Raw genomic sequence first — 250251 nt, forward strand, 5'->3', positions numbered from 1 at the left:
TATACATGAATGAGCAATGAACATTTATATTTATCTCCTCATTAAAAAACAATACTTACTTTGATAATGTGGTTGATTATGTATAATGAATGTGACTGATTGCAAACAGTGAAACACGCCAATGATTTGATTACACAGCTGAAGTTCGAATGCAAGAGATGAGAAATGATGGATATGTCAAACAAAAGGAGGTTTGGTTTTCCAAAGTTAAACGTGTTGAGTTTGTGGCTTGCCATAATTATATGTCTAATTTTCTCACCAAAATGTATTTTTTGGACTAAAGCTAAATAGATCTTATCGGCGCAGGCAAAGAAATAAACTTCAAGGACTTTGAATAATCAAGAACGATTTGTCCGTTTTAGTGTAGAGTGTGCTGTTAAAGTTGTTGATCCTGTGATAAAATCGATTGCTTGCTATGGGTAGGAAATGCGGGAATATGAATAAAGTAGATATATTAAAATTATCAATAGATCTTTTGCAAACAGTATATAGGTTGTCCTAAAACTACAAATAACGCGATTATGTTAGGATAGTGTGGAAGATACCAATTTTATTCTCGTATTGTTTAAGATGTATTAAATAGTGGCTAAAGGTTGTGTGGATGCATTCAACTCACTACCCTCAAATGCTACGTAATGTTGAAAAGATTAGATGAATCATATCATGCCACCTGTGCTACCAAAGTTACAATCTGATTAAAATCAGATCTCCACTGTCCTGGATGGATGCCCGACAGCGACTGGTTAATGCCATGTTCTGGTTAAATTTGAATTAGCCAATGGAAGTGCAACTTTTAAAAAGCTCACAGTGAATCCAATTATTCGGCACTCATTGATGCTTTTAATGCACACTGCTCAGTCTCCAAGACACGGAAGATACAGGACATCATCGGACTGAATCATACAATTAGCGATTATGGGCATAATATAGGTCACTAGAAGATGACCCATCATGTGAATAATCAGAACCTTTTAGGAAGTTACTTACTAAATATAGGTGCTCAGCGCATATGCCGAAGTTAGAAGCGGCTAGGCATAGTATAATTAAAAACAATAATATGTTTTGTCATTTATGCCGGAGAAATAATATTTCTTTTTTAGAGGATAAATTCCATTTTGTTTTTGTGTTTGTCCAGCTTAAGAAATACTTTAATGAAAATTGTTACCTCTGTCCTTCTGTAGAAAAATGTGATTCACTCACGAGTCAAAGTAATATATTAATTATAAGAAATCTTTCTTACTGTATCAATTCGGCTTTTCGGCTTAGACCTCAAACGAATGATGAAGGATATACTAAGGAATATTATCTCCTTTATAATAGTATGCACTAATTATTCTTAGGAAATTATGTGTGTTTAATCATGTTGAACACCACATGGCGTACTATATATTTACTTTTTTGTAATATGGGCCGGTAGTTTATATTAATGCATACATTATTATTGTTGTTATTATTATTATTATTATTACAACCAGCGAAACATGTAAGTGAGATAATTAAGGAACATTCACACACAATATTGTTATAACACCAAACAGGAACTAATAAGCATGTACAGCAAATCCGCATTACTGCATACTTGCAAAATAACAAATGTGTGGAGGAACGTTGTGTAAAAGATTTATAACTTTTGCTCTGACGGTACTTATCTAGTGTTTCGACTCTAGGGTCTTAAATTATGTAAATGAAAGAAGCGATGCCAGCAAGATTAGTAAAATGCAAGATACTATTTTTTTTACCTACAATTGAAAGTGCAAATTCAAAGCACACTTACAGAATTATGAACTAATCCCAAATAATCCTAAATGTTCAATCACAAATCCAAATGTATATAATGTCCCGAATGAATTAGAATAATTTTGAATGTGCTGATGTACCAATATTCTTTAATGTGCTGATGGGTCATCATTCTTGAGTGTTTATTAATGTACCAATAGTTTTGATGTATCACAATGATATCGTCCGTTATGACTTCGAATGAATTCACAATACTCCCGAAGTAGTGGCGTAGTCCAAAAAGTCAATGTGCGCTTTGTAGTTAAAATGATTCGTTTATATAAACCGATTAATCTCAAATTATATCTGAACACAGCCGTAAATGGTTCCTGACAAGCACACTAAAATTAGTAAACTGAATGTTAATGTTTACTTTGAGAATCATTGTATCTGGCTTGATTTAAAAGAAAACACAAAACCCGATTGCATGGTATTTGTTATAATGTTGTTAACGTCAAAGGTGTCCACCTGCACAATGAAATGAAAAGAAAATGTTTTTGTCAAAATAATGTATATTTATTTTGTTTCTCTTGCTGAGGTAAACAGTTCAAATAATCAGCTAGAATCAGTTAGGTTGAATGTGCAGAGAGAGTGCCTAAATCAGATTCATATTATGATCGAGTCTCAGGATCTGTCCACAGCTGTTGTATATCATACTCCACTGTACAATCTGCTATCTATTTTTTTTCTTTATAATGACTTATTTCGTCACTTGTTCATTTTTGTGACTTTACCAATGTATGTATGGCATTATGGTGATCCAAATCTTCAAGTATATGGCTTTACTCGAATATACTGATTAATGCATTTACTGTGTCAGTTAAGGGGATAGTATTACTTTACAGGCATTATTGTTCACACTCATAATCTATAGAGTGTTCTCAACACAATACAGCATGTTATGTCCTTGTCTGAGTAAGAAGGCAACCATCAGCTGTCTGGATTAAATTGGAGAGCTACAGATTGGTAGTATTTCCATTTCAAGCCAAAGGAGTTTGCTTAACAGCACGTTTGCACCAGGCACAAGATGTTTTAATTTACCGTCTGATAACGCTGTTTTCAACTAAGGGGATTGCTTTTCCTACTCAGGTCTCCAGGTTCTGCCGTCAATTTCTTGCATCTTAGTATACTTTTTTCAACTCTGAGTCATCATTAGGTATACATTCCGAGTTCAATTTCCCGTTGTTGCCTTCACCTGCGCGCGCACTTTCTCCAGTATTACTGATTGTGTTAACATTAGCGTCATTATCCGTTTCCAAAAATGATTCACTGCTCATTAATCGTATTGACTGTCTAACCCTGCGCAGATTTGCCTTATCTGACTAGAAGATAAAAAGAGATGGGATTGGGGAGGAGCGCGCCAAAGGTACTTATTCAAAGTGTTTCAGGATGCGCCCCGTAATACTGGAGGTTTGTGAGTTTCAACACAGACTGTATGCACGAGTACAAGAAGAATTATAGAAATCGGCGGCAAAAAAGGCAATAATAAAGAAATCGTGGTGGTTTTAGCGTCCGAGTTTATTATGCAAATAAGCTATGAATCTCCTACCTACAATATCATATTTATTACAAGAGAAATTAGTCTAACTCGTTTCTCCGCCTGTCACACTTTTTTTCTTGTTACTCCTCTTGCATCTTCTTTTTTCTTACAAATAATTTTTTGGACTACATTTTGTGTTCCATCTTTCAGACGTTCGGAATTAAGAAACTACGTTCTTGCTCGGTGAATATATGCTCCAAAGCCAGCGCCAATAAGGTAAAACTACTTTTATATGTAAAGCTTAAACAATCGATTGTGACTCTACCTGAAAAATGGTCAAATTGGGCTTTGATTGTTACAACGGGTTAAGTGTTTCAGAATGTCCACGCGTAATGGTAGGATTTTGTTTGTTGGAGTTATTCGTGACAAGGTTTATTTATTCTCTGTTCTACGATTTTGGTTCAGTCTGAATGATCTTATGCCATTTAAAGTCTTCAAATAAAAACAAATAATCAACTTTTTTTTAAAAAAGTATGTTAGTGTTTTTCCTATCACGTTTATTCCTTTTGTCTTGTAGCCGCCAAAGAGAGCAGCACTCAATTACACGATCCGCCCAGCAAAAATGACGCCAATATTCCACTTGACAACGCTCACCTGTGGAATACAAGTTACTTGTGGAGGTTTAAACAACCCGATACTGTCAGGTACGTAGTACATATAAAACATCTATTACCAATACGAGCAGAATATAACAGAAAAAACTCTTATTTTAAAAGTAAATCTAAGGCCAAATAGGGCAGAGTTAACTAGAACAATTAAAGCTTAACTTACCCGTCAATACTATCACGCTTGTAAATATATTTTCAAGTTATTATCTCTCTGGTCCTGTTCGTCTTTCTGTGTATCCATTTCTCGCTGCATGGTGCTCAGCTCTTGTTCCATGCTCTTCCATCTTCCTTTTCTCTCTCAAGTCACTTGAGAGAACTTCTTCCACCTCCTCTCTCTCGCTCTCTCTCTCGTCATTTAAGAGAACTTGTTCCCATCTCCCCTCTCTCTCCCTCTCTGTCTGTCTGTCTGTCTCTCTCTCTCTCGTCATTCGAGAGAACTTCTTCAACCTCCTCCCTCTCGCTCTCCCACGTCATTTAAGAGAACTTTTTCATCTTCTCTCTCTCTCTCTCTCTCTCTCTCTCTCTCTCTCTCTCTCGTCATTTGAGAGAACTTTCATAATTTGTTTCCTTTTTGGCAGGACAATGGAATTGGAAAGCTGTTACAAGAACGCATTCAGCAGTAAAAGCCTCTCCACTGCTATCTTAATCCTGATCTGCATAACCGTCGTCCAATTTACCATGGTAATACGGCCGTCAGCAAACGTTGATCACAGCGTATATATTGACGGAAACTTGTTCCGTTTGCTACACAAGTGGGAGAGAAAAGTTCTCCAATATCTCCCAGGCCATGTCTCTCGTGAATTCAAGCAAGGACGACCTAGCCGATTTAGTCGCTTGAGGGAAGGTACATCGAAACAGAAACAGTCTTAAGCCTTTCCCGGAAACTCATTCTTTCCTCAGTAAGTTCATCTTCACTCAGTTCTTTAGGTTTTCCCTAAAATGCCTAGATAACCATAAATATCTTTATTAACATTCAATGGAAGACACAAAAAACTTTAAGATAAACAAAATTTTGATGAACGATATTGAGTTATGCCAATTGTGTACGTGGTTCGCATAAACCGATTATCCTCATTCGTGCATGTATATACTCCATATTTATCTAGTGGCTAGAATCACCAAAACATACCGATCGATTGTTAATCACCACAAGGGACTATGAATATGTTCAAGACGTTTGTACTGAATATATGTTATGAGTCCTATGATTATAGGACCAATTAGTAAATAGTGTGAAGTCAGTAATTAAATACGGTTAACACATCATTTTGTATCGATCTAAAGATATTCTGGATGACAAATAATGAGTTAATTCTCTAAAGAAATTAAAACAATTATATGAGATTTTACCCCGAGTTTAATTCCCTATAAATACTTAGATCTATGGTAGTGCAGTCTCACACAAAAAACCCAAAATAAACAAATATTGGGTACACAGACCTTTTTCATTTTATAATTCTGTCCACCCGTACGAACGACTGCCCAGTTTAGTACTTCATAGCAAGAGATGTATTCCTTATCCAATTCTGTTTTTAAGTTCAGTAAGATATCTCATATACACTATTATTGTTATTATTATTATTGTTATTATTGTTATTATTATTATTATTATTATTGTTATTATTATTATTATTGTTGTTATTATTATTATTATTATTATTATTGTTATTATTATTATTATTATTATTATTGTTATTATTATTATTATTATTATTATTATTGTTATTATTATTATTATTATTATTATTAACACACTGCTTCTTTATGAAATATGGCGCCAGTTTGAGGACGATACTCATGTTCAGTGTTCATAACCCATTTTATTTTAAACATAAGTGTGAAAGATAGAAACTTGTTGATGAAATAAATCGTATGTTTATACCTATATTTTCATATGGGAATACATCAGATTTCTCATCTTGCCATATGATGCTTAATTGCCTGCAAACGTCATAACTCCAGCAACAAAAACGAGAACTTTGTTAGAAACAAATGAATAGCATCTGTTTTACATTCACAACATGGAAGCTAACTTTTGCTGAAATTAACCCTTAATCCCTTGACAACAGTGACATGCCCTCTGTGTTGCATTGCCGAATCGTAGTTACTTTGTGGTCATATAAAATCAAGTAGTGTACTATATGACAAAAATGTAATGTACTGCGACATATTAATTCATCTCAAACATGGCGACGCTCTCATAAGTCGCTAAAATTTATATAATCAGCCTATGAAATTGAAGGAGGGTATTGTATATAAAGTTCAATCATCTTAGCTTCGATTCTGTTTTACAAATATGGACATCAGCAGTTTTCTATTTAAGATTGTGCCAGGACACTGGCCTCAAAACATTAAATTGTTAGTTCCTAATATAGTTGCAGTATACCTTGCTGCTTCGTATCGCGGTTTGTTCAGAAATATTACGGTACCACGGTGCAAAACTTTAAGTCTATGCATGTACATGTAGCTTAATTTTACATATGCATTGTCAATTATTATAAGAATTATATGCTCAAAATTATATCCTGTATCACACTGTCTGAATTGCAGAATTGTTCTGTGATGCATATTCTCATTTGTAATATTATATATTGCGTTTTCGTTGTGTGCATATGCACATTCTAGGTTTTATCTTTTCAGCTGCCTATATGAACAGAAAGTTGTGTCTTCCGAATGAGAATATATGCAGTTTCAACAATACGAGTGTTGACATTCTGATGTGTGTCATTACAACTCAAAATAGTTTCTTTGCAAATGAAATATTTCATTTTATAACTCTGTTCAATATTATTCAGTTAAAACATTCACGTACTGAAAGTTACCATGTGCACATGGAGTTTGAAGATATAAATTATCAGTATTCTAATATCAAATATATCATATTTAGAAACAATATTTGGCAGATGTAAATATGCAATGTTGACTGTACATCTAACACGCAAACAAATATTACAGAATATAATCTAGAGCATTTACCAACATAAAGTGCATGCATAGAATAATGTAGACATTACCCATCCACAGTGGTTTGGGCGCAAATGTATTCACCCTTACGATAATATAAAATTGATCAATTATAAAAACGTCAATTCGTGATTACCAAAAGGCTTGGTGTCTTGTAAGAACTGTCTACAAAAGAACATAATGAAAATAAGCGACACCAACAGACTCGGTGTAAGTGCAAACATAATACCACAGGGTCCATCATATTTTATCAGTGTGTGTGTGTGTCTTTGATTTTGATTTCTAACGTAGCTTTAACAATTTTCCAGTCATATCGCTACGATGTATCTAGTGTGGCAGTTTATAGCCTTGATGAAGCACTGGGACATGATGCCGCAGAAATGTATCATCATGTCCCACCCTTCACATTATCCTGATACCAGGCCGACCAGTCCTAACGCTAACCTCTTAATGATAAGCGCCTAGCGAGGCAGCTGCTAGCACCATTATTTAATTCTTTGGTGTGACTTGGCCGGGGTTCGAAACTGCGACCTCCCGCATCCCAGTCAGACGCTTTAAGCACTTGGGTCACCTTAGCGGTATATTATTCTATTAGAGGTAGATATTCAGCTTTAAAAGCTCTTGAGAAAACTTTTGACACGTATCCCGATACTTGCCGATGAAGAATATATAATATCTTTTTCGTGTAAACGATGCAAGGGAAATCTATTTCATCTTGTATCCAAGTTGCCTAATGACGCTAAAAATTATATCAAACATATTTGAAATGGCCGAAGGATACTCAAAGGAAAAAGAGTCAGTCGATTTGATTAGAAGAAGTTGCTTCATAAACTCATAGACTTGCAGAGCGATTAAAAGAAAATAAGTAGGTACTGCAGTGAATTCGGTTGGATGTAGTTATTACAGAAGGTATCTGTCTAATCGATGTTAATCAAAATAAAAAAAAATAAAAAAGAGCGTCGCGGTACTATTTTTTTCCAGACTTAAGTAACGAAAGAAAAAGTTGGCGTAATAGACTGTTTGTTCGTACATTAAAACCTTTAATTAATAGTATATTCCAAACACACCTTATGTTGACAGTTTATGCGAGCGGAACCAGCGTACAATATTACACGAAGATTAAGTTTGATCACATAAAAGGTAAAGCTCTGCTCTTCAAACAAGACGACCACTTGAACCAACATAAAACTAGTAATGCCCTGATAAATTAACAGTATATCACTATTGAGAGAAATCTTCAATCGCTTCGATTCAGCCGTGACCTCGTTTGTCACTGTTAACTGCTCCATCGGGAGCCCCGACAGGGAGGTGGTGGTGGTGTTGGGGGCGAAATGTCTAAAGCGCTAGACTTTACCAATGCCATCTCACTTCTGTCCGCTTGGCTTTGAATTTGGTGCTCAGCCAATGCGGACATGTGAGTTTTCTCGGGTTCTTTCTCCACCACTTATACAGGCCGCAATGCATAGCATATCGTGTGCTAGACTTTAAGCCCATAAAGAAACGACATCAATAATTGTTTTTTATAATAGATGAACGGCACATTCAAAATTGAAATACTAGGCAACATTCCTGCCGATTTTTCACGTACTAGAAACAACACAACCATAATTGTTAGGTCAAGAAATCTCTACAGCTATAAGGAAAATTAAGGTATATATGATTCCCGATAAGATCACTAGCAGACACTATTTTGCCCATTTTACCTGGACGATGGGCAATGCGGCAGTTTTTCTATATGTGACCTGCAACGTTGACCATTTTGAACAAGGCACACTGAATCAAAATAAACTTATGAATTGCAACTGTAGGTACTAACAGAACACCTGATTTGAGTTTTGTTTGTGTATGTATGTTTGTAACAGTGTCTTGAGATTCAATGAATTTATTTAAACTTCCAAAAACTCAACAATTAATCTGCCAGCATGTCACTAATATGGCTGATGTTGACGTCATTCGAGATCTATGTATTGTATTTCAATAGCATTTGTCCTAACCCTGTTTACAGTATAATATGCTCTGTGACTTGTTTCAAGTCGCGATATTCTAACAAAGATAACAACCGATTCTTCGAATGATAATTATGCGATTGCACTGGATAATATTTATCGTTCCTAAAATAACTGTTCACTTGTCAGAACGAAAATAAACACAATGACAAATATAAAACGTAAGCAATGTCTGAGTTGTCAGAGTTTAATTTAAACAAGGTAATCAAGCACAATGTAAGCAGTAAGACTGATATCTGGCGAACATGTATTCGGCACTGATTAAATAACACACACTTAAAGCTATAAATTCGTATATAATAATATATCAGGATAACACAATTAGAATACAAATAAGAACAGAACATGTGTTATCTAGCAGTCTAAATCTAGTGTTAACGCATTCTTTCCATGCTAACAATTATACTCGGTTGATTCTTCATCTCCGCTAAAAGGACTTTTGCCCCGCTAGTTAATGGTGCTTTGTCCAGGCACGTACATATAACTATTGCATCATTTTGGTACTTAATTTATATAATTTTAATACTATATATTGATATTCCATTCACCAGGGTGGTGTACAATTCAAACGCATATGTTGTGTAAAATCACCTTTTCTTTGAAGGATGGCTTTTACGCGTCGGTTTGAATAATTAAGATTCTATTTTTCTATAATCTATAGGATATATTTGTCAGGTGCTTGAACACTTTGTCACATGACCCAATAAGAAATTTAATAAGCTCTTTTGAATGGTACGGTACCGCTGATTTGAAATTAAAAAAGAATCGTTGCAAACCTGATTAGAGGTACGCAGAATGTACAATGAGGTACAAGTGAGAGACTGAGTGTTGGATTTTGTGCGCCTAATTGTGCTCCTCCACGTCCTAGATTGGATCCTTACTGAGTATAACAGTAAACGTAGCGTTAAAGTGAGAACCATTTTAGTCGGCAAAATATTATCATGCTTATGCAAAAACTTCAAACAAGTATTATTGTGGTAGTTGCAACAAATTAGGTCAATTCCATGAAAAATTAAGAACTTCCGAGAAAATATATAAAACGAAAATTGGCATGCGAATTAGAAACATTGGGGTTTCTTAAAAATATTGCTTCGCACAACTTTGCGGATTCCAGCGAATCCCAGTGACTCACCTAAATCGGTCTTGTCAGTGTAACTATAGTTTGTGACTTTCAAAACAAACTATATTGCAAAGGCCTAAAGTATAGTTTCTGACGCAGTGTTAGTTCTATTCCACCATGATTATGAAATGAGACAATCAAAGGTTTTGGAATAATTTCTTTCTGTGATATATATGTGAGTGAGTTCGACCTGCATGTTTTGTGTGTCTGTTCGACCTGCTTCTCGATCCCGACACTTCAATACTCAAATAGCTACAATCCTTGAGCTTTGACAGAAAGGGTCATTAAATACCCTCTTCGCTGTCTAGATTCTGTCTATACGAGAATGCCTAATTAACTGTAAACGGAGCTATTTTCCACCGTATTGCGAGGTCAGTTTGCAATGAATCTTTATCTACAGTCGGCCAACGGACTTTGTACTATTTTGCATGTGTAATTAGTATGTACTCAATTAGATGACATTATATTCTCGAGTAGCTTAGATTGAATAACAATCATTCCAAAGAAATAGATGCATTTAAAGTAAAGGTAATCCTGTATGCGTGGGATGATGGAAGAGATATGCATCAAAGTAAACAAAATTTATGAACTGTCTTCATCATGTCACATTTTGTTCACATCCGTTTATATTTATGTTTAACAAAACGCCCACATGCGGATTTCAACATAAACACAAAAGTTGTCCAAGGGGAAATGTAACTTATATTCACGTTATTTTGTGTTTCATTATACAAATATTCCTAGAACTGCATAGACGTTGTAAAGATACGACTATATTTTCTACAAGCTATGATCTTTTCTCAACTTTGCATTCGTCATTCTTTAGGATCGCAGTATCTTAAAATATGTATTGGAAACCGGTGAATATTTTTAAACTGCTGCAACTGCAAGGAGGTACGATATTTCGTAACATCAAAACTGAACATTTTTGCGATGGTCGTTTAAAACAGATGAACTATTGGACACTCACTCATGCTGATATTTCAGAATGTATGAGATGAAAGACTGGCTTGGTTATATTAGCTGGTTTCCGTTTTACATGATCAAAATTCCCCTGGTCATCAAGTAGAATCAACGTAGTGTTTCGTTAATAAATTTGTCGTACAGATCTAACATAATTGCCTTGTGATCTTTCGGCAACCACTTTCCATTACAAGTATTTAATACAGAACAGAAAGGTTTCAAAGATAATAACGATGTGATATATTAAGGTCCTTTGGTATTTAGTCACTCTTAGATTTTGGAGAACATAGTCTTTCTAAATTAGTCACTTTACAAATTGTTATATCCAGGGGTTCATTTACATACATTTGTCCAGGCATAAACCATAAGTGAATTATGCTGATACTATCGAAAGATTATCTTATTATAAGGCTCACAAAAATATATATTTTGTTGGAGTCTATGTTTATTTTCCAGGTGATTCGCAGGTGGATATATTATTGAATATTAGACAAGGTTTGTCTTCTAATCTGATATCGTGTCTGCTACCAACTCAAGACAGATGCTATGATTATTAATGGAAATAACACTTTCATTATTTTTAAGTGAAAATGTCAAAAGTATTTACAGTATTCCTAATCAAAGCTCAAAATAGTAAATACTGTTCTAGGAATAAAGTTCTAATTAAATTCCAGTGGTGGTTGAAATAAGGTCAAGCACTTAAATTGTTAATATCCCTATAGTGGCGTGTGACGCGGTGATGTGACAGCAGTATTTTGGTGAATCACAGTAACATAATCTAAGGTGTCCTTATTTAAATTCACTATCATCACAAGTTAATGTCTCTGTCCAATAATATTATTATGATCACTTTGTACTTCAAGTGAAAAGTTAATGTGAATACAGTTTTCAAACCAAATCAAGGTAAAAACAATACAATACAAATGATTCTACTTCAGGATTTTAAAGCTCGAATGATTAATTTCTAGATAACAAGATTATACAGTCCTCTACTTGACATAGGTCGCATTTTAGCATTTTCTAAAACTGATATGACATTGTAAGTTTTCCATTCTGGAATATTCAAATTTCTCAACAAGAGAAAATCTTTTACCAAACATTTACTAAAGAACATGGTAAACATAATGTCCTTGGCCGAGACCAAGAGGATTATTCTGATATTTAAACCACACTCTTATGGAAATATTAACTATGCATTATTTGCGTAAATAATTAAAACAACACCTGTGTCTCTAGTAACGAGCGCAGTGCATAATACAATTAAAAATAACAAAAAGTGGTGGCAAACAGCTAACAGACGATACAAATTAAATATGCATATCAAATAATATATTGCATGTAAGAAAAGTCTATACAAAGTCAATGAACACTACTTATGAGAGAGAGATGTATGTGTCATTGTGTGTAACATGTTATATTCATTTACAATGTACACATTTGATTAAATGGAAGCTAGGAATTCATTTTCTGGTTATTTTGGTTTTATTAATGGATAATAACTGGAAATTCATCACTGACTAGAAGAGTAGAGAAGCAATATTCTATTCTTGAAACCTTTCGTATACATATTCATACAGTATGCGAATCACAATACGATATGCCAACAGCAATGTAGTATCTAATTGCTAATATCATCGATTGCAAAATCGCCGTACGTGTGTGCTATTATATAATGTGCACACAAAAAGGAATTGTGATTTAATGTTGAGGCGAAATCAGCTATATCAGACAAGATAAGAATTCAGACTTCTGTGAAGAAATTCTAATTTTATCATGCCACATTTGCTTCTGAATCATGCATTCAAACTGCCAATCACCATTAATTACTAATTAGCTAATAGCTGAAATAATAATCGTAATTCTATAGTTTTTAAGGAGCCTGATACAGTTTATTATTGAGTTTAGGAAGTCACTTTATAAAAAACAAAAACACAGGTCATCGAATCTGAACGTGGTTGTTTGAGATTTTCATGTGGAAGGTTAACATAGAATTAAAACATGGTGGTTTGATTTGTCAAGTTGAAGGTTACAGTACCCTATGCAGGGCGTGAAAGTAAGATCGTTATATAACATGTGAATTTCTTCTTCGTAATTTTTAAAAAGGTGCAAACGTTTTTCATATTTCTCTTTTGTGCAAAGATACTCAAGCTTTGCTTAAAAATAAATTCTTTCACAACTTGTATATTTCGGAAGAGCAGAAATTAAGCAACAACCCTCGATATATGGTTCTTCATGTTTATCTAAATCAGCAATTGTACGCAATAAAATTTCAGATCTGTAATGTATAATTGGGCAAATATATATATATATATATATATATATATATATATATATAAGGCAATTATTTTCGACCATGGTATCTCTATATAATGTATAATTAAACTTCTTCATATGTTCAATAGGTTTAGATAAAAAATGATCTACATAATCGATATCATCAGCCGAAGAACCATTTGATACAAAGGTATTACTTGCAGAGATGTAAGGAATGTAATTTGTTTTACATGAATATTGAAAATCCGGTAAATATTCAATTACTAATCAAAACCTCAACAATATAGACCGTACTTACTGGCTTATAACTGGAATCTGCAATATTTACAAATCCATATCTGCCGTCCCATAATACGCCGGTATATCAGGGATTTTGTTGTTTGCAGTTGGAATTATCTTAAAAGCCAGAATATACGTTAGTTATGGAGGGACTGAAATGCTCGCTATAATTTGGTACTGCAGGAAGATGTCTAAAGGTTGTCACTGAATACGCCGTGGGCCGATAATGGGTTGCAAATATACCTTATATTAGGGAAGGACTCATACATAACAGGGCTTAAGGTGATCGAACTCTATGCTCTCAGCTATGTCTTCAGTATAAACAATAATACAAAGAATCCAAGACTGATCCAAGGGGCTCAACTGCATTTGGTTGTCATAATTTTTAATTCCATTGTCGATGATAATTCTTTGAATACTGATTGTGATGTAATCCTCGAAACATTATAATTAATTAACAACAATCGCATCCATTCTTTATTTCAGTAGTAATCGCTTATGTGTAACTCAATGAAACGCATTAGTGATATCACAGAAAATGACGAACGAGATTTCGTTTCTATTTCTATTTTTCATTGAAATGTTATGGAAGATACTGATAAGTTGAAAAGTGATTCACAGACCATGTGACAAACCAGGTAGAAATGGGTACGAAAATGATTTTCGTGAAAATAAATATACAGGTGTTTGAACACTGTTATATTTAATCTCTTACTGGCATTGATAGGAAATCATTCATAATGATTTCAAAGGGTTAATGATTTAATATTTAATACTGAACTTATGAAAGGCGTTGAATACTTTCCAGCCTTTATGAGCTTCGATGAGCAAATATTGAATATTTTCAACGATTTTGTAGAACTGCTTCGGGAATATTAGCTTTTATCACGAGTTTCAAAATTATGGGTTAGCTAGATGAGGCCCAAATAGCAACCACTTGTTGTACGAACGTTATCCCAAGGCGTGGTTGCTCGTGGTATAATGCAAATATTTTCTAGTCTTGTATGTGACTTAACAGGAGATTTATATATTAGCAATAAAGTAGCATTTTATTAAGAAACGTTTAGTTTAGGATTTTTGTTTGGACACAGGTAGGATCACTTCTGAAGCTGTTTATTGCTTTTTAATGTTGTGCCGATTATGTAATTTGTATAGCTTACCGTATATAACGTCATTCCGTGTTATCGGTTATGCCCGTGTCATTCTTAGTACACGGTGTTAGATTTATTTTCAGGAGATCATTTTTGACCTTGATGATCAGAGCTGATCATTGCAGCTGTGGAGCTGACCACGGTGGTCAGCGTTGACGGGGTACCAGCTGTAGAGCTGGCCATAGTTGACTTTGATGGTTGTGGTGCAGTCCATAGCAGCTGTGGAGCTGACGATGGAGCTGGCGATGCAGCTGGCGATGGAGCTGGTTGAACAGTTGCTGTTGCTTTTTGAGTAACATATGATCGGGGGCTGCTAAGCGATTGATGGGAGTTGATTGCTTGATTGACGAAAGAACTTTATGGTGGTCGGTAACGACTTGTACTGCTGACTCCTTGATTGACCAGTGTGACTGGTAGAAACGTATTCTAGTGACCGAGTGTTCTGTGTAACTCCATACATGTATCCTTTCAGCCGTGGTCTATTTTAGGGGTTTGTTATACGCGGTGTTTTGGGACTGTAAAGATATTGCGTGTGATATCTGTCCGATTGTTTCATTTTAATAATTGAGCAATGTACCGCATTGATCACTATTTGTGTGAATATATTTTACTATATGAGTAAAGAACATCCTTTTTAGTATTTGAGTAAAATACAGCGTTCATTTTGTCGCGCGAAATTACTGTGAATCATTATCCCTTGTCCTAGTACTGTGTAAGGTCATTTACTTGTATTCACATTTATGTTACATTATTAGATTCGTGCGGATTGTATTAATATCTTCCACCTGAGTCATTCATCAGCAAACATTGTATTTGTGTCACCATCAAAAGTGTTCTGTTATAAATCCAAAATCCACCCCGGTTATCTTGTTACAATACTATAGAGATTGATGTTTCAGATTATATGAGTTCATTTGTCAGACTATAGAGATTGATTTGTCATATTATAAGGATTGATTAGTTATATGATAGAGATTGATTCGTTAGATTATAGGGATTCATTTGTCCCTTTATAGAGATTGATTTGCCATATTACAGTGATTGATTGGTTATATTATAAGGATTGATTTGTCACATGATAGAGATTGATTTATCAGATTATACTGATTCATCTATCTTATGGGGATTGATTTATCACATTATAGAGAATGTTTTGTCATTCTAAAATATTGTTTCTGCGTTAGCTAGCTTACAATCTTTGGAAGGTATTGCCTATTAAAAAAGCAGCTAAAAGTCTGCAAATTGCAAATGTTGCATTTTGAAGTATGAGACCACTAATTTTGTCTACATCAGATGCATTTGTATTTTATGATGTCAAAATTAAATCTACAGTTTTACTCTTACTTGCCTAAATATGACTTAGTTTAAACGCAGTTATCTTTTCCAGAACGAGTACTTTATCTATACCAGTCATCAATGGAAGAAACTAAGCAAAATATCCATTCAGTAAATTTCCTTTCTCAAAGTTAGAATATAAACGTTTTCTTTTCTAACAAGTTTATAAACTAACGCCTTAGTTTTCGAACAGATTTATTTTCTTTATCTTTATCAAAGATTTTCTGTTTAATTGCATTTTATACCGATTTGTCTGGTGAGAATTGCTGGACGTGAATACACCTTTCTTGTTATCTTTGTTTATACATTCGTGTCTTAGATCCGCATTAAACCAGACGTTATCTCTGGGTCTGCGTGTGCCAGTTTCAGATTAAACTATCGTAGAGAAAAATCTACTGAATACATGTATGGTCATCGATCAGTATTGCACTAAATTTAACAGTATCGGAGTCTGCCCAAACTATAAATGGGTCAAAAAGAGTTGCGCATGTTCTCTGATAAAGTGTGTCTGTTCGTCGCCTACGCTAGCTGTATTTTCTACCACACGATTCTTTTGTTTATTGTCCAGTGTCGAGGTAGGTAGTTTTAAGATCAAGCATTGTATGTACGAATTAATGTTGCCTTTATCGTTGCTAGAACTTATTCCCAAAAACAACAACTAAACTATAGATGGAATCTAAATGAAGCAGAATAATATTGTTTTGCTTACAAGAACTAGTTCTAACTAAAACATCTAGCAGTCTATATACCTCACTTCAAGTCCTGGCATGTTATATGATTTAATTTGTTGGCCTATGGTACAGAGTTATAAGGGTTGATTTCGCTGAAGCGGAAAACATTGGATTATGTGTCGTTTTGCACTTCTGACGTTGAGATAAAATATAAAATGTTTGTTTGTTACTACATTTGGATTATAGTTCTGAGCATTATTCGACCCACTATATAAATTCATGGAGTGATGGGAGAATAACAGTACTTATTTGACCCCTAGGAACATGACTATTGTGCATGTTTGTCATTATCCTACATATAAAGCTTGGACTAGCGAGAGACTTTACACATGGAATTTGAAGTAGACAACTTCATGGTAGAAAAGGTACGTCATGGATATATAATAAAGTCGAAAATATATAAACATACTAACTAGTTTTAAAAATCTTATGTTTGCCTATATGTGTGTGTGTGTGTGTGTGTGTGTGTGTGTGTTGTACGTTTACATCTGGCTTTTCGTGGGAGACATTTAAAACATAAGCAATATTAATAAAGCAATAATTCACAAATGGATAATAATAAATATAAAAAACAATTACAGTTATACACCAACCATCATTAATGCTAATATATCAAACACGCATGCAAGTTTATTAGATTTACTTACAAAAAAAGCAATTTTCATTATCGAATATTATAGCAAAATTTTGGAAAGAGCTACTGTCATAATTCTCTGTGCAATTGAAGACGGCACGAAGGGGACTTAGTAACATCACAAGACCAGAATCAATTCTCTGCCATTCAATTGCAAGAAAAATCCTGCATACCTTACCATTTTATGACAGTGCTGTTTCCATTCAGTCACAATACTAACATTTAGGTTTGTTTTATTAATATCTTATGAAGTTCACTATATTGTCCTCCTCTTTCTCACGCACCCTCCTTTTTGTTTACATTACTTTCATTATAACTTATAAATTATATTAAAACTGATAATAAAAGTAAGGTAAACAGAGAGGAGAGCTTGAACATCTGTAAGGTCAGCATTTTATTCTGTTGAAATTTCCATCGTTGTTATATCTGTTTCTAAGGAATTCAAAATTCATGGCTGTGGATTCGATCGAATCGCAAATGTAGTTCACAGTTCTAAATACTCATCCTCTATATAATCTTGATTTGAACAGCATTTATTTGCAGAGGTCGCCATGGAAATTAAATAAACTCGAAAAAAGTATAATAGATTGAGTCACCAAGAAAGGTTAATAAAATTGAATGATGTGTATGCAACTGCTTTGACTCACCATGGGAAGTACATAAAATCTAACAATAATACTTGTGTGAGTCACATGGAAAATACATTGTCACAAAATAAATGAAATTGAAAAATGTACACTAAATTGAGCCATCATTGAATGTACATACTATTGAATAATATATGCAGGATTGAGCAATGGGCATTTCTATTTATCACCTCATTAAAAAGTATTTACTTTTGTAATATGGTTGATAGGAGTAATGCATGCGTCGGACTGAAAACAGTGAAACATGCTAATAATTTAATTACACATCTGAAGCGCGAATGGAACAGATGTGTGTATTCGTCTCAGAAGATATTGCTGATGAATTTTTCAATACTTTACGACGATGATGTTGCTAACTACCATGATACAGTAAAGCTCATTCAGATCCAAATAAATGTTATTGAACGTTTCTGTGATAAAACAGGAACGATCGTCATTTTTAATAAAACTAAAATCATTGTTTTCAGAAATGATGGATATCTCAAGCACATGGAGATTTTGTTTTTCAAAGAAATACCTATTGATTGTCTGTTTTATAACAATTATACGAGTTGTTGTGTATATTTGATTTTATTATATCTGATTTAATATATATTTATTTCAATTTAATTGTTGGTCAGTTTTAAATTTTTGATATTGTAATGTAAATTTATTCACTAGAGATGATACTTTTGCAGAAAACAGTTTGACATTAACTGTTGGTTAATGAACACCAGGTGTTGATCTAAGTCCTGATTTTGTTTCAAAATTTGTGGCAATCACGTAAACAAGTTTTATTTTTATTTTAAAATGATCAGTTGTTGTCGAGGTCACGATTAGACTTCGTGTCTAAGATGTAAACAAATTGTTTGATTTTTTATTTCTTACAGTAAACTGTTTGGTTTTCGTCATGTTCACACTGGGTGTACGTGACCTTTAGCAGATACATGAATTCTATAAACTTCGAGAAGATGATCACTTGACCCGTTTTCTACGTTTAGAAGACGCTATAACCTATGTTTAGAGAATCCTCAGTACAAGCTTGGCTGTTAAACTGGAAGTTGTATGTTGTGCTGTTTTGAGCAATTTCAAACTTTTGTTGTCCTGTTTGGAGGTATTTCAAATTACATGGATTCAAAAGGATTATTTCTTATCTTTTCTGGAAAATACATGTGCTCATGTCAGATTCTTAATCAAAGATAGTTCTTATAAGACATTTATTTTGATTTCCGAAATCGGAGGGATAATTCTTGTTTCTACAAGGGACTGTCGAATTCAACACTACAGTTTGCATCATACGTTGTCGTCTTCCATCGTGGATTCTTCGTCGGGATTCGAACTTGAAATCAGTAGAATATTTTGTGATTAGGACTTCAAACATTTTATTCGTGGATTATTCTTGAATTATTTTTGGATTTGTTTCTATAAAACCGTAAGTTCATATTTTTTCATTTTTACAGAATTTTTCCAGGGAAATAGATTATTGTATTTTTTTCAAATCTTCTTGTTTTCACTCTTTCTTGTGTTACTGTTTATTCGAGCCTAAACAAGTAACATAAGTGAGTCTATTTTTCACCCCAAAGTTGTTCTGGACAAAAGCTAAGTAGACGTTAGCGGAGCATGCAACGAAACAAACTTCAAGGATTTTGAGTTATCAAGTTCGATTTGTCTGTTTTAGTGTAGATCATGCTTTTAAAAACCCTGATTATGTGAATAAATTAATTGCTTGCTGCGGGTAAGAAATGTGGGAATATGAATTAAGAAATATTGAAATTATGCAACAGAACTTTTGTAAACAGTATTTAGTTGTTCCTAAAACTACATATAATAATGCGATTGTGCTAGGGGAGCGTGGAAGCTACCGTCTTGATATTTATATTGTTTAAGATGTATTAAATAGTGGCTGTAGCTTATAAGGATGCGTTGAACTCGCTACCGTTTAATTCTATTTAATGTTTAAAAGATTAGATGAAACCTACCGTACTACCTTGGCTACCAAAGATACTATATGATTAAGATTAGATATCCAATGTCCTATGTGAAGACTCCAAAGCGACCGATTAGGGGTCATGTTCTGCGGACCCTTGAATTAGCCTATGGAAACGCTACTTTCGAAAATCTCACAGTGAACCAAATCGTTCGGTAAACATTGATGCTTTTCATGCAAACAGCTCAGTCTCCAAAACGCGAAGATATTGGACTTCATCTGATTGAACGATAAAATTAGCAATTATGGTAATATCAAATGTCCGCAAAACATGACCCCTAATCTTTCACTGTTAGATCTTCACGTAAGACGTGAAGATCTGATTTTAATCAGTTTGACAAAAGCTGAAGACGTCCTACTTCACTTCGGTTTTGGGGATGTCTGGCTAAATCAATCGTTGAAACGAAACGCAATTTTTCTCAACCAATTTACAAAAGGATGAAGTATTCTACATTTCAAAACTGGCAAAGTGATTTTAACAATTCACATAAATGTGTGTATTATTGAATGTATAACACTGAATTAGAACCGGAAAAGCCCAATCATCTGGCTTCTCATAATTTGAGGAAGTTAGCTGCTAAATCTTGGTGTTCAGCCCATATGCTGAAAACAGAAACAGGTAGGCATAGTAGGACTGATCTAAGTAACAGGTTCAGTGAGTTATGACTAGAAAATGGTGTTTTTTAGTAGAAAATAAATCATATTAATTATAAATATATATATATAAAAAACTACCTCTCAGTTTCTAACCTACCATTTATATCAATAATCTTAGAAAAGGTTGTTCTATCCCAACTTGTATCTCATCTGAATTCAAACAGTATTTTTAGCAATGTACAATCTGCATATCGCCCTTCCCACATTACTGAAACTACTCTTCTAAAAGTAGTTAATGACATTCTCTCTGCTTTGGATAGCGGAAAGATTACAGTCCTCACCCTCCTTGATTTGTCTGCAGCATTGACACAATAGACCATGATATATTACTTCACCGTCTACAGCATGTGTTTGTCATTCACGATACAGCCTTAATGTGGTTCAAGTCCTACTTGGTCAACAGGACACAAATTGTGTCTGCAAATGGAATACACTCCAGTCCAGTTAATCTATGTTCTGGTGTTCCACAGGGGTCTGTTATTGGACCTGTTCTCTTCATTCTATACACTCAGCCACTCTCAAGTGTCATAGATCATCATCCAGTGTCTCACCAATTGTACGCTGACGACACCCAAATATACAAATCTAGCCACCCAACTGAAGTTGATGCTACCATCCAATGTGTAGAGAGGTGCATTTCTGATGTGAAATCATGGATGACATGTAACAAGCCACATATGAATGATGACAAAACTGAGACCATTCTGATCACAACGCAATGACTTTCTCAGTCACATCCTTTATCTCAAACAATAAATATCAGTAACACCAACAATAAATTCACACAGTCGGAAAGAAACCTAGGTGTCACTCTGGACAGTACTCTCACGTTGCACCAACATGTCATGAACAGATGCAAGGCTGCATATCTTGAGCTGAGATGCATCAGCTCCATTCGCAAATATCATTCAATTGATGCCACTAAAACACTTGTATGTTCATTTGTACTTTCAAGACTGGTCTATTGTAACTCAATTATGTCTGGTTCATCTCAATATCTACTTCAGAAACTTCAAAAAGTTCAAAACACAACTGCTCTGATCATACAAAGAGTACTACGATCAGAGCACACCAACCCACTGCTCTGTAACCTACACTGGCTATCCATTCAATCCAAAATCAAACATAAAATTTGTTCTCTGTGCTACGATTCACTCCAATCCAACATACATATCCGACCTAACCAATGTGTACACACCAGCAAGATACATGTGCTCCTCTTCTGCCAATGGTATACTCATTATTCCCACTACGAAAACGAAGTCTTATGGGAAATGTTTTTCATTTGCATACCAGGGTCCATCAACGTGGAATGACTTGCCCACTGAACTTAGACACAGAGACACAGTGATCTAATTCAAGAGGGCTCTTAAAACTCACTTATTTCGACTGCAAGAACAAACGTAAAGACCTAATCATGTTCCCTACCTTAACTATTTACAGCTTGTTTTTGTTTTCTAATTTCTTGGTGTTTTTTTTTTCTATAATAATATAATTATATCTGTTTTTTATGTTATAGGTGTTGTCTAATGTTGTAAAGCGCTTAGAGCTTCTAAAGATTAGGCGCTATACAAATTCCTCATTATTATTATTATTATTATTATTATTATTATTATCTCTGTTCAGCTTATGGCCTTTTAAGAAAGAACTACTTTGATGAAGTTTAATTTCCGTCTGTAGAAATTGTTTATATCCTTCATGAGTCACAGCAATATATGAATTAGAAGAAATATGTGTTACTATATTAATTCGGCTTTTCGTCTTAGACAATCTTTGATAACTTTAATGAATGGTGAATGATTTCCTCATTGGTAGTATCTTATAAGCATGTATAGCAAAACCGTGCTAATGCATACTTGCAAAACAATACATGAAGAAAAAACAAATGAGGAAACAAATATGAATCGATTGACATTGATGGGGGGAGGAGTGTTAGGTAAATAATTCGGACCTTGACTCAGATCGTAGGTATCTGTTATTTCGACTCCATGGTCTTAACTTATGTAAAAGAAAAACGCGATTCCAATAAGATTAGTGCAATTCAAGAAACAAATTATTTAACTACAATTCAAAAAGTGAACATTCAAAACACACACACAGAATTGCAAATTAAATCCCAAATAATCCTAAATCATAAGTAAAAAAAAACCCCAGAATTTTGCGAATGAATTAAAATAATGTTGAATGTGGTGATGCACCAAAATTCCTGAATCTACTGGTGTATCAACAGTCTTGAATGTGTTGATTTACCAACACTCTTGATGTATCATCAATAATGCCTTTGAATGAATTGACAATACTCCCAAAGTAGTGTTGTGGTCCATAAGGTCAATATAAGCTTTGTAATTCAAATGATTAATTTAAATAAATGATTCTTCTCAAACTACAACACTGTTGCCTTCACCTGAGCCCGCACTTTCGTCAGCATAACATATTTGTTAATATAGGCATCATTATCCGTTTCCAAAACTGATTCACAACTCATTAATCGTACTGGCTGTGTATGTTTAATTGCCTTATCTGACCAGAATATATAAATAGATGGGGTGGGTGGGTGGGTGGAGCGTGCCCAGGGAACTCATTCAAAGTGTTCCAGGATGCGCCTCTGAATATTGCAGATATGTGGATCTCAACACAGACGATATGCGCTAGTACTAGAAATATTATAGAATGAGGCAGCAAAAAGCCTATTGATAAATAAATCAAGGTAGCCTTGCCGCCCGCGTTTATTACGCCGATACGCTATGAATCGCATACCCACAGTGTCACAGGTATCACAAGAGAAAATAGTCTCACCCGTTTCTCCACTTGTCACACATATTTCTTTGTCAAGCCTCTTGTATCCTTTTTATTTCGGCAGGAAACTGTTGCATCATCTAAATAATTACATGAAAGCGTCCAATCAATTTAAATTATTAATGTGATTGTAATCGTTGTGCGCGGAACACATCAACGTTTTTGTCCGTGTAAAATGACCAGCGCAGATAGTTTCTCAGAAGAAGACTTCATTTTGTCTCAGATATCTATACCTTTCCCAAAGGAAAGACCGAGAATGGCGACGGCATATAGTTATCTGAAGTTATGGATTTTGTTCATGCGAATGATTTAAACATTTCATTCTATTAAAGATACTTTGAGGAAAACAATGTGTGTTCCCGCTTACGGATGGTGGGAATTATGATACTACCTTCTTGCTCTGTGAATATATGCTCCAAATGTGTGCCACTAAGGTAGCTCTGCTTTAAAATGTGAAACTTGAACACTCCATTATGAATATATTTGTCAAATGGACAAATTTAAATGTTAAAACGGGCCGAGTGTTTTAGAATGTCAGTGCTTAATGGTATCCTTTTGCTTGTTGGAGTTACTCAGAACAAGGTTTATTTATGCTCTGTTATATCATTTTGATTCAGTCTGAGTGAGCTCATGCGATGTATAGTCTTGAATTAAAAACAAATAATCAGTTTGTGTTTTTACAAATTAGTGGCTTATATTTATGCGCTCTCTCCGTCACACACACACACACACATACATGCACACACACATACACACATATTAATGCCTTAATTTTTGTGTTTAATCCATCGCGTTCATTCCTTTCGTCTTGTAGTCGGCAGAATAGAGCAGATCAGAACAAAAATTTATTAATAAAGGAAACGAAACGCCACCTATTTAAAAACGCATCTGCTATTTGCTGAAGTTTACCAGAACAATTGCAGCTTAACTTACCCGTCAACACTACCATGCTTTTAAATATATCTTCAAGTTATTATCTCTCTGGCCCTTTTCATCTTTCTGTATGTCAACCTCTACTGCATGGTGATCCGCTCTTGCTCCATTATCTTCCATCTCATCTCTCTCTCTCTATCTCTCTCTTCATTTGAGATAACTTCATAATTTGTTTCTTTTTCGGCAGGACAATGGAATTAGTAAGCTGTTACAAGAACGTATTCAGCAGTAAAAGCCTATTCACTGCTTTCTTAATCCTGATCTGCACAACCGTCGTCCTAATTTCCATGGTAATATGGCCATCGGCAAACGTTGGTCATAGCGTAAATATTAGCGGAAACTTGTCTCGGTTGCTGAAAAATAGGAGAAACAAGGTCTACAATATCTCCAATGCCATTTCTTTCGTGAATTCAAGCAATGATGACCTAGCCGATTTAGTCGCAGGACGAAAGACAAATCGAAACAGACCCAGTCTAAAGCCTTGCCCTGAAACTCCACCTGGCCTCGGTAAGTTTATCCTCACTCAAGTCTTTAAGTTTTTCCCAAAAATGCTTAGGTAATCATATACAGTAGAATATCGTTATCCAAATTCACTGAAAGACACGGTCAACTTTAAGATAAACAAAGTTCAGATGAACGATATTGAGTTACGCCAATTGTGCACGTGGTTCGCATACACCGATTATCCTTATACATGTATGTTCTCTGTATAATCCAGTAGATAGGATCACCAAAGCATACCGATTCAGAGTTAATCACCACGGGGGACTCTGAATATGTTCAAGACGTTTGTACTAAATATATTTTTATATGACTGTATGATTATATAACGAATTGTAAACAACCTAAAGTCAATTAAAAAAACAACATTAAATGCGGTTAACACGTCGTTTTGTAGTGATTTAAAGATACTCCAAATGATAAATAATGAGTTCATTCTCTGAAGAAATAACAAATTGTATGCGATATTACCCTGAGTTTATTCCCTTTAAATATTTAGATCTATGTTAGTGCAATCTGAGGCAAAAAATAAACACAAATTGGGTACAAACACCTTGCTCATTTGATAATTCTATCGAATCCGTACAACCACTGCCCAATCTGGAAATTCAGACCAAGGTATACTGTGCGGCTGCGTATCGTGGTATGATCAGAAAATAGTATGGGTACCACGGTGCAAAATTTTACTTCCATGCATGTTCTTGTATTTTTTAATATATAATTGAATTTTTAATTATTATACGTTTTATATGCTGATAATTATATCCAGTATCATTATGTTTGCATTGCGATGCATATTCTCATTTGTTGTATTATATTTTGTGTTTTCGTTGTGTGCAGATGAGCATTCTAGGTTGTATCTTTGCGGCTGCCTTTATTTAATGCTGAGTTTGTTAGATAGGATGTTACAATGCTGCAATTCCCTGTTTTCTTTCCATTTGAATGAGTAAATGTGCAGTTATAATACAACTAACGTTAACTTTCTTAAGTGTGACATTGCAACTCAAAATCTTCTCGTTGCAAACGAAATATTTCATTTTAAAACATTCTTCAGTATTACGTAAGTAATACGTTCGAGTAATGAAAGTTAAAAAATAGCGCAACGAAGCACAACAAACGTTTGAAGTCGGCTGTTAACATGTCGAAATATGCAATCAATTAATGTATAATTTGGACAACGAAGAACGTTCCGATAATCGAATAAGAACTGTTGGCATATTTAAACATGGAATATTGAGTGTACATCGTACACACAAAGACAATTCAAACTCGAATATTGCAGAATATAATATACAGCATTAACCAACAAAAAAGACATGTATATAATAATGTAGGTAATACCCCTCCACAGCGGCGTGGGCGCAGATGTATTGACGCTCACAATAATATAAAATTAAAAGAATACAAAAAAGCCTTGCGATACCGGGTTTTCCTTAAGACTTAACAATAGAAAAACCTGCCATATGATGTTTGTTTATTTATTGACGCAACATTAATTGACAGTATAGTCATTACACACCTTTAGTTGACAGTATGGTCACGACACACCTTTAACTGACAGTATAGTCATGACACACCTTTAGTTCACAATATAGTCATGACGCATTTTTAGTTGACAGTATATTCATGACGCATCCTTAGTGGACAGTACATGCATGACATACATTAAGTTGACAGTGTATTCATGACACTTTTAATTGACAGTATATTCATGACACACCTTTAATTAACAGTATATTCTTGACATACCTTTAGTAGACAGTATAGTCACGACACACGTTTAATTTTCGGTATATCAATGACACACTTTTAATTGACAGTATAGTTATGACAAACCTTTTGTGACAGTGTATTCAACATGTACCATATTACAGGAAGATTAAGTTCCATCAAATATCAGGTAAAACTGCAAACAAGACGACAACTTCTGCTATTATAGACTTATAATGCCCTGGTAAATTAACGGTATGTAACTATAGAAAGAGCAGTCAATAACTTCGATCAGCCGTGACCTCCTGTGTCACTGTTAACTGTTCCATTGGGTGCACCAACAGGGAGATGGGGGCTAGTGGGGGCAAATGGTTTATAGCGCTCGACTTTACCACTGCCATCTCACTTTCTGTCCGCGTGGCTTCAAGTCTCGGGCTCGGCCTATGAGGGTATGTGAGAATGCATACCAGTTGATTCCCGCATTTGAAGAGATTTCTTTCGATTTTCCCGGATTCTTTTTCAACCATTTTTACAGGCCACCATGTATAGCATATCGTGTGCTAAAGATGACGTGAAGCCCCCAAAGAAACAACAGTAAAACCCGTTCTTGTCATAGATGAACGGCTCATTCAAAACAGAAATACTAGGCAGCGTTCTTGCCGCTCAAAGAACAACACAACCATAATTGTCTGGTTCAGAAACTTTACAGCTGTAAGGAAAATTAAAGTATAGTTACTTCCCGATAAGATCGCTTGTAGACGACATTGTGCCAATGTTGCCTAGACGATGGGCAACGAGGCAGTTTCTCCTATATGCGACGAGCAAAGTTGACCATTTTTAACGATGAAGACTGAAGCAAATTAACTTATAAATTACAAAAATAGATACTAGCGGAAAACCTGATGTTGTTTATGTCTGTCTTTTCTGTAACAGTATCGCGAGATTCAATGAATTTATTTCAACTTCCGAACACCATATAAACGCGATGGTGAATCTGCCAGCATGCCATAAATATGGCTGTTGATGACGTCATTCGGGAACTAAATATTGTATTTTAATGCATATGTGCTAAACTTGTTGATAATCTGTTCTGCAACTGGCTTCAAGTCTCGGTTATCTAACAAGGAAAGCAACCGATTCTTCCTTAACCTTTGAATATAGATTATGCAAATTCAAGGGATAATATTTATCGTTCTTAAAATATTTCTTCACTTGTCATATAGTAAATAACCACTATGGCAAATATAAGACATAAGCAAAGTCCGAGTTGTCAGAGTTTAATTTATGGTAGGTAATCAAGCACCTTGTAAGCATTACTCTTGATAGGTGGCAAAACTTAATTTGGTGCTGATTTAGTAAGGTAAACTAAAAGTTATAAATTCGTGTATAACAATATATCAGGATGATATATCAGGATAACATAATTCTAGCAGTCTGAATCTAGTGTTAACGCATTCTGTTAACGATTATTCTCGGTTAATTCTCCATCTCCGCTAAATGGACTCTTGCCTTGTCAGTTAATGGTGTTTTGTTCGGTCACGTAGGTATATATCATTTAAGTACTTGGTTTATATAATGTTTACTTGATTTATATAATTTTTTACTCGACGTTGAGACATCATTCACTAGGGTGGTAAACAATTCTAATTTATATGTTGTATAAAATGACCTTATTTTATGTTTGAAGGATCGATTATTTTTGCGAGGATATGAGTCATGAAAAATTTATTTTTCTATAAAATATATTTGCCAGGTGGATGAATACTTTTCACATGACATAATCAGGTATTGAATAATCGTAATGTGCCGCTGATGTGAAATAAAAGAAGAATCGTTGAAAAATCAATCATTGGTATGCATAATGTACAACGGAGTAGAAACGAGAGGTTATGTGCTGAATGCTGGATGTTAACATGTTAAAATATGCAATAAATTAATGTCTGATTTGGATAACAGAGAACGGTGCGATAACCGAATAAAAATAGTTATGCAAATCTGAACGGTGTACACTCTAACCATGGTTGACAAGACTACAAATCCGACCTGTCGTGTCTCGACAGGAACGAAGTATTTGTAACATGGTAAGACGATTTAAATGCTTCCATGTTTCAGGGCATTTTGTCTTTTCGGAAAAAAATATCTCTTTGAAAGGTGAACAATTGGAAAAACAACAAAGATCACCATCTACTTGAGCAGCAGGGGGGGCGAATCGGACATTTTGTCCAATCGTTATTTTGCTTAATTATTACTTTCTGCAACTCAACGATCTAGTGTCGTCAGCGCCTGGTAAAAAAAAAACGACGACGACGCTGGGGGATCGTCCAATGGTCATTTGGTTTAATTAACACCTTCTGCGCGTCGATCCCCAGCGTCGTCAGCGTCCGGTAAGCACATCGACGACCGCGTCGATGTCATCGCCCCCCCCTGCTGCTAAGTGGCTATTTACAATGAAAATTATTTACAACTAACCGAATATTTGGTCAAGTCCAATACGATATCGTGTCCGAGGATCATGTAAATTTATCGTTACGAATCCATGTGGGGTCGACTGAGCATGACTAAAAAAGTTTCGAAAAACATTAAAGTCCATGTCACCGCCGCACCATGTCTGCCAAATATTTCGTAGCGTGTGTGTATCAACGCCGTTGAACACAGCAAGAATATTACAGTTGTCTCTAATTACTTTTGGAATCTGAGTGTATCGTTGAGTGACATATATCACGTCAGTGTTTTTATGCCTGCCTCTGGAAAATATCCTAGCTGGGTTTTTTTGATTGTCTAACATAACATCATCGTACACGACTAGATTGTTAACGTCGCCATCAATATCATCAATACCCGGTGCATCATTGATATCCGTAATAAACTCAATAACATTTTTTTTAGCGATCGCTGATGCATTCTCGTTGAAATCTTTCAACACCTCGTAGCATCGTTGATCATCTACGCTAGGAGCAACCAAATACAACTTATCCCACTTCATCCATCTCATTATTAAATTGAGTAACAATTGCGTCTTGCCGGATCCAGATGGTCCGATGATAATCATCCGGATCGAGTTTGGTAACGCTGCAACATGCTTAACTGGTTCTCTTGTTTTAGTCGCCGAAAAATCAATTATATTCATATCTCTATACATAAATTATGGATCTATATTGTGTGAAGTGTAGAGTACGTACTGGCACAAATGATATGACAACCGCTACAACAAGAAATAACAGATCGGCGCTTACTGGCAAGTGTGTACAATGCGGTACAAAGAAATTTAGATTTATTTCTATTAGACCCGGAGATGTTTTAAAAAAAAGCGAGGAGGTGACATCGCAGCCAAATTGGCAAAACTCCCCGGAACACCGTGGGCAAAGTATCCAGGAGAAAAACACCTCCCAGGATATAACTACTGTGGCCCCGGAACACGATTAGATATTAGACTCGATGATCAAAATCAGCCCAAACCCGGTGAGTATCCAATAAACGCTATCGATAAGGCGTGTCATGCTCATGATGTTGCTTACAAAAGTAGCGATCTGCAACAGCGTCATATCGCGGATGTAAAATTAATTCACGCATTAAATGCTATTCCTGATAAATCCGTCAAAGAAAAATTGGCCTCATGGTTGGTAAAATCGGCTATGAAAGGTAAATTAATGATTGGAAGCGGAGCTTCTCGCGCTGGTAATTGAAAACGATAGCGTTTATAATAACAACATGGAATCCATCTATTATTCTCCGAGAGGATACTGGAAGGGGAAGGCCGCAATTGGTAAGCTTGCAAGCGCTGCAAAGGTAACAAAGACCACTGCGGCTAATTGGTTATCCAAACAGGCTATATGGCAAATCTATCTACCACCGCCTAAACAAATCAACTTCTCGCGCTTTGATGTCAGCGTACCTAATGAAGTTCATCAGGCTGATATACTATTTTTGCCGCATGACAACGGTTACAAATACGCGCTAACCGTAGTTGATGTTGCGAGTCGATACAAACAAGCGGAGCCGTTAAAAACAAAGTCGGCAACTGAAGTAGCCGCTGCGTTTGAAAGAATTTATCGAAGAGGCCCTCTGCGCTGGCCAAATCTATTACAAGTTGATCCCGGTAGTGAATTTCGCGGCGCTGTTTTATCAACGCTGAAACATCATAGCGTCGCGATACGACGAGGTCATACTGCGCTACATCGTGATCAGGCAATTGTTGAACGATTCAATCGGACTCTCGCTGAACGGTTATTTGGATATCAATACGCGAAGGAATTCATCCAAGAAAAACGATCTCGTGAATGGGTCAAAAGGTTGCCAGGCGTAATTGCAGCGTTAAATAACGAGATTACCCGAGCAATCAACATGAAGCCCAGCGACGCGATTAAATACGAGTATATACCCGGAAAATCAAAAATAAATAGCGTTTCCAAGCCGATTCTTGGCGATGTCACTGTTAGATATCTATATGAACCAGGAGAGCTTGAAGGCGGTAAAAAAAGAGCTACTGATCCTATTTGGAGTGTTACCACACATAACATATCAACGATAACACGATCAACTGGTAGACCACCAATCTATAGACTGGATTCAACTGCTCCTCAGCGCGGATTTACACGCGAGCAACTACAAGTGATACCTAACGATACTCAATTGCCCCCACGTGGTCTTAACTAGCGCCGTTGCGTCTATTGCACTCAAGACAGGTCAACCTCACATTGTTTTTGACATGACCGAGACTGTTATCGATCCTATCCACGGTAAATTGGCGAGTGTCTTTATCCGAATAACGCCAACTCATTATACAATTGCAACTCGCGCAGTGATTATTCTGTTGTTGTCGTAGCGAGATTATTAATTCGGCATCAATATCAAAACGCCGCTGTTTTTTTTTATCCTGTTGGCGGTAACCCGAGAGTTTTCTATCAATGACGCTTGCATCGATGGTGACTTTGTCGCCGGCTTCGTCGGTGGCTTCGTCAATAACAATTCTTCGAAGCTGATTTATCCTTCGTACTCTGGACACTGCAAGATAGACTAGATTCGACCATTCGATGCGATTATCAACTATCCAAACAATTGTGTCCGTGATGGTTAGTCCCTGCGAGGAATGTATTGTTGTTGCGTATCCTAGCGTCCACGGGGATTTATCAGCACCTAGCGCGTCCTCGACGACACCGATATCAACGAGCACGATATCATTCAGCACGAGAATTTGTTTTTCTGTCCGGCCTGGAATTTCAACTTCAATGTTCTGCCGCCGTGTGTCAGCGGGTCTATAACACAACGGCACTGGACGCGTTGGAAACTTTTCCTTATGCAACGCAAACAACTTCCGCTGAAGTGTGTCTCTGACTATCTTTCTACTCGCTACAATCAAATCGTTTGGTCTCCATGTTTCCCAGAATTCATTTAACGGCGTTTCCGGAATCACCTCGCGAATTATTTCACATTGAATTTTATCCGGCTGTAATCTGATTAGTTTTTTAACCTCACGCAGTTGTTCATCAAGTGCTCGATAATCAGTATCGGTTTCTTCATAATAGTCTACGAACCCGCTCAACCAATCATGTGGACCCTCGCCGACAAATGGTGGTGGTTGGCCATGGTCCCCACACATGATCACCGCTGTATTCGCGCGCAGCAACCACTCAAGAAACATTTGTAAAGTATCTAACGAAACAGTACATATCTCATCCCAGATGATAATGTCGGGAATAAATTTTTCACCCATTCGATCAGGAGTCCACTCACCGCCGCTGTATCGAAAAAAGCTGTGATAAGTAATGGCGTCAACATTTCGTTGTTTTATCTCTCGCGCTAGTCTATGGGTCGGTGTAAGCACGATTATACTTGCCCGCGTTCGAAATAATTCAATTGCCCGAGTCGTCTTTCCTGACCCGCCACAGCCGCTTAAATAAACTGTTTTGTGTCTACAAATTGGATCAGAACACGGTGGTGCATTAGACCATTCTGACAATTTATCACCGCGTAAGTAGTTGTTCTCAACGGTGACATCTGCTGACGGGAAATAATCGCGTCGTATTTCATTTTTAATTCTCCATGTACCCCAACTCTCGTCCGGACTAGTAAACTCGGCTACGTTTTCCTTATACGCTACGTCAACATAAAACGAATCAACGGCTACTCTAACCGCGGTATCGGGAAATCTATTTATCATCGAGAATAAATTGATAGCGGCATAACCCAGCATAGACGCCCTCAAATGCGGATACGCGGGGCTGTCTCCATCAAAGTAGGTAACAACTGTACCCAACCTCGTTCCATTGGACAAGAAAGCTGTTTTGCAGTTCACGTATCTATTTTTTGCCACTGCGTCCTTGATTACGAAATCATATTCTGCGTCATCTATAATCAGCCGTGAGCAATATCGTTTGTAGTCGCAGTTTTTTCCACCTTGTGTGAACTTACCAATTATTCTTCTACCGAGATCTTTTGCCTCGCGGTTTCGTTGGTTAAATATCCTCCTGGACCATTCGATGATATATTCCTCGTCGGCATCAATGTTTTTTCTGGACTCGTCAATTATGCTATCTAGATGCTCCGGTTCTGGTAACCAGACTTCAGTCTGCGCCCGGTATGATATAATCGCGTCACTGACAATCAACGAAACTAGCATGCTACAATCAATCATATACCGTAGCAGCGCTATTGGCAGCCACTTCTTTTCATTCATGTGTCTACCGATCCAAATATAGCAACAGCGATGGAGTCCTGCCGCGAATTCAAATGATACTATGCGAGCGAATCCGGTTAAATCAAAATCAGGCAGTGGTCCATTAATAGCAACACGAGTCATTTCATGACTGGGGTGTCCAAATCGTCTAAAGTACTCGGCGGCGGATCCATACCCGAGAAAACTCGCTGGATAACAGGCAACCATATCAACCGAGATCATAGCGTCGCGGTTGTATTCAGTGTTCCATAGTCCACCGTGATAGTATTCCAAACAACTGGATTGTACATCCGGTAGAAATTCCCTGCGCGTTGGTCTCCACGCATTTTTCCTTGCTGCAACATGAGCCGCAACCGATGGAATCGTAAAACAATTTGTTAGCAGTTGTTCATCATGCTCTTCAAATTCTATGGCGGTTTTTTTCATCTTGTTGTGAAACGCTTCAGTGCGATATAATTCACCGTTTGGTCTTACAAACTGATCAAAGGTATCAGTGCTGCGAAGTAACCACACTGATACAGGGTCGTTTTTACACAAATAAGCAATAGCATCAAATAGTTTCCTCTCCGCGAGAAAACCATCCCGGGAGAATTCTTCTCCTAAAAATTCTTCGGGTATATACTTTACTGTTCTATCCCGTGGAAACACTGTGATCGCGGGCGTCCACGCGTGTTCGTTATGATCAATAATTTTGATTGGGGCTCCCTTCGATTTATACTTCGATTCGTATAATACTTCACCGGTTATCGTTGTAACGGTTATTGGAAATCTCAGCGATGTTTCTAATCTCGCTATGTCGCTGATGGTCGCTCCACGCTCTTTTACGGTTAGTTCCCACTGGTTGATTTTGCTACGTCGTAAATCAGTCAATTTGTTTCCTCGACATGCATTTGTAAAATGCTCTATTATTCGTTCTGCTACACAATTTATCCCAGTTGACTGTTTCATCGGTTTCAGTTTTCCGATATCAGGTTTCTTATTTAACGGGTATATTCCATAAACAACTGCTGTTTCAGGATACGCTCGTTCATAGTATGGTCTGTCAATTCCGGTTAACAACCCCGGCTTGGAGTCGCGGCTGACAGTGACTGTTTTCTTGTCGCTGAGAACTGGTTCAAATTTATCACGCATGATCCAATCGCCTGATTCCACCCGGACAATGAATTTTACTCTGAAGAAATACCTTTTACCGTCAAGTTGTGATATTATCGTTGCTGCGCGGTTGTCGTTCATGGTAGCATCAACAACACCATCAATTCGAAATGTTGACCAACTATGAGATGCACCATCACGCTTGAATTCATTGATACAATCGCGTATTTTACTCAACAGGGTTCTATCGTTTATTAACGCTTTTGGTGTGTCCTTGAGGACTCTATCGAGATTGAATTTAATATTTTTCCAGGGCTTAATTACTGCTAATCTCTCAAACTCATCCATATAATTAAAACAAGTATTTAAATAAAAGAATATAGTATAATGAATAAATGCAAATGGTTGATGATTGGGTCGACAACCCCGTGCAATAAATCATGCAGAGGTGAATTCTGCGGGTATCATTTACAAAGCGTTCGTAATGGTTCTCTTGGCCCTCTCCCGTGCTTGGTTTGCCACGTTGGTGTAAGAGGAAAATCGCAGTTGTGTATTAATTGTGGCGGAAAGCGATACAGAGAGTTAAAGCGTTATTACGATAAACGAATAAAAAACGCCGTCATCGACCCCACCGCCGACTCCGTCCTTGACTTAGTCAAGGACAAAATCATCAAAACTCCTCAAGACTACATTGAAAGGTTTATAATTAAACCAAATAATGAATTAGACAAGTAGTATTATTATACAAATGGACCAAGAGTTCAGACCTCACCCTGTGTTTGTTAATTACGAGACATCTCGCGACGGCATTGTTAGAAACCGCAGACTGAAGAAGCCGGTTGGATGGAAAAATAATCAGGGATATTTGATGTTTGGTGCCGGAAAAAAGAAGTATTTTGTTCATAGGGCGGTATTTGAAGCATTTAACGGATTAATCGAGAATGGGCTTGTTATTGATCATATTAATAATAATAAGACTGATAATTCTCTTACAAACTTGCAAGCTATCTCGCAAAGTCAAAATACCAAAAAAGGGGAAACTGGTAAATACTCAAAGAAAGCAAAACCCGTAAAGTCATTTGATACAACAACTCACGAGGAAAAAATATTTCAGTCGATGAATGAGGCAGGAAAATATTTTGACATTTGTATTGCCTCAATACGAAGAGTAGCAGAACGAGTATATCAAACAGCGATCTCAAAAAAGACGGGTCACAGAATTCGATTTTCATATATAACATCAAAGGGAGATAACTCGTTTTGTGATAGCGTCTCATGACAAGAGTTATGTCCCTTGAAGTCCAATTAATGTTGCGATTAATTAATCATTTTACGATGAAAACTAATGAAATACACGCTGTTATCTAACAGCTGTATTCTTTTTTTTAATGTTTTATTTGAGTATTTGGTTTCATTTAAATGCCGTGAAACACCATTAATAAGTATTTAAGGATTCAACGATTCAAGGGAATTCAAATTAACACACACCTTGTGACTGACGCCGCTGTATTAGTCACTTTATATATAAGATGACTCGTTATAAGCCTGGGGCTTTCGAAAGCCAATTCAACTAATCAAAACTAACCCACGCTCTTGACCCGGGCGTGTGGTTGTCTTTTGTTCACAATCATGCAACCGGGTTAATTTAATTGGGTTGCTTTTGATTGGTTGAATTGGCCGTAGAGTTCCGCCCCGCCGTTTTTTATGTTTGTGCTGTCTTGTGCCGTCCCCATCATCCATCAATCATTTCATTGTAAATATATTCATCCTTAATTAAGTACATGTAGTGATGTCCCCAAGCATATCTTCTGGGCGGTCTACGATGACGTTTGTCACCCTAGGCCTCCCTCCCGGAGATGTATGTTTGGGGTTCCAAGATGTGAATGTCCTTAATTAAGTATATATGTATGCCTGTAATCTGCCACAACACTCGAGTGGAGATTTACGGCATTGTACTGTCCATGTATGCCTGTAATCTGCCACAACACTCGAGTGGAGATTTACGGCATTGTACTGTCCATACAAAAAACGGGATCAAAAATAACCCCAATAATTTTATTAAATTTTAACTTAAATTTTATTAAAATTTTTGATATTAGAAATAAGATGTTTATAAGAATATGGATTCCCAAGACATCAATAATATATTAACTGAGATTTCAAAATTAAAAAATCAAGGAATTGAATTATCTGATGGTCTCGACAGTGAAAAAATATTATCCGATTATGAGATTATTAACGAACAGTCGAAACGGGGGCGTTTTACCCTGGCCCGCGAGTATTTTTTTATAAAACGATTACAACATACGATTAATGAGAACCTGTACCACAATGACGCAAATGCATTCATTGGACTATTCACTGCCGTTGAAATAATACGAAAAAAACTCGGACGTGTTTATGAACGACGCCGGGAGATTTCTAGCAAGATCAAAAATATTAGAAGGATTATAGACGGAGCCTCCGGCGGGGAATTAGAAATTGCGGAGCAATTGCAATAATGGTAGGCGAATCACTTACTACTCGGCTAGCCAGAGAGCGGCTAGCGGCGCTTAAAAAGTTTATACCGTTACGAGACAGGGTCCGAGAACAACTTCAAACGCGGCAGCAACTACAAACCGATTTTGCTGTTGGAAGCGAACAACTCTTTGCCCCGGTAACTAAAGCGACCAAAGATGTTACAGCGGCAACAGAACGGGCAATATATGGGGATATTCCTAAGGAGGGCGAACGGAAAGAGGCGCCTCTTCTTCCTGTACTTGAAAAGATAGCAGCAGAGACAGAACAAACACAGCAACGGATAAAACAACTTTCCAGTGATATAAAAACCCAACGAGAGTATGAACGATTAGCTGATATTGATGATTCTGAACAGGGTGATGTTGGTGAACTTCAAAAAATTTCCACTCAAAAAGGGGTTTCCTTTATGGATAAACTCACTGAAAAGGCTATAGCACAAATAAAACGACCTCAATTACTGAAATCCGACGAGTATAGGGTTTTTGGTAATTTTGCCGCTCAAAGCTATCATTCAAGAAAAAAATTTTTAAAAGACGAGTATAAAAACAGTAATATAAAACGAGATGACTGGGTTAATTGGTTGTATAAAACGAATAAAGAGATTGATCGCTTGGATACAAAAGAATTGGGATATAAAGAATTTAAAAAAGGAATTGATGATTATGATATACAACAACAACAAGAAATACTACAACAACAAGAAAAACGTCAAAAAAAAGCTGATTCTAAAAAAACAAGCGGAGAGGGGTATCCAAGTGGTAGTGGTCTAGTTGAAAACGCTAGTGTTACCTGTCCTGGTAGTTTTCTCAGTGATATATCACGGCTAGAGGTACTAATTGGAGGAAAACGAGCCGGAAATAACTCTCCGGAAATAATCAATGAGGCCGCTGATATTTGCAAGCGGTTATTTGCAGGCGGTATCATGGACATTAATGCATATCGAACGCTCATAGACGAACTCGTGGATGATTAAAAAAATTATAAAATTATAAAATTATAAAATTATGGTTTTTGTTAATTTTTGACTGTTTTTGGCCATTTTTTGACTGTTTTTGGCCATTTTTTGACTGTTTTTGGCCATTTTTTGAGGGCAAAAACCCAAGGAAATCATTTAGAGAAAATCGATGTTTTTCTGAAAAATCGAGAAAAAAACGACTATAGGCAACAAAAAACGACCAAAAATGACTAAAAATCAAGAAAAAACCAGAACAAAACCGGATTTTTATCGAGGGCAAAAACCCAAGGAAATTTTGATAAAATTTATTCCGGTTTTCCACACGGCGGTGGGAAGGGGGTCAATCACTGGTGATCACAATCACTAATTGGAAAACTGGTGTTTCTAATAAGGATGATCATACACTACAACCATGATAAACCAGTACTCGTCTACGTGGTAAACTCGCGATTGCCTGTTTACCGCGCGTACTATGGAGACGGTCTTGGTAGCACCATTGCGGGGTTATTTACAAGAATGGCTCCAAAAGTAGCGCCGTTAGCCAAACAATTAGGAATGAAGGCTATTGATGTTATTCGTGATAAGGGAATTAGTACTATTGGAGATGTTGCCGGAAGGGCGTTTTCAGCCTAGCGGGACAAACTAATGTCGTTGGTGAAATCCAGGAGAAAAAAACAGAAACCACCGGTAATGCCATCAACGACAGTGATGCCTGCAAATGTCAGTAAAGTAATAAATAACGCCGTGGAAGAAAAATTAGAGTCGTTGGCGACTTCGCCATCCGCCGATGCGGCAACCAACGCGCTCATGAACGCGATAGCGGGGAGTGGTTTAAATTCAAAAAATTTACGACGAAAAAATCGCAATTGAAAACATCAACATGATAAATAATAGAATGTTTGCGCGTACCGCTGATCCCGCGTTTGATATGGATGCCCCAGTGCGCAGGGATGATTCTGTCCGTGATTATCAATATTATTCTTATTATGCAGCGCAACCCGACCTACGATCGCGAATTGAACTTCAAGTCCAAGATACCAGTAAATATTTTTTGCCGTGTGAAGCGTTTATCGAAATCGAGGGAGAACTCGTGACAAATGCCGCCGATAATGCACCATACGCAGATGACCATCGTGTTCGAGTTGGCTTTGTCAACAACGGTATCATGGCGTTATTTGAGAGCGCCAGATATCTTATTGACGGGCGAGAAATTGAATCAATAGAACGCGAGGTTGATGTTGCAACGACGATAATTGGGTTAGCGAGATACTCGGATGATTATACAAGATCGGCGGGCCCATCTATGATGTTTGCGAAGGACACCACCAATAACGCTGACCATATTCAGTACATCAACGTGCTGGCGGAAAGAGATACCGCAACTGACCCACAGGCTGAAGCAGCCAATCCAGACCGCAGAGCAAGACCAGGCGCTAATTTCAATATTATAAAAAGCACCAACAATGATTACAATCTAGGATTCGCAGCACGAGTAGGAATGTTGCAAGGACCACGCCGACAGTTTTCATGCGCGATTCCACTCCATCACATATTTGGATTCTGCAGAAATGTCAGAAAAGTTGTCTATGGGGCTAAGCATACAATCGCGCTGACGCGAAGGGGCGATGATAACAATGCAATATGGCATGCTGCTGGAGTCGCTGCCGGTAAAGTCATTTTAACTAAAATGGCATTGTGGATGCCGGTGCTGACTCCATCAGTTACCACGGAAGCACGATTGTTAGCATTTATGGAACAGGGAGGGAAATCGCTGTTGAGTTGGCTAGCGGTAACAACTGATGCTAAAGAGGATAACGTCGCCGATACGTTTACATGGCACCTAGCATCAAAACAGGGTGTTTCAGCCCCGCGTCATATATTCATAGCTCTGCAGAATAGGGAACGATTGGGCAGTCAAGAACGCAGCCATATGATATTTGATCAATTAGGAGTCAGGGATGTTTCGCTGAGAATAAACGGACAACAGGAACCATCCGAGGATATACAACTTAATTACGGCGACAACCATATCGCACGTGTGTACCATCGATTGCTGTCGTATATGGGTCGTGATCAAAACGTCGACACTGGTTTGCAAATATCACAACTTGATTTTAAAAACCTGTATCCGATTTATTATTTTTCGCTGGAACATCTTGATTTAACGAGACAATCCGTCGTTGATATACACTTCCGAGCTCGTATAGCCCCGGGTGGTGCCAATTATAGAGCGGTTGCTGTCATTCTCAGCGATAAATCAATGCTGCTAGAAGGTGTTGGTGGACGAATGAGAATCGTTGATGCGCCAGTGGAAAACATGTAATTGAAAACACAAACGCGTTTACAATAAAATGTCGTATAGTGTCGTCAGTGTAGAGTTGACTGATGGTCAAGTCAAGAAATTACGATCAAAGTCGGCTAAACAATGCGGGACCACAATAACGCTGAAGCCGTCGCAGATGGCGGGTGGTAATCATAAGATATCGTTGACGGCGCGTCAAATAAAACATTTCAATGATGCGATGAAGAATAAAAAGGGTGTTCAAATAGATTTTTCCGCCGCAGCAATTAAAAACATGGAAAAGACCGGTGGGATATTTCCGCTGTTAGCTGCGATTCCAGCGTTGATTGCCGCGGCCGCACCAGCAGTGGCTAAGGCGGCGGCGTTAGGAGCCGTTGGTACCGCGGCGGGAATGGCATTAAAGAAGGCAACCGGGAAAGGCTACAAAAAAAAACGACCCGTGGCCGGAAAGGGTCTAAGACTACCGGGAACCCCGTATTCATGGTATTCGGGAAAGGGTCTAAGACTACCGGGAACCGTTTATTGACTCGGGAGTTAATGACTCCTGAGTCTATGACTCCAATGTCTAATTTTGATTTAATAGACGCCGCAAACGCGTTAGCGATGAAAAACTTGAGAGGTGTTTTTATGAGGGATCAATTACCGGCGGCCCCAAGGAATACTGAAACAGGCATAATTAACCTCGATGGGTCCTCCGGAGCGGGGACTCATTGGGTTGCGTACGCGATTGATCCGCGTGCGATCGTCTATTTTGATTCATACGGGTTAGCCCCGCCGAAAGAGTTCATGCGGTATATCCGGGCGTGTTCAACCCGGGCGTGTTCAGCCCGGGTTTTTTATTCCACGCTACCAACACAGCAATTAAGTGACCCACCGATATGTGGCCGTGAGGTATTGAACGTACTCGCGGCGATTTCATCATCGAGGAAACCACCTCATGTGGTTGTAAACGAATACACTAGTGGGGTCGTAGAAGCTCAACGGATTTTAGAGAATAACATTTACAATAATAATGATTGATATCTGGGGACGACCGGTTTCGGCGCTGAAAGAATCCACGGAAACGGCCGCCGCCGACATAAAAAAACTAATTGAGGATGAAATCGCTGATATGTTGAATTTAACAAGTGTTGACCCGGGCGAAATAGTTGTATTTCAAGACCGCCAGGGTAAATTGAAATCCAGTAATGTGTCGCTGGATGACGTTTTAATACGACAGCGTGATGCCGCCGAGGACACTATCGCGTTGTATACCGGCGACGGACGACTTAAATCAGGTGAATCCATCTTGACGATAAATGGAAAAATAAGTACACTTGGCAACAATTATATATCCGTGTCGGATTCGTTAAAAAATACTATTTCGGAGTTTACAACGCTGTCGGGTCAATTTCACACGTTGCGAAAAAATTTTAACAGGGCTGATAACGCCATTAATAAATTCTTTGGTAAAAAAAATACCAAACCGGAAGAAATTACAATAACTATAAATGATATCACTGCGTATGGACAGGAAATAGTAACGCTCAAAACCGAGGTTGAAGCGAACAAAAAAAGTATGACCGAGAATACACGGGAAATAGGAACAATCAAAACTAATGTTGTAACGATCATAAATAATGTAGACGCGCATGGACAGAGAATAGAAACAATTAACACTAATGCTATAGCGAGCAAAAAAAGTATAGACGTGCATGAAGGGGAAATAGAAGTACTTAAAATTAATGTTATAGCGAACAAAAAAAGTATAGACACGCATATACAGGAAATAAATACACTCATTACTAGGGTTGCAGCGAACAAAAAAGATGTGGACACGCATATACAGGAAATAGGAACGATTAAAACTGATGTTGAAGCGATTAAAGACGGACTACCGAGAGTAGCAGAGCAATTCGAAAAAATAAAAATCCCTCATGAGAACATCATCAACACAGTATACACAATTCGGCATGGTTCATTCGATTGGACTCCTACACAGAATACAGTAAATATTACCGCAACTGTTAAGGGCATTTATCGATTGACACTGGTTTCAATGATGCAGTTTAATATATTATCGTCGAGTTCATCCGGGTTTAACAATACAATATCAACAATTATAGACAGGAACGCAACTGAACAGTTTACAATTTATGCCGTTGATAGAAATCTAACCCGGGCAAACATTACATGGTATGTGGAATTTGCAGCGAATTTAAGTAATTAAAAACACTAGCTCTTTTAAAATAAAAATGACCACCAAGGAAGTTGAATCAGAGGTATCACCGACGTCACATCAATATCGATTCGATACCGCAAAAGAATTCTCCGCAAACTTGAAAACGCTTTCCGAACAATACCGTGCAAAAATAAAAAAATACCGCCGAAAAATAACCGCCATCGACGCGGTCGTGTACTCGGTGTCGGGCATAGTAGCTGGCGCCGGTGTTATTTTATCCACGGTGACCACGATAGCCCCGATCGCTGTTCCAATCGCCGTCTCCGCAATGACAACAGTTGCTGGAGTCGCCAACGCAATCACTAGGAAGATATCATCGTGTTTTCAGAAAAAACTCAACGAGTATACAGTAAAACATCAAATAGTATCCGACGCGTACTCGAAATTATCCGGGTTAATCTCGTTATCGATTGATAATTTGTTCGTATCCGATGTTGAATTCTCCACGATGGTCCAGTTGTATAGCTCCGCGATGTCAAAAATCGAGGATTTTCAACTGGAAGCCGGAACCACCTGGTTGTTGAAATTAGACACTAAAGACAACAAATAATAATAATGTCGCTGAACCCCGAAGGGTTTCAATTACTTCAGCGGATCGCGGATAACACCACTCCGGTACAAACAAATATGATATCAATAACGTCAACGAAACCCGAATTCAGTGTGAACTTCCCATCGCCGGTTCCAGTGAAGGAAATAACGCTGGCAAAATTGCGAGTATATCACAGTTGGCCTAATATCCGAGCGGACGCATTTAACGGACAACAACCTAATAACTCGCTGGTTTTTGCATGGACAAATAAACCCGATGGGACCCCAGACTGGAAGGAGGTTACAATACCAACTGGGTCATACCAAATAGAACAAATCAATAAAGAATTTCAACGCAGGATAAAATCGATCACAGGAAAAGAATCAAAAATAGCTATTACAGTTCATGAACCGACGTTATCGTCGACGATTGAAATAAGCACACCGGGGTATATGGTTGATATTTATAACAGTTCAATAAGAACCATACTAGGATGGCCTAAGAATCCACCTAATGAAATCCCCGCGTATTTGCACACAAATGTGCAATCGTATCATGAGATTAATCCCAGTTATCAAGATGAATTGTCTATTATAAGAAACACGTTATTACCCAGCGAGTTTATATTTCAAGACAGGAATACCATGCAATGGTTTTTTCCGTATAAGCAAACTCCTGAATCATCCGCCGTGGTCACAGTTAGTTTAAATGATATTAATAGGTATTTTGCCGAGATTAATCATAATTACCAATTGCAACTAGAACAGCTACGGAAAACAAAAACACGAAAACACGCTGAGGTGTTAAATCAACTTATATCAGACATGGAATATATCAATGAACGAATCGTTAAGACAACATCTGCTAACAACGATGATAATAAACAAAAATTCCTAACCGAGTATAATATCACAGAAGCCGATTTACCCGATTTCAAGTTTCCAGGATACAACGCGCCAGAACTAAGAAAGTCTCTTAATGATTTTCTCGGTCCATTAATTATCCTCAAACACGATAACGGAGATGGTGGTAGGCATATTGCTCCATACAACGTAAATATCGCATCGGTGATAGCAATCAATCTAGTGTGTGATGTTATCGAAGGGAGTTACCAGGTAGATACCAAGCAATCAAATCAAGCTCAACAGGGGTATATCCTTTATTCATTTTCACCAACAGCCCCTCCCGGATTCTTAATCGTTGAGAGCCCGATTAATCCGGTCTATATGCCATGCCATAATCGGTTTTTAACGAGAATTAATTTCAGACTTACTGATCAGTCAAATAACCTAATTGATCTACAAGAGGAGGAGTTAGTGGTTACTCTATTTGTGAGATCATTGTAAATAACCACTTAGCAGCAGGGGGGGCGATGACATCGACGCGGTCGTCGATGTGCTTACCGGACGCTGACGACGCTGGGGATCGACGCGCAGAAGGTGTTAATTAAACCAAATGACGATTGGACGATCCCCCAGCGTCGTCGTCGTTTTTTTTTTACCAGGCGCTGACGACACTAGATCGTTGAGTTGCAGAAAGTAATAATTAAGCAAAATAACGATTGGACAAAATGTCCGATTCGCGCCCCCTGCTGCTACTTGCATCAGTAGGATATCTTAATGTCCGGTTTATAAATGCGCAACGCTCTCGCCAATCTTATTATTTTTGGAAGGATCGATTAATTTTGCGAGGGTTTGAGTCATGAACACTACATTTTTCTATAGGATATATTTGTCAGGTGCATGAATACTTTTCACATGGCATAATAGGGAATTGAATAAGCTCTTTTTTGAATCCTACCTTGCCGCTGATGTGAAATAAAAGAAGAATTGTTGAAAAATTAATCAGTGGTACGCATAATGTACAACGGAGTAGAAAAGAGAGACTAAGTGCTGGATGGTGAGTGCCTAATTTTTATCCTCCACGTCCTAGGTTGAATCCTTACCGAGTAAAACAGTAAACTTAACTTTAAAGAGAGAACTATTTTATTCGCCATCATCCTATTTTGCGTATGAAAAATCTTCAAATAAGAGTTTTTATGGTGGTTGCAACAAATCAGGTCAATTCCATGCAAATGTTTTTAGGAACTTCAGGGAAATATTCAAAACAAAAATTGACATGGCCAATGACAACCTTGAGAATGGTTTAAAAATATCTTCCAAAAGCTTTGCGGATTCTAATGAAATTCGCCTCAGTCCGTCTTGTCAGTATAAATATAGTTTGTCACTGTGAACACAATCGATATTGCAAGGTCTAGTTTCTGATGCATCGGCCGTTATATTCCAGCATGATCATGCAGGTAAGACAATCGAAGTCTTTTGATTTTGCTTTTGTGTCATATATGTGGGTTAGTTCGACTTGCTGCACGATCCCAACAGTTCAATTCTTTAACAATTAAGAAAAATGAAATAATCTTTGAGCTTTGATATAAAGGGTCATAAAATGGGCTCTTCGCTGTTGATTCTGTTTCTGTTTAAACTGCACTACTTGCCACCGTGTTGCGAGGTCATGTGTGTATCATTTTACAAGGCATCTTTATCTGCAGTCGGCTGACGGACTTTGTACAACACGAGATATGGTTCCACTTGTCCTTTATATACTTGACATCCTAGCGACCGTAATGGATATGCACATATTGACAGAGTCACGTTCTCTAGCGTGTACTCAAGACACAATTTCCACATGTCTTTCTTGGGTTTGGGTTTGGAGGGCAAGACTTTGATTAACTTGTAGTTTCACAGTGACCGTCATACAACGGCAAACACGACTGGCATGAAGTAATTACGACCGACGTCCCCTATACATGTTATGTTATAAATTATATAATAAAACAGCGTGTCCATTATTCAGTACAGTTTACATTTGGATGCTAAGATATAGTCGTTAGAAAAGAAGAAAACAAGCTTTAAATAAAACGCAACAATTAAAATAAAGCAAGTCAGAATTTACACGGAAATTGGAATATATCGAATTGGCTTGTAAAACGATACTGTTTTCATGTCTGAAGAGTTTGCTAGGCAGGTAAGATAAATTGCCAAATTTAAAGCAATACAGCACTATAACAAAAACGAATAACAAATGTCTATATCGGGAGGCGGCCATATTCACCTTTCGACTACGTAAGCAACTAAGAATACATTCGAATTACATGATTATAATGGATTCAGTGCAGCGATAGGTCTATTTACAGGTACTGTATATTGTCTTCTACTTTTGCTTATTACATTATGGGTATGGCATTTACGACGTCGAATGAATTGTATTAACATTATTTGGAGAAAATAAATGTAATAATCAACATTTAACTGCCAGATAAAAAATTTCTAATCATCCATTTCTGACAATTTAATATGCCCGAAACAGTTCTTACAGAAACGAATCTTAGTAAACTCTGCTAAAGCAAAATGAAAATGTGTTTGATTTCCTATACTTTTTGAGATGCAAACGTATCCAAAACCTTATATGTACCTGTCCAACGCCGTTTCTGTATAACATACCTTTAACTTCTGAAACCCATTTAACTCTTAGAGATTCAACATGTTGCATCAGCATTTTGTAACATTTGTGCAGGAAATCAATCACTGTTGATTCTGATCGGATGTATGCTGTGCTTGAATAATGTGATGATTTGGACGACATTCACATTTATAAAATAATTTTAAAATAACTCTGGCAAAATATGCTCTTTTAGATTTTCATTCATGTGTCGATGTTTATATCCCATAATTCTGCGACACTGCATACAATTACATAGATCATGGTACAGAATAATTTCAGTGATTCAAAAGCTGACTGAGGTACAAACGATCCATTCAGATAAATTGTAATTATTGCTTGTCTTGTTTGTGATGTCATTTTTCCCATCATAGCCATTAATAATCATAATTAAACAATATTAAGTTTGTATTAATATTATTGTAATAATAATAATAATAATAATAATAATAATAATAATTATTATTATTATTATTATTATTATTATTATTATTATTATTTTTATTACTATTATTATTATTATTATTATTAATGTTGTTATTATCGATTTATGAAGATTAATATTCATCCCTGTTCCATCACTTAATTTCTCACCAAACATTCCTTGGAGATGAAGCTGTATTACTCTATCTGAACCTATTGCAAACGTTATCATCTTATACAATGTGTAAAAATAGTATCGATACCTCGAGAGACAACCTGTCATGGCTTCTATATTACAAGACAAAAAGTTGCACACTGCCTGTCGGCTAAGGCAGATGCACTAAAGCAGTTATTATACATTCACGTTATGACAGGTGAATGAGATCTCTTGAATTCATTCACTTTGAATACAATGAATAAAAAGTAAACCAACTTTGAAATCGGATCTTTTAAAATATTTGTGCACCAGAGTTTTGACGAATAATTATTATTCACGGGATGAGTACCAAAATTGAAACATCTGATCGACTTTCATAGATTATTCGCCTTTAATTTAATCAAGATGCCGGTGAATAGTGTTGTTTTTTACCACACACAAAGCACAAATGCCAGATACTATTGGGAAAAATGGAGGTTCCTAGCTGTGTATTGGACAAATCAAAAGATTAATACAGAGATTTGTTTCCTGATGGGGGTGGGGAAGGCGTTGGTGGGTATGGAGACAACTTAATTTTAAGTTTAATCTTATATTGCTACCCTTCATTACACACAGGTGTATAATGTACGCTTCAAAACAAGATGAAGAATTCGAATTTTCTTTTGAGCTATGTGTTTCGAATTTAAAAAGTGCATGCAACGAAGCACGTATCGGTTCCCTAAATCGATCATCAGTTGTATCGCATAGTTTGACTCAAACTGGGCTAAGTCGAAAGACGTGTGTACAATGCCCGATGTGTCCTTTTTATATGAGCTGTTAAGTGTTATATATTTACAGTGTTGTCAGTAACGTAAAACTCCGATAGAGTTCAAAACATCCATTTTTTAATTCATGAAATGCGTTGTCGAAAGTATAAATGAATTTATCCGTTATACTGTCAACCAATCTAACTTTTGCTAAACGTTGACAATCGTCATCACTTACCATTATTAATAAAACATCGATTGCGATGACCAAGGGGTCAGTTCCCAAATCAGTGCAACTTGTACATATTCATATCTATGTCCAAATCCATTTTTATGGAAGGAAATAACACACTGAATACTATGAAATAATCTCTAACTGTCGCATATTCATCTGTACAATCTACACTTTATCCTGACGAAAATTGTAAATTACATAGGCTCCTCATAATTATGTCAGTAATCTTCGAAACTATTTACCTATTTTCTAATAGGTTATAGTGCACGGTGTCATCACAATCCACCCCACCCCCTGGAAACGAAAACAATAAAGAAACAAATCTATATTGCCTGTAGGAATTACGTCTTTTATGTCACTTCAACCACAACTAACGGCTCATGTAAATAATAAGTATGAATCGAGATTAGCAATATAAGTCTGCATTTAGATTTCAATATAATTTTCATTCTAATCATAAATACGTATATATCTGGATAGTCGTAAAGGAAACGAAAAATTATATCATTTTCAAAATCATAATTTTACCAACTAATCGTTCAATTCCTTAATACTCTGTTTAATATGTATTGTGTTTTGCTTAAGTAGATGGATAAAGACTTACATCTGCTGAGTAACGACATATTCTATACGGCCTTCCTATTATAGAACGAAAACGTTCAAAAATCGTTATAAATTCATGAAATTCAGACTTGGCTCCAAGAACCAAACTAGTCCCAAATGTTATACTGCTTAGAAGGTTCTGCATATGAATGTCGAATCTGCAATGACCATAATCCGATAGCCTGAAGCCTAGGGCCCCTGTAATTTCAGATCGGGACCATCTTGTATCCTAAAAGATTTGACCGTCGGGCTTGCAAAAATAAAATCATCAAATTTGTCAGAGAAAACGTTGATCGAGCTGATGAAATGCAGAAATCCATTTTCGGAATGGTGAGATACTTACTATAACACGGGATAGTCTACTTTAAATCCGACAGCCATTGTCTTACGAGAAGTAGAAACCTATTTTGAATCAAATTGTTACAAGACATATCATACTAGAAATACGATTTAGTACTAAATACAAACACAATTTTTGGTAATATTCAAAAAAAGAAGAATAAAACAAAACACTTTCAGTATATACCTGCTACGTGAAGCATATATAAACGGAAAACAGTCATGACTGGAGCTGATGTTAGTCTCTCCTTTGAGCAGTTTAAATAGCGGTAATTAAAAAGCGAAGAGGTCAGACATAAACCATTTCACATATTACTTAACTGGATGACAATATCTAGAGAGATGAGTGTAAAGACTGCAATGGGTGATCCCAATGTGCTAATTTGCACAGGTATAATCAGGACCTGGAACAACCCAACATAGGTAAATTAAAAAGATGCTAGATGCGTATAAGAGAATAAACGTTATCACGTATCATTGCTTTGAATGAAAATTTTTAAGCCATATGTAGTGTTGGTCTTTGACAAGTTTGTGAACAGAGGCAACGTTTCTTTGAAGTCTGATTTTACTGTATATATAAAATGCAAATCATCATCATTTCAGTTGCCAGAATAGTTGTTCAAGTGCGATTCGTTTTTTAAGAAGATTTATTAAGCAATTAGCTGTCAATAGTATCAACAAATCCCAACCAAAACAAATATCAGACCTGGTCGACGGAGTTTTTGTTCGCAAACTATCGAGAAACAATTCATTTTTTTGCACAAACTGCAAATAGCAAGATGATATAAGTCAACTTGATTCTGACCAAGACTCGCTCAGAGAACACCAGGACCATCCAATCTGAAGTGAGTATAGCGATGAACCCTAAAACAAACTTGAATTACCTTAAAACCCGGATTAAAATTACATCTGAATTGAAGTCACCAACCCGATGCCTGTGTCTAACAAAAATTATTAGAGCAACAACTTGTATTTCATTAATTTTTCGATATTCAAAACATTAAGGAAAACATATTTTACTGGGTGTTGATAGTTGGTGATTGATACGTGGATAGTAAATAACTATTTGTACATAGTAAATAACATGTTGACGGATAGCATGTAACCAAAATATGGGTAATCGATAACTAGCTGTTGGATAATAGATAACTGTATAATGCTGATAGTCAATGACTGGTGCATGGTATAGACGTATATATCTGGGTATTGATATAAAAATATAGCGATGGTAGTTTTGTTACTTTTTAAAAAGGAGGGTAAGATAGCGTTAAGCTATTATAGAGTTGCAGAATTATTTTAACTTAATAAGATGGACCATTGAATGGTAAGGGAAGGTAAAGAAGTTGGTTGTGTTATCAAGTAAAATAAAATACGGATTCGCTTTTTTTCTTGGTGTGCAAACGAACGCCCAATTTCAAACCTCGAACCATTTACATATCCCTCCAAAATGAAACCAACATTTTGCAAAAACAGAATGACACCTCATGTAAAACATATATTAACAAGTAGATCTTCCTTTTGTATCTGAGGCACTATCTTATCGTGGATCTTTCAGATGAACCAGTGTCGGAATACCGGAAAATAAATATTAAGATCTTCTTGTTGCAGACTATGGTTTAAACACTCGGCGGTTACAAGGAAGGGATATACTTACCTTTAATTCCTGGATTATGTTTCAGCCACCACAGCGTCACTTCCTTCGAGGGGCTGTTGTTTACGTTTCGTTCCTAAAATCAACACATTTTTTGTAACCCGCTATACCAATTCAATGCCCTGACGTAGGAATGTATACTCTTTGATGCAATATTGTGAACGACCTCCGGTTTTATCGGCTTTTTTCCATATAACTGTCTTCCGTACATTGACGCTAGTACTGATGAGGACAAAATCTGTTACAATAGGATAAAAATTCTTGTACTTGCAAACAAAACACATTCTTGTTCTTATAAATTCTCATTTGTACAAACAAGCAAGAAGGAAGAACAAATTATTTATATAATACGATTAATATTCCGTTTACACCAAAATCATCACTCCACAATCACAGCCTCGGTGAGACTGATGATCATCCAAGTGTAAAAGATGCTATGTAATACCCAATGATTATTTATATAATGAACATGTAAGCGAGATGATTTACCAAAGGGTATGCTTGTCCTGTCAGATATATCATTATTATGTCTTAACTTACAGCGGAAAAAGCGGCCAAATGTATTATTTGCTTGTCTGATTTTATGTAAAACAAGTTTAAGCGACTCTGTCTGGGTTAAGATCAAGATCAATTGAGAATTTGGTACGTTCTGCTCCACGTGTAAGGTTGAAATCTTCTTTATGGATTGAATTTAGCAGACTGGCTTAAAGAACAGCTTCCGAAATCATCAACAAAATTCAATACGGACCAAATACGGAAAAAGGGTATATCATCAGGTCTACGTCGCAAAGTATTATCCGTGTAAAACCACACAACGAGCAAAAGAAGTATAAATCATAAGCAATAACGAGAAAGACAATAACGATTTAGCAAGTGCCATTAAGGTAGCTAGAAAGCAAGCACAGAAAACCGGAATTAAAGCGATTATGGATGGCAGAACATTAAACAATCACAATACCCCCAAAAGAGACAAATAGGTAAGACACTCTTTTGAATGAAGCTGCTATTTCTAAAGAGGCTGTTTGTAGACCTGTTAATTCAATTCAAAGTATAACAACGAGTAATACTTCAAAGACTCAATGTTCGTGACGGAAGATACATCCACGTGTATCATTGCTATAATTATTTTGACCCTAGTAAAATTCTTCAAACGATTCGTTTAATAATGATACCAAGAATGTGACACAGGATTCTTAACTCGAGATGAATATTAACATTATGGAGACATATGCTGTGACTGCTTGCGTTCGTGTTCTTGTGCTCATAAGCTAAAGGAATAATTTCAAACTTACGCATGGCCCATCGAGTTAGCAGTGAATTTATCCAAGAACCTCGATTATGTTGCTGTCTAAACGGCAGCACGCTTTCGGACGTGCAAGAAACTCTATTTTTTAGACCCAGAACTCGCTCACTGGGTCGTAGACCCCACCGACCACTAGACAAAAAAGGTTCAGGTCGTTTCTGTAGCTAAGAAATACGCCACAGTGAGAGTTATATATATGGATGAGTACAACGATGTTTCCATTATGTTGGACGTGTATTGAAACTGCGACCGCTCCGGTGGCCTAGTGGTTAAAACGTCCGCCTCGGATGCGGGAGGTCGTGGGTTCGATCCCCGACTGAATCATACCAAAAACTTACAAAAATGGTACTAACAGCTGCCTCGCTTGGCGCTCAGCATTAAGAGGTTAGGACTGGTCGGCCTGATGTCAGGATAATGTGACTGGGTGAGACTTTATGTTACATGTCTGTGGCATGATGCCCCAGTTCTAGACATCACTATAAACTGCCACACTGCAGACGTCGTACCGATATGATTGACAAACTGTTAATGCTGTGTTAAAATTCCAAATCACACACACACACACACACACACTGAAACTGCAATCCACAATGCAACATCATGCTTTGAACGTACGTGAATGTATTCGTTTCATACTATTAATTGCTAATACCAGTTAAACGCAACGTGTGATTTAAGAAATCTAAACAAGCAACAAAAAACGACCCAAAAGCAATGTAAAATAACAACAACCCACAAAACAGATAGACCACCACCACTAACAACAAAATAAACTAGATTTATTGCATTATATATGTGTTATCGTCTTCAGAAACATCATCAAAAGGCTGCTAATATTGCGGAAAGATGAAAGAATGCATCATAATTTAAAAATGGAATTGACCATGAATCATGAAAGTTTTAATGTAACTGACATGCATAATTATCAGTTACCGGTGCTATTGGAAGCAACCTTTGATGACCGGTTCTGTATTATCGAAATCTTTTAGGTACGGATCTCAAGAAAAATCCCACAAGTCAGACAGATAATTCCACATAACATCTTCCATTCTGAAATGTAGTATGTTATCGAGTATATAAAGGTGAGACTATTCTGGGTAACTTTGGTAATTAACATGACAAGATATACAAATAGTCAAATTACGTGAGTATTAAGGGCGATTTAGCCCAAACAGTGAGGAATAAAAATAATAAATTTACTTGTGTTTTGAGGGAGATTTTGCACATACAGACAGGTAAATAAAGAAGCGCATAAGAGATCCTTTACCATGTCCTTGATCAACATGTAGTTAAATTACCAGACGTTTTTGGCAACCAGAGGTCATCTATCTTCAGTGGGTATTCGTTGGTTGGAGAAATAAGGGAGAGAGATTTTCTGAGTGAATTATCATTGTGCAAGGGCGACTAAAATGGATATTATTTCTGAACTTGTTTTTAGTTTCATTTATATATGTTAAAGTCGAGAACAATGTGTCTATATGTGTGATTATGCATTTTTAACGTAGCTTGAACACTATTTAAGTCATATCGCTACGATATCTGCATTGTGGCAGTGCGTAGTGATATTTAATAATGGATCATTATGCCGTAGACATATGGCGTTATGTCACTCATTCACATTATCCTGACAACAGGTCAACACATCTTAACTCTTAACCTCTAAAAACAGAGCGCCTAGCGAGATGGCTGCCAGTACCAATTTTATATAATGTTTGGAATGACTTGCCTGGGGTTCGAACCCACGGCCTCCCGCATTCGAGACAGACTCTGAAACCGCTTAGGCCACCCGAACGCAAAACAATGACTTCTTTCTTTGTTTTTCTGCATCCCAAGCGTCATCACAGACTATTAAGTACGTGATATGTACGCAAATTGTACCCTATTCACTACATTAATTGTGCCTAATCAGATACATGAATTGTACCTTACCTGATATATTAATTGTATCTTATCTGATACACCATTTGGGTCTTATCTGATATATTAATTGTGAAATACTTGTGTTTTATCTGATGTATTAAGTATGCCCTATCAGATATATTAATTCTACCTTTTCTGGCACATCAATTGTGCCTTATCTGATAAATTAATTGTGGATTATCTGAAACCTTAATTGGACCATGTCTGGTGCATGTATTGTGCCTTATCTGATAAATTAAATTCTGGATATTAGAATACATTAATTGTAGATTATGTGATACATTGATTGTACCTGTTTTGACACGTTAATTGTTCCTTATCTCATGAAATTAATTTCAATCAATTTTGTTTGCTATGCTACTGAATGACATTGCCAACGTGTAATCCACCATCAACATTTGCACGCCTGTTGGAACAATGGTTTGTACAATTATGTTGATATCATCCATCCGAATCAGTGGTTCAAAATGAATTTAAAAGCCAAACGTTCTATCTGTGTTAGGTCTGAAACTTTTTAGGGCTATCTATTACCGTTTCCACTTTGTAGAAAGATTTAGACAATCTCAAGTCGGAAGCATACGCCATTAGTGCAGAGAAAAATACCCCACAATATATGATTAATTTTGTCTTAATGCATCAGCATGCCAGGACAGCAGAATAATCCAAAGTGCCTTGCACCATGGGCGCGTGCTTCACCGCTAAACGCGAATTCCAGGTCAGACTTTACACTCCTAGCAGAGTTAGCGAGGGAGAGTTATTTTTCGATTGAAATTTCATTCTGCGTGCGATTGTTCAAACCATAGTTTTCACTAAAGATTTCCAAATTCCATCTTAAATCCATATTTTATATTATCATGTTTATGATATTTAAGACAGTTCCAATCATTGTGTCATAGAGGTAAAGATAGAAGAAACGATGCAAAACGGTGTCTTAGTTTTAAGAAAGAAATAACACGTGGAAACATCTTCCGTACCTGAGTTTAAAATTCCTTACATTTAAGCATCTCCTTAGCGTTTCATTAGATATAAGGTAATTCACGATTTGATGAGTGCATATTAATATTTTTATGGCACCTAAGAATTCTGTGAAAAACATAATTCTTAAAAACCAGGTAATAAGAAAGATGATCGAAATTTTCAATGTGACGAAATAACTTTGAAATGGTAAGTAAAAATGGGGCTAAAAACTTCGATGTCAACATGTGTTTCATAACGAGCACCTGCTTATGTCATGACGATCAATTGTTTATATAAACTTTTGCGCTGTATTTAATACCGCCTCGGCTCAAAACAGTTGAACATCTGATATGACGTGATCTGCAAAACTAGGTGGAACTGTTTCAAACTTGTGGTTTCGTGTTTTCGTGCATAGACATCAAACTGGGGAACCATTGACCGAAAACTTAATTGATTTCCTGCTAAGAGAGATATTGGAATGATAACGAATTATGCTCGGAAGAGGCTCAGAGAGAGAGAGAGAGAGACAGAGACAGAGAGACAGAGAGAGACAGACAGACAGACAGAGACAGATACAGAGATACAGAGAGAATGTATTGAATGACAGTTTGAATTTTTGATTTTATTTGTTTCTGATTCATTTCAGTCGGAAAAATAAAAATAAATGAACAGAACATCATAGAAAGTGTTACCAATGACAACAGCCTTAGACGTGTTGAGTATGGGGGAAGGTACATTCCTGATGATTGTGTAGCACGTCAGAGAACTGCGATTATCATACCGTACAGGGACCGAGAGGAGCATCTGGATATTTTGACAAGACACCTACACAATATTCTTCAACGACAGCAGCTAGAGTATCGAATATTCGTTATAGAAATGGTAAACACACGAAATAAGGGATGTAACAAATTTTAGTATTTCCTTGCTATGATGCCATCGATATTGAATTAAAACTATATTGTTTTGTGCCAATTCATAAACATAACCTGACAATGACATGAATGACTCACTAAAACTACATGCAATAGTTTGTGTCTCTCTCTGTCTCTCTCCTTCTATCTCTGTCCCCCTCTGTCTCTGTGTAGTACGTGATGTTTGCACTATATTAATAGCGGTAACCATGTTTGAATATATGCAAAAATGAATGTAGAAACGTTTATGGCAAATCCATGTCCAAAATGTCTTCTAATTCTTGTACACTCAGAGTCGCATATGTTTTATTCTAATTGTATTACCCTACATTAGTAATGTTTTCAGACAGATTAATGCACTTAATTTTAAATGATCAAATCTTCTCAGTGTTTTGTCCGTTTTTTAAGGCACTTCCAACGCAGTTTAATAGGGGTCTACTGGCAAACATAGGAGTCTTATTTGCGAAGGAAACTGGTGATTTTTCATGCTTCATAATTCATGACGTTGATGCGTTAATGATGAACGACAAAAATCTCTACAGATGTGGAAGCCAACCGAGACATCTTGTGACAGGCAGCACAAAGTTTCGCACATGGAACAATGAATATGGGTAGCTCTTGTTATTATTTTGCATATTTTTTTAAGTGTAAGGTATATTGTGATAACATCTGTGTTTGTGTCCTCCCATTACGTACCATAATTGTAAGGCGCTACAACTAAAATTATTGATTTGATACTGTGTTTATCTGCATGGTGTCCATAATCCATATATAATATTTTTTAAATTAGCCCCTGTGTATCGTTATGGTGTTGTTAGGGGGCTAGGTAGTGTAAAAGGCTAAAATATACGAATGTTACAATATTTGATATAGCATGGAGGTGGACAATTACGATTCCATCATCTAGCTAAAATACTATACGATAATATCCATAAACCACTATATTTCTCAATCGCAAGCACGACACTCACTCGAGTCCTTGTCATAAATCGCTTTTGGTTCAATGTATAGCTCGAAAACAAATTGTTTAATACCACAATTAATAGCCAATCGAGGTACATCTTAGTGAGACTGTGTTCTTTATAATATTACAACCATAGGTCCCTTGGTAGCAGTAGTATGTATTTGACAGTCTTGGATCCTTGATGAATTTGAACATTTTATGGTCAGAAATGTAAAAGGAACAAATTTTGTTAAATGATTAAAATAAAGTTTGTAATTATATATTCTGGTTCCAATGAATGCTTTGAAAGATATTTGACAACAAATGAAGTATTAGAAGGAACTAGATAAATGTGAAAATTTTAAAAGGACAGTTCATAAGTAAATTAGCATACATTATGTGCGTCCACTAGTGCTCTTAGGTCAATTCACAGACAATTGGAATGAACAGAAGATTTGGTAGTCTAGTATGAAATCGGCGAAAAGGGTATGAGTTGGCATTAATTTAAGATAACTGAGCACGTGAAACTGTGTTGCACCTAAAATATTATACTACATTGTACATACAGTGTTATTGAAGTGATTCGGCCAAAATATTTCACGTTAAAATTCGATGCAACAACATTAGCAGTTTGCTGTAGGAATGGTATTGAAATCTGTCAGAGAGACTGTAAGGTGCATCTCACATCCAAACATGCTGCTTACAACCACTGTTATCCAAGATTATGCAGAAGTGCGTCTACCGCATTATCTCACAATGCTGAAAGGTTAAAGATAGCCACTTGATATTGTTAAACGTTAGTAGCTTCATGCATTTTGAAATTTTCTAACTTAAATATATGTTTAGATTTTTAAATATGCAATGAAATGTTCTGACAGTAGTTGAATACAATATCAAGAGAGAGAGAGAGAGAGAGAGAGAGAGAGAGAGAACAATTAGGAACTGATGAGTTTACTCAGGGTGTACAAAAATGATTTTGTATTACATCAAATAAACAAAGCAGCACAGAATTATTATGGTAATGAATAACGTTATCTACTGGATAACGCATACACGTTTTCTTACGATAGCATCCATACATTTTTAGAAAGGCAACTCCTCTCATTAAAGTTTATTTTGTTATGTTGCTAAGTACCTTCAATGGTTCCTTTTATGTTGCTCGAAAATATATGATTCCCTTCAAAAGCTGTTTTCATTCCTTACCCTCACTTTATAGAAGACATCCAAACCTAAACGCAGAAAGAAATGAAAAACAGAAAAATAATGTGTACTTTTCTAAAATCATTGATAACAAGATTGTACTTTATGTTCTTTGACAATATTACTATCTCAAAATGACTAATTCTACTAAAATGTAGGCTTGTTAGTTTGATTGTTTGATCAACTAATCCCTTACTAATCACGGTCTATCGTTAATCGTATTGCAATAAACTATGGACAGATGATCGCGATAATTCAAACATTATCTCCATTCTGTCTCTGTCTGATTGATTGCATTGTCGTTTTAAAATTAGTCACTCGAGATGATCATGCTTTGAGGGTTTTTTTTACATTCGTTTATCCGTAATAAATCGTCATGCTTTATACATGTAATTAAACCAGTAGCAAACTTAAAGAAGTTAATTGTTTGAATATTTCCCTGATCGTCATAAACGACAGATGCAATCGTTAAATAAAGCAATGTCCAGTCTTAAAGTCATCATTAACCTATTACACAATGGATAGGGAGAAATCGTAGCGTGCTGGAAGCAGATATTTTCTTTATCATAGTTTTGATTGATTACTTCATTTATTGCCATTTTAATTGCCTCATCGTCTTGTTGGATTTAAATATTCACACCTCAATAAATTTGTTCTATCTTCGATCCGAAAATAAATTTTTTAGAAGTTGATATTTCGTATGACAATGTCACGTCACTCTCCGGAATCTGGCCCCGTGATTATTGTCTGCTCAATTAGTGGTTTATATTTTCATATATTAGGTATGCTATCTACTCTTTCTATTAGGCTTTAATAGCAAAATGTACAGTAATTAAATTCTTTCTGAACAATTCCAGTATACCTAAACTCTTCTATGTCTACTTTCCCGAATCTTTTTATTTAATTATGTGCCGTTAATAGTTCTTTTATTTACAAATATATGAAGTTTATTAGATGCATATTTGGCTGCCAGTTATTGAATTGGAGTTTGTAACGTAAAATTTGAAGTTGTTTGTATAAATGTTATGGAAATTATGCCCACTGAAAAACATTATAACCTTTTAAAGCTACTCCCTTTTAGACATGTTCATGTACATTTCAAAATTTTAAAAACATTTCATGCTTTTAAATAGTTTTTGTTTCATTTTTGTCACTATGTAATAAAATATGTCAATTTTATTGTTCAACTTGCTGATAACAGTAGTTTCTATTATGAAAACCCTTTTATCACCATCTTATCTTTCATTCAACGCTGCAGAAATATCTCCAATCACTGATACAATGAATCTTTGTTTAATTTCTGAAGTGTTAGTTTTCTTTCTCCATACATGCCTTTAAGTTCCGTGTTTCGTCGTATAGAGATCTTCACAGTAATGTATTTTCCGTAAGGAAATTGAAAATAATCCCATTCTTATAATTTTTAGATGCTGCTTGATATTGTTGTTGTAAACACACCTTTCTGACCTATATATCTCTTTTAAGACTCTGACCATTTCTCCAAAATCATCGTCCTTGTCATCACCGATTTCGCCTTGTTGCAGCTCCGAAGTACATTAAAAATACATCTATAACTCTTAAGATGTTTTGTATCCACTCTTGTTCTTTTCTTATTATTACACATCAAAAAGTCGGCCTAAATTACAGCATGTGACTAACATAGACATTACTGCAGGGAATTTAATTTCTAGATCGTTTGTCTAATATGTAGACACAGTCCTCAGTTAATCATAATTTCCCTTCAGGACATTTGTACTGTTTAATGTGTCACCATAATTGATTGAAATCTATATAAGCAGTTGTACTTTCATATTTAATTATTACGGTAAATATATGATAAATACAGATATTTGTCAACAATTAAGAACAGTATAAATGATAAATATATTAAAAGAGTAATACAAATACTCAGAAAATATGGTGCTCTCCCAAAATTGTTATTAAGCATTACCAACAGGCGAACAGGACTTCTGTCGATATCGGAACATTTTCTCCAGGAGACTGATACGTTTCTTAAATCTCTTCAAATATATAGAAGTTTTCAGAATGTCTCAAATTTTGCCAATCTTTTCGTTCAGTCATATACATCTAGGTTGGAACATCATCACTTACCACCCCAGTCGAATGCCACATTTTCTAATTCATATTCTGTAAATGCTACGTTATGAAACATTGTGCTGTGTTTTTCGTGCACACCAAATATTTTAACACTCTTCATGCTTTAAAGTCAAACGCTGCGTTTTGTTTTGTTGTCTGCATAAACAAATTTAAAGTACTTTCTGTCAAATGATTGTAATAAAACAGCCTTACAATTATTCTTACAAACGATATATTCTTTGTGAGGTTTCTAATAGGTAAACAGTGTTGTTCCGAATATCGGTTATAATCGATCATCATTTGGTAGAGCGAACCGATAAGATAATTGACTGTGAACAACCATACTCGAGTGTGTGTAAAGGGAGACTACTTCTTTTTAGTGGCATGCACAACACAAAGGTTAGTCGAATTCAGTGTAAATGGTAATATCAATGAGACTTCCAATCCACTATATTTGATCTGAATTATGTATTCCCTTCACCACTTAACAAATATAAACCCGTACCATATTCACTGGGTGCTAACATTCATAATTAGAAACATATAGTCATGATTGAGCTGTTAAATTGAGTTAATAAATTTAAACAAATTCTGATGATTTGCTCCAATTTAATGTAAAATTCTTTGTAGTATTTGTAAATGATGACAAACAAGAAAACCATGTCCTGCTATACTTTAAATTACAGTCACATCACATATGAATGAAAGGATTTTATGGGATTGTAACAGTATTAACAGTATTTCAATCACATAAGACTGATCAGCCATTAAAAGTTGGTTTGATTCAAACAAAGTTGCAAAATAAAAAACACAACACAATTTTAAACAAATGTGATATTTTTAACATGTAAAAATATACATGTCATCAAAAGAGATTACTCCTGTACATTTATTCATATTTGGAACTCTTGAGCAAAGACATAACTGTATAACAAACAAAAATTAAAAATTGTTTTTATTAACCTACTATAATCGATTATCAGTTGTTAAGTAAAACTGATTATCGATTACGAAATTCTGATCAATTCCCATCACTACTGTTAATATTAATTCATGTCCGAGGAGCCATTTTCCGACCAAGAATTGTACATTTTCACCATCAGCTTTAGTGACCAACTTTAGATGTTTCGGTTCCTCTTAGTTAAAAGCATTGTAAAATTTTCATTCTGTTCTGGTCAACAGCAAAAGTATGAAATGTATGTGGTTGACTTGAGTAGATAGCATTTGTTAAATACCTTGCAAGACATCAAGGGTTTCATCATACTCCTATAAATACAAATGTTTAGTGTTTTTCCTTTTAAATTTTGTCATCAGATTTTCTTGGGGGGATCGACGGGTCCCAAAACTATCACATGCATACTACATGTACTTCTAAAACGAAAACTTATAAAATCACAACCAATCATACTTTTTATCTCCCTTTAACAATATGTATGTTCTAAAAAGTATTGAGTTTATCTTTACGTGTACTCAGTGCACAATCAAGAGGCTAGAATGTGATCCAGTGGTCATTCGTATTTTGCAGTATTAAAATAATGAGTATTTTAATGACTTGAAGGTGTTATTAAAGTGAATAAGCAGTTTTGGTATTTTAAACTTTTTTGCCATATTAATTTTAATTTTAACTTTACAAATGTTCTTCAGATGTTCTTGAACGAGGGTGTTTCATCCAGATTTAACCAAATGAGTTTTGCAGAGATTTAACACTAATTTCAATATTTTCTCATTGAGGTGTACCAACGTGACTTAATCATTTTTAATTGTCTTATTTCTTTTATTGGGACATGAGCTATTTCGTTCTTATCCTGATATGTTTAGATCAATTTCCCTATAAATATCATTACGGGTAATAGTTGCACTTGAGGGAATATGACCTATGAACTACAGCCTGGTACTAAATATAATCCGCATGATTTTATTTTAGAGTTTTTCGTGAAACAAAGGATCTTGATCACAAGCTTTTTTAAATGAAACTAATTATTTTTCCAATAAGCCTTCGCTAAATTAGATGACAAATCACTTATGACTTTATATGGAACACACTAAACTATCTCATCCTCGTTGATGTGGACACCGAGACAATTTATCGCCCAGGTCTGGGTTAGTAGAACGCCCGATGTCCGTTGCTCCTTGGAGGTAAATATTTCGGTATGTTTATTACACGGCCATAGAATGACTGGATATTTTTTACACACGTTTCACCGTCGGGGATATTATGTTAGTTTCCGTCTGTCCGTTAGCGCGTTTCCTCCTAAATCACTGCGTGTAAACTTGCTTAAATTTGATAGTTATCTTGGCAATATGCCCAAGAAGTATTTCATTTTTGGGTCCCTCTCCAAGGATCCCATAATAGGGGTCAGTAGTCGAAATTCCCTCAAATTTTAGAAACATCTATTGGTATATAGAGAAATGTTTGCAAAATCGATCAATGAAATTCATAATTTAGTTCTTTTTTATACATTCTGGTAAGGACGCTAGAGCGAAATATGGGTAATGACAATTTCTACCTTGTCATTTCAACAGAAAGCATACAGAACCCCTCTCTCCATCCCACTACCATCCATTCCGTTGTGACCTACATCCATGGAGTTCACAATGGTTGTATTCCGAATTGTTAATGGGGATCTTTGAGAAAGTTATACCTCTTTATTCTAGAAGAAATGCAATTATATTTTGAAACCTAATATCTATGGCGTCGTTTAAAGAAGTATCGACTACAGTTTTAATTCAGAGATTCTCTTTCTTTTATTTTAACCAACTTTGTTGCTTATTCAAGATTTATGTGTTTTCTTCTGTCCGCAGCTTACTGTACGATTCATACATGAGTGGGGTCATTGCTCTGACGAATAGTCAGTACACACGAGCCAACGGCTTCTCCAATGTTTACTTTGGATGGGGAGGAGAGGATGACGATTTTAACTTCAGGTACACCAGTCTATATTCTAGATACACGAACATACATTCCATGCAAATCTGTATCACTTTCACAAAGCAGAGGTCATGAGGATGGTAATATAATACCAGTAATGTTATATTTAATTATATGTTTTCGAGCTAAACAAACAGTTTTAAAATGAAATATTGTATTATATACTTAAGTGTGAATTATATACACTAATTAGCGAATTAATTTTGAACTTCTTTAATTCATTTATTTTTACATGTGAAATGATCAGATTTCCTTTAATGCCACGAGAGATCTGGTTGTGTATTCCAATAAATGTTGTACCTGCGGCAACAAAAACAAGTATTTTATGGGCTGATACAAGGAAATCAAAACTGCCTTACTTTATAAACATATCAAGTAATATTTGATACCGAAATTAAAACAGACAACGTTCGCTTCTCTGGCGTTAATTCTATGTAAATACTTGAGAGCAAAGACAAACCAGCTGTGATGAAGTACCGAATCGAACTTCCATTGCTTTCATAAAGAATAAGCTAGCACACAAAATGGAAAAAAAAAACTTGTTTTACTGCCAGAGATTAGGTCACGCCAATCCCACCACTTTTTTAAGTCAAGTATATTTATATGATCCTCTAAACCTCGATTCTGGAGCAAGCTTTGTATATAATGAAAAGAAAGTTTTCTTGTCCTACGTTACTATTTTTTATCTTTGGGTACCAAACTCTACATATTTTAAATCGTGCATTCGTATCACACCATGACTTAATCACACGGTGAAATATGTCAAGTATTAACGCAGGAAAAGAAAATATGCTGTATATATATATATATATATATATATATATATATATATATATATATATATATATATATATATATATATACAAACAAATGATGTAAACATTTTATTATAAACCCATTTCGGTTTCTTATCAGATGCTTAATAATAAAGGAAAATACCACCAGGAATAAAGTCATATAATTTATGCTGTTTTTAAAAATACAATAGTAGATTCATTAATACACAGCATCAATATTAATGCACATATAGCTCATCCCATCACACCTTGGAACTCAGTCTCGCACTCATATATGTAATTAATGCGCATAGAGAAAAACGTTTCCAGTTGGTCTGGAGTAGATGAAGTCTGTATTTCTGTTGATCCAATTCAATTGCAATTTTGCTTATGACCGACTGTATTTATTGGTTCAACTCGGTGTAATAAGGAGAATGTGATTCCAATCGAAATTACAATAAAATATTTGTGTGTATCAGATCTTCCATGACATGAGTCATGTCATTTGGATTTCCTAAGAAAGTACGCTTTAAGGAAATTTAAGATCAATGAATGTAAGTATAATTATTACCATTCGTATCACCAGCTTTTTGTTATATATCTTCCTTGCCGGATGTTGGATGGATCCCAGCTATGACCTATATGACCTGTATCGCAACGCTAACATTTGATAAAGTAGTTAAAAGTTGAAAATTGTACATCAGCTGTTATGTTACAATCTATTTAGCCAGCAGAAATACTCTTCATTCGTCGTCTCGCTGATAGGGATGCGGTTGCCCTTAGCATCAGTATGGCTTTATCCGATACTTTTGTTGACCCTATAGGACACTGCTCATAGTCTAAACCATTTTATTTTGCAAAGCTTTATGAATATATCTCCTAAATAATTGTTTCAATGATCGTAGTGATATTTTCGATTTCCGCGTCTCTCACGTTTTAGTTTTCATTGATAGTACCACGTCCATTGGTTTCCTTGTTTGAAAGATTCGTTTGTAACTGAGTGAACTCATCTACATAGCCAACTTGATCAACTCTACTCCCAACTGGACGAAACAGCTTATTTAGTCAACCAAACAAAAACTAAACCTCATAATAAATGAGTGTAAATGGTTTGTTTATAAAGTAGTTCTTAATACACCATACTATTTTTAGGCAAGATGGTTGAGAGAGAGACGAGGGGTTGTGGGTTAATACATGAATGAATTAATGGCAAAATTATCATTGTGGCAGAATTTGGGCATTAGTACATACATCAATATGATTTCAGTTCCTATGAATTCATAAAACATGTCTTTTGCTGATAAAATCAAAATCAGCTGCTAAATAATTGTGAAGTCAAATTCCGAATACTTCGTCATTTTTTAAGCGTTTTTGTATTTTATATATGTTTGGAACAAATACAAAATTATTGTTAACGTTCGTTATAATATCTGGATAACAAATTATACATAAATACTGTATGAATATGTTGGATTCAATTTTCTAGACAACGGAAAGTTACGCCAGGATGTTTGTGGAATTCAACAAAGGAGATCAATTCATTTGCTAGAATAACATAACTTCAGTTTTGATTGGATTAAAATGAACTAACTACTGCTTTTATCAACCATTAACCGTTTGCACATCAGTGATTCGTATATACTATTTCGTAAGTATCATAGCATGAACTGTACACAAACATAATGCTACTGATCCTGATTTTTATGAGAATATTAGGTTTTATGCTATTGTTAAAGGAATCAACCAAAAAGCAACTTGTTAAATCAAAAGAACAACAGAAGAAATTCAAAGAAAGGTAATGAGAAAAATGATTATTTGGCTTTATTACGAACTATAGATAGACTTGAATAATAACATACATAGTATTGTTAATAAGACAAAGCAACCGAAAGTACTCTAATGCTATTCATGTTAATGACATTTATTTGCTCTTCTTTAATTTGTGGCAGTACATGTAGGCAATTCCTTCATTCATAAATCAAGGATATTATCAAGTTCATGTCAACGACCAATGCGGTCAAAGTATGCTAAGCATTAGCTGAATGGATGTCATCTCAACATAGCGTGATCTAGGAAGTATATTTATATTGTCGATATGTGAAGACTGCCCTAACCACTGATTATTAAAAATGGTAAAAATAAATGTACAGTTGACGACCGATGTATTTCACAATAAACTAATTTAATTATTAAGAAATCTTTTCTAGTGATTCAGAATTTGTTATTTAATGTGCACTTGGTAACTATTTAAGATAAATTAAGAGAATTAGAATACCGTGTTCTCAATCTAGAAAGTCGTTTGTAAGAGACATGAGAGGACATTTGAATTATCTGTAATTTGTTTGTTGAAAATGCAGAGTGGAAAAGATTTATTCTAAATATACAATACCTTGAGGAACTATTGTGAAACTATGCAAGCAATTGGATATTTATTTAATTTCGTCTGATTCCGTAAAAAGTTCAATGACTTTAGTGACACTCAACTTCCACGATTACCTTGAAGTAAAATTTTAGATATTACAACTGTGTAGTAATTTAAGCACTTTACAACCTTCACTGTGAAATTGATAGTGCATTTAAGAAATACCGGATTTACCTTACTTTTAATTCTTTCACTTTCTTTGCTATTATGTTTTAGGGCATAAGTTTTTAGTTTGGAAAATTAAATGCATGTTGTGTTTTGCATTGTCTTGTATATAGTTTAAGTCTCTGAGGTGTAACATTTAACTGATGCTGGCATCTGTGTGCTTACAAAATTTAGAACTTCTTGTATCATACATTTCTGAATGTTCTTGCATGCCATTTTCATCTTTATCAGTTCTTAAGAAATAAATACTAGTTCTAAGACAGCACAATTCTTGAATATGTTTGCGTTTCATTTCATATAAGAAGCATTTAGCATGTTTCTTGTTTAATAACGTAAGCTCTAAACGTTATCTATAATCACTTCTGGTTACTGAATATGCTTTCTCTTGTCTTCCTAATAACTATCCAATATTGGGAATTTGCTTGAAACGAGTGAATAGCGAATATGTTTCATCACGAATATATTTCATCGAGTGCGTCAAAATACTTTAGTTTTACACTTGCTCGATGAAATATATCTCTGATACGCTTTTAGCAATTAACTTTTTATTTGTAATTTAAGCTTAAACGTATTGGCTAGCATGTTAGACTATAACAGATTGAAGTAGCAGGTTACTTACTGGTTCTCGCGTGATATGAGGTTTAATTATTTTTATTTTTTGTTGCAGTTGTGATTAGTTGTACAGAATACAAGCCATTACATGAACCTCGTTCCTAATTCAAAGTAAAGTATCACATTAAGAAAACTATCAATCACGCCTTCTTTTATTTGAGCTTGACTGATAGCGTATTGAGAATAACATCGAATTCCAAAGTTATTATGACATCGGCGAGGCTGTGAACATATGTATCGTATTTCACTCGAGCGGAGTGTCACTATTACTTTACTTTGAAAATCAATTAATTGACGGCCTAGCATTGCAAAATTCTACATCTGTTGCTAATATTGACATATTTGCATCCTGCTTGGTCAGCCATTATTTTAATGCTAACAGCGCATTTCAACTAATTTGACTTTTTCACTTACTAACATTACATTTTCGTCAATTATTATTCTCATTACAATGATATAATTTAGATGACTCTGTTTCATATGGAGATGTTTTGAAGTTGTTATTGTAAACATCTATTTTCATGTTTTTGAATACGGCGTTATGCATTGGCTTTCAAAAAAGTTTTACAAATTGGCGTTTGATGGATTTCTTAAATTTGTAATTGATCTATTTATATGGAAGACTTTAGCTACCAATTTTGATCAAATATTACAACTTTATATCAAAAGAACTCCACCGTTATTCTCAGCCTAATATTGTCATCAAGTACCATTGTGAAATACTATGTTTCTTTATTTTGCAGCGTATAGCTTAATTTACGTAGAGTTGGCTTTCTTCCGTTTATATTATCTATCCACTCTTTATGTAGTGATGATATATATATATATATATGATACTTTGTAGTATTTTACCTGGTGCTGATGCTCGATCATTGACTAATTCTTGTATATATGCTTGAATGTATAATTATACATCTAAACGATATTCATTTTTTTCATTATTCTTCTGAGATATTATTTTGTCTCTGATTACTTTTCTGTGGTGTTTGGTTGCCCATCTAACGTTTAAACATAAATAAAGTTACTTATGGATATTTTGTAAAACAATATCGCCAGCTACGCATACAATAAATGCCGTTAACCATGAACTTTGTTGCTCATGACATCTTTAGTTTTACCATTATTGGTGATATAAGGATGCAAATTTCTGTCGATCTATAAAGAGCACATTAATTTGGGCCAGAGAACAATTAATGAGATTTATGGGGTCAGTTGCTTGTTAAATCGCTATACAGCAATAAGTTGTACTGCTTGTGTCGGGAGAGGAAGCGATTATTAAATAAGCCATCGTTTAATTAACCTTTTGACGATTATAAAAGGGAACATTAACTACTATTTTATATCGGAACTGTCAGATTTGAAATTTATCAGAATCAGTTATTTGGAAATCTAGAAGTCAGGTTGACCGGAATTGTGGCGCCTAGTTATAAAAGCCGGTATATATATTTAATCCTGATTAATTACGCGTAATAAAGGGTGTGTTTCCCCACACGAAATTTCCTAGCTTTAAAATTGCCCAATACAAAAATCTAATCAGTCTGCATTTTTCCTGTAAGAGTGAAAATATAAGGGACTCCGAGATTGAACTTACAAGAAATTCTCTCGTAAAACAATTTGTCAAAGGGACTCGATGTCGGGAAAGTCAACGGACACAATTCGCGGTGGAAGCGAACTAAGCATGAAATCAAAAGGGGAAATAACTCCACTGACGTATCCACGTACCTACTGATCCAAGTATCTACGTACTTACGTATCCACATACCCTCACAAAGTTTAAGGGACGAAAACACGAGACAGTTGGGAGGTTGGAGAAGGAAAATAGCGAAAGGACTTTGAGGAACAACCACATTGAAGTTGGAGGGGACTGGAATATGGAGGTTATGAAGTTGTACAAGGCAATGCCTTTGATTGTTCACTCAATTATATGATGAACAAACTCTATCATTTAAATCAATTCGGCTATTTACATAAATATATTTGTGTCTGAAATTCGGTCAAAGATTTATTAATAAAGAAAAGGTATCTTCCTAGTGTAATGTGTTATCACAGTTGTTTATGTAATAGAACAAATTGTTGTTATTTTTTATGTAAGGTGGCTCGTGTCATTCTGTTCTATATATCTGCTCAGATCTCTTTCTATTCCAACTATAAGTATCACACCTTATGTTAATATTTACTCGATCCAAGAATAACACAGAGGGCGATCATCTCCTAGATAACGAGAACCGAAGAAAGCCGATACTTATAAGAATGTACAATCCGCAAATCAACTCCACCCGCACACTGCCACAGTCGATATGGTACTTATTCATTTGATTTATATGGTACTTGTGTATGTATTTATATGGTACGTATGACTGGATGTATATGGTACTTATGCATGGATTTATATGGTACTTATGCATGGATTTATATGGTACTTATAACTGAATTTATGTGGTACGTATGACTGGATTTTTATGATATTATGATTTCATTTATATGGTTTATCTGCTTTTAATGGTGCAAATTCTCCATATACCTGACTAACTTTTTCATAACATGTCCGAATCAGTTAAGAACTGCAGTACTAATCCTGTTAACTTTAAACTAGCATCATGTGCTAATCTTTGTGCACCCGAAGATTCAACTGGATCAAATTAAAGTGTTTTAAATAAACCATTCCATTATACTTACATATATCATAATCCTTATAATATATAATTTCTAACAAAAAACCCATAAAGGTCACCCGGAAGCTTCAAACATTGTAATTGAAATATTTTGTTATTTAGTTTATTAAATTTGTAATTTAAACTAAATTCGTAATATGTAAGACCTCTTTTCCTACAGTGAGATAATCGTCTCTTACTTTATTGTTTCCTCATTACATAAAATATCGTTTCAAAAATATAAGTTACGTTGGTTGAAATAAAACAAAGCCTGTTGTTTCTTGAAATCATTTCCTCTGTGTCATCGTCTTTATGTAATGTGTTAATATCGATGCAAACTCCTATGCAATATGGGATAGTTAAGTACTTAATATTTAAAGCTGAATCAAATAGAACTCTTAACTAAACGCAATATCCCATCTTTCAACATTTTATTTTTTTAAAGTTTGTTTCTACCCAACCAAGGAATTCATATACATCTTGATCATTTCCACCATAAGCTAGCACAATCTTCTATCGATTGAATCATGTATCTAAAATGAAATTATTAATGTTTTCATATTGTTTTATCACGTTTTAATTTCATTTTAAATGCATTAAAGATAGAAATATATAGTTATTGGTTCTTCTTTGTCCAGAAGTGATTCGTTCAACTTCTGTATTTTCTGTTTACAAGCAATAACATGATTTGAGATTATATTATCTTTCAACTATGCAACAAATTAACGTTGACATATTTGCTCTCTTCCTCTATTAAAATGCTAAGCAATCTACTCAGAAATATAAACGAATAAAGGCAAAAACTGACATGAACGAAAATTTCAAATCTTATGAACTTCATTGTATTTGAAAGGACGTTTGTTTTCTTGATTATCTCCATTTGCCAAATAGCATTTGTCGATTATTTGTCTGTATTGGAAATATTGAAACAGCCCAGTCTGGTGTTATCTGTGCTCAAAATACGTTCGTCTCCTTATGTATTAAATTGTATTTCTGTTCATTTTGATATTGGCTTGTGATCGTGAAAATTGCGATCGTCTTGGCCTAGAAAGTACCTGCTAATTTTGTGGTTTTATTTTTGTTTTGCTTCATAGTTTGAAAATTGATGGTTTTGAAAAACTATGAATAGTTTGTGTTAAAAACCTTCAGAAAACTTTTAAATAAAAGACCGTCGAACCCTGTTGTATAGTTTCTTAGTCTTGTTTGATATTAAAATGTGTAACCTTTGCCACTAGCATACAATGCATGCGCTACTTTCATGTTTGGATTTGCAGTAATTGTCTTCGTTCTAGTTAACATTTTTCTGACATTTTAAAAACATTTTGCAAACACATTTTAGCACAATGAAGCTATATAATACTTCAGGTAGAGAAATGCAATTTGATGAGCATATTTGTAATTGCTAGGTTCAACTTAGATCCTGAAGTCTTACTACTTCCCCCATTCATTATCAACACGCTGTACAAGGACAGATGTGCCTATTATGTGATACAGCCCATACTACTCCATGTTGTCAAAATAGAGACTTCAAAACATTGCATACAGTTGTGTGGGTCTAATGATGGGAACAACGGTCTTAAAGTTTTCATCCATTACTCGAAGGTTTGTTTAAATTGGGTGCGGGTGATTTGGAAACAGATGTATCCCATGATCATAACGTGGAAACCAAACAGATTCGTCCTTGACGATGATGCAAAAGCTATAACGTGAATATATAGCATGATGGAAAAACAATGTTTGCTCACTCTTCTTTCTAAAAATGTTGTTTCTCAGGTCACAATAAAGTACATACATAGCGACAAGGACACAGATACAGTGATCAGGAAAATTTTATATTTTGGGACAGAGAGCGAAATCAATCCTCAATAAATGAAGATGTCTATGCTAGCGTAAAATGACGTAAACAATTCAGTAATTACGTTCGTGGAAAAGTGAGGGAACTATCATCTACGAAGAGTGTTTAAAGTGAAAATATCCGGATGTAACCTGGAGACATAATCGCGCTGACTGTCAAGCATCCCCTATGTACCCGACTCAGGAAGAAGAATTCCGGACACAGTGTACGTCATTTAGAGCGGTACATTATTATTTTGTTTTACAACCTGAAAACTTTGTTTCCCCAATAAAGGGGTTACCATATTGTACGGCTAGATGGATAAAGAGGCATATATATATATATATATATATATATATATATATATATATATATATATATATAGCACAGTTTCCATTTCAGGGTTCAAAGGGCAAATATGAAGTTTGAAAGACCGGATAAAGATATTGGTATTTACATGGCAATACCACACGAAACGGACAGTACTAACCAAAGGAACCCAGCAAGGTCTCTCTCTGTCTCTCTGTCTCTCTCTCTCTCTCTCTCTCTCTCTCTCTCTCACACACACACACACACACACGTGCGCGCGCGCACACACACACACACACGGAGAGAGAGAGCATGTTGCAGCATTACAATCTTATTCAGACCAGCCCTGTTTGACTGATATAGTGTAAAGGCAAGTTGTTCTTATGTTTTGGCAAATAACAGACTATCGTCTGAGGGTGCGCCATAAAGCATCAATCAACCAACTAAAAGGATTTCGATCTATGTCAATCAAACTTAAATAATACTTCTTTTTCTCGCAAATGTATCAATATGTTTAATTTTCAAATTTATACAGTTGGATTGGTAACGGTCGAGTCTTCTCTTACAACGGCCGGTTCTTTTCCATGCTATAATTTCAAACACACCGACGAAAGAAGTAAAAGAAATCTAAGGATAATGTCCCTAGCCATATCAGTATGAGATTTTATCATAGCTGACATTATTAAATACGTATGACCAGAGTGTAACCGTTTGGCCACGTGATAACTTTATAAGTCCCGGATGGCAAACATGGTAATAAACTTTCCAGCCAACAATATTTTTAAAACTATGAAACTAAAAATAGAAAGACAAACAAAACGATAGAATGAAATAAAAAAGGAAAATGTGTTCTTTTTCTGATTCTGTTATTTCATATTTTTTAGATAACATTTTCACCCACAGATTCGGAATCTTAGATGCATCCGCTGCTAGACAAAACATTGAGGGAATAAACTCGTTTTATAACAATCAACTGAAAATTAAATACAAACGATACGCCATAGAATACCGCCGATATTACACCTGGATTCTAATAGGTGTAAATGAAGCAGCAATTACAAAGGTAAGCACAATTATCTGTACAACTGCTAGCTATTATGAAAAATATGAAACTAAATTTAGGTCTCTGCAGCAATTAGTTTGATGTTCCATTTAAATGTATATATTTCAAATTAATTACACAGCTAATCCTATCAGCATTGATGATGCTCTAGATACAGCTCAGTGCAAATGTGGTCCTATAAATAGTAGGTGCTAATGATTTTGAATGGGTGACCACATACATTCGAAAATGTTAGTACCAGGAATTGAACCTGGGATCACGTGTTCAAAGTGAGCTACTTGTTCCTTTGCTAATATCATTACTGTAGAACTGAAGAATAGTTCTTACAATTATATTTATCTTGGCGTTTCCACCATCTGCAAAAACCATACAGCAAACATTACAATTTGACAAATTATGCAAACGTTATATGCTTGTAAAATTCTATACTTGTCTAGGCGTGGCTGGTCAGGAATGTTGAGCTATGGTATCACCCGTATCAGTCAAAACGTGAAACTATTTTTAACAAGAGACTGATATCGTGCTGTATGTGAATATTAGCTGATTGGCTCTTCCGTCTACAGCAATCGTAAAACACCTTGATATTTAGAAACCGAGACCAATTGTAAATTCCTCTGAGAATTAGTAACCGAGGCCGATCGTAAATCACTTTGCAATATAGTAAGCGAGGTCTATCAGTTATAACCAAGACCTACCGTAAATCAATCGAGGCTAATCGTAAATCACCTCTGCGATATAGTAACCGAGGCCAATTGTAAATCACGTTGACATGTTGAAGTGATGTCTATCGTAAAACACATAGAGATGTAGTTGCAGAGGTCGATCTTAAACCACCCTGAAATGTAGTAACATAAAAATGTCGTCCATCTAAGATTCAGATAAATAGCAAATAGAAACAAAATTCTGTCCTTGTAAATGCTGCCCTTCTGTAACGTAAGGTATATTGCGTAACAAAATCTATTATCATTCTGATTGATATCGATTGGCAAAAATTCACTCAGTTTTCAGTGTCTCTAAATATAAATAAGCTTCTTGTTTTGGGTTGGTCACTCTCAGTGTCCGTATCTGTTTGCGGAGACGTCGGATGTTTTCCTGTTACAACAGTACTGGGTTTATGTTACATATATATCGAATAGAGCATGGCAATTGTATTGAGACAGTTTGTGCCGCAGTGAGAAATTCCCAACAAACACGCACTCACGAATTTTACCACGACCGTCTGCAACAAGGTTTCAATCGAAATAGTCCGGATAACAAATTTTAATGCAGCGTATTTGCTGTGGTGAACAAGGCCAACAATATTCGCGGTTTTGATTCTGCAAGTAGCATCTGCAACCACACGCACGTGTTTTCAGTTCTTGAGCAAAACAATGGATTATTTTTAGCGTCGGTAACTTTCAGATTCTTCTATTTTAGTTACATTACTAATGTGTTCCCGAAGTATAATCGTTCGAAAAGCTTGCCGTCTTTAAGTGCAACACAAATGCACGTACTTTTGTTTATCAAGTACACTTTTTATTGGTACGACAACTATACAATCATATAACATATTTACCGGGACATATTTAAGTCTCCGGCAAGTATGCGTTTTATGGATTTTTTAATAAGTTCAGTTACAACTCATTGATTGCGCCATTGAATGGAATCAGACAGATCGGTCTCCTCTTTGCCCAAATAACTGTTATTATGACAAGTGCATCCTTGTTCAATCGTAGTGGAAATTTTCTCGTCTTTCCCGAGTCAATGTTGGTTCAACATTATTAATAAGGAATGCAACCTACGTGGACTTTTCAGTAAATGGTATCATTGTAGAAACACTCCCCGAGTATTTGCACGCGTGGCTGTATAGAATGCGACCAGGCGTTATGGCATGTTCAGACTGTAACAACAAGATTGCCTTGAGTTGTTTTTAGTATATCAGGGCGGTCCGATCTGGTGAATTCAGTTTGGCATATGACAAGATTATCCTTCAGTGAATACGAGGAATGGTTAGCGCCAGTACAACGAAGATATTCATCAATAAGTGGAACTAAATCGCCATCAGTGTTAACATTGGTTCTCTGCAGGTAGAAGACCCAGTCAGTTAATCATGCAATCTCATGATCATATCCTTCACTTATATATAATGATAAATCTTAAATACTAACTATAAAAACGGGAAGTATAGTTTTTATAAACAATGAGTCGAGGATTTCTTCTCCAGCAATAATGATAATAGTGATGTATATATAAAATTTTCTTTGGTCTTTTCTGTAATGCGTGTTATTAATATATGATGAAAGGAATACACTGATCACTAGTTTCGTCACACCCCACACGTCCGTATATATCCGTTAATAACAAACAATTAAGATCCAGTCTCACATAATTTAAGACGTGACAATTAAAAGGTTCGAAACCATCCAAATATGTGTGCAAAAACAGTCTACCATTTGCTTTACTATCATCATATTTATTAGATCTTTCTTTGGTAAACGGTCCTCTGAATACGCTCCATAAAGTTACCAAGCGTGGTACATATATGTGTGTGTGGAGTCAACACATTCAAGCCCGACTACAGGAATGTACTGCATTAATGCCCACCCATATAAATGTTTTGATCAACATACATGATGTAACTTGTCAGAATGGACGGTTCCTATCCATCCACCAGTGCCTTTTGGTCTCTAGCATATCACTGGCTTGCCATGGAAATTCCTCCACGGATTGCACTTTAAAAAAAACAGATGTTCATCAACATTTATAAGCAACTCAATCTCTACTTTGGTTTTCAGTAGCAATACATCTCAGACAATTCCTGGGTATGACATTATAATGCTCTGGATCCAACTTATGCGCATGAATAGTTTTATCACGAGAAGTCTCAAACACATACGCGACCAATAACACATACGTGAGCAAACAAGGTTGTGATAATAACCGAGATGTTAACTGCGAAACATGTGCCATACATTGCTTTCATGTGCGTGACAAAACTACCATCCTGAGACAACGACGAAACAATGCCGTGAATCGGTCTTGACTAATTTTCAACAAAATGGATCCAGTCACTCATAAATTTATTTGCGGGTGAGTACCTTTAACGTTTAAATGTAACAATCACTGTATCAACGAGTGAAATTAAAAGGGTCATTCTTATTCGCTGCAAGATTGCGAAGGGGATTGTCGAGCTGGAATTCAGGACCTGCACCGAATCAAAATACTGCAGCTGCCCAAGTGTTTGCCACATTATTGGGAACTAAGGTTATTGGTACATTCGATGCCGTTGCGACTTACGAGAACATTGAAGCATTCGGAGTCTGTGTGGGAGATATACTGGGCTTCAAAATGTCCTGGCAGGTTTTGGCATGATTCTCCGCTGCCAATTTTGCTAATTTCTTACTCTAGACGTCATGGCTCTAAAGCAATTGCTGGTTGCTCAACTAACGTAGGCATCGTCGACAATGAAATATTTTAGCATGTTTTTCTCTGTGTAGCTTAAGTAATCGGCAAAGTCGCACTAAAGTGATTTTTATTTTATCTTCGTAAATCAATAAGTGTAAATTGCATGTAGTGTGTACCATTGTCTCTATTGTGGCAGTGGTCGTGTAAGGTTTCGTCAGTGGAGCTGAAAGATGATTCTGAGCTTCAACAATGAGTAGCCTCAGAAAACGCACGCAGGTCATCATTGCTCGTACTTATGTCTCGGGCTATAAGAGCTCTTGTCAGATCCATGTCAGATCCATGTCGCTGGAATATCAAGCGTTGTAATACAAATACTTAACAGATGCAAGGTTGATACAACGTTGGTGACTCATTCTGTAATGTTGAAGATGGCAAGGGTTTCGCTACGAATCCACGTAGACAGAAATTTTGAAAACATCTCTGTCTCATGATTTAAGCCGCGTAATCAATTACACTCCGAGAACAATGCGAAGCACAGCTGAGAAGATTCCACGATGCATCGTTGATATAATTTGTATAGCGTGTATTTTGAACCTTGAAACTTGGGCTCTTTTATGGGCATACTCAACTGCCTCTTCAGCAATATCACTCGCTACGCAGCGACAATTTTCGTCATCATCAAGAGGAATTGCACCAAGTTATGTCAACTTTTGGGCATATCTTTTGGAATAATTAGATGGGGCCACTCTCTGACGCTAGTTACCTGAGATTGTTCAAAGCTGGAATGCTGATATATATGGGAAAATCATTGTCTTTCTGCAAATCTCTTCAATAATTATTTTGAATTCCTGGCTATCATTTCCTTGACAGGTATGTTTCTACTTCATGGTTTTCATATCGTATGGTTCTTCTACAATAATACGTTCTATAATTAGATGTGTTGGTGAGCTTTTTCCGGGACAAACAGTAATACTTGGGTGTCAAAATTGATGTTTTGTTCTGTTAGCGCTGTCACCCTCCGCTTTTCCAAGGAATTAGTGATTTTATTTCCAACAAATTAGCAATTGTATATGGAAAGAATTAGTAATTTCCTACATCATTTACGCTAGCTGAGTTGTTGTTTAAAATTGTTCACGTAGCTGATATAATTATATTTGCAACCAAACTTTTAGACACAACACACACAATCTCGAGTGAGGCGAAGGGTACAATCAATAAAGTTATGGAGTATAAAAGGCGTTGGAAACAGCAGTAAGCTTGAACCAAAATAGCTACTGTGATACAATATAGTAGTTAAATGAGTTTGGATGAATTGGTTAGAACATTGAGAAAACTAACAGTTTGTCTGCCTTTAACTCAATTATTGAATATATTGGTTATTGCTGTAGCTAACTTCGCAGCAAAAGTGCAAAACGAAAATGCTATGTTCAAGACAGCTTCAACTCAATCTATGCGCAGAGATTTAAGTACTGTCATTTGCACAGTTGGATATGGACGGACTACCAACTCGTAGAAATATACTTGCAAACAGAGTCGAAATCTATCGCCGGACAAGGATTTCCTTTCATTACTTTTCATCATACAGTGTTATACAAATTGGTAGTATTTGTAAAAAGTATTGATGCAAGAAATTTACCAAATTCTATAAAATATCACCAGAGAAATCTTGCTTAGTTTTGACAGTAGATAACTTAGCAGGCAGCACTTTATTTCTTTTTAACCTTGCAACCTTTATTACCAGCCACCAGTGATGTTGTGGTGGTAATTTTGGAATGGGAACTGTTACATATATCAGATACTGATATTATTTATTTTGTTCATTTTCATTGTTATTTGAAGTTTTTAATTATGCATTTACAAGTACAAATTCAATTCTACTCCATTCAAATGACAATTCTTAGCAAAATATATTTTCCATTTCAGTAATGAAAACAACTTATGTATTATTTAAGTTTCACATCAGCGAACAAGTGAATGTTTCGGTAATACGAAAGCTAATGCATTAAATATGTTACACAATCTTAAAATAAAACTGCAGCCATAGTCATGACTGCAAATATTATTGGCAAGAACTAAAAGTTTCATTATCCTATAGTACTGTAAAATCTCAGTCCTTTTTCATCCTTACAGCAATACGAAAAATACTTAGGAGAACCTTTCGCTGTGTAGTCATATTGACTGTGATGGTCCAGAAAGTGTTCAACGTGACGCAGTAAGGGTGCTCAGGAACTGGACTGCTGATTGCCGTAATGTGTATCATTGTGCCTTCACTGTCATACAAATCGAATGGCTATATACAATTTGAACAAGAGTTTCCAATACAGAATTCTGTCGAGCCTTGAGAAGCGACATCAAAGCATCCGCTGTCAAATTTGGACTTATAAAACATGCATGATAAAGATGTAAAACACCGTGCATGATGTGAATTTTATCAGGAAGATGCCTGATTGCAGTCGTCTAGTCCGACACTTGTGGCAGTTTAGGCATTGCCGGATTTCTCTAGCAATCGGATTCAGTTCACAAGTGTTTCATATAGTGTTTGCAGTTCTTTCAAAGTACTTTAATTTTACTGCCGGTGCATTTTATTTCATGCAGAAGTTATTGTATAAAGCCGTTCTTTGCTTCATTCACGAACGCACACACAAAAAACAATTTAGAACGTTGAAAGATTACAGATCAAAATTTCGTGCAATATGTATTAAAGTGCATAATCAATAAAGTTTAAATTTCTAAATTTCTTGTCATTGTAGTATGTTTCCCCAGAAAATAGCCAATTTATGTTTATTTTTTAAACGGCATATATATATATATATATATATATATATATATATATATATATATATATATATATATATATATATATATATATATATAATCAGAGTCACACGCGAAATATTTAAACAACCAACCTAAGTCGCTATAACTTCAGTCTCATCAACACAAAACATAGTTTGTATTACTTCATAAACTTGTCCTCATCATCATACATATAATTGATGGCACTTCTAACGTCATGATATATTTATTATTAAAATCACCCATTACATTTGTATAACTTCTAAAATTATCATAAATTCAGTATCATTTTAACACTTGTATTTTTGGTCTACAGACTTCGAAGCCCTACATACCCTTTATGCTACCTTCTGAGTAGCTGTGATCATGCTATGATAATTAAAAGCCATGAAATATTACGTCAGGCTTGAAAACACACAACATGTTTATTTATAATGTTTATCACAAATGCACACATCAAGTACAAGATAATAATTGTTTATTCGCTATTATTTTGACCCACCCTGCGAATAAGTTAGATATAGAATTAAACTCGAAACGTTTGTGTCAATTAAATAATGAAATTATAATTCAACGAAAACATAACCTATGTATCACCTTATCCTCTCTAGCAATTTAGATTAATGCTAGGGTTGGACAAATGCGTGATGAAACGAAAACAAAATAGTAAACTAAAAACACCTATCATAACCTAATGTAAATAATGTTATAAGTACACATAGATTAGACAGAGATGTCTATGTTAAGATATATAGAGGACAGTGTGACTTGCGATGTTAGCAGAATCAAATTATCATAGCAATGTGAATAAATGCAGAATAGGTATAAACTTCACGTTTGCTATCAAATCCCTAAACCCTAGTCTGAAAACAAAACCATATTTTGTCTGATAAAAACGGACCTTATTGAAATTCAAATAGTATCGATATAGAGCAAGTTTATTCGGTCTCCAAACATTTTTAAATTAAATCTATAATCAATAAATATTGCTAATAATAATTACAACATATTTCATGATTTTTAAACAAAATCGTGAGTGAAGATTTCGGTATAACACAAATAATTATTTTTTACAATGATAATGTTCAAATAAATGAATTTAATATATGGACTTAGATCTTTCTGCAGCATGTAAATCGATTCTTACAAATATAAATATATATATATATATATATATATATATATATATATACGTTTACATGTTGATCTGTTTGTGTTTATTGATTGTGGCTTCTAAAGGTTATTTAGCTTGTGTTTCTATCATGTAGGAAAAACATAAACTTCATACAAATAGTAACAAAAAACCTATATTTTAAAGGCACCCGTTTATGTCGTTTTTCTTCCAGATCAAAGACTTAAGCGAATTACTGCCAACTTATTGTAGAGTTAGATGCTTACATTTAATGAGGGCTTTCGCTTTTAGAAATTATTATCCGATCTGTATCTATTGATCGTGATATCATATCTTTGCTTGATTTCTAAATGATTCTTAGTTAATAGATGTTACCTGTCATCTTTATTGAGATATCGTTTAAAAACGCTACTATTCACTCACAAAGTCCGTACATACATCAAGTTCGAAAACCTCAAAGGTTTGGTTAGATTCATAGACATGCAACAGGATGATATTGAATGACATAGTGTGTTTATAATCATTTTTCGTCTAACCTCTACGTATTTCAGAATCGTTATATGTTTGAAACATTATATCGTTTTGACATTATTTAAATATCAGATGTACAACTTGTGGCTAATTGGGAAAAGAATGGCTTAGGCTCCAATATCTTAACAATAAAGAACACAAACAAAACTTAAAAATTACAATATGAAGCTGAACATACAAACTGATTTCTGGTACAACATAATTGAAAAGATTCCCCAAATATGTATGAAAAGTATAAAGGTTGATCAAACTCTTACAGAGCAAACATTGTGAAGATAAAAGTAAATGTAATTGTTAACAATAATAGTAGTAGTCTTTCTCAAAGTAACTTCGCTTCAACTAAATGTGTTTCTTTAATCCTGTTATCGAAGTCGTGAACACATTGCATCAGCGTCGTACGTGACAGCATGGGTAGGGAAGGGGTGATTGTATCCCCTGTCTCTGCTCTGCCTTCGTAGTGGTCTTCGTCTAACTAATCTTTCAATTTCGTTAAAGGTCAGATGTCTCGATTGCATGTTGGGTAATTTAAGATTTGGAAACCAAGGTATGCTAAGTTCTGCGTTACAATCAAACATGTGACATGTGTGTACGGGGGTGTTTCTCCTTGATAATTAAGCTATTCCTACGTAGATCTCGGTGCTATTTTGGGAATAGCTTCACGTAACTACTTACCTATTACTGTGACATAGTAATGCTCATTCACTGTGGTGTGTTCTGGCAGCATGCGATTGAGAATTATTCCTTTGTTGCAAAGGATATCGCATATAAAATGTCCAAAAGATTTCGAAAAAATGTCCTGCTTGAACAGGCGATGGAGAATTTGTGTCTATCCATAAACTGCTTTGTCTTTTATTCTCGTATTCAAGCGGTGTATTCTATTTTCAAAATATGTCATGATAGTATAGACGTGAATTTGTATAACGTTGTGTTGCTTTGTGTAACAGATATTGCAATATCCCTAACACGGCCATTGCGACCGCCAAGGCTTTTTAGGGTGTACGTGTTCTAGGCTCCGAAATTTAGTAATTAGATTATACGTTTTACGGAAAGAGGTTATACTGAATAATGAAGGCCGTACTATGATTATTGAACGTACGTTACAATTATGAATTTGCAAGAACCTGAACGTTATTTGTATGGAAAGACACATTAGTGTTTGTAAGTAGTAGTGGTTGATGTCGGCCAATCTCTCCTATATTCTCAAATGTACTGTTAGACACACAAAGTTTGGGGACCACTGAGATATTGTATTTATTCTATAACATTTCGATCAACTGTCGCAGACAACGAAAGGCAAGATAAATTTTAGTATCTAATCAATCTTGTCATCACAGGATCAACTATCTACAAATTGATGATTTGAATATATCACAGATAGAAAAGAAGCAAATACCAAACTTAATTATACTTGATACTTTATGGATTACATTTATTCATGTTAGGGTTACATGTATTAGAGCTACATTTTGTCCAATAACTTTTAAACAGAGTAATTCCAATAAAACATAAGAGAGAAAATATAACAAAATAAAATTTGCACAGAACTGGTTGAAAAAATGTTTTATTCGATGAATTTGTATCTTGGAGAAAATGTGTTAGGGGAATGTCTGTCTATTGCATTATAAAGTAGTTGTCTAAAAGGCCTTGATTTTTATTAGCACTTGGTGCTTGGTAAGAGTGTTCTTTTGGTTTTTGAGAAGTAACACCTCCACAGCAGCAAGACAAAGTGATTGTCTTACCAATACTATGTTTATTGTGTAGATGGGGCACACTATCAGATTACCAGCTCTGTCATTCATATGGCAACTATAAGATATGGTATCGATTAGTACATACCCACAAACAAACCGGAGACAATTTGTAATCCTCGTATTGATGCTAATTAAAAATGTAAAGGCAGCAAAGAATTATTGGTTTCAAAAGATCCATTTCAAATTTGTAACCTTACGAAATAGCATGGATTACAAAGATGCAGTAATGAAGATTGGAGACTTCTTCTTCTAAAATTTCTTAGTTATAAAAATTATACTTTGGCTATAGCTAACTTTGATTAACTGAAACACACGTCAAGTCTCGGTGCTGCGGCGATAACCAGAGGCGCAGTGCAGTAAGGACAACGAAAGCAGGCATGAGAAATACCAGTTTAACGCAAGCCTACAACACATATATCGCACACGTAAGGAGCTTTATGCCCCATACTTGTAGAGAATAAAGTGAATAACTATGTCACAGAGGTTGGGGCTTCTGTTAGGCACAAAAAGAGAACTGATAGACTTGGAAAGAGACTATCCGATACATTGTAGTGAAGTTGGCAAACAAGGAGTTTCAAACCTCAAAAATTGGATTCCGTCGGTGACATTATCTTACTGACGTCTTTGTAGCCTTATTAAACTAGTTGGCAGGCTATGTCTCTTAGACCTGAGGTTTAAATGGTCTTTCTCAGTAACCAGGGTAAAAGAGAAGCTCCAACGAGAATGATAGGGACCAATCTTCTCTCATTTCCCACTGCGTGGATGGTTCACAGCCTCTCTGAAATAACCTCAACGTTCGATCAAATCATTGTTTTCTTCTGACACTTCTAGGTTCAAAGGACAATAATAAACTTGCAAAATGTCATCTAAAGAACCAAAACGATCTTACATACTAGGGGTTTTGGAGATGTCCACGTCCCGGTTAGCCTCTGTCAACTAGCGGCTGCGCAAGTGACTGTTACCTGGTAATATTATCGACATTCACAATAACATGGTCCGCGTTCGAGCAAGAGCTAGGCAACAACCACGTCTGCTTTGTAAATAATAATGTCATGTTTTGGAGCAGCTATACGCCAACAAGATATGCAAGACTGAATATCCACTATTATATGCTAGTAATAAGGTTATTGACATATGGCCTTGTCCCTGGAACTGTCTATTTCACTGTAGACTGCAAACGGTATCGTGGAATCCATCCACTTTGCTTCTGACGAGACTAGCTTCATCCGCGTTACAGACGAAGAGCCTGATGATCCTGCGCGCACAAATACTGGTTGACGGTTGTCCGTTCAGCTATAAAGAAGTAATATAATTCGACGAGGCCTTCGTGACGACAACGAGGATGATCTATCAGATGTTAGTAGGAGCTAGAATAGAAAGCAGTCCCGGCAGGTTATCAGGCTGGTACGAAAGATTTCCAATGAAATTAACCCATGGGTCGAGCGTACACATTACAGCGAAGACGTGCTTTTACTATCAAGTTGTTACTGTCGAGGATCGCATTACTGTTTCATGTGTGCGCATGCTCTACCAGTAACACCCTATCGTTTTATTTGTTGGCAAACGTTACAAACAATCATCAGCTCCTATTTCAAGGCCACACTACAATCATTACTTATGCTATCCAAATTTGACTAACAACAGTAGCCGAAAGGTGGGCAGTTTTGTCCACCAGCTTTACCCGGAAGAGACTAAAATCACTGAGGAATTATATCGCATTCGAGACATGCCTTTATCATGGGCACGTTTCAGATTTTTGCAGAGGAATGTAGAATAGGTGTTGCAACAGGAGAGTGTGTAGTGCAATAATTGTGTCTTAAAACGCAACTATGGTTTTTGGGTAAGGTGTACGCTTATATATGAACTAAGGTCAATAACTGTCGAAAACAGTAGGTAACAGCTGACACTATAACGAGGCGATATATTGTCGGCCCATTCAAGACAAAAGCAACGCAGTAGCATTCAGTACCGATCTCTCTGAAATGGAAGGAAACTACACCAAAAGGGTTGGGCCTAGCACGGGAGCAAAAGTGCTTGTTCTTTTGCACAGCACCCCTACTGCTATAGATGTACCAGGAATATTGGCTGGAAGTCCTTACTCTACACAATCACCATGACTGCAGACAGAACGGTGCAGAGGACGATATATCCTTTACTTACCCTACGCCAACCCACCCAATGATAACGCTAGCCCTTACTAATATCTTTGTGGAGGTTTTGAGGAGCTTAAGTGGACCTTTGACTTCATCACAAAGCCTACAATTGTTTCTCGTTAACGGTGATCTATCCGAAAATGGATTTGCTCAAAGTCGTTCATGTAAACTTCGACAACTATTATGGTGTCCTCATCGCTCAGATCTTCCCACGTATACTTTGCTTTTGCAACTAAGAGCGATTCTCTGGGGCAGAATGTTTCCGTAAGGAGGCCGTATATGACAAACTGTTGACATGTAGAGGCAACGAAGTCATTGTGATAGCCGTGCTAGATGACCTGAAGACAATGCCTTGGACGAAGGTGCAATAGTTGGAAGCTCATGCCTATTTAACTTTCATAACATGTACCATCAAAATCATGGATCGCGTAAATTTCGAGTCACACAATCTTCAGCGGATGAGATTGCTAACAGCTGAATTACCGGTCGGTGATGGATAACCGCAAGCGTATGCAGACAGGAAAAGGTGACTGAGACCCACTTTACCATTCAAAGCTGAGTTGTTCTATAAGGTACTCGTACGATAATCAACACTCCAGGTTATTTCACAGGTCGCAGTGTCGTGCACGGTGCGATGACAGAAAGAGGTTAAACATCTACGATCCTCACAATGTCCTGGACTGTGGTTCTGACGACTGCAAGCGCTACAGTGCTATAAACACAGTGATTTTCATGCACAACGAATATATGCACATCTCTCGAAATATTGTTCAAAGTGAGAGAAATGCAGACGAACGGCTGGCGTGTAGGTCGCATGAGAGTGCATTTTATTCAGACATTAATAAAAACAATGGAAAGGAGAAGAGGAGCAGGCAGTATAAGATGGAGCCGCTAGACTAGTACTTGGCCGTTAAATGCTTTGATAACACTCGCAAGCATTCCTAGACCATTTCACCAAATTACACACAAGCGACTCCACTAGGCCAGTAAATACCGTCCGACAACAAACTATATAGATAAGACTTCTCAATTGTGTGTTGAAGATGATATAAACTCTTGACAGAGACGATTTTTGTTATTCATGAAGGAGAAGTTTTAATTGCAAAAAATGATAAAAGCACAGCTTTGTCGGAACAAACGGCGGGTCATTAAGCATAACGACTGTAAGTCCTCAAGGCGCATACCAATCCGATATATTGCTCTTGGACGAGCTACGTTATGTACAACTAAGGCTACGAGATCATTCTCACAGCAAATTGGCTCCAATAGCCTCTGAAAAGCAAACTACATCAGTTTCATAGTTTTTGTATAGTGCCACAGATCCGGTCAGCGAACATTGGATATACAGTAGGACTAAATTAATTTTGGCCCCATTGCTAACTTGATTAAATTTAAAGACGTTTCCAGCAACTTGACTGAGCCAGAAAACACGCCACATAAGCGCGGATTGACCGATTCCTCAAATTTCTCTGAAACATGCTAGTAAGCTGGTTTAAATGATCTTCAGAGACAACTGAATTAATGCCCTCATTAAAACATTAAAATATATAACTGCAGTATCCTCCGAGGTATCGAACATTCGACAGCAAATGTTGGCTGCAAAGATATTAAACGGGTGGGAGCGGCCGATAGAGAATGCATAATGTGTGTTGATTCCCTATCAAAACAAATCAGAGATTTTACATGTATTAGTAAATACAAAAGTCATCACATTATTTTCATCAAACGAAAATGCTCTTAATTACAACTAGCTGAAAATGCATTACACAGTATATTTCAGAAGCTATTAATTAAATTGTACAATTTATAAATGATTAATTTCAATGATATGAAATTGGAAATGAAACTATAGAATAACAAACAGACCCGGAAGCTATAGAGCCCAAGATGAGACCCAGAACAGAATTACCCATCGAATGAAAGAGAGCAACAAACATGCAATGATTAAAACGAAATTTTTATTGTAAAATAATAACAGAAATGACGAGTATGACACTTTCTGCAAAAATTAAAAATTAGAAACAGAAGTCTATAAAAGCCATTTTACAAATACCAGGTGCAATACCTGAAGGTAGGTGATTACAAAAACCGGAATCCCCTTAGACAAAAAGACTTGGTCAATTTAGGACATTTAGAGAAACTTCGAAGCTTATTTAACTTAATAATCGTGAACTATCAGATATCATGGAAGTTACGAGGAAATTTCTCTAACAATTATAAACAGTCATATATACTGAGAAAGAATGGAAAGAATGTACAAAAAATGGACTATACTCAATCACAAATGCAATCAGAGAACGTTGCAAATTTCCACCTCTAATACCATACGCCCCGTCAGTTCCGAAGTAAGGATATATACAGATTCATGTGTGCAGATAAAATTGCCGACTAAAGTAAATGTGCATATAACGGGACAGCAGTCTTCATAGGATCTATTAAACATATAAATATGTATGTGTGCTAAGTAATTTAACTTATAAAGCTGCTATGAAGAAAATAAATATGTTATACAAGGTTTGTCTCAGTAAATTTAACAGCTAAGTATTCCAGCAACACCCAACACCATCAGTCGCATCAAGATATACGAGGCTCAAATTCAACGTCAATGAATTGTACATTGGTGGGTATATTAATTAGCAATATTTAAGGAAGGAAACATTATTAGGTCTTTAAGTTTGTTATTGCAGTCTAAATAAGTGAGATTTGAGAGAACTCTTGAATGGGATCACTGTGTCTCTGTGTCTAAATTCAGTGGGCAATTCATTCCACGTTGATGGGCCCTGGTATGCAAAGGAATGCTGTCCATATGACTTTGTTTTCATAGTGGGAATAATGAGTATACGATTGTCAGGAGAGGAGCGTAAGTAACTTGCTGGTGTGTACACGTAGGTGCGGTCGGATAGGTATGTTGGACTAGAGTCCGACAGTGAAACGTAGCACAGAGAACAAATTTTGTGTTTGATTCTGGATCGAATGGATAGCCAGTATAGGGTACAGATCCGCGGGGAGGTGACTCTGATCGTGGTACTCTAGGTATGATCGGAAGAGCTGTGTTTTGAACTTTTTGAAGTTTCTGGAGTAGATATTGAGATGAACCAGATATAATTGAGTTACAATAGTCCAGTCTTGAAAGTGCTAATGAACACACAAGTGTTTTAGTGGCATCAACTGAAAGATATTTGCGAGTGGAGCTGATGTGTCTCAGCTCAAGATATGCAGACTACCATATGTTCATGACATGTTGGTGCAATGTGAGAGTACTGTCCAGAGTAACACTAGGTTTCGTACTGATTGTGTGAATTTAATGTTGGTGCTGCTGATATTTATTGTTTGAGGTAAAGGATGTGAATGAGAACGTCTTTGTGCTGTGATCAAACTGGCCTCAGTTTTATCATGATTCATCTGCAGCTTGTTACATCCATGACTTCACATCAGAAATGCACCTCTCTACACCTTGAATGGTAGCATCAACTTCAGTTGGGTGGCTAGATTTGTATATTTGGATGTCATCAGCGTACAACTGGTGAGACGATGGATGATGATCTATGACACTTGAGAGAGGTTGAGTGAATATAATGAAGGGAACAGGCCCAAGAACAGACCCCTGTGGAACACCACAACATAGATCAACTGGCCTGGAGTGTATTCGATTTACAGATACAATTTGTGTCCTGTTGACCAAGTAGGACTTGAACCACAGTAAGGCTGTATCATGAATGCCAAATACATGCTGGAGACGGTGAAGTAATATATCATGGTCTATTGTGTCAAATGCTGCAGAAAAACCAAGGTGGGCGAGGACTGTAATATTTCCGCTATCCAAAGCAAACAGAATGTCATTAACTACTTTTAGAATAGTAGTTTCAGTACTGTGGCAAGGGCGATATGCAGATTGTACATTGCTTAAAAGACTGTTTGAATTCAGATGAGATACAAGCTGGGATATAACAACCTTTTCTAAGATTTTTATATGAATGGGAGATTAGAAACTGGGCAATAGTTCTTTAAATCGTTATGGTCTAGTGTTAGTTTCTTCAGCAGAGGCTTTACAATGGCAGTTTTGAAAAATGATGGGAATTCCCCGGATGAGAGAGAGGTATTAATAAGATCAGTTAGTGAAGGCAATACGGGATCAAAGCACTCAAGTCGCAGTGATGTTGTAATTGGATCAAGTTCACATGACTTTGGTGCACTCTTCATCAGGATTGTACGTACGAAATCCATAGAGACAGGTTCATAGCTGCTAATGGTTGCTGATCAAATTCTGTATCCCAACTGTATGGTGACGAAGAAAAAATTGAAATTGTAGTGTCAAGCTTATCTCTAATGGTTTTTACTTTGTCACTGAAGAAATTTGCAAACATGTCTGGAAGGTCAACTGTAGAGAAGGCAGTTGGAAGTGGTATAGATTTGTTCCTTGACATTAGCTTGTTAGGAATCTTGAAGAGCTCTTTGCAGCTGAAACTTTCCATGATCGTAGTAGTGTAGTGAGCTGATTTCGCTGCATGGACTATATCTGTGACATTCTTCTTATTGAGTTGTTCTGCTGTAGGAGGTAGGCAAGATGTTAGGTTTGCTTGGATGTCATGCATTAGTTTGGTTCTATTTATCATACGGTGATTTCCCTTAGTAACAAATAAAGGTGGAGGGTTAGGGACTGATACGTCAAGATGGCATATAACGCAGAGGTGATCTGATGCAAGTTCATGGGATACTAGGGAGGACCGTAGAATGCTATCATCAGGTATATGAAGAATACAGTCTAAAATGTGACTATGTTTATGCGTGGGTTGGTTAACTGACTGTTTGAGGTTGAAAACATTGAAGGAATCTAGTAGTTTTTATGTGTTTGGGTTTCCGGGACAGTCAAAGTGAAAGTTGAAATCTCCACGAATAATCAGGTTGTCACCTATCGAATTTCCATACTCCAGGAGATTCGGAAACTGCTCCAAAAAAAGAGGTTCAGTCAGCTTGTTTTTTCTACTAGGAGGAGAGCGGTACAGGCAGACGAAATGGACTGACCTTTGCTCCAGTGTGAGTGTGGTTTGGACTAGTTCAAACGATGTGTGGTCGAAACTGAATGTTGTGGTGTGGTTAAGACGTTCTTTGTGATGACAGCAATTCCACCTCCGTGAGAGTTACGGGGGAACTACTTGATGGAGTAACCAGTGGGTGTTAGATAAGCACACTTGGGCTCATCGCCTGATGTTTTTAGCCATGTTTCTGTCAGGTAAAAACGTCAATATTCTGGTCGTTGATAATATTAACTATTTCTGTGCGCTTTTCCGGTGGTCCTACTGATTGGGCATTGAATAATGCAATACGCAGAGATAGTTGACACAAATGCTGATGAATTAATAGGGATTTGAATTGGGTTATCTAAATTAACGGTCGAATTTTTAAATTATTGAGCCGGAAAGGGTATAAGGGAGATAAATGGAATTCTTCTTCCTGTTCTACGCCGGCCACCTATGAAACAACGTTTATTTTGTCGCTTCTGTTTACATCTTTGTAATGATGAATGTAGTCCCGAGCAGCCAATACATAATGAACACAATGAAATAGACGAAGACAGAAAACAAGCACAAATATCATGAAAACGACACAAAAATCGGAACAGCTGCTTCAAGCCAGCTAAGCGAAGTACATGTAGTTAGAAACATTATTAAGAACTGATTTAAGACGCATTTTTACCTTTTTTTGCTTTTCTTTAATTTAACCTGCTTAGTAAGAATTGTCTTTAGTAAACATCATTGACGGGCCAGGTGATCTTGTATAATCATCAGAATATCTTGCTAGACCTGTTATTGTTGTACCAACATCGACGTCGTTTCGAATATTTTCAATATTGTTCCATCAATCATGTATGCAGCACTGTCACAAAACGCCAAGAAACGTTATTAACGAAACTATTTCTATCATTGACATTATATTCTGTATTATCAGCTTCCAGACGTTTCCCTTCTACTTCAATAAACGCCTCAGCAGGCAAAAAAAAATCTGCTTGTATCTTGAACTTTTAATTCAATTCGACCTAGTCTGGTTGTCGTGCGTCATAAGAATAATGCTGATAATTGCGTGTGGATTCTGAGAACTGGCTCATCCATGTCAAATGCTGAATCGGATATACGTTTCAACATTTTATTATTATAAGTGTCATCATCTAACACGAAGACCACTTCAAGCTATTAAACTTGCCCTTATATTTTTTCTTATTCTGACTGGGATATATCCGCCAACTCTGCTATTTTTCATTTGCGGCTTGATTTATTATTTCACTGATATTTGCAGACATAACTTCAACACTGGGTAGCTTTACTGGTTGTGGTTTTCTTCGTACTAATCGAGCTAATCTTTCTTTGATCGATGAAAATGCTTTACCGGCAACATTACCAATAGCACTAATACCTTTATCACGAACATCATCAATAGCCTTCGTCCCTATTTGTTTTGCAATCGGTATTGCTCTTTGATCCATCCTTCTGAATGAACCCATAACAACATCACCGAGTCCATCTCCGTAAATCGCATTCTAAGTTGGCAATCACGGATTTACTACCCTAACTATTACAGGCCCACGTTGAGCAGTGTATATAATAATTTTTAAATTACATGCTGATTAATTAATTGTTTCAGTCGCTGTAATAATCATCAGTTATTTCATTAATGAAAGAATGATAAATGTTGCGTTCAATAATCTTCGACAAATATCAGTTATTTCATTCACAATATCTGGAGAATTTTTTCTTGCGCATTTTCTTCCAATCAGAATTTCAAGGCGGTCAACATCAGCAAGAATACTATCAGGACAAGTAATAAGACCACACCCTTGTGTAGCAAAACCACTTGCAGTTACTCCTTCTTCCTCAATTATTGTTTCATCCGCTTTTCTGTTCCATAATCTTAAAGGTGATCTTTCCACTTCTGCTTATTTAAGTTGCTGCTTCATTTATTTTTCCTTTTGTCTCTATCTTGTTTATTCTTTCTTTAATATACTCATCTACCTTATTCTCAAAGACCTCAAAATTATAAAAATCTTCCTTAGCTTGGATTCGCTGAATATTAGAAGCGACATGATATACATCCTTAATCCAATTGGTAGCTTTTAAAGTATTAATATATTCAGGTTTTGCATATTTTTCTCTTTCATGATATCCAAACGCGGCAATATCAATTACTTTGTCTGGGTTTTCGATATCGGCAATACCTTCAGGCATACATTTATATATTATCTTGGTTCTGACTCTTGGCAGAGTGGTTGAACTTCAGGTTGTGGTTGAGGAGGTTGCTGGGGTGGTGGTTGACTAGCTTGAATACAGCAAGCAGTGTCAACAGGCAATGTTTCAAGAGCTTTTTGTGTCTCCTCAGTTCCTATAACAATTTTTGTGGTTGGTTCAACAATTGGTTTAAATAACTGTTCCGAACGTTCTGCAAATTCAACTTGAGATTCTCGACGTTCTTATACTTTTTGTCTGACAGAATCACGGACGGGAAGAAATTTCTTAATTGCTTCTAATCTTTCTCTAGCTAATCTAGCTGTAAAAGACACCATATCTGGTACCATTATTGATATAATAATAATTTAATTATAGCAGTAGAGAGGGCGCGACTTCAATGAAACATCTGGTGGGTAAACGAAAACACACATACTAATTTAGACAAACACTAACGACAAAACTAAAGTAACAAAATAAACGAACCAATTAGAGAAACTCTCGGTAATGTTAGAGTCTTTGGTCTAGCGTTAATGACCTTTTATTTATTTTTCGTATGAGGTCTTCGTTTTCATAAAAGACGTTTTAGCAAAAGGTAAGTTCACCCTCTCTGCTGCTTGTCAAATACGTTTTGATAAAGAATGATCTAAATAACTCGATATCATCAACCGCAGAACCATTTAATGCAAAGGTATCGACTAGATGAGATATAAGGAGCATAATTTTTGTTCTCTGGAATCTGTTAAATATTCAGGTTCTAAAACCTTCACCAAAACATACCGTACGCAATTGCTTATAAACGGAATCTATCTTCAATATGTACAGATCCATATATACCGTCCCATAATACGCCGGTAGAGAAGGGTTATTGTTGTTTGCAATTGGAATACTCTTCTATAAATGCATAAACAAGGCCGACAAAAGGGGGTGCAACTGGGAATATATCCCTGTGGCGGACCCATAAGGGAACCCGGGCAGAACAGGGTCCGTGATCGAATCCGTCGCGGCCAATAATGCGTTGAAACTATACATTTTAATGCTGAAAGATCTGCAGATAATCGAATTGAAGATAATCGGATTTAGGATAATCCGACTTAGATTGTAAGCTATCAGCTATGTGTTCAATATACAAAAATATTAAAACTAATCTAACAGCGATCTAATTGGTTCAACTGTATTCGGTAATCCTATTTGTTCGTTGTTCTAGATAATATAATTCTTTGAGTTCTAATAATGATTTAATCCTCAGTCCATTATACTTAATTGTCGACAATACCATAACTTCTTAATTTCAGTAGTAATCCCATTTGTCGAATATACTGAAAAGCATTAGAGATATTACAGAAAACGACGCACCATGTTTCGTTTGGATCTCTATATTCCGTTGCAATACTATGGAAGATATCCAACAGTTAAAAAGTGATTGACTGACCACGTATCAAACCGGTAACAATTTGTAAAGAAAATGATAATAATGGAAATAATTATACAGTTACTTGAGGGATTCAAGTTCGAGGTCGAGGTGAGCGACAGCAGCAACTTTGAGTGCCTCAATCGGTCAATATTCTCTTAAGGACTTTACTGTCACTAATTATAAGTTATACAATAAGATCTCAAATGGGTTAATTAGCATTTCATACAGAATTTATGAAATTCGTTGAGTAATCTCTAACTTTTATGGACCTTGATTAGAAAACGTCAAAGCTTATCCAATACGGTTTTAGATCGGCTTCGGGAAAATAAGCCTTCCCCACTAGTCGCATAATGATGGTTATATAATAAAGGTGTTTATCCAGAAGAACGTTGGTCCATGGAGCGATTGTTCTGTTGCCCAGCAGAAGATATAAAAGAAACGTTGAGCCTTCACATCTACACCCCCAAGTTCAGAAGAAGTGTCAAGAATAATCATGGGGCCCTAAATTGTTGCTTCGTACCAGCTATCACGGTGGGATGGTCCAACCTATGAAAGCATTTTAGGTCCAACAAAAGTCAACACAATGGGCCAATTTATGAGGCTCCCAACACGAGAGAGGCTTAACTTTGGCAGTTTAAAGTAAAGTCCAGTAACAGGCCATTTGTTTTTCATTTGAAATACAAATGTGGTGGAAGATATACCGACGTTGAGTCTGACACAAAGCAGTGATGGAGCTATAATTACTGATTGATTCTGCGTGGCAGGTATTATGTGTTCGGAACATCAGGCATTACGACTGCTGCAAGTTCCATGGAAAAACGTGTTACAATAGGAATACTTCACTAGTGTCATGCATGCTTTGTGGGACTAGAAACAAGGTTTTAAAAGCGATGCCTAGGCATGAAGGCAAAAGGAAAGTTGTGAATAATAAATCAGGCTAGAATGCCTATCAAGCTGGTGATGAAGATGGAATAGTGAACGTCTGGTCTGGGAAAGCATAACCACAAAAACTAGAATATGACGAGAGTTTTATTAGTTATGGGTGTGTTTGATAGATGTGTAGCTATTTTATTTGTCGTGCACACATTTCTCGCGGATACTTACCGATGTCAAAGTGATTAGAGTCATTGAAATGGAGACATACTATTACACAGAGCGATAAGTTGCACAGCGGTTAAGGGTTATAAGCCAAACTTAGTTAAGCAAACCATCCAGATCCGGTTCCACGGATCGTCTACCGCCACGAAGGCTGTCGTCTTTAAGGCAACTGCTGCCAGACATTATATAGCGTCAAGGAATGGTTAATACATGTGTAAAAGTCTACCGCTCTACCGTGCCCGAATAACATAAAGAATATATTGAAAGGCATATGCGAGATGTCAAGATGGCACTAAGATGCAAGACAATTGATTCTGGCGTATTGTAATACCGCACGTTTGGCGATCTGAGCTATATTTCAACGCCAAAATGTATTAGGCTTAAATCCGTTATTAATGTGAATAATACTGACTACAGCTGTTTCGAGTGGGCTACTCTGTCGGCTAAAACCCAGCAGACGATAACCAGGCATATATGTGCCAACATAAAATGAAAGAGGAAAACTGCGAGGAAATCAAGTTCGAGGTCGAGGTGCGCGACATCAGCAACTTTGAGTACCTCAATCGGTCAGTGTACTCAACCTGATATGCCTCTGTGAGAAGGTCAGGTCCCAGAAGAACCATATGCTCTTGATTACCGATGGTGCAATGAGCCACGACATCTGCATCTATAAACCTATACCGTCTGGTATGCAAACGCGGGTTAAGTATGTGCATAGTGTAAGACTGGAAGTGTACCGCCATATTTTACAACAAATCTGCGAACCTTGGTTAATTGGCGTGAATAATACAATTGGCTTAACAAAGTTCACACATGTTGGGTCGCTGTTGTAATAACTGTTTTGGAGTTATAACAATCTGTTAATGTTGGATCATAATTGTAAATTATACCATTGACGTTGCAGCATTTTGCTAACCTTGTGGGGTTGTTCTAAATAGCAATATTGACATTATAATGATAAGACAACCTTGTGTTATTATAGTAAAAAATCATTTTGGCATTACAACAATCTATCAACTTTGGGTCAGCGTTGTAGAAAATATTGCTAGCAATACACCAATTCACCAAAGTCGAGTCATTGTTGCAAAAATTATGTCGGTGTTACAAGAATTTAAATCAGTTGGACCTTTGTTATAAAAAATAATTTTGACGTTACAACGTTGTAACAACCTTGGGCCAATATTAACAAGCTCAACGCCATCCTACGGCCAAAAGTATGACCAAACAGTTGGTCAGCGTGTGCATGCAGTAAGTGGATTGATTTGTCATATTATGGTGATTGATTTATCATATTATAGGAGTGATTTGTCCTGCAATGGAGATTGATTTACATATTGTAGAGACCGATTTGTCATACTATGGGTAATGATTTCTCATACTGTAAAGAATAATTTAATAATTAGTCATATTATACGGGGCTGATTTTTAATGTTATAGAGATTGTTTTTTTCATAATATTGGAGTTGATTTGTATTAATATGGAGATTGATTTGCAATACTATAGATATTGATTTGTCATACTATCAGGATTTATTTGTCATATTATAATGATCATTCTTCATATTATAGAAACCGATTTGTCATATTATAAGGATTGATTTGTCATATTATATAGATTGCTTTGTCATGATATTTTAATACTGGTTTTGAAGGCCGCTAAAAGTCTGCAAATTATATTTGTTGTATTTTTAAGTATGAGACCACTAATTTTGTCTGGACAGAAGGTCTTGCATTTTATGGTGTCGAAATGAAAAATACAGTTTCATTCTTACTGGTCGAACTCTTGATTCAATTTAAACGTAGTATCTTTCCCAGGACAGGTACGTTCTCTATACGAGTCATCAATGGAAGAAACTGTAGAAAGATATCCTTTCAGCAAATTTCCTTATTCAGAGTTGGAATATACTATTGCAAGTCATTAGTGTGATGTTATAATTTAAGATGAGCACTTCAATTTCGTGACTATAGACTTCTTTTATTTATAAACGGACACATTAGGTTTCCAAAAGATTTATTTTGGTTATCTTTCGCAACACTTTTGCTGGACTTGAATACCCTTATTCCTAATAATATCTATCTTTATAAATTCGCTTCTTAGATCAACATTAAATCAAACGTTATCCCAGGGTCTTTCGGTTGCTAATTTCAAAGTAAACTACCGTTGAGAAATGTCTATTGAACTCATGTATGGTTATAGCTAACGTTTGTGCTAGAGCTGAAAGTATCAGTGAATGCGCAAAATGTAACTGGGTCAAAGAGTGTGGAGCATATTATCTGATACAGTGCAACGTTTCGTCGCTTATGCTACCCGTTATTTGTACCGCACGACCATAAGAGTTTAGTGTCCAGTGAATTGGGAAAGTAGGTTTTAGGATCAATTGTTGCTTGTTGTATGTACTAATTCATGTTTCCTGTGTAATTGATAGAGCACACTTTTTCACCTAAAACAACAATTAACTAGATAGCAACTAAAAGAAGCAGAGAAAAAATGTTTTACTTACAAAGAATAAATCATTTAGCAGTTCTAATACCTGACTTCACGTCCTGGACTGCTACGTATGATGTAATTTGTTCGACTCCGGTATACACTTGCCGAATTGAACTTCAGTGAAGCGGAGAATATTGGAGTTAGTATAGCTTACACGCAAGTTTGTCGCTTGCGGTGTTCACACATCCGACGTTAAGATAAAAAATATAAAGAGTTCGTTTGTCTCATGACTTGGATGAGAGATGACTGTTCTGCACACTTTATAATTCAAGGAGTGATAGTTAGATAACAGCAATTATTTCACCACTAGAAATATGACTATTGTGCATTCTTGTTAATATGGCTTTATATAAACGTTGGGTTACTGAAAGACTCTATACATGGAATTTGAAGTAGACGACATCAAGGTTGAAAAGGTAAGTCATGGATATTTAATCAAGTGGAAGTGCATAAAACATACACAAGCTACCTTGATGTAGATTGTCAAACATTGAACATTAAGAAATCAACAATAATGTAAGTATCTTACGGTTTATATATATATATATATATATATATATATATATATATATATATATATATATATATATATATATATATATATATATATATATGTGTGTGTGTGTGTGTGTGTGTGTGTGTGTGTGTTGTACCTTTACATCTGGCTTTTTCATGGGTCACATTTCAGAATTAAGCAAGGTTGATAAAGCAAAAATTCACAAATTGAAAATAAAAATAAAGAATAATTAAAGTTAACAAAATCACTATAACTATTAGAGCAAATACACATGCAAGTTTTTTGTTAAAATTACAAAAATGGCAATGTTCATTATCGACTATCCTGGCAACAGTTCAGAAAGAGCTAATGTCAAAATTGTTTAATTCAAAACAACACGATATGGGCTTATCATTTCGGTAGCATAACAACATCAGAGTCAGTTCTCTGTTATTCACTTGTGTGAAAATAATTCTGCATTCCTTCGCATTTCCTCACACTGCTAGGTTTTACAATTTTATTAATATCTTATGAAGATCCATATACCCCCTCCTCTCTTTCTCATTTTAATTCGCTCTCTCATCTCTGTTTACATTACTTTTATTATGACTTAAAAATTATACTATAACTTATAATACATGTAAGGTAAACAGAGAGGATAGCTCGTCACAGAATTATAACCGAGTGGGTTGTTGGACGAAATGAACAAGACAAACACAATCTGGGAAAGATGGAATTTTATGAATGAATTAATAATGATAAATATATGATGTAAAAATACAATCGAAAATAAACAAAACAAATATTAAATAAAATGAAGTGCAGATCCAAGAACCCTCATGGACTGCACATACCCAAACAGTATTTTGTTCAACAAGATATTCACAAAATCTCGAACAAAAATTATATTAAGATTCACAATAATCTTTAACACACCTAAAGATTCACAATAATCTTTGACACACCTAAAGATTCACAATAATCTTATCACGACTAAGATTCACAATGATCTTATCACGGTTAAGATTCACAATAATCTTTTCACAACAGATAGCGTTGTTCTGGAAGCTCCAGATGACTCCCAAGAAACTTTAGACGGCTTCGTACAGCTTCGGACCGCTCTAGTCATATTCACAGTAACATTTCATAGACATTCATGGCTACAAACACGGTCAGCTATCATAACAGTCAGCTACTATAAACAGTCAGCTACGAACACAGTCAGAATCATCTTCAAACACAGTCAGAAACAGCTTCAAACACAGTCAGAAACAGCTTCAAACACAGTCAGAAACAGCTATAATAAAACCAAATTGGACAAACACAGTCAGAATCATCTTCAAACACAGTCAGAAACATCTTTAAACACAGTCAGAAACAGCTTCAAACACAGCCAGAAACAGCTTCAAACACGGTCAGAAACAGCTTCAAACACAGTCAGAAACAGCTTCAAAACACAGTCAGAAACAGCTATGATAAAACCAAATTGGACATGATAGTTTCTGTATAATCTCTAGACATATGATAATACTTTAAATCTGCGTTGGAATAAACACATTATTACGCAATAACACAGTAAAAACCGAATAAGCATCGCCTATCAAATAAAAAGAATGTAAATTTAACACTTACCCTTATGGCTGGAGAATAAAGGAGAGTGTATACTCATTGACGTGATCCAAAAATGACCAGTGTGGTTTTCAGAGATTCGTCTTACTTAAATCCATAGGAGAATGAGTACAAGTCGGGGTAGAATACCCGTGCATATCATGTTAGTCATGATACCTGACACAAGTAATCTGTGGCTAGGTACATTGTTAATCCAGTCGCTTACCTGGAAAAACACATTCACCCTATATAACGTTGCACGCATGTACAACGAGAAATAGTCTAATTGTTTTTAAGACAAAACCAAGTTATTTCTTTGCCTAATTCTGTGACATAGCTTGAACATCTGTTAGGTCAGTATTTTCTTATTTGTTAATTATGTACTGATACAATTTGTGTTGAACTAAACAACGTATACTGAACTATGGGACCATAGGAAGTACATAAAATCGAGCAATAATAACGTAATTCAGCATGGAAAATTCATCATACGTCAAGTTGAAGCATGTATACTAAATTGGGTCATCATGGAAATCACATACAATTGAATAATATATACAGGATTGAGCAATGGGTATCTAGCTTTATCACCTCATTAAAAAACAATAATTACTTTGGTAATGTGGTTGATATGTGTAATGAATGCGTAAGATTGCAAACAGTGAAAAAACCCAATGATTTAATTACACAGCTGTAGCTCAAATGCAACATATGTGTTATTCGTCTAATAAGATATTGCTCACATGTGTTTTTGTAACACTTTACGCTGTTCGTGTTTCTAATTACACTGATACAGTAAAGCTCTTTCAGATCAAAATAAATGTTATTAAACGTTTCTGTGATAAAACAGGAACGATGGTCTTTCGTGATAAAACTAAAATAATTGTTTTCAAAAATGATGGTCTCAAACAAAATGAGAGTTGGATTTGCGAAGAAAAACGTATTGCATGTGTACCTTGCTACAACTGTATTAGTCTATTTTTCTCCCCAAAAAGTACTTTTGGACAAAAGCTAAGATCAAATTATGCAGACAAAGAAATACATTTCAAGGATTTTAAATTACCGATAACCATTTGGCTGTTTTAGTGTAGATTATTTTTTAAATGTTTTAATTCTGTGATAAAGTCAATTGTGGCTGAAGGTTGTAAGGATGCATGCAACTCATTACCCTTAAAAGCTATTTAGTGTTGAAAAGATTAGATGAAACCTATTGTGCCACCTGGTCTACAATAGGTACGATCTGATCAAAATCAGATCTCCACTGTCTGGATAAATATCCGACAGTAACTGGTTAGGGTCACGTTCTGGTGATCTTTAAATTAGCAAATGGAAACAATGCAATATGAGCCCCATTAGACAAGGAAAATCACAAAATGTAATCAATAACAATTAATAGCGGCAATTCCAATTCAATAAAAATTATATCAACATAATTTAATAGCAGTGTCTAATTTGGATTTATTTCATCATAACAATGAGTGGGAAAAAGAGCCCATTGTCCACGAGTGATTTCAGCACCTTTCTCTCATGATCCGTGTACCACATCTTCCTATTTTCTAGACATCCTTTATCCGAACGCTTCATCTGTTCCTGGACTTACTAGTCCTTTCTTCTGAACACGTCATCTATTTCCTGATTTCCGGACTTCCTACTTCCGACTTCTGACCAATCCGAAATGTTTTGCACGATAATTATTTCTTTCGTCAGATTTTGGACAGATTATAATCTCTGACCTACGTTGCATATCAATTTCCCTTTGAAAATGATAACTTGGCATGGGTTCCTACCAATATATTATTTTTGGTAGCTCAAATGTTTATTCTTTCAGGACAGTGTTGCGATGCCCTGTCCAATCTCAATGAGTCAAGTTTAACACTGACATCGGGAAGGAAATCAGAAAGGTCGTAGTGACACTTCGCAAGACGCTTCTGGCTTAAATGTTATAAAATTTGAATGCTCAATGCATTCAACTTCAAGGTTCAGTACTATTCGAAATTCAACACTTTGCAGTCTCAGATATTCGGTCTCAAAGAAACGACCGAGAATGACTAAGGCATATAACTGTCTCAAGTTATGGATTTTGTTCTAACGAATGATTTAAGAAATAAATTCTATTGAAGATACTTTGAAATGTGCCAAGCCTCCATGGGTTATTTTCGAGGAATACAATTTGTGTTCGGCTTTCAGATGGTAGGAATTAACGAACTACGTTCTTCCCCAGTCAATATATGCTGCACATCTAAGGTAACATTACTTGAAACTGTAAAGCGTGAACAATACATTATGAATCTATCTGTCAAATGGACAAATTTTAATGTTAAAACATGCTGAGTGTTTCAGATTGCTTGTTGAAATATTCATAACAAGGTTAATTTATTCTCTGATATTCGATTTTGATTCAGTCTGAAAGGGCTCATGCGATTTAGAGTCTTCAATTAAAAAGAAATAATTTATCTCTTATATGTATGCTCCCTCTCTCCGTCACACACACATGCACACTGACATACACACACACATTCGTGCTTTAATTTTAGTGTTTTTGACATCGCGTTTATTCCTTTTGTAATCGATAGCACTCAACTACACAGTCCACCTAGCACATCAGACGTCATTATTCCACTTGATAACGCTCACCTGTGGAATAACAGTTGTTTGCGGAGGTACATAAGCCGATACTGTCAGGTACGCAGTACAAATAAAACATTTTTTGCTAATACGACTAAAACAGACTAGAACTAAACTTTTATTAATAAAAGTAAATCTCAGGCCACGTATTTAAAAACGCATCTGTGATTTGCATAGGGTAGCGTTCACTAGAACAATTGCAGCTTAACGTCCCCGTCAATACTACCACGCTTCCAGATGTATTTTCAAGCTGTTATATCTCTGGCCCTGTTCGTCTTTCTGTTTGTCCACCTCTCACTGCATGTTGATCCGCTTTCGTTCAGTGCTCTTCCATCTGCTCTCTTCCCCCTCCACCGTCCTCTCTCTCTCTCTCGTCATTTGAGATAACTTCATTTTTTGTTTCCTTTTCAACAGGACAATGGAATTGGTAAGCTGTTACAAGAACGTATTCAGCAGTAAAAGCCTATTCACTGCTTTCTTAATCCTGGTCTGCATAACCGTCTTCCTAATTTCCATGGTACTATGGCCATCGGCAAACGTTCGTCATAGCGTATATATTGACCGAAACTTGTCTCGGTTGCTGAAAAATGGGAGAGACGAGTTTTACAATATCTCCCAGGCTATCTCTCTCGTCAAATCAAGCAAGGATGACCTAGCCGATTTAGTCGCAGGAGGAAAGAGAAATCGAAATAGACCCAGTCTAAAGCTTTGCCCTGAAACTCCTCCTGGCCTCGGTACGTTTATCTTCACTCAAGTCTTTACGTTTTTGCCCTGAAGTGTCTGGGTAATCGTATACAGAAGATAGTTATCCAAATTCACTGAAGACACGAAAAACTTGTAAGATAAACAAAGTTTGAATGAACGATACTGCGCTATGACAATTGTGCACGTGGTTCGCATACAACAGATTGTTCTTATATATATATATATATATATATATATATATATATATATATATATATATATATATATATACCGTATAATTCAGTGGATAGAATCACCAAAGCATACCGATCCAGAGTTAATCACAATAAGGGACAATGCATATGTTCAAGACGTTTGTACTAAACATATTGTTATGAGACTGTATGATTACAGAACGAATCGTAAATAGTGTGAAGTCAATTAATAAAAACAGCATTAAATACGGTTAACTCATCTTTATGCAGTTATCTAAAAATACTTAGAATCATAAATAATGAGCTAATTCCATGAAGAAAAAAATTACTTTTATATTACCCCGAGTTTATTTCCCTATAAATATTTAGATATATGTCATTGCAGTATGATAAAAAAAATTAACAAATATTGGGTACAAACACTTTGCTCGTTTGATGATTCTATCCAACTATGCAAAATTTTGCTTCTGTGCCTGCTCTTGTGCTTTAATTTTTTACGTGCGTTTGCAATGATTATAAGTTTTATGTGTTGATAATTATATCCTTTATTACTCTGTTTGAATTGCATAATTGTTCTGTTATGCATATTCGCATTTGTAGCATTATATTTTGCGTTTTCGTTGTGTGCAGATGAACATTCTAGGTTGCGCCTTTGCTGTTGCCTTTACGTAATGCTGAGTTTGTTAGGTATGATGTTACAATACTGCAATGTTGTGTCTTCAGTTCCATTTGAATGAATACATGTTCAGTTTTAATACGACTAACGTTAACATTCTTAAGTGTGACATTCCAATTCAAAATATTTTCGTTGCGAATGAAAGATTTCACTTTATAACACTCATCACTAATAGGTAGGTAAAGCATTCGCCTATTGAAAGTTACAATGTAGAGCAACGAAGCGCGACGAATGTTTCAAGTTGGCTGTTAACATGTCGAAATATGCAATAAATTAATGTCTCATCTGGACAACAGAGGACATTTTGATAACCGAATGTGATACCCGAATGGAAATAGTGACGCGAATCAGTACGGTGCACATACTAACCATGGGTGACTAAACTACAGATCCGGCATGCCGTGTCTCGACAGGAACGAAGTATTTGTAACATAATAACACAATATAAATGCCTCCTTGTTTCAGAGCATTTGTTCGTTTCTGAAAAAGATCTCCTTCGAAAGGTGAAGAATTTATAAAATCAACAACTCATCACCTTAACCGTTCATCAGCAGGATAACTTATTTCCGGTTTTTAAAAACGCAAAACTATCGCCAAGCCTCAAAGTACTCTCTCTCTCTCTCTCTCTCTCTCAGACTTAGAAATTGAATAATGCAATGTAGAATGTTGACGCGTTTAATATTGAATACTGAAAATATGGACATGGAATTTGAAAATGTAACTCTAATATAATGCATATCATATTAAGAAAGAACTGTTGGCAGATTAAAATATGGAATATTGAGTGTACATCGTACACACAAAGAAAATGGAAACTCGAATATTGCATGATATAATATACAGTATTTACGAGCAAAAATTGCACGCATAAAAGACTGTAGGTAATACCCCTCCACAGAGGTTTGGTCGCAGATGTATTGACGCTTACAATAGTATAAAATTAACAAAATGCAAAAGCATCTTGCGGTACTGGGTTTTCTTTAAGACTTAACTAACAATAAAAAAAATGCCATAGGCTGTTTGTTTTTTATCGATTCACCTTTAATTGACAGTAGAGTCAAAACACACCTTTAGTTGAAAGTATAGTTAAGACCCACCTTTATCTGACGGTATAGTCATGACGCACCTTTAGCTGACAATATATTCATGACGCATCTTTAGTAGACAGTATATGCATAACACACGTTTAGTTGACGGTGTATTCATGACACACTTTTAGTTGACAGTATATTCATGACACACCTTTAATTGACAATATAGTCATGACACACCTTTAGTTGACAGTATAGACATGACACACATTTAATTGACAGTATAGTCATAACACACCGTCAGTTGACATCATATTCATGACACATACTTAATTGACAGTATATTCACGACACACATTTGATTAACAGTATATTCATGACATGCCTTTAGTTGACACTATAGTTTTGACACACCTTTAATTGACAGTATATTCATGACACACCATTAATTGACAGTATAGTCACGACACAAGTTTAATTGACACTATAGTCATGATACACCTTTAATTGAGAATATATTCATGACACACTTTTAATTGACAGTATAGTCATGACACACCTTTAGTTGACAGTATCTGCAAACGGAACCAATGTGCCATATTGCAGGAAGATTAAGTTTGATCAAATAAAAGGTAAAGCTCTGCAAACAAGACGACCACTAGCTTCGATTCAGCCGTGACCTCATTTGTTACCGTTAACTGTTCCATTGGGTGCACCGAAAGGGAGGTGGTTGGTGGTGGGTATCGGTGAGGGCGAGTGGTTTACAGCGCTCGACTTTACCACTGCCATCACACTTTCTGTCCCAGTGGGTTCAAGTCTCGGTCTCCGCCTTTGCGGGCATGTGAGAAACCATGCCAGTAGGTTCCCGCATTTCGATGAGATTTCCCTGGATTTTGCCGGGTTCTTTCTCAACCATTTATACAGGCCGCCATGTATAGCATATCCTGTGCTAAAGAATATTTGAAGCCCCCAAAGAAACAAATAGATGAACGGCTCATTCAAAACGTAAATACTAGGCACCGTTCCTGTCGTCTTTTCACTTACTTGGAACGACAGAACCATAATTGCTAGGTTCAAAAACTTTACTGCTATATGGCAAATTAAAGTACAGATGCTTCCTGATAAGATCACTTGCAGACGATATTCTGCCCATTTTGCCTGAACGATGGGCGACGAGGCTGTTCTCTTATATGCGACCAACAAAGTTGACCACTTTTAACAAGGCCAACTGAAACAAAATAAACTTTTACATTACAAGTGTAGATACTATTAGAATGCCTGATTTGCATTTAGTTAATGTATCTCTTTTTGTAACAGTATCTTGAGATTCATTGAATTTATGTTGACTTCCAAACACCATACAAACTCGACGGTTAATCTGCCAGCATAACACAAATATGGCTGCTGATGACGTAAGTCGGGAACTGTCTATTGCATTTCAACGCATATTTGATAAACTTGTTTACTTGATAATTTGTTCTGTAACTGGTTTCAAGTCTCGATAATCTAACAAGGAAAACTATAAATTCGTATATAATAATATATCAGGATAACATAATTAGAATACAAGCAAGAACAGAACATGTGTTATCTAGCAGACTGAATCTTGCGTTAACGCATTTTTTTCCAATCTAACAATTATACTCGGTTATTTCTTCATCTCCGCTCAATCGACTCTTGCCCCGCCAGTTAATGGGGCTTTGTTTGGGCAAGTAGACAGAACTATTATATCATTTAAGTACTTGATTTATATCATTTTTTTTTACTTGCTTTATATATATTTTTTGTACTCGATATTGATACATCATATGATAGACATTCCAAGTTGTATAAAAGATCAATTTATTCTTTGACAGCTTGCTTATTTATGCGTGGTTTTGAGTAATTAGCATTCTATTTTCCTATGTGAAATATTTGTCAGGTGCTTGAATACGTTGTCACATGACCCAAAAAGGAATTGAATAAGCTCTTTTAAATCGTACTGTACCGCTGACTTGAAATTAAAGAAGAATCGTTCCAAAATTAATTAGAATTTCGCAGAATGTACAATGAGGTACAAAAGAGATATTGAGTGTTTAATGATGTGTGCCTGATTTTGCTCCTCCACCCCCTAGGTTTGATCCGTACCGAGTATAACGCTAAACTTAACTATATATACATAACTATTTTCGTCGGAATCATATATTATGCTTATGTACAAACTTCAAAATAAGTGTTATTATGGTTGCTGAACTAAATGAGGTCAATTCTATGAAAAATTAAGAACTTCATGGAGATATACAAAATGAAAATTGGCATGCCAATCCGAAACCTTGACAATGCTTTTAAAACAATAGCTTCGCAAAGCTTTGTGGATTATAGTGAATCCAAGCATCTCGCCTCAGTCTGTGTTGTCAGTGAAACTATAGTTTGTGACTTTCAAAACAATCTATATTGCAAAGGCTTATGATCTAGTTGCCTACGCAGCGGCCGTTCGATTCCACCATGATTATGTAGGTGAGACAATCAAACGTTTTGACTAATTTCTTTATGTGATATATATGTGTGTGAGTTCGACCTGCTGTGTGTGTGTGTTTGCTTGATCTGCTACCCGATCCTGACACTACAGTACTTTAATAAAAGTAAAAAATAATAATCTTTGAGCTTTGATTTAAAGGGGCACAAAATACCCTCTTCGCTGTATGTTGATTCTGTCTCCGCGAGTATGCCTAATAAACTTTAAGCTACACTACTTACAACCGAATTGCGATATCATGTGTGCGTCATTTTGCAAGGAATCTTTATCTGCAGTCGGCCGACAGACTTGGTACAACACGAGATATGGTTCCACTTGTCCTTTATATACTTGACATCCTAGAAACCATATTGTATACACACATATTGACTGAGTCACGTTCTCTAGCGTGTACTCAACACACAATTTACAGATTTATGTCTTGGTATTGGTTGGGATTGGGATGGGATGGCAAGTCTTCATTGACATGTAGTTTCACAGTGAGGTATGTAGTATTTATAACCGACGCCCTATACATATTTTCCATTATAAATTATATGATTAAACAACATATCCATTATTCAATTCAACGTAAATACTGATGCCAAGATATAGTCCTATAAAAAGAAGAAAACAAGCTTTAAATAAACCGAAATAATGAAGATAAAACATGCCAGAATTTCCAATCAAATTGGAATATATATAATTGGCCTGTAACAAGAAACTGTTTTCATCTTTGAAGAGTTTGCAAGGCAGGTGAGATACATTTCAGATTTAAAGTAAAAGAGCACAATGACAAAACAAATAAAGTTCACATTGTTGAATTTGAATTCGTGTCGTCTCTAACGGGAGGCGGCCGTATTAACCTCTCGACTACGTAAGCGACTAAGAATATATTCGAATTAATTTCTCGATGTTCAAAATATTACGTAAATAATCTGTTACTGGGTGTTGATATTTGATGATTGGTATGTGGATAGTAAATAACTCTTTGCTTATAGTAAATAACACGTTGGCGGATAGCATATAACAAGACGACTTGTATTAGATAACTGGTTGTTGGATAATAGATAACTGCATAATGCTGATATTCAATGACTGGTGCTAGGTATAGAAGTAGATCACTGGGTATTGACATGCAAATATAGCGATGATAATATTGTTAATTTTTAAAAAGGAGGGTATGATGGTGTTAGACTATTACAGAGTGGAGAGAGATTTTAACTTAATAAGAGGGTTCATTGGATGGTAAGGGGAGATAAAGAAGTTAGTTTTCTTTTCAAGCAAAACAAAATACGGCATTCGTTTTATTTTGGTGTTCAGAAAAAAGCCCCATTTCAGACCTTGAACCATTTACATCTCCTTCCAAAATTAAACCAACATGTTTCAAAAAGAGAAAGACACCTCATGTAAAACATATATTAAGAAGCAGATATCCGCTTTTTCTGAGGCACAGTCTTATAGTGCATCTTTCGGACCAAACAGTGTCGGAGTATCTGAATATAAATATTAAGATGTTATTGTTGCAGACTATGGTTTAAACACTCGGCGGTCACAAGGAAGCAATAAACTTGACTTGAATTCCTGGAAATGTGTTCAGCCATTAGAGCGCCAGTTCCTTCAAGAGACTCTTGGTTACATTTTATTTTTAAAATCAACACTACATTGTAACCCGCTCAATCAATTCAATGTCCTGACACAGGAATGTATACTACGTTTAGATGCAATATTGTGAACGACCTCCGGTTTTTATGAGCTTGTTTTTCCATAAAACTATCTTTCGTACATTGTCATTCTTGAATTCTTGATGTGTTAGCTGCTCTCGGTTTTTCATCTCTAAGGTTGCAAACATGTACATTTGTCATTTAGAAAATGACATGTAATATACTGGTGATAAACCCATACTGTTGCAATATCCTGTGAAGAAACGCAGCGTATAATAATAAATAAATTTTGGTTCATATAAATACAGGGCACTCATTGACCCTGTTACAAAAAAAAATTATACTTGGATTTTAGGCGATAAGTTAATATTGTTTAAATCTTTATTTTCATACACTTAGTGACAATGGTACATTATAGCGTATTGACAAACAAATTACGATGGGTATATGTAGTTATCGACTTGCCTGACGTACAATATCTAGAATCTTCTGATGCAATATTTGTCAATTTTTAAAACAAGCTATTGATTTTCATCTTTTACAAAATGTATACTAAACCTGAAAGTCTGTTCCACCGCTTTGTTGAGAAAAAATTACGTAAGGAAATAAATTAACGAGTAGTATGTCATCTGAGATCGGACAATATGTATTATCGTTTTACAGAGAGAGAGAGAGAGAGGGAGACTAGCATATGTCCAATAGTTTTATTCCTTTTGCATCTTATATAACAAGTTTTGTGCTTTTTAATAAGTAAAATATTTCCGCATTGCTTCAAATAGCAAATTGAAATTCATTGATAGAACACATGCTTTTTTACAGATAGAAATATATTACTGCAGTCTCGCACTCCACGCATGCAAACTATTCAGATGGACATACGGGACATGACACATTATGATGGAATTACAAATACCCTTACTTACAAACCAATATCCATATTTGCGAACTATGGAAACATAATGATGACAAACGCAGATCCAGCATTCATCGCTACATACTGACTTGGACACAATCTGTTACAACAGGATAAAAATACTTGTACTTGCAGACAAAACACATACTTGTTTTTATAAATTCTCATTATTACAAACAAGCAAGAAGGAAGAACAAATGATTTCTATGATACGCTTATTATTCAGTTTACACGACAATCATCACTCCACAATCACCGCCACAGGGAGACTGGTGATCATCCAAGTGTAAAAGACGCTATGTAACACTCAATGATTATTTATATTATGAACCTGTAAGCGAGATGATTTGCCAAATGATACGCTTGTCCTGTCAGATTTAAGAATATTATGTCTTAAGTTACAGTGGAGTAAGCGGCCAAATTTATGATTGGCTTGTATGAGTTTATGTAAAACGAGTTTAGGCGACACTGTCTGGGTGACGATCAAAATAATTGAGAATTTGATACTTTCTGCTGAACGTGTAAGATTGAAATCTTCTTTATGGATTGAATTTAGCAGACTGGCTTAAAGAACAGCTTCCGAAATCATCAACAAAATTCAATACGGCACCACAGACGGAAAAAGAGTATATCGTCAGGTCCACGTCGAAAATTATTATCCGTGCAAAACCACACAACCAGCAAGAGAAGTATAAGTCATGAGCATCAACAACAAAGCCAGTATAGATTTAGCACGTGCCATTAAGGTAGTTAGAAAGCAAGCATAGAAAACGGGAATAGAAGCGATTATGGATGGCAGAACATTAAACAATCACAATACTTCAAAAGAGAAGAAAAGCCGAGGCACTATTTTCAATGAAGCTGCTATTTCTAAAGAGGCTGTTTGTAGACCTGTGAATTCAATTCAAAGTATACCAACAAGTAATACTTCAAAGACTCAATTTTTGTGACGGAAGATATATCCATGTGTGTCATTGCTACAAGTATTTTGACCCTAGTAAAAATCCAAAGGATTTGTTTAATAATGATACCATTTCAAAGAATGTGACACATACTTCTTAACTCGAGATAAACATTATAGAGACAGATGTCGTGACTGCTTGCGTTCCTGCCCTTATGCTCATATGCTAAAGGAATAATTTCAAACGTATGCATGGCCAATTGCCCTAGCAGTGAATCCATCCAAGAACCTCCGTTATGCTGCTGTCTTAACGGTAGCACGCTTTCGGACGTGCGAGATTTTCTATGTATTGGACCCAGAACTCGCTCACTGGGTCGTAGACCCCACCGACGACTAGACAAAATAGGTTCATGTCATTTATGCAACAATGAAATACGCCACAGTGCGCGTTATCGATATGGATGGGTACAACAATGTTTCCAGTATGTTGTAGATGTACTGAAACTGCCATCCACAACGCAATACCATGCTTTGAACGATGGTGAATTTCTTCGTTTCATACTCTTAATAGTTAATACCAGTTTGATTTTAGCAATCTAATCAAGCTACAAAAAACCACCCCAAAGAATGTAAAACAACAACAACCCACAAAAACAAATAGATCACCACACTGACAACAACAATAAACTCGTTTTATTGTATCATATTTTTGGCATCGTCGTCAGAAACATCATCAAAAGGCTGATAATATTGCGAAGAAATGAAAGAATGCATCATAATTTCAAAATTGAGTTGACCATGAATCATGGCTACTGTAGTGTAACTGGCATGCATAGTGATCAGTTACCGGTGCTATTTGTACCAACCTTATATAATGATGTATTATCCAAATGTTTTATGCACGGATCTCAGCAAAAATCCCAAAGTCAGACAGATCACTCCACATAACATCTTCCATTCTGAATTGAAGTATGTTTACTTGTGTTTTGAGGGAGATTTTGCCCATACAGCCAGGTATATAAAGAAGTGAATACGAGATCCTTTATCATGTCTTTGATCAACATGTGGTTAAATTGCTAGACGTTTTTGGCAACCGGAGGTCATCTATCTTCATTCGATATTCTTTGGTTTGAGAGATATTAGAAAGAGATCTTCCGAGTGAATTCATGCTGTCCAAAGGAAACAAAACTGGATACTATTTCTGAACTTGTTTTTAGTTTGATCTGTATATGCTAAAGTCGAGAACAATGTGTGTATGTGTGTGATTATATATTTTTAACTTAGCTTGAACACTTTTTCAGTCATATCGCTACGATATCTGCAGTGTGGCAGTTCGTAGTTATATTTAAAAATGGATCATTATGCCGTAGATATGTAGCATTATGTCCCACCCATTCACATTATCCTGACACCAGGTCGACGAATCTTAACACTTAACATCTAAATGCTAAGCGTCTAGCGAGACGGCTGCAAGTACCAATTGTATAAGTGTTTGCAATGACTTGCCCGGGGATCGAACCCGCGGTCTCCCGCATCCGACATAGGCTCTGAAACCAGTTAGGCCACCGGAACGCAAAACAATGACTTCTTTCTTTGTTCTTTTGCATCTCAGGCGTCATCACAGACTATTGGGTATGCGATACATATGTTAATTCTGCCTTATTTACTACATTATATGATACATTAATTTTACCTTATCTGATGCATTAATTGTACCTTATCTGATATATTAATTGTATCGTATCTGATGCATCAATTGTGCCTTATCTGATACGTTAATTGTGCAACAATTGTGTTTTATCTGATGTATTAATTATGTCTTATCTGATACATTAATTCTACCTGTCTGGTACATCAATTGTGTTTATCCGATGAATCAATTGTGGATTATCTGAGACATAAATTGTGGATATTCGGATACATTAATTGTACCTTTTTTCATCCATTAATTATTCTTTATCTCAATGCCAGGATATTAATTTCAATCAATTTTGTTAACTATGCTGCTGAATGACATTGTCAACGTGTAGTCAATCATCATCATTTGCAAACAAAAATGGGTTATCCAACACGCATGTTGGAACAAAGGTGTGTACAGTTATATGTATATCATCCATTCGAATCAGTGGTTGAAAGCAAATTTAAAAACCAAACGTTCTCTCTGTGGCATGTCTGAAACGGTTTGCGACCGTCTCATGCCGTCTCCATTTTGTAGAAAGATTTAGACAGTCTCAAGAAGGAAGCATTCGCCATCAGTGCAGAGAAAAATACCCCACAGTATATGATCCATTTTGTTTCAATGCATCATCATGCCAGAACAGCAGAATAATCCTACGTGCCTTGCACCATGGGAGCCTGCTTCACCGCTAAACGCGAACTCCAGGTCAGACTACGCACTCCTAGCAGAGTTAGCGAGGGAGAGTTACTTCGATTAAAATTTGATTCTGCGTGCGATTGTTCAAACCACATTTTTACTAAACATTTATAAATTCCAACTTAAATCCATATTTTATGTTATCTTGCTTATGATAGTTCAAATAGTTCCAATCCTTGTTTCACAGAGATAAAGATTGTAGAAACGATGCGAAATGGTGTCTTAGCTTTAAGAAAGATATAACACGTAAAAACATCTTCTGTATCTGAACAAGAGTTTACAATTCCTTACATTTGCGAAACTGCTCAGAATTTCATTAGAGATAAGGCAGTTCAAGATTTGATGAGTGCATATTAATCTTTTATGGCTCCTAAGAATTCTGTGAAAAACATAATTCATAAAACCCAGGTAATAAGAAAGATAATCAAAGATTTCAATCTGAGGAAATAACTTTGAAATGCAAAGTAACAATGGAGCTAAAAACCTTAATTTCAGCATGTGTTTAATAAAGAAAACATGCTTATATCATGACGATCAATTTTGTATCTAAACCTTTGCGCTATATTTAATACCGCCTCGACTCAAAGAAGTTGAACATCTGATATGACGTGATATGCAAAACCAGGTGGGACTGTTTAAAACAGTGGCGTCGTGTTTCGTGTATAGACATCAAACTGGAGAACCATTGACCGAAAATGTCACTGACTGCCTTCTAAGAGAGATATTGGAATGCTAAAAGAAGTATGCTGGGAAAAGGTTCAGAGAGAGAGAGAGAGAGAGAGAGAGAGAGAGAGGGAAGGGAGAGAGGATGTATTGAATGACAGATTGAATTACTGAGTTGATGAGTTTCTGATTCATTTCAGTCGGAAAACTTACAATAAATGCACATAACGTCATAGAAAGTTTTACCAATAACGACAACCTTAGGCGTGTTGAGTATGGGGGAAGGTACATTCCTGATGATTGTGTAGCAAGGGAGAGAACCGCGATTATCATACCTTACAGGGACCGAGAGGAGCATTTGGATATTTTGACAAGACACCTACACAATATTCTTCAACGACAGCAGCTAGAGTATCGAATATTCGTTATAGAAATGGTAAGCACATAAAATAATGGATGTAACAAATTTTAGTATTTCCTTAGTATAATGCCATCGATATTGAATTAAAACTTGATTGTTGTGAGCCATTGTATATACGAAACCCAAAAATGACGTGAATGACGTTCTCTACCTATATGACACAGTTTGTCTCTGTTTCTCTGTCTCTCTCCGTCTAACTCTGTCTCTCTTTCTGTCTCTGTGCATTATGGATGTTCGCATTATATTAATAGCGATAACAAAGTTTGAATATATGAAAGAATGAATGTTCAAACGTGTTTTGCAACTCTTTATCCAAAATGTCTTCCAATTGTTGTATACTCAGAGTTGCATATGTTTTATTCTAATGTTTTAGCCTACTTTTAATATGTCTTGTTTTCAGACTGATTAATGCACTTGATTTTTTTAAATGATCATATCTTCTCAGTGTTTTGTCCTCTTTTTAGGCACTTCCAACTCAGCTTAATAGGGGTCTACTGGCAAACATAGGGGTCTTATTTGCGAAGGAAACTGGTGATTTCTCTTGCTTCGTAATTCATGACGTTGATGCGCTAATGATGAACGACAAAAATCTATACAGATGTGGAAGCCAACCGAGACATCTTGTAACAGGCAGCACAAAGTTTCGCACATGGAACAATGAATATGGGTAGCTCTTGTTATTTTTTTACATATTTTTTAAGTGTAAAGTATATTGTGATAACATCTGTCTTTGTGTTCACCCATTACTTACCATCATTATAAGGCCCTACAACTAAAATTACTGATTTCATAGTGTGCTTATCCGCATGGACACCACAATCCAGATAGAATTTGTTTTCATTACGCCCTGTGTATCGTTATGCTGGGGATGGGGGTGAGTTGGTGTCAAATTCTAAGATATACGAATGGTACAATATGTAATATAGCATGGAGGTGGACAATTACGAATCGATCATCTGGTTAAAACACTCTACGATAGCATCCATAAACCACTCTGTATTTCTGAATCGCAAACACGACACTCGAGTCCTTGTTATAAATCGCTTTTGGTTCAATGTATAGCTCACAAACAAATTGTTTTAACATCAAAATTAATGGCCAATCGAGGTACATCTTAGTGTGTTGTTTATAATATTACAACCGTAACTCCCTTGTTAGCAGTATTATGTTTTGGACAATCTTGGATCCTGGATGAATTTGAACATTTTATGGTCAGAAATTTGAAAAGGAACAAATTTTGTTAAATGATTAAAATAAAGTTTGCAATTATATCTTATGGTTCCAAAAAATGTTTTGAAAGATATTTGAAACAAAAGAAGTATTAAAAGGAACCAGATAAATGTGAAACTTTTACAAGGACAGTTCATAAGTAAATTAACATCATATTATGTTCATCCACTAGTGCTGTTAGGTCAATTCAATATTTTCAGCTTCTCAGAAAATTGGATTGACCATAAGATTTGATAGTCTAGTATGAAATCGGTGACAAGGATTTGTATTGTCATTTACTTAAGATAACTGAGCATGTGAAACCGTATTGCACCTAAAATTTTATACTACATTGTACATACAGTGTTATTGAAGCGATTCGGCCAACAGATTTCACGTTAAAAATTCGATGCAATAACATTAGCAGTTTGCTGTAGGAATGGTATTAAAAACTATCAGAGAGACTGTAAGGTGCATCTCATATCTAAAGATACTTCTTCCAGCGAATGTTGTCCAAGATTATGCAGATGTGCCTCTACGGCATTATCTCACAATGCTGAAAGGTTAAAGATAGACACTTGATATTTTTAAACGTTTGTAGCATCATATACATATAGATGGATAGATGGAGAGAGAGAATTAGAAGCAGACGAGTTTACTCATGGCGTACAATAATGATTTAGTATAACATCAAATACACAAAGCAGCACAGAATTCTTAAGGTCGTTAATAAACGTATTCTACTGGATAACATATACACTTGTTCTTAAGAACGCATCCAGACATTTTTCGAAAGGCAACTCCTCTCATTAAAGTTTATTTTGTTATGTTGCTAAGTATTTGGAATGGTTCCTTTTATTTTGCTCGGAAATGTATGATTTCCTTCAAAAATCGTTTTCATTGCTTACTCTCACGTTACTTAAGACTTCCAAATCTAAATGCAACAAAATGGGAAAAAAAGAAAAAGAATGTGTTCTTTGTTCTAAAATCATTGATAACAGCATTGTATATTTTGTTCTTTGACAATGCTAATATCTCAAAATGACTAATTCTACTAAAATGTAGACTTATTAGTTTGATTGTTTGATCAACTATAATAATCACGGTCTGTCGTTAGTCGTATTACACTACACTATGAACAGATGATCGCGATAATTCAGAACTTGTCTCCATTCTGTCTCTGTCTGATTGATTGCATTGTCGTTTTAAAATTAGTCACTCGAGATGATCATGCTTTGAGGTTATTTTAGATACGTTTATCCGCCGTGCTTTATACGTGTAATTAAAACAGTAGCCAACAAAAAGAAGTTAAGTGTTTTGAATATTTACCTGATCATCATAAACGACAGATGTAATCGTAAAATAAAGCAATGTCCAGTCTTATACTCATCATTAAACCAATATCTTTGCGTTCTGGAGGCAGATATTTTCTATATCATAGTTTTGATTGACTACTTCATCTATTACTATTTTAATTTTCTCGTCGTTTTAATGAATTTAAATATTCACACCTCTATGCATTTGTTCTCTCTCTTTAGAAGATCATTTTTCGTATCATAATGTGTAGTCACTCTCCAGACATCTGCCCATGTGAGTATTGTCTGCTCGATTGTGGTTTATATTATCATGCGTTAGATATGCTATATACACTTTTTATTATGCTTGAATAGCAGCATATACAGTAATTAAGTTCTTTCTGAACAATTGCAGTGTACCTAAACTCATCTTTGTCTATTTTCCCGAATCTTTTTATTTATATATGAGCCTTTAATAGTTGTTTCATTTGCAAACTGGATGAAGTTTATTAGATGTATATTTGACTGTCCAGTTATTGAATCGGAGTTGGTTATGTATAATGTGAAGTTATTTGTACAGACGTTTTTGTAATTATGCCTATTGAAAAACATTACTTTATTATAACCTTTTAAAGCTAGTCTCTTTTAGACATTTTCATGTACATTTCAAAATGTTAACTATTTTTCATGCCTTTAAATAGTCTTCGTTTCATTTTTGTTACTGATGTAATAAAATATAAAATAACATGTCAATATTACTGTTCAAGTTGCTGATAATAGTAGTTTCTATTTTGAAAACCCTTTTTATCACCATTTTATCATTCATTCAACGCTGCAGAAACATTTCCAATCAAATATATACTGAATCTTTGTTTAATTTCGGAAGTGTTAGTTTCCTTTCTCCATGCATGCCTTTATATTCCGTATTTCTTCATATAGAGTTCTTCACAGTAAATATATTTTCTTTAAATAAATTGAAAATTATCCCATTCTTCTCATTTTTAGATACTCCTTGATATTGTTGTTGTAAACTCCCTTTTCTGACATATCTATACCTCTTAAGGCTCTCTCTGTTTGAACATTCCTATAAAATCATCGTCCTTGTCATCATCGATTTCGCCTCAACTTTACCGCTCCGACGTACATTCAAAATACATCTATAATTCTTAAGATCTTTGGATCCACTGTTGTTCTTTTCTTAACATTACACATCACAAATGTCTGCCTAAAGTAAAGCAGGTGACTAACATAGACATTTCTGGAGGGAATTCAATTTCTAGATCGTTTGTCTAATATGTAGACACACTCCTCCGTTAATCATAATTTCCTTTCAGGAAATTTGTACTGTTTAATTGTCACCATAATTGATTGAAATCTATATGAGCAGCAGTACTTTTATATTTAATTATTAAGGTAAACATATGATAAATACAGGTATTTGTCAACAATTAAGAAGAGTCTAAAAGGATAAAGATATGAAAAGAGGAATGCAAAATACCCAGAAAATATGGTACTCTCCCAAAATTGATATTAAGCGTTACCAACAGGCGAACAGGACTTCTGTCGATATCGGACCATTTTCTCCAGAGTTTGAGACGTTTCTTAAATCTCTTCAAATCTATAGAAGATTTCAGAGTGTATCAAATGTTGCCAATCTTCTCGTTCATTCACTTACATCTACGTCGGAACAACATCACTTACCACCCAAGTCGAATTAAAGAATCTGTATATGCTACGTTATGAAACGTTGTGCTTTGTTCTTCGTGCATACCAAGCCATGTGTCGCTCTTCATACATTTTTGTCAAACGGCGCGTGTTTTTGTTGTTGTCTGCATTAAAACATTTAAAGTACTGTCTGTCTAGTGATTTTCATAAGATATCCTTACGATTAATTCTTGCTAACGATATATTATTAGTGAGGTTTCTAATAGGTTAGCTGTACGATTAACATTAGTTCATTTATTTTGTTTTAAATGTCCGAGGAGCCATTCTTCCCACCAAGAAGTGTACATTTTAACTATCAGTTTTAGTGACCAGCTTTAGACGATGGGATGCCTCTTAGTTAAAAGCATTGTAAAATTTCTTATTCTGTTCATGTCAACGCGAATTTTCGGAAATGTATGAGGTCTATTTAAGTAGAATGCCTTGTAAGACATCAAGAGTTTGGAATATGGTCCAGGGTCATTCGTATTGTGCTATATTACAGTTAAGAGTATTTTAGTGACTTCAAGGTGTTATTACAGTGAATAAGCAGTTTTGGTATTTTAAACTTCTTTACTATATTAATTTTAATTTTAACTTTACAAGTGTTCTACAGATGTTCTTGTACGAGGGTGTTTCATCCAGATTTAACCAACTGAGTTTTGCAGGGATTTATCACTAATTTCAGTATTTTCTAGTAGAGGGGTAAAGAGGTTACTTTATCAGTTTCAATCGTCTTATTTCTTGTATTGGGATATGAGCAATTACGTTCTTATCCTGATATTTTTGGATCAATTTCCGTATAAATAGCATTACGGGTAATAGCTGCACTTGAGGGAATATGACCGATGAACTACAGCCATGTACTATAACGCGCGTGATTTTAATTTAGATCTTTTTACGAAACTAAGGATCCGGATCGCAAGTTTTCCAGTTAAACCTATATGTTTTTAAACAGACGCAGCTCTTATTTTTCCGATAAGTCTTCACTAAATGAAACTTTTTTTTCTTCCAATAAGCCTTTACTAAATTAGATAACAAACCACTTATGACTTTATATGGAACACACTAAATTATCTCATCCTCTTTGATGTGGACATCGAGACATTCTATCGCCCAGATCTGGGTCAGTAGAACGCCTGATGTCCGTTGCTCCTTCCGGTAATTATTCCGGTATGTTATTTCCACAGCCATGAAATGGCTGTATATTGTTCCGCACGTTTAACCGTCGTGGAAATTGTGTTAGTTTCCGTCTTTCCGTTAGCATGTTTCCTCCTAAATCGCTGCGTGGAACATTTCTTAAACTCGGTAGTTATCTAGCTATTATGGAAACTATCCCCAAGAAGAAATGCAATTGGGTTTTGAAACCTCATATCCATGACGTCGTTTAATAAAGTATGGAATACGGTTTTAATTCATAGATTTTCTTTCTTTTATTGTTTCCAACACTGTGCTTATTCCAGATTTATGTGTTTTCTTCTGTTCCCAGCTTACCGTACGATTCTTACATGAGTGGGGTTATTGCTCTGACGGATAGTCAGTACACACAAGCCAACGGCTTCTCCAATGTTTACTTTGGATGGGGAGGAGAGGATGACGATTTTAATATCAGTTACACCAGTCTACATTCTGGATACACGAACATGCATAACATGCACATCTTTATCACTTTCACAAAGTATAGGTCATTATGATGGTAATACAATACCCACAACGTGATATTTCATTCTATTTTATCAAGCTAAATAAACAGTTTTAAAATGAAATATTTTATTAACTGCTGGATTCGTATCACACGATCACAAGGTGAAATAAATGCGGTATTAACGCAGGAAAAGAATATGAAAGTTTTTTTAGAAATAACTGCATGACCTGTGAGAGTGAAATATTAGTCAGTGAAAACGAATCCGTATTTTCCCATACAAATGATGTAAACATTTTAGTATAAACCCATTTCGTTTTCTTATCTGATGCTTGATAATAAAGAAAAAGACCACCAGGGACAAAGTCATTTATTTATGCTGTATCTCAAAATAAATACACAACAGTAGACTCGTTAATACAATGTACCAATATTATTGCGCATATAGGTCCGCCCAGCAAACCTTTGAAGTCCGTATCGCGCTCATATTTTGAATGAATGCGCATTGAGATAAACCTTTCCAGTTGGTCTGGAGTGGAGTCTGTTTATATGTTGATCCAATTAAATTTAGTGTTTCTGCTTATGACCGAGTGTATTTACAGAGTCAAATCAGTGCAGTAAGGAAAATGTGATTCCAGTTGGAAATGCAGTCGGAATTACTGTATAACATTTGTGTGTATCAGATCTTCCATCTTCCATGACATGAGTCATGTCATTTGGATTTGCTAAGAAAGTACGCTTTGAGGAAATTTAAGATGAATGAATGTAAGTATAATTATTACCATTCTTATCACCAGCTTAGTGTCATGTCTCTTCCATGTCTGAAGTTGGATGGATCCCAGTTATGACCTGTATGACCTGTATCGCAGGCCTACAATTTGATAAAGGTAGTTAAACGTGGAAAATTGTAAAGCAATTGTTGTGTGATAGTCTATTTAGCCAGCAGAAATAATATTTCTTGACTTATTGGATCTGATATTCTTAGTTTATTTACGAAACCTTCAATTGCACGTTTATCTCGGATTTAGTGCTTTTACTGACTTGTGAAACGTTACATCTCTGATAGCTATGCAGTAGTCTTTGGCATCAATATCGTTTTCTATGGTATTTTAGTTGACCCTATAGGGCATGGTCATAGTCTGAACCAAGCTCTCGGCTTTCTGAATATATGTCCTAATTACCTCTTTCAATGATCTTATTGGTATTTTCATTTCCTGCGTCTCTCACGTTTGCTGTTGGAACTGCTAATACAATGTTCATTGGTATCCTTGTTTGAAAGATTCGTTTGTAACTCAGTGAACACGTGAACTCATCCACATAACTAATTTGATCACCTCTACTTCCAAATGGACGAAACAGCTTGTTTAGTCAACCAAACAAAAACTCAATCTTCTACTAAAAGAGTGAAAATGGTTTATTTACAACGTAGTTCCTAATACACTATGCTATTTTTAGGCACGATGGTTGAGAGAGAGAGAGAGAGAGTGGAATGGCATTGGGTTAATACATTAATTAATTAATGGAAAAAAATATTATCGTGGCAGAATCTGGGCATTAGTACATATCCCAATATGATTTCAGTTCATAAGAATTCATAAAGCATGTATTTTGCAGATTAAAATTAAAATTAGCTGCAAAATAATAGTGAAGTCAAATTCCGAATTCTTCGTAATTTTTTTAAGCGTTTTTATTTTTTATATATGTTTGGAACAAGTAAAAAAAATTATTATTAACGTTCGCTCTTATCTCTGGTTAACAAATTATACATAAATATAGTATCAATATTTTGGGTCCAATTTTCTAGACAACTGAAAGTTACGCCAGGATGTTTGTGGAACTCAACAAAGGAGATGAATTCATTTATAAATTTTAGTTCTGGGATAACTGCTTCCAGATTATGCTAGAATAACATTGCTTCAGTTTTGGTTGTATTAAAATCAACTACTGTTTTTATCAATCGTTAACCATTTCTACATCAGTGTCTGGTATATACTATTTCGTAAATAACATAACATGAACTGTACACAAACATAATGCTATTAATCATGATTTTTATGAGAATATTCGATTTTATGTTATTGTTTACTGCATCAACCAAAAAGCGACTTGTTAAGTCAAAAGAACAATAGTAGAAAAGTTCAAAGAAAGGTATTGAGAAAAATGATTTAAATAGACTTGAATAATACCATACATAGTACTGTAAATGAGACAAAGCAACCGTACTTAATGTAATGCTATTTATGTTACTGACATTTATTTGTTCTTCTTTAATTCTGTGGCTGACCAGTAATATAAAAAGAGTACATGTAAACAAATTCTTAATTCATAAATCAAGGTTATTACCATGTTCATGTCAACGACCAATGTGGTCAAAGTACGCTAAGCATTAGTTGAATGGATGTCATCTCATCACAGCGTGATCTAGGAAGTATATTTCTATTGTCGATATGAGACGATTGCCCTAACCACTGATTATTACAAATTGTAAAAATAAACGTACAGTTGACGACCAAAGTATTTCACAATAAAATAATTTAAGTATTCAGAAATCTTTTCTAGTGATTCAGATTTTTTTATTTAATATGCCTTTGGTGACAATATAAGAGAAATTAAGAGAATTAAAGTACCGTGTTCTCAATCTTCAAAGTCATGTTTGTAAGAGCCATGAGAGTAAATTTGAATTATTTGTAATTTGTTTGTTGAAAATGCAGAGTGGAAAAGATTTATTCTAAATATACAGTACCTTGATAAACTATTGTGAAATTATGCAAGCAATTGGATATTTATTTAATTTCGTCTGATTCTGTAAACGGTTCAATGACTTTAGTGACAGTACCTTGAGAAAATATTGTGAAATTGTGCAAGCAATTTGATATTTATTTAATTTCGTTTGATTACGTGAAAGATTTAAGGACTTTAGTAACATTTAACTTCCACTGGATTACCTTGAAGTAAAACGTTTAGAGATATTACAACAGTGTTTCTTTATTGGTGATAGCAGGTAAGCACTTTACAATATTCATTGTTAATACCTTTGGATCTTTTCTGGATTACTGTGAAATTGATAGAACATTTAGGAAATACAGGAATTACGTCATTTTTAATTCTTTTACTTTCTTTGCTATTATGTTTTAGGGAATAAAGTTATAGTTTGGAAAATTAAAATGCATGTTGGGTTTTACATTATCTGTATATAGTTTAAGCCTATAGAGCGTAACATTTAACTGATGCTGGCATCTGTGTGCATACAAAATTTAGAACTTCTTGTATCATACATTTCTGAATGCCTTGCATGCCATTTTCATCATTATCAGTTCTAAAGAAATACAAATGAGTTCTTAGACTGCACAGTTCTTGAACATGTTTGCGTTTGATTTCATATAAGAAGAATTTAACATGTTTTTTTTGTTTGATAATGGTAAGCTATAAACGTTATCAGTAAGCATTTCTAGTTCCTGAATGAGCTTTCTCCTGGCTTCCTAAAAGCTATCCAATATTGGAAATTTGCTTGAAATGTGTGAATAGTGAATATGTTTCATCGCGAATATATTTCATCGAGTGGCTCAAAATACGTTTTACACCCACTCGATGAAACATATCCCTGATAAGATTTTAGACAGCAAATTCGCTTTAAGCTGGCAAATGTTTATTTTAATTTTAAGCTTAAACATATTTGCTAGCAAGTTGTACTGTATAACATATAGAAGTAGTCGGTTTCTTACTGGATCACGCGTGATGTCAGGTTTACAGTTTATGTTCTGTTGTATTTTAAATTATTCTTACAGAAAATATAACCCTTTACATAATCCTCCTTCCCAATTCAACGTACAATAGCATATCAAGAAAACTATAATTCGCTACTTCATGTATTTGAACTTGTGTGGTAGCGTCTTGAGAATAACATCAAATTCCAAAGTTATCATGCTATCGACGTGGCTGTGATAATATTTATTGTATTTTACTCCAGTGAAGTCTCACAATTACTTTAGTTTAAAAATCCATTTATTGGCAGCCTAGCATTGCAAAACCCCGCACGTGTCGCTAATATTGACATATATGCATCCTGCTTGTTCAGCCATTCTTTTAATATTAACAACGAATTTCCGCTCATTTGAATTTTTTCCGTTAACTAAAATGAAATTTACGTCAATTATGTTTCTCGTTGCAATCATATAATTTAGATAATTTTGTTTCATCTGGAGATATTTTGAAGTTGTCATTGCATTCATCTCTTTTAATTTTTCTAACACAGATTTCAACAACTTTTCCAAAATTGGCGTTTCATTCTTTTCTAAAATGTCTATTTGATGTATTTATATGGATGACTCTAGCTAACGATTCTCATCAAATAATACAACTTTTTATCGACCGAACATTATTCTCAGCTGAATATTGTCTTCAATTATTATATTGAAATACTATGTTTATTTATTTTGCAGCGTAAATCATTATTTAGGTACAGTTGGCTTTCTTTCATTTATCTCATCTATCCACTCTTTATGTAGTGATGATATATATGTCATGCTTTATATGTTTTTTTCTTCTTCCTGGTCCTGATGCGCAATCATTGAAACATTTTTGTTTATATGCTTGAATGTGCAAATATACATCTAAACTACATTTATTTTCTCATTATTTTTCTGAAATATCAATGTGTCTCTGATTACTCATTTGTGTTGTTTGGTTGCCTATCTAACGTTTAACTTGATTGATGGATATTTTGAAAAACAATATCACCAGATACGTACACACTAAATGGAGTTAACCATGACCTATGTTGCTGACATCTTTATGTTCACCATTATTGTCAATATCGTACTTTTCATTGGATTGATATGGCACTCGTTCATGGATTTATATGGTACTTATGGCTGGATTTATAGGGTACGTATGATTGCATTTATATGGTTTATCTGTTTTGGATAGTGCAGATTCTCCATATTCCTGACTAACGTTTCCAGAACATGTCCGAATAAGTTAATAACTTTAATTCTAATCCTGTTAACTTTAAACGAGCACCATGTGCTAGTCTTTGTGCACCATAAGATTCAGCTGGATCAAATTGAAGTGTTTTAAATAATACTTAAATATATCATAAGCATTATAATACATAATTTCTAACATAAAAGATCAAAAGGAGGTTTTACACGTTTCTAATGAAATATTTTGTTATTTCGTTTGAATATGTGTAATTTAATTTACGTTCATAATACGTATGACCTCTTTTCCTACTAGTCAAATAATCATCTCTTGCTTTATTGTTCCCTCATCACATAAAATTTCGTGTCAAAAATATAAGATATGTTGTTTAAATTTAAACACGTTTTATCTATGTTTCATCAGCGTTTATTGGTCTAGTGCCTTCATAAAAAAGGACTGCCATTTCTTGAAACCATTTCCTCTGTATATTATAGTTTCATCGTCTTTTGTAATGTGTTAATATCGATGCAAACTGCTAATGGAATACGTGAGATTTATTTACTTAATTGTTAAAAATGAATCTAATAGAACTTTTAACTAAGCACAATATCCCATTCTTCAACTTTTTATCTATTTAAAGTTTGTTTCTACTCAACCAAGAAATTCATATAGATCTTGATCATTTCCACCATAAGCTCGCATAATCTTCTATTTATTACATCATGCGTCTACGATGAAATTATTAATGTTTTCAAAATGTTTAACCGTCTTTAAAGTTCATTTTAAACGCATTAATGGTATAATTAATGGTTCTACTTTGTTCCAAACTGATTCGTTCAACCTTTGCATTTTCTGTTTATGATAAGTGTAATATAATGATTTGAAGATTTTATTATTTTTCACCTATACTCATAACAAATTAACATTTATAAATTTACTCTCTGCGTCTTTTAATAGTCAAAGCAATATACTGAACACCGATTCAAGGCACTCAGAAACATACGTGAATAAAGACAAAAACTGACATGAACGCGGATTTCAGATAATTGAAAAATTACTCACGTGGCAAAAAGAGGGAACTATCATCTACGAAGAGTTTGTAAAGTTAATCGACTCGGGTGTAAGCTGGAGATACGATAGCGCTGAACTCTCAAGTATCCCTAATGTACCCGGCACATGAATAAATCGGGACAAATCGGACGTCATCCAGAGCGGTACATTATTAATTTTATTACAACAGGAAAAATGTGTTTTCCCCCATAACATGGTTTCCATATTGTTCCGCTAGAAAAATAGAGGTAGATATATAGCACAATTTCCATTTCAGGGTTCAAAGGGCGAATATGAAGTTTGAAAGACCGGAGAAAGATATTGGTATTTACATGGCAATACCACACGAAACGGACAGTACTAACCTAAAAAACCCAGCAAGGTTTCTCTCTCTCTCTCTCTCTCTCTCTCTCTTACACACACACACACACACACATAGTGTTGCAGCTGTAGAATTGTTTTCAGACCAGCCCTGTTTGGCTTGTAATGTTAAGGCACGTTTTCCCAATGTTGCGGCTAAACTCAGACTATCGTGTGATATTGAGCCTTAAAGCACCAATCAACCAACATAACGGATTTCAATAGATGACAATTAAACGTAAATAATGCTTCGTTTTGTTGCAAATTTATTAATATGTTTAACTGGCAAACTTGAATGGTTAAATTGGTAACGGTCACATCTCCTCTTAAAACGGACGATTCTCTTTCAAGCTACAATTTGAAATATGAAGAGGAAAGAACACGTAGAAGACTAAGAACACTATATCCCTATATATATCTGCATGATGTTAAATTATAGCTGGTATTTGGTGCGCGGGTTTACTACATAGTATGACAGTGTAACCATTAGGTCACACGATTTATCGATAAATTCCGGACAGCGAACATGGTAGTAAACTTTCTCGCCAACAACATGTTTTAAATACGAAAATAATAGACAAAGAAAACGAAAACAATAGAATGAAATAAAAAAGGAAAATATATTCGGGGTCACAAATATTGCCTGTTAAATCTTGTTTATTAGATAACATTTTTCCCCACAGATTCGGAATCTTAGATGTATCCGCTGCTAGGCAAAGCATAGAGGGTGTAAACTCGTTTTATAACAATCACCTGAAAATAAAGTACAAACGCTACGCCCTAGAATACCGCCGATATTACACCTGGATTCTTATAGGTGTAAATGAAGCAGCAATTACGAAGGTAAGAACAATGAAATCTACATCATTTTGCTAGTGAAAAGAATATTAAACTAGATTTAGTTTTCGTCAGCAGTTAATCTGCTGTTCCATTGAAATATATATATATATATATATATATATATATATATATATATATATATATATATATATATATATATATATATATATATATATATATAATTGATTACACATTCAGTATTTTCAATATTGTTCATTCTCTAGATACAGCTTAGATGAAATCTGGTCCTCTAAGATGTAAGTGTTAATGATTTTGAATGGGCAAACTCATACCTTCGTAAATGTTAGAACCAGGAATTAAACCTTAAATCACACAGGTCCAAAGCGGGCTCCTTATTTCTTTGCTAATAGCATTACTGTAGAACGGAAGAATCATTCTTATTATTATGTGTATCTTGACGTTTCCACCATCTGCAAAAGCCATACTGTAAACATTACAAAATACAAATTATGCTGAAAATCTTTACTTCCCATTAGTGACCGTCGAAAATAGTGATGAATACGACTGCAAAAAGGTATAAAAAGTCGAGTTTTAAAATTGACCGGTAGTGCAGGAACCGAATGTTACGCACAAGGTGTGTGTGGTAAGGCAAGTTGAGCTTCGGTCTATACCCGTTATCAGTCAAAGCATGTAAAAACTATTAACAACAGGCTGATTTTGTGGTGACATGAATATTGGCTGATTGGCTCTTTCGTCTACAGCCAACGGTGGTGATTCCGCATATAGCATTTACCACCACACACACAAGTGTCGGTAACTTTTGGATTATGTTTTAGTTACGTTACTAATGTGATCACTAAGTATAATTGTTCGAAAAGCTTGCCGTCTTTTCGTGCAACACACATACACGCACTTCTTTCTAATCAAGTACACCTTTTATCGGTACGACAACGGTATAATCATAGCAAATATTTACCTGGGACTTATTTAAGTCGCCGGCGATTGTGCATTCTGGAGACCGAGTATCAAGTTCAGTTACAACTCCATTGATTGCGTCATTGAATGAAGTCAGAAATGTTCGGTCTCCTCTTCGGCCAATGAATTGTTATTGAGAAAAGTGCATCCTTGTTTAATCGCAATCGAGTCTTGGCTGAGTCAATGTTGGTTCACCATTATCAAAAGTGATTGCAGCTGGCGTCGGCGTGTCAGGAAATTGCATCATTGTAGAAATACTCCCCCAGTATTTGCACCCTTGGCTGTACAGAATGCGACGGGGCGTTATCGCGTGTTAATACTATAACACTCAGCTTGCCTCGGGTTATTGCTAGTACATCATGCGGGCCCAACTATTGGTTTCAGTTTGGCTCATAACAGGCTTATACGTCAGTATATACGAGGGTTGGTTAGCGCCACTATGACATAGATATTCGTCAACAAGTAGAACTGAATCACCATCAGTGTTAGCATCCGTTGTAAACGGTTCAGGCAGACCCAGTCAGTCAATTCCTCAACCTCATCACCATATTAATCACTGATATATAATGATAAATCTTAAAAACAAACTTCAAAGACGGGACATATACTATATGTTGAGTGCTAAATTTCTTCTTCAGCGACCAGTGATAATTGCCATTGTTATTGACAATCATGTATATAGCAAATTTTCTTTCGTCTTGCCTTCTGAAATACGTGCTATTAACATATGATGAAAGGAATAACTTGATCACTATTTTCGTCCCACCACACACGTCTCTACATCCGTTCATAACAAACAGCTATTATTCAGTCTCAAAAACCATTAAGATGTGACATTTAAAAGCATCAAAACCATCCAGAGGTAATGCAAAAATAGTCGACCATGTGCTTTACAATCATTATATTTGTTAGATCCATCTTTGTTAAAATGTCCTCTGAATACGCTCCATAAAGTTACAGCGCGTGGTACATCTGTATGTGTGGAGTCCACGCATTCATACCCGACAGCTGGAATGGGCTGCATTACTGCCCATCCATATAAATGTTTTCATCAAAATGCATGAAGTGACTTTTCAGAATGGATGGGTCATATCCAACCTCCAGCGGATTCTTGGCTCCAATATATCGCTGGCTTACTATGGAAATTTTGTCACTGATTGCACGTTCAAAAAAATAGATATTCAAAAGCATCAATAAGCAGCTCCACCTCTCATTTGGTTATCAAAAGCAATGCATCCCAGACCATCCCCGGGTACGAGAGTATTAGTCCAGCTTATACATACGAATAGTTTTATCACGAAAATTCTCAGATACATCATCGAGCAGCAATACATCCGTGAGCAATTACAGGTTGTGATAATAACCTATATATTGACAGCAAAGCATATGCCATACATTGTTTGAATGTACATAGTCGTTGATGAAAATACCATCTCTAGACAACGACAATCAAGGCTGTCAATCTGTCGGAACTAAGTTTCAGAAAAAATGCATCCAGTCACTAATATATTTCTTTGCGGTTGATTAAATTGAACGTTTGAATTTAACAATCACTGTGAATTTAAAACGGTCGTTGCCATTCACTGCAAGATTACCCAGGAGTTTGTCCGGCTGGAATTGGGGAACTGAAGCGAACCAATAAACTGCAGCTGGCCAGGTATTTACCATTGTTGGGAATTACGCTTATTGGTACATTAGATACCGTCGCGACTCTCGAGAACGTTCACTCATTCGAAGTATGTGTGGGTGATATACGGGGATTCAATTTTCTCAGGATGCGCTGTAACATTCATAGTGTTCTTGCCAGGTTCTGACATGAAACTCCGCTGCCGATCTTCGCATATTTCCACCACACTAAAAGTCATGGTTGTCAAGCAATTGATGGTTTCGAAATTGACGTAGGCATTGTCAACAAGGAAATATTTTAGAATGACTTTTCTGTGTAGATTAAGCAATCGGGAGATTTGCACTAAATGGATTTTTATATTATCTTGGTAAATGAATACCTGTAAATTACATGTACTGTGTACGGGTGTCTCTAATGTGGCAGTGGTCGTGTACAGTTTCGTCACTGGACCTGAAAGATGATTCTGAGCTCCAACAATGAGTAGCCTCGGGAAATTCATGCAGGTCATCATTGCTCATGATTATGTCTCTGGCTATAAGAGCTGTTGTCAGATCATTTCACTCTCAGTTCAAGCATTTTAATTAAAAAACAATCTTAACCGATGCATGACCGTGATACAACGTAGATACAATGTTGATACAACGTTGGTGGCTCAGTCGTTACGGTTTAAAATCGCACGGACATCACTACGAATCCACGTGGATAGAAAATTTAAATTCATCTTTGTCTTATGACTTACGATTAAGTCTCATAGTCAATCACACACGGAAAACAATGCGCTGCACCGCTGCGAAGATTTATGGGTGCATAGTCGATATAATTTTTCTAGCATGTAATCTGAACTTGGACTCTTTGATGGGCATACTCGACTGCCTCTTCAGCAATATCACGTGCTACACGACGACGAGTTTCCTCATCATGAAAAATAAGAACAGGCTGCCTTGCGTACACAATAATTCGAATATTAATCGTGCACCTGTTGCACGATTAGTTGTCTTAAGCTCTGATGCTATTCATTTGTGGAACTTAATACCACAAATTTATCTACTTTTAGTGCGACTCTCGTTATTATTATATTACGCTCAAGTATGGGTTGTTTCAGTTGTTTTACGGATGATGTTGCCGTTATAACCAGATGTGGTTCATCTTATTGTAGTTTCTTCCACGAGTCATAATAGCGTAAGAAATGTCAACCTTTGGGCATATCTTTTGGAAAACGTAGATGAGCACACGCTTTTGCGCGTGCTACCTGGAGATATTCAATGCCGGAACTTTAATATATAAGGGAAAACCATTGTCTATTTTCAATTTCGTCAATAATTCTTTTGAAATAATTGCATTTTACCATAATAGGAAATTACAATCGCTTCATCCTAGGATATCAGTTCCTTGACTTGAATCTTACTCTTCTATGGTTTTCATATCGCCCTGTTTGTTTACAATAATAAGTTATATAATTAGATGTGTTAGAAAGCTTCAGAGGGCACGCAAGATCATACTGGCGAATACATACAGCGAGGGGTCAACTTTCTAACGTCATGGAGTATAAAAGGCGTTGGCCCACATCAGTAAGCTTGATCCAAAACAGCTGTTCTGATACAACTGAAGGCTTAAATCAGTTGGCGATGAAAACGTTGGAGCATAGAGTAAACCAAACATTTTTCTGCCATACAACTCACTTTTCAAATATTTTTCCTATTATTGTGCCTACGTTTGCACCAAAAATGCAATACGAAAATGCCATGTTGAAGACAGTTTCAACTCAGTCTATGCGCAAAGATTCAAAGTACCGTCATTTTGCAAATTTCTTAAATGACGGACTACCAGCTCGTATAAATATACTGGCAGACTGAGTCAAAATCTATCACGAGAGAATAATTTCATTTCATTATTCTATATCCAACAGTGGCATATAAATTGATGGTATTCTCAAAGTATTAACTGATTCAAGAAATATACCAAAATCGATAACATTTCACAAGAGAAATCTTGCTCAAGTCTCACAGTAAATAATTTGGAAGGCTACACGTTTATTTCATTTTTAACCGTAGGACCCTTACTACCAGCCCTCGACTTTCCGGACGTGATGTTTGTGTTGGAAACTTTGTTTATGTTTATTTTGTTTATTTTCATTGTAGGTTGAAAATATAATTATGTATTTACACGTACAAAGTTCAACACCAGTCAAATACCGATTATTATGTAGTTAATTTCAAAATAGATTTACAATTTCAGTAATGAAATAACTTATTTATTATTTAATTTTCATGTCAGTGAACAACTGAATGTTTCTGTAATATGTTGCACAAAAGAAAACCAATACTGCGACTCTAGTCACATCTGAACATATTGTTGGCAAGAAAGAAAAGTTTCATTATTCGATAGTATTAAACAATTAAAATCTCAATAATTTTTCATCCTTACAGCAATACGAAAAATACTTGGGAGAACCTTTCGCTGTGTAGTTATACTGACTGTGATGTTCCAAAAATTGTTCAACATGACGCAGTGAAGGTGCTCAGGAACTATATTGCTGATTGCCGTAAGGTGTATAATTGCGACTTCACATTGATACAAACCGAAAGGCTATATTAATTCTGAACAAGAGAATCCAGTATGGAATCATGCTAACCTTCATTATTCATCAAAGAAGCTGAAATTTGCATACTTTCATTCATCGTGGTGGAAACTTGTGGCATCAATGGCTCTTCTGGATTTCTCTGTCAATCGGATAAAATTTGCAATAGTTTTGTAAACTCTTTTTGTTTTTTCAAAGTGCTTTAATCCTACTGCCGGTGACATGTTTTCATAGAAAGTGTATTGTTTAAAGACAATTTTCATTTCAATCCCGAACTTAAGGACACCAAATGTTTTACAAAGTTGACAAAAACGATTCCATATTTAAACTTCGTGCCTTATATGGCAATGTGCATGCTCATTAAAGTTTATAGTTCTGAATTTCCTTCTCAATGTGCTGTGCCCACCCACCCCCGCTGAAAATATCAATTTTGTCTTTATTTTTAAGAGGTAAATATATTCGCTCAAATATTTCCTCCTGTTAAGAAAACTGTTCAGTTCCGTGTTGTACAAACATTGTATTTTTACCTTGAATCACGTTGTATTTACAACGTCTTCAATCATTATAAGTTTATTTTAAAACTTCCAAATTCATTATAAATATAATCTCACCAACACACACATCATTTTTATAACTTGTAAAGGCATCATAAATTTATTCCTATCATAACACACATCATTGTTAAAACGTATAACGTCAGGATAAATTATTATTGGTGGTGCTAACCATTTATTATGTATTTGAAGTTGTTTGCATTTGAAACATGCACAGTAGAGAGAATGTTGACATACTTCTACATTACTTTGATGTATTTTGGCTGAAATTTCATTGGATATTGTACTTTTGAAAATTGTACATGATCTAAACACACATCTATCTGTAATGACTGCTCCCTTGTGTTCAAACAATCAACCTGAATTGGTGTAAAATGCACTATCTCTAGCATTTATTAAAATGTGGAAAAGGAATCTTGCCGGACTAGACATTACCAGCTTCTGAAAGTGTAATGAATGAATAATAACAAATATAAAATATAGAAAAAAGTTTGGGTTCCTTTTTACAATTGACCTCTGAACTCCATAAACCGAAGCTGAACAAACGGAGCTAGACATGTTTTGAAAGCTGCAAATCTAAAGTAAGTCCAACATATATACGCTATAACCGATATTACACAATTCAGTCACAAAAGTAAATGGAATTAATGTGTATTTGAATAATACCGAAGACAAACAAGGTTTTCTTAAATAGACAGTACAACCAATAACGAAAACCGAGGAAATTATTTTTCTTTAAAATTGCACCGCCTGCAAAATAAGAAACAGTACAATGCCACCATTAACATTATGCACTTCATTTTTATAACTTCTAAGATTATCATAAATTCATTTTTTTATCACCTTGTACATTTGATACGCAAGCTTCAAAGCTGTGATCATCTTATGATAATTGAAAGCCATCAAATACTACGTCAAACAAAAATACACACAAAAGTTTGTATTTGTAATCTTGATCACAACAACTGCAATTTTTGCCATCGAATGTTTTTATAATACACCTAAGAGGTCCTTAAGAATGTTTCTTAGCTATTTTGTTGACCGACCCATGTGTGTTTCTTAATACGACTAAATAGTTAGATATCAGAATTAAAATGGAAACGTTTGTGTCAATAAATAATGAAATTAGATTTAAACAAAACAATTAAATGTATATCACCTTATTATGTCTAGCAATTTAATTTAATGCTTGAGTTGGACAAACGCTAGTTGAAATGAAACATATAGTGTTTTCTGGTTGAGAATGGTGCCTTTCTGTTTGGGACCACTGGGATATTGAATTGGTTCTATACATTTCGATTAACTCTCGCAGATAACGAAAACGCAAAATCAATTGTTGTTATTATAAGGGCAACTATATACCAGTTGATGATTTGAATATATTACAGAGATAAAAGAAGATAGTGTCAAATCTAATGATATTAGGTACTGTATTAATTACAATTATTGATGTCAGGATTTCCTCTATTAGAACTAAATGTTTTTCTAATAACGTTTAAACAGAGACATTGCAATATACCTTAAGAGGATAAATATACTACAAATCAAACAGAAATATAAAGGGATGAGAAAATGATTTAATCAATGCATTTGCATCTTTGACCACATGTGTGACCGGACGGTCTCTCTATTGTATTATAAAGTCGTTGTGTCAAAGGCCTTGATCTGTATTAGTAGCTTTTGCTTATGTTTTGTAAGAGTGGTGTGTGGGTATTTGTAAAGTACACCTCCTGATACAGCGAAAAAAAAAATAAGTGTCTTGCCAGTACCATGTTGGTCTTATGGAAAAGGCACGCTATCAGATTTCCATCTCTGTCTTTCATGTGACAACATGAAGATGTAGCATCGATTAGCATATGCCCACAAACAAACTGAACAAAGTTTGCTCTCCTCGTATTGATAACCGCGTAGCATACCGGCAAAAGCGTATTGGCAGCAAGAACGTATAGGTTTCAGAAGACCCATATACTAGTTGTAACTTTACACAATAGCTTGGATTACAACAAGGCGATACTGAACCAACGGACGTGTTTCAGAGAGTATTTATTATTTACAACAAAAATATATATTTCAGCGATAGCTAACCTTGATTAGCTTAAGCACACGCCAAGTCAACAGCACCGACAAGCGTTGATTTCTGCGCTGCTGCGACGGTAAGCGCAACTAGGAGCTGTCGGAAAGACAACATAAAACTTATGTGTTTAGGTCCGAATAAACAGTAAAACCAGAAAGAGTGAAAACAACAAGCTTTGAAAAATTTAACAAATAATTTTTTCTCTGGAAAAATACTATAAAAATGAAAAACTAAGAAATTACGATTTTAATAATTAATTCAAAACAATCCGAGAATAATCCACGAATAAAATTTTAGAAGTCCTAATAATGAAATGTTCTAATGAATTCAAGTTCGAGTCCTGACGAAGAATCCAAGATTGAAGGCGATGACGTATGATATATCCTGTGCTGTGATGTTGTCTACAGTTCCTTGTAAAAACAAGAAATAACACTCCGGTGTTGAAAATCTGAATAAAACTTTTAAGAAATGTCTTTGCTCAAAAATTCTGTATGAGGACTCAAATATTTCCAGAGAAACAAATTAATCTTTTAGAATCCAGATAATCTGAAGAAAAATAAACATGTGACTTCATAACTGGCTACAACAGAACAAAACGACTTGACATCAAAAGTTTTAAGCCCAGACTGAGATTATTTCTCTAAAACAATGTTTAGACAGTAATTTTGAGACGCAGAATAGGTACCCGTATGAGGGTCACGTGATCATGTTTACATCACGTACTCTGAACATGGCCCTCACAAAAACCAATCATTTTGCTATAAGAATAAAATATAAAAAGTTGTTTACTTCACAACAACTATTTACAAGCTTAGGGTCACGTATTCAATAGAGCCTTGATCTCACCCTAATTACTCTCACAATAAAAATAGATTAAAAAAAGAACTTGTTCGCGTGGCTGTTACTAATTTTTAATTAAGTTCGGGAACTAGGTCGGCTTTAAGTGTTTACAAATGAACAATCAAGATCAAACTATTTTCTGGAAAAGTATCGAGTTCTTAGCAAACAAAAATACATTATTTTGACCTATAATGAAATTAAAAGTAAACATATTTTAAAACTTACAAATAATTAAATCAGATATAAATTAAATCAAACAAAAGCAAACAAGAGAAATAAGAGTTTCATGCAAAAGTACGCCACACATAGATCGCAAGCGTGAGGAGCTTTCTGGCTCCAATGTAGTGAATACCTTTACCACAGACTAACAGACTATCCAAAAAAGTATAGTGGAGAAGGCACAGAAGGAGTTTAAACCTTTAAATGTTGGATACCCGCGATGATATTTTCTTACTGAACTCTTTGTTGCACTCTTAAAACCTATTTGGAAGACTATATCTCTGAGGACTTTAGGTTCGAATTCTCTTTCGAAGAAAGCAGTGCAAAAAGAAGCTAAAACGAGAATGATAGGGACCAACCATGTACCATCTCCCATTACGTTGATTCTGCAGAACTTTGATGAGATAACCTGGAATTTCGATTGAATCATTGTTTTTCGCACACACTTCTAGGTTCCAAGGAAAATCAGACACTTCAAACATGTCGCCAAAAGAAGGTAAATGACCTTATATATAAGGGGTTATGGAAACGTACCAATCCTGGTTATCCTCTTTGAACTACCGGCTGCGCAATTGGTGTTTACCTGGTATTATTATCAACATTCACAATAACATAGTCTGCGGTTCGAGCCAGTGCGAGGCAACTACAACGACTAGATTTAAAATACTAACTTCAAGGTTTTTGAGCAGCTATACGCCAACAAGACAGGCAAGACAGAATATCCACCGCTAAATATATCAGCAATAAAGTTATTGACATACGGCTAAGTGTCTGTTTCACGGTAAACTGCAAACGGTATTGTGGAATCCTACCACCTTGATTTTGACGACACAAGCATCATCTGCATTAAAGAAGAAGAGGTTGACAATCTAGCGTGCCCAAACGGCGTTTTCGATGTCTTTCCGTTCAGCTGCAATTAAGTGATACAGTTCGACGCAACCTATCTGGCGACAAAGAGGACTGCCTACAAGATCATATTAAAAACTAAAAGAGGAAACGGTGCCAGCAGATTATCTGGTCGGTCCGAGATATCTCCAGTGAAGTGATTCCATGAGCTGAGCTTTCACACTACACCAGAAACGTGATGCACAGGAGCGGACAATAGACGTTACAATTATTGTGGAACTTGTACCGCACAAAATTGTGCCTAACAATGCAACCAATGTAAAGTATCAGCTGCACGTCTGTATATGCACTGAGGTCAACAACTGCGATAACGAGTACGTAGAAAACCTTGTCCCCAGACATAATGGCAGATAATATAACGAGGCGGCTTATGGTCAGCTCAGCCAAGGCGAAATCGATTCATTAGCATACCGCAATGATCTCGCTGAAATGGAAATATAACTACACCAAAAGTGTAGTCCGTAGCCCAAGAGCAGAAGTGCTTGTTCTTTTTCTCAGCAGCTCCTACTGCTACAGATGTGCCAGGTATATTCACTGGATGCCATCACTCTAGACAATCGCAATGACCATAGATCGGACCGTGCAGAGGACTATATCACCTTTACTTACCCAACGAAAGCCCATCTTATCATAATGCTCGACCTTACTAATATCGTTGAGGAGGGTTTGAGGAGCTTGAGTGGATCTTTGATTTCATCCAAAAGCACATAATTTGTTCTCTTTTATCTCGTAATCTGTCTGAAAATAAGGTGACTAACATACACTTGACATCAACTTTGACATGTACTATGATGTGGTCATTGCCTATATCGTCTCGCGTCACCTTTGCTTTTGCAACTCAAAGCGATACTCTGAGGAATAATGTATGCCGTTTGGGACAAACTGTTCACGTGCAGAGGCAACAAAGGTCTTTGTGATAGCCGTGCTAGATGCCTTTGTTTAAGCTGCAGCAGTTGGACGCTGAGGACTATATTACTTTCATAACGTGTGCCATCAAAAGCGTGGAGAGCGTAAATTATCACTCTCAAAATCTGCCTCGAAGGAGACTGTACAAAGCTTAATGACCGATCGGAGATAGATAAACTCAAATGTACGTGGACAGGAAATGGTCACTGAGACCCACTTTACAATTCGAAGCTGTGATGTTGTATGAGGTACCCTTACGATAAACAGCACTCCAAGTTTTTTTAGAGGCCGTTGATTCGATCGAGCCATGCGGTGCAAGGACAGTAAGAAACTAAATATCTACTATTCTAACACACTTGTGGTCACTGCCCCGTGGTTTTGCACAGCTGTCACTCGCTACAGAGCTATAAATATAGCGATTGTCACGCACGACTATATGCGCCCCTCCCGCCGTATTGTCCAAAGTGCATTCAAAGAAAACTACTGCAGACGAAGGGTCGATACGCACATCGCGTAAGAGTGCTTGTTATTCAGGCACTAAATAAAAAACAACAAATTGCCTGCAGGCGACTTCATAATGCCTGTGAATACCGTCCCGAAACAAATTAGTTAAAAACTCTCATATGCATGTTGAAAAGAACATCATATCAACTTTGAAAGAGATGATATTTTCATGTGCACAGGGAATATACTTTTTCACATGAAGACATGAGCCTAGCTTCGCAGCACCAAAGGGCGAGTCGTTAAACCTAAATTTGTCCAGTCCTAAACAAGCTACATACCGATCCGAAATAGTATTCTTCGACGATTTGAGTTATTCACGACCACGGCTACGAGAACATTTTAAAATAAATTAACTCGAACAGCATCTGAAAAGCAAACTGCCTGTTTTCACGTATTCTTGCTAGTGCAACACAAAGAGACCCGGCCAGCAATCTCTTGTCATACAGTGGGACTACATTCCGTCTGGGCCTTTCGCTATCCTGATTAAAGTCAGAGGCGTTGACAACAATTTGACAGAGGCAGAAAACACGCCTCATTCGCGAGGATTGACCGCATGCACAACTTTCTTTGAACCATGGTAGTAAGCTGGTTTTAGAGTACCGGCAAAACATCTGAGTGGACGCACTCATTAAGACATATAACTGGCGTAAGCGCAGAAGTATCGGACAGACTCAGTTGGACTAAAATATCAATTTGGAACTATTGTGAATCATTCAAAGGAGTTCTGGACAACACCATTTTGACAGGCCACAATTCCTGTCTGAGCCGTTTTCAAATTGCTACGGAAATTTTCATTCTTTTGCACTTTCTCAGAGCTTTATCAGGATTATTTTGGATTCACTTCATATTACTGTAAGTCCCTCTCACATTTTCATTTATAACTTTGATACTTAAATTATTTGTTAAGTTGTATGAAACTTGATGGTTTTACTTCTTTCTGTTACTTAATTACATTGGTAATTTTTCGGAATGTCTTAATGTTCACGCCCTGTTTAAAAGTTCATTTGCCACGCTGTCATTTTAATTTCATTTGTATATAAACAGTGTGAGAACCTTGAACTGATCGGTATAACATTTTCTGATTGAATGTTAATATAGTACAGGTCAAATAGTTGAAAACGAGCTCACTCTAAACTAAATAACTCCAACTCTGACACCAATAAAGCTTTATCAATTTTATGAATGCTTATTCGATTTTTCAAGTAAAGTTTACAATACGGCAACGTCGAAGTACGATATGATCGTATGAGTTAATTGGGATCTGAAATTTGTAAAAATCTTCTACTACTAGTGCGACTAGTTTTATACCTCTGCTGTGATCAATATTAATGTTTTCAATTCAAAACATGTGTATAAGTGTTTTAAACTGGAGTCAAAGTCGTGTAATATCCAGTTCGAATCAGGCGTAAAGGCCATCTCCCATTACATACATATTTTGAATGCAAAACAAATTGACCTGTAACTGTGATCGATGTACGATAAATAACTCTAGATGCAAAGTATCAAGCAAATCGTAAATACGACAGATTATGATCCCCATCCTCCAACCGTGTGTTATATTTGCAGTATTGACTTTTAGCTCTAATGGTCACATACCAGAAGAGCTTATGTGATTATCCGTCGTCCGTTCGTTCGTTAGCACAAGATTGTTATGGCCTTGAAACTTTGCGAAAACATTCACAAGTGAAAATGGTGCTGCTGAGACATCCAAAGTTTAATTTATCCTATCATTTTCCTCTTTTGTTTTTATTTTAAATTAAATGTATCATTCAGAACTAGTTTGCATACGCTTTCTAGTGTTTCTAGTTAGGTATTTTGTATACATTTATGAGGACAATATGGAAAATTAGCTTTATTTATAAATATGTTATCTTAAAATAAAGAAAGTAGTAGTAGTAATAGTATTGTTTTTGTTGTTATTTTAGAAGCTGAGGCGATTTGAAATCGAGAACAATATTTTGTAGATTATAGAAACGTCAGCACAATCCTTGCTTTAACATGCCAATTAAATATAGTGTGATCTCCTCCGATCACAATTATTGTGCTTCTGTGTCGTTTATAGCCATTCAAAATAAAATGCTATTTTTACCGTAATTAATCGACCTCAATTGTTTTAGCTACACATGAAAATACCTTATTTTAAATAATCGTAAATGGTTTCATTGTAGGTTTTCAAACGATGTTACCAAAAGCATCTTCATGATCCAGAAGAGATGGCAATTTTGCATTCTTTTACACATTACTGTTTTCATTAAACAAGCAAATGTAACATTATAAAGACTTTATGAAGTGTATAGTTTATAGCCTGTCGTGTTGCAATTATTAATATAAATAACTTTAGTAAATGAGTTGAAAAGACACCATTTAACAGAGACACTAAGGTTCAGGAAAAACTTCCAGATGTTTGGTTAACCTTGAGGGGATTTGGAAGTAACGGTGTCCTGAACCTTGATGTCTCCAGTATAGAAGTATTAAATCTTGTTTAATATGCAAGTTGTAATGGGCTAAGAGCGCTGTATTTTGACGATGCACACAAATATATGAAAAACACTAAAACTACTATTTTCGTTGCCTGATCTTATTCGGATTCCTTCACATTTGAGACCGTCAGAACAACCAGTATAGAAGCAAGATTCAGATGCTGATTTAGAGCTTTCAAATGTAAGCATCTAAAAACATTGCACAAACGGTTCTGTTTATGATTTGGACAAACTGGTGTTGAAACCAACCCAAAGAAATAAAATGACAACGAAATTTACTTTTTTCTCAATAGAGATATATATCCACATAATAATCTGCGTGTCGATTATCCACCACTTACAGGGCTTTTCACACATTTCACGTTGAAGTTTAATCACCAAAAATGAAATAAAGCACAAGCAATAAAAAACTAGAAAAATAATCTCTACATGAAACCGAACATGCTATTTAAAAAGCAATGGCAAAGAATGAACGGCATAAGTTATTTACATTCTATAATGCAGCAATTGAATGTCAATCCTAAACTTGCCATTTTTGATATCATTGACCTTTCATTTTGTTGTTTGTCATCATGCTGAAACGTGCATTGAAATTTCCATTATTTGATTACTTCAACAATCAACTGCATACTAGTTTCATATGAGAAAAAGAAGAAAAGGGTCGGGTTGGCATTCAGCTTTTTGGATATTTATTGATGATCATTTCCAATGGAGGGAGTATGAGACAAAAGATTAATAATATTTAATGGTCAATTCAGATTAAATTGGTATGATGGGCATCACAACATCAACATGTCAAATAATGCAGACAATCTCGAAAGAGTAAATATTTGCTTCATGGAAAAAATAGATAAAACATTGATAGTTGGATAAACATATAAAGCATCTGAGCTTTGGTCATCAACAGATGATATGTGCATTCATAGATCACCCAACTCAAGCTATTTTCAGAAGAGTTATGGCCCGTTATTCATCATCGCTATCATGGGATAGGGGTGAGATTCTGGAAATGTGGATGTATATCTATACAAGAAAGTTGCTCACCTCTCCCATTAGGTTTACCATTTTCCTTATACTAACTCGTGCCGATAGAGATTATTCCCCTCAATTTAATTGTCACACGGTGAATTAATTTTTCATTACCTAAGATTCAATTAGAAGCGTATTTTATAGATATGTTATGATAGTATATGTCACTGTATTGTATTATAACAGGTAAAATGTCTAAAGAAAAAAATGAAACGGGTGTTTAATTTCCGACGATAATTATTACTTTCTTAGTATTCTACAATACAATATAAACAATCAGTACTCCTTCAGCATCCTATGACGTTACCATCCGCGTACACATGCGCAATGTACAAAATTAGAATGACTTGCCGAATTCATTCCCGTCCTTGGTGAATCATTTGTTTGTGCCACGATCTCATAACAAAATGGAAGAGGATCCGAATCTTTCAATCAGATAAACGCTGGTTTGCTACTGTGGCCAGTTCTTGTGCAATGCTCATTATTTCAGCTGGAAATAGGTGCCTTGTGTTGCTGCGCCGTAAATGAAAAACAAACCTCTTCTTGAATTCATAGATTCCAACTTTTAAGCTACACGTTGTATTCTATTACGTACATTTGCGTTTAAAATCTGTAACAACGAAGTCATTTAGTGTTGCCTGCTGCATGTTAGTACCATATTAAGTACCAGACAAAAACTCAATCGACTGAAGTAAGTAATGTAATATCTCAGATGAGTGTTTGAATACAACAATACATGCATCTGATAATGGCTCTCGATCATTTGTTATGAGCGGTACGCATGCTTATTACGGAACAATAAAACAGATGAGGCGCACGGATGGGTGTCAATATTATTGCAAGTTATTAGACATATTCCTAAACTGAAGAATCAGTGAAATACACGTTTAAAGCAAACATAATTTCAAAGACGTAATAATAGTGGTAATAGCTGTCTGAATCAGAAGGTTTACACGGAATAAGCAGCCTTTATACAATTCAGTGGAACACAACATATTTTTGTGAATATCCAATTCTTTACCCGTAAAAAACACATATGGATCATTATATAATTTGAAATATAGATGATCTATTCAAGCCAGTTATAAAACTGTGTACATGAGGATTTAAGCCATTATAGAGTGACGCAAGGAACTGTCATTGTAGACGACCCACAATAAGAGATCCAAATAAAATAAATAGCTATATGAGAGTAAGCAAGGACAATGCGAAATAATGGATCGTTTCAATGCTTAATATATATATATATATATATATATATATATATATATATATATATATATATATATATATATATATATATATATATATATATATATATCTGTGTGTGTGTGTGTGTGTGTGTGTGTGTGTGTGTTTCATATTTGTCTCATCATATATGGCAGAAACAGTAGAGTTATTGCTTATAAATAGTAAATAGAATATGCGTTTCAATTATTGCTTAAAAAGTATATTTCAAGAATATTTATTACAACTCGTTACAAATATATTATTCCAATAGTTTGTCTTTTTTGGCACTGTAACACGTCTCACTTGTGCCATGATGTCTTTAGAGTTAAACGAAAACACCTTTCATTCAGCATTCATCTTTTACAAATTTCATATTTTCTCAATTGATTAAAATCTTGGTATTGGGAAGAAAAGGTATCTCGTTTAATCACTAAAATGTGCAAGTCTTTAAAACCTGACTTAATGCATTGACTGCTTAGAACAATTTTGTTATTTGGCATGACGAGAAATTGCAAAATCGTCTTAGGACTTTAATTGGACTTTAAATATCGACTGTTGTTGTATAACACATTCTCAAGAAGCCGTACATGTTTTGTAGCAACCCATGAGCAATAAAACAGAAAAAATATTATAACAGACGTTGGTCAAAAGAATTTTCAATGGATCGTATTTTGATATTGAATACAATGTTTTTGAAGAAGAGAACAAAGTGGATGTAGTTCCGAGGATCATTTTGCATAAGTAGTACGCTCGATGATTATAATAACATCACTATTTCAACATCTTGAATTATATTCTAGTGAAATGTTGTATTGTCACATACATGGACCATCATAATCATATTATTTTATCAATTTGTACTCTTAGTTTTACCTGTATATCTCTTGAAACGTCTGCACCACAGATCTATTGTATAATGACCCATTAAGATATTTTATAAAAATGATTTTCCTAGTTATATTAGGTACCCTTGTATGCAATTATTTACAAATAAAAGAATCATGCACGCGATATATCCAATAATGAGTTCGAACTTTACTTTGAGACCATTAACTACATATACTCTGCATTATATAACTTTTCCCTTGACAAGAATAATTTATTAAAACCAAGAAAATACAGAATGAGAGCAATATTTATACCGGTCCGAATTATAGATTGTTCATATCAGTAAGTGGGTTTGCTGCGTATTTCTGGGACGCGAAAATAATTGTTGTACTTGTGACCTATCGTTCATACTTCAAAGTTTGGAAAGTCTTTGCGATGGAACGTTAGAGCTTATTGTCGATATTGTCGGTTCTAAGACATAAATTGCACCAAAGTGAAACTGCCTAGTTAATGAAAATTTAAGTGAATAATCTCTTCAAACGAATTCACGTATCTAAACGGCTTGTTATAATTTGCCGAATTTATTGATGACGTATTGTTCGTAATTTTGCAGGGTAACTGGATTTACCTTGATATATGAGTTTTTCATCACCGTGATAACTTCGGAAGCAAAGTATGTCAAAATCATAACATCAGATTACAAATTTGCATTAATCAATAAAAGCGTTCTGTTTTCTTTATTTCCTTAATTGGTTACCAGTTTCTCTTGTATATTTTTCAGTATTCGCTAATTATGCTACAAGTAGTATATGGGGATACTAGAGCGTCAATGGGACTTAGCATTAAAAACACCCCCTGGGAACATATAGCGTCAAGGGAAATTTAACATGGACAAAAATCGTGGGAACACATAGCGTCAAGGGAAATTAACATGGAGAAAAAATCGTGGGACTGTTGAACGTCAAGGGAACTGAACATGGGAATAGGGACTGTATAGCGTCAAAGGAATTTAAACAGGGTGGGACTGTATAGTGTCAAGGGAAACTGAACATGGGATTTTTTTTTTTTATTTTTTAAAAAAACAAAGGGGTAGGCAGTTGAAAGTCATTCTCTTTTCGAGAAATGTGGGTGGCCCTGAAAAGGGCGTTTGGGTTTCTTCTGCTTCTAATTTCTTCTTTTTCTCCACCAACTTCTTATTTTCTCTCCTACACTCTTTCTCTTCTTCTTTCTTCTTCTCCTCCTCTTCTTTCTTCCTCTTCTCATTTTCTTCTTCTTTTTCAATTATTTCATTCCATTCTCTTATCCTTATCCTATCCTCTTCATCCTCCTTCTCCTCCTTTATTTCTTTCATCACACCACTTATCATGTCCTTTACTTTTCTTAAGTTATTAATCTCCATCTTTACTCGATGGGGCCTATAAGAATAGTGGTCTTCATTTAGTCTCACTAGCATTTGTTCCATCATGCCCAAATTGTCCAGGACGTCTTGCAATGTTTGCATTTTATCCAGGTGGTTTGAAGCCATCTTCTCTGTAGAATGGTTTGAACGACGAATACTGTGGGTTCTTATACCAAAAGCGCGGACGTGATGGAAAACATCCCCCTAAGACATAAAATTGATCTTACCTAGATCATGACCAAACAACGCGCGGACGTGAAGAAAAACATCCCCTACTTTTCTCATTTCATATGATCTACTATCCACATACGTGAACCATCAATAAACAATCCCCAAATCTACTATTTACACACGCAAATCATTAAAACTAAATCCATAATCTACTATCCACACAATCGTACGTGAGCGTTTACAAAACCCAAACTATACTCTCCACATAGGCTGAGAAACAATAAACAAACCCATAATCTACTATTCACACAAACATACGTGAGCGCTTACAAACACAAACACACAAACACATACCCTCACACTAAAAAAGAGTCAGTGTTTATATTCACACTACTCTACCTACACACATTGGCAAATTGATTGTTATTTCTTTTCTATAGTATTGGGTAGCCCTGAAAAGGGCTGTTGGTTTTTTTTTTTTTTTGAACTCCAGATGCACCTATCTAATGCTGGCACCTTCCTGGCCTGGCGCCACACACGCATTTTCTTCCCCAGTCTCCTTTCACCTTTCTTCTTGGAAGTGCAGAGACGGGATTTGTGGCTTCAGAATCCCAATTTTCTGTCTCTGGGATTCTGAAATTTCCTCTCTCCTCTTCTTTCTTTCTTCTCTCCTCCGCTTCTTTTTTTCTTCTTTCCTCCTCCTCTTTCATCCTTGCTTCTTCGACAATGGCCTCCGCAGCCAGTTCATTTAGTATGCGCCTGGCATATTCCAGGTGCATCTGGAGTTCTAGCAGTTTCACAATTCTGGTATTCATTGTTTTGTCAACGAATGAACAGGGTAGCTAGACTGCCCAGCGAGTTTCAATTTATAGTGAAAGCGCGGACGTGAAGGAAAACATCCCCCTAAAAACATAAAATTGATCTTACCTAGATCATGACCAAACAACGTGCGGACCTAAAAGAAACACTCACTCACTTTTTTATACTGCCCATCATTATTCTAAAAAAATTTTCATTAATCACTTCAATATACTATCCACATACGCAAAGTAATCAAACCCCAAATCTACTCTCCCCACACCTCAAACACCAAAAAAAAGACATGATCTTAATCTACTATCCATACCAACGTACGTGAGCACTTACAAACACACAATCCTATACACAAACACATACCCTCACATTTTTTAAAAAAAGAGTTAGTGTTTATATTCACACTACTCTACCTACACACACTGGCAAATTGATGGTTATTTCTTTCGTAGAGTATTGGGGTAGCCCTGAAAAGGGCTGTTTTTTTGTTTGCTATGGCAATCTTTTAGTTTCTAAGAATGCGATGTCTTCTGGCGATAGGTCTGCTTCTTCGGAAAGAGAAGAAGAACTCTTTGGTGTCGATACGACAATCGACAAAGCCTCTGTCAGGTTCAGGTTGCTGCTGCTGCTGCTGTTGTTGTTGCTGTTGCTGTTGCTGCTGTCTCTGAAGTCTGTACTTCTCTGTTCATTCTTCTTTCTCCCTGTTCACTTCTTCTCTGAAGAGCTCTTCTATCAGGTCTTCAGTGACTTTTAACATTCTCACATTCTCTATCTCTTTTGGCTTCGGTATCAGACTGTGTCTGACCCTATGCAAATTCACGTAGGCTTCGTTTAGCTTAGCTACTTTGGAGCACATCTTCGTAGGAGGATGAGTCGACAATGGATGATTAGACTGGAAACTGCCCCGGTTCTTAAAGTCAAAGCGCGGACGTGAAGGAAAACATCCCTCCACGGTTTTCGAGCCGCAACGTTCAATGAGTGTCATGAGAGGGATAGTAAGAAGTCAAAGAGCATGAATCAACATTCTTATAGTGAAAACAAACGACAAAGGCATTTTTTCAAAACACAAAATTTTTTATTCAAAAATCACTTAACACTAACCAATAACTCTAACATTTTTTAACAATAATCCAACATTATAACATCAAACATTTTTTTCTAATCACAAACATTTTTTTTTTCAATTTACAGTCTACTTTAAACAGGGCTGACAACGTTGTGAATGAAATTGTGATTTCCACTGTTGGAAGTCATTAGGCCATTCATGGACACTACGTTTAATAGCTTGAGACAAAAGATAAGCATAATGATCACAAAACCATCGATCTACTTTCACATAGTTTCTTGAAGAAGAACGAGGATCAAAATGAGTCACTAAATGTTCTAAGGAATAGCCCAGGCTGCGATGATGCAGAAAATACACACAATATTGTCCACACACCAAGGAATCTGTGCCTTGTAATTTCACATTATTGAATCGGTTGGTTTGAGCATTTCTTCTCATAAAGTCAATGATATCGTCTTCCAAAGGGGGCAATCCGTACGAATCGAAATATTCCACACATCCTTCTTGAGGAAAGTAGACGGCTACCAAGTGGGTTCCTGGGAGATGACTGTCGTCCGTGTTGATGACATAAGCTAGATGGTCTTGAGGTTTGCGATGAGGGAGTTCATCTTTAGCACAGATGACAGGATTCCAAGAAGCCGTATACGAACTGTGGTTCAAAAGGTAATAAAGTTCCCAGGTATCCATTGATTTGTGTGGTTTTTTCTTCTTCACAGATAATAATAAGTCATCAATTCGATCCTGACTTTTTGCTTGAAAATGTCTGACATTTAAACGTTTCTTCGTTTCGTCTCCTGAATCTGATTCAGGAGAACTTCGATACGATGGATCTCTTGAGTGGTTAATGGTGGACAAGAATGTTCACGCAAGTCTTTATACCACTGGTGCAACACGTCTTCGTCCGAGATGAGACTCCAAGCATCGTCCAGATACTCGTCCAGTTTTTCTTCTTGACTCAGCATTAGGCATTTATCGTGTTGAATTTGACTGGGATGATCGTTTTGACATCCATAGCAATTTTTCTTGATCAATTCCGTCATTTTTTCGACCAAGTGTTTGGCAAAACAGGAGACTAAATGGACTTCTTGTTCTTGCCATCTTGACTGAAGTTCCACACGAATCTGGCCAGATTTTATAGGGTGGAAATGTCCCTCATCGCTGCCTTGGTCTGGAGTGAAATCGAAAGCCCACAAAGCGTAGCCTCCTGCATAATCCTCGTACGTAATGCCGTGACTGGTGTTGGTTCCTAACTATCCCGTGGCTTCGTACAACGATAAGTACGACCTCAAGTAATTCTTCTTGTCAAAGTTAGGTTCGAAAGGTCGGGTCCACAAGGTCTTGCCATCGCGACTGACTTCGATCTTGGACACGTCAAAGTGTTGAAAGTAGAAAGGATTTTTAGCGATAGCTCCGTTGAAGGCTGTATTCTCGACCATACCAACGATTAAAAGTTTGGGTAATTGTCCTTGGAACAGATGATCTTCGATCATGGATCGCTGTCCCCTAGGAATGGTGAAGGTTTTCACTTCCACACGTCGGATCGGATACTTGGCGGTCGTTCTGCTCAACGTCTGACTGATGTCGTTTCCCACTTTAGGTAACACTTCCACACGACGTACGTAGTTTCTGGCTTCTTGGATTTTGGTTTTGTAATTATCGTCACTATCAGCTATTAAATGGAAAGCGGTACTGCTGCGATTCAGTCTCTGGGGGACATCCACCCCGTTCAGCAAATACTTTTCTTGCAACCACATGTCCAAATGCAAACGATCCATCAGTTCTAAGCTGTGTCCGTCTTTGATTTTGTCTCTTCGTTCTACAAATCCCGCATTGTGGCCTTTGGTTGTATCAGTTTTGAATGTCTCAAATTCGCCTGCATCGTCAGCTTCCCATACCACACAGGCATTGAGATGAGTGTTCCTGGCGTTTATTCCGTACGTCAAGAGATTTTCCAGGTACGCTCGATAAGGGTAAGTGTCCATGCTGCTACTTTCTAGTTTGTTATTCAAGTACAAGTCCACTCCGCTAAACAAGGAATGCATGAAATTGTTGACGGGAGCTACTGGCTCAGTGTCTATAGCATTTCCATCCTTATCTTGAACTTTGACTTTCAAGTACAAGTAACTGCTATTCAGATCGATGTAATCTTCGGGCTGTCCTTTGATTTCAAACTCGATGGGAGCGCAATCTGTCAATGAGGAGACGGGATGAAATTCCACCCATTGGGATTCTTGCATGGTCATCATGGTGGGTGGCATGGCAAACAGATTCAGTTCCGTCTTGGAACAGGCGCAAGACTCTCGGTGCATCATTTTTTTTGTTGCTGTGTCTCAATAATCGAAAACGTCTAAGTCTCGAACGGTTCTTCTTTTCTTGGTCTTTCTAGCTTTAGACGTGTGAAGTCTGGTGAAAGGATGTTTTCTTCGTCGTCTTTTTCTGCCTTGTCCTTGCTGAATGCCTGACTCGGTAGCGTGCAGGGCATTTATAGGTGTTTCTCGGCGGCCCAAAAGGTCTTTGCCCGTTTGCAGCAAGACATTTTTGCCTGCCCTCATGAAGGCTTCTTTAGGGTTTTGTTTGTCGATGATGACATTTTGGAGAAATTCTTTGCCTTGCGTCAGTGCCGCATCTTTCAAGGCGTGCAATCCGCGTGTCACCATCGGTTTCAAGACTGCGGCCAGCGAACGAAAGGCCGATTTTAACATATCTCCTAAACCGTGTCCTCGCTGCCGAGCAACCCTTCGATACACTGGATACATGACTTACGAGTCGTGAGAGAACCGTTTTCGAAAATGGAGTTTCACCGTGACTTTTCCTTTGGTGAATGGAATATTTTGTCCCAAATCTCCTTTTATAGCAATGATGACCGTGTCCAAATAGGACTTGCTGACAGGCAAATAGTGAGGATGTACAAATTCGCGGTGGACGTGGTAAGTGTTTCCACCTTCCTGGTCACTGGTCGTGGTACTATCCACTTTGAAAGGAATGACACGCAGTAACGGCACAGAGGTGTGTCCCACCATGTTATACTCCACCACATCGGAGTACACGAACATCAAATTCAGTCCTTGGTTCAGTTCTACAGGGAATCGAAAAAACTTGTAAAATTCCGTATTGCTGTTGATCTTCGGTTTAAAATTTGGAGCCATTTTTGTGTCTCCACCTAAAATATCAAACAAGTCACGATTAAAACTGATGGACAACGTTTGGGTATCCTGAAATTTCATCAGTAAGCGACGAGCCACTTTATGGTACTCCAGGGTGACACTTTTTTGATTCTGTTCAGGGCTGGAAGTAATGGCGTCCACCAAATGTTGGCCACTAAAATAAAACCCTGAAAGAATTTTTAAGGTGTAGATATTGAAGGGTGAATTGTTGGATGGTCTTGTGTCCCCTGAAAACCCGATGTCATTCATGGCTTTTTGGAATTGTTGCTTCAGGATTTCGACCTCAAAAGTGTTTTGCTTTTCGGTGATGTTTTGGATTTGTGTAGGGTGAATCATTTCTCCTAAAGCCACTTCCCAATGGGCTTCGTGATCTAACTGGATGGCATGAGGTAATTTAGCCTTGTAACAGCACAATGTGTTGTGGGGAAACACCTCCATGGAACTGTCACTGGGTAAGGTTAAGTAAAATTGGTTTTGGTGACTCATAATTCCAGAGTTCTGTGGCTGTCCGAGGGGTTACTGGACGTCAGAGGCGTGTCTCCGCCCAAAATGGGGTTCTGGTTGTGATTGTTGTTGGAGTGGTGACTGGCACTGGCACTGGACACAAGGTTCCCGTGGTTCCCGTTGGAAGAGAATTTCAGGAAGGGATTGGGAAGCATGTAACCGATGCAACTGCTCAATAAAATGGTCCACAATTGTTTGTCTCCTTGTTGCAAACTCAAATTGGCAATGGCTGCCCCGATGACACAATACACCACGAAGATTTGGCAGAAAAAGACGATTTGCGTTTTAGGCACGCGTTCTCCACACCACACCCACAAGGGTTGTTTTTGTAAATCTTGCACAGAAGAATTAGGTGAATGAGTGGTCGACGTAGCTGCGTCTGTGTGAAAGGGCATGATGGTCACTTCTTTTTATAGTCGATGACTTGCGAAGCGTCGATCCAAGAATCAAAACTGGGTGGATATCCTTTCCAACGTACTTTGACTTCTTTGAGACGTCGTTTGCCTACTTTACGGGTTCTGCGTTCGAGAATGCTTTCGATGTCGTACACGTCGTCTTCTTTTTTGGTGACACGTTGTAACTCGGGCACTTCTCCGTTCATGTCTTCCAATTTATAGACGACAGGATGACGGCCATGCACTCGTCCAGTGACACGAAACAATTCGGTCGTCCAGTTAGGTAAGTAACCTTTGTCTAAAGTGCGTTTGGTTTTGCCAATGCGCACCCAATCTCATACGGTCAACTCTCCACTTTTCTTGGGGACAGCCCTCGTCGGGGACGTACCAAACAGGCGCTCAAACACCAACACTTCGTTCTCGGGAGTCACGTCTTGCGGGGCACGTCCGATGCTTCGATGGTAAGATTGGTTGTACGCTTACACCAGGTGCGGTAAGATGTCGATGTACTTCAGAGTGTGGTGATGCGTAAAATATTTCCACATGCGTTCTTTCAAAGTACGTTGGAAACGTTCCACGATGCTGGCTTTGGTTTCGGGATTCTCGGTGGTAAAAGAATGAATGTCACGTTTCTTTAGTTCTTTTTGGAAAGCTTGGTCCAGAAATTCGGTGCCTTTGACCGTTTGCCATCGAAGAGGGTGACGACCGCTTTGTTTCAACACCCGTTGCAGGGCTCGCACTAACTCGCTGCTCGATTTGGAAGTCAAGGGCACGACCCAGGCAAATTTGGAAAAGACATCGATGACACAAAACAAATATTTGTAGCCACGATTGTAGCTGGCCAAATGAGAGACATCGGCTAAATCGGCTTGCCATTGATGATCGATGCCTTCGACTCGGGTGCGACTTCTGGCAAACTTGCGTCGAATGGGTTTGTGGAAAGTGTAGGTAGCTTGTTCTTGTAACCATCGTTGGACTTGAGGTAAACGGAGACTTTTCAATCTAGTTTTGGCAGCACGATACAATTTTTGAACTCCTGCGTAACCTGCAGGATGGGAGGGATCGTAGTAAATGCTGGCTAAGACTTTTTCCATTTTTTTGTGTTCGTATGTTAATAAGACACCCACTCTTGGAGGATGTTACTCTTTTTATCTTGGGGTACTTTCTTGGACTGCATTGCTTTGCGTGTGCGACCGGCAATAGGTGTTGAAGAGGAGGATGTCTGAGCGGGGGATATCGGTTCTTGTTTCACTTCTGTCTTCACTTCGTCTTCACTTTCTTTTTCTCTTGTGATGAAGAAGGGGTGGCCATCATCTTTTTAATCCATCCAATTCTGGAGGTAGGTGGTGTTGTTAACTTGCGTACTTTTTCTGGTGGAGTTTGAAACCCTTCTTCTTCTTCTTCTTCTTCTTCTTCTTCTTCTTCTTCTCCTTTTTCTGTCTTGGTCACTGGTAGTGGTGGTACTGGTACTGGTACTGGTGATGGTGCTGGACTTTTCATCAAGGTCTTAAAATCTTTCAGAGTGGGTAGAGCTGTTTCGTCTAAAGCTTTCTGGAGTTGCAGTCGTTGCAAGAGTTGACCGTACTTTTGCGATTTTTCTGTTTCGGACAAATCTTGGCGATCCATCAAGGACTGCAATTCATGTTGTAACTGGGACATCTCGCTCAAATTGGGATTGGGAGGTAAATGCGGAGTGCGTTGTTCTTGCCACCGATGGTATTCCATCCATCGTTTGTAAGGCACTAAAGCTAGTTTTCGTCCTTCCATGGGTTTGTCAGGGGTCGATTCTGAGATCTTGGGACTTCCGAGGGCCTTTTTATCTTTCTCCCACCAGTCCTCCCAACATGGTTCCCAAGACTCCTTTCAGTAAGGGGCCTAACAAGAGAGGTAAAATGCCTCCACGTTGGACCAACATCTTCTTCTTTTGACGAATGGGAATTTTCTTTTGAACCATTTGGCGAAGAACGTGATGATGTTTGCCTAAGCATTGTTTCTGGTGTTTGGACAAAGGGATCGTGACTTTCAAGACGTTCAAACAACATTCGCACACGGTATTGATTACCTCTTTGGAGGCCGATTGAATGAGTTTTTTTCGTAGAGGCGGAGAAGCTTTGGACAGTACAGATAACATGTCCCCATGTTTGACTAAACGTGGTGGTAGTCCTTTCCTTTTCTTTCCTTGGGGTTTTCTGGAGGGTGACATCTTTGAGTCTTCAGGAGCACCAAAAACACTGATACCCTACTTGGTCACACACCTTTTTTTATACTGGAACGCGTCGCCACTGATTGTCTTTACGTCGTATTAGTTTGAGGACAGGCATGACACGTCGTGCAGGGGTACGCAACGGACTAAATCGAGCCAGTTCTTGCTTGGACAAATCCAGTAAACTTTGTAACATGCCCGATCTTTCTTGAACTTTGATTTTGGGAGAAGGTACTTTGTGAGCAGCAGCCACTGCCATTAAATTGGAGGGTACTGCCACTGGGGAAGTAATTTTTGGGGTCATCAACGGAGAAGTTCTTGGTGTGATCAACGTCTCCAAGTACTCTTCAGTTCTTGGTGTCATCAACGGAGAAGTGGATGAACGTGAGGCTGCCGGAGACGCGGTCACCGCCGTGGCAGGTCGTGGTTTGCGAGTGTAAAGTTGCGTCCTGGCCAAAGTGCCTCTCTTGCGACTAGTTTTCTTCTGTGGACTTTTCTTTTTCTGGGGACTTTTTCTCTGTTTCCTTTTCTGGGGGCTTCTTTTCTTTTTCCGGGGTGGTGTCTGGTAAGAGGAGGGTCCCGCCACTGGAGAAGTTCTTCTTGGGGACCTGGTCTTTTTCTTCTTCTTGGGGCTTCGTTGAACTTTTTTCTTGGGGAGAAGTTTGGGGGCATTAGGATCCCATCCTAAGAGAGAGCGAATGATGACCCCTCCTAGAGTACCGCTCCCTCCAGGTTTCAAAATGATTTGTTTTTTGGTTTGAGTGTCGATGCGGAGATCGGCCAGTTGGACCAAAGCGACTTTGTTTCGATCAAAAAAGCGTTTGGTTTGATGAGGAATCTGATTGATTCCTTGGAGTAATTGACGTGCAGTCACCGTGAACCATCGTAAGATTTCTTTGAGACTAGCTTCTAAGACACGAGCTCGTATTTGTGGATTTTTTTCTCGTCTGATGCCATACAAGGCACGAATCAATTTGACGGGAAGATGCGACTGAAGGGACGTCATGTTCAAACTCTGTGAGACAGACGAACAGGATCTGAGGTTTTTATAGATTTTTTTTGTGGAGTGAAATTAAATCGAGGACGGAGACGTGTACAGGACAGGCCCTCTGTCTTGGCACCAGTGGTGAAACAAGTGGGTACGAAATCGCAAATCCTCGGGGGTCGTAGGTTTCAAATCGACGAGTAAATAGGTGTGTTGTGTTTGAGTCTCATCGTCGTACGCCTGAGTCAGCCAAGGCGTTCCTAACTGTGTGGCTAAGACTTTCACTTGCGATTTATCTCGAGGGCTTTTAAACAAGACCACGTAATGCGCATTGAGACTGATGGTGCGATGGGCTTTACTTTGTTGAAACAAATTTTAGGTGATGTAAACGACATTGGCATTACGGTGATGCCCTTTGCGCGTGAACCACAGTTTAATTTCTTCTTCGTCTTCTCCTAACATGTCGTCAAAAATGACCAAATGGGTTTGACGGGAGTCAGAGACGATGCCGTCGTCTTCTTTAGGAATGCCTTCCACAAACATGATGGAATCGCCTTGACTTTCTCGCAAGAGGCTGTACGCCGATTGCCACTCTTTGTAACACCACACGATCCGTTGAGGGGGTCGATCGATCAAATGATGTTTATGTTCGATCAAACGTTTGACGAATTCGGTTTGCCTGAACCGCTAGGTCCAGCAATGAGCATGTTAAAGGGATGGCGAAGATACAAAGCCTCCCAACTGGCACGATCTAAGTGTTCGTCGATGACTTTGACAGTAGAGGAAGAGGGAGCAGAGACAGCAGAGGTAGCCATAGTGTCACGAATGTCATTTGTGACACGAAAACAAACAAGACAAGAGTTTATATACTTTTTTCAGAACACGTTTATTGAATGTTTCAAATATGAACAACACGAAAGACAAAAATACATAAAAGCCAAATAGTTATGTACAGGAATAAAAGACACATCAAAATGATCAAAGTGGAATATAAACAAGTCTCTGTACAACATGTTTTGGGTAACCAAGATGTCCTAGGGACAGTGTGTAATGTTCTTACTTTCTCTACATGAGGTATTGTCACACAAGTGTCCTCCCGGAATGACCTTTCAGGAATGTCCATAACAGTCCTGTCCTGAAGCGAGTGGTTGTTCTCGGTGAAGGGTTCTTCTGGCACTGTCACTAACACGGGTTGAAAAGTAACATTTTTCCTTGAACAACTCTTGTGCATACTGAGCCACTTCTTGGGTCAAAGCTTCAAAACCCCCCTTTTTCAAGTCACGAACATCTGTCCAATGGGGAGTAAGTCACAAGCGACACACACATCGTCATACACGTCTTCGGTAGCTAAAAGTTGACGAATCTTTTTTTCCTGTTGAGGTCGAGAAGTATCCAGATGAAACCGCAAGGCTTTGAGCAAAAGGAGTTTTTCGTGACCATTTAAGGCCATAGGGGTATGGTAAGTACTGATCGTAAAGAGTCCACAAAGAATCGGCTGGTAAACGAAATGCCAGAAAACAAGTCACTAAGACACACACCACTTGTCGACCCGAATTGAATGGATACAGTTCTTGTAATAATCGATGGTAATGATCCACGGTTTGAATATGGTCATTGAGTTCCTTCAACGGAATCTGTTCAATCACTTGTGACATAAGCCGTGGCATGGATTCCTCTTTTTGTGCTCTCTTTTTTTCGGAAGCAATACACGTACATTCTACCCAGACATCTTCGTTCTCCAGTAGGAAATCTAGAATACTGTAACCTACAGTTCAAACTTCGATTAGAAGTTTTCTCTTCTACTAAGCAGATTCCACGTAACATATGTTGGTAATCCTTTAACTCGTCTTCCTCAATGCGTTGCTTTAGGTGAATCTCGAAGTAACCAAAATGATGAACATTTCGTTCATTCACTAACTCACTAACAAGGTCTGACCACTGAAACAATTTCTGACGAATCAGTTCTCTTATACCATTCAGGTACCAGTGGTTAAAGATCTGGTGACGTAACGGATGCAATTGTTCTTTACGTTTGACTTGTATTTTCACCAGCTCTCGGTAAATCCTTTCTCTCAACTCCTCAGGCAAGCCCAAAATGTTCTCTTGAAAAGTATCCATAAGTATATACACTGTTTTTGGAATCATTGGGTGGTGGCCAATAGCCTCGTTTACCTTTGTGCCTGATGTAATATCCACTCATAATCAGTCTTCTTATACTTTGGAACAGAGCATAATTTAAAAACGGTTCAATAACTTTGCGTTTGCGTTTCACTTGTATTTTGATCAGTTCTCGGTAAATGCGTTCTCTCAACTCCACAGGCAAAGCACGAATGTTCTCGTGTAAAGTATCCATGAACAGATTATGGTAAGTAACTTCAGTGTCTCGGTCCCACTAAGGGTAAGTAATGACAATTCGGTGACCATCGATCATGTTCTACGTAGGCCGAATCTTGCGGTTCCCAGTGGTGAAGTGACACACCGCAACTGAAGCACTTGACTTTATCTCCTTCGCCCAAGTAGAAAAATCCGGCTCTGGCTAATTCTTCGGGGGTAGGTCCTCCCAGATACTTAGGCCATTTTCCTTTGAACGATTGAAGACGATTTTCAAAGTCGCAGTATTCCGACAAACGCACAGGAAACGAATATTCGTCTTTCACAGGTTCGTTTCGATGAGGGTTGGGTGACATGAACAGGAGTTTGGTCAGGGCTGGATGACATCCGTAGGGGGGTAGACGTGAAGGTGAACATTCCCCTTTAAAACGAAACCCAGTAAAATGTCCAAGAGGACGAGCGGCATCACTTTCGCATCCCTCCGGTTTGACACGCACAGCATCACTTTCCATGATAGGGGTAGTGACACTAAAGTTCCCATGATGCTTTACGACATCGCTAAGGTCACAACGTACAGCATCGTACCCATCGCAAGGCTCACAATCGCATTCCACTTCAGAAGCCCCACACTTGAATTGTGCCTTTCTAAACAACTTGTTTTGTGTTTCTCTGAAAAAATTCATCTTGTTCGCTCGGTCTTGGTAGTCACAATGAACTATCAATCTTGCCTAGGATTCCTTTTTATATACAGACCAATACCGACGTGTCCATACGGTAAGGTGAAATGATTGGGAAGTCGAACTCGCTTCTGGTACACAATTTGATAGACTTTTTCCAAGGGCCGACTGACGATGTGGTGAGTGGGTAAACGTACAATCTTGTTCGGTTGATAGGTGGTCACTTTAAAGTTTGCATCCTTTCCCGAATGCAAGGCTTCTTTCAATACCCCAAAGTTGACCACACGACTGGTACGATAATTCAGAGTCAGTCCTTTCACTCTGCACGTCGTGTGCACTACTCCTTGTGGGTCCCGGTATTCGTAGCCGTAATTTTTGGGACCGCCACTGACGAAACTTAGAATCTTGTCGTCGGGATGCTCGTCTGTCCAGGCTCCTAAACGGTCTCCTTCGATATCAGGGTGCTGTCGACTCGGGTGATGGATGTAAATGCAACTGTCCGTGTCAAAGTACAGGACGATTTCCCCTAACAGTTCTAAAGCTTCGTACAATTTTAAGCGAGCATGAGCTGTCATGTAAGCCGCAATGATGACATTTCCAAAAGGGTCGTCTTGTACAAAGTCCAGATCTTCTTCGTAATTGACCAAGATCAAATTATCGACGTCCACGTGTTTCATGTATTTGGTTTTGTCGTGAATCATCTGGAAGTAGCGGGAAGGTTCTGTCAAATATTCCGTCTTGGGTAAACACGGTCGTTGTGCCATTTTACCCCACAAGCAATTTAACATCACTTTGGCAAACGATCGCCTGCCTTCGTTTTTCTCGATGTCGTCTAAAGTGATGCCTTCTTGTTCATAGTATTTCTCTTTGAATTGTATTTGGTCTTCGGGAGTGTGACAAAAGGACGGATAGCCGCTGGCTTCTTGCTTCAGTTTCAAAAAGGCATCCACAAAGTCGGCGAAAATGCCTTTCTGACTGGGGTCACCCTTGTGGTATTGTTGTGTCTTGGGAAAGTGGCAAATTTCGTACACTTCTAACAGCTGGTATCCCATGTCCAGAGCGTTGAACGCTGACCCAGGTTCCCGTCAAGGCACGTTCTTCCTGGGTGTGCTGACAAGGTTGGTCTTGGTTGCACGTTTCGCCACAAGTACGGCACAATGGAAACATCAGTTTGCCTTGACAATGGTGAGGTAAGTCGGGATGGTATAGGTTCGTAGGAGGCAAAACTTTACACTTGAACAGACCTTCGTATTGTCGAATGTTTTTCAGGTCGATGTGTTCCGTGAACAATTGCGGGTGCCCTGTAGGAAAGCGACAATATTTGCACACGTAGGGATACAACGAACAATCGTCCAAGTATTTGATTTCTTCTCCTTTCTCTTCGTCGGCTTGGTAGAGCAAACAGGTGGCATTGGTCCTTCCTCCGTACAAACTATCCCTCGGGTTCAGCGGGTCCATGAACTTTCCACGTGACGTTTAAACTCTGGATCGGTTTTCATACGGTGATCGTACTCGTGTTCCCACATTTCCACCACTTGGTATCCTTCCTGTTCTAACTTTAGGCGTCGCTGACAAGTGTCCTGGTACAAGTCTTCCATGGTTCGTTGTAAAAACTGATTTTTAGTGTCACGGTCAGGGTAACAGACGGGAAATCCGTGAAATAAGCAACCGTTAAACTCGTACACGATCTTGGGGTTTTCTAAGTCCCAGCCATCGATCGAATACGTTCCGATGGTCTTTTCACCCCCTCCGTTGCGAGCATGCTGAATCCACTTGTCTTCCTTGTCGCACAAGTAATGTAACCAACGTAGGGCTTTGACCGAGTATTGACGTTTGACATAGTGGGTCGTTTGAGGACTGATGACAACTACGGTGTTTTCAGGCATGAATCGTTGTCGATACACTAAGGAACACGCTTTGGCAATGGTGCAAGCTTCTTTCAAAGGATCGACCCCTCCGTGTTCCATGAACAGTTCTCGAAATTTTCCACAGCAACGGTTTAAAATGTCCACGTCGGAACGACAATACTTTAACATTTCTTCCTGAAAGTCGAAAGGGTCCGAGGCGTGAGCCTGGTACCAAGCGTAGAAAGCTTCTCGTTGTTCGGTACGCATGTTGTCGGGGTCGTAATAGTGAGCCTCAGGTAAATGGGGTAGAACGGCGTGTTGATTGGCTTCCGTATTGAAAAAGTGTGGAAAGTACCCTTTAGCCATTTCTGTCATTCCAAACGTTTTAGGCATTCGACTCAAAGGCATGGCCAAGTAACTCATCGAATCTTTAAACTGTACTTGTCCCACTTGCATGAAAATGATTTTGGCTCCGTTCAAAGTCACTTTAGGACGCTCGGTGCCATGTTCCGTATAGTATCTGAGAAGAAACTGTCCATCGTATCCGGAGAAATTGTGAGTCATCACCGTGGCATGACGATGACAATCTCCGTAACGTTCGATGTCCTCTTGGCTCCACGTCTTGCCGACCGGGTCTAAGACCCATTGGGCAAAATCGGCTAACGTGTTCGGTCCCCGAAAGATTTTTTCACGCCCTCCAGGAATCTTGCTGCAGTGAGAGCAATGACTGAAGATAGGTTCTTGAATGCACTTCTCGCACGCTCGATGAGCCACGCAGAAATTAGGAATGTGAATACCGGTCTCTTGCATGCATTCGAAATCGAAAAAGATGAAATTGCCTTTCTTCTTGTGACCGTCCTCTTTCTCTGGTGGAGGTTGTTATTTTTGCACGTAGCATTGGTGTTTCAAGTCCACGATGTGGTGACAAATGTGACATTTTTTCTTTCCTGAACATACGTGTGTCTTGGTACTATTGGTACGTATGCGTTGTCCACACGTAGGGCACAATCTCAGGAGTTGACAAGCACATTTCTGCTGTGAACCTTGCGTCTTCAGATGTTGTTGGTAACAGGCATTGCTGACAAACGTGCGCAGACAAGTTGAACAAGGAACTGGTCCTTCGCTCAGACAGGGTGGAGAGGCCAAACATCCTGAGCATTTCAATCCGCAATGTTTGTGTTGCTCTCGATTATTATAACCACGGTCACATTTCTCACGGTAATATCTGTATCCCAGGAATCCGGTGATAGTGGTAATGGTATCGAAATGGTCATCGTGATAATAGACATGAATGTATTTTCCGTAATTAAAATCTTGGCCTCGAAACAACAGAGGTCCGCGCACTTCTTGAGGGTGCACTTTCAAGGTGTAGCGTGGAGCTAGGACATCTTGCAATTTTTGCATTTCAGGAATGCCACAGGGCGTGTCTTTGGACAGGCCAGCTTGTTGCAACAGTTCTGCTTCGTTTCGTTGTTTGGCTCGGTCCGATTGTCGAATAGTTTTCCAGGCTTTTTTCCATTCTACCGTATCGTTCTTTTTGGGATAGGTTCGTCCCACCACGATGGCACGGGCTAAACACATCTGGTCTTGAGGGTTGTTAATTCGGACGAGACTTGATTTGGTGTTGCGAAGGTCGTCCACCAATAACATCTTTTTGCGTCCAGTCCCTTGAGGAGGAGAGACGTGGGTCATGTCCAGTGTGGCTTTTCCATCGGTGATGTTAAACTGATTGTTGCACGTGTTGAATTTTGTCCATGACTTTGAAAGTGGTCAATTCTGCAGGGGTGCTAAACTCGATCCAAACAGGGGATTTCAAACCGTCGTGTTGTATGGAAAGTCTCAAGCGATCGTCTTCTTTGGGTTGACATTGTCGCTTGAGTGTGGTGAGCAAAGAATCCCACCCTCCGGTGATGAACCCTTCTGCTTTCTCTAACGGTACTTCAGCCTTGAAATCTTTAAACTTCACCGTGTATTTGTAAGCCGTGGTTCTAAATTTTCTAGAGGAGCGCTTTTCCGTCTCTCGAATGGAATAGTATTTTACAGGGTTACTAAGGGTGGCGAACTTGGTTTAGAGGGTTCGGATTCTGGTTCACTCATGTCCTATTCAAAGTCACTGGCATGAATTTGTGCCAAGACTTCAGCCCTGGTACGAGGCGATAGATCACGTTTCTGCCTCTTACTTTCTTCTTCTTTCTTCTCAAATGAATAGGATCGTTTCATCTTGAGTGCAAAACGTCAAATGACTCAAGTTTAAACACCATAGACTAATTTATAGTTATGACAGACCAGCGTATATAAAAGGGTGTGTGTCTTGTCCTTTCACTATTCATTTCACTCTCACACCGAGCACAACGAGGGAAGAGACTACCCAGATGGAACGTTTCATCAGAGCGTTGCGAGGGGTCATTAGAAAATTCTCTTCAGACCAGCCGACGGACTACTCTCCTTCCTTTCGCGATAAAAGTCAGGATACTTGCTATATCTGTCAGAAGAAAGGGCATTGGTCTTCAGAGTGTCCAGACCGTCAAAAAAGAAAAACAAAGCGGCTAAAAAAGACAAAAGTCAAGATACCTGTTATTATTGTCAAGAAAAAGGACATTGGTCTCCAGATTGCCCAAAAAAGAAACAAGAGGAGTCAGAAGAAAAGAGGGATTCTTCAGAAGAAGAGAGAGATTCTTCAGAAGAAGAGAGGGATTCTTCAGAGGAAGAAAGCAGACAGGTGAATAAAAAGAAACAGGAGAAGAAAAGAAGAAGGGAAGAGAGTGAGGAGGAAGAAGAGGAAAAGCCTGTGACGGTGAAGAAATTTAAAAAACAGAGAGACTAAACAAGGAGACAGATGAAGTCTATGAACTTTTTAAAGTGCTCAGTTGTGAATTGTGAATTGGATTGTAACTATGGATAAAAGAATAAATTAATTATATAAAGTAAGTGTCTTCGAGTTTTGATTTTAAAATACGAACGTACACTCACGCACTCATATACACGTACTATAGGGGTAAAATAGGGGGGGTGTTGATTTTTGAGTTATTGGCAAATTGAAAGGCTATTTCTTTTCGAGAAATGTGGGTGGCCCTGAAAAGGGCCTTTTTGGTGTAGGGGTGAGTTTAAGCAATCAACTTTAACTGCCTTAAGCCTTTGCCACGGCCGAGGCCTACTTCTGATGATGATGACTGGGTTGAAATCACTAAGGGTGGTACGGTAGGCTTAGTCACAGGGTTGGCGTGTTTAGCTCGGGAAGGTCGTATTCTCTTCGGTCGTGATAAAGAAGTATGATACATTTGTTTCAGACTCCTTAACTCCGCTAAAATGGCCAACAGTACCGTGACCGTTTGATTTTCACCCTCTTGTTTCTTTGCTGCTACTTCTTCTTGTAGTTTTTGTTCTTACCTCTTCTTCTTGCTGCTGTTGCTGTAGGAGAAAAGCTTGTTCCGCTTCCTTTTGTCGTTGTATAAATTTCTCCAATTCTTCTTTCTGTCTCTGTCTAAAATTCTCCACTTGCGGTAATGAAGAAGGTAACGAAGGTTCCGGAACAAATTCTTGCGCGGTAAGAAAATCCACAAAATCCCAATGTACCTCTTCTGAAAGTAAGTCCGTTTTCCCTTGGGCGGTCTCCACTGCTGGTGCACCCCAATGGATCGTTTTCTGAGTTTCCGTCATGTTGAATCACTGTCGCATAGATTGACTGCACATAAGCGCTAGCGAATCTATATAGACCACGTGACGTCACAGACTGCTCTCTTCGGATTGGATGCGGGCTGACTGAATTTTGTAACGCGTGTTCGGATTGGTGAATGAACTCAATCCGTTTCAATCCTTCCTCTACCTATAAATAAGCGCAGTTCACTGCATTGATTCACCTGTTCTCGTCGCCTCACGATGTGGACCACAGTTGAATCATCCACCCTTGTGTCTTCAAGGATGTTCAGGACGGACATGCTCATGTATGTCCGGTCCAAGTGGACTGTTGTTGATAGGACAGATACTAGTCTATGGATGAGAAGAGTTTACATAGAAAGACAAGGATGTCTCAAGAGGGTACTTGTGTTTGGACCTGCAGTTAGAAGGAGTTTAAGAAGAAGAAGAAGATATGACAGATGCCATCCATGTTAATATTAATATTAACATAAACTCAAAGGCCCTTTTCAGGGACACCCACATTTCTCGAAAAGAGAATGACTTTCCATTGCCTACCCCCTTCTTTTTTAAAATTAAAAAAAAAAAAAAAAATCCCATGTTCAATTTCCCTTGACACTATACAGTCCCACCCTGTTTAAATTCCTTTGACGCTATACAGTCCCTATTCCCATGTTCAATTCCCTTGACGTTCAACAGTCCCACGATTTTTTTCTCCATGTTAATTTCCCTTGACGCTATATGTTCCCACGATTTTTCTCCATGTTAAATTTCCCTTGACGCTATATGTTCCCAGGGGGTGTTTTTAATGCTAAGTCCCATTGACGCTCTAGTATCCCCATATACTACTGCTACATATTCAAGAAAATAAAAACTACTTGAAAATTAAAGAATATTGACACATTAAATAACAAAATATAAGCTTCGATAAGACCGTCCTTTAAGTTTTAAGGGTTTTATTTCGTTGTCCACATTTCTATATAAGAAATCCTGAATAGCTTGTAACAAGATATCGTAATATCCATTTTGACCTATGTCATCCTTTGTATATTTTATTTTAATCGTGTACTTTCTGCATAACCTATGTACCAAATGAAGATATGTATTTATGACATGGACTTAGCCGAGTCGGTCATATTTTTCTATTCCTTTACTGATTATTGTATCATAGCATTATCATTAAAGGAGACATGTACTTGTTCAGTTGTATTTGTTATTATCATTATTTTATCTTCTCCTGTCATCTTCAACACTGGTACTTTTTATATTTTTAACTGATCTGTCGTTTATATGTAGGCTTTAAGACTGGGATTTGTGAGAATTAGAATGAGATCAGCCAAATATCAACCATTAAAAATGGCTACGCAGATGCTGTTCCAGCAAGCATCTGACGTTCACTGTTAGATTGTCCTTTTTACAGTATCGGTGGCAAGCAAAGTTAAATAGCATTTTGCGGAAAATATGTTTGTCATGGTGTATGAATGTCATAAGTTTAGTTTCCCTTCATGCGTTCTTGGCATCCATAGCCGTGTGACCTTTACACTTCTTCATAATCATAACAGTATCATGTTATTGTAAGCTATTTAGATATTTCTAATAATGTGTGAGCTTTACGTCCGAGCTTCGTAAATTGTTCTACGTAATATGTATCTTTTTTAATTAAAACGTTTTATAGAGGTGGCATTATATATATCTGCCAACTTATATACGAATTACTTAGCAATCGATTATCACCATAAGTTTTGAAATACCCTTTTAGTAATTGAAACATGTGATAGTGTGATCCGCTTTTAAATTGCATAAACATTGTGTTGCCCTTCTAAAGAAATTGATGTTATTTAACCGGTGATTGTAATAAACAATAGTTTAACTTCCTTACATGCCAAAACTTCTACTGAGTACATCTTTACTCAGGATAGTACACATGGCATTCCACGTACGTGAGAGTGACACTGGTCATTTTGTAATTTGATTTTTTTCCTTCTTGAAACATACAAAGGGTGAAGAATACGCGAGGGTTATTGTTCAGAAATGTACACTTGTTGGTATGATAATGAAGCAGCTTAAAGGACTCTCAGATTAGGATCAAATTGAGTGATTTATTTCGAGAGTGAGAGTCACGATGTCTTGAGATAGATGGCATACACTCAGGTACCCGGTTCATCTAATTTCTTAAAGAGAGACAAACAAATCCTGCAACAATAATCATTGCTGGAATATTCTAAGAAGCAGAGTCGTTGGAGATGAGTGTATATCTAGCAAAACCCCATATTTAATGGATAGAAGATCATCTTGGTGGAACAAACAAATCCATCGGACTGACAAATGAAACAGACATATGAATAGAAGACGGTGAAGTACCAGGAACTTTTAGATAGAGAGATTGAACAAAAGGAAAAAAAATTTAGTTCTTCTCGGTGGAACATGTGATTTCCTGCGCAGTCAATCTTGATGATATTCATTGCAGCAGGAGAAAGAGTGATATCATTGAAAACGACAGAAAGAGCATCTAGTTGAATCTTACTAAGACCTGAAGAAAACAAATGGTAAGCAATACAGATGGGCAATGTCTGATCAAAACTGTAGTCCCGCCATCTTGATTGTGTACCGATTTAAATTCGAAACTGCCGGAGAAGGATAGGAACTCAGCTTATCATGTGCAGGTAAATCACATACCACCTGTATATCAACATTGTGACAGGACATTCTCGAAGATCGAGATCATCATCATCAACAAGAAACGAAAGTCTGAGAAGATCTCGCCTACGCTTTCATTCATGGTCTACCACAGTCTTTTTAATCTGACAATGAACCACAGTAAACACTTTACGTCTAGGCTAGAACGTAGGCTTCTTATTCGAAGACCACCCCTCTTGACTTCAAGCAAATAGAAATGTTGAAATAAAATTATTGTTCTCTTGAAATGAATCATGTTTGTACTAATAGACAGATGTAATTGGAAATTGGAGTTGAATCTTTATGTCAATTACAAGAGTTCATCCATATATAATATTGGGTTTAACGCTATTCTAATTCGAATCCATTCGCATGAGACTATTTTATTTACCAGCTAAGATTTTTACAACATCGATGTTCATACCAGAAATGGAACGCAATCATTAATGATCTGAATTAAGTATAACATTAGGAAGAATATGTCATGTGTCCCCGAAGCATCTATCCGGGAAGTTAAACGATAAAATGTTTGAAAATTACTGCATAACATAACGTACTTATAATAACACTGAATGTTGTGGAAAGAAAGAACAGCTTGTTCATTGTCTCCAGCGACACTTTAAACTAAACTAAACACGTTAAAGTCAATACTAAATCACTTCCATAATGCCGCAGACAATGACTAGCGATTGATTGTCTGCCTCCAAGACCCTTCCAGTCGTGTTCAGTCCACCTCTGTCTGCCCTCCCTCGCCCTCCCCAACTTTCGGTGATGTAATGGAATTTTACCGAAAAATAGTTGGAAAGAGTGGATCTTGCTTTCGTGCTTGCGCTTCTTTTTAACGCCAATAAGAACATTGAATTTTAACTATAAAATGTTCTTAAACATTTAAATACATACTAGTTTACCAGAAATAAACATCAATTGGGTGGATGTTGGGGCAATTTAACTATTTTCCCTGAAGTAACAACGAGCGAAATGGATCAGTAAGAACAAAACACAACATGGAAAGCTGAATTTAACCTAGTACCTTTTGAACGTATATTAATAATCAGGTCCCTGGGAAAGAAATTTAAACCAAACATAATCAACGGTTGTAAAGTAAGTTTATATTATAGTTAACTAGAACACTTAGACAACTATTAATGTGTATTAAATAATGCACAAACTCTAAACGTTATATAGCTGAATAGTCGAAATGGAAAGTAAATTTACAAATCGTGAACTGTTTGGGAAGTTTCTATAATCGGAATATGAATGTGAATCAAGGAAACGAGAACATATTAAGATAGTATTTTCTGCATGGTTTTACCAATATGCAGCATGTCCTTTTTCACAAGATATGGATAGTTTAGTAAGTGTATCAGAGTTCATCAGGTCATTTTAAATTGCATATCATTTATGATTAATAATGAAGGTGAAAAATGTTACAGCTTAGTAAAGGGTCATTTGATTGAAAGAGTATTTTATGGTCATTGGAAGAAGGGTATTGAGATTCAAATGTTCTTGTTGTTTCGTTGTGGATTTAACGGCATTTCTCAGCACGTGAAAGACTAAACATGGCGCCCAGTATGACTGGTGGAGGAAGAACCCGGGAAAATCCAGTTAAGAACCACGGACACACGGGAAGATACTGGCAAGTCTTTTGACATGCCCACATTGGCCTAGCCCGAAAATCGAACCTACGCAGAGAGAGATGAGATGGCAGTGATAGGTAAAAAGCGAACACTTTTGAACACTCTGTCACCTGGGATAGGAGCTTTAGAGACAAAGAAAATATGTAATGGAACTAAAAAAGAACATGATTGAAAAACGTAATCAACATTACATGTATTGGTCCGTTACCTTTTCTCAGTACAACTCCATATTTTGTGTTGTTGTGGTCAGTATCCTAATAATATGTCCCGCTTTATCTTAGTTGTATGTTGTTCATTTCAAGCTCAGTTCGAGGACGTACTAGCAGAGCCAGATGGAACGCATATCATCGATTATGTTTGGAGTACCAGCTACTAATGCTTTAACTGCTGGAAAACTGCTGGTACCAGATGTTGACAGTACTCACCGGCATCTGCATAGCCTGTGGATTGAGTTGCACATAAGCCCCTGCACCACGTATTGTCATGTCAGGTGCTGTGTGCCCGGTCGGAAGGGCTGCATTACGTGGATTGGTCTCCTGCCGAAGCTCTACGGAGCATTTATTTGGTGATTATATGTCCCGCTGTGCGACTCATGTGGCTACTGTTTATCAAGCATCAAATTCCTGCAATATTGATCAAATTCTCTATTCCATAGTTATGTAACTCTGCAACACATCAATGAGTTTTACTTTTCAGTAGTGAAACTATGACTTGGTCACATATTTTTTGAAAAATCCCTACTTTCGCACTTTTAAAGCTCTCAAAGGAAAATAAACAGGACCTGTAATGAATACAGAAAATAGAAACTTTAATTTTTGAAGAAAAATAATTTCTATGACTGTCCTTTTTCGATAAATACCCGAAGACTGCAAGAAGCCAATGTTTGCTTTCTTTTTCTTTTTATCTCTGAAATTATGACTCAGTGCTTGCCGTCACATGCATGCATTTATATTTATACCTGTTAACACCTTAAAACTATGATAGCAAAACCAAAAGGTCATGAAGAGAATATACGAAAATGAAAGTATACGTTACGAAATAAAATAATTGGTTTGTCGCTTTGTATCTTAAGCTTTATTTGTATTGATCAATATGCACATTTCTTGATATGAACCACATAAAGTGACTGTCTCCGCATACGAGACTGCAACAGAGAACGCTCTCTTAATATAATACTAATGTATAAAAGTGGGAGTTTTATACTACTTTCAACATGTTACGTATAGAATTTAACATCTGCAATAGGGTGTTTCTTTGCATTGTAGCATGTTTTATTTTGTTACAATTTCGTTGCATTTATGAGAACTTGTCATTCACAAATTTCATCCCAATGTGCCTTAATATTCCACAATCTTTTAGGTGCATGCTGTGGTAAGTATCAGAGAAGTCAATACAGCTGATATACAGTGGAGCGTTACACTCGTTGGGCTGCCTTATGATGTTCCGCAAATTGAATCTGCTAACTCTCTTATTTTCTGAAGCCAGCCTGTTCACGGCGTTGGCGGTTGTTGAAGAAGGATCTTGCAGAATAATTTTCTCGGCACAAAGAGTTTAGTAATGCCACGCCAACTATCATGATTTCCTATCTCTCTCTCATTGAGTCGGTGTTTTGGTCCAGTCTTTATGGATTTTTCTTTAGTTAATATACATGTTAATAAATCTGAGAACGATGTTGCCACTATATAGTGTTGCGTTCTCCTTCAGCATCCACGTAGCATGTACATAGTCCTGGTGCTTTTATATTCTTCCGGGATTTGATGGCGTTTATTATCTAAGCCTATGTGGGTTGACTTTTGGCGATGTCCAGCGAGGTTACCGGAGGCTGTAGATCATCTGCAGTTTCTGGTTCATGTATTTTCAGAACTTTTCGAAAATGTTGTATCAATCACTCTCTCCCTCTCTCTCTCTCTCTCTGTCTCTGTCTCTCTCTCTTTGTCTCTCTCTCTCTCTCTCTCTCTCTCTCTCTCTCTCTCTCTCTCAGTCTCTTGTCTCTCCCTTGCAATAGGCTTGGAGTTCATGTTTTGATTGGTATGCCCCTGTTCAACTTGACTCTGCATGGTTCTCGTTGTCTTCTACAAATTTTGATCATCTCTAAGTGTTGTGCTGTTAAGGTAGCTTACTCTCGTCTGCAGTCGAGGTAAAGCTATTGTGTCTATTGGCTCCTCGCGTCAGGTATCTGTCATTTTATATGTAGACTATCTGCAGTTGTTCATGAATTCTTGCAGACTGGGTGGTCGCCATTTTTCATTTCAGGTCTCTTCTGTCGAGTGTTATCGTCCTGTTCTCCAGAGCTAGCCACTTCTAGATTATTGTGCTAGAAACACAGCATGTCTTTGTTTGTTTCGACTGAATTCTCTGAGATTCTCTTCCATCAGGATTGTGTCTTTGGATCAGCGAAATCAGTTTCCATCAGTTTAGCTAGTGCACTGAATCAGTTCGTGAGTTCCATTACATTCACCACTGGAATGTTAGGCTTGTTGATGTCAAGCCAACTGTTCCTTCTCAGTTTCAGCGTAATGGTGGAACCATTTACGTAGTTATCACTGTTGACATCGGCTCCTTGAAAGGCACATTCATCCGTCAGTGAACGTCTCCATTTCATGTTGATTTTCTGATGATGTTCAAGTATACTTGCGAATGTCATTGTGAGTTAACTGGATGCCTTTCACAACTCTGCCAATGCTGGCACACATATCATGTATGCGTTCTCCATTGTCGTTCAAGACATTGCATCCATGTCTGCCCATAAGGCATTCGCGTCATACATCGTCCAATTCCTCTTTGGAGTTCAAGATATCCATCGTAAGTAGCGAATTATATGTAGACTCTTTGAATATGACAAGTTTCAGCTGTTCCCAGTTGATGCTCTTTTCTTTCTGGCAAGGCATACTGGTTGGGACGCAAGATTGTATTAAAGTAAGATTGCATTCTTCGCTGTTCATATGATCCTGTTGAGATCCTGTTGAGCAAGAAATCCCTGATTTGTATCCTGCTTGTGCTGCTACCAGAACTATGACAAAATGAGCTCTTGAGAATGAGATTGATTATGACGTTATTCATGTAGCTGAAATATTGATTGGTCAATCGTTTGATGATATCAGTTTTGTTCGTAGAATTGGCCAATCAAAAGCTGTTTATAATAGTGATCCTCTTTATATTACTTCTTCTGTCTATTCTTATCACGGTTTCAAACGACAATATCTCGTTGTCGAACAATGACAAAATTTTGAGATCTCTTGTTTGTTATTTTGTGAAAAGAATGGTCCTTATGAAAATATCGAGACCACCTGAGGTACCCGATGATGACAAGTGATCAGTTAACTATCAGTTAATGTTCCAAAGCGCTACGAGTCTATGCTCTTAAAATAATTAACAGAAAAGAGTGAAGACAACAAGCCTTGTAAACTTTAAAAAAACAATTATTTCCTAGAATATAAAGTGAAAAATGAGAAAAAAGAACTTACGGTATTGCGAATTAAATCCAAATACAAGAATTAAAGACACAAGTCCTAGTAATAAAACGTCCTGACTGCAACTGAGATCAGGTCCTGATGAGATCAAACATTGAAAGCAATCAATGTCTTTATCCAAGAATTTTGCCATTTGTATTTCAAGAGAGAAAATCAATTGAATTCAATACTTTGAAGAAAAATAATTCAGACCAAACTGAACATAATACAACCTAAAGTGCTAAATGCTAAAGCACAACTTTTAAAATCTTCACACTCACAAGATAATATAGTTCTCTGCTTGACCTCATGTCACATTACCATTTTCTAAAAGCTAATAACATCCATTACCTAATGCCAAATAACCCTCTAGAATAGTATAATGAGCCTTGTTTACTTACAACACAATAGCATATAAAATTCAAGTGGGATTCTCCAAAACCCTGACCTTCATCAACATATTTACCACTACCTGGTTACCTGAAGAATAATTTGGTTAATAAGCTCATACAGATAGAGTATAATGAAACTTTGTTTAGTTGTTTATATAAATGACATTTAAAAAAAATTGAAAAGTCAAGTAGGTCAAGCAGACATGAACTCAGTTTTGGACAAGGTCAAGTCCAGCAAATAATGTAACATTACAATAATATGCAATGACATAAAATAATTAAAACTAACAGACAAACAATTAAATTAAAAATACATACAAGAGTTATAACGACAGTCTAGCCCATGAAAATCCCTTGGCTGGTCATTTAGAAGTGAATAAGACTTATCGCTAGAAGTTGAATCATTTGTGTTGACCAAAACGTAAAAATAATATTTGTGAATACTGTAGATCTTGTCCCACTATTCCAACGGTAGGAAAAGTCCAATCAGAAGGTACCTAAGGCTCATATACAACCTGTTCTTGAATCTGACAAATCATTTAGCAGAATAATGGTGAGCTGTGACCCTCTCTTACATAAGGCCAAGTCAGACAACCAATACTTATTGACAATAATACAAGTGTCCACAATATTTGCACAGGCAATTCCTTCGAGGAACTTTAAAACTAAACCCATAGCAAACAATTTGATAAATTTTACACTTTTGGCTTCCCAAATCTTTCCAGTCTGATTAAGGGTAAAAGTTTTATATGTATTATTTTGGAATAACTTATGTATGAATTAGGCATCCAAAAGTTGATATCTTTCGTGTAGCACCCTGAACGTAATGAGGCAGGGAACGATTTTATCCAACTTTGAACTATGATTAGGTCATGTTGCTTTGATAGGAGAAGAAACGATGAAAAGATTGGGATGAAGTTGTTCATTTGCTGTTTGTTGTTTGCTGTTAGGAATGAGTTTAAGAATTATAAGAGTTCAGTTGTTTTGAATAATAATAATAATAATAATAATAATATATCTTTATTTGCAAGAAAGCCACCAGCCCAAATTATATGCAGTATTAAAATATGATACAACCACAAAACAAAACAATCCTAAGATTCACACACTGGGTCTTGACTTTATTGATTTCGCTAAATAAACAGCAAAATTATGTAAGATATTAATACTATTATTGATTCTTTGGATAAAGTTATAAAACTTCATGTGACTTACATCTTAATGAACATGTAAAGATACAGCAGCCTTTCTCAGGTTATCATTCGTGGGATATTTATTAGCAAAGTGAAACTCATATTCTATATCTGCACAAAAAGGCACAGTCATTCAGCATAGGGGATATCTTATTTACCTGCCTCTTTTAGATTCTGTTTCTGAATATACACAGCATGCTACCACTGTCCAAAACGTTCAAACATTGTTTATGATATTGACAACTCCGATCGTATCTGTTTTATTACGGAATCGTAATCTATTAATTTAATTTTATTTTCTATTCAGTTCTTGTTGAAAAATAACTTTACAACGTTGTTTAATCATAAATAAGAAGAAGAAGAAGAATTGAAAACGTAGACTAGATATGAATATTTTTAGTATGAATTAATAACATGATCTGAGTACCAAGCAATATTGGGGAGAAAGAACGAGAGAGAGAGAGAGAGAGAGAGAGAGAGAACACCACTATGCTTAATTATGACATACAATAACTGCAAGTCTTAGAATAATAAATTTAACTGACAATCAAGTGGAACAATCTAATTAATGGTGGGGGGACTTTCAAAAATATGACTACAATATAGTACGGAAGAATGATATTTTTTTCTTCTGTAAATGTACGAAACTGCAAGGAAACTTCTGTACTGCTTACAAATTGGTACCCTTGTCTTCTTCAGTATTCACGTCTTCCGCTTCTTTCCGGATGCGAGGTCTCTTGATTTCAAACTGGAAGAGGAAGATTAAAATACTAATAACACTTATGACCTGATAATACTACTTTCCTTTATCGTATCATTTTGTTAAATGCCACATTTGAAATGTGGTAGGAACGGAATTTCATTATGCATTATGCTATGTAAAAACAAACCAAATTCATGAGAAAACTTCGGTACAATCATAAATACGGCAAAATGAGATTCACCAAGAACATATGCATATTCATATTTAGAAAACAGCAGAAATAATAATATTTATATTCAAACACTGAAACAGAGCTTCAAGTTTGGGCTTCTCCAGCCATATTTGGGTTGTAACCATGACAAACCTAGCTATTGCGCTCGGCTTACGAGGTCATGGTAGTTGACAAAAACGGTGATGGGAGCAAGCTCTCACAGGATTAGAATGATAGCTAAGTAGAAGTGGAGGTTGAGAGTTATGCTGACCATGTTAAACATATTTTGCGCCTTAAAAGATGATAAGACCATTGAAACTTCAAACAGCGTTTTAGCTGACAGATGTCCTGCTTTTCAGCACATTAACTCTGTTCATGACAGTCTGTCTCGAATAAAACAATAGCTTCAACTTTCATGGCTATGCAATAGCGATTGGCACATCGCTCGGCCATTTCTGTAACATTATGAAATAAGTTCGGAAGTAGCAGTAGTAGGAATACACATTATTTTAATGTATTGTGTGACTCGTCTTTGTCGGAGAGCACCACATATGTTACAACAACAAAAAGGCCGAGATAGTACTGACTGTGCCCTGATCTCATTTCGCTGCCATTTTGCTCCATCTGAACGAAGTAGTGCAGTAAATAGTTCTCAGTGGACACTAGTTTGATCCGATGTTTCTTTCCGAACTTGACGGAAATGGCCTATTGTTGCAACAGATGACCAAACAGAAGCCTGGAGCAAAGAAAACCAAACCAAACCGGAATGAAATACTATCTAGGACAGGGGTGTGCAAACTACTGCCCGCTGGCCGCATGCGGCCCGCCAAGGGCTTTCATGCGGCCCGCCAAGGGTTTTCATTCGGCCTAGGAACAAGTCATCATTCGCACTGAATCTGTTTATGTTACTCTGTTTATCAAATAAATGTGCTTCTTTTGAAGTTTAAGTTTAAGTTTTCAATTATTAACAACATATTAACAACTGAAAATTAATTAGATGTTATTTAGAAAAACCTTTTGTTTTTGTTATTTCAAATATTAATTATTTTACTTAATGAACTATGCGGCCCGCGACAAGGTGTAAATTTGTGTATGCGGCACTTGCACTGGAAAGTTTGCCTACCTCTGATCTAGGAGCCAACATTTTCCGGCACTTGATGGCACGGTAAATATTAGCAGTTGCAGTAACAGTAACGTTTTACGGCACCTCAACATAAATGTGGTTATATGGTGGCAACTAGATAAAGTTCGAAAATACGAAACGTAATTACAAACAAGACTGGAGAGATACACCCTTCAAAATATAGAAAAACTTGACGTACCAATTCAAACATTAAAGGTAAAGATGCTAAGACTGAAAATGAATACACAATAAACGATCTATATGATTTCGAAATGGATCTTAAGATAAATAACATTCATAAATGAAAGAAAGCAATCAAATTTACATCTTTAAAGTAAATAGTACAACACTGTATATGAATCAGACATAATCTAGCTGAAATAGTTTAATTGTATACACGTCTAGTATCTTTTTGACATCATTTACATTAGGATATCGTAGTCCTCAATATATTTGACTTAAACACATCCGCTTTACGAAACAAGCGCTAGAATTGTAAACAAAACAATGTTTCGTCTTTAATTTGTTACTCGAACGTTTTCGTAATCTTGGTTAGGATTAAACGAGACAGATTCATGTATAGAAGGCAACTGAACCAAAGTCAGCTGAACATTCTATGACCCGGGTGGCCGAGTCACCTAAATCGCTCGCCTTTCCCTACCACACAGTTTTCATGAAATCCAAATCTTAGATTTACACCACTACTAGTACTTTAAGGTTGACCCCAAACATTTGATGCACACACACACACACACACATTTATATATATATATATATATATATATATATATATATATATATATATATATATATATATATATATATAAGATTTTGAAGCATCACCAAACAAATTCTGTTATGTATATATTTTCTCCTTTTAATCAATTTGTACCTTATATAACCTGAAACAGAGTGTGTTTGTATCTCCAAATACTTGCGACAGTGAAAAACGCTGCAAATTATTTTTAATTATCGAGGTTGGGGTCTAATTCAATGTCGTTTTGTTTTTATTATTTCGTTTCGTGACAATGAGCACATTGTCTAATTCATATTGCATAATAACAAAATATTTAAGTAATATACTTGTTTTAATATTTAAGGTGATCGTGTATATAGTCAACACTTTTATCACTGACACTTGATATTTTCCAATGAGTCCACGTTTTTCTTCTAATCTAAAGTGACTTAATATATTCCGTCTGTTGATTACCGTGGAACTGGAATAGACACCAATTTCAAATTTCATCTATATCTGGAAAACTGTAAAGCTTTTAGTGTCAGAAATTATATTTATTCAATCTGAAACTTGGTCACTTACCTGACCCGTGTTGAGTTATATGTGTTTAGGTTATATCCTTTCTCAATCAATCAATCAATCAATCAGTCAATCAAACAATCAGTCAATTAATCAACCAACTAATCAATCAGTAAATCAGGAAGTTAATTATATTTGTTAGTGTTGCACCGTTGCTTTTTCTAAATAAACGTCGATATCTCGAATTTTGTTGAACATGAGTTTGGTAATGCTGAACAACATGAGTGTTCAGAATATATGCGAGATTTTTATCTTCTTTTAAGGATTTCGCTTTTGTCTTTAATTTTACATACTTTTTACAGAATTTTTACATCTTTGTATTTTATATGCATCTTTTTGAAGTTAACGTTTCCATTTATCTGGTAGTATTTTTCTTCCTAAGTGTTAGAAAATATCATTTTCACCTTTATCTAACTCTAAGGTATTTTGGTGGTTAATTACTTTTAAACACTATCGTATACATACATCAGATTCCTTCCCATTTTTCTTACACTGGATTATCTCCCTTAGGGAAGATAACTCACCCGTTACGTCGGATGGTAACTTGCCACCTGAAGAAAACCCTATGGTAAATCCACTACACTCAATTTACATTGTGCTCACTGTGATCTTTCCTCTTCAATGGCTTAAGTGCACAATGAGAAGAGTTTGCAAAATGGGTAGGAAGAAAAATCAGGAATATGTTTCTTGCGGTGAAGGAGCACAGAGATGACCATGTTACAAGGTAGCAGGCTTATGACGTAAAGCTCATCCGAGACGCCACCAAGTCTGGATATTTTACCCTTGCTTTTTGATGGATTTCAGTATGTGATGGATGTTCTAAAGCACGATTCAGTCAACGTGATCAAGTGTTCAAGAGTGGAGACGATGTAAAACGTTTTAGATGACCCAGGTCAGAACAGTCGCACGGCATAGATATATTCTGAAAGACTAGGAAACGTGAGGAGATTGGTTCTCTTAATCTAGAATCTGAGAAACCCTGTGTATTAATTTTAATTTCAGATGCACAACGACGTATTCACGTATGGTAGGAACCGACTTGGACACAGCATATAAAAAAGTCAGCGTAAGTTACGTTGCATTTTCTGGACATAGTTACAGCTGAATAAAATGTCTGGATTATTTAATGAAAGTAACATTTCCTTCAATCGACCGATTCACATGTGTTTTCTCTGTCATCCTACGCAAAAGATAAACGTTGATGGCATTAAACAGTTTATTTGTTGCTTGCGCTTTAATTCTGCAATTTACCTAATATAAGTAATATTCTTCGCTAGTTAGCCGATCTCCATGAAAATATTGAGAATATAAATTATTTCTTTGTTGCTATTTTACGGGATGCAATAATAATTGACATGGCCAACTGCTGTAATGATACCTCGACATCATTAATATGAATGATTAATGGCAGATTTCGAAGCAGTAAAAATACCCATCAATTTCTGGGGGGTTTGGTTCTGCTCTTCAGCGTTTAGGCACACCTGCTTTCTTTGTGAGTTATTTCAAAGTATTACATTTCTTGCATCGCCATTCGAATATACACTTCTCACTCGCTTGTTTGATTTTATGAGCCTTGCAAATATCTAACGAAAAATACAGATCTGTATAGTATTATTGTAATTGAGGCTTATTGTTCAATAAAATGATATGTGATCCAATACATCAATCTGCAATAGAAATGAGTGGTCTGACATCGGAAAAAAGGAGATAAGTTTGCTCAATCGTCCGCTCAGCTAATTCCAGGATTGCTGAAGACAAGAGTTAACATGTCTTATGTATTCACACACTTTTAGAATATTCATGTGTAAGCCACTTTGTTGGAAGTTAAAGCACATTTTTTCAGTAAATAAAAACAAAACAACATGAAACTGACTGACAGCCCTTTTGGAACCAAGCGGTACGAATACAAACATCGTCATGCTAGACTATCAATATCTCGTTTTCTCGGTCTGAACGAAACTATTACCGCCATTACGACATACATATTTCTTAAACTGATTTCCTTATACATTACCATATTCACTATGTTGTCCATTTACATTACTGAACAATTTCTGTTTACATCCCAGCGTAATACCTTTGTATCAATCTCAATACGATGGTATGGACCCGTCGCTTGAACGAGGTCGCTGCTCTCGTTTCTGGTCAAACCATATGCATTGTCAGGAGAGAAAGATACATTCTGAAATAAAAATTATGATTCCAACGGTCAGTTCGCACAGAACACCTGTTTGATTTTTCCGTGAAAGCTTGTTCATTTTGGAACAAATCAATCCTGAAAAGATGAACAAAACTAATATCGTTTTAAAACATCGAAAAGTTTGATGAACGAGAAACACGTCTAAACTTTGATAAAGCAATTACGACAACAGATTATGCCATGCAATGACGAAGCTTCTACAAGTGGAACCAAAACAAAGCGAAAATTTTATTTATGCTGCATATTTTGGATCACATTTGAGTAGGTATTAGCAAAGTCTATCAAAAGGAAACGAATGGTTTATCAACGCTGCTGGTATTGTTCCTGTAAGTTCGAAGGTATCTGTCTCTTGAGATTTAAATTAGACGTAAAAATCACATAGTGATGTACTGTATAGTAATCATTCAATCAGAACTTGAAGTCATTTGACCCAAACAGACGTTGATATATATATATATATATATATATATATATATATATATATATATATATATATATATATATATAACGAGCGAGCGAAGAAAAAGAACGACATTATCGTATAGTTCTTAAATGTGTGACAGGAAACGTCTTCCATTTATCTTAACCATATCATTTCATAAGATATTTCAGCCCATCGAATTACTAGTATTTGCCGGTAAGTATCATCCTATTTCGAGACTCACATATTATTTTTAAAAATACGTTTTATACGATATATGGAAAAGCAACGTGATGCTGAGATTCTTTGAAGCTTGATCGTAACTGTTGAATATAGTTTTAGACTTATTTTATATATTGTCAGCATTGAAGACTTTGGATGTAGGTGTATGATCCTCTATAATAACGTACCACGGGGATTTTCCCAGCTCCAAATGAATTTTCAGGACGATACATGGACTGGTACACGTATGCACGTTCAAACCATTGCATAGAGTCTGGAATGTTACCAAGTCTAGAAAGGATATTTAAACATGAAAAATTATCTTATCGGAGGATATCGTGCAAAATATATTTGTTTACCCGTCTCCCTGTATGTCTGCTTGTCTCTCTACGAGTACTGAGATTTAACTACATGAAACCTTTAATTTTTGGTAAACTCCCTGGGTTTCACTACTACTTTCCTTCTGCTTCATTTAGCCTAAGGATACAGTAGGATAAATTTTGAATTTACTCTTTGCTTATCGAACAGTGTTATACAATAACCTAGCAATTCATACAGTCCGTCATTGTGTGATAAATTAGCCCCAAGCCATGCATCAGAATCAGTACAGATATAGGGTTGGTTCATCGCACTAAGTCAGTCATATCTGGCTTCCAGCAAACCGCTTAATGGCATGTCCATACCACCCATCATTCCCTCTACCGTCACATCAGGCATATATATGTACTGGAGATGCAGTGGAGTAGATACCTTCATTTCGGAGTATATATTTTCGTGGCTTTACAAATAATGACATAATCCTATTATTGTGAATATTAGACGGTCCGATTTTGTTCATAGTTCGAGCATATTTTTATAGTCTTTCGATTCGTGCCTATAGCAATTCTAAAATTCGCAGATAGGTTCTCAGCAAAAACAATTGTATCTACAGATGAAAGCAATTCAAAGATAATGTGTAGATATAAACATAAAAAATTACATACAAAACCAAACAATATAAACAATGAAATTCTATCGAATGGAAACATCACAATTCTCAAGGAGAAAATACATTTGGATGTACTCACGAAACATCGTCCGATTTATGCTGATATCCTCTGTACTTGTATTTGATGCACATAACACATATTATGAAAACTGCCACGCCAAGTATAGCGCCACCAACTGATGATGTTATCACAACTAGAGTTGATAAAGCTCTGTTCTCACAAAGATTTCCACTGTAGACATAGCCGTAGCTATCAACGGGACATCTGCAAGGATAAAATAAAAAAGGAGACGATTAAGTGTCCGAATTGGCTGAGCTGGTTGACAGAATATATATATATATATATATATATATATATATATATATATATATATATATATATATATATATACGCCGAGATCCACAAAATGAATGTCGTAAGTCTTAATTGCAAGGTGAAAGGTAAATCTGCAAAAACAGATTTGTACATTTTAAAAAGTTTTGCACAAATTTTTTTACTAATTTTGCTCATTGTGAAAATATTCCGTACGTGTCTAACTGTTGGTAGTTACTGATATCATGATAACATGATTTACGAAAATATTTAATTTAATAGAATTTTAGATTGTTATCTTAACTCGCAACAAAAGCGAGACAAATTTCGTCACACAAAGCTGTAGATGCTGATACAATATTACAAAAAGTACGTAAGGTAAGAAGAAAGTAGGTAGGTATGTAAGTAAGAAAGTGGGTAAGTATGTAAGTAAGAAGCTTACTAAGAAATTAAATACGTTTGCTATTATTAAAGAAAGGAAGCGATACAAAATGGAAGGAACAAATCGAGAAAGCAAACTGTTTAAGGATTAAGAATAAAAACAGCCATGTACCTGCATTTCGGAACAGACTCCTCCAGGTAGTCGACATAGCAGGAACCATATACACAGGCGTGTTTAATACACAAGTCTGTACAAAAAACTTGACTACTGTTGTCTTCTGAACATATAAATCCATACGGACAGAGACTCGAAGTTGCAAGTGTACATTTAGTTTTATTTTTCAGGTCAGCTGTGAACATCGGAAAGAAGTTATATATATATATATATATATATATATATATATATATATATATATATATATATATATATATATATATATATATATATATATATATATATATTGGAAGTATTGGCACTCAAATGTATTTATCGTTGGGTATCGTTAAATCATGTGTGTGTGTGTGTGTGTTACACATTTCTGATCACTCAGTGCTGTTTTAAATTCAAAATATGTAATATAGTTTTAAATATAATGCAGAAATTTCAATTTGACAAACAAACCTTGTTTTGGTATCTAGTCAGCATATGAACATTGTCACTCTTACAATGAGAACTATGTATGGAAGAAGCTTCGATAAAGCTGATGAATGGGTAACGAAGTATTCATATATATATATATATATATATATATATATATATATATATATATATATATATATATATATATATATATAAACAGAGAGAGGGAGAGAGAGGGAGAGAGAGGTTGTGACTCGAAAATTCGAAAATCTTATCAACATAATGCAACTTTAAATTGAAAGGGCATGACTAATAATATATTTAGATTTCCTAAATTTTATTATGTTTAAATATTTAGTTTATATTGTTGTTTTTCATTCAAACAACTAATGTTGAACATGCTTCCATTTTGTATATATCTTTTGCAGTGGGTAAAAATAATGTATCATCATCTAAACAAAGTTCTAGCCAAAACTCAATGTATCATCATCTAAACAAAGTTGTAGCCAAAACTCAATGTATCATCATCTAAACAAAGTTGTAGCCAAAACTCAACAAATCTTCGTCTAAACCAAGCATCTTTTATATAAGTGACTCGGGTAATTCATACTAAATTATTAACTGGTTTTATTTGATATCATGCAGTCGGATTTCTAAACACTTTTAATATAACTTTTAACCAAAACATATCGTCATATATTAAATGTAAATGGATACCTATCTCTCTCCCAGTACATAAGCGTTTGAAGCAGTTTTGTTTACTATCAGAATATGTAATAAAAGATTTTCAATATAATGACTCTGATCGTATCTACTTATTTCAAATGCGTATAAAAATGTTAGCAAAACTAAATGGATCAATAAAGAGGTCGATATTCTGACATCTCTAAAATCATAATTAGATCTTCACAATGACATTCTGCTCTGTACAATGATATACTGATATGTACAATGTCGTTTGAAGCAAACAGCTTAAACAGACTGAAAGCCTCGTTTCCATTACTTGCTAGCATTTGAACAGCCCCATTGACATATGTTACTTTATTAGTTGATATATGATGGATTTTGAATAATCTTCACATGTATGATAATTATATATATATATATATATATATATATATATATATATATATATATATATATATATATGTATATATATATATATACATACATACATACATATACGGATATATTGAAACGAGGTCAGTAATTTCCGTTTTAGAATGCATCCTTTCGTTTGTCTATATGTGTCCCACTCTTTCAACAAAACAGAGATTGTAGTAGACAGATTTATGTTTATTTCATTATAATAGACGTATGCTTCTAGAACCCTAATTTGTTTTTGTTTTGTTTCTTCAAATGAAATAAAAGTATCAGAACTGTTAGTAAAATCTTATTAACATTAGCCAGACCCTGCATACATCATCTAGTTCAAACTAATTTATAAACCTTTATACAACCAATCAATTTTAACAAATACATATATTAATTTACATAATAATAATAATAATAATAATAATAATAATAATAAACTATCTTTAACGAGGATAACACATTTGGTCATGGCTGACCCATCTGCCATGTGGTCCTCAAAGTGGGTAGAACTTCACGTACATCTTAATCAAGGGACAAAGGAACAATGAAAGTATTCAGTCAAACCTACCTCAGTTTGCACTCATTGCTTTATCTTCGCTTACATAGACTGAACAATTGTTTTCTATCAAGCTCATTTTTGTTCAAAATATAAAACTAAAACTTACTTACACAATGTTTAGAAAAGTCAACAGAAACAGAAATTAACGCTCTCTTTTCTTTGAAACGTGTTTCTATATACAAGTATAGATAATTAGTATATTTTATAATGTGCCACACTCTGTATTTGTATTCTGCTTGATAGCTAAGAAGAATTCTAGATCATTTTCCCATTCAGTTATTCCATCATTATGACATCAATATTCCAAACACATTGAAAAGAGTAATTCCATGATAGCTTTTTACATCCATCCTTATGAAATGGAGAATTACTCCTTCAAACCATGACTGAAAACTTACCTTCTCGAATAATTTTATTAAACGTTAACGAAGTAGAAATGCACATTTACTAATTCTAAAAAACGATCCGGTCCTAATGTTTTCATATGTTTTGTTTGACTTGATAGCTTTGCGAACCTCGTCTTTTATACGCCAAGGAAACAATTTACATCACGAATTTCACTTTGCACAACCAGCCTGTTGTTCAAACTCCGTTTTATTGCTGTTCAATAGTTATTTTCAAATTATGCGAAAGCCACATTCTGTAAAAATATCGCAAAGACTTCCAAATTCTAATAAATAATTCTTAATATTATTCCAAAAACATTTGTATATATTTATGATAACAATCTATCCACGTGATCGTTCCATCTGTAAACATGTTTTGTTCGACACGTACTTTGAAAGTATAATTGATGATGTCGATAATCATGCGTGGATTTTGACTTTCAGGAGACTAAGCGTTCATTGTTTGAAAACTCATGTTGAATAATCAATATCAGCATATCGGTTGCCTAGGAAAATTTAATGAAGAAGATTGAATTTCAATTTTCCATGTCAATTTTCCTAGTGTTTCTTTTGTACTTGTAAAAAAAGATATACATCTCTACGACATTAAAGGGGCCCCTAGTGGCCAAGTGGTCTAAGGCGCTCTTCGTTACGGATCACTGCCATCTCACCTCTTTCTGCTTGGGTTCGAGTCTCGGATTCGGCTAATGTGCATATGTGAGAAAGCTTGCCAGTAGCTTCTCGTGAGTCGGTGGTTCTTTCCTGGGTTTTCCCGGGTTCTTCCTCCACCATTAATACTGGCCGCCACGTACAGCCTATCGTGTGCTGAAAAATGGCGTTAAACCCTACAGCAACAACAACAATAACAACGATATTAAAATTGGTCTATAAATTATAGAACCTGTATCAAAGCATAAAATAAATGTTTATTAGTGTACGTCGGATAGTACTCTTTCTTCGACATTTTGTGTACATATATGGGTATTTTGGGACTTATTTCCAGAAGGTAATGAGAACATCTTTGTTCGACTGTCTATCTCAGATTCATTAAGAATGGTTTACGATCAATGCAAAATGGGTTACCAGTCACTTGCGATATAACAAGAAATGTGTTCCCGACAGCATTGGACTGTCCTTCGCACCATGATCAAAAATTATTTCATAGCAGCATAGCATACAGGTCACTCACAAATATAAATAAAAAGTAATGTACACTTCAAGAACCTATATTTATCGATGATATCAGGGAAAATTTGCAAGTAGCTTCCTGTGGGTCGGGGGATATTCCCTGGACTTTTAAGGGTTATACCTCAACCAGATATTCTGGTCTTCATGTAAGGTCTATCATGTGCTGAAAAATGGCATTAAACCCAAAAGAACAAAAATAAAAACAGTCCTCTATCAGTGTATATATAGCATGATGAGCCTAGAAATCGGCTGAAGCGTTGAAAGCAACAGTTTACTTAAAAAAATAAAAAAATATGCATGATCTCAGAGAAAGCTTACAATAATTTGCATAAAACAGAGTGATCCTTTTTAATGCATAGACACCCTTCTTCGGTCAGACCAAATTTTTTTTAACTTACATAGAAATCACGCAGATATAATCTAGTTATTCGTTGCTAATTGGCATCCATATAAACATTATGATATATAAAGATGAAATAAGTAATATGGCATGACAGTATGAAAAACAATCATTTCAAAATGCAAAATTCACTTGAACGTAAAAATAGGTTATTTAAAATATGTCAGTAACGTTTCGAAAAATACATCCAAATGTTGATAAGTGCAGATGAATTTTAACCTACGATATACATGTCACTACGAATATAGGTGTGTGTGTGTGTGTGTGTGTGTGTGTGTGTGTGTGTGTTATTTAGAATTTTAACGTAGCTTTAACAATTTTATATTCATATTACTACGATGTCTGCAATGTGGCAGTTCAAAGTGATGTCTAGCACTGGGGCGTCATGCCACAAACATGTAGCACGATGTCCCACCCAGTCACATTATCCTGACACCAGGCCGACCAGTCCTAACACTAACCTCTTAATGCTGAGTGCTTAGCAAGGAAGATGCTAGTACCATTTTTTGAAGTCTTTAGTATGACTTGGCCGGGGTTCGAACCCATGACTTCCGCGTCCGGGGTGGACACTCTAGCAATGGACCAACGGAGCGGACTTACGAATGTGTAGTAAACAACAAAAACAAAAAAACAACGAACCCGTCAACGCATCATGGAAAAAAACAAACCGGGCACATGTAATTTTCACTAGCAACTGGGGAGAAGAAACAGATAGATAGATAGATAGATAGATAGATAGATAGATAGATAGATAGATAGATAGATAGATAGATAGATAGATAGATAGACAGACATATAGGTAGGTAGATATATCACCTAGAGTGTTTCTCATTGTGACATTGACATAGTTGTAGTTAACATTGACGCCGTATATAGTCACATTTTCGAATCCTGGAATAATTTCCTCGGTGATGTAATTTAAAACAACAACTCGATCTGCTGTAGCATCCACATTGACAAAATAATTGGCTATAATAGAACCGTTCCTGAAAACAAATTCATATATATATATATATATATATATATATATATATATATATATATATATATATATATATATATATCCTTGGCTATGTTTATCATTATCATCTTACGTAAAGTATGAATGTTGCAAAACTATTGTTTTATTTTATTAACACGCAATTAGGACGTTTAAACTTTGTAAGTTTGATCGGAGGGTTTGAAAGACTAGAATTGTTCAATCGAAAATAGTATAATTGAATAAATCTCTATGTATAAGATATTGCCTTTGAAATCATAATGATTATATGAAACTAAAGACTCGCAGAAACTCTGCTAAAACAGCAGTAAAAAGAAATTCAAAATTAGACCGGCACGGACACGAGTAGTAATTAGAGTTGATTCGTAAGGTCCTCCTTTATTATAAAGTTGTCGATGGGAACCGTAAAGTTAACTGTCTTATAGGTGAGGTTGCCTGATAGTGAAGTATAACAAACATATCATTTTACAAGTACATAATCAAATGGATCAATTACCACACCCTTAAACTAAAAGAGACCGTAATATGATGAAGTACAACACACGCATAATTTGACAAGTACGTAATTAAACTGGATCAATTACCACGGCCTTAATATAAAAGAGACCGCGATACAATGAAATACAACACACGTATAATTTTACAAGTACGTAATAAATGGAATCCATTACCATATACTTCGCATAAAAGCAACCGTGTTATAATGATGCGTGTTATAGGGAGTGAATATTGTACCAACTTCATTTATGAAAAGTTCAGTATGCTTTGTTGATCCTTTCATCGACAAATCATATAAAACTAATAAAAGCATTACACGCTCATGATCTACTTATTTACTACACAAATTATGCACCTTGGGTAAGATCGTGATGCTATTAACAGAGACTTAATGCTTCAATCTGACGCTGTATGCAAAAACAAAAGCCTCCTATTACCTACAGTTATTGAATGTGGTCGGCTCACAAGATAAACAAAGTCATGAATTTTGAATTTGAGTGATCTAAGTTTTTTCTTGTTTTCTTTTGAGAACGCCCACTAACATGCTAACCAATTAGACACTTGATCTGATTGGTAAGCCTCTTTTTGAGGATTACAGACGTGGTATGTACCAAACCCACATATAACGAAATTCACTGAGCCACGCGAGAAGTCATAGTCAATGAGATTACCCTCCATGTAAACGACTATCCAACACTCAAGGTTTTTACAGCAGTTGCAGCCGGTATTAGTGTTTTCTAAATGTGGTTTCATAAGTAGCCACGCACACTGAAACGCTGATAAACTGACGTATGTTTTCATTATAGAGACTGTACACATACTATTTAGTACACTATAAATTTTTACATGGAAGGATTATTCTTTTATGATTATTTTCCTCACAATAACCTTATTAACTTTTAAGAATACTCTAAAAATGTCTTCAAAAGAGTTAGATGAGAATTATCATACTTCTAACATTTTGGAATTTCTTCATAGATGATGAAAATAGTAGATATGATTTTGAAGAAAACAAATAGCTATAAACTTGAAAATTCTACAAGAATTAATCTTTCTATTCTTTTGAAAAAAGTTGAAGAATTTATCAGATTTGAAGAAAACCTGAAATTTTTCTCAGAAATTAAATAGAGATTTTTGTAGGAGAATTCAAAATATTATGATTTTATTTAGTTCTTGATAAATGTCGAATTTTACACGAAAAGTCACCGTTGTCAATAGTCATATGAAAAATATTCAAAATGTATTATCCGAGGTACCAGATTGTAGATGCTTAGTTAAACTAGGGTACGGTCTCATTAATGGGAGGCTGGTTAGGCGCGACTTAACCATCTATCTTATCTCAGTTAGGAAGTTAGAAACAGTTGCTTTGTTTTCATTCTTTTATTATTTATTTTGTTATTTTAGTTTTGTGCGTTGTTCTGTTTGTTTTGATTCTTTATTAGGAGGTTAAGTTGTTACATTTTTTGCTTTGACTGGGGTTGTTTCGTTGTGCTTTTTTAATTGAATTTACCGTGGTGATGATTATTACATTTTATGCTTTAGAAAATGAAAAATGTAAATCAGATATAGCTGAAGTAATGATGAAATTGTCGGAAAAATTAAAGCAGATATGGTCGAAAAAATGAATAAAATGGTAAAGTACAAAACCGGTATGGTCGAAATAATGAATAAAGTGAGAAAAGGATAAAGCAGGTATGGTTGAAATAATGAATAACGTTGGAAAGGATAAAGTAGTATGGTTGAAATAACGAAAAACGTGGGAAAGTATGAACCAGGTATTGTTGAAATAATCAATAAATTGAAAAAGTATAAAGCAGGTACGGTTGAAATAATCAATAGCGTGGGAAAGTACAAAGCCGGTATGGTTTAAAAAATGAATAAAGTGGTATAGTATAAAGCATGTATGGTTAAAATAATGATTGAAGTGGGAAAGTATAAAACAGGTATTGTTGATATAATGAATGAAGTGGGAAAGTATAAAACAGGTATTGTTGATATAATGATTGAGGTGGGAAAGTATAAAACAGGTATTGTTGATATAATGAATGAAGTGGGAAATTATAAAGCAAGTGTGGAAAGTTTAAAACAGGTATTGTTGAAATAATGAATGAAGTGGGAAATTATAAAGCAAGTGTGGTTGAAAAACGGAATGAAATAGGGGTAGTATAAAGCACGTATGGTTAAAATAGTGAATGAAGTGGGAAAGTATAAATCAGGTATGGTCGAAATAATAAATAACGTGTGCCATACATAAGAAACTTTCTGTTGTATCACTTTGTCATTCTATAAAGGTAACCAGTCTGAAATATTAATAAGAAAAAAAAAGAGTTAATGCCACAAGAAAATTCCGATTCAGTCGATCACAAAGCATTGTTGTTACGGTTGAAAACATCATGTTGATATGACAACGGTCTGAATAAATTGGCACGGCAGTATTACAAGTGTCACGTAACATGTTTTTAAAGAAGAAACGCAATAAGACCAATAAACTATATAGAAGAGTTAGCCACAAATGGGAAAAAACGATGTTGCATGTATTGCTTATATTGACATACATTTATATATAATATATTACAATAGTCTAAATATTATACTTACAATAGCCTAACAGTATACTTACAATAGTCAAATAATATTCATATTTAGCCAAACAATATACTTACAATAGTCTAAATAGTATATATATATATATATATATATATATGTATGTATGTATGTGTGTATATATATATATATATATATATATATATATATATATATATATATATATATATATATCATACTTACAGGAACTCGAGAATCTGAATTGATCTGAATCCCGGTGTATTTTGGTAAAGATGAGTGAGCTGAAATTTTGAAGACATGCTACAGTGTTAGATTTCTATGTGGAAATAAGGTAATTGTATATTGACTCTAACAGAAATACATATATTTTAAAAATATCCGCAATATTGATCTTCTGTCAATCATAGTAAGTCTGCGTGATGTATTTGCCAAAACTTTTAATTGAAAATGTTTGCCTATAGCAAAGAAACTCGTCATTATTTCAAATTATTACAAGAATATCAACTTAAAAAGTCGGTAAACTCCCATTTCCATTTGCCGAAATTGTAAACAATAATATTGAGAGAGAGAGAGAGAGAGAGAGAGAGAGAGAGAGAGAGAGAGAGCGAAGGTGGGAAGATAATGAAATACCTTTGAGGAGAAATTTCCAGCCAAATCTTTAAATTTTTCGGATGACTTATCCCTGTAGTCATCATCAAATGTAATATTCACTTTCACAGAAAAGTTCAAAGCCAGATTATAATTTTCTGCAAAGAGAGAGAGAGAGGGGAAGTAGTCTACGTATAGCCACATTATAAATAAAAGATATCGGGGCCCATAAGCATGAAAAAGAGTACAAGGTTTGAAATCAGACTCAAACCTCCAAACTTTAAGCATCAGTGTCAATCACATTATCATTTACGGATACAAACGATATGAAACTTCCTAAAAGGTCTTAATCACGAAACACAGATACTCCTACTTTACCACATACACGTTTCCAGAGCGAAGTTCCGAAAGACCGTATTTTTCATTTGAAGAAATTTTGACTATTACATTATAAATTATTACTTTTAGTTGAGGTAGTTAAATTTGGACGTCTTGTTGCTTTGGACCTTAGCTGCTTCGTTAGGTGTAAAGCTAACGTCTAAATGTTGCGAATAATTAACGCCTATCTCAGTTCTGATATCTAGCCTCAGGCAAGAAATTGACATAAATACGAGGACGTAATCACAAATACACACAGTGTCAGATATTTTGATTGTAATGTTGATCATTGATTTTTCATGAAATTACTAACACAATGTTGCATCATGTTCATTCAAGATAAATTTCAACATACTAATCTCAGGTTGTTCATTCGTTTTGTAATTAATGACTGTCAAAACTGTGTCTGAGCGTGCACTTAAGGTGAAGGGTTTCGCGAATATGAGACCAAGTTCGCAGACCGTAGAGGTCAAACACAGTATCAACATGAGAGTGTTTATGCCAGCGGTCTCAAACACGTGACAGATATAGTTATTTCCTTTGGCCCGCAACGACATCCGGATTTTGTAAATTAAGTAATAATGCAATTTGTTTTCTTCTCAGCAAGCCAGTATTTAAACAAATTCAAATGTTACATCGTTTACGTCCTATTTTCAACATTTCAACTTTCTACCTTTTGTATGAGCCGTTTTCACTGTATGAAAATGTTTCAGTGACGCGGCCCTTGGGCCAAGGTACTTCCATGTGGCCCTCGTGGTGATTTGAGTTTGAAACCCTTAGTTCCAGACATGGGAACTACATTTTGTCGCTTGCGATTGTTGTTGATTATGACTGCCCCAGACATTGCTTGTTTGATATAAATCACCTTTATCTGTAAACTGCTCTAGTTTTCCATGATGAAGGCAAGGTAAAATATGTTAGACGAGTGTAGATTTGACCTAAAATAAAACTTAATAGCTATATCTCCCACGAAAAGGGATTTTAGAGTTATGTAAAGAGGACACAATGTTTATCATATTTTGCCTAAACTGTTTTCAAATGCTAGTAAAGTACCTAAAATGTATGGATGAATGAATTTACGGTCGGACGGATGGTTGGGCGCATGAATGTATGCATGTATGTATGCATGTATGTATGTATGTATCTATGTATAGCCTTTAATGTCACGTCAGCATAAAAATGGCTACATAGTGCCCATGGAAAGCTAACTTCTGAAAATATAAAGATAAATAGTTGTAAAATCTCTTTAAGAACATAAATAACTCCAGATGAACATCAAAATTCAGTCTTTAAAGATTAAAGGTAAGAACGTGACAATTCTGTAAGAGCTAAATAACATGGAAGATGCAGTTCAAAGAAATATTAAATCCTTAACTGTATAAATTAAACGATCAACATTGTCTTTATAGACCACATTCTTTTAATAAAATCCAACATTTTCCTCTGGTGGTGTTTCAAAAAAGTTTCCCAACTGACATAGCTTCCTAAAACTTCTGTCTCACTTGGTGGACGTCGATAAATGCATTTAAAAGGTGCTGGGAAAAGCTCAATAATAGAGTGGGTCTGGCCAACAATTTTTGCAACTTTGAGGATCTGAGCTAGATTGGAATTGCAATTTTCTAACGATTAGTTTTGCCACGTCTGTTATTTCGGACACATTAAAGAGATCCTCATGGTGTTACTCAGTCTGAAAGAATTGATTGAAGATTTTATATTAAACCCAAAACGTCTGTACTAAATGCAAACAGAATAGGATTTTATTTAAAAATTAAAATAGAAGATAAACATTGGAATCGGTTGTCAGAAAGAACCAAAGAAGAAATCATAATATTGAAAAGAGTTTTTTTAGAAACAGTTTCATTTGCTATATGACGCGATAATAGTATAATCTCTGCAAACATGGGATCTGTTTGACAAGTTATCAGTAATTTCTCTGTCCCCCCCAAAACATACACAAACAGTATTTCGACAAATGATAGTACTGGTATGGTATTCTGGGAATGGAAACATAACTACATCTCATTCGCTGTCCAATTACTGTGATTATTATGCATGATATAAAGTCATACAAATTTGTTTCAATGATCATTTTTGACGCGCTAAAACTAATGTAAACCCCGATAAATGCTGACAAGCAATTCTCTGAATAATCGAGAAAGGCAGCTTAACTCTGCCAGAAATGATCTACTCCTGAATCATTTACCACATAAAAACACAATTTAAGTCATCTCTATTTAAGGATTACCTAGGTTTGGTATTTGAACACCTTTCTGTGTGGTTGTAGGTGAATCAGTTGCGATTGTTGTTGATGAACTAATTACATTAGTACTTAATGAAGATGCTGGTGACAAAATTGTTGTATAGGTCCCTGACGGAGATGGCAGCGTTGTTGATGAGGCAGACGAAACGTTCGTGGTCATTGTAGGTGAAGCACTTAGAATGGTCGCTGAAATGGACAGAGGTGTTGTCGCGGAAGCAGACGAAGAGTTTCCTGATATTGTAGGAGAAGCAGCTGCAATGGTCACTGTCGAGGACAAAGGCATTGTCGCCAAAGCCGACGATGAGTTTGTGGACATTGTAGGTGAAGTAGATGTATTGGGTACTGATGTAGATAGGGACATTGTCGACGAGACTGATGATAAATTCAAGTAAGTTGTAGGTGAAGTAGTTACATTTGTCACTGGCGTGGAAAGAGGGGTTGTGTTGGATGCAGATGATGAGTTGCCAGACATTGTAGGAGAAGCAGTTGTGTTGGTTACCGATGTAGATTGAGTCGTTGTCACGGAGGCAGACACAGCGTTCGTGTACATTGTAGGTGAATCACTTAAACTGGTCGCTGAAGTGGACAGAGGGGTTGTCGCGGAAGCAGACGATGAGTTTGCTGATATTGTTGGAGAAGCAGTTGTATTGGTCACTGGCGTGGACAGAGGCGTTGTCGCGGAAGCAGACAATGCGTTTGTGGACATTGTTGGTGAAGCAGATATATTTATAACTGAGTTAGATATAGACGTTGATGATGAATTCATGTAGGTTATAGGCGAAGTAGTTAAATTTGGCACAGGAGTGGAAAGAGGCGTTGTGTTGGATGCAGATGATGATTTGCTAGATATTGTAGGAGAAGCAGTTGTGTTAGTTACTGATGTAGATTGGGGTGTTGTCGCGGAGGCCGATGATGAATTCAAATAGGTTGTAGGTGTGCTGGATGAAGATGATGAGTTGCTAGACATTGTAAGGGAAGCAGTTGTGTTGGCTACCGATGTAGATTGAGACGTTGTTGCGGAGGCAGACACAGCGTTCGTGGACATTGTAGATGAAGCACTTAAACTGGTCGCTGAAGTGGACAGAGGGAGTGTCGCGGAAGCAGACGACGAGTTTGCTGGTATTGTTGGAGAAACAGTTGCATTGGTCACTGGCGTGGACAGAGGCGTTGTCGCGGAAGCAGACAATGCGTTTGTGGACATTGTTGCTGAAGCAGATGTATTTATTACTGATGTAGATATAGACGTTGACGATGAATTCATGTAGGTTATAGGCGAAGTAGTTAAATTTATCACAAGCGTGGAAAGAGGCGTTGTGTTGGATGCAGATGATGAGTTGTTAGACATTGTAGGTGAAGCAGTTGTGTTAGTTACTGATATAGATTGGGGTGTTGTCGGGGAGGCTGATGATGAATTCAAGTAGGTTGTAGGTGTGCTTGATGCAGCTGACGAGTTGCTAAATATTGTAGGAGAAGCAGTTGTGTTAGTTACTGATGTAGATTGAGACGTTGTTGTTGAGGCAGACATAGCGTTCGTGGACATTGTAGATGAAGCACTTAAACTGCTCGCTGAAGTGGACAGAGGTGTTGTCGCGGAAGCAGACGTTGAGTTTGCTGATATTGTTGGAGAAGCAGTTGCATTGGTCACTGGCGTGGACAGAGGCGTTGTCGCGGAAGCAGACAATGCGTTTGTGGGCATTGTTGGTGAGGCAGATATATTTATCACTGATGTAGATATAGACTTTGATGATGAATTCAAGTAGGTTATAGGCGAAGTAGTTAAATTTGGCACAGGCGTGGAAAGAGGCGTTGTGTTGGATGCAGATGATGAGTTGCTAGACATTGTAGGAGAAGCAGTTGTGTTAGTTACTGATGTAGATTGAGACGTTGTTGCGGAGGCAGACACAGCGTTCGTGGACATTGTAGATGAAGCACTTAAACTGGTCGCTGAAGTGGACAGAGGTGTTGTCGCGGAAGCAGACGTTGAGTTTGCTGATATTGTTGAAGAAGCAGTTGCATTGATCACTGGCGTGGACAGAGGCGTTGTCGCGGAAGCAGACAATGCGTTTGTGGGCATTGTTGGTGAGGCAGATAAATTTATTACTGATGTAGATATAGACGTTGATGATGAATTCAAGTAGGTTATAGGCGAAGTAGTGAAATTTATCACAAGCGTGGAAAGAGTCGTTGTGTTGGATGCAGATGATGAGTTGCTAGACATTGTAGGTGAAGCAGTTGTGTTAGTTACTGATGTAGATTGAGACGTTGTTGTGGAGGCAGACACAGCGTTCGTGGACATTGTAGATGAAGCACTTAAACTGGTCGCTGAAGTGGACAGAGGTGTTGTCGCGGAAGCAGACGTTGAGTTTGCTGATATTGTTGGAGAAGCAGTTACATTGATCACTGGCGTGGACAGAGGCGTTGTCGCGGAAGCAGACAATGCGTTTGTGGGCATTGTTGGTGAGGCAGATATATTTATTACTGATGTAGATATAGACGTTGATGATGAATTCAAGTAGGTTATAGGCGAAGTAGTGAAATTTATCACAAGCGTGGAAAGAGGCGTTGTGTTGGATGCAGATGATGAGTTGCTAGACATTGTAGGTGAAGCAGTTGTGTTAGTTACTGATGTAGATTGAGACGTTGTTGCGGAGGCAGACACAGCGTTCGTGGACATTGTAGATGAAGCACTTATAATGGTCGCTGAAATGGACAGAGGGGGTGTCGCGGAAGCAGACGACGAGTTTGCTGATATTGTTGGAGAAACAGTTGCACTGGTCACTGGCGTGGACAGAGGCGTTGTCGCGGAAGCAGACAATGCGTTTGTGGACATTGTTGGTGAAGCAGTTATATTTATTACTGATGTAGATATAGACGTCGATGATGAATTCAAGTAGGTTATAGGCGAAGTAGTTAAATTTATCACAGGCGTGGAAAAAGGCATTGTGTTGGATGCAGATGATGAGTTGTTAGACATTGTAGGTGAAGCAGTTGTGTTAGTTACTGATGTAGATTGGGGTGTTGTCGCGGAGGCTGATGTTGAATTCAAGTCGGTTGTAGGCGTGTTGGATGCAGATGATGAGTTGCTAGACATTGTAAGAGAAGCAGTTGTGTTGGCTACCGATGTAGATTGAGACGTTGTTGCGGAGGCAGACACAGCGTTCGTGGACATTGTAGATGAAGCACTTAAAATGGTCGCTGAAGTGGACAGAGGTGTTGTCGCGGAAGCAGACGACGAGTTTGCTGATATTGTTGGAGACGCAGTTGCACTGGTCACTGGCGTGGACAGAGGCGTTGTCGCGGAAGCAGACAATGCGTTTGTGAACATTGTTGGTGAAGCAGATATATTTATTACTGATGTGGATATAGACGTTGACGATGAATTCATGTAGGTTATAGGCGAAGTAGTTAAATTTGTCACAGGCGTGGAAAGAGGCGTTGTGTTGGATGCAGATGATGAGTTGCTAGACATTGTAGGAGAAGCAGTTGCATTGGTCACCGACGAAGATTCGGTTGTTGTATCGGAAGCAGTCGAGGAGTTTATGGACGTTGTAGGTGAAGCAGTTGGCTTGGTCACTGATGTAGATAGAGTTGTTGTCGAGGAAGCAGACGATAAATTAATAGAAGTTGAAGTTGAAGTAATTAAACTGGTCACTGGATTGGACATTGGCGTTGCGGGTGAGGCAGACAATAAGTCCGTAGATGTTGTAGAAGAAGAAGTAACATTGTTCACTGACGTAGAGAGCGGAGTTATTGTGGTGGCAGACGATGAATTTGTGGACAGTGTAGGTAAAGCAATTAAATTGGTTACTGACATGAGAAGCGTTGTCGTGTAAGTAAACGATGAGTTTGTGGACATTGTTGGTGAAGACGTTGCATTATTCACTGGTGTAGACTGAGCGGTCGCGTTATTAGTTACTGACGTAGAGGGAGATGTCGTTGATATAGTCATCATCCATTGACTGCAGAAGATGATACCTAGTGTGAAGGATAACCAAGACAGTTTGTTAGATCAGCAGGAAAAATATGTTACATATATTTAGATTTAATTTCTTTTCCAAGCATTACCAAAGTTTTGAGAAAGGCAGATATAATTAACTTTAAATTCCAGTTATATTAATACGTGAGGTAGTATGTAGATTCCATCACGGTACCGAAGTACTTAATTATGTATGCGAGAGAGAGAGAGAGAGAGAGAGAGAAACTGACATAAACAGATTTTCTCATTAATAAATTTTATGAGGATATGGCTCTCTTTCGGACAAAGACGGTTTTATTTTATGTTCCTATATACCGTATGAACTGAGAGAGAGAGAGAGAGAGAGAGAGAGAGAGATCACTAACCGCAGGAGAGGTACAGCAGCTTTGAGCTATACGTTTTTTTTCCCGCCATCAATTCCAAAGCAGACTCTTTAAACTGAAATTGTTTGAAACAGACTTACGTTAAAAACCACTGTCGTCGCTGTAGCTAATGTGCATTGAGCAACAAATAAAGAATGATAACACTGTTAATGACGACATTAAATAGAGGTAAGGAATGAATAGAGGAATAATTAGTTATATCTGCCTGACTGTACCTGTCAATATATATATATATATATATATATATATATATATATATATATATATATATATATATATATATATATATATATATATATATATACTCAGTCAGGTAGGTAATGAACCAAATTATTAATAAAAAATAAACCAGTATGTGTATTAATGAATGTACCGGTGAATAAAGATATCTTTGTGCATATATATTGTCATAATTTTAGTCCATGCTTATTATCTAAGCAGAATGTACTCTTGTTCTCTTTACCGTGCCCAAAATGTAGCATACTGTTCACTGTGCTAAGTATTATGCAAGCTAAATAATCATGTTAAAAAACGTATTTTTCTTCTATCTTGAGCAACCATGGAACAGCTTATTTTTCCACACTACTAGGCATCCGATATATTTGTCAGTAACATATAACTGATTCACTTGTGTTCGTTTTTGTTTATATCATCCATTTGTCATCGAGAGAAAAAGTATAATGGGAAGTTTAGATGATAATGTAAGAATTTTATTCGATAAAGAAAATTTTCACAGATTCAGTCAAATGTGAAATTAAGGAAATTTTTCTATCTTTATTATTGTAATCATTTATTATTATTATTATTATTATTATTATTATTATTATTATTATCATTGTTTATTATTATTATTATTATTACTACTACTACTATAAATATTATTATTGTTATTATTATTATTATTATTATTATTATTATGCAGTTCCATTTTTCATATAATGTACCTATCCTCATTATGCTTTTACAGTTTCAGTCATTCTTCTTCTTGTATGTGATTACTTATAAAATTTTCTCTTATAAGGGAGAAATAAAGACAAACAGTGAATTTATAAAACTTTATTTCTGTACAGGCATCTTTCTATTCTCGAGTCGGGTGAGAGCCGAACTATTATCTATATATCTCTCTATATATTTATAACGAGTGATTTATGTTCCAAGATCATCATTTATATATTTATCATAACGAGTAGTAGTAGTAGTAGTAGTAGTAGCGATCAACTCAATAAATAAAGATATCATCAAAGTTACACAAGAAGATCTCAAGAATGTAATGAACTCTTGATTATTAGAGAGTGAGAGATTATGTATCTTTTATTGAGAGAAAGAGGGTTCAATGTTACACCTAATACTGGAAATTATTAAACACTAAATTATCTTCTAACGGACAAAAACTATACAAAAATATTTAAAAAGATCCGAAAATGTATATGTATAACAACTTTCGAAAGAATGCCTAAAAATGCATTATTGAGGTAAATCGTTAAGATAATCTTTCTGAAAGATTACACGAAATAATAGAATTTTACGCCTAACCTTTACATCAAAATTGGACAGAACTGTTTTTATCAACGACAATTTCTATTTAATAAGTGCATACACCTCGGGCTCTGCTAGACTAGTTATTCCCTTTGGGGAATAAAAACAAATTCGTTCACAACATGATTATAATTAAACGAACTAAGTCAATTATGGCTATGGTAAGACCTGCTTTAACGAACACATTTGCATCGTGGACACATGGTCATAACGAACAAGAGTTTAAAATGACGGACCTTAAGTGACTGCTAATTTGAAATCAACCGAGCCTCGGCAAGAAATGAGTCGAATGATTCATATCGCTTTCTATCATTGCCGAGTGAAGAATCTGGGAATGTCCTTTTATTTTTGTTTTCCACTGGTATACGCCCGACATTGGCAGGTCAATATCACAGGCTGATAACTAGATGAAATAAGATTTTTTCGATTGGATCATTAGTAGCACCAATTGCTCAAAAGGTGGAATATGCATTTTGACTAAAACGCCAGCAGCTGAATCAAGCGTGTTTATTTATGTTCCAAGATCATCATGATGGGCAAAACTTTATAAAAAATGAAGAAAGAAATGGCGAAACGAAAAAAATGGAAAGAGAATCATAACTTATTTTTTAAGACAAAACATCGTTCATCGCAACAGCCAGAAAATGTCCTGAAATTGTCACTAACCGCCATTTAACACACAATGATATGTCCCTAAAGTGTCCATTCTTAGATGTGTATTATGCGTTATATAAAATGTATAAATTTTACGCAATTGTCAGTGTTTGACATTTTTTCCCTTGTATTGTTGATAACATGTGTAGAATCACAGGCAACTACAGGAATGTGATTATGATTGTGAATGGGACGCTGGATCTTTATCAACGTATTTTTTAGTTGAATCATATTTCATGAATATATACATTTTATTAAGACACGGTTACGTTACAGTGTAGAGAAATCGATAGATAGCATGCATGATAATGGATCAGTTGTCAGATTTAAAAAATTTCATCATTAGTTTGAAGTTCCATATATATTCCATTGCATTTTTTTAGTACACTTCGTTGTGTACGAGCTTCAAACCGTAAAATTGAATTGCTGCTACAATATCAAACCAGTACATTCTGAAAATCGGACACTCGGTGAAACTGGGCAGTTAGAACATACGTTTCTTTCATCAGGGATTTTTTTTTATAGCAGATAGCATATTGAGGGACAGCAAAGAAGTACAAGTTAAAAGGTACGACAAATATACTGAAACACTCATTTTGAAAACGTAAAGCCATGTAATTGCGAGATATACATCTACCAAGATAAATGCACTGATAGTTTCGGTACATTCGAGGAAACAGCTATTACACCCAAAGAAAAACTTTACTCTGTCAGTGTCCTTTAGACTACTACATGAAGAAAAACACACTCATGCTGACACTTTCTGAAAGTTTCGAAATTACTGTAAACATTGACCCTATGCACTATTACAGCACGTTTGGTTTAGCCTATGATGGCAGATTAAATATATAATAGTTATAATATATAATATTTATAACTTAAGCCTTTGACATATAATGACATGCTTTTGATAACTGAGAGGGGAATTATAGGTGGTGTTAGCCACGACAAATAACGAATATAATATTGATGATAATGGAAAGATAAAATATTATGGTGATTTGGAAAGCTCAAGATCATGGTAATATATTACATACTGTAACAATCCAAGGGTTTTACTTGACCGAACGGTATCAAACCCTGGCGCGATTCTGCTAGAAGTCATAAGTTTCCCCATGCAATTAATGTTGTAAACTGGAAAGTCCAACGTGTCCATGTTATAAATTTTTTTACTCTAATTAATACAAGACCACAGATCTCACAACTTCCCAATTGTATATCAATCGCACATCTGCACAGTTTCTCTTCATTAACTTTCCGTAACGAAACGTCATCATTTCTCGCCGAATAAACTATACAATTACCCCTAATACAGGGAACTCTTTTCACTACGCAACCTTAGACCAGTCAAATCATGGTTTTAAAGTCACATATCGCCTGTAAAATTGCATGACATTTACTACCATGTCAACATAAGCGGCACCTGCCGGCGACAGAACAGACCCTTCCCGTTTATTCCATTGTGTAATTTACCAGTCGCCAATCTTAAATGTTTCACCTGGAGTCACAAAACCAATGTGTACCACAAGATTTTAATAGCGACTAATGAGCGACATGAACAATCATGAGGCGCTGACCTGAATCGACCAAAAGTAAACCATGACATCATGGAAACTCACTAACACTTCACTCCGGAACATTTGCTCCTAAATATCGGCTAATTATTTCGGGCTGAGGAATATTTCCACAGGATCGAGTTCCTATAATCAAACAAGTAATCACATACATCGAAGGATTCCTTAAAACGAAGTGCTATAAACAAATGTGCATACTCAAAATGTATTACAATATCTTGATCACAACAACGTATTTGTTTGGTGAGTGACCCAAAATGTGTCTTTAAACGCTTCAGATGGGGATACGATAAACACATTAGGTGGTTAAAGTGTTATTCGGCATAGTGTGCTTAACTTTAATCCATGATTGTAGGTTGTATTTTAAGTTAATGGTCATTTATAACAATCTATTTCGATAGCTAACTTTTGCCCATGATTGTGGGTTGCACTTTAAGATACTCTGTTAAGCATGTTTACATGGCCTTTTGACCAAAGAAGGTTTTAGAAATGAACTAGTTTAACAATTTGGTGGGGAAATGACCCACATGTTCCTGGACATATTGAGGCTTAAGGTTGTATATAAATTTCAAGTTGTAAATAAAGTCTTCATTCCTATTTCAATATCGATCTTTGAATGACTTTAAATTGTCTTCAGATATAATATGAGACGTATTATTTATTGAATTCATTCATTTGAATTACTAAAGTGCTCATTGACTGGATTTACACTATTTTGGGATCATTGTGAATTCATTCAGAAACATTCTGAATTATATCATCGCATAAATCAAAACTGTAGGTACATCAAGTTATTCAAGGCTATTGGTACATCATCACATTCTAGATGGGAATTAATTAGGAGAACTCTAAAGTTCTTATGACAGAACTTTTTGGATTGTTTTGGGATTTAATTCACAATAATGTAAGTTATACTGAAGGTTTAATTTCATAACTTAGAGAATTAAAATATTCGTTGAATTTTACACAACTTTTTGATTTTGATTCTTATTTACTTAGTTATAAAGCACAGAACCGTAACAAGAGAAAGAATTATTAAAAATTCATGATGTTAGCGACACAGGGCGAAGTTTTGAAGTGGATTTTGACATATCAAAATATCGATATGGCTATTTCAATCGCTATCCCCTTGCTCGAGGGAAATTAATTTCAAGACTAGAATGGTTTGTATGCCTTTTTAAAAAAATGATAAATAATTGCAAGGGTAATGAGTCCAACTGTACCAAAGTTATTACGCACAACAACCTGACGATTCACCTGCATTAGATCTGAAATTGAAAACTATACAGAGCTGTCCTATTTGAACAGTAATTCTGGCAGCTGATATACACATATATGAGTAGTGAATAGGGATACCCTAGGGACTAGGGCACTTCCATGTTAAATTAGAGAGTTGTACCTTGGGGACTATGTAAAATTTAACATTAGAGAAAAAAGTTTGTACCCTAGGGACAATGGGAATTAACATTGGGGAATAGTTCGTGGGACTGTCAAGGGACAATATGAATTTAACATGGGGAATAGATCGTGGGACTGTCTAGGGACAATGGGAAATTTAACATGGGGAATAAATCGTGGGACTGTCTAGGGACAATGGGAATTTAACATGGATTTTTTTTTTAAAAATAAAAAAAATAAAAACGGGTAGGCAATTGAAAGTCTATCTCTTTTCGAGAGATTGGAGTGGCCCTGAAAAGGGCCTTTGGTTTTATGTTAATATTAAGGTGTATTAACATAAAGGTCATCTGTGACTTCTTCTTGTCCTTAGGCTTCGCCTAAATGTAGGACCATAGACTAAAACTCTTCTGAGGCATCCTTGCCTCTCCACATAGATCCTACGTATCCATAGGCTGGTGTCTGTCCTTTGGACAACTGCCCACTTGGATCGGACATACATTGGTATGTCCGTCCGGAACATCATCGAAGACACAAGCGTGGAAGATTGTACGTCGGTCCACATGTTGAGGCGCCGAGAACAGGTGAAGGAATGCAGTGAACTTCACTTATTTATAGGGAGAGGAAGGATTAAAACGGATTGAGTTCGTTGACCAATCCAAACACGCGTTGCAAAATTCAGTCAGCCCACATCCAATCCGAAGAGAGCAGTCTGTGACGTCACGTGGTCTATATAGATTCGCTAGCGCCTGTGCGCAGTCAATTCAAGCGACAGTTTTTTCAACATGACGGAAACTCAGAAAACGATAAATTGGGGTGCACCAGCTGTGGAGACCACCCAAGGGAACCCGGACTTACTTTCAGAAGAGGTGAATCGGGATTTTGTGGATTTTCTTACCGCGCAAGAATTTGTTCCGGAACCTTCGTCACCTTCTCCTTCATTACCGCACGTGGAGAATTTTAGACAGAGACAGAAAGAAGAATTGGAGAAATTTATACAACAGCAAAAAGAAGCGGAACAAGCTTTTCTCCTACAGCAAAAACAGCAAGAAGAAGAGGTAAGAAAAAAAAAACAACAACAATAAGAAGCAGCAGCAAAGAAACAAGGGTGTGAAAATCAAACGGTCACGGTATTGTTAGACATTTTAGCGGAGTTAAGAAGTCTGAAACAAATGTATCAGACTTCTTTATCACGACCGAAGAGAATACGACCTTCCCGAGCTAAACACTCCAACCCTGTGACTAAGCCTACCGTGCCACCCTTGGTGATTTCAACCAAATGATCATCACCATCAACAGTACGCAGTCCAGAAGTAGGCCTTGGTCGTGGCAAAGGCTTAAGACAGTTAAAGTTGATTGCTTAAACTCACCCCTACACCAAAAAAGGCCCTTGTCAGGGCCACCCACGTCTATCGAAAAAAGATAGACTTTCAATTGCCAACATCCATTCAAACTCAAAAAAAAACATTTTACCCCTATAGTACGTGTGTATGAGTGTGTGAGTGTAGGTTCTTATTTTAAAATCAAAACCCAAAGACACTTAACTTTTTATACCTAATTTATTCTTTTATAAATATTTACAATCCAATTCACAATTCACAACAGAGCACTTTAAAAGGTTCATAAACTTCTTCTGTCTCATTGTTCACTCTCTCTGTTTTTTTCCAATTTCTTCACCGTCATAGTCTTTTCCTCCTCTTCCTCCTCACTTTCTTCCCTTCTTTTTTTCTCTTGTTTCTTTTTCTTCACCTGTCTGCTTTCTTCCTCTAAAGAATCCCTCTCTTCTTCTGACTCCTCTTCAGAATCCCTCTCTTCTTCTGACTCCTCTTGTTTCTTTTTGGGGAAATCTAGAGACCAATGTCCTTTTTCTTGACAATAATAACAGGTATGTTGACTTTTGTCTTTGCTAGCCCCTTTTTTTTCTTTTTTGACGGTCTGGACACTCTGAAGACCAATGCCCTTTCTTCTGACAGATATAGCAAGTATCTTGACTTTTATCTCGAAAGGAAGGTGAGTAGTCCGACGACTGGTCTGAAGAGAATTTTCGGATGACCCCTCGCAAAGCTCTGATGAAACGTTCGATTTGTGTAGTCTCTTCCATCGTTGTGCTCGGTTTCAGAGTGAAATGAATAGTGGAAGGACAAGACACACCCTTTATATACGCTGGTCTGCTATGACTATAAATTAGTCCATGGTGTTTAAACTTTAGTCATTTGACTTTTTGCTATTAAGATGAAAAGATCGAATTCATTTGAGAAGACAGAACAAGAAAGTAAGAGGCAGAAACGTGATCTATCGCCTCGTACCAGGGCTGAAGTCTTAGCACAAACTTATGCCAGTGATTTTGAAGAGGACATGAGTGAACCAGAATCCAAACCCTCTAAACAAAGTTCATCACCCTTAGTCAACCCTGAAAAGTACTATTCCACTCGAGAGACGGAAAAGCGTCCCTCTAGAAAATTTAGAACCACGGCTTACAAATACACGGTGAAGTTTAAAGATTTCAAGTCCGAAGTACCGTTAGAGAAAGCAGAAGGGTTCATCACCGAAATGTGGGATTCTTTGCTCACCACACTCAAGCGACAATGTCAACCCAAAGAAGACGATCGCTTGAGACTTTCCATACAACACGACGGTTTGAAATCCCCTGTTTGGATCGAGTTTAGCAGCCCTGCAGAATTGACCGCTTCCAAAGTCGTGGACAAAATTACACGTACAACAACCCAATGACCAGTTTGACATCACCGATGGAAAAGCCACACTGGACATGACCCACGTCTCTCCTCCTCAAGGGACTTAACGCAAAAAGATGTGATTGGTGGACGAGCTTCGCAGCACCAAAACAAGTCTTGTCCGAATTAACAACCGTCAAGACCAGATGTGTTTAGCCAGGGCTATCGTGGTGGGACGAACCTAAGTCGACAAAAACGACACGGTAGAATGGAAGAGAGCCTGGGAGAACATTCGACAATCGGACCGAGCCAAACAACGAAGCGAACCAGAACTCCTGTTGCAACAAGCTTACTTCCCAAAAGACAAACTCTGTGGCATTCCTGAGATGCAAAAATTTCAAGATATCCTAGCTCCACGCTACACCTTGAAAGTGTACCCTCAAGAAGTGCGCGGGCCTCTGTTGTTTCGAGGCCAAGACTTTAAAAATGGAAAATACATTCACCTCTATCATCACGATGACCATTTCGATACCATTACCAGTATCACCTCATTCCTGGGATACCGTTATTACTGTGAGAATGTGACTATGGTTATAATAATCGAGAGCAACACAAACACTGCGGATCGAAATGTTCAGGATGTTTGGCCTCTCCACCCTGTCTGAGCGAAGGGCAAGAACCAGTGCATTGTCCAGCTTGTCTGCGCACGTTTGTCAGCCCTGCCTGTTACCAACAACATCTGAAGACGCAAGGTTTACAGAAGAAATGTGCTTGTCAACTGCTGAGATTGTACACTACGTGTGGACAAGGTCTATGTACCAATAGTACCAAGGCACACGTATGTCGAGGAAAGAAAAAATGTCACATTTGTCACCACATCGTGGAATTGGAACACCAATGCTACGTGCAAAAATACAAATCCCAACCAGAGAAAGAGGATGGTCACAAGAAGAAGAAAGGCAATTTCATCATTTTCGATTTCGAATGCATGCAAGAGACCGGTATTGACATTCCTAATTTCTGCGTGGCTCATCGAGCGTGTGAGAAGTGCATTCAAGAACCTATCGTGAGTTATTGCCCTCACTGCAGCAAGATTCATGGAGGACGTGAAAAAATTTTTCGTAGACCGAACACGCTAGCCGATTTCGCACAATGGATCTTAGACCCCATCGACAAGACGTGGAGCCAAGAGGACATCGAACGTTACGGAGATTGTCATCGTCATGCCACGGTGATGGCTCACAATTTCTCCGGATACGATGGACAGTTTCTTTTGAGATACTATACAGAACATGGCACCGAGCGTCCTAAACTCACTTTGAACGGAGCCAAAATCATTTTCATGCAAGTGGGACAAGTACAGTTTAAAGATTCGATGAGCTATTTGGCCATGCCTTTGAGTCGAATGCCTAAAACGTTTGGAATGACAGAAATGGCTAAAGGGTACTTTCCACACTTTTTCAATACGGAAGCCAATCAACATGCCGTTCTACCCCATTTGCCTGAGGCTCACTATTACCACCCTGACAACATGCGTACCGAACAACGAGAAGCTTTCTACGCTTGGTACCAGGCTCACGCCTCGGACCCTTTCGACTTTCAGGAAAAAAATGCTAAAGCATTGTCGTTCCGACGTGGACATTTTACGTCGATGCTGTGGAAAATATCGAGAACTGTTCATGGAACACGGAGGGGTCGATCCTTTGAAAGAAGCTTGCACCATTGCCAAAACGTGTTCCTTAGTGTATCGGCAACGATTCATGCCTGAAAACACCATGGCTGTCATCAGTCCTCAAACGACCAACTATGTCAAACGTCAATACTCGGTCAAAGCCCTACGCTGGTTACATTACTTGTGCGACAAGGAAGACAAATGGATTCAGCATGCCCGCAACGGAGGGGGCGAAAAGACCATCGGAACGCATTCGGTCAATGGCTGAGACTTAGAAAACCCCAAGATCGTGTACGAGTTTAACGGTAGCTTATTTCACGGATGCCCCGTCTGTTACCCTGACGGTGGCACTAAAAATCAGTTTTTACAACGGACCATGGAAGACTTGTACCAGGACACTTGTCAGCGACGCCTAAAGTTAGAACAGGAAGGATACCAAGTGGTGGAAATGTGGGAACACGAGTACGGTCACCGTATGAAAACCGATCCCGAGTTTAAACGTCTCGTGGAAAGTTACCAGTTCATGGACCCCCTGAACCCGAGGGATAGTTTGTACGGAGGAAGGACCAATGCCACCTGTGTGCTGTACCAAGCTGACGAGGAGAAAGGAGAAGAAATCAAATACTTGGACGCGTGTTCGCTGTATCCCTACGTGTGCAAATGTTGTCACTTTCCTGCAGGACATCAGCAATTGCTAACGGAACACATCGACCTGAAAAACATTCGACAATACGAATGCTTGATCAAGTGCAAAGTTTGGCCTCCCACGGACTTGTACCATCCCGTCTTACCTCACCATTGTCAAGGCAAATTGATGTTTCCTTTGTGCCGTACTTCTGCTGAAACGTGCAACCAAGATCAACCTTGTCATCACACCCAGGAAGAACGGGCCTTGACGGGGACGTGGGTCAGCGTAGAATTGTTCAAAGCTATGGACATAGGATACCAACTGTTAGAAGTATACGCAATTTGCCACTTTCCCAAGACACAACAATACCACAACGGAGACCCCACGCAGAAAGGCATTTTCGCAGACTACGTGGATGCCTTTTTGAAACTGAAGCAAGAAGGTAGCGGCTATCCTTCCTGGTGTCACACTCCCGAAGACCAAATACAATTCAAAGAGAAATACTGGGCACAAGAAGGCATTACTTTAGATCACATCGAGAAAAACGAAGGCAGGCGATCGTTTGCCAAAGTGATGTTAAATTGTTTGTGGGTAAAATGGCACAACGACCGTGTTTACCCAAGACGGAATATTTGACCGAACCTTCCCGCTACTTCCAGATTATTCAAGACAAAACCAAATTCATGAAACACGTGGACGTCGTTCGCGATAATTTGATCTTGGTCAATTACGAAAAAGATCTGGACTTTGTACAAGACGACCCCTTTGGAAATGTTATCATTGCGGCTTACGTGACAGCTCATGCTTGCTTAAAATTGTACGAAGCCTTAGAACTGTTAGGGGAACGTGTCCTGTACTTTGACACGGACAGTTGCATTTACATCCATCACCCGAGTCAACAGTACCCTGATATCGAAGGAGACCGTTTAGGAGCCTGGACAGACGAGCACCCCGACGACAAGATTCTAAGTTTCGTCAGTGGTGGTCCAAAAAATTCGGCTACGAATACCGGGACAAACAAGGAGAAGTGCACACGAAGTGTAAAGTGAAAGGATTGACTCTGAATTATCGTACCAGTCGAGTGGTGAACTTTGACGTATTGAAAGAAGTTTTGCAGTCTAGAGAAGATGAACACTTTAAAGTGACCACTTATCAACCCGACAAGATTGTACGTTTACCCACTCACCTCATCGTCAGTCGACCCTTGGAAAAAGTCTATCAAATCGTGTACCAGAAGCGAGTGCGACTTCCTAATCATTTCACCTTACCGTATGGACACGTCGGTATTGGTCTGTATATAAAAAGGAAACCTAGGCAAGATCGATAGTTCATTGTAACTACCAAGACCAAGCGAACAAGATGAATACTTTCAGAGAAACACAAAACAAGTTCAGACAGGCACAATTCAAGTTTGGGGCTTCTGAAGTGGAATGCGATTGTGAGCCTTGCGATGGGAACGATGCTTTACGTTGTCACCTTAGCGATGCCGTAAAGCATCATGGGAACTTTAGTGTCACTACCCCTATCATGGAAAGTGGTGCTGTGCGTGTCAAACCTGAGGGATGCGAAAGCGATGCCACTCGTCCTCTTGGACACTTTACTGGGTTTCGTTTTAAATGTGGATGTCAACCTTCACGTCTACCCCCCTACGATGTCATCCAGCCCTGAGCATACTCCTGTCCATGTCACCCAACTCTCATCGAAACGAACCTGCGAAAGACGAATATTCGTTTCCTGTGCGTTTGTCGGAATACTGCGACTTTGAAAATCGTCTTCAATCGTTCAAAGGAAAATGACCTAAGTATCTGGGAGGACCGACCCCCGAAGAATTAGCCGGAGCCGGATTATTCTACTTGGGCGAATGGGATAAAGTCAAGTGCTTCAGTTGCGGTGTGTCACTTCACAAGTGGGAACCACAAGATTCGGCCTACCTAGAACATGCTCGATGGTCACCGAATTGTCGTTACTTACCCTTAGTGGGACCGAGACATTGAAGTAACTTACCATGTCATTGAATAAGAAACCAGATTGGTTAGGAGTCAAATCTTGGACATCACCGAGACCAGTATTTAAACTTCATTTCAAAAACGATATTGAATCATTACCTAAAGAACTGCAAGAGAAGATTTACAAGGAAGTTTGGCAGGGGCTTGCCAGAGTGAAATCTCAATGGGTAACTGTAGAACTTTTATGCCGAGAAATTCACAAGAGGAAAGTGAAAAAAGTCAATCAATGCGTTAGATTTCTCTGGGTCAAGTGTGCATTCAACCTATTATATCACTCTAGACCGTTTACATCAAAAGAGTTCAAGGAGATTCTTGGACGTTACCCTGAATGGCAGCGGTCAGAAATTACTCACTATGTGGATTACTTTTGCTCTAGGAGAAAGATTGTGAATTGTACTGACTGACCTATTCATGGATGCTTTGCTAGAGAACATTTGTGGCTTGCCTGTGGAGTTGAGAGAAAGGATTTACCGAGAACTGGTCAAAATTCAACCCTTTTTAAATTATGCTCTTTTCCAAAGTATAAGAAGACTGATTATGAGTGGATATTACATCAGTCACAAAGGTAAACGAGGCTATTGGCCACCACCCAGTGATTCCAAAAACAGTGTATATACTTATGGATACTTTACAAAAGAACATTTTGGGTTTGCCTGTGGAGTTGAGAGAACGCATTTACCGAGAACTGGTCAAAATACAAGTGAAACGTAAAGAACAATTGCATCCGTTACCTCAACAGTGTTTGAACCACTGGTACCTGAATGCTATACAAGGACTGATTCGGTTGAAAGTGTTTCATTGGACAGACATTGATCAACGACCCCCTGGTTTTAAAAAGGATTGGTTTGCTATTGATGATTCTATCTACTACATTGTAAACTTACTGCATCGAATTCCAGAGGAAGAGTTAACGAATTACCAACATCTTTTACACATTGTCAACTTAGTGAAAGAGGAAACTTCTGAACGAATTGTAATGTGTAAATTAGTGATTAAACGATTTAAATTCGACAATGAATTAAAACCATGTCTGTGCAAACGGTACATTTCTTGTGTCAGACAGAGGATTTAGTATGACCTATTCATGGATAATTTACAAGAGAACATTCGTGCTTTGCCTGTGGAGTTGAGAGAACGCATTTACCGAGAACTGGTCAAAATACAAGTGAAACGTAAAGAACAATTGCATCCGTTACGTCACCAGATGTTTGACCACTGGTACCTGAATGGTATAAGAGGACTGATTCGTCAGAATTGTTTCAGTGGTCAGACCTTGTTCAACACTTTCAGTTAGTGAATAAATGAAATGTTCATAATTTTGGTTACTTCGAGATTCACCTCATTGAGGAAGATTAGTTAAAGGATTACCAAGATATTTTACGTGGAATCTGCATAGCGGAAGAGGAAACTTCTAAACGAACTCTGAAGTGTAGGTTACAGTATGCAAGATTTAGATTCCCCACTGGAGAACGAGGATCTCTAGTTAGAAAGTACCTTTATTGCTTCGGAAATAAAGAGACTATAAAATCAGGAATCCATGCCACGGCTTATGTCACAAGTGATTGAACAGATTCCGTGGAAGGAACTCAATGACCATATTCAAACCGTGGATCATTGCCATCAATTATTACAAGAACTGTATCCAATCAATTTGGGACGACGCATAGTGTGTGTCTTAGTGACTTGTTTTCTGAGATTTCGTTTACCAGCCGATTCCTTGTAGACTCTTTACGAACAATACTTACCATCCGAATGGCTTAAATGGACACGAAAGACTCCTTTTACTGAAAGCCTTGCGTTTTCATCTGGATACTTCTCGACCTCTACGGGAAAAAAAGATTCGTCAACTTTTAGCTACCGAAGACGTGTATGACGATGTGTGTCTAGCTTGTGACTTACACCCCCATTGGACAGATGTCCGTGACTGGAAAAAAGGGGGTTTTTAGGTTTGGACCCAAGAAGTGGACAAGTATGCACGAGAGTTGTTCAAGGAAAAAATTTACTTTTCAACCTGTGTTAGTGACAGTGCCAGAAGAAGAACCCGTCACCCAGGCCAGGAATGTCGTGGACATGCCTGAAAGACCCTTTCGGGAGGACACTTGTGTGACCTTACCCCCTGTTGAACTGGACAGAACATTACCCAAAACATGTTGTACAGAAACTTGTTTCTATTCCACGTTGATGGCTTTCATGTGCCTTTTATCGTTGTACTTAAGCCTTTGGCTTTTATGTATTTTTGTCTTTTGTGTTCATGTTTAAAACATTCAATAAACGTGTCCTGAAAAAAGTATAAACTGTTGTCTTGTCTGTTTTTGTGTCACAAGTGACATTCCTAACACTATGGCTACCTCTGCTGTTTCCTAACACTATGGCTACCTCTGCTGTCTCTGCTCCCTCTTCCTCTACTATCAAAGTCATCTACGAACACTTAGATCGTGCCAGTTGGGAGGCTTTGTATCTTCGCCATCCCTTTAACATGCTCATTGCTGGACCTAGCGGTTCAGGCAAAACCGAATTCGTCAAACGTTTGATAGAACATAAACATCATTTGATCGATCGACCACCTCAGCGCATCGTGTGGTGTTACAAAGAGTGGCAATCGGCGTACAGCCTCTTGCGAGAAAGTCAAGGCGATTCCATCGTGTTTGTGGAAGGCATTCCTAAAGAAGACGACGGCATCGTCTCTGACTCCCGTCAAACCCATTTGGTCATTTTCGACGACATGTTAGGAGAAGACGAAGAAGAAATTAAACTGTGGTTTACGCGCAAAGGACATCATCGTAATGCCAGTGTCGTTTACATCACTCAAAATTTGTTTCAACAAAGTAAAGCCCATCGCACCATCAGTCTCAATGCGCATTACGTGGTCTTGTTTAAAAGCCCTCGAGATAAATCGCAAGTGCAAGTCTTAGCCAAACAGTTAGGAACGCATTGGCTCACTCAGGCTTACTACGATGCCACTCAAACTCCACACGCTTATTTACTCGTCGATTTGAAACCTACGACCCCAATGATTTGTGATTTCGTACCCACTTGTTTCACCACTGGTGCCAAGACGGAGGGCCTGTCCTGTATACGTCTCCGTCCTCGACTTAATTTCACTCCAAAAAAAAATCTATAAAAACCTCAGACACTTCTCGTCTGTCTCACACAGTTTGAACATGACGTCCCTTCAGTCGCATCTTCCCGTCAAATTGATTCGTGCCTTGTACAGCATCAGTCGAGAAAAAAATCCACAAATACAGGCTCGTGTCTTAGAAGCTAGTCTCAAAGAAGTCTTACGATGGTTCACGGTGACAGCACGTCAATTACTGCAAGGGATCATTCAGATTCCTCATCAAAACAAATGCTTTTTAGATCGAAACAAAGTCGCTTTGACCCAACTGGCCGATCTCCGCATCGACACTCAAACCAAAAAACAAACCATTTTGAAACCTGGGAGGAGCGGTACTCTAGGAGGGGTCATCATTAGCTCTCTGTTAAGATGGGATCCTAATGCTCCCAAACTTCTCCCCAAGAAAAAAGTCAAACGAAGCTCCAAGAAGAAGAAAAAGAGCCACGGTGTCAAGACCAGGTCCCCAAGGAGACCCGTGTCTCCAAGAACTTCTCCAGTGGCGGGACCCTCCTCTTGCCAGTCACCACCCGGGAAAAAGAAAAGTCCCCAGAAAAGAAAGCAGAGAAAAGGTCCCCAGAAAAAGAAAAGTCCACAGAGGAAAACTAGTGGCAAGAGAGACACTTCGGCCAGGACGCAACCTTACACTCGCAAACCACGACCTGCAACGGCGGTGACTGCATCTCCGGTAGCCTCAGGTTCATTCACTTCTCCGTTGATGACACCAAGAACTGAAAAGTACTTGGAGACGTTGATCACACCAAGAACTTCTCCGTTGATGACCCCAAGAACTTCCCCAGTGGCAGGACCCTCCAATTTAGTAGCAGTGGCCGCTGCTCACCAAGTACCTTCTCCCAAAATCAAAGTTCAAGAGAGATCGGGCATGTTACAAAGTTTACTGGATTTGTCCAAGCAAGAACTGGCTCGATTTAGTCCGTTACGTACCTCTGCACGACGTGTCATGCCTGTCCTCAAGTTGATACGACGCATAGACAATCAGTGGCGACGCGTTCCAGTATAAAAAAGGCCTGCGACCAAGTAGGGGTATCAGTGAACTCCCAAAAGATGTCACCTCCAAGAAGTCAAAAAAGAAAGAGACAAAGGCAGACTCGTCATCCGACAAAACGCTTAGCCAAGCATCGACGTTACCCTAAGAAAAGACACAGTCGTTCCAAGAAAAAGAAGCGTCAACAAAGTGGAGGATTCCTTGGCGATTTTGGAAAAAACATTGTCACCTTTATGACAAAGCGATAGTCCCCCAAAAAAGATAAAAGGGTGTATGTTAAGTCATCGACGTTAGTGTCTGTTTGGTGAATGTCCCGGAACCCACAAGCAAAGATGTCACCCTCCAGAAAACGTTCCTCTTCTAAACCACAAGGAAAGAAAAGGAAAGGACTGCCTATAAATTTAGTCAAACATGGGGACATGTTATCTGTCCTGTCCAAAGCTTCTCCACCCCTGCGAAAAAAATTCATTCACTCGGATTCCAAAGAGGTCATCGATACCGTGTGCGAATGTTGTTTGAACGTCTTGAAAGGCACGATCCCTTTGTCCAAACACCAGAAACAATGCTTAGGCAAACATCGTCACGTTCTTCGCCAAATGGTTCAAAAGAAAATTCACATTCGTCAAAAGAAGAAGATGTTGGTCCAACGTGGAGGCATTTTACCTCTCTTGTTAGGCCCCTTACTGAAAGGAGTCTTGGGAACCATGTTGGGAGGACTGGTGGGACAAGATAAAAAGGCCCTCGGAAGTCCCAAGATCTCAGAATCGACCCCTGACAACCCCATGGAAGGACGAAAACTAGCTTTAGTGCCTTACAAACGATGGATGGAATACCATCGTTGGCAAGAACAACGCACCCCGCATTTACCTCCCAATCCCAATTTGAGCGAGATGTCCCAGTTACAACACGAATTGCAGTCCTTGATGGATCGCCAAGATTTGTCCGAAACAGAAAAATCGCAAAAGTACGGTCAACTCTTGCAACGACTGCAACTCTTTCACCAGAAAGCTTTAGACGAAACAGCTCTACCCACTCTGAAAGATTTTAAGACCTTGATGAAAAGTCCAGCACCATCATCACTACCACCACCACCACTACTACCATCCCCAGGGGTCACCAGAGATGCTACCCACGAAGACCTGAGGAAGAAGAGATACGAGAAGTGTTTCAAACACCATCGGCAGCTCCCATTTCAAGTAAGATTGCAGCATCCTTGTTGACCCCGTCCCCCACACCCAACGAGAAGAAATGAAAGCTTGGGTTAAAAAGATGATGTCCACTCCTCCTTCGACAGAAGTGAAAAAGAAAGAAGGGAAACCAGAAGTGAAAAAAGAAAAGAAGACCAAAGCCATTCCATTGCCACCTCCACCACCACTACCTTCGACTTCTACTCCCGTAGCCCATCGGACACGTAAATCCGTTTCCAAACCACCCTTTCGTCCCACCCAAAGTAGCATCCTCGAAGAGCGGGTGCCTTATTAACAAACAAAAAAATGGAAAAAGTGTTTGTCAGCATTTACTACGATCCCTCCCAACCTGCAGGTTACGCAGGAGTTCAAAAATTGTATCGTGCTGCCAAACCTCGACTGAAAAGTCTCCGTTTACCTCAAGTGCAACGATGCTTACAAGAACAAGCTACCTACACTTTACACAAACCCATTCTACGCAAGTTTTCCAGAAGTCGCACCCGAGTCGAAGGCATCGATCATCAATGGCAAGCCGATTTAGCTGATGTCTCTCATTTGGCCAGCTACAATCGTGGCTACAAATATTTGTTTTGTGTCAACGACGTCTTTTCCAAATTTGCCTGGGTCGTACCCTTGACTTCCAAATCGAGCAGTGAGCTAGTGCGAGCCCTGCAACGAGTGTTGAAACAAAGCGGTCGTCACCCTCTTCGATGGCAAACGGACAAAGGCACCGAATTTCTGAACCAAGCGTACCAGAAAGAATTAAAGAAACGTGACATTCATTTTTTTACCACCGAGAATCCTGAAACCAAAGCCAGCATCGTGGAGCGTTTTCAACGCACTTTGAAAGAACGCATGTGGAAATATTTTACGCATCTCCACACTCTGAAGTACATCGACATCTTACCGCACCTGGTGCAAGCGTACAACCAATCTTACCATCGAAGCATTGGACGTGCCCCGAAAGAGGTGACTCCCGACAACGAAGTGCTGGTGTTTGAGCGCCTGTTTGGTACGTCCCGGACGAGGGCTGTCCCCAAGAAAAGTGGAGTGATGGCCGTAGGAGATTGGGTGCGCATTGGCAAAACCAAACGCACTTTCGACAAAGGTTACTTGCCTAACTGGACTACTGAATTGTTTCGTGTCACTGGACGAAGGCATGGCCGTCATCCTGCCGTCTATACATTGGAAGACATGAACGGAGAAATGCTCAAAGGAACGTTTTATTTGCCCGAGTTACAACGTGTCACCAAAAAAGAAGACGACGTGTACGACATCGAAAGCATTCTCGAACGCAGAACCCGTAAAGTAGGCAAACGACGTCTCAAAGAAGTCAAAGTACGTTGGAAAGGATATCCACCCAGTTTTGATTCTTGGATCGACGCTTCGCAAGTCATCGACTATAAAATGAAGTGGCCATCATGCCCTTTCACACAGACGCAGCTACTACTGCTACCACTCCTTCACCCAGTTCTTCTCTGCAAAATTTACAAAAACATCCCTTGTGGGTGTGGTGTGGAGAACGTGTGCCTAAAACGCAAATCTTCTTTTTCTGCCAAATCTTTGTGGTGTATTGTGTCATCGGTGCAGCGATTGCCAATTTGAGTTTGCAACAAGGAGGTAAACAATTGTGGACCATTTTATTGAGCAGTTACATCGTTTACCTGCTTCCCAATCCCTCCCTGAAATTCTCTTCCAACGGGAACAACGGGAACCTTGTGTCCGGTGCCAGTGTCAGTCACCACTCTAACAACAACCACAACAACAACATCCCCATTTTGGGCGGAGACACGCCTCTGACGTCCAGTAACCCCTCGGACAGCCACTGAACTCTGGAATTATGAGTCACCAAAACCAATTTTACTTAACCTTACCCAGTGACAGTTCCATGGAGGTGTTTCCCAAGAACACGTTGTGCTGTTACACGGCCAAATTACCTCAGGCCATCCAATTAGGTCACGAAGCCCATTGGGAAGTGGCTTTAGTAGAAATCATTCACCCAACCCAAGTCCTCAATGTCCTTCCCAGTCAAAACAAATTTGAGGTGGAAGTTCATGTCGATCAATTGCAACTGTACTTGGATACCCATGTCAAATATAACATAAAAGTCCCTGGCACAAAAATTCAAAAGTGGACCGCCTATCAGTTGTTCATTCCCCCAGGCTATTCTTTTCGTGGTCAACATTTGGTGAGCACCATAGCCTCCAGGTTTAATGTCGTGTTTCTGAAAGCTTTGGAGAATTTTAAAAAAAGTGTCACCCTGGAATACCACAAAACAGCTCGTCGCTTCCTGATCAAATTTCCTGACGGGGTTAAAGTGTTGTCCGTTTTATTTTGTCCTGAATTGTTTGCCATGTTGGGTGGAGACATGGACATGATAATGGACATGATCAACAGAAAGGAATTAGCAGTCATTTCCGACAGCGAGTCTTTTAGCAAGTTATTTCGTACCCCGGTAGACTTGAACCAATGACTGAATTTGATGTTTTTGTACTCCGATGTGGTGGAGTACAACGTGGTGGGACACACCTCTGTGCCATTACTGCGTGTCATTCCTTTCAAAGTGGATTCTGCCACGAACGCTGACGAGGAAGGTGGAAACACCTATCACGTCCACCGCGAATTTGTACATCCTCACTATTTACCTGTCAACAAGTCTTATCTGGACACGGTCAACATTGCTATAAAAGGAGATCTGGGACAAAATATTCCATTCACCAAAGGAAAAGTCACGGGGAAACTCCATTTTCGAAATCGGTTCTCCAACGACTCGTAAGTCATGTATCCAGTGTACCGAAGGGTTGCTCGACAGCGAGGACACGGTTTAGGAGATATGCTGAAATCGGCCTTTCGTTCGGTGGCACCCGTGTTGAAACCGATGGTGACACGCGGATTGCACGCCTTGAGAGAGGCCGCACTGACGCAAGGCAAAAAATTTCTCCAAAATGTCATCATCGACAAATAAAACCCCAAATAAGCCTTCTTGAGGGCAGGCAATAATGTCTTGTTGCAAACAGTCAAAGACATTTTGAGCCGACGAGAAACACCTATAAATGTCCTGCACGCTACCGAGTCAGGCATTCCTACTCACCTGACACCACAGCAAGGACAAGATAGAAAGAGACGACGAAGAAAACACCCTTTCACCAGACTTCACATTTCTAATGCTAGAAAGACAAAGAAAAGAAGAACCGTTTGAGGCTTAGACGTTTTCGATTATTGAGAAAGAGAAAAAATGATGCACCGAGAGTCTTGCGCTTGTTCCAAGTAGGAACTGGATCTGTTTGCCATGCCACCCACCATGATGACGATGCAAGAATCCCAGTGGGTGGAATTTCATCCCGTCTCCTCTTTGACGGATTCCGCTCCTATCGAGTTTGAAATCAAAGGACAACCCGAAGATTACATCGATCTGAATAGCAGTTGCCTGTATTTGAAATTCAAGGTGATCAAAGCGACAGACTACACCAGTCCTGGAGCCAATGATAGAGTAGCTCCTGTTAACAATTTCATGCATTCCTTGTTCAGCGAAGTGGACTTATACTTGAATAACAAACTGGTCAGCAGCGGCATGGATATTTACCCGTATCGTGCCTACCTGGAAAATCTCTTGACGTACGGAAAAGAAGCCAAGAATACTCATCTGGATGCTTGCGTGGTATGGAAACCTGACACAGCGGGTGAGAACACGTTTAATGATACAGCCCTGACAGAAGATGGGAATGCTCACAATGTGGGGTTTAACACACGTAGAAATATAATTCTGCAAGGGCGAAGTTTAGAACTGATGGATCGTTTGCATTTGGACATGTGGTTACAAGAAAAGTATTTGCTAAACGGGGTGGATGTCCGCCTGAGACTGAATCGTAGCAGTGCCGCTTTCCATTTGATGGCCCATGCCAATGAATACAAAACCATCATCCAAGAAGCCAGGATCTACGTACGACGCGTGGAAGTGTTACCTAAAGTGGGAAACGACGTCAGTCAGACGTTGAGCAGAACGACCGCCAAGTATCCGATCCGACGAGTGGAAGTGAAAACCTTCACCATTCCCAGGGGACAGCGATCCATGATCGAAGATCATCTGTTCCAAGGACAGCTACCCAAGTGTTTAATTCTTGGTATCGTCAGGAATTCAGCCTTCAACGGAATGTGCAACGAAAACCCTTTTGAGTTTCAACATTTTGGCGTGTCCAAGATTCAAGTCAGTCGCGATGGCAAGACCTTGTGTACCAGACCCTTTGAACCTAACTTTGGTGCCGCGAAGAATTACTTGAGATCGTACTTGTCCTTGTACGAAGCTACTGGACAGTTAGGAACCAACACCAGTCACGGTATTACGTACGACGATTATGCAGGATGCTATGCTTTGTGGGCTTTTGATTTCACTCCAGACCAAGGCAGCGACGAGGGACATTTCCACCCTATAAAATCCGGCCAGATTCGTGTGGACGTCATCCTGTATGCAGAATTCGACAATACCATAGAAATCAACAGTTTAAGAGAAGTCATTCTAGATCATTAGAAGCTATGGAAGACTGTTATCCCTCTTTACCTAGTGGAGAAACTTTGGACATGGAATGTGAGGAGACTGTGGAAGAAGAAGAAGAATCCCAAGACGAAGAAGTTATCATGATGAAGTCAAGATGGCCAGAACAAGAAGCCCATTTATTCTCCTGTTTTGCTACAGCCCTGACAGATATAATGAAAGAATTGATCAAGGAAGAGTGCTATGGATGTCACAACGATCATCCCAGTCAAATTCAACACGACAAATGACTGATGTTGAGTCAAGAAGAAAAATTGGACGAATATCTGGACAAAGCTTGGGGTCACATCGAGATAGAATTCGTGTTGAATGAGTGGTATAAAGGCTTGAATAAACATTCTTCTCCTCCATTAACGTCTCTGGAGTGCCGTCGCATCGAATCTCTCTTTGACCAGAGTAAGAAGTCGGAGCTAAACGCCTTTTACTTGTCAGACATTTGAAAGCAAAAGGTCAGGATCGAATTGATCACTTATCATTACCTGTGAAGAAAAAAAAACCACACAAATAAATGGATACCTGGGAACTTTATTATCTTTTGAACCACAGTTCGTCCACTGCTTCTTGGAATCCTGTCGTCTGTGCTAAAGATGAACTCCCTCATCGCAAACCTCAAGAAAAATCAAGCTTATGTGATCAACACGGACGACAGTCATCTCCCAGGAACCCACTAGGTAGCCGTCTACTTTCCTGAAGAAGGATGTGTGGAATATTTCGATTCCTATGGATTGCCTCCTCTGGAAGACGATATCATTGACTTTATGAGAAGAAATGCTCAGACCACCCGATTCAATAATGTGAAATTACAAGGCACAGATTCCTTGGTGTGTGGACAATATTGTGTGCATTTTCTGCATCATCGCAGCCTGGCCTATTCCTTAGAACATTTAGTGACTCATTTTGATCCTCGTTCTTCTTCTAGAAACGATCTGAAAGTAGATAAATGGTTCTGTGTCCATTATGCTTATCTTTTGTCTCAAGCTAGGAAACGTAGTGTCCATGAATGGCCTAATGACTTCCAACAGTGGAAATCACAATTTCATTCCCAACGTTGTCAACCCTGTCCAAAATAATGTGTTAGTTGAAAAAAAATGTTTGTCATTTGAAAAAATGTTTGATGTTATATTGTTGGGTTATTGTTAAAAAATGTTAGAGTTGTTTGTTAGTGTTAAGTGATTTTGAATTTTAAAAAATGTGTTTTGTAAAAAATGCCTTTGTGGTTTGTTTGGCTATAGGAATCTTGATTCATGCTCTTTGACTTCTTACTATCCCTCCCATGACACTCATTGAACGTTCCGGCTCGAAAACCGTGGAGGGATGTTTTCCTTCACGTCAGCCCTTTGACTTTAAAGCCGGGGTAGCCTCCAGTCTAACTATCCATTGTCGACTCATCCTCCTACGAAGATGGGCTCCATACTAGCTAAGCTAAACGAAGCCTACGTGAATTTGCATTGGGTCAGACACAGTCTGATACCGAAGCGAGAAGAGATAGAGAATGTGAGAATGTTAAAAGTCACTGAATACCTGATAGAAGAGCTCTTCAGAGAAGAAATGAACAGGGAGAAAGAAGAATGAACAGAGAAGTACAGACTTCAGAAACAGCAGAGAGAGCAGCAACAGCAACAACAACAGCAGCAACCTTTGCATCGACACCAAAGAGTTCTTCTTCTCTTTCCGAAGAAGCAGACCTATCGTCAGAAAGTCTATCGTCAGAGGACGTCGCATTCTTAGAATATAAAAGATCGCCCTAGCTTCAACTTCGCACACAAAAAACAGCCCTTTTCAGGGCTACCCCAATCTCTAGAAAAGAAATAGCAATCGATTGCCTATAATAAGTTAAAAAATAGAAGTGCGCGTATAAGCACATGAATTATTTATCTTGCTTAGAAAGTGAGTGTGTGTGTGTGTGTGTGTTTGTGCCATTGTAAGCACTCACGTACGTTTGTGTGGATAGTAGGTTATGATAATGTTTTTTGTTGTTTGAAGTGTGGGAATAGTAAATTTGGGTTTGATTTAACTGATTTACGTATGTGGATAGTATATTATTTGTTTGATAATTTTTTTTTAGAATAATGATAGGTAGTATAAAAAAGTGAGTGAGTGTTTCTTTTAGGTCCGAACGTTGTTTGGTCATGATCTAGGTAATATAAGTTTTGTCTTAGGGGGATGTTTTCCTTCACGTCCGCGGTTTTCGTATAAATTAAAAATCGCTCGGCAGTCTAGCTACCCTTGTTGATTGATCTAAACCAGAATGAACACCAGACTAGCTAAACTTCTAGAACTCCAGATGCACCTGGAATATGCCAGGCGCATACTAAATGAACTGGGAAGGATGGAAAAGGAGGAAAGAAGAAAAAAAAGAGGAGGAAAAGGAGAGAGGAAATTTCAGAATCCCATAGACAGAAGATTGGGATTCTGAAGCCACTCATCCCGCCTCTGCACTCCCAACAAAAAAAGTAAAAGGAGACTGGAGTAGAAGATGTGTATGTGGTGCCAGGCCTGGAAGGTGCCATCATTAACCAGGTGCCCTGGAGTTCAAAACAAACAGCCCTTTTCAGGGCTACCCAAACCTTTAGAAAAGAAATAGTAATCCATTTGCCAATGTGTGTATGTAGAGTAGTGTGAATATAAACACTGACGCTTTTTTTCCTAGTGTGAGTGTATGTGTTTGTGTTTGTAAGCGCTCACGTACGCTTGTGTGGATAGTAGATTATTGGGTTTTGTAAGCGCTTAAGTTGGTTTCTGTGGATAGTAGATTTGGGTTTCATTTTAATGCTTTGCGTGTGTGGATAGTAGATTTGGTGTTTGTTTATTGCTGCTTCGCGCATGTGGATAGTAGATAATATGAGATGAGAAAAGTAGGGGATGTTTTCCTTCACGTACGCGCTTTTTAAGTGATAATCTAGGTAATATAAGTTTTGGGTTTTAGGGGATGTTTTCCTTCACGTCCGCGCTTTAACTATAAGAACCCACAACGTTCGTCATTCACACCATTCTGCAAAGAATAAAAAAGAAGATAGCTTCGAACCACCTTGATAAAATGAAAAAATTGCAAGACATCCTGGACAATTTGAGCATGATGGAGCAAATGTTGGTTAACCTAAACGAGGATCACTATTCTAATAGTCCCCATCGAGTGAAGATGAAGATCAACAATTTAAGAAAACTAAAGGAAATCATCAGTGATCTGTTGAAAGAAATAAAGGAGGAGAAGGAGGATGAAGAGGAAAGGATAAGGATGAGAGCATGGAACGAAAAAATTGAAAAAGAAGAAGAAAATGAGGAAAGGAAGAAAGAAGAGGAGGAGAAGCAGAAAGAAGATAAAAAGAAGAAAAAGGAGGAAGAAAAGAAAGAAAAGAATAGAAAAAGTGTAGAACAGAAAATAAGAAGCTGGTGGAGAAATAGAAGAAATTAGAAGAAGAAGAAGAAGAAGAAGAAGAAGAAGAAACCCAAAGGCCCTTTTCAGGGCCACTCCTATCTCTCGAAAAGACCTTGAATTTCATTGTCTACCCCTTTTTTTATTTTGTTTTTATTTTTTTTTAAAAATCCCATGTTAAATTCCCATTGTCCCTAGACAGTCCCACGATTTATTCCCCATATTAAATTTCCCATTGTCCCTAGACAGTCCCACGATCTATTCCCCATGTTAAATTCCCATTGTCCCTAGACAGTCCCACGATTTATTCCCCATGTTAAATTTCCCATTGCCCCTAGACAGTCCCACGATCTATTCCCCAGTGTTAATTCCCATTGTCCCTAGGGTACAAACATTTTTCTCTAATGTTAAATTTTACATAGTCCCCAGGGTACAACTCTCTAATTTAACATGGAAGTGCCCTAGTCCCTAAGGTATCCCTATTCACTACTTATATGTCTGAGGAAAACGCTTTTAAAAAGTTCTGAAAGATTTATTAAATAAACCAGTATTTGGTGAGCAAATGGATAATCTGAGCAGGTGGGCAGCAATTGCAGTATGTGTGTTTAACACGTGTATTATTGGAATAGATATACAATGTTTGGAAATCTATCACTTCGAGGTCTAAGAGAACATTACAACATTGAAACAAAAGCAGAGGCAAAAGACACAGCACTAGGTCAGATGAATAGCAATAACTTAGATCTCAGCCATAACAAGATAGTTCATTTTCACTGATTGATGTTTGTTCAAACGATTTAACATTTAGGCTATTTGTTCGGGTACGTATAATACTGATCATTGTCCGCAAAATGCATCTGGGTGAGATTACCAGGTCTACCCTGACAACTCGTCTTTGACTTCATCACCAAATCAACAGAATAACCATCTACACGTGGTAATTTATCTACAATGGTTTGCAACATTTTTCAATCATTTTAAACATTTGAATGATTTTTGTAATTGCCAGAACAATTGGTGATTTAAAAATATCTAATAATATTACATGTTAAGTATATTTTACTAGTGTGTTTGATATATACATGTTTGATAAAGATCCTGTTGGACCCCTCAATCAGTTTTAAGTCGTTTTATCAAAACATTTCGGTAAAACTAACATTTTTAAAGCAAACATATATCTATTTCTCTGGACAATAGTACATATTCGTTGTGTTTAAGTCATATGTTGCAAGTTTGAATGGCTTACCCTAATGTCAAAACAAACAAGCCCACTGGTGCGACACTATAGTCTTAAACTAAGTAACAAGAGGAAGCAAAACCAACAAGTTTTCTAAAATTTAACAAGTAATTTATTTCTCTAATCTACAAGATGAAGTCTTAAAGAGAACTTGTATTGTAAATTCAATTTGAAATAATCCTAAAAGGCATAGTGTTCCAAATGAATTTCAAAATCCTAACTGCCCTGATGTGCCAGAATGAAGTAATCCAAAATATCATTGAATGAATTTACAATATTCCCAAATTATTGTAATCCAATCAACGAGCACTTTATAAATTCCGGCGAATGATTTCAATAATTCTCCCATAATTATATCTGAACACAATTTAAACAAAATAACTCCACAGACTGAACTTAAGATGGGAATGAATTATATTTGTTTGTCTCTTCCTTATATGAAACCTAAGACACAATAAGATTACCAGGATATGCGTCATAAGATCATTCCTACTATGTTATAAGGTCAAAAGGTCATTGCAATATGTTTACATATTACCATTATCTTAAAAAACAATCTACAAACGTGGACGAAGATTAGCTACACTGTATCTAACCTTGTTGTTTACAAATTACCCTCAGCTTAAACTACAACCTATATTCATAGATACATATGAAGCATGCAAGTATAGGTATAGATATACATAAAAGCATTAAATCCTGAACGTCTCATCAACTAATGTGCTGTATATTACGTTAAATAGTCTGTCGCGACGGAAGTAGCCAAAATGCACCCGATTTGCATTAATTGTTATGACACTTTGCATATCACTGTGTTCATTGCAAAACATGCATTTTTACAATCTATGAAATTTTGTAAACTCTGTGGTTTACCGTATCGTGTTAATCATAGATTGTAAGTTTTCAAAACAAGTATGCTTTGACACATGCTGTTTAGATTTGGTACTACTTCTTTTACGGAATATCTTTCAATTCTTAGTCAACGTTGTTGGGAGAAAATTGTTGTGTGGGGCCTAATCACCTCTAGCGTTGTTTGACAAATTTCTTCAGGTGAGCAAGCTATATGAATAAATAAATAAATAAATAAACAAATAAATAAATAAATAAATAAATAAATAAATAAATAAGTAAATAAATTTGTGTTACAAGTCTTATTACACTTGTATTTTTCTTCAATGAAATGTAACGTTTATTTTCATTTATGACCTAATTGAAATCGCGATTGCCCGTCATTTCCTATGATTTCCAAATTAAAGAATATACAAATAAATGAAGGAAAAAGCAAATAAACAGCAGAGTGAGAATGTTTGTATATGAAGGAAGGAAGGACGGACGCAAGGAATAAATGAAGGTATATCAAAAGAAAACATATGAGAGCTATACATTATGTGAATACCTATACGAATGAGAATAAACAAGAGCATAAAGAAATGAACATTAAAAGAGTTTAAGATTAAAGGATCCATGGGACACCTTACATGATTTCATTCACAAAGTGGCACTTCGTGTTGTACGTCAAAATTTGAACTATAGTAAAAACGGAAAATGAAATACCTCTTAGAATTAAAATACAGCAAGGACGGATACTACTTTTGAATTTGAGTTTTATGTTTAATTAAAACAATAAAGCTATAATATTTTACCTTGATATCTTGTCCTGCCAACAATAAACTTTCAATGTAGACAGTAAGCCACTAACCTCAGTAAAAAATAATCCCATACAATGAGTTAAGTTCACTCCATTTGTCATCATATAAAATATTTTGACAAACTGAGAAATCATTAAAGAATTCCGGTACGTATAAACATATGCATTGGCAAAAAGAAAGATGTGTGTTGTGGAATACTTAAGTGAAATTATATTACAATGGTCGAACGTAAAAATTTCAAAATATGTTTGATACTAAAAGTGCCATTTTACACTTCACTTAGAAAACAACTACATCAGTCAAATGATCAGATTATCAGGTACCAATGTCATAATAAAGTGCTGTTAATATAATTATTTGCTAATACATATAAAGCACTATACCTATTCTAAGTAATATTATCTATTAGTACTTTTTGAGTGTCAACAGGAAATCGCATTGCATTATTTGCACCAGACTAAAAGCGCATGTTTATGACCAAGGTTAGGACACATGAACTTTGCGATATGTTCTATCTGAGACGTAATATAATCCGCGTATTGAATTCACGGTGTTGAAAATGTATCCCCTTTTTAGTTTTATACCCAGCAATCGTTGCATCCTTTGCTTCTAACACATTTGCTCAATTTCCTTGTCACAGAAATCGAATTGTGCTAAATATTGATGAAGCATTTGCTCAACCTGAAAGGAATTTCCTTCATGAAATATACACCTCATTTCGCTTCTCGTTCTGTTGCAATAAAGAGTTTTTTTAATGTTCTTTCTTTTCAGAAACCACACAGTGAAATTAATATAGAGGAGACTTCAAGGTTCTTTGAAAGCTAATGCGTCTTTTAAGTTGGCATTTCATATTTAACTTTTATGTGTAGAATAATACCTGCCCATGAATCAAAACTATTGTCATCCCTAGAATTGCCTAGTTGTTGCTGCACACTAAACACAGTTCCACAGGATTTGTTCAATCATAAAATATTACCACTCTCTGTAGGTAAAACGTCTTCTTTATTCTTGAATAACTGAGAATACTTTAAAACACAGATCTTTAGTAACTTATCATAAATGGTCTTTATTTTCCATCGTCATCTTTTGATAGTATCTGAAGTTGAAGCCAAACATTTTTCGCACCTCAATACGATTCAACAAGGAAGTGTAACTTGAATCATTGTACGCCTCCAACTCAATCCAATCACTTTATTTCAAAAGAAGAATGCTATCAATGAACGGACATTGTTAAGTGTTACTGTTGAGTAGTGTCAGAGCTGAATAGATTGAACCAGACAACCTAAATGCATACCTAAATGGCCCATAAATTGATAGCTTGTAATTGTGCAGTGTGACGATTAATACAATATCTGAAAAATTTGAACCCGTGCAGTCAACGGTTAAAGAAATGTTTAGTTTATATGTGCATGTCATGTATATTCCTCCTGAGCCGTATACAATTTTGACAGTTTTCTTGGCTCTAGTCTGTGTGATATCACTTGGAGCCCCGCATTGTGAATCAGTATGTAAGGCTGAGCTCACTACGCCTGAAGACATGCAAATCCGCATATATATTTTGACAACACATTAAATATTTACCTTAAAAATAAATATAAACGATACCATAGACTGGATGACAAGTTTCAAATGCAGTCGCTAGTTTAAGAAATGTGTGAAAAAAATTAACTTATTGAAGCTAGCTTCTTGTCATTATCCATGTTATCGTAAATCAGAATTCTTTTCACAAGCATGCGTATCTGAAGCAAACGCGCGGATATTAAAGTATTGTGGCTGGTAAAGGAGTTTTTAGCTGTACGTATATTAACGTATTTGAACTGATATTAAAAAGGAAGAGAGAGAGAGATGTATCCAGAATTTCTGAAGACCCAGATATCACATTCAAGTTTGCCTGACGTTGGACAAACGTGGCTAAGTGAGGCTAGCTCAAAGACATTTTGTAAACTGGTTTTCTGTTGGGTCAACGTGTCGGAAAAACAAAATCTGGTCAACAGTGAGCATTGTTGAATCAACGTCAACCCAACGTCACAATCTTATGATGATCCGTGACGTCAATGTTGACCTGAGACGTCAGACCCAAATAGGCATCTGACGTTGAAATGGCGATTTTTATTACGTTTAAACCGACGATTGTGAAAATTTGGTGTCCATTTGGCCCAATGCATCGTCGAAAATCAAATTAGCGTTTGGCAGTTATGTGTAACGTCTCTCGATATTTTACATGGATTAATGTGAGTAATATTCTAAATAACCATTCTATCCGAGCCAACCTAGTAATCAAAATAATAATCAAAAGTAATAATAAATAAATACAATGAAATGATCTTAGATATAACTACCCCACCTGTCTGAGGGAGTGGGGGACTGCTACAAAGTGAAATGGTTGGAGTGATTACCATATTCACAATATTATGCAGAAAGAGCGAAGCAAGTGACCCACGAATATGGGAACAATATTATTTCTGTTCCCGTATTGAGTTGGCTAGCTACAATGAGCAGTCAATTGTTTTAGATGAATAATACGCTGCTCTAGCTCATGGGTATGTGATCATGCATCAGTGGTTAAATATCTCAAGTTTTACCTGTGCAAGTATCTGACACTTTATCTAAGCTACAGAAATAACCAGGGCTTGAAATTCACAATATCAGGCTAGTATTTCGCTAGCTAGAGTCGTAAAATGCATGTAAATTACATAAACCAATTATAAAACTTAGAGCTTGAAGCCATTGTTTTACTGATTGAAAGAAAAAGATATGCATGACTCTCTGACATTGATTTGTCTTCAACTTCAATCGAGCAACTTGTGGTCATTCTGCAACATTGAAAAAACGAAACTACCTCAGATCCATTATAATCTTTGCCACAGATGGTGATGAAATACACAATCATTACCTCAGATCCATTATAATCTTGGACAAAGATGGTGATGAAATACACAATCATTACCTCAGATCCATTATAATCTTGGACAAAGATGGTGATGAAATACACAATCATTACCTCAGATCCATTATAATCTTGGACAAAGATGGTGATGAAATACACAATCATTACCTCAGATCCATTATAATCTTGGACAAAGATGGTGATGAAATACACAATCATTACATTGACCTGAAGGCAGAATTGAATAGACACAACAGTCATGCATCCCAAGAGCAGAGGTGCATGCCATTATTATTACGCATTTCACACATGAATATGCAAAACTTGTTCGAAATCTTTTTAGTTTTCTTATGAAGAATGGCAGACGTATACAGTTAAGAAAAACTGTTCAAAGCAGGACAGACCTAAAATATGCATGTACTTCAACTCTCTTGCTCCAGTCAGTAATGATTCCAATGACAGTAATACTCTATCACGGTACTCACTACCGTTTTACATCACCACAACCTGGACATAACGCTAATTTTGATTAGGTTTCTAAAAACAGAAAAGAGCGCATCTTCCAAAACTCTGAACATGAAGATTAGTTCTTAAAAATAAAACATATAAAGCATCCAAAACTGTTAGTATGGTTAGCTCAGTATACCTCTATTAACATTTCCACCAATGTAACATTGAGTGAAATTTCATTGGTAACAATAAAAAATTCGTAGATTATTTACATTGAAGACTGATACATGTAATCATTTACATTTATTTGAAGCATATTAAAAGATTGACATATTTCTGATGTTTGTTGCGTACATGTTATTTTTGTTCATTTTGAAGTAATTTAGAATTTATAATGTTGTTTGTACCAGCACAATATGAAGTTTTAGTACATGGTACAGAGCACATGCAGTTTCTGGATAAAGGTATTGATCCTGGAAGTAAAATTAATCAGGGTCATGATAATGGCAAGATGTATTACCTCTTAGCTGGGACACATCTTATATTTTTTAAAATACAAAGATTTTGTTGAGTAGTAAACATAATTTTGAAGATGCAATAGTTGTGAATTTTTAATGGGATTGTTGAGGGGTCTCTTCCATGAATAAAGAGTTAAAGAATACCTCACGTTTGAACAGATCCTTTCACTATGACTATTTCCCCACCCCAAAAAGTTTGATATTTTTTAATAAGGTAATTTAGTTATAGTTTGTATTTTCATTATCTTCCAAATTGAAACTATTATTTACACAAAGGAAGTTTTAAATAAATAAATTCAATATGATCCATTATAAGACACTCAACACAACTTCAAATTATTGTCTTTGTAGATATTTTAAGCTTAACGACCTTACTTCTCTTAATCTACGTATTAGCTGTGATATAAGGCTTCTTTAACGTAAGGCAGATGTGTCGTTATTTCATCAGTGCAAGTCATATATAAATATAAGGGCAGTGTACCAGATTGTCTGCACAAAAACACACCGTACAGTTAATTGAACGGCCATTTGTATTTTTGCTCCTTGACAGAAGGTGTCAGTGGAAGAAAATCTGCTGCAGTTCCATCCTAAGTCATATCAGATGAGTATTATGATAAACCTTTTATACTTTATTCCATGCATATCCAAAAAGGAATGGATTTATCTCAGAACTGCACAAAGACGTATTGTTGTTTAGTTAATGGAATAAATATTGAAACATGTCCATATTAATTTTTAGAACTTCTGCTCTTCCCCCCCCCCCCCCATATTTTATCTCTGTTAAAACAAAACTGTTTGAGTTAGTTTTTGTATACTTATTATAGGAATGTGTTATCTTACGTTTAGTTGCATCCACATGTATGAAGCAAAAACACAGTCACATAATATTTTTTACTAAAGACGAGTTCAGTAAAAATTGTTTACAATTTTCTCTGCAATGATGATATATCTTTTCTTATACTTCAGTGTGTACCTTGTGTGATGTAGGCAATAAGTGTGTAAGTACCATGTTTATTTGTGACTTTAAGAGCAAGTCGCAAGCTTATTTACTCACGTACAATTTACTGCTTATTACACTAGTGCTACAATCTGTAAAGCCCTAAACTATTTGTGTAGAATGTCAACATATCCTTTATATTATCGACACTCACCATCTGAGGCGTCCAAGCAGCAGATATTTTGGACCCTAAATTATACTAATAAAACCCATAATTTAAGGTGCACATTTTCAGTAACCTATCTCAAAAGTGGACTGTTGTTCATGAAATTGTCTTTTATTATCTTTAATGTTGCACTGCATATCATCACACTTCTTGTTCTTGCTTATCTATACTCAATCCAGGCTTATTATCTTTGCATACCAGGATCTTAACATGACAATTTGGCCTTGCATTACATCACCATTATCATCTTTGTTGCTCCTTTTCTTTTGTATTAAAGACAAGAACAACATTAAGATGTAACATTTCCTCAATTTTGTGTGTATTCATTCATCCCACTTGATGATTTTCACACAATAGTTCCCTATAGTGGGATTTCTAACAAATTTGGTATGCAGCTAGAAATGAGGCAACCATGCCTGAGTTTGATTGCAAGTATTGAATGTGTTTGCTTAGTCATCTGACAACTATTCGTGCACGTTATTAATTTGCAAAACAGCACATTGCTATTTCTTTGTTCAGACTCTTGTAACCATTCAGCACATTCTTTCTTGGGTCAAATTAATATGAACAAGTTAAGTCTGGATTTCCAGTAAATGACTGCTACATTCAGGGAATCAAACGAGAGGTAAAGAACCTTTACTGGTAATTTAGTTGTCAGTGCTAATTATTGCCCTATACCGTACGTACATGACATAATTAGATCACCAGGCTATTACAACAATTTAGAATTGTTTGACACTTCATAGAACTAAATATCTCGTCAATAACGAATCATACATTTGGACAAAACTAACTCAAGGCTGCCACAACTGGATCGCATTCACCTAATTTACAAACTTGACTATGGTTTATATTTTCAACTATCTGTTCATTATACTGTAAATATCATTAATATCGTGTGACGTATATTTTCGTGTAACGTATATTATCGAACATTGTTATCTAGATACAGTGGATAAAAATAACCGTGATAATACCAAACATATGCGATTACGACCTAATCTGCACACTGTAATGGTTATATTGATATGGGGTCTCAGCAGAAATCTTCATATGATGTCTACGTCATAGATTAAAGTAGTGTAAATGTGAATCCATAATGGCTACCATTACGACCATCACGAATACTGACATGGTATTTAAAATTGTAATCATTCATGGAACTTTTAAGAGACTGCGTCATTTAATTTGACTCCGAGAGCTGCATTCACATAATAGACCTGGAGATTATCGCCCACATATTATAGACAAACATTGCAAAACATGGTCAGAGAAACATCTCGAAGATAATATTCTTTCTCTTTCCAGCAATGAGCCAAAACATTATGACTTCCGGTACCTATATATGTCAGAATACTTTTATAATAAATCTAAGAAGTTTAATGGGAAAGGGTCTATTTATCTGGAAGGACCTATTCCTACATTTTTACCAAAGACAAGATTTGTCCACCAAATGAAAGATTAGTTGTGGTTTGAAGATTCATAAATAGCAATATGACGATATGGTTTACATATAACATTACCAGACAGTATCCATACTGTCCCTTGATGGGTCCACTTTATTATCCCATGGATGTTTTCATAAAGAGTGTTCGTAGTTTATCACCTGAACTTTACAGTGACTTTTTCAGTTTCAAGTGAATCATAACGGACCAGTTCACCGTTTACTCTGGGATTAATTATGTACCAAAGGTGTCTTAACGCCATTAAGAAAATTGCGATTGATAAAGACTAATTTCGTGATGCGCAGACTAGACAGTGGTCCCTAAGCGGCCCGCGACCAATTGTCGTCACTTTTTTCGAGGTCTTTGAATTTACTAAGAAATCATTCGGAGCTGGATAGGGCAAACTGAAGTAATAAAATGGCTCTTGTTATATTTTTCATAATATTGTCTCAAGCAGCCACAAATAAGCATTTAATAAGTCAGTGTTTCTGTTAAACGTTTGTTCGTCACACTACCAATCGTCGCCATAGCGGTACCATTTAGGATAGAGGGAAGTATTTTAACTTTGAACAATCTTATGTTGTCTTCAAAACATTAATTTTGTTAGCTTTTTTCTATGTTGACTTTATTACGCCCTATGTACAAGGCACCGTTTCCTCCAACACAGATTTGTTGAGCTTCAGTAACCCATTTTAACGTCAGTGGTTTGAAAATTGAGCTTCACTAACCCTTTTTAACGTCAGTGGTTTGACTGGAACAGGAAAGAAGCTATCTACGGGAGAATTTCCTCCAGAATAGAGCCCATAAGTTCTAAAAGTAAACATATTTGTGACGTTGCTGAAGAGCTAACTGTTTGCCCTGGGATGCAAGGTTGAAAATCTTATCTTAATGTTATGCGCTCGTTGAGGACATCATCAGAAGTTATGCAAGGTAATATGGGTCTCACGCGAATTTAGCATTTTGATTGCGACACTACGGGCTTAAGAAACCTACATCCTTAATTAGCTAATGTCACGTTTTAGACTCGAATAAACAGTAGCACAGGAAAGAGTCAAAACAAAAAGCTTTGAAAAATATACAAATTTCATTCTGGAAAAATTTTGTTAAATAAAAATATATAAACTTACGGTTTTAAGAATCAAATCTATAAATAATCCAAGAATAATCCACGATTACAATTTTAAAAGTCCTAATAATAAAATGTTCTAATGATTTCAAGTCCGAGACCTGAGAGAAGAATCCAAGATGGAAGACGATGACGTATGCTGTAACCTGTAGTGTGCTGAAGTCTACAGTTTTTTGTAGAAACAAGAAATATCACTCCGGCTTTGGAAATCGGAATAAAGTTTTATAAGAGCTGTCTTTGTTCAAGAATTTCATATGAGCACACGTATTGTCATGGGACAAAAGGAATTAATCCTTTTGAATCCAAGTAATTTGAAATTACTCCAAACAGCACAACATACACTTTCTAGTGTAAGAGCCCAACCAACTGAGAATATTTCTCTAAAACACAGGTTATATCGTATTCTAAAACGTAGTTTCGAAAATCCCCAAGTTGCGAAATCGAAGGGGGCTTACGTCATCATGTTTATAGCACGTTCGCCTAACATGACCTTGACGAAAACCAATCATTCAATTCTAAAAATAAAGCAAAAAAATTGTTTACTCTTAATGATGTAGTCCCATCATGACCTCGACACCAACCAATCATTTTAAAATAAAAATAGAACTTATTTACGTGGCTACTACTAACTTTGAATCAAGGTCAGGGTCCCGGTCAACACCTGGTGTTTACTAAAACGAACAGTCAAGGTCACGCTATTTTCTTAAAAAAAGTGTGAGTACCGCAAACAGAACTACATTATTTGGACATGTAAATTTAAAAAAAGTAAAAAGATTTTAAAACTTACAAACAATTAAATCAAATAAAATTATATCAAGTATATATAACAGAACACTTACCAACGCATAAGGGATTGTTGGGTTATGTAATGTCCAATATTACACGTTGGTTTTAAAATCTAACTACCATCCTTACTGGCCAACAAACGCCCTTTTCATCAATCATAGATTATTTAAATTTGTCACCCACGAGAGTTAACTTATATGTAACAGACTACCACGGGCACTCTCTGATTATCACGCATCTTTAAAAGACAAACAGTCACACATAAAATCCAATACCCACCCGTTTTACAAACCAGCACATCTTCTCAGTTCAGCACCAACTTTGGCACACAAAAACAAACTAGCGAATGGGTACGATAAGTTAGCATAGTATCAATGAAACATATGTTACCGACCAACACGTTCATAATGGGTGATAGTACGTTTGTGTATGAGTGAGCAATAAAACATTTTCAGGGGAGATAGTATGTTAGTGGATGTATTATCACTCACGCTCTTTTCAGAGGTGATCGTATGTACATTGATGTATTACCATTCCTTCTGCTGTTTGTGATATTATTTATGTTCCTTTCTGGATGACTCCGAGTTTGGTCAGACAAATTATGTATTAGTTAATAAGTGTAGGTATTATAGAGTATATGGCTGCGTCCTGGTAACAAAAAAAATTAGATTTGGCTAGTAAGTTTAGTTTAACATTATGTTTTTAATTCTCACAAGTGTCATGCTAATGATAACCATATGGACGTTTTCAACATTAATATAGTCTTGGACCCCATATCACCATTTCTGAAGAAAAAAAATCCTCTAATATATCGCGTTTGATGTTAATACCCACGTGTCTGTATTCAACAATTTTAATTTCAATGTCCCTGTGTCCATACCGAGACATTTATAGTAGCATTTCTCATTTCTCTTTACGGTTATTTTGCCCATATCGGGTAATACGTCAAGGGTAGAAAAAGTAATGTCCATTACTATTGTCTTTATAGGGTAATTATGGTTGGTATATTGCCACACAATGCTACTATTGGACGCTGGACAGCTAGGTCATCATACAAAACAAAATAGGCAAATATAATATAATATCCGGACTTTCGTTAAAACAGAGATGCTGATCCCAATCCGAATTGTAGCGTCTGTTATTTGTATATAAAACACTTTCTCTAATACTACGCTCAATTTTGTTAAAATAAATCTGATATTGCACACCGTTTGCTTAGATAATTCAGGAACACTTCTCACTTGAAATTCCGTTTTGGTTTCATCCATTATGTTTCGCATTTGTTGTTTAGTGGGTAGTCAGCTATATTTCGTAACTTGATATACTTAGATTTGATTGCATTTGTCAAAAGGGGGGTAAATGATCAGGAAGCAACGTTTGCTTAGCTTTTTTGCTTGCATTTACCGGGTCATCATGCCTTTATTTTTGTTTGATATGTTTGTTTCTTTGGGGCCTTTTGTTGGTTGTTAGAGATATGTGCGGCAAATACAATGTAGGTGAGACCTTAATGGAGGTTTTGCATAAACCAATAACACAAGCTACAATCTGGATTGAGATTTATATGTATGTTGATACTGGAGTCCAGGTATTGTAGATTATATTTGTCGTTATACGTTTACAAATATTATCTAATTTGTATCACAGCAGATGTTGCCAACTGTCATACATATTACTTTGAAAATTTGCTCCAATAATATATATATACTCAAAATTTAAAAGGTATTAAATAACTTAAGCTTTTAGTTGTAATGTATCTATATTTATTTAGTGTCTAATTTTAGTGCATGTCATTATAATTATTAAATGTTATTATATGGCTCTGTCACACCTTGTATTATCTGTGGACTGTAGAAGAATCTAGTTAATATTTTAATGTTTGTGTTATTCTTCGGGGCTGTTTAGCTTGGTATTGTTAAAACGAATAATATGAATCTGCAAACCTTTGCTATACTGTTGACCCCATGTTATAAAGAGCTGGTCAAAATGAAATTTTAATTAATTTAACGAGATGATATTGTCAATTTTACATTCGATTTTTAAGATCGACGCAGTTTGCATTTTAATATAAAGATTTCATTTAAAATCTGGCGAAGCAAGACACTTTCACATGAACATAGAATCCAACCACCAACTTATGACCACCGTTAGGACAAGAACAAGTGTTCAGAACTCCTTCGAATACATTTTCAGAAATATTATTGTAAAATGAGCACTTTATAATTCCAATGAATAATACAAACACATGTTTCCTCTCCAATTATATCTAAACATGTCTCGAATCATGAAAATAAGAAATGAGAATGACATAATTGTCGAACTCTACCAACTTATGTACATCCACGTAGCTCTATATCTCATTTTCCACCTGCTCGCTACCTGACATTCAAATATAGACCACGTAGTAAATGAACCCACCTGACCAACCTATCCAATGGGAAATGGCTTTATTCTTCAACAATCCCACCTAGCCTTACTAGCCAATGAGAAATTACTCCAAACTTGTCAACAATGTTTATTTTAAATTTAACGTGTAAACAAATATTATTAGCTCAGTATCATTGAAACAGAATTTACACCCATGAACAAAAGAATTAGCTATTCACAAAAACAAATTACATGCAAAATATATATATATATATATATATATATATATATATATATATATATATATATATATATATATATATATATATATAGTCACTAAATATAATCATACATCAACCAGTCTACATAGTAAGTAATAGCTATTTATAAACAATGTTTACACATAGACATACAGTTTAAAATGACATCCATCTATCAACCTGATGATACTGAAACACATTTCTATTTTCATTTCTTTTGTCTGGTATGACAATTATGGCCTTAATGCTGGTTTGTATAGAATTTGCAAGAGAAGATTATTTCGTCTGAAGGACGTTCACAGTAGTGTGCATGCATATTGGGGCGTAGTACGACAGCAATATATGTACGTTTGGGTTTAAAATGCAGATTTATTCTTTCATCCATCAATATTTCATCTTGATAATGGGAATTATAAATTATTTTCTTGGATTTAAACACAAAATACGCTACAGTTGCATAGTACAATATAATCTCAATCTGTCGCTCTAATTATGCTCTGTGACGTGTCACCAAAATGCTAGTTACGTATTCGTGCATGTGTGTGTGTGCGTGCGTGTGTGTGTTGTACGCCTATGAAGTGTGTCAAACATACAATTTTAGGAATCATCAACTTAATTCTGGGAATGACATGAATTATCTGCCAGGATAAGTGAGTATTCAGTTGACTATTTGTTTTATATTGAAACAAGATGTCAGTTCTTTACATGATTCCTGAATTAGCTCTAATACAGTTATCATGAAGAAGTGATAATATTGATAAAATTTATATAGTTGTAATGTATCTATATTTATTTAGTGTCTAATATTAGAGCATGTCATTATAATTGTTCAATGTTCTTATATGTCTCTGTCCCACCTTGTATGAACTGTGGATTGTAGAATTTTCTAGTTAATATTCTAAAGCTGCGACCCCTCGTTCATTAAACCACGTGGTTGTATTATGTCTGCTACATACATAAACATTGTTACGTAGGGATATTAACATAAATAAAACAAAATTCGTGTGATACACTTATACTTTTAAGTTTTAAATTTGTATTCATACTTTATATATAAAGGACGCCAGCCCATAGAGAAAGAAACATCGTCGCCCTTTGAATGTCCTCTGTGAATAGTTTTTGTTGCACATAAAAGCCATTTCTACTCGATATATAGAATAATGTAATATTATCAATACACTATGTGTACTTACAATTTCTTCTTGATTCTGTAATTGTTGAAATACTACAGGTTTCTTCCTCCAGCACACTGAAATATGGTCACTATGAGACACTATAACACGTAGAGTCCCCTTGCTACCATGAAGCATGTAACTAAAGTTTAATACCTCTAATAGTTGAAATAACAAAGGCCAACAAGGAAGTGTAAAATAAAATCGTTATATATGACCACGCGTACTGGTTGTTATGAAATAGCATTATTTAAATACAATGGGTCTTTTTGAATTAGCTTTGTTGATTCTTATGACTGTACAGGACCCATAACTGAACAAATAAACCAGAAAATGTACTAAAGGTTATAAGCGATAATGTTGTTTAAGCGAATCATCCATTACAATAAAAATCCCTGTTAGACACTACATTAACCACTCTGTTCCGTAAAATATATTTAAAAGCATATTTGCATGCATTTTTTTTTTGAAAGTCTACAATCGATTACCATATCGTCAAGGTATCCGTCTTTCGTCCAATCATCCCATTTACATACATGTGAACATGTTAGTACATATCTATGTGCATAAGCGAGTATTATGCATTCATTTAGGCAACATTCATGACCCATCCATATATTTGTCTCTCTATTTTTCTAACTAGGGTTATGACTCAATGATCTTAAGCTACGTAAAATAAGAGTGAAAACCATCACGATTTGTAAAAGTCAATAATAATATGTTTCCTTAGAACACAAAGCGAACATTTAAAGAAAACTTACAGAATTATGAATTAAATCTCTAGCAGTCCTAAACGTTCTATAACAAATCTGTATGCATGGTCTCATTGAATTCAGATCTATTCCAAATCCAAATAAGCTGGAATACTGAATGTGTTGATGTGCCTGTAGTCTCGCTGTGCTAATGTGGCCTAGGTTGTGGCGAAGTGTTAACAGTGTTGTGGTACAACAATAATGTAATCCAAACAGTCTTTGTCTGAATTCAAAATAATACCCAGTTAATGTTTCTGTCCAATTCCAATTTGAATAAATCATCGGAATTAAAAATTGAACTCAACAATAAGAATTATCCTGCTTCGGATGACAACGCAAGAATGCACAAATCCAAGATTATATACTCTTCTAACTTACATACGTCACAACTACCGTTTTCAGGAAATACTCTGTCAAATTTAAACCATTAACAATGTTCAGTCATAGATCAATATTTAGCCATGTATTATGTTGTTTATAACAAATATGTCACTGAGCAGATATAGCATGAACTTAATTTTGGACAATTTCAAGAGTAAAATACATATAAACATAACATCCAATAGTAAAGAAAAGCCAACAAACAATAAAAATTGAATTTACATAAACACCAGCAGGTTATCTATATATCGTTTAATCTATCTATCTATCTATCTATCTATCCAAAAAAATAATATATTTACCTGCATTTTTATTTCAATCGTATCAGCGACATCATGGATTCCGTCTATCCACCAATCATCCCATCTACCTTCACAAGAATATGTTTGTACGTATGCCTTATGTACATTAGCTTTAACCATGTGTGCATGTAGATGGATGGGTAGGTAGGCGTGCAGTCACTGACCATGTGCATGCAAGTTTATTTATCTGTCTATATAGTAAGCTATCCACCGTTTCTATCTTTCCAAGGACACAAGAGATAAGGATGCAGCTGTGAAGGAGGAAGTAGATATAACTGTTTTATAGGGCCTGCCTCCGCCATTTTGAAAGGTACTAAAATAGCGTCTTCATCAGTCGATGTCTTCAGGTAAATCATATTATTATTATTAGTATTATTATTATTATTACTATTATTTATGTCGATCGGTAAGCATGTATGTTTATAGGTATGTAGGCAGGTATAGTCACTATCTATATATCTGTTTTCAGTATATCTTTCTCTCTATCCAATAAACAACAAATATATAGTTACTTGCATTTTGAGTGTGAAACTCTCCAAACCATGATCATATTAGCAAAATCATGATATCGGTCTATCCGTTAATCATCCTATGACCCTCATTAGAACATGTAGATACGTCTTTCCATTTGTGAGTATTACGTAGGTATGAAGATATGTAGGAATGTATGTTGGTGGGTGGGTAGGTAATTGTGCAAGTATAGTTGCCGACCATATATATGTAAGTCTTGTTATATTTCTTTATAATAAACTATATACCTATCTTTCTACTGAGATTGGAGACAAAGATGTGATTGTGAAGGTGCAAGTTGGGATAACTGATTTATAGGGCCTGCCTCTACCACTTTGAAAGGCACTATAAAAATAACATTTTTATCAGTCATTGTCATCATGGAAATTTGTATTTCATTCCACAAATATTGCTGTCTTCAAGAAAAGCTTTCATTATTTTAAGCTGTGGTTGTATTGGGATCAGCTAGCATCAAGAGAAACATTATCAGCTGATGAATAGGTTCAATCGTATTTCCAATCCATAAGGTAGTTTTACATACAAATTATGATTGGTCTAACAAGAAGTAGTCTATGAATGAAGTAGAGTTATCTTGTATATATGTAAAGTGTCCAATACCTTGATCATGCCCACATCTGTCATTTGCAATCATCATTCCAGATAGGTGACAACATTTCAGTAACGTTTCACTACATCAATTGATCTACTTTCTGTCTTTGTTAGCGCTTACCCCTAAAACAACATCATCGATACAGTCTATATCCTTATCACTATAGTGTTGCTATAATGTATTTTAAAATCAGGTTTTGTGGAATTATAAGCATTTAAATCTCCCCCAATAATAAATGTGTGGTTTGGATACATATCTCTATTATGTGCCGATTTGTTTTCAGTAATGGTGGACAAGTGTTCTCCTGCATATATTGGAGAGTGTTCAGGTGACAAATATACTACACCAAACGTTTCGGTCTTTCAAACAGAAAATATTTTCGATTTACTCTCACATTGATGGATATTTAAATTATGCCTCCCAGGTTCATCAACATAGACAGTAATACATACATGTATGTAATACTCCAGCCTTTCATCTCCAAAACTTATGTAGCTCCTGAAACAATTGATATCAATTTTATCATATGCCCAAAAATATCAAAATCACGAATAAAATTTGATCTTGTCATTGTAATCCATATTAGACTGTTCACTAGATTTTCTTGTTAAACCTGAAATATTTCAGATAAGAATTTAATTACACTAATTGTCTGCACATTATGAATCACATGCGAGAATTAGCTTCAAATAAATTACTAGTTAACTGAGTCAAAGAAAATGACTGGATTTAGAATTTGATATCCACTTTAGCTAAAATATTTGCCATATATATATATATATATATATATATATATATATATATATATATATATATATAGTCTTAACGAAACAAGTGTTTACTTTAAATTAGAGCATCTCTCTCTCTCTCTCTCTCTCTCTCTCTCTCTCTCTCATATGTACATCCTTTCAATCCAATATATACTTTGTTCATTCAAAAATGAATTCAAATCAAGGAAGCCTCGTTGTCTCTTAAACATAATCCAGACATTGTCGGTTAGATGAAACTTGATTCCACGTCGACCTTATAGGGTTGTTTAAAGTGTCGCGCTAGCATGAAACGTCTAAACAAGCCGTGTGTGCGACCGTGTAGTTGACAATATTGCCAGTGCGATTAGTAAATATTGTACCTCTCCATGTTCTAGATTTGGTATGCTTAGACTTAGTATGTGACCTCTTCTTCCAACAAACGTGTGACACCAGTTTGCTGCCATACCAGGTGAATACAAAATTTAATGTGTCAACATTATGTAGTGTTTGCATAATTTCTTAATCGTGTGGAAAATAAAATAAATTTTTCAGTCACAGATATTTTGATATTTAGCAATTAAATAAATAGAGCTGTTCCTTCACCCACGTATAAATTATCTGAACTGTTTTGTACAACGGGAGCTAGTTTGTGCAAACGAAATTGTAAACAGACAGAGAATATCATAACATAACACGTGTATGGACTTGAATAGACCGTCTGGTTGGCACAGTGAAAGATAAGATTTTATTTACTGACTGAATCCTATTTATTGTATCTACTTTTGCGAGGCAGCTATCCGTGTGAATCGTGTAGATATTAGCAAATAAAGGGTCGATATCAATTAAAAATTTAAATTATCGTTACTTTCAGACGTAGTGGGAATGCAACATCAACATTTCCGACAGAAATCTGAATTTACCCATTACATGGAATATGTGAACCAATCTCTCTCTCTCTCTCTCTCTCTCTCTAGTAGGCACCACTGGTGATGAAAATGAAATATAAATCTTATGTTGTGCTATTTTGTGACAATTGTATCGCTTCCTAGCATATTGCTATGTTGGTACAAAATTTCTCTTTTAATAGAGAAAACAATCTAGGTTGAATAAATAATATTCTAAAGAAATTGGGGCAACCATGCCGGTTTACAGGGATCTGCAGCATGAAATAATAAAATAATAAACTGTATACTAAAAAGGTATATTTATCATAACTGATAATAAAACATTGCGAAAAAGGAACATATGTTGTAATGACTATAAAATTATGTGAAATATGGTTTTGTTTAGATCGCATATTTTTATCTGTATATGTGACTTTCCTTTGAAATGAATAGTTTTACCGTCCTATTTTGCACTTGTTATATAGTCATGTTGTGCAGGCAATATATCCTTTGAACAGATCAGGTATAAAACCTTACATAACACTAAAATGCGACAATAAACTATCCACATAAATAAAGCCAAAGATGCTCAATCTGCACAAGCAATGTAAAGTCAAGTAAAAACTAACCAATAAGCTATCTATAGCAACACAATCAACTATGTTCAATCTGCACAAGAAATGTCAACTCAAGTAAAAACTAACCAATAAGCAATCCATAGTAACACAATCAAATATGCTCAATCTGCACAAGCAATGTCAAGGTCAAGTAAAAACTAACCAATAAGCTATTATAGTAACACAATCAAATATGCTCAATCTGCACAAGCAATGTCAAGTGTATGTTTGTGTGTGATATGGATTTTTAACGTAGCTTTAACAATTTTTCAGTCATATCGCTACGACGTCTCCAATGTGACAGTTTATAGTGATGTCTAGCACTGGGGTATCATGCCGCAGACATGTATCATGATATCCCACCCAGTCATATTATCCTGACACCAGGCCGAAAAATCCTAACACTAACCTCTTAATGCTGAGAGCCAAGCGAGGCAGCTGTTAGATACCAGTTTTTTAAACGTCTTTGGTATGACCCGGCCGGGGTTCGAACGCACGACCTTCCGCTTCCGAGGCTTATTTTCTAACCACTAGGTCACCGGAACGGTTTTGTATGGGAGAATAATTGGATATTACTTATCAACGTGGTATGTCGTCTTCACCAAAAAGTGTTGTGTTCCACTGAATTGTATCAAGGCTGCTTATTCCATGCAAACCTTCTGATTCAGAAAGCTCTTACTATTATTATTACGTCTTTGAAATTGTGTTTGCTTCAAAGGTGTATTTCACTGATTCTGCAGTGTAGGAATATGTCTAATAACTTGCAATAATATAGACCCCCATCGGTGGGCCTCATCTGTGGTATTGTTCCGTAATAAGCATGCGTTCTGCCGATAACAATTAAGCGCAATTATCAGAAGCATGTATTGTTGTATTCAAACACTCGTGCGAGATATTACATTACTTACTTCAATCGATTGAGTTTGGGTCTGGTACTTAATATTGTACTAACATGCAGCAGACACCGTTAAATGACTTCGTTGTCACAGATTTTAAACTCAAATTACGATTGAATGTACATTATCCAATACAACGTGAAGCTTAAATATTAAAATCTATGAATTCAAGAAAAGGTTGTTTTTTCTTTTGTTTACGGCACAGCAACACAAGGAACCTATTTAGTGCCGATCCAGCTGGAATAATTAGCGTTCCACAAGAAATGGCCACAATAGCAAACCAGCGTTTATCTGCATGAAGGATTCGGATCCTCCCTCATTATGATATGAGTCTGTGGTACAAACGAGTGAGCCACCAAGGACGAGAATGAAGGCAGCAACTCTATTTAATCATGTACACTGCGCATGTGTACGCTGAAGTTAACGTAATGGGTTGCTGAAGAAGTACAGACTTTTTTTATATTGCACTGCAATATACTAAGGAAGGAATCATTATCGTCGGATAATTATACACCCACTTCCTTTTTTATTTGATATTTTACCTATTATAATACAATAAAGTGACCTATACTACCATAACATGTCTAAAATAAATTGCTTCTAATTGAATCTTAGGTAATGAAAAATTAATTTGTCGTGTTTTCGACAATTATTTTGAGGGGAATAATCTCTTTCGGCATGAGTCAGTTAATATAATCAAAAGTATAAACCTAATGGGAGAGGTAAGCACATTTCTTGTATAGATAAAGATCCTCATTTCCCGAATCTCAACATATCCCATTATAGTGATGATGAATAATGGGCCATAACTCTTCTGAAAATAGCTTGAGTTCGGTGATCGATGAATGCACATCTCTTCTGTTGATGAACGTACTATATACCAAAACTCATAGCAACCCAGTTACAAATGCGTTCACAAAATAGTGTCATATACATGATCCTGCTATAAGTCAAACATTAGAATAACGAGTACAAAAATAAAGGGAACACAAAGTCTTGCAAATATATGCGTCTTTATGCAATGTTCATATTATGATTGAAGCTTCATATTAATTCATAAAAGTACATGACAAACCATGCTCGCAAGCTTCCATCTTACATTGGACTCAGCAGAGGACAAAATGGGTAATAACTCGAATGGAGATTTCGTTCGCACGGTGATATATGTAAATGTATGTATTTAAATGATGGCCATAATGCGAAAAAAATGTCAGGGTAGTCCGCTGAAAACTGTCGCAGTAAATTCGCTCATATGTTTATATTACACAGTGTACATTGCTTTGCTAATATACACATCTAAAAAATGAAATACCATAACATGTACCACGTTTCACAACGATCGATCAAAATCCGCGGCACTATTCAGGTTCGTAAGGATCTTTCAACGTTGCATTCAAATGCAAGACAAAAAGATCAAAGACTCTAACATGGTTTATGGCATGACAGTAACTTGTCAGTATGCTAACCTTGAACTAATGCACATTTGATCGATTAAGCAATTACCGACTAGATGTCCGAATCACAGATTAAAGTTTGAATAATGTCTGGTTATCAACGTTGAGAGCCAACTTATGGTGCTTCCAACGTAGCTTGGACGTTTTAAATCATCAATTCCAGTAATTTTGTTTGAGATATTGTTCTCAGTATAGAAGTAAGTAACATTTATATTTCCAACATGCACATTGGACATCCAAAAGACATACAATCTCATGCTCTCATGAACTTTGAAGATTGTAATAAACTCAGAAAACTATTATCGGATTAAATGATCATTGTTGGGCATTTATCGATGTGTAAATTTTACCTAATCACTCAGAAATTAAATAAAGTCGGAGGACTGTAAGTTAACTTTATGAGTAATTAGGTAAATTTTACACACCAATTAATAACCAACCATGATCATCAAATCCTTATAATTCCAATTTATTTCCCTTTCGTCATTACAAAAGCAGCTTACATCAACAAAACGTTCACTTGTATGTAGATCATAAATTTATTTCATTAGCCTTCTAACTGCCACAGAATACGTAGCCCGATCTTTGTTTGCTACGAGTCGTCGATCCTTTATACAATAATATAGAGTAGGGTGTCATAGCAATCATAATAGTAAAATATTGTTATGATCATTATTATAATATATAAAAAAATGGGTGATGCTTTTTAAACCAGACTATTCGTTTTGTTTCTAAAACTATGCGTGTGGCAACTGTTATTATATCATTGGTTGTTGTTACTTTCTACTCCTTTTGATCCTTCAAAAGCAAAATCCTGTCCAACTTTAGTGAGATCCCTTGCTTGACATATATCCCTGACATTTAAAACAGCTGATGGAACATGCTGTCGAAACGGAATGTAATAATTTCCGAAGATTGGATTGTAACGCTTGTCATATGCCTTCTTCTGCAAAAGGGTGAGTGTTTGAGTGAAGGAAGGTCTGTGCAATTATATTGTTTTAACTTCTAATGGTCTTTTTTTTAATCTGGGGCTTGTACATTTTGATCGGAAGTCACAAGAGTGGGTGGACGGTTTGCTTTTGCTGTTATTATTAGGGTGTAAGGCGTTAATACAGATCAAGCATCAAATCAAGTGACCTGGAAACAGAGAACCTAAAGTAGGTGTGTAAAAAATTCAAGATCAGTATCACGTGACAGTGTACATCCAAACAAATTGTAGAAAACGCGGTAAAGTCATAACAAATTGGAATTATTAATAGTTAGCCCTGATTTTAAATAAATATACAGTTTGCTGCATTTTAATATGTTCTTCACATTGATATAAGTGCTTTATATATTTATCCAACTGTCAATGTTTTCGCTAATTTTTTCATGAAGCAGAAATTTACTCTTTCAAGAGTGTCTGCATTATTTGACGTGTTGATCTTGTAATGCTTATCATACCACTTTAATTTGAACTGACCGTTAAATATTATTGATATATTTGTCTCAGACTCCCTCCAATCGAAATGATTATCAATAAATATCCAAAAAGCTTTAAGGTCGTTGTTATTTAAAAGAGAAATTGTATTTAAAAGACGAATAGCAATGCCGCCCCCGCCCTTTTCTTCTTGTTCTCAGATAAAACTATTATGCATTTGATTGTTTAAGGAATAAAATAATCGAAATTCCAATGCACATATCAGCATGATGATAAGCAGTGAAACGTAAGGTCAATGGTATCAAAACTGGCAAGTTTAGGATTGACATTCATTGCTGCATTATAGACTGGAAATAACTTATGCAGTTCATTATTTGCCATTGCTTATTAAATAGCATGTTTGGCTTTATGTAGAGATTATTTCTTCTAGTTTTTTATAAATTGTGCGTATTTCAAATTTGGTGATTAAACTCCAAAGTGAAATGTGTGAAAAGCCCTGGAAGTTATAAATAATCGACACGCATGGATATATATCTCTATTGAGAAAAAGGCAAATTGCGTTGACATTTTATTTCTTTAGGCCGGTTTCAACACCACTCTTCCCAACTCATGAATATAACACTTTGTGCGAGTCTTTTTAGATGCTTACAGATGAAAGCTCTAAATCAACATCTGAATCTTGCTACTATACTGGTTGTTCTGACGGTCTCAAATGTGAAGGAATCAGAATGAGATCAGGCAACGAAAATAGGAGTTTTAGTGTTTTACATATATTTGTGTGTGTCGGCAAAATGCAGCGTTCTTAACCCATAACAACTTGCATATTAAACAAGATTTAAGAATTCTATACAAAAGACATCAGGTTTCAGGATACCGTTACTTCCAACTCCCCTCAAGGTTAACCAAGCGTCAGGAAGTTTTTCCGAAACCGTAGTGTCTCTGTTGCATGGTCTCTTTCCAACTGATTTACTAAAGGTACTTATATTAATAATTGTAAAAAGACAGGCTATAAACTATAAACGTCATAAAATTCAATTAAATGTTACATTTTCTTGTTTAATGCAAACAGTATGGTGTAAAAGAATGCAAAATTGCCCTCTCTTCTGGATCGTGGAGACGCTTTTTGGTAACATCGTTTGAAAACCTACAATGAAACCATTTACGATTATTTTAAATAAGGTATTATAATGTGCAGCTAAACCAGTTGAGGTCTATTAATTACGGTAAAAAATATCATTTTATTTTGAATGCCTATATACGACACAGAAACACAATAATTGTGATCGTAGGAAATCACACTATATTTAATTGGTACTTTAAAGCCAGCATTGTGCTGACGTTTATTTAAACTATATACATACAAAATCTTCTTCTCGATTTCAAAATCGCCCTTGTAACTGCAATTACAACAACGAAAATACTACTACTAGTACTGCTCTTACTACTGCTACTAAAATTTTTATTTTAAGATATATTTAGAAATAAAGTTAATTTCCGATATTATCCTCATAAATGTATACAAATTGTATAAGTATAGACATCGGATGAATCCGATTACTTAAAAATCTAGCTAACGGATGCAAACTAGTAGTGAATACATTTATTTTAAAATAATAACAGAAGAGGAAAATTATAGAATAAAATAAACTTATATTTAAATGCCTCCCTCCCCCCCCAAAAAAAAAAAATAATACCGGATTATGTTTAGTATGTTTCCCAATCTTTGTTCTTGTTTACTCGTGCTTTAGAAGTTGTGTTAGTTTCCATACCCAAAACAGTGATTGCAAGCAATAGTCATCCCGTTATGGCGAGACTTTTAATGAGAACATTTTTCGGGAATCAATACCTGCCTCCTCAAAAGAGTATGCATATATTAGGGCATGGTAAAATGTTAATGGTTTTTCAGTTCTTAGATCATTCTGTTACTAAGCTTAACATCAGTGCTTGTGAACTTGGTACTTACGTCTTTGACAACATAAGCAAAGATGCATACGAGATGCTAAAATTCTCTAAATGTCTGAATTTAAGACTAAAAGGAAAAGAGCTTTGTGCCAAATTTTAAGTATCAAAGTTCCATCAGCAGTCATTGCATCATAAAATATTTCAACACAATGACTACAAAACAAATAAGTAATTACGGCGTTTCACAAGAAGGCAAGTTGATAATTGCCATTGGATGTATGGAGGCAGTGAAAATGTTACTCCAACGAACACATAAAATAACTTTGTATTGTTACTAATGTCCTATAATTGGTAGAGATGACGAGTGCAAAGGTTTGGTAGACATTCGTGCAGACCTGTTCTATTGATTATCAGATTCTTATATCCCCTATGTGGCTAGTCTTATTTGACACAAAAATGAGCACGATTTACGTCTTTTATTTTATCAAGAATTGTATTGATGTTCCCCGCCTCCTCCTCGTCTTTATGTCTTTCGCTTATCAAAGGAAGAAAACCATTGACCTATGGTGCTGAGACCTCATTTTTACAAAGTATATCGACACAGCTTGAGCGAAATTGAAATTAGAACTATCAGGATAAGATGTATTGTGCAAGTTATTTCAAAATTATGGTGAGGATATTATGGATGAATTCTAAGTCACGTTGCCGTAACATTAAGGACCTTGCAACAACTATTTAAACTTCAAACGCATATTATATATATATATATATATATATATATATATATATATATATATATATATATATATATATATATATATATATATATATATATCTGTTTGGAAATGAGTTGGGATAATAATATTTTCTATATACGACTATATATTCTGGAGAGGCAGGAATAACACGATTTTTTTAAGATGGCTGCTGTCTCGGCAATATTAGGCTTCATATAGGTACCATTTTCTTTAGTAGAAACCTTCCATAAGATGTCTTCTGGTGAAAACGTCACGTTGATAAGACTATCAATACCCAAGGAGTAGCAATAACAGTTCTACGTTGGCCCTCGTGTTGTTTTCACCACAAATTCAGGAGGATTTGTTATAACAATATTCTCAAGATGGCCGTTGTGTGATGGCCAGATTGGATGTCTCAGCAGCACCACTTTCACTCGTGAATGTTTTCGCAAAGTTTCAAGGCAAAGCTCAAAGTATTTTAGGAGAAGCAGCAATAACAAACTTGTGCTAACGAACAAACGGACGACGGATACTCCCATAAGCACTTCTGGTATGTGACCATTAGAGCTAAAAATCAATATTGCAAAAATAATACACGGATGAGAGCATAATCTGTTATATTTATGATTTGCTTGATACTTTGCATTTACAGTTATTTAATGTGCATCGATTGCAGTTGCATGTCAGTTTTTCTGCATTCAGAATATATCTGTAATGTGAGATGGCTTTTATGCCTGATTAGAACTCGAGATTGCACGATTTTGGCTCGAGTTTAAAACACTTAAACACGTGCTTTGAATTGAAAACAGTATTACTGACACAGCAGAGATATTAAACAAGTCGCACTTCGACTATGTCATTTACAGTAGGAGGTATTTGCAAACTGCAGACTACAGCTAACTCATACGATCATATCGTATTTCGACCTTGCCGTATTGTACACTTTACTTGAAGAATCGAATAAGCATTCACAAAAATGATCAAGCCTTCTTGGTGTACAGTTGGAGTTGTTTAAATCAGAATGAGATCGTTTGCAAAATATATGACGTCCTATATTAACATACATACAGAAAATGTTATACTTATACCGGTCAGTTCAAGGTTCGCATAATGTTTATATACAAATAAAATTAAAATGACAGCGTGGTATATATATATATATATATATATATATATATATATATATATATATATATATATATATATAGTTACAAATATATATTCCTAAACTAAGTAACAGAAAGAAGTAAAATCAAGAAGTTTTGTAAAATTTAACAAATAACTTAAGTATCAATGTTATAAATGAAAATGTAAGAGAGACTTACAGCATTGTGAAGTGAATCCAAAATAATCCTGATAAAGCTCTGAGAAAGTCCAAAAGAATGAAAATTTACTTTGAAATATTCTCGTAGCCGTGTTTGTGAATAACTCAATCGGTATATGGCTTGTCTAGGACTCAAAGAATTTAGGTTTAACGACTCGCCCTTTGGTGCTGCGAATCTAGGCCCGAGTCTTTATGTGGAAAAGTATATCCTCTGTGCATATGAAAAATATCGTCTCTGTCGAAGTTCATATGATGTTCTTTTCAACATGCATTTGAGATTTTTAACTAATTTGTTTCGGGTCGATATTCACTGGCATTATAATGTCGCCTGCAGGTAATTTGTTGTTTCTTTATTTTAGTGTCTGAATAACAAGCAGTCTCATGCGATCTGCGCGCTGGCCTTTCGGCTGCAGTTTGTTTATTTGAATGCACTTTGGACAATACGGCGGAAGGGGCGCATGGAAAGTTGTGCGTGACAATCGCTATATTTATAGTGCCGTAGTGAGTGCCAGTCGGGCAGAACCAAGGGGCAGTGACCAAGAATCTGTTATCATAGTATATATTTAGCTTCTCAATGTCCTTTCACCTCATGGTTCATGCCAATCAACGGCCTGTAAAATCACTTGGAGTACTGTTTATCGTAAGGGTACCGCCTACAACACTACAGCCTCGAATAGTAACGTTGGTCTCAGTGACCATTTCCTATCCACGTACATTTGAGTATATCTATCTCCGACCGGTCATTCAGCTGTGTATAGTGTCCTTCGTGGCAGATTTTGAGACTGGTAATTTACGATATCAACGCTTTTGATGGTACATGTTATGAAAGTGATATAGGCTTCAGCTTCCAACTGCTTCAGCTTAACCCAAGGCATTGTCTTCAGGGCATCTAGCACGGCTATCACAAAGACTTCATTGCCTCTGCGTGTGAACAGTTTGTCCCAAACGGCCTCCATTCTTCCTCAGAATATTACTTTGAGTTGCAAAATTGAAGGTGAAGTGGGACGGTATATGAAATGACCACATCATAGTACATGTCAAAGTTGACGTCAAGTGTATGTTAGTCACCTCATTTTCGGACATATCACGAGAAAAACGAGAGAGAAAAAATCACGTGCTTTTGGATGAAGTCAAAGATCCAGTCAAGTTCATCAAACCCGCCTCAACGATATCGGTACGGTGAAGCATTATGATAGGGTGGACTTTCGTGGGGTAGGTAAAGGTGATATGGTCATCTGCACAGCCGATCTACGGTCAATGCGACTGTGTAGAGTAATGGCGTCCAGCCAATATTCCTGGCACATCTGTAGCAGTAGGAGCTGCTGGACAAAAGAACAAGAACATTTGCACGTGAGCAACGAACTACACTTTTGGTGTATTTATTTTTCCATTTCAGAGAGATCATTGCTGGATGCTAATGCATCGATTTCGCTTGACTGTGCTGACTATCCGCAGCCTCGTTATAGTACCTGCCATTCGGTCTGTGGACAAAGTTTTCAACGTACACTTTATCGTAGTTATTGACCTCTGTACATACATAGACGTGCTGATACTGTACCTTGGTTGCATTGTGAGAAACAATTTTATGCGGTACAAGCTCCCCAAGAATTGTAACGCCTATTGTCCTCTCCTGTGCAAAAAATCGAAACGTGTCCGTGATAAAGGCATGATTCTAGACTGTCAAGCTCTTCTTCTTTAATGCAGATAATGATTTTGTCGTCAGAAGCAAGGTGGTAGGCTTCCACGATACCGTTTGCAGTCTACCGTGAAACAGACACTTAGATGTATGTCAATAACCTTATTGTTGGTATTTAGCGGTGGATATTCTGTCTGGCCTGTCTTGTTGGCGTGTAGCTGCTCGAAAACCTTGACGTTAGTATTTAAAAACTAGACGTTGTAGTGGCCTCGCACTGGCTCGAACCCCGGACTATGTTATTGTCAAT

The 250251-nt window shown here is 36.6% G+C and overlaps 3 protein-coding genes across 14 annotated transcripts; 2 read left to right on the forward strand and 1 right to left on the reverse strand.

Moving 5' to 3' along the window:
- The first annotated feature begins 16446 nt into the window (after positions 1–16446).
- LOC149799708 (beta-1,4-galactosyltransferase 2-like) lies at positions 16447–78745 on the forward strand. 3 transcript variants are annotated; one of them, XM_089957114.1, is made up of 8 exons: positions 16447–16591; positions 24568–24887; positions 55362–55597; positions 56038–56240; positions 62669–62791; positions 71658–71762; positions 72468–72627; positions 78142–78745. In XM_089957114.1, exons 2-8 carry the CDS (start codon positions 24572–24574, stop codon positions 78178–78180), a joined length of 1182 nt encoding a protein of 393 aa, XP_089813240.1. In that variant the 5' UTR covers positions 16447–16591; positions 24568–24571; the 3' UTR covers positions 78181–78745. The 3 variants fall into 3 exon arrangements, with proteins under 3 accessions (XP_089813240.1, XP_089813242.1, XP_089813241.1); XM_089957115.1 differs by lacking the exon at positions 16447–16591 and adding an exon at positions 16953–17112; XM_089957116.1 differs by lacking the exon at positions 78142–78745 and having other exon boundaries at positions 72449–72607.
- A 17939-nt stretch (positions 78746–96684) lies between these two features.
- Positions 96685–139409, forward strand: LOC149799709 (beta-1,4-galactosyltransferase 2-like). 7 transcript variants are annotated; one of them, XR_016421205.1, is made up of 7 exons: positions 96685–97004; positions 101732–102051; positions 113133–113368; positions 113818–114020; positions 119048–123656; positions 125448–125552; positions 131360–131369. XR_016421205.1 is itself a non-coding variant. In XM_089959075.1 (7 exons), the coding sequence occupies exons 2-7, from the start codon at positions 101736–101738 to the stop codon at positions 131396–131398; spliced, it is 1059 nt and encodes a 352-aa protein (XP_089815201.1). In that variant the 5' UTR covers positions 96685–97004; positions 101732–101735; the 3' UTR covers positions 131399–139409. The 7 variants fall into 7 exon arrangements, 3 of the variants coding, with proteins under 3 accessions (XP_089815201.1, XP_089815202.1, XP_089815204.1); XR_016421204.1 differs by lacking the exon at positions 131360–131369 and adding an exon at positions 126214–126234; XM_089959075.1 differs by lacking the exon at positions 119048–123656 and adding an exon at positions 126214–126373 and having other exon boundaries at positions 131360–139409.
- Positions 139410–141093: 1684 nt separating this feature from the next.
- Positions 141094–235920, reverse strand: LOC149799710 (interphotoreceptor matrix proteoglycan 2-like). 4 transcript variants are annotated; one of them, XM_089959080.1, is made up of 13 exons: positions 235792–235920; positions 195332–195404; positions 190976–194965; positions 188395–188510; positions 187987–188045; positions 184518–184687; positions 179666–179843; positions 178879–179064; positions 178000–178102; positions 177046–177150; positions 172291–172364; positions 166791–167205; positions 141094–141536 (listed from the first exon to the last, which is right to left on the reverse strand). In XM_089959080.1, the coding sequence occupies exons 1-12, from the start codon at positions 235906–235908 to the stop codon at positions 167181–167183; spliced, it is 5196 nt and encodes a 1731-aa protein (XP_089815206.1). In that variant the 5' UTR covers positions 235909–235920; the 3' UTR covers positions 141094–141536; positions 166791–167180. The 4 variants fall into 4 exon arrangements, with proteins under 4 accessions (XP_089815206.1, XP_089815205.1, XP_089815207.1 ...); XM_089959079.1 differs by having other exon boundaries at positions 141097–141536; positions 167008–167205; XM_089959081.1 differs by lacking the exon at positions 235792–235920 and adding an exon at positions 217857–218193 and having other exon boundaries at positions 141102–141536; positions 167008–167205.
- Between the last annotated feature and the right edge of the window lie 14331 nt (positions 235921–250251).

This window comes from Sinohyriopsis cumingii, chromosome 5, assembly GCF_028554795.1.
Source record: "Sinohyriopsis cumingii isolate HCF-2022 chromosome 5, ASM2855479v2, whole genome shotgun sequence".
Classification (NCBI taxonomy): Eukaryota; Metazoa; Mollusca; class Bivalvia; order Unionida; family Unionidae; genus Sinohyriopsis; species Sinohyriopsis cumingii.

What these genes read in the sequence shown, in the direction of transcription:
- LOC149799708 (XM_089957114.1), top strand. Translation starts at nt 24,572, where the DNA reads ATGGAATTAGTAAGCTGTTACAAGAACGTATTCAGCAGTAAAAGCCTA. An exon ending in TGAAACTCCACCTGGCCTCG is followed by an intron (nt 24,888 to 55,361) that starts GTAAGTTTATCC and finishes GATTCATTTCAG; the next exon opens with TCGGAAAAATAAAAATAAAT. An exon ending in GATGACGATTTTAACTTCAG is followed by an intron (nt 62,792 to 71,657) that starts GTACACCAGTCT and finishes TTTCCATTTCAG; the next exon opens with GGTTCAAAGGGCAAATATGA.
- LOC149799709 (XM_089959075.1), top strand. Translation starts at nt 101,736, where the DNA reads ATGGAATTGGTAAGCTGTTACAAGAACGTATTCAGCAGTAAAAGCCTA. An exon ending in TGAAACTCCTCCTGGCCTCG is followed by an intron (nt 102,052 to 113,132) that starts GTACGTTTATCT and finishes GATTCATTTCAG; the next exon opens with TCGGAAAACTTACAATAAAT. An exon ending in ACATGGAACAATGAATATGG is followed by an intron (nt 114,021 to 125,447) that starts GTAGCTCTTGTT and finishes TTTCCATTTCAG; the next exon opens with GGTTCAAAGGGCGAATATGA.
- LOC149799710 (XM_089959080.1), bottom strand. Translation starts at nt 235,908, where the DNA reads ATGCTTCATGGTAGCAAGGGGACTCTACGTGTTATAGTGTCTCATAGT. An exon ending in CACAATGAGAAACACTCTAG is followed by an intron (nt 179,844 to 184,517) that starts GTGATATATCTA and finishes CGATGTTCACAG; the next exon opens with CTGACCTGAAAAATAAAACT. An exon ending in GAAGACAAGGGTACCAATTT is followed by an intron (nt 167,206 to 172,290) that starts GTAAGCAGTACA and finishes TCAATATTGCAG; the next exon opens with GAATTTGATGCTTGATAAAC.